At 41.5% G+C, this 287,171-nt stretch overlaps 5 protein-coding genes, 3 long non-coding RNA genes and 1 other non-coding gene across 21 annotated transcripts; 2 read left to right on the top strand and 7 right to left on the bottom strand.

The window, feature by feature from the left end:
• Positions 1 to 61,572: 61,572 nt before the first annotated feature.
• On the bottom strand, positions 61,573 to 72,788 carry pdik1l (PDLIM1 interacting kinase 1 like). 2 transcript variants are annotated; one of them, XM_059954746.1, is made up of 3 exons: positions 72,601 to 72,723; positions 64,198 to 64,499; positions 61,573 to 63,672 (listed from the first exon to the last, which is right to left on the bottom strand). In XM_059954746.1, exons 1-3 carry the CDS (start codon positions 72,656 to 72,658, stop codon positions 62,932 to 62,934), a joined length of 1,101 nt encoding a protein of 366 aa, XP_059810729.1. In that variant the 5' UTR covers positions 72,659 to 72,723; the 3' UTR covers positions 61,573 to 62,931. The 2 variants fall into 2 exon arrangements, with proteins under 2 accessions (XP_059810729.1, XP_059810730.1); XM_059954747.1 differs by having other exon boundaries at positions 61,575 to 63,672; positions 72,676 to 72,788.
• An 18,592-nt stretch (positions 72,789 to 91,380) lies between these two features.
• LOC132383590 (uncharacterized) lies at positions 91,381 to 119,761 on the bottom strand. Of its 6 annotated transcripts, none has more exons than XR_009508735.1 (7): positions 115,675 to 118,566; positions 113,565 to 113,699; positions 107,256 to 107,426; positions 100,998 to 101,049; positions 98,908 to 98,986; positions 96,540 to 96,967; positions 91,381 to 93,015 (listed from the first exon to the last, which is right to left on the bottom strand). XR_009508735.1 is itself a non-coding variant. In XM_059954743.1 (7 exons), the coding sequence occupies exons 3-6, from the start codon at positions 107,384 to 107,386 to the stop codon at positions 96,549 to 96,551; spliced, it is 684 nt and encodes a 227-aa protein (XP_059810726.1). In that variant the 5' UTR covers positions 107,387 to 107,426; positions 113,565 to 113,699; positions 119,490 to 119,761; the 3' UTR covers positions 91,381 to 93,015; positions 96,540 to 96,548. The 6 variants fall into 6 exon arrangements, 5 of the variants coding, with proteins under 5 accessions (XP_059810726.1, XP_059810727.1, XP_059810723.1 ...); XM_059954743.1 differs by lacking the exon at positions 115,675 to 118,566 and adding an exon at positions 119,490 to 119,761 and having other exon boundaries at positions 100,998 to 101,052; XM_059954744.1 differs by lacking the exon at positions 115,675 to 118,566 and adding an exon at positions 119,035 to 119,151 and having other exon boundaries at positions 100,998 to 101,052.
• A 6,704-nt stretch (positions 119,762 to 126,465) lies between these two features.
• trnar-ucg (transfer RNA arginine (anticodon UCG)) lies at positions 126,466 to 126,538 on the bottom strand. The gene has a single exon. It is a non-coding gene; the product is annotated as a tRNA-Arg (tRNA).
• Positions 126,539 to 132,076: 5,538 nt separating this feature from the next.
• On the bottom strand, positions 132,077 to 158,691 carry paqr7b (progestin and adipoQ receptor family member VII, b). 4 transcript variants are annotated; one of them, XM_059954735.1, is made up of 3 exons: positions 158,571 to 158,691; positions 158,175 to 158,371; positions 132,077 to 135,673 (listed from the first exon to the last, which is right to left on the bottom strand). In XM_059954735.1, exon 3 carries the CDS (start codon positions 135,639 to 135,641, stop codon positions 134,583 to 134,585), a length of 1,059 nt encoding a protein of 352 aa, XP_059810718.1. In that variant the 5' UTR covers positions 135,642 to 135,673; positions 158,175 to 158,371; positions 158,571 to 158,691; the 3' UTR covers positions 132,077 to 134,582. The 4 variants fall into 4 exon arrangements, with proteins under 4 accessions (XP_059810718.1, XP_059810717.1, XP_059810720.1 ...); XM_059954734.1 differs by having other exon boundaries at positions 158,520 to 158,655; XM_059954737.1 differs by having other exon boundaries at positions 158,552 to 158,637.
• Positions 158,692 to 158,744: 53 nt separating this feature from the next.
• Positions 158,745 to 203,147, top strand: LOC132383588 (uncharacterized). Its single transcript, XR_009508733.1, has 3 exons — positions 158,745 to 159,181; positions 161,320 to 161,396; positions 203,037 to 203,147. It is a non-coding gene; the product is annotated as an uncharacterized LOC132383588 (long non-coding RNA).
• LOC132383589 (uncharacterized) lies at positions 162,342 to 204,445 on the bottom strand. Its single transcript, XR_009508734.1, has 3 exons — positions 204,323 to 204,445; positions 180,465 to 180,568; positions 162,342 to 162,399 (listed from the first exon to the last, which is right to left on the bottom strand). It is a non-coding gene; the product is annotated as an uncharacterized LOC132383589 (long non-coding RNA).
• Positions 204,446 to 205,047: 602 nt separating this feature from the next.
• LOC132383587 (uncharacterized) lies at positions 205,048 to 222,175 on the top strand. 3 transcript variants are annotated; one of them, XR_009508732.1, is made up of 5 exons: positions 205,048 to 205,187; positions 210,110 to 210,235; positions 213,755 to 213,817; positions 215,540 to 216,824; positions 222,050 to 222,175. It is a non-coding gene; the product is annotated as an uncharacterized LOC132383587 (long non-coding RNA). The 3 variants fall into 3 exon arrangements; XR_009508730.1 differs by lacking the exon at positions 213,755 to 213,817; XR_009508731.1 differs by lacking the exon at positions 213,755 to 213,817 and having other exon boundaries at positions 205,049 to 205,187; positions 210,172 to 210,235.
• Positions 212,617 to 238,023, bottom strand: LOC132383586 (stathmin-like). The gene is made up of 5 exons (XM_059954739.1): positions 237,994 to 238,023; positions 232,758 to 232,833; positions 222,030 to 222,193; positions 217,305 to 217,496; positions 212,617 to 213,166 (listed from the first exon to the last, which is right to left on the bottom strand). Exons 2-5 carry the CDS (start codon positions 232,768 to 232,770, stop codon positions 213,104 to 213,106), a joined length of 432 nt encoding a protein of 143 aa, XP_059810722.1. The 5' UTR covers positions 232,771 to 232,833; positions 237,994 to 238,023; the 3' UTR covers positions 212,617 to 213,103.
• A 2,426-nt stretch (positions 238,024 to 240,449) lies between these two features.
• Positions 240,450 to 249,535, bottom strand: LOC132383584 (stathmin-like). Of its 2 annotated transcripts, XM_059954733.1 has the most exons (6): positions 249,465 to 249,508; positions 248,382 to 248,448; positions 245,500 to 245,586; positions 244,873 to 245,045; positions 241,877 to 242,068; positions 240,450 to 240,919 (listed from the first exon to the last, which is right to left on the bottom strand). In XM_059954733.1, the coding sequence occupies exons 3-6, from the start codon at positions 245,516 to 245,518 to the stop codon at positions 240,863 to 240,865; spliced, it is 441 nt and encodes a 146-aa protein (XP_059810716.1). In that variant the 5' UTR covers positions 245,519 to 245,586; positions 248,382 to 248,448; positions 249,465 to 249,508; the 3' UTR covers positions 240,450 to 240,862. The 2 variants fall into 2 exon arrangements, with proteins under 2 accessions (XP_059810716.1, XP_059810715.1); XM_059954732.1 differs by lacking the exon at positions 248,382 to 248,448 and having other exon boundaries at positions 249,465 to 249,535.
• Positions 249,536 to 287,171: the final 37,636 nt, after the last annotated feature.

Raw genomic sequence — 287,171 nt, 5'->3', positions numbered from 1 at the left:
ACAACTTGTTCCCATAATTTTCACTCTCTCAGGACCCAGATCATTCTGGTGACCGCTCACTTCACCTGAAAACTTATCTGCCATTTTCCTCTTGACAAAATTAAATTCTTTGTTCAGAAATTTTATTGACACCTTGCAAAAATGAGTAATGTTTTCCTTGTGATTTCCTTTATACAATTCATAATCTTTCATTCACAGGTTGTATGATTGCATTTAAAACAAACCAGAATGATGGTGGATGCATGTTGTCCCCATAACTCCTTTACATCTGTTGCAGTTCAAAGTGCAAAGGCAATTTATTATTAATGGATATGTTTCCATATATTACAGGAGATTTATTTTCTTGCAGGCATTTACAGGAATTTTACTAAAAATGGTACACAAGGACTGGCAAACAATAATATGAATGATAATAATAATAATAGTAATAATGTGAATAATAAGAAGAAAACAAGTTAAACAAAATAATACTGAGAACATGGCTTGTAAAGAGTCCTTGAAAGTGAGCCTGTAGGTCGTGGAATCAGTTCAATGTTGAGGTGAGTGAAGTCATCCATACTTGTTATCAATAGGCCTGATAGTTAAAGGGTCATAACTGTTCCTGAACTTGGTGGTGTGTGGCCTGAGGCTCCTGTACCTTCTTCCTGATGGCAGCAGTGAGAAGAGAGCATGTCCTGGATGGTGGGATCTGTGATAATGAGTGCTAACTGTTAGACTTCTGGTTTAAGATAGCACTGCTGCAGACATACTACAAAAACTCATTTCAGGGAGGTAGCACCCCGGCCCCCTGCAACCCCACCCTGGTCGACCTCCAAGGGTGTATGTAATACTTAGTTTAGTGATTTTCTCTAATTTGTAAACCAAGTAGGGTATATGCAGAAAATGTGAAAATGTGCAGAAAATATGTACTTATATTATCATGGAGTCATTGTCTTATCCTATTACAACTTTAAACAAGTCTACAGGGAGTTTGGCCTCATCACGTAAAACATCAATAGAGCAGCTCCTTAGCAGCTAGCCAGCTAGTTTAAATAACGTTAGCTACGCTAATGAAAGAATCACACCTGTTAAACTCACCTCAACATGGCTTTTACATTTTAACTCCCCCCCCCCCATGGACAATAGAAAAGTCACTGTTGCAAACAGTGCAGCGAGCAAGACTGTCGTTACTTTTGAGGTCGACTGTAAAGCAACCCCCCCCCAGAGAAAACTGGTAGGTCTACTTAGCACAATCAGGATGCTCCCTCTCCCTCTCGGAAATCGATTTCCGGGATATTGTATATAATTTGTGGGCGTCAGGAAGCTGCGATCAATATGCGGGAGACTCCCGGAACTTCCGGGAGAGGTGGGATGTCTGCCACTGAACACATGTGACATCTTCAAAAGGCAAGACATTTGACTAAAAATATTACTAATAACACCTTTACAAAGTAAATTGTCGTAAATTAACACCAGAAACATTGAAGAGGCGAACGAAGGCAGAGTGAATTCGAGGGATGAGGCCTGCTGGTATGTTGCAGAATCGGTGAGCAGAAGTTAAGCCAGAGGAGCTTTGAAGCCCGAGCAATGGCTGAGTGCAAGGTTGGAGTTCTCTGGGTGCTGAGCCAGTTTGGAGAAATCAGGAGCAGCTTCTGGCTGGGTGGTGGAATCTGGGCCCAGAGCCTTTCACCGCAGCGGTGCCCAGGTCCTAGTGTGAGGTACGTTACACTGCTTGGGCAATTTAAAAGGTGGCCCAATTATACTGGAAAGATAGGGTGTCCGGACCAGAGGTGAGAGCTGGTTTAACTCACTGTCACAATATTCATTCCTCTCTCCATGGCACTGATGCTATGAAGACTGCCTCCAGCTGCTAGGCTCCGTGCCTGCTAATATGACAGACTGAAACTGAGGCTAGGGGCCTACTCCAGGGTTCAGATCTAAGGACTAATTTTGGTTTGAAATGTCGTTGCTCGCTTCTCCTGTTTGTATGATTTTGTGTTTTTTCTCTCCCCTTCTCTGCACTTTGGGTGTCGCACTGCACTTTATTAAATTGGTTCTTTCAGGTGTGGCGGGCAGAACTCTGTATGGAATCTGAACAGACCTCAACACAGTCAGGGCCATGAAGCCCTACACTCAGGAGCAAAAGCTGAACTGCAGTGAACCTCACAGAGTTGTGGTGAAGGGAGAGACAATGTAGAAGTACTTAGGAATCCTGACTGCCCGGATTTAGTTCCTCACCTGCTGAAGCAATAAATGGAAATAATCGGAAGAAACATGCAGTGGGGGCAACGAAATAAAAGACCACAGGGACAGGGCTTACAGATCTGCCTTGGCAGCTGAATAAACAGACAGACACTTCACTGGTCAATGTGTGAGGCTGCAAACTACAGCGACATGAGAAACCACGTCACTGTAAAATAAACTCCACTAAGTCACCAATTTATTAATTATTATTACATCAGGTCCCAAAGGGTCTGGCTCTCCATCTCCCTCTCCTTCTCTCTCTTCACCCCTTTCCCTTCTCTCTTTCTTTCCCCTCTCTTCCTTTCTCCTCCTCTCACTCTCTCTCTTCTTGTCTCCCCCACTCTCTCTCCAGCCTCTTCTCTCCTTCCCTCCCTCTTTTGCTTTCTCCCTCATCTCTCTCCTCTCTCTCCCCCTCATCCCTCTCCCCTCTCTCTCTCTCTCTCTCTATATGTGTACACAAATATATGTCTCTCTTTCCTGTAGTGTAAATTTGTTATTTCATTTATTTAGTTTTCAGGATCTTGGAGCCCACCTTGCCAATGAAATGTCTGTGTTGAACCACTGCAGTCTTTCTGATGAGTCAGTTGCACAATACAGTTGGGTAAGGGGTTTCTGGATTCAGAAGGACAGGCAAGTGACGAGAGTGTCAGACAACGAATCCTCCCACAAGAAGGAGATGAAGCACTTTCCTTTGACATTTATTGGCATTCCCATCACTGTCCCCACCATCTTGTACGTCGCCATTGACCAGATAAAGTTCAAAGTTCAAAATAACTTTATTATCAAGGTACATATATGTCACCATATACAACCCTGAGATTCATTTTCTTGTGGGTATTCACAGTAAGTACAAGAAACACAGTAGAATCAATGAAAGACCACCCCCAACAGAATGGACAAACAACCAATGTGCAAAAGACAACAAACTGCAGATACAAGAATTTTTAAAAAAATAATAATAAATAAGTAAGCAATAAATATTGAGATCATGAGATGAAGAGTCCTTGAAAGTGAGCTCATTGGGTGTGGGAACAGTTTAGTGATGGGGTGAGTGAAGTTATCCCCTGTGGTTCAAGAGCCTGATGTTTGAGAGGTAATAATTGTCCTGAAGCTGGTGGTGTGGGTTTGAGGCTCCTGTACCTCCTTCCTGATGGCAGCAGCAAGAAGAGAGCATGTCCTCAATGGTGGGGACCCTGATGATGGATGCTGTTTTCCTGCGATAGCTTTTCATTATGTTTTATAAAATATGGTGTATTATTTGTAAATGGGTGAGAAGGTTCCAGAATACCTTCAGATGGAGGTGTGTAAGAAAGAAGGACCCAGTGATTTCCCTTTGATCAGGGCCTCTGAGCATGAATAAACCACCTGCTGTCTGACAATTGTGGAGAGCTGCTTTGTTGCAACATCTGAAACTAGTTACTCTGATTTCCACTCATTTCCTGCTGGTCAGAGTTAAGTCCACAAATGGACCCAGGTAAGCTTTATTCCTTATTTGCTTTGTCTGTGCTCTGCTTGATGTTGTGTGTTGAATATTTGAGTAATATCGTAAATGAATTGTTTGAGTAAGCATTCTTTGTTAGTTTACATTATTCATCCCACCACCACACAATTAAGCAGCAACAAAGCAACAAGCCTTCCCCTCCCCACTTCAGCAAAAAAAGCATCAGCACCCTCCACCCACCCAGCCGGCAATAGCAAAGCCCAGGAGAAAGACCAGGATCTGCATACAACAAAAACTAATCATTCACCCAACATACCACAGGCTCTCTCTCTCCCTAATAAAGGGACAGAAATGTATCACTCTTTCACAGCGAGAGGGGAGACCAACAGAAACAAACAATTGGCTGAGTTACGGTGGACTGCTCAGGGAAGAGAAAAATATAAAATGTCAAGTTGCAGTTTCAAAAAGAGCACTGATCTACATGCTGTTGATGAAAAATCTGATAATAATGAGAATGACACAGGACGGTGTAGCCTTAAGATTTACAATGTGAAAACTAACAATGGACAAGCAACACGAGTGAATATGCAGATGCTGGAATTAAATAAAAACACAAAATGTTGGCAGAACTCAGCAGGCCAGACAGCATCTATGGGAGGAGGTAGTGACGATGTTTCGGGCCGAAGCCCTTCATCAGGAGTGAAGGAACATGGGATGGTCGGGGGGGGGGAATAAGAAGTGGGGGGAGGGATGAAGTAGGGAGCTGGGAAGTGATAGGCTGGAGGGAAATGGGTTAGGGGGAAGGTGGAGAATTGTGGGAAATAAAAGAGAAAGAAAGGTAGGGCTGGGGGGAGATTATAGTGAGGGGGGAAAAAGAGAAAGAGAACCAGACTAAAATAATAGATAGGGATGGAGTAAGGGGGGGCAGGGGTATCAACGGAGGTCTGTGCATATGGCTTGCATCCAATAATACCACAACAGTTTTCAAGGGTGGCATTGGAGAACTCAAACATATCGAGTGTAAAGTAGTGATAAATGAAAATGCCACACCCAAGTTTTACAAGCGTGTCTAGTTCCTTATACCATCCATGATAAAGTAACCAGTGAGCTTGATCACACAAAGGCAGAAGGAATTCTTTCGAAAGTTGAGTGGAGCCAATGATCCCAGTCAATAAGGATAGTGGGTCTGTCAGGATCTATGGTGATTTCAGGTCATCAACCCCGCACTAAAAGTCGATCTGCCCAGCACAGAGGATATCTCTGAAAGCCTTTCAGGAGGGAAAACTTCAATAAAGTTTACTTGGCTGAGGCCTATCTACAGGTGGAGATAGAAGAAGTGCCCAAAGTGTTTATCACAATAAACACTCACAAAGGCTTTATCACCGCAACAGGTGTTGTTGTGTGAATGAAATCACTGGAGAAAATTAGTGGTAGATATGAAGCAGCTTCTTTATTCAACAAAACAAGGTACAGCAGGTATCATATGGAGACGATTTCAAATGAAAGGTCTGGCTAGCTTAATGTGGGGCTTAATATTTTATATGCTAAACATCAGATTTACCACATTCCACATCTACAATGTATCTACAACGCTTTCTTTGAAACTACACACAAACTTCACAACTCGGAATTTGCACACACACCACAGACGTCCAAATGAATTTTAATCAGCATTGGCTGATCTGGGATTCACGGCTTTTAGGAGTGCATTGTTCAGAGCTGCAAATCAATTCCACAATTTATACTCAGACCTGAAGACTGGCGGCCAAAGTCATGTGCTCAATGTAAATGTGCCAAACCCAAAACTAACTCTAACAGTCCCTCCTCTTGGCTGACTGTTACCCCTAAATGACCTGCTTCATCTTCCAAAGCAATTAGTAGATCATCTACATATTGTCAGCTGGTCAACCAGTAGAGTGTTAGGTTGAGCTTTTCGGAAGTCTGCACCACGACCTTATAAAAAATGGTTGGGCTGTTGTGGAATCCTTGGGGGAGTCAGTCCATAGATACTGGTGCCCACCCAGGGTGAAGGCAAATTGATCTTGGAACTCAAGGGAGCCCCTAAAATCCATTACTGATATCCGGGACTGAAAAGAACTTAATGTTCTGGAAAACAGGCCATTCAGGATTGTTGCAGGGCTCACCACAACACGATGCAGTTTCAGCGTGGCCTTGTTCAGGGTCGTAGAGTCTACTGTTAACCGATAGGATCCATCGGGCTGCTTTACTCGTGATGTTGGTAGTTGGTGCAGTTTCTCTGAGTATCACTGGTGTTTTAGTTCCTTCACTTCACCCTGTCAATGCAGCTACACTGGCTAATGTTGTGTTCTCTGTTGGTTGTATGTGTTCACTGCCCCCAGCTTGTCCATATTATTTCAACCTTTCCTGAATCTGTAATGGCCCCTGCATCCTTTAGGGTGTCCAGTCCAAGGACAGAACCCTGATTATTTATACAAACCTAGACGTACACTGGAAGCTGCACTCTGCCAGTTTCAAGTATCTGTGACTTGCTTTTCTCTGCTTTCGCTGTTTTCCCTCCAGCACCCATAATATGAACAGCCTGTCTGGTTGTTGGCAAGGTAGGTCAGTCACATACCAATGACCCTGTGTCCATTAGCATATCACATTGCCGGCCCCCTGACAGTGCTGTTGTGTACATCGGCCACATCTTTTCCTGACCTGGAAGCCGTTTCACCAGTTCTATGATCTGACCGACAGATTGCTCAGACTGGGGAGAGATTGCATGTCTGTTGCGACTTACACCTATTTTTCATTCCTCTCCTTTGGACACTGCCTCCAGCCAAGACCTGATGGGCCGCAGCTGCAACATATCAACTCATTTACCTTCTCACGTCTATTCCAAGAAGTTCCTTGTCATGTGCCCCAGCTGCCAGAACACAAAACAAACCCTCTGGGACATCACAGCAGCTGCATCCACTACAGCCACTTTACGATTTCTCTTGCACTTTCTGTGGTCTTTCTCACTGTCGCAGAGTAGGTCGACCCCCAAATCTATAACTTCCTGGTGGGCTGAGCTCAGGCCTTCCTTCGTCATTTTCAGGAAGACTGGGTCGTCCCCCCTGGATTATCCAACCCAGAGTACTCCTCATATGCTCGATATTTACATTCTGAATAATCCATGGCCATCTCATCAGATCTTTGAATTACTGCCATTATCATTCCCCAGTTATTCTCCCCTCCCCCCATTCGCTGCCTCCCTTTCCCTTTAACATAGTGATATCTTTCTTCATTGCTGTCGTTCCTGAAAGTTGCTCATGTGTCATCCTGGGCCACCCTGTCCCACATATTTCGCTTTTACCAACACGTGCACATCTTTAGGGTGCATCTGGTGAATTTCAACTATTTCCTTGAGCTTGTGGCAGAATTCTGAATTCCCACATGCAATGCAACTCTGACAAAATGCTCTGTTTCTCCCCGGGTGTGAAGGGCTTAGGACTGGTTCAGATCATCAGGGTTCTTGATCAGGAGTCTGACCTCAATAGGTGCCATCTGACATAGATCTGGGTAAATCCTCTCCCTGAAATAATTCCACACTAATTCGCACATTATGCAAAATATAAAAGACGGGTACCAGTTAAACAGCACATACTTAAAACCGTAGAGTGTGTCCTCTGCACTCTATCACTTCTGAGCACCTGTACTCATGATGCCTGCTCTATTCCCTTAATCTAACTGTTATACCAAGGCGCGTGCACACACTCACACTCTCACACACTCACTCACACTCACACTCTCTCACTCACACTCACACACACTCTCACTCACACTCACTCACACTCTCACTCACACACACTCTCTCTCACACACTCTCTCACACACTCTCTCACACACTCTCTCACACACTCTCTCACACACTCTCTCACACACTCTCTCACACACTCTCTCACACACTCTCTCACACACTCTCTCACACACTCTCTCACACACTCTCTCACACACTCTCTCACACACTCTCTCACACACACTCTCTCACACACACTCTCACTCACACACACTCACTCACACTTTCTCACTCTCACTCACACACACTCTCACACACACTCTCACACACTCTCTCACACACTCTCTCACACACTCTCACACACTCTCACACACTCTCTCACACACTCTCTCACACACTCTCTCACACACTCTCTCACACACTCTCTCACACACTCTCTCACACACACTCTCACTCACACACACTCTCACTCACACACACTCACTCACACTTTCTCACTCTCACTCACACACACACTCTCACTCACACCCCCCCCCCACTGGTGTCCCGAATCCCTTTGCATCTGGTGGTTCCGTCTCCACATTACACACAAAGTTTCATCTCAAACATAAACTCACATGCACATGCAAACACTACTTTTATACCTACAAGTTCAGCTTCCTGTGCTCATGATACTATAAGACCATAAGGTATAGAAGCAGAATTAGGCCTGAAAACTTACAAAAGAGGACACTCCTCTTGATGTATTCTCCCTAACTCAAATTTAATGTCTTGGATGATACAAAGGGAAACCTGAAAAGACCACAAGAATAGCCAGTAGCTTCCTTTTGGAGGCAATTCAATGGGGCAGACCCAAGGCAAGGTGAGGCTGTGGGCCCATCACTGACAGCAATGAAGACTCGAGGTCAGGTACAGGCCGAAATGAGGTGGTGGGGTCCAGGCCTCAGAGCATATTGGAGTGACTGAACCCAATGCTTGGATGATGATTTTGGCACTGGGTCACATTGAAAAGGTCAGGGTGTCAATAGACCATAGGTGCAGGAGTAGGCCATTCAGCCCTTCGAGCCAGCACTGCCATTCAATGAGATCATCCACAATCAGTACCCCGTTCCTGCCTTCTCCCCATATCCCTTGACTCCCCTATCTTTAAGCGGAGTCTCAGGGCCTGAGGACTTCGGTTCAGAATGCTATTTGCTTGCATTTATTGTTTACAAGATTTGTTTTTCTCTCTCTGCACAATGTTCTTTTTCAATGGGTTCTTTTGGGTTTCTTTGTTTTATGGTTGCTTGTTAGGAGATGAATGTCAAGTTTGTATAATGTATACATACTTTGATAATAAATGTACTTTAAACTTCCATCTCACCTGCCAAGAAGAGTGAGTCCCCTTTGCCGGGAAAGACAGTAAGCACCAGAGTTAAAGATCCTCTGCAGTGATTAAATCTTTCAGCCTGAACGGGACAATTTAAAATTTACTATGCTGTGGATGTCTGTATATAATAGTTCTATAGATGATGACTAGAGAGCGATACGTTACATATTTGAGTTGATGCGTTCTCTATTGAGTTGGAGTTTATAGCTTAGAAGGAAGTTGTGTGTTTAATATTTCAGTAATGTTTGTAAGTATATTGTTTGGCTAAGCATTCTTTGACTACATAAATTATCAGTTAAGTGTAAGAAGTACGTGAATGGCATACGTCGTTACACCACCGCGTCATAAGTGCAAGTCCCACTAAAGCAAAAATGAAGCGTATACATTCTCTTGGGCTCCCACGTTTTTCAGTCGATTAGTTCTTGGAGGTACAAAACCTAACACTTGAGTCCTCTCCTCCCCTATTTCCCACTGGCTCATTACTTTATAAGGTAGTGGGATGTTGGTTAATCAGTTCCGGACTGTACAGACTCTGAGACCTGGCACCAAATCAAGCAGCGTGTGGGGAGCAAGTGGGGATGAATCCTGCTGATAACTCACTTGGTACCGTGGGGAATTAGTGGCACTTTGTCGGGTGCCAGTTTTAGCCTAGTGATTACTGTGAAGTTTCGTACCTCCCACAATCCACCGGCCATGTGGGGTATTTATGGGGATTTCTTGCCGGCCAACCCAGATTTAAGTGGGAAAACTTGAAATGTCTAAAATGTAGAACAGTCATCAAAGTATTCTAAATGTAAGAGTCAGTTCAGTTTCTTAGCTCAGCAAAACAAAATTCTGAGTCACTAAACCCTGTACCTGCCCCCATGCAACAATATCCACTGACCCACAAATTCCCCTGGCTCTCCCTGCCTCCTCTTTCTTCCACCTTCTACATCTTTTCCTCACTCCTTTATCACAGTCTTGCTCTCTCTTTCTCTGTTCCCGCTTTTCACACACCTTCCTTCGCTTCCTCTCTCACTCTCACTCTATCCATCTACTGTTGTGTGTGTGTGTGCGCGCGCGTGTGTGTGAGGCAGACAGAGATCAAAAGACTCAGTATTATTCCCCAGTCTCACTGAAGTCTCCATTACTTTACGAGCTGGGAACTGCAAATAATCATGACTAAACAAAGAGGCTCCAAGGGACCAACAGTGTAAGACATTGACTTTCCTGGGGCAGTTTGGTCCGGAGAAAGGTAAACATTCCCACACATGTTCCTGTTTGTGCGAATGAGAGAGAGGAGCACAATGGTGTTGGCAACAGTCACATGATGGGCAGGACTGGGTGTGTGTGGGTTAAATAAAGGGCAGCGAGCAGCATGGCTGATTCATGATTTAATATAGTTGACTAATACCCAAGGTCACAAAAACAGAAGTATAATTTTTGTTATGAGTCAATTCTGACTACAAGAAAATCCCGGTATTTCATGCATAAGGTCTGGCATTTTTCCATCAGTAAAACAGAAGTTTGTTTGAGTGTTTGGTGTTTTTCTTGTGGCTGCATCAGATTCCTACGTATAATGACTACTCTTCACATTTGCAACCAAATCCTTGCCCTCATCTACCATCCAGATAATCGGACAATCCAATTCAGTTTGTAAAGAGATTCTGCAGATTCTGGGGATCTTCAGCAATGCACACAAGAGGCTGGAGGGATTCAGCTGGTCAACCAACATTTATGAGGAGAATCAATAGCCAATGTTTCAAGCGGAGACCCTTTATCAGGGCTTTATTATATTGTAATTTACCCTTTACTGTGCCTATTGTCTTATTTATTAATTATTGTACTGTCTTCCACTGTTTTGGGCACTTTATCTATTCCTGTGTAGGTCTGAAGTCTAGTGTAGTTTTGTGTTGTTTCACGTAGTCTAGTGTAGTTTTATTTTGTGTTGTTTCATGTAGCACCATGGTCCTGGAGGAACGTTATCTCGTTTTTACTGTGTACTGTACCAGCAGTTATGGTTGAAATGACAATAAAAGTAACTTGACTTGACTTGATCAGGACTTGAGTGCTGAGAGGGTGAAACTCATGGGAACAAGTTGCCCATAATGATGGTTGTCGCCATCATAAAGGATAACAACTGTTTATTAATTCCTCTTCATTAATGCTACTTGACCTGCTGCATTCCTCCAGTTTTAGTATGCCAACCTGACAAACCCTTTTGCAGGGTATAATCTCCAGTGGAGGGCTGGTCTGTGAGGGAATCCTCCCATTTCCCTTTCAGCACCCGGAGCTTTTCCATAAGTTCATTGATGCTGACCACCAACAACTTCCATCACCTTGAGGAAACCACTTGCCACATCCACAAAGAGTTTGGCGCCACTTTCAGGATTAAAAGGGGCTTCTTCTCAGGTTCTATTTACACTTCTGCTCTAAGCTCTAGAATTCTGGACACTACTATGGGGCTGTGGAGTTTGCGGTCTCACACACAAGTAGGAAAATTATTCAGAAAATCCTTTCATGAATGAATGGGGAAGACCTTCACCAGGTGTTGGATTTGGGCAAATATCCATTCAGAGGATCGCCTTTTCACAAATATTGGTTATTATTGTATTATTTTACTTTGTTATTACCTCATGTAGTGAGGTTCAGCGCAGACTTTATCAGAATGCCATCCAGACAGATCGTTCCATTCAGACTGTAAGTAAAGTGAGGTAAAACAAGATTCATTTATTATCAACAAATGTATAAATTATACAAACTTGAGATTTGCTTGCTCACGGGTAGCCACAAAGCAAGAAACCAAAAAAAAACCCAATTAAAGAAAAGGAAGAATAGAAATAAAATAATGATGTGCAAGAGAAAGAAAAAAAGTACAAATCATGTAAAATCATGTAAATAATTGAAGCGAACAAAAACATTCTGAACTAAAATTGAGTCTTCAGATCCAAACCAGAGCAGCCTGGAGTAGGCCCAAAGCCTCACTTATCAGTTCATCGTATCAACAGACACAGAGCACAGGAGCTGGGGCAGACTTCATAGCCTCAGTGCCATGGAGCTGGTCATCACCGAGAACAAGTGAAATTGACCCTCGTTCTGACCAACACCCTGCCTTTTCAGTCCACCTGGGCTGGAGTTTAAATTGACCCAACAATGGAATAGCAAAAGGCTCCGTACTCTGCAGTGAGGAGTGAGGACTGCAGAGAGTGAGTGAATTCGGCTCTCAACTCCGATCTGGAGTGGTGCTTAAATTGTCAAAACAGCGAATTGTACCTTGCACTAGGACCCAGACCCCGGCCCTAGATCACACTGCCCAGTGACTTGCTCTGGGCCCAGGTTCTGTTGCCCAATCCGAAGTTGCTCTCAGGTTCCTCAAATCAGCCTCACGACCTCACTCCTGGGCGAGTTGAACAAGCATCGGAGCTTTTCTGTCCAGGCCACGACTTCTTCCAGTGCCCAGGGCAATCCAACCTCACTCCTGGGCGAGTTGAACAAGCATCGGAGCTTCTCTGTCCAGGCCACGACTTCTTCCAGTGCCCAGGGCAATCCAACCTCACTCCCAGGCGAGCTGCACGGCCATTACAACTCCAACTGAAACAGTTCTGTAACAAACCATCTTGGCAATAACAGAAAGTGGAATACATTGCAGAGCAGCACACACAAAATGCTGAGGAAACTCCACAGGTCAGACCGCATCTATAGAATTGAATAGAGTTGACGTGTTCGGTTGAGAGATCTGCAGAATATATTGCTGCAATTATCACTGGAGTTGGAGTACACGGTGCCGACAAAAGTACATAAGGTGACGATACCACAGGTTTTCACTTGCTCTGCAGCTGACTGTGTTGTTATATCAGCCCAGGGATTTGGATATCTCATTTTCCTCTCAGAGATTATGCAAAGTTCAAGGTAGATTTATTAACAGAATGTGTGTACTGTCTACAGCCTTGAGATTTCTCTCTTTGTAGGCAACCACAAAACAAACAAACACCATAGAACGCACACCGCAAAGTCCAGGAAACACACAGTGTGTGGAAAAGAATGAACAAATCGTGTAAGTGAAAAGAAAAAGCAACCAAGCAATCGAGGAGCAGGAATCACAGCTCCTGAGAGTGAGTCCGCAGGCACAGAGCCAGCCGGGGGCTGCAGCCGGTCCAGAAGCTCGATGGCCACAGAGCCAGGTTCAACATTGAAATGGGTACCAGTGGCCACAGAGCATGGTCCCAGAGTGGGTTCAACACTGAAACGGGTACCAGTGGCCACAGACCACGGTCACACAGAGGGTTCAACACTGAAACGGGTACCAGTGGCCACAGGGCACGGTCACAGAGTGGGTTCAGCTGTGAAACGGGTACCAGTGGCCACAGGGCACGGTCACAGAGTGGGTTCAGCTGTGAAACGGGTACCAGTGGCCACAGGGCACGGTCACAGAGTGGGTTCAGCTGTGAAACGGGTACCAGTGGCCACAGGGCACGGTCACAGAGTGGGTTCAGCTGTGAAACGGGTACCAGTGGCCACAGAGCCAGGTTCAACACTGAAACGGGTACCAGTGGCCACAGACCACAGTCACAGAGTGGGTTCAGCACTGAAACGGGTACCAGTGGCCACAGGGCACGGTCACAGAGTGGGTTCAGCTGTGAAACGGGTACCAGTGGCCACAGAGCCAGGTTCAACACTGAAACGGGTACCAGTGGCCACAGACCACAGTCACAGAGTGGGTTCAGCACTGAAACGGGTACCAGTGGCCACAGGGCACGGTCACAGAGTGGGTTCAGCTGTGAAACGGGTACCAGTGGCCACAGACCACGGTCACAGAGTGGGTTCAGTGCTGAAACGGGTACCAGTGGCCACAGGGCACGGTCACAGAGTGGGTTCAGCACTGAAACAGGTACCAGTGACCACAGGGCACGGTCAGAGTGGGTTCAACACTGAAACGGGTACCAGTGGCCACAGACCACGGTCACACAGAGGGTTCAACACTGAAACGGGTACCAGTGGCCACAGGGCACGGTCACAGAGTGGGTTCAGCACTGAAACAGGTACCAGTGACCACAGGGCACGGTCAGAGTGGGTTCAACACTGAAACGGGTACCAGTGGCCACAGACCACACCACAGAACCAGGTTCAGCACTGAAGCGGGTACCAGTGACCACAGGGCACGGTCACAGAGTGGGTTCAGCTGTGAAACGGGTACCAGTGGCCACAGAGCCAGGTTCAACACTGAAACGGGTACCAGTGGCCACAGACCACAGTCACAGAGTGGGTTCAGCACTGAAATGGGTACCAGTGGCCACAGGGCACGGTCACAGAGTGGGTTCAGCTGTGAAACGGGTACCAGTGACCACAGAGCATGATCACAGAGTGGGTTCAGCACTGAAACGGGTACCAGTGGCCACAGACCACGGTCACACAGTGGGTTCAGTGCTGAAACGGGTACCAGTGGCCACAGACCACGGTCACACAGTGGGTTCAGTGCTGAAACGGGTACCAGTGGCCACAGGGCACGGTCACAGAGTGGGTTCAACACTGAAACGGGTACCAGTGGCCACAGACCACGGTCACAGAGTGGGTTCAGCTGTGAAACGGGTACCAATGACCACAGGGCACGGTCACAGAGTGGGTTCAGCTGTGAAACGGGTACCAGTGGCCACAGGGCACGGTCACAGAGTGGGTTCAGCACTGAAATGGGTACCAGTGGCCACAGACCACGGTCACACAGTGGGTTCAGTGCTGAAACGGGTACCAGTGGCCACAGGGCACGGTCACAGAGTGGGTTCAGTGCTGAAACGGGTACCAGTGGCCACAGACCACGGTCACACAGTGGGTTCAGTGCTGAAATGGGTACCAGTGGCCACAGACCACGGTCACACAGTGGGTTCAGTGCTGAAACGGGTACCAGTGACCACAGACCACGGTCACAGAGTGGGTTCAGCTGTGAAAGGGGTACCAGTGACCACAGACCATGGTCACAGAGTGGGTTCAGCACTGAAACGGGTACCAGTGGCCACAGGGCACAGTCACAGAGTGGGTTCAGCACTGAAATGGGTACCAGAGGCCACAGACCACGGTCACACAGTGGGTTCAACACTGAAGCGGGTACCAGTGGCTGCAGGCCATGGTCACAGAGTGGATTCAGCGCTGTGGCGAGTTCTCCCAGAGTTCTGAGCTGAACGTAGTTCATCTCCTAATCTCGGCCTCACACACCTTAATCTTTTTAATCTACTTGTTTCATTTTATCCGAATAACACTGAAGAAATCCCTCCTGCCCTCCTGGGAGCCTGTTGCCTTGGTGGTCGTCAAAGGCCCAAGGGAATTGTATCTGGGAGAATCACGTGCTGCTGGAAGCTGCTCCTGCGGTTGTGTTCAACCAGACAAAGAAACGGCCAAGGATATCCTGAGATCCTGTTATCAGTCAGAGTGCAGCAATGGTAATGAGGGAGCCCCTTGATAAAGTGACAAGAGTTCAACATTAATCCTGTACAACTTTCTTATAACAGCACAAATTAGCAGCCTAGCTGATAAGTGATCACTTAAAACCTTCACTCTGAGTTTGTTTTTAAATGACTTGCAAGAATTACGATAATAATATCTTGGATTTGGATGGCTTCCGTAATTTGGCAAAATGGTCCATGATCGTTCATAGGGTTGTTACTGTCATTCAGTGCATAGGATGATAACAGGACTGGTGTCCTAAAGCTCAGTCTGAAAATTTAAATGAAGGGCTTGCAATTAGAAAGAGAGTATCAAGATGCAGAGAGCTTTAAGCATGGAATATTCCACAGCACCAGGTTCAGGAACAATGATTAACTTTCAACCATCAGGCTCCTGAACCATCACGGATAACCACTCGCATCAACACAGAACCGATTCCACAACCTATGGATTCACTGTCAAGGACTCTGCAGCTCATGGTCTCAATATTATTTATTTGTTTATTTATTATTTGCTAGTTTTTTGTCTTTGCACTTTGTCGTCTTTTGCACATTGGTTGTTTGTGAGTTTTTATGTGTCGTGTTTTCATTTTTATCTATTGGATTGCTTTGTTTTACTGTGAAAGCCTGCAAGAATCTCGTTAATATATGGTGGCATATACATTCTTTGATAATAGTCTTACTTTGAACTCCGAAATTCGGGGCCTTGGGATCTGAAGGCACAGCTGCTGATGGAGGGGAGTTAAAATCTGATGAGAATTTGTCACCAAATACAAAGATTAAAATGAGGACTTCTTTAGGGATCTAGAAAGAATGAGCCTTGATGTGTCAACAGGTAGTGGGACGGGAAAGGATTTAACAAGATGAAGGAGTGTGACGACCAAAAACTAAGATGCAAGTTCAACAACCAAGGAGCTGGTGAAACTCGGCAGGTCAGGCAGCATTTGTGGAAGAAAATGATAGTAATGTTTCTGGTCGAGGTGAAAGGCCTGTTTTCCTCCACAGATAGTGGCTGACCAACTAGTTTCCTCCAGAAGTTTGAGCACTAATGAAGGGCCTTGTCCCTTATTCACTTCCGTAGATGCTGCCTGACCTGCTGAGCTCCTCCAGCATTTTGTGTGAGTTACTCTGGATTGCCAATATCCTGTAGAATCTTTTATGTTCCTGAGCTTAGCTCCACATTCCAGCATCTGTGGTCCTGTGGTCTCCTCCCGTGTCTCCATTAAAACCCGGTTGGAAAGGCAGCAACGGCAGGGAGGGGAAGGGGTGTGGAAGAGGGGAATGAGGCAAGTGCAATTGGTGAAATTTCACCATTTCTGCTCTCAATGTAAAGTAAAAAGAGACTTTATTGAAATTGAACATTTCAGAAGCACAGGATAGATTGTAGTTCTTTACAATCAGTGAAGTCGTTGAAGGTATTCCCTCTTTTAAAGTAAGAAAAGTGGAAGCTAATTTAGATATTGCAAACTCCACAAACATTGAACCGAAAACCATGGGACCAGACATTTCTAGCTGAAGGACAAACATCGGCTGAGATAATAATGGATAGGTCCCTGTTCTTCCTCAAATTAGTGACATAGAATTTTTTGAGAACACAAGGGCCTCAGACAGGCTTGTTTATGCCATGAGTCTAAAGCATTAAGCAAGGGACCCATGGACCCCCAAGTTGGAAAGCCCTAGAAGTAATGTCTGAAAATCAAGCTTTCTTCCCACAAGACTATCAGCCCAAGTATCTATGTTTATGTCACCGGCTCTTCTATTAATTGCCAAAGTAATTAACCCAATACAAGTTACTTCCAGACTAAGCTATTTTCAGAAAGATAGCAGACCATGTATTTTGACTGGGAGTCGGACTCCTGCCTCTTATTCTAATTGACCATTTGCCCAGAGACCAAAGTCTTGACTGATTAAATTACATTCGTAGCCTTAACAGCAGACTGTTAACTCTGTATGGGGTGAATGTTTACACTGCAACATTTCTGCATTCTGTCATCCATTATCTTTCGAAAGGAACCTTACAGAGTTACAATGCAGGGACAGGCCTTTCAGCCCAACAGACCAATGCTAGCGGTCATGATTGTTACAAGCATCATCCTGATTCCAAAGGGAGTGGAAACTTCAAATCTGAACTGACTCCACAACCTATCGGCTCACCTTTTACTTCGCACCTCCCTATTACTTCCCTCTGGGTCCCCTCCTCTTTCCTTCTCTCCTATGTTCCACCCTCTCTCCTATCAGATTCTTCTTCTCCAGTCCTTTACCTTTCCCACCCACCTGGCTTCATCTATCACCATCTAGCAAGTCCTCCTTCCCCTCCCCCCACCTTTTTATTCTGACATTTGCCCTTTCCTCCTCAGTCCTGACGAAGGGTCTCGGCCCAAAACGGCGACAGCGCTTCTCCCTATAGATGCTGCCCGGCCTGCTGTGTTCCACCAGCATTTTGTGTGTTTTCTTGTGTTATATTATTATTTATTACATATTTTCAGTTTGTCTTTTTTTGCTCATCGGTTGCTTGTCAGTCTTTGTGTGTTGTTTTTCATTAATTCTGTTGAATTTCTTTGTTCTACTTAAATAAGCAGTGCAAAAAGAGGGGGAAAAAAAAGTAGTGAGGTAGTGTCCATGGGTTCAATGTCCATTCAGAAATCAGACAGCAGAGGGAAAGAAGATGTTCCTGAATCATTGTGTGTGTGTCTTCAGACTTCTGTAACTCCTCCCTGACGGCAGCAATGAGAAGAGGGGGTGACCTGGGTGATGGGGGTCCTTTATGATGCTGCCTTTATGACACATCGCTCCTTGAAGATGTCCTGGATGTTATGGGGACTAGTGTCCATGACAGAGCTGACTAAGTTTACTATTTTCTGCAGCTTATTTTGATCCTGTGTAGAGACATTGCCCCCTGTTCCCATACCAAATGGTGATGCATCCAGTTAAAACGCTCTCCACAGCAGGTCTGCAAAAATTTGTCAGTAACATTCCAAATCTCCTCAAACTTGTAATGAAATAAAGCTGCTGTCATGTCTTCTTTATAACGGCATCGATAAATTGGGCCCAGGATAGATTCTCAGACATATTGACACCTAGGAACTTGAAATTGCTCACTTTCTTCACCTCTGGTCCCTCTTTGAGAACTGATGTGTTCCCTCGTCTTACCCTCTCGGAAGTCCACAATCAGTTCTTTGGTCTTACTGATATTGAGCACAAGGTTGTTGCTGGGACACCAGTTTTAGAAATACTTTCAGAAACAGTCACAGTAATAGGTTCAACAGAATGTTCACAAGAGACTTAAATCCAAGTTAAGCAGAAATTTACACACACACACACACACACACACACACACACACACTCACTCATAATTAGCTATATGTCTCCCCCTTGTGGTCATATGCTGTATTTCTCTCACTCCCAGCCTGTCAGTCAGTGTCTACAGTGAAACCCAGGTTAAGAACACAACATAGTAGGAGGCCATTTGGCCCCTTCTGTCCACCAGCTGTGCAATTCCGCCAATCCCACTCAACTTCTTAATTCCTTGCAATCCTTCACCTTATTGTCCATTTCCCCTTTCATTGTTTATATCACTTACCCCACTAACGGATAAATTATTACACTCATCAGCCTTTCAAGGCATCTTTGGGAGAGAAGAGCAAACCATGGACAGTTTATAGAGAGGGGCTTGGCATATTCTCACAGGGGAATATGTAGACTCCTCACAGTAACAGTCAAGATCAGGTCCTATAGCACGAGATGTTGCAACAATGAACCACCCTTCTAGATAGATAACCTCACTGCCTGATTCCATAACAAACGAGAACAGCAAATTATCCAAAATCATTATCTGAAACTCTATGAAATCCCAACAACCTTATCTATTTTTAATTTATTTATTGAGATACAGCCCTTAGCTGTGCCACCCAGCAATCCTCCAGTTAAATGCCAGCCTATTCACGGGACAATTTACAATGACCAATTAACCTACTAACTGGTACGTCTTTGGACTGTGGGAGGGAACCGGAGCACCCGGAGGAAACCCACGCGGTCATGGGGAGAACGTACAAACTCCTTACGGACAGTGGTGGAAACTGAACCTAGGTCATCTGTACGTGAAGTGTTATACTAGCCACTATGTTACAATGCTGTCCCATGGTTAGTTGGTCACGATTAACGTTAAATTAAATAAACTTGGGTTTTCTGGCATTTTCTACTTTTATCCTAGTTTGTCAACATACACCTGGAATATTTTGTTCTATTTTGGTTAACCCATCACAGGAAAGGTGGAATTTAACAGGAAGTGCTCAAAGCAGATCGATGAGGTAGTTGTGAGGACTCAAATGGAGAGGGTGGGCAAGCTGGGACTTCATTCCTTAGAGAATAGGAAACTAAGGGGTGACCTTAAAGAGATATCTCAAATGATAGGTAAGGTGGATGTGCGGAATATTTTCACCAAGGCATGAGTATGAAAGAATAGAGGTTTAAGGTGAGATGTGAAAGATTTAAAAGGTTCCTGAGGAACAACACACTGTAGCATTGTAGTTAACACAAGTTTACAGCACCAGTATCCTGCATTCAATTCCCACCACTGCCCATAAAGAGTTTGTACGTTCTCCCCGTGATGACGTGGGTTTCCTCTGGGTGCTCCGATTTCCTCCTATTGTCCAAGGGGATACCACTTGGTAGGTTAATTGGTAAATTGGGTAAATTGTCCTGCAATTAGGTTGGGTTAAATCGGGGACTGCTGGGTGGCGTGGCTGTTATGGCCAGAAAGGTTGATTCTGTGCAGTATGTCAATAAATAAAAGATAAAGTGCAAGCTGATGTTCGACTCCGTTAATTGCCAATTGAGGAAGATCGAGATATCGAGGCAACATCGAAAGACGAGCGAGGGTTCAATGCCAGCTGCTTCCTTTTGACCACTGCCGGAGAAGGAAGCCTTGAGCAGCCTGTCTCAGTGTGGCTCACCATTGCAGGCAGGTGGGCCTCTGTCGATGAGTGTCAGTGATTTCGGAGGATGGTGTCATGGTTCTGCCTTTATGGACTGTGGACATTTTCAAACCTATGGTTTCTATAATCTGCGTTTTTTATAGCCCATTCCTGTTCCATTTTGTTGTGCGAAGGGAGAGTGTTTAGGATTTGAAGTTCTGGTATTTGTCCATCCTGTTGGATGCAGTCTTCCATTGAATCCATAGCGATTCTTGTACTTACTGTGATTGCCTGTAAGAAAATGAGTTTAAGGGTAGTTTATGGTGAGATATATGTATTTTGAATTGAATTTATTTCTTACATCGTTCACATACATGAGGAGTAAAAATCTTTACGTCTCCAGCTAAATGTGCCATGTGCCATCATGGTAATTTATAATAAATAGAACAGTCAATGTAATATAGAGTACAATCATATCAGTGTGAGCTAATCAGTCTGATGGCCTGGTGGAAGAAGCTGTCCCGGAGCCTGTTGGTCCTGGCTTTAATGTTGCAGTGTCATTTCCCGGATGCTAGCAGCTGGAATAGATTGAGGTTGTGGTGACCCAGGTCCCCAGAGATCCTATGGGCCCTTTTTACACACCTGTAGTTTTGAGCAGAGGATGTTGGTGGGTGGCAAGATCACTGCAATTTATGATATGGACAACATTAATGGAAGATTCATAAGGATCCCAAGCTTTTGGTCCCACACCAATGAGTGACATCCTTAAAAGATGGGCAATCGAATGTCAAAGGGATTCCATCTTCTTCAGCCCTTTGCTTCTCCCAGCTATCATCTCGCAGCATTTCACAGTATCCCCCATTCTTCCTACCCTCCCCTCACCTGGACTCATCTTTCACCTGCCAGCTTGTGCTCCTTCCCCTCCCCTTTCTTTCCAGTCCTATTGAAGGGTATCGGCCCAAAATCCTGACTCTTCCTTTCCCTCCACAGATTCTGCCTGACCTGCAGAGTTCCTTCAGCATTTAGTGTGTGTCAATTATGATATTCATCCTGTATTCAATCTAATAAGGGAAGTACAGTTTATCTTCACACCTCTACCTCCAGAGGGCGCAAGGGCTCCAGAGTACAATCAAGGTGTCTCGCTCCCATTTTAACAGATCTGTCGCCACCTGCTGTTCAAAACTGATATTGTCATGAAGCAGCCTGGCAGTCGGAGTGAACACCGTTATTTCTTCTTACTGGTCACTGACAACAGCTCACCAGAGTCCTCTGTCCTGGAGCAATAGAAGACTGATTGGCCCTGTGGATTCCACTTTCACATCACACCTTCTCGGCAAAGGCCCCCCTTCTTCCAGGGCTGAGGTCTTTGAAGCTTCTGCTGGTGTTACTACAGCTCTGGGTTTTTATCGGATGGGGTTGCTAGCTCTATACCTATATATATATAAGCCCAGCTGCAAGAGGATATATATATATCCTCTTGCAGCTGGGCTTGGGAGTTCTATACTGTTACTGATGGAGAATACTCCAAACTTAATGCCCATGTCTCTCGATCATTTGTGCACAGGAACTGCAATATAAGAAATTCCTCACACTTATTAAAATAGTCCCACTGCAGGAGCAGAATTAATTAAACACCAGACCTCAATGGGCTCTTCAGTCAGTTGGCCCAACATTTGATAAAATGATCAGAATCGGGTTTAATATCACTGACAGATGTAATGAAATTTGTTGTTTTGCAGCAGCAGTACACTGAAATATGTAAAATATACTAGGTTACAATAAGAAATATAAGAAAATGAATAAGTAATGCAAAAAAAGAGCAGAAAGCTGTGGAAGTGTTTGTGTGTTCGATGTCCACTCAGAAATCTGATGGCAGAGGGGAAGAAGCTGTTCCTGAGTTGATGAGTGTGTGTCTTGAGGCTCCTGTACCTCCTCCCTGATGGTAGCAGTGGGGATAGGGCATGTCCTGGGTGGTGGGGGTCCTTAATAATGGAAAGTGAAAGGGTTAAAGGAAGTAAAAGAGAGTCAGAGAGTCTCCTTAAGAAGGAATTAGAACCTTAGCAGCAAAAGGTGCAGCCATCAAATGTGAAGAAATAAGACTGAAAATGGAGGAATTGAGAAACCAGAGACGATAATCTGGACTGGAGGAGGTTACAGAGATTAAAACGGATAAGGCATGGGGATATTTGTAAATCGGATAAAAATGTTAACACTTTGTAGATGCTGGATGCCACCATCCTCAGGCACTGTCTTGGAAACTACAGAGGCTGGAGCCCATGATGGAGCTGGCTAATTTTACAAGTTTCTGCATTTTACTTCAACCTTGTGCAGTAGCCCCCCCACCCACCTGCACCCGACAGTGATGCAGCCAGTCTGAATACTTTCCAAGTTGCACTTGTAGAAGTTTTCAAGTCTTTTAGTTAACAAGCCAAATCTTCTCAAACATATGTAAATTATGCCATGTATATCTGACATAAGTACATCAAGTTACAGTAATTAAGTTAATTGCATTGTTACGAATGAGGAGCAACTCTGATGGGCAAAAGGGTGCAAAGTCACCCCCCCCCACCTTTTTGAGAATCACCAAATCGCTGTTATTTCAGGTCTGATACCCAGGAAGTGAGAGAGATAAACAGCTCATACAAATTTATGAGGGAGAGGCACAGCACAGGTTGGAATGTCTCCTATTGACAAAGGGAGAGATTACTGCTACTGTCTCTTGGAGAAGGAATTGTGTATTGAGTACTGTTCTATTCATTGAAACCCCTCAGGGGGCAACCAGACTGGTCTGGTTGAGGGATTGCATCATCCCAACCTGATTGACATCTGAGACCCCGTGAATGGGGATAAAAGTAGGGTCTGGGGAACACCCCTCAGATGCACCAAGAGAGACGCTACAAGACCGGTGGGGGCTTGTGTGTGTGTCCACCCTTGCCTGGGTGACGAGTCCTCCACGGAACGGTCTAGCTAAAGGACGGAGACAGATCAAGATCGTAAAAGGAAAGTCGGCAAGTTACTCTCTCTTTCTCTCTCTCTCTCCAACAATTGCAACACAGTGAACAACAACTACTGCAGCCTATATGAATTGAACTGAACTTTATATTTCCATCGGACAATTCATTATCCCCTAGACAATGATAGAGCTTATTTCTTATTGGTTATTATTATACCCGCACTTTTAGGTTTAGTATTGATGACATATATTATCTGTATATTTGCATTGATATTATTATTGTGTATTTTTACTAATAAATACTGTTAAAAATAGTATCATCAGACTTCAACGGATACTCCTATCTTTGCTAGTAAGATACCCAGTTACGGGGTTTGTAACAGCATTAAGTTAGCCGCTGTTACACTGTTCGTACACGACTTGATTTGTGGCTCCTTCTGTCTCTGAGATACAGACTACCACCACATTTGATCAACTGGCAATGAAGATGTGTATCTGCTCCAAATTCTTTCATGCACCTTCTGAGCAGTAATGATCAAATCCAGTCACTATGGTGCAGGAGAAAAAGGTGCTTAATTTCTAATGTTCTTCTTTATATTCTTGTAAATGCCTGCAAGGAATGAATCTCAGGGTCGGAAATGGTGACATAAATGTACTTTGATAGTAAATTTACTATGAACATTGACAAGTGAACAAGGGTAGAGAGATGTGAGTTGACATGATAGAATGGAAGTGGAGGCAGAGGATCATGCTGAGAACATGAAGGTAAAGTGGTCCTTCATAGAGTTATTCTTATGTCCCTCAGTTAGCCACTCCCCCATGATACTGTGCAAGTAGTGATATCAATAAAGTTCAGTTCAATATCCTGGAGGCTGGTGTCTTGGTGTGCTCTGCACCGTCCCTCAATAAATAATGCTGAGAACATGAGTTGTAGTGTTCTTGAAATTGAGTGCACGGCTTGTGGAATCAGTTCAGTGTCGAGGTGAGTGAAGTTATCCATGTTGGTTCAGAAGCCTCCGGAGAACAACCGGAGCTGAAGAGATGCCACTGTGATTTACATGGCAAAATGGCAACCCGGGCAAGATCCAGTCACAACTCTGCAATGACAGACACAGCGCATGGCAAGGACTGCACATCATTGTGGACTTCAAGCAGCACAGCCAACATTACCAGCTTGCTCCCGGATGAGCTAAATGTTTTTTTTACGCTCGATTCAAGGTTGATAGGACTGAAACCCTGAGGAGAGCTGCCAATGAGACCCACACCTTGGTCATGTCCGAGGCTGAGGTGTGTAGAACTTCCCAACGTGTCAACAGCCGCAAGGCAGTGGCGCTGGACGGCATTCCCAGGAATGTCCTCAAAGTGTGTGCAGAACAGCCGGCTGGTGTTTACGGGGATTTTTAATCTCTCCCTCTTCCAGTGTGAAGTGCCCTTCTGTTTCAAATTGTCCATCACTGTCTCTGTACCTAAGAAAACCAAGTGAGCATGCTTGAACAATTGGCACCCTGTCACACTCACCTCAATTATAAGCAAATGCTTTGAAAGGCTGGTTAAAGGCTACATCTGCAGCATGCTAGTACCCACACTGGACCCCCTACACTTCGCCTACTGACAGAACAGTCTGCCAATGACACCATAGCCGCAGCACTACACACCGCCCTCACTCACCTGGAGAAGAGAGATGCACATGTTAGAATGCTACATTCAATACCATCATTCCCTCCAGATTTAATAGGAAGCTCAGAGGCCTCATCCTGCACCCCACCTTGTGCAACTGGATCCTAGACTTCTTATCAGATCTCCAATAGGGAGTAAGGATGGGCTCCCTCACTTCTGCCCCTCTGACCCTCAATATAAGTGCCCCCCAGTGTTGTGTCCTGAGTCCCCTCCTCTACTCCCTTTTTACACTAACAACTGCACTGTCACACACAGCTACAATCTGCTGACCAAATTCACAGATGAAACAACTTTGCTTGGCCTTATTTCTAGTGGTAATGAGACAGCCTACAGAGGTGAGGTTAACACCCTGACACAATCGAAAGAGCTGATTGTGGATTACAGGAGGAACAGAGACAGGCTCAGCCTGGTCAGTATCAATGGGTCTGCAGTTGAGAGGGTGAGTAGTTTCAAGTTCCTTGGTATACACATCACTAAAGATCTCACCTGGACTGCACACAAAACAAGCACAATGGCGTCTCTTCCACCTCTGGTGACTGAAGAAGTTTGGCATCAGTCCCAAATCCTCAAGATATTCTCCAGAGGCATCACTGAGAGCATCCTGACTGGCCGTATCACCACCTGGTACGAGAACTGCAACAACCGGACACTGCAGAGAGTGGTACAGACAGCCCAGCGCATCTGTGGATGTGAACTTCCCTCCATTGAGGACATTTATAGCAGCAGGTGCAGAAAGAAGGCCTGGGAGATCACCAGGGACACCAGTCACCCCAACCATAAACTGTTTCAGCTGCTTCCTTCTGGCAAACGGTGCCACAGCATTAAAGGCGGGACCATCAGGCTACGGGACAGCTTCTTTCTACAAATCATTGGACATAAATTCACATGTCTGTACATTGCGATGGAGTCGTAACAAAAAGATTTTTACTCCCACACATTGTGGGATGGATGCAAGATTTAAATAAATTCTAATTCTTCAGAAACAATGGCGGTCAAGCATCACATATCTGTTCCTTTCAGGAGTGTTACGTGTTAGGAGGAAGTGTGAGTAGTAAGATTCAAATCCAAACACAGAACAACAAAGCTGAAAAGCGTCCCCAACGCTGCATCTAAAAATACTGGGAAACCTGTTGAACTGGACTTGACAGAAAGGAAGTTGGCATAAAATGCTAATGCAAATCAGACAAACTTCGAATGGTGGGGCCAATCTAGTTTCTCAACAAAACTCACTCAGGTGTGATACTCTAACCGTCCCTGTGCGATGGTCCTTCCTGTTCTCCATGTTCCGTTGAATCTGTTCAGACTATTGACGTTTGTGCTAATGGTAGATTACTCATGGCTGTTTGTACTATTGTCTTGCAAAACTGTTGGTTGCTTTTGTGTTGTCTGTTCCGGTATTGTCCTGTGCTTTATGCTTGGCACTGAACCACAATCAATACAGTACTGGTTTGTTTCACACACTGGGAATACAGTGATTCTGGTTCTGACTCTGATCTATAAATGAGGAATGGAAAACAACATGGTTTAAATGTCACATTGCTGTTCAAGTTGAAAGTAAAACAGATGTTTGATCATGGACAAAGACATCGATGGTCATCCATGGCGGCAGAAAGCACAGCTGATAGCAAGAGAGGGCATTGTTGGTTTTAAAGTTATCACACAGAATAAGATACAATTTAACATTAACAATATTTTGCAGAAAGGATCACAGGATTATTGTTTTGAATATATAATGTAATTCCTTAAGAATATGGGTCTTTTTTATAGGATTTGATACAAATAAAAATGTGTAGGACTTGGATATCCCGACCCACACTCCAGTTCAGAAAGTGGCCATTATGCACCTTAAAGCTGTTTGCCAATTGCCATAGGAGAATCCTTTGAAGTAGTAACAATAGTGGAATAAATACAGTGTTCTGCGTTTTATCACGGGTATTTGAATATCTGGCCAAACTCTTGATCTCTCAGTCTGCCTGGATGTGATCCTTGCTCCTTGGTTGTCTACACATTCTTTGTACTGTAGTTCCACTTTCTATTATTATTTCTCTTTTTATGTTACATCAATGTCTTTACATGGGATGATCTGTCTAGAAGACATGCAAAGTTTTACATTGTACCTCAGTTTGTTTGTTTGTGCTGTGTTGTATGACGTGGCTGAACATGGCCCTTCATTGACCATGATTGCTTTTGGCAAATTTTTCTGCAGAAGTGGTTTGCCATTGCCTTCTGCTGGGCGGTGTCTTTACAAGATGAGTGACCCCAGCCGTTATCAATACTTTAGCGTTCTCGCTCGGGTGTAATGAAACGCCGAATTAAACGCCGAGATAAACCGTAGTCAATGAAAAAAAGGTCACAGTAAGATTAACCATTTACTGTTCACTCTTCACATTAACGTATGGTGAGAACTGTTGATAAAACAATACAAGATTGATACAGTACTTGTTCCCTTCTTGATATCACATTTACATTGTAAACACTTGTAAAAGTAAACTACAACTACATTGCATTAAAGTGCAGTATACAGTCAGAATCTACCTACGCCATGGACCGCTTTAAATACACTTCAACACAAACTATCCGCAACTCTTTAACTAATGAAAACATAAACCTTATCGGCCGCCGTTACTTTTAACGGGATCGGCGTTAACATTTTAATTCAACATATCAATTATCTATTAACTTACAACGTTGCTCTCACTGTGATTTCTAATGCATACAAGCAACTTCTTGCTCTGGTCTCCCTCGTGCGAGCCCCCGCCCTTGCGTCGATCCCAAACCGGTAATTTCCCACAAGACGCGGCGAAACCAGATGTGATGTCATCGCATGCCGATATATTTTACAGGCAATGAATATACTTTAAACCATTCTAATTTTAACTAGAAAGTACTGACAAACGAATTACTAAGCGAAAATATTATAAACTAAATAACTGCCATAAAGGCAACACAAATACTCTTCAGAAACTGGCATCAGTGGTCACATAACCAGGACCAGTGACATGCACCAGTTGCTCAGACGACCATCCACCACCTGCTCCCGTGGCTTCATATGACCCTGATTGGGGGGCAAAGCAGGTGCTACAGCTTGCCCAAGGGTGACTTGCAGGCTAATGGAGAGAAGGAGTGCCTGAAGCCTCCTTTGGTAGAGATGTATCTCCACACCATCACCCATGTGGCATGTGACAATAATAAACCAATTTACTAGAGTCCAGACCTGTGCTGCGTGGCTGTGAGATTCTAACTGGAATTGTCAGTAATCAGCTATGCAGGGTGAACAACATTTCAGAAGTAAAGATTGGCTCAGCGGTGAGGAAAACTGGTGGGCAGATGTGTTAGCTGCTCTAACCAGACTAACGCATGCTATTAGTGAAATGGTGGTCTCCACAGGACAACATGTGGATGATGACCTTTCAGTTCTAGCTGAAGAAATTACTTGGAAAATACTGAGGACAATGGACTCACAAATGAGCACATCCACAAGGAGTGCTATCACAAGAAAGCAGCCTCCATCATTAAGGATCCCCACCATCCAGGCCATAATCTATTCTTGCTGCTGCCATCAGGAAGGAGGTACAGGAGCCTCGGGTCTCACACCACCAGGTTCAGGAAGAATTATTACCCTTCAACCATCAGGCTCTTGAACCTGTGTGGATAACTTCACAAGATCACAAGACAAAGGAGCAGAAGTAGGCCATTCGGCCCATTGAGTCTGCTCCGCCACTCCACCAGGAGCTAAACTATTCTCCCGTCTAGTTCCAATTTTTGGCTTTTTTCCCATACCCTGACTAACTAGATACTTCACTCACCTTAACTCTGAAATTATACCACAATCTACAGACTCACTTTCAAGGACTCTGCAAATCACGTCCTCAGTATTATTTATTATTACAATTTCTTTTGTATTTGCATAGATTATCTTCTATTGTACATTGGTTGTTTGTCATCCTTTGTGTGTAGTTTTTCATTGATTCTATTGTATTTCTTTGTTCTACTGAATGAATTTCAGGGTAGTCCATGGTGATAATAGATTGACTTTAAATTTTGAACTTTGAAATTACAAAGGACCTACCTAGAGTCAGAGCAAAGTTAAAACAGTAACTATGACCACACAGATAGCAATTAATTGTTAGAACTGGAGGGAAGCAGAGGGAAAATTATTTCACTTGAGGGATGGTGGAAATTCTGGAAGTTAGCACTTGAATGAGTTCTTGAGCAAAGAACAAACTTCTGGAGGGAATCAGTGGGTCAGGCAGCATATGTGGAGGAAAATAGACAACAATCATTCTCTGTAAAATCTGCTTGAGCTGCTGAGCTCTGGTCTTGGCTCAGCCTGCACGCAGACAAAATGCTTTCTACAGTGCGTCGGTCAAAGTTGTTAGAGTCGACTGGGACATGCTGAATTCCTTAAGCCTCCTGAACAAGTAAAGGCATTGGTGAACTTTCATGGCTGTGACAATGACCAGGACATGCTGTTGGTGATGTTAACACCTAGGAACCTGAAGTTCTCAGCCTTCTTGATCTCAGCACCTTACTGTAGACAGAAGCATGTGCATCTTCTCCTTTCTGCAGTCAACTACCATCTCTTTTGTGTTGATGACATTGAGAGAGAGGTTGTTGCCATGACATCATGTCACTGGGCTCTCTATCTCCTTGTGCACCCCAACTTATCATTATTTGAGATATAGCCCTCTACAGTGGAATTAGAGCAGAAGAAGAGTGGGGAGTAAGGACACAACCCTGTGGAGCACCACTGCCAGGAATAATTGTGGCAGAAGTGTTGTTGCCTCTCCTTACTGATTATGATCTGTTGGTCAGAAAGTCAACGATCCATTTGCACAGGGAGGCATTAACTCCCAGGGCCCACAAACTGTTTGAGAATGTTTACAGTTTATAAATGGACTGACTCACAGCGTATATACATATCTAAAGAGGTAGAGATTTATTAGATGCCACCTTTAAAACTATTATCTTGTTGAGTTTATTTTATTGTTGCAAACTGAATATTCCAAACTATATGAGACTTTGCTGAGAAACAAGCTTCCCCAAGGATTATAGCCTTTTGTTGTGGTGGAGAGGCTTGTGAGTTCCTGACATCCCAAGAGCGATGCTGTCTGGAGTTTACCCATGTGATAAGGAGGGAGGTTCCAGACAAGACCTCAACGGTGGAGCTGGTGGGAGATGATGACACATCGCCATGTAGAATACTTTGCCATGGACGGCTGTGGAGTCCAAGTCATTGGGTATGTTTAAAGTGGAGCTTTTTGGTTTCATAGTTAGTCAGGGAGTCAAAGGTTACAGGGAGAAGGCAGGAGAATCGGTTTGAGAGGGAAAATAAATCAGCCATGATGGAATGGCTGAGCAGATTCAGTGGGTTGATTGGCCTAATTCTGCACCTGAATCAGAATCAGGTTTAATATCACTGGCATTTGTGGTGGAATTTGTTGTTTTTCTGCAGCAGTACATTGCAAAACATAATAATGAAAACTACAGATTACAATAAGAAGTGCAAAAAGAGAGGGGAAAAACTAGTGAGGTAGTGTTCCTGGGTTAATTGTCCATTTGGAAATCTGATGGCAGAGATGCAATCCAGTGTAGATCTGTAGTCTAGTGTAGCTTTCTCTGTGTTGTTTTTTTAGGTAGTTCAGTCTAGTTTTTGTACTATGTCATGTAACACCATGGTCCTGAAAAATGTCTCATTTTCACTATGTACTGTAACAGCAGATATGGTCGAAATGACAATAAAAGTGACTTGACTTGAAGAAGCTGTTCCTGAGTCAATGAGTGTGTGTCTTCAGGCTCCTGTACCTCCTTCCTGACGGTAGCAATGGGGAAGGAGCATGTCCTGGGTGGTGGGGGTCCTTAATGATGGAAAGGGAAAGGGTTACAGGAAGTAAAAGAGTGACATGGAGTCTCCTAAAGAAGGAATCAGAGGATTTGGAACCTTAGCAGAGAAAGGTGCAGCCTTCAAATGTGAAGAAATTAAAATTAAGGTTGAAAATGGAGGAGTGCAGAGACCTGAGACGATAATCCGGACTGGAGGACGTTACAGAGGCCTTGTCCTGAGTGATGGGGGTCCTTCATGACTGATACCACCTCCTAGTCTCTACTATGTCTTATGGTCTTAATTTGTTCATTGTATTTGTGGAAGCCTGCTGCACAGAACTTAATTGATGTATTCCTGATATTACATCAGTGACTATGCTTCAGAAGTATTGACCGTAAAGGATTCAGAAATAACCTGGAAGTATAAAAGGCACCATTGAATACAAGGTGTAGAAATTCTAGTGGCAGCTATTTATGAAGATAATGTGTAAAAAGTTTATAAATCCTAAAATATCTTCCAATCCCTCTAAGCGTCACATTTTCACACCATCTGGATCATAAATATCTTTGTGTCAACTTCTAGATTAAAAAATAGAATAAATGGTGGTTTCCAAAGGAAGTGATTTCCATTTTGCTTTTATCTAATTTGCTTAATAAAACAACTTTGATTAGTAGTTTCACATCTCATAAGCTTTCATTTGACAATAATATCCTGAGGATGTTTCTTCCTGATGCCCTTCTTTGCTCCCTGGGCACTTTTACAAGTTTCCCAGGGTGAGCTATACGGAGCTGTGTATGGGTTAGGCACCAATACGGTTGAAATAATAATTACAAAGTCACCAATAATAGTAGTGGAAAACATCTGTCTCTGGAGACGGTAATGAGCACAAGGATAGTTATTAAAGAATGCCTTGTGTTGAATAATGGAAGTAAATAGATTGGGTGAAGTTTGTTTATATATTGAGATAGAATGTAGACAAGGTCCTTCTGGCCCTTCAAGCTGCACCATCCTGAAACTCCAAATAATCCTAGTCTGATTGCGGGACAATTTACAAAGACTAATTAACCCCCTACTAACTGATACATCTTTGGACTGTGGGAGGAAACTGGAGCACCCAGAGAAAGTCCACACATTCCACAGGGAGAATGTACAGACTCCTTATAGGTGACGTCGGAATTGAACTCTGATACCCCGAGCACTAACCGCTACGCTACCAGATTGGAAAGGTCAGGGTGTCGGGGCCGGAGGAGAGGGACGGGCTGGTGTTCAGCTCCCTGCTCCCTGCGGTTTACTCATCGGGGTGCTGAATTAAAGCTGTACCCTGCAGCTAATGAGTCCTGAACCAGCAGCCGTGATGACTGGCTTTGTGGATCTGAGCTCACTTTCCCAAACTTCCATTCTGAATGTTATTTGCTTACTTTTATTGTTAGAATCCTGTTAGGAAAGAATGATATGTTGCCATAGTAATCACAATAATTAATTATTCAAGTACTATATGGGGGGGAGGGCGGGACTGTAGCACTGTGGCTCAGGAGCAGAAGGACAGCACGTTAGTGCAGTGATCAGCATAACACTTTACAGTTCAGACGACCCAGGTTCAATTCCTGCTGCTGCCTATAAGAAGTCTATACGTTCTCCCCATGACCATGTGGGTTTCCTCCCACAGTCCAAAGACATACTGGTTGGTAGGTTAATTGGTCATTGTAAATTGCCCCGTGATCAGGCTGGGGTTAAATCAGGGGTTGCTGGGCAGCACAGCTCAAAGGGCTGGAAGGGCCTACTCCACACTTCATTTCAAGAATGTTCCCTGTTTTTGAAAGTTCCCATTGAATCTCCAGATGTGGGTGTAGCTGGCAAGCTCCTCTCTGTTACTGCTAACCTGTTCCCTTCAAGGATACCCCAGACCCAAACCCTTAGACCTCCCAAATGACTGTCAGGTGGGAGTTGCCATTGTTTTGATTTCCGTTCTAAACTTCATTCCTCATTTCTCTGATAATTGCTATTTCATAGCATTGCAATTAAACCAACAGTTAATTAACAAGAGATGGGAAAGCAGAGGGGTAGCAGGTGGTGTTAAAACCATTAGGGGCTATAGACAGTACATGGGGAGAGAAGGTGCCTCACCCAGAAATCTATAGAAATGCCCTGGGGCAGAGACGGGCATCAGGAAGAAACAAAGGTAAGGACTTTCAGCAAGATAGATGGTGGCTACTGTGATTAAAGGAGACTCTGACTTATTATCAAAGATTTCATATCGTGAAAACCAGCTATATTTTAAGTATGTTATAGTCCAGAAGACCAAATGTTAAGGGATTGCCTTAAATTAGATGGAGCTGCAATTTGTAGTCCATCATCCAAATATATGTACCATATGTTAACGCTAGGATGTGTGGCAACACTTCTGGCTTCCCCAGCACACCCTCGGGTGCTTTACCCTACTGCTACTCTACTATACTGTTGTGATTATGAGGAGGCCACCATTAATGCAATCTTCGAAGGGGTAGGGCCCAGACCTGAGAGTGAGAAACAAGCCGATGTTTGACGGATTTAAGTGATGGGCCAGATTGGAAAGGTCAAGGTGTTGGGGCCGGAGGAGAGGGACGGGCTGGTGTTCAGCTCCCTGCTCCCTGCAGTTTACTCATCGGGGTGCTGAATTAAAGCTGTAGCCTGCAGCTAACGAGTCCTGAACCAGCAGCTGTGATGACTGGCTTTGTGGATCTGAGCTCACTTTCCCGAACTTCCGTTCTGAATGTTATTTGCTTACTTTTATTGTTTGCATGATTTGTTTTATTATTTCTGCACATTAGGACTTTTTTGATGGGTTCTACTGGGTTTCTTTGTTTTGTGGCTGCCTGATAGGAGACGAATCTCAAGGCTATATAAAGTATACATACTTAGATAATAAATGAACTTTATACTTTTCAAACGTTTCGGTCCATGGATAGAAAACTGGGTGTTCTGGAAGATTGTGTAAGGGTCTCCTAATCAATTCGGAATCAGAATTGGGTTCTCTATCACTGACGTGATACAAAATCTCACGAAATGCTGGCAGAACTCAGCAGGCCAGACTGCATCTATGGGAGGAGGTAACGACGTTTTGGGCCGAAACCCTTCATCAGGAAGGTTCTGATGAGTTCTGCCAGCATTTCGTGTTTTTTTTATTTATTTCCAGCATCTGCAGATTCACTCATGTTGTGATACAAAATCTGTTGCTTTGTGGCAGCTGTACAGTGCAATTCATTTATAATATTACTATAAGTTACAATGAGAAAATATTAAAAGAAGTGGCGCAAAAAGAGAACAAAATAGTGAGGAAGTGTTCATGGGCTATTTTGTAAAGTGATGATGAAGCTCTTCCTAAAACATTGAGTGTGTTTCTTCAGGCTCCTGTACTTCATCCATAATGATAGTAATAAAAAGATTGCCTAATTAGGATGATGAAGAGTTTGTGATTTTTCCAACACATTAGCAGAATTCACTGCCAAAGTTCCACCTTGGGTGATTACCACAATTATATGCTGATAACCCTCTATCTGACTGTTCAAAAATCCCAGTAGTCTGGTAGGTGCCAAATCCCACAATTCCTTCTGCTCAGTGGGCCTACATTTTTGGCCTCCCTTGAAATTTACAAGCTTTACTGAAAGATTATTCTACTGTTAACAATACAAACACAAAGTAAATTAAAAATGTGTTAGAGTGATCCAAAGAATATGCAATTCCAGCATTGCAGCCCTGGGCGAGCTAGATTAACAGTTCTATTGTATAAACAAAGCAGCATACAGTCTTTGTTCAGTAACTTTTTACCACAAACCACAAAGAATGCCCCATTCAAGGAGCACTCTGCAACCAGTTGATAACATGTAGATTTATACTGCAGTTCTACAGGAAGACTGTCAATTTCAAGATGAGGATTCCATCAGTTCAATTTTGCTAGGGTCTTTATTTCCCAAAGGCTGGATTAACCATGCAACAAATAACAGAAAAGCACTTCCTTCAGCCAATATGCACAAAAATCAAAGAGCTGATTATTGACTACAGGAGGAGTAAATTATCGTTAGGGGATCAGAGGTGAAGTGGGTCATTAACTTTAAATTCCCCAGCATTATAATATCAGAGTATCTATCCAGACAGTTTGCACAGATTCAACATGTCAACTAAAACTTCAACAAACTTCTATAGATGGACATTTGGGAGCATCCTGCCTGGTTGTATCACGGCCTGGTATGGAAACAGCAACGGCCAAGAATGGAATGGTCTACAAAAAGTTGTAGATGTGGCCCAGTCCATTGCAGGAAAAGTCCTCACCACCACTGAGTACATCAACAAGGAACGTAGCCATCATCAAGAACCCACACCACTCGGTTCATGCTCTCTTCCCACAGCTGCCATTGAGAAGCAAGCGCAGGAGCCTCAGGTCCCACACCACCAGGCTCAGGGACAGTTCAACCATCAGGCTCCTGAAACAGTGTGGAGAACTACACTCATCTCAACATTGAACTGATTCCATAAACTATTTTCAAGGACTTTAGAACTCATGTTATCAGTGTTATTTATTTATTGTCAATTGTAGGTTTTTTTGCAATTATACAATTTGTCTTTGATTCATCGGCTGTTTGTCTTTGAGTGTAGTTTTTCATTGATTCTGGTCTATTTTTTGTACTACTGTGAATACCTGCAAGAAAATGCATCTCAGAGTTGCATACAGACATACATAATCTGATAACAAACTTTACTTCGAATTATGAAAAAATGTGGGAATACCAGGTAAATTCCAGCATCAATATTGCAAGGAGTCGGCCAACATCAAGGGAACGTGTGAGGGAGAACAGAAGCAGAAACATCAGTCAGGGACAGAAGCAAAGAGGGTATTTAATGGTCTGTAGAGAACAAAGTTGTGGATCACACCAGCAACCCAGGTAGAATAAAGGACAGAAAAATGCGAGATAGGGGCTCCATCTGAAAGGTATTTTGGAAGACAAGAGGAGGAAACCATCGTACAGGGCACTGATGGGTTCTGATAACCAGCCTTCATAATAAGATTAATGAGTAGATCACAAAAGATAAATGGACTTCCGGTAAGATGGCAATTGCTTAGCTACTCCGAACTTTTGTTCCGTTACTGTCGCTATCTTTGCACTAAATGTCTCCATGTTTTAAACCTTAGTCGGGAACTTTTTCGGTACCTCTTACTTGCCTGTGAACACATCTAGCTTACAATGTCCAGCAAAAGCTCTAAATCTGGGAGAAAGGAAGCTACGGCTCTCTCAGACGAGACCCTGGCTGCGCTCGGTGAGCTCCGAGACGAAATTTTAAAGGAATTCAAAACCGCTTTCAAACAGTTGGAGGTCAAGATTGATCAAATCAACGACAAGGTGGGCAAGCATACCCAACACTTATCTCGCATCGATTCGACTTCTGAAGATTTAGAAAGTCGTGTTCGATACTTGGAGACTCTCTGTTCCAGCTTGGAGGAAAAGTGTAACAAACTCCTTTTCAAAACGGTGGATCTCGAAAATCGCAGCTGACGCTGCAATCTTAGAATTCTTGGATTGCCAGAGGCCACCGAACAGGGATCAACAGTGAAGTTTTTCGCCGAGTTTCTCTGTGCGATATTCGGGAAAGATTTGCTTCCGAACCCGCCTGAGCTCGAACGGGCACACCGGGTCCATGTTCCCGCCGGAATTCTGGGCTCCTGCCCGCAACCAGTAATCTTGTGCTTCCATCAATACCAGGTAAAACACTGTCTGATCGTAGAGGCACGTAGCAGAGGTTCTTTTATTTTCCAGGATACAACCATTCGCTTTGTGAAGATTTTGCACCCCAGACCTTAAAGTTGCGCGATGAGTTTAAAGGCACAATGAAAGTGCTTTTTGATCGTGGTTTTAAACCCTCTCTTCGTTCCCCTGCTGATCTACAAATCAAGCTTAACACTGGGAAATACAAATGATTTAAGTCAGCCAAGGAAGCTGAAGCATCTGTGGCAAGTCTTCCGGCTATCCAGCCATCTTTGGAACCCGATCAGACCTCCTAAAATGGTGGATAAGTACTTCTCGTAGTAAAATTACTTTTTCTGGACTCAGACTTTACTTGAATCATTCAGACATTATTCATTGAAACTCTAAGGGCTGTTGACAATCTCTCCCTGGATTTGGTGTGTGTGTAATCTATTTTTTATTGTTGTACAACTTTATCTACAGAGTTCTACAACTGACTAACTTGTTTTGGAGGATTGAAGTCTTCAGTGAAGGCCTTTCTGTTTGTTGGTTCACAGTTTAATTGCCGATCTATTTTTCCTTCTTTATATATATTTATTTATTTATTTATTTATTTATTTTATTATACTTTTTTCTTTTCTTCACCCCCTTTTTTCTAATTTCTGAATTTTTTTCTCTCTTCTCTGTAAATGGTTGATAAATATTCGTCTTGAATTTATAATTTTCCCCTTCCTCTCCCTTTTTTTTATCCTTTTTTTTCCTTTCTCGTACTTTATTCTTCTATAATTTTTTTGCTGGCAGGTTAGTTTTGGTCCTCTTCCGATTTTCTCTGTATTAAGTTCTATATTCCTGCAGAAGGTGTTCTAATCTGGAGTTATGTTTTTTAGTGCATAAACTAGTTACTACTTGTTATAGTATTTACACGGAACTGCTGTTAATGACATAGATCTGGAAGTTGTATTTGGGTTAATTTTTTTGGTAGAGCTAGCTACTTGTTTTGGTAGCCGTCTAGTTTTGGGTTGTGTGGATGGGGTAGCTTTTCTAGTTCCAACATCACTCACTGTTTATACTATATCTCTTTATTGCTCAGGACATGTATATGTTTTGATTTTACGAATCTATGTTTACATCTCTGCTCCCAGACTGCTATTGTACTGCTTGATTTTTTACATGCCTTCTGCCTTTTATGCATTAGTAATCGATAATGGCTAGTGCACTTAAATTCGTGAGCAGGAATGTAAAGGGATTGAATCACCCTGTTAAAAGGAGGAAGGTATTCTCACATATCAAGCAACTCAAAGCTGACATTGCTTTCTTTCAAGAAACTCATATTCGTTGTTCTGATAACTCCCGGCTTTTGTCAAAGTGGGCAGGTCAGCATTTTCATTCATCCTTTACCGCTAAAGCTAGGGGAGTCTCCATTCTTATTAACTCAAATATTCCTTTTGAACTCCATAATAAAATATCTGATATAAATGGCCGTTTTATTATTGTTTCTGGCAAACTATATAACATTAAAGTTGCACTAGCAAACCTGTATGCCCCCAACTTTGATGATGTTAATTTTTTTGAATGGTTTTTTTCCTCACTACCAGACTTAAACTCATACTCTCTTATACTGGGTGGTGACTTTAATTGTTGGTTAGATCTTAATTTGGATCGATCGTCCTCTGTTACTAGACCACCTACTAAATCTGCCTTAGCTATCCAATCGTTTCTCTCTAATTATGGTATCTCTGATATATGGTGTTTCCTCCATCCTACGGAGAGAGATTATTCTTTTTTCTCACATGTTCACCATACCTTCACTAGAATTGATTATTTCTTACTCGATAACCAACTTATTCCATTTGCCCACTCTTGTGATTATCAGAGTATACTGATCTCTGACCATGCCCCAATTACTCTCTCTCTGAATTTGCCTGGTCTCCCTCAGAGGAATAAACACTGGCGGTTTGATTCAACTTTACTATCGGATGATGATTTTTAAAAATTTATTAAGGATCAGATAACCTTTTATTTTAACACTAATACATCACCTGAAGTGCCATCCCAGATTGTCTGGGATGCCATGAAAGCATATCTGAGGGGGCAAATAATCTCTTACACAGCAAATCTCAACAGAAGATCCCGTGCAGATCGATTAGACCTCATTAACCAGATTAAAGAATTGGATCAAATATATGCCCAAACTAAGAACCCTGAATTGTACAAGAAGTGTGTTGAACTCCAAACTAAATTTAACCTTCTGTCCACTCAACCTGTCAAACGCCAACTTCTCAAATGCAAGAGTCGCTTTTACATTCATGGGGATAAGTCTGGTAAATTCCTAGCCAATCAGCTGAGGCGTTCCAAAGCCAAACAACATATTACAAAGATCTGGAAGGAAAACGGAGACTTTACATTGGATCATTTAGAAATTAATGACGCATTTAAAAATTTTTATTCTCGGCTTTATTCCTCTGAATCTCTGAATGACAATATCTCTGTTGATCAATTTTTACAGAATCTGAATATCCCCTCACTTTTATCTGATTTCAAAGCCAAACTCAATGTGCCTATGTCATTAGAAGAAATATCTACTGCAATTTCTGCACTGCCCTCAGGGAAATCTCCTGGACCTGATGGGTTCCCTGTAGAATTTTATAAATCATTCTCTTCTCTTCTTTCTCCTCAGTTACTTTCAGTATTATCTGACTCGTTTAATTACGGCAAATTGCCACCCTCTTTCAGTGAGGCATCTTTTATTCTTCTTTTAAAAAAGGGCAAAGACCCAACAGAGTGTTCCTCGTATAGACCAATCTCTCTGCTCAATGTTGATGTAAAGATCTTAGCTGAAGTTTTGACTCATAGATTAGAAACCGTCATTCCCTCCATTATCTCTGATGACCAAACAGGCTTTATTAAAAACCGTCTCCCTTTTTTTAACATTTGGCGTTTATGTAATATCTTATACTCACCTCCAACTGGGATTCCTGAATGTGTTATTTCCCTCGATGCGGAGAAAGTATTTGATCGTATAGAGAGGAACTACCTTTTTGCAGTTTTAGAAAAATTTGACCTTGGCCAAAGTTTCATCTCTTGGATTCAATTGCTGTACCTGTGTTCTACTGCCTCTGTTTTAACCAATTTTCAGAAATACCAAGTATTTAATCTCAAACGTGGCACCCGCCAGGGATGCCCCTTAAGTCCCTTTCTCTTTGATTTGGCTATGGAGCCTCTGGCGATAGCATTTTGAAACTGCCCTGAATTGACTGGGATTTGGAGAGGGGGTGTTGAGCATAAAGTTTCTCTCTATGCTGATGACTTATTACTCTTTCTCTCAAATCCGTCTATATCTTTACCTCTAATGTTTTCACTTCTTGACCAGTTTAGCCAGATCTCTGGCTATAAACTTTACATAAGAGTGAACTTCTCCCAATTAATAAAGAAGCACAAGAACTAACATTTCATGATCTCCCTTTTAAAGCAGTCCATAATCAATTTACTTATCTTGGAATTACAGTCACAAGGAAGTTTAAAGATCTCTTTTGTGAAAACTTTGCCAATCTTTCATATGCTATAAAACAGAGTCTGGTACAATGGTCACCTCTATCTATGTCTTTGGTAGGTCGTATTAATGTTGTTAAAATGTATGTTCTCCCCAATTTTTATACCTATTTCAATCTATCCCAATTTTTATTCCTAAATCTTTTTTTGATTCCTTAGATTCTATTATTTTGTCATATCTGTGGCAGAATAAGTGCTCTGGAATTAATAAAATCCATCTCCAAAAATCTAAAAAAGAGGGTGGCATGGCTCTACCTAACTTTCGTTTATATTATTGGGCAGCTAATATACGTTGTGCTACCTTCTGGTCTTTCTTCCATGGCCAACCCGAGTGCCCTAACTGGGTGGCGATGGAGCTGAGCTCCACTAAAGAATTATCTACCTTTGCACTTCTTGGCTCTGCACTCCCTAGTAGTCTGCCCAGATCAATAGCTAATCCTCTTGTTAGACACACTTTGCGTATATGGGCTCAGATCAGGAAATGCTATGATTTCCAGAGGTTTTCCGTTTCCAGCCCTGTTGCTCATAATCACCTTTTTTTACCTACTACATACGATTCAGCATTCCAGGTTTGGTATAGGAAGGGCATTGGACATTTTGAAGATCTTTTCAATGATAATTGCTTCGCTTCTTTTCAGCAGCTCTCTGTTAAGTTCAATCTGCCCAATGCTCATTTTTTCAGATATCTCCAAATCCGACACTTTATTGCTCCTTTAATTCCTAACTTTCCTGAAATGCCTGCGAAAAATGCTATGGACCTATTTCTTTCCATGAATCCACTAGGTAAAGGCTTAATATCAATCATCCGAGATAAACTAGCAGCCTTACGACGGGCCCCCATGGATAAAATCATAATGGCCTGGGAGCAGGATTTAAATATCTCCTTATCTGAGGAGAGCTGGGATTCAGTTCTCAAATCGGTTAACTCAACCTCTGCTTGTGCTCGCCACTGCCTTTTACAGTTTAAGATTGTTCATAGAGCCCATATGTCTAAATCTAAACTATCTCGATTCTACCCTAGCGTTAGTCCGCTCTGTGATAAATGCAAGAGGGGCGTGGCCTCTCTCATCCATATGTACTGGTTCTGTCCTAGCTTGGAGAAATTCTGGAAAGATGTCTTCACTACGTTATCGTGTATTCTGAATCACCACCTAGAACCAAACCCCTTAATTGCTCTGTTCGGTTTTTGGGGCGAGACAGATTTATGTCTGGGTCCGACCAAATGCCGAATATTATCCTTTGCCTCTCTCCTGGCTAGATGCTTGATCCTCCTCAGATGGAGAGATGTTGCCCCGCCCACTCATGCTCAATGGCTTAATGACATCATGGCCTGTTTGGACCTCAAAAAAATTCATTATTCAGTTCTCAATTCGGATCTAAAGTTCCATAAGCTCTGGGGACCTTTTATCGAGTACTTTCATAACCTTCCTCTTGACCAGGGTTTTTTTTTTCTCTTCGGTCCCTTGCTTTCAGCTCCTTTTTTTCTGGTAGAAGGCATTATTATCCTCTGTTGCTGAGTGTATTCACAGTCTGGGAGCTTGGCTGTCCTGACTTATACTCTCTATATTGTGATGTGGTTGGTCTGGAGTTGCTGTTTTTTTTTCTTGTGTTGTGGGGCTTGGAGAGGACACTCAGCTTACTTGTCTTTAATTTAGGTGCTTTTTTTTTGTTAAATTCTCTTCCTTTGTAGCATATTGTTATTGTATGCTTAATTTTGCACTGTTTTAATGTTCCTCATTGGGATTTGGGGTTTTTAATTTGTAAAATTTTTTGAAAAACTAATAAAAATTTTTTTAAAAAAACAAAAGAATAGATAAATGAAATAGTGTGAACTAGCATAATAGAGACATGCTTCTAACAAGAGCATAACTTGAAACAGAGTATTTAGGACTGTTTGACACTTCAAGGGGAAAAACAAGGAGGTGTAGAGGCTTTTTTTAATAAAGGATGTGATCACTGTAGTGGTAAATTTAACAGAATCCAGCTGGATTGAGAAAAGAAACAAAATGGGTAAAAAAAACACACTGGCGAAAAGTACATATATCCCAGTGTGTGTGTATATATATACTATACTGTAGGACAGTGTCATTGAAGAAATAACGGTGGCATACAAGAAGAATGTCGTTAAATGGGCACCACAGTAGCATAGCAGTTAATGCAATACTACTACAGCTCAGAGATGGGGTTCAGAGCTCAATTCCAACGATGACTGCGTGGATTTCCTCCCTCAGTCCACAGACGTACTGGTTAATCAGTCATTGTAAATTATCCTATGATTAGGCTAGGATTAAATAGGTTGGTGGTTGGGTGGCACAGCTCAGTAGGCTGGAAGGGCCTGTTCTGCGCTATATCGCTAAATAAATTAATTAATTTAATTCAATCATTTGTTTTTAATTATTGTATTGATACAACAAACCAAATTGACAAGGACAGCCTTGAAGAAGAGCTCATAGTTTGTGTTTGTGATTCCAGTTTACAACACCTTGATGTCATTGCAGAGAGCCATGTGCTTGATGCACCATCAATAACTCACACTGAGACGTAAGGCGAGATATCGGCTTTTATTGACTGGAAGAAGGAACCAGGAGTGAGTGTCTATCATACAATGTCCTGGAGACTGAGGCCGAGCGTCAGGCCTCAGATCTCCTTTATACAGGGGCCTGTGGGAGGAGCCACAGGAGCAGTCAGCAGGGGGCGTGTCCAGACAGGCACATAGTTCACCACAGTGCTACTTGCTCTGTGCATTGAAGGAAGGCGTCATAGAAAATGTTCACTATGTTCATCCCTGAGATGAAAGGGTTAATGTACAAAAACAGTAGGACAGGTTAGAACTACTCACTGGAGTTTACAAAAATAAAACTGATTGTATGGTATCTTAATATCAAGTTGGAGGGAAGAGTATTGTTGGTGGTGAAATGCTGAAAGGTAGATGGCCTTATTTGGGAAATTGAGGATCAGGGAATGTTGTTCCAAAATAACGCACCACCATTTTATGACAGATGAGGAACTACTTTCTGAATGGTTATGAACTCCAGTGGGCTTTGAACCATTGTTTGTAAAACCTCCTTAGTAATCCTGAAATATGTGGGAGCTCCCAAATAAACACTTCAACTCCCGTACACAATGATCCACAAAAAAGCATACCACATCACTATCTAGTGTAAAGACAGCTTTATTCATAATCAGTAAACAGAGACATTGAATTAAGAGCTCATCACCAGCTGAGGGATTGTGAGATCTTCTCTCCAATAGGAGCAAACATTGCATACAATCTTTGAACAGAATATCTTGCTTTAGAAGTGAAGTTTTGCTTTATAAAAGACTAATAGGTCAATCAGTGCTTCTCAAGTGCCTGGTAAAGATCAAAGTCGGTGTTTTATCAGCCCACGGAGCCTTTATCTGTAACACATTTAGCAACAATTAGAAACACAAGAGATTCAGCACGCCAGAAATCCAGAGTAACACACAAATTACAAAAATTAAGGCATTCAGGCCAACGGCAAAGGATGAACCAGTGTTCAGCTCACTGCCCTGTGAGGCTTTACTCATTCAGTGCTGACCTGGCTCCAAGGCAGTGGACTCTACCAGGGCTCTGGGTCTCATGTTATGTGTGTTATTTCTTTACTGTTTCTTACTGCTTGCACAATTTGTTCTTTTTTCCACACAGTGGATTTTGACTGTCTTTGTGTGTGGCATTTTTCGTGGATTCTATTGTGTTTCTTTTTGTCTTGTGGCTGCCTGCAAGAAGTTGAATCTTGAAGTTGTATATGGTATATATACTTTGAACTTTGAAATGCTGGAGGAAATCAGCAGGTCAGGCAGCATCTATAGGGAGGAGTAAAGAGTCGATGTTTCAGGCCAAGAGGTGAGGGGTGAGGGGAGCATCAAAAGTAGAGAAAGCAAAACCCTGCAGGAAAATAGGAACCTGAGGGACAACGTTTTTCACCCAGAGGTCAGATGAAAATATAAATCAGGGACTGTTTTCATGTTCAACAACTCATTCATTTACAATCAAATATCTACTTAATTGAAAAGTTACCCTATAGGGGATGCTGCAAGATATTTAAAATTTAATGGGCATTTCTCCATATAATTGTACCCCAAAGTATGCAAGTACCATTCACTGAATTAAATAATTTTAGAAAACAAATTTGTCATTTCCTGTCTCCGTAACTGAAATCTTAATGTTTAACTTAGAAACATAGAAAACCTACAGCACAATACAGGCCTTTCAGCCCGTAATGCTGTGCCAAACATGAACTCACTTTAGAAATTTCCTAGGGTTACCCATTGCCCTCTATTTTTCTACGCTCCATGTACCTATCTGGGAATTTCTTAAAAGACCCTATCGTATCCGCCTCCACCACTATCGCCGGCAACCCATTCCACGCACTCACCACTCCTTGCGTAAAAACTTATCCCTGACATCTCTTCTGTACCTACTTCCAAGCACCTTAAAGCTGTGCCCTCTCATGCTAGCCATTTCAGCCCTGGGGAAAAAGACTCTGACCATCCACATGATCGATGCATCTCATCATCTTATACACTTTTATCAGGCCACGTCTCATCCACCGTCATCCCAAAGAGAAAAGGCCAAGTTCACTCAACCTATTCTGGTAAGGCAAGCTTCCCAAACCAGGCAACATCCTTGAAAATCTCCTCTGCACCCTTTCTATAGTTTCTACATCCTTCTGGTACTGAGGTGATCTGAACTGAGCACAGTACTCCAAGTGGGGTCTGACCAGGGTCCTATACAGCTGCAACATTACCTCTCGGCTCTTAAATTCAATCCCATGGTTGATGAAGGTCAATACACCTTAAGCCTTCTTAACCACAGAGTCAACCTGTGCAGCAGTTTTGAGTGTCCTATGGACTCGTACCCCAAAATCCCTCTGATCCTCCTTACTGCCAAGAGTCTTACCATTAATACTGTACGCTACCATCATATTTGACCTACCAAAATGAACCACCTCACACTTATCTGGGTTAAACTCCATCTCAGCCCAGTTTCACATCTAATCGATGTCCTGCTGTCACCTCTGACAGCCCTCCACACTATCCACAACACCTCCAAACTTTGTGTCATTGGCAAATTTACTAACCCATCTCTCCACTTCCTCATCCAGGTCATTTTAAAAATCACGAAGAACATGGGTGCCAGAACAGATCCCTGAGGCACACCACTGGTCATGAACCTCCATGCAGAATATGACCCATCTTCAACCACATTTTGCCTTCTGTGGGCAAGCCAATTCTGGATCCTATGCCTCCTTACTTTCTCAATAAGCCTTGCATGGAGTACCTTATCAAATGCTTTGCTGAAATCCATATAAACTACATCTACTGCTCTTCCTTCATCACCATGTTTAATTGCATCCTCAAAAAATTCAATCAGGCTCGTAAGGCATGACCTGCCTTTGAAAAAGCCATGCTGACTATTCCTAATCATATTTTGCCACTCCAAATGTTCAGAAATCCTGCCTCTCAGGATCTTTTCCATCAACTTACCAAACACTGAAGTAAGACTCACTGGTCTATAATTTCTGGGGCTATCTTTACTCCATTTCATGAATAAGGGAACAACATCTGCAACCCTCCAATCCTCCGGAACGTCTCCCGTCCACATTGATGATGCAAAGATCATCACCAGATGCTGAGCAATCTCCTCCCTCACCTCCCACAGTAGCCTGGGGTACATCTCATCCTGTCCCAGAGATTTATCCAACTTTCCAAAAGTTCCAGAATATCCTCTTTCTTAATGTCTATATGCTCAAGCTTTTCAGTCCACTGTAAGTCATCGCTGCACTCGCCAAGATCCTTTTCTGTAGTAAATACTGAAGCAAACTATTCATTAAGTACCTCAATTATCTCCTCCGGTTCCATACACACTTTTCCGCTATCACAATTGATTGGTCCTATTCTTCCACATCTTATCCTCTTGCTCTTCACATACATGTAAAATGACTTGGAGTTTTCTTTAATCCTGCTCGCCAAGGCCTTCTCATGGCCCCTTCTGGCTGTCCTAATTTCATTCTTAAACTCCTTCCTGCTAGCTTTATAATCTTCTAGATCTCTATCATTACATAGTTTTTTTGAACCTTTCGTAAGCTTTTCTTCTCTTTTTGCTAGATTTTCAACAGCCTTTGTACACCACAGTTCCTGTACCCCACCATCCTTTCCCTCTCTCATTGGAACGTACCTATGCAGAATGTCACGCAAATATCCCTTGAAATGTTCCCTTGAACATTCACCACATTTCTGCAGTATATTTCACAATAACACAACAATATTCCAATTATCCTATAATTCTTATGGTCTTTTGGCTTTTATTTTCATTAAAAATCTTTAAACTGAAGACTAAGAAAAATCCTTTGTAATACATTTGTTACACTGCTATTCTATTAATTAAATTTAATTGTGAATATTTAAATAGGCCAGGAAGGAATAAAATGGGGCAGAGTACAAATGATATGAGCTTGCAAATCAAAAACAAGGAGAGCAGCTTCAAAATGTCAAAGGAAAACATACCAGGCATTGTAAAAACAAAATTCTTAATGAAAAATAACAATGTGAGAAGACATCAGTGATAAAGCACTGAAAGACCTTTTCCACTATTTCTTTAAATACAGATATAATTTTACAGCAAGGTTAGTTTAGTACCTCTGTGAGATTTAATTCGATAATGCTACAACCTTCATTAAATACAGGTGTAGGAGCCATTCATCGCTTCTCTATGTGCATTGTATTCTATGAAGCAATTTATTATGTTAACTACTCATGAGTGGAGATGAGGTAAAAGCGAAGGGAATAAGTTACATATCCGTGCTTCACTCAATGCAGTTCGCAACTTCAGACTATCCAATGTCAATTCTTTTTCTGAACGCTCAATTACACTTAACTTACACTTGGGTACATTTAAGTTTCAAAGTTTGAAGATTGTGTGTTTGCTAATTGCAAATAAAGAATCAAATACACATCTTCGACTTTTGGAACAATTATTATTGGAGCTGAGGGCACATCATACAATTATAACAAATCCACAAGGGTCGCTAGCAGAGGCAATTTGTCTTGGTTGCAAGTTCTAAAATATAATTTATCACTGACTAGTACTTTAAACTGTCTTGTACAAAACAGGGAACCCATTTGAAAATTTGAAGAAACTGACCACCTTGGAAAATTTACAAATGTAGCAATCTTCTTGTTTTCTTTTTCAATCTTTTTATTTAGTTTCAAATTAATAGACATAGCAATAATGATAATGATACATAGAGATTGGGATTACATTAATAACGGGTAACATGTACAAACACAGATTCCAAGTAACAAATGTAGTTTAGCCTCCCAATCTCTTATAACTAACCATGAAAAAGATATTTTATAAAGAGAGAAAAAAACCCTGTAGAGAGTTTCAATGATTAATGGAAAAGCCACATCATTTTTTTAAACCATCTATAAAATGAATAAAGTACCTCCAACACATGGAAGTGGCATGAATTCTGAACTCTTTTCAGCTTCGACATTGATCTTGTCTCAGTACTCCAGATCCAGAAAGATGTTCCCTCATTGCTACCTCAACCCCTACAAAGTATTAAACTGCAAACCTGTTTTTTTTTTGCACATTACGCCTCTGGTCTTAGGGCAGCAATGAAGGTCCTCCATCTCTAATGGTGTACAGGGATTCCTTCATCATGTCATAGCTTCCTCTCAGTTTTCACTACTGTCAGTCTTGCAAAGTCCCAAGTGGAGACTCACTCAGAAGTAGAAGATTCTTCATTGTTGTTTCCGTAACAATTTTGTTTTACCAGTCAAAGTTGTTCACCCTGAGCTGAACCCTCAAACCTGGAGGACCCATGGACCACTCTGAGTCTGTTCTCCACACTTAGACCTGATTGGCGTGGGTGACCCTACCAAGAGCTAAAGCATAAAGCCCTGACTCCAGGCAACATAGTTCTCCAGGTCGCTGAGGCACACAAACCTCCCAACAACAACAAAGTTGTGATCCTCTTGTAAGCCTATTCCAACAAAATTACGCCAGATAATTTTTCAGATTCAAATCCATTTTCAGTAATGCCAACACTGCTTTCCTTATGGTTTAACTATTTTGCTCTATTACAATGCTTCTAAGCCTTTTTTTATGCCATTGACCAGTACTATTATGCAAGTGGTCCATGGACTCCAGACTGGGAACGCCTCCCTGCTCTATAATATCCAATTTACCACATGCAAAAACAGAAGTATGAGGGGTGATTGATAAGTTCATGGCCTTAGGTAGAAGGAGTCAATTTTAGAAAACCTAGCACATTAATTTTTCAACATAGTCCCCTCCTACATTTACACACCTAGTGCAGCAGTCGTGGAGCATATAGATCTTGGATCTCCAGAAAGTGTCAACAGCAGGGGTAGAAGGAGATGAGTTATTAACTTCAAACTTTCTGCATAATCACTCAAAGAGTTGGCCTGCATGTGCATGTAACGAGAGCTGTATAACTCATCTCCTTTCACTTTAGGCCACGAACTTATCAAGCACCCCTGCTGTGGACACTTTCTGGAGGTCCAAGATCCATATGCTCCACAACCACAGGACTGACTAAGTGTATAAATGTAGGAGGGGACTATGTTGAAAAGTAAATGTTCTAGGTTTACTAAAATTGACTCCTTCTATCTTAGGCCATGAACTTATCAATCACCCCTCATATGTTATTGTACATATCATCTGTAAACATGACTTTAATATTACCTCAGTAACTCTTTGTCTTCCCAATTCCTATCACGCTAAATTCTGTCAAATAACAGAGGTCCTATATCTTGATGGTAAACTAATCTTATCGTTATGCCCAATTAGTGTACTGCAATTATTCACTTGCACCATTTCTATAGCTCTACCACAACAGATAAATCAATATTGGCTCATACTTATCAGTTTATACAGCAGCAAGTCCAATGTTATCACATTACAGCCTGACTTTGGCACACAAGATTATTTTATATGGCCTCCACAGAGCCCTGATCTCAATATCATCGAGGCTGTCTGGGATTATCTGGAAAGAAAGAAGCAAGCGAGACCACCAGAGTCTGCAAAAAAAAAACTATGGCAATTTGAGTTACAGAGAAAGGTTGAATAGGTTAGGACTTTATTCCCTGGAGCGTAGAAGAATGAGGAGAGATTTGATAGAGGTATTTAAAATTATGATGGGTATAGACAAGAGTGAATGCAAGCAGGCTTTTTCCACTGAGGCGGGGTGGGGGGGGGGCTTCTTCACACAAGAGTGGTGGGAGTGTGGATTGAGCTGCCAGATGAAGTGGTGAATGCGGGCTCACTTTTAACATTTAAGAAAAATTTGGACAGGTATATGGATGAGAGGTGTATGGAGGGATATGGTCCAGGTGCTGGTCAGTGGTACTAGGCAGAAAAATGGTTTGGCACAGCCAAGAAGGACCAAAAGGCTTGTTTCTGTGCTGTAATTTTCTATGGTTCTATGGCAAGTTCTCCAAGATTCTTGGAACAACCTGCCAGCCGACTTTCTTATAAAACTGCAGTGTACCTTAAAGAAATGATGCAGATTTAAAGGTAAAGGGTGATCACACCAAGTATTAATTTGTTTTAGTTTTTTTTTACTGTTACTGCTCTTTAGAGTGATTTTTTTGTGGGTGGAAAGGGCTAGGTTTATCTTGAACTAGGCTAAAATTGGAACTGAGCTGGAATGTTCTATGTTCTAAAAATAATCATGCTCTAATCATGTTCCCTTCCTATCAATTCCAGTTCCCAAAGTTTAGGGTAAATTTTCTACCTATTGATGTATGTGTAACACAGAATAACTTGAACCAAAGAATTAAATAATTACCCAGAATAGAGTCCACTGGATAGAGTTCAAGATCAAATTCAAGTTTAATTATTATTCACCCATTCATGAATATAGCCAAATGAAAGAGTTCCCTCGGGGCCAAGGTGCAACACACATTATCAACAGCACACAGCACACTACATACATCTCAAATAGCACATATGGTTACAAATTCAGAAAAACAACATAGTGTTAAAGAAAAATATAATATAGCCCACATCCCTGTAGTCCTAGTTCAGCTTGTTCTTCCACTGAGTGAACACTGGAGAGCAGCAGCGAGTGAACGCCAGAGCACAGTACTGATGGGAGCGGCCAGCTTCCAGAATGCCTCAGAGAGGCATTTCCTGGGTGGCTGCAACAGATGATGCCAGGGCTTTGGCCTAGTCCTCGCCACAACTGAGGCAATGTCAGTCTTGTCAATGAACCAGTGAACCAGACTTGCAGTATACTGCATTACCATCGTCCAACAGGGTCTTGTGATTCCCATTAAAAATGTCCAAGGTAATTATTTGCACCACACTCCAACAAGGCACAAGGCAACGAGTCCAAGTGACAACAGCCCAACTCATTTCACCATATGATTCCAAGAAAACAACTCAACAAGATCAACTCAGATCCCAAATAATGAACGCTAGAACATGGAGACACTGGAAACTTGTAGGTGCTGTAATCTAGAAGAAATCAGAAGGACAAGCAGCATCAATGAGAGGAGATCAATTGTCCTCAATGCTATGGGGTTGAACCCCTGCATTAGGACCGAGAGTGGGGAGGTCAGATGGCCAGTATACAGATAAAGGCAGGGACTAGAAAGGAATCCTTTTCCAATATTTTTATTAGTTTCTACATAGAGGAATATAGAGTACAAGAAAGAGTATATGAGGTCAGAAAAGATTTCAAAAAACACCAGTTACATTATATCTGTTCATAATAATAATTACATTACCCAGTATTCATATAAATTAATCAATAGTTATATTATGCTCATGCTCATACTCAATGTTTAAGTGATGTTATGTCATGTTTAGATTTAGAGAAGATTCGTTGTTCAATTTCTGAATCTCGTCAAGACTTTCAAACATTGTGGGGACCTTTTCTGAATTATTTTCAAAACCTTTAATTCATTATTTACACTCAGATGTTGGCTATTATTAATTTTTATTATATAAGGTATTTACCCTCTTCTCCTTAATGAACAGCTTTGGTCTTGGTCGGGATTAATTTCTTTTTTCTTTTGTAATAAACTAGTATAGATTAACATAACTATTGATTAACTAGAAAGGAATCCAAAGAACCAAAGCGCATTTATTAAGCTCTTCATGAAAAATCCACACAACCATTTACCACTAGGTTCTTAAATAAGTTCGACAATCTAAATGCCAGAAACTCAAGAGTGTCAGGAGGCAGAGGAGACTACTAAAGAGAAGGTGCTTCAGAAGCTGAAAGCTATGAGGGTAGATAAGTCACCTGAACCAAATGGACTTCACCTTGAATTACTGAACAAGGTAGCTGACAAGACTATGGAGATATTAACAATGATGTTCCAAGAATCTCTAGTTCACATTTTTTTTATGCATGGACCATTTGCATTAAGCAAAGAGTCCAATGACATCAGTTTGGGAAACTCTGAGGATCCTGGAATGGTTCCAGAAGATTGGAAAATCGCAAATATCACTTCACTCTTTAAGGAGGAAGGGAAACAAAAGACAGGAAATTATAGGCCATTTAGCCTGACTTCAATGGTTGGCAGGATATTAGAATCCATTATTAAGGATGATGTAATGGAGTACTTGAGGGTACATAATAAAATAGGCCAATGTTAGCAAGGTTTCCTCAAGGAAAAATCTTGCCTGACTATCTGTTGGAATTCTTTCAGGAAATAACAGGCAAAATAGACAAAAGAAAGTCAGTAGATGTTGTTTACTTGGATTTTCAGAAGACCTTTGACATGGTGCTGCACAAGAGGCTGACAAACAAGATAAGAGTCCACGGTATTACAGGAAAAATGCTGGCATGAACAGAAGATTGGTTGACTGCCAGAAGGCAAAGAGTGAGAATAAAGGGGTCCTTTTCTGGTTGGCTACTGTTTACTAGTGGTGTTCCATAGGTCCACTACATGTCAGGTTACGTATTAATGACCTAGAATAATGAAATGATGGTTTCGTGGCCGAGTTTGAGTGATACAAAAAAAGGTGGAGGGCAAGTAGTGTTGAGGAAGAAAGGAGTGGATACAGTGTCAAGAAGTGTATTTTTGTGCACTCTGGTAAAGGCATAGACCATTTTCTAAACAAAGAGCAAATACAGAAACTTCAGGTACAAAGGGACTTGAGAGTCCTAGTGTAGGATTCTCTAAAAGTTAACTTGCAGGTCGAGTCAGTAATAAGGAAGGCAAATGCAATATTAGCAAGGATGTAATGCTGAGGCCATGTAAGGCATTGGTTGGACCACACTTGTGGAATTTTTTGAGCAATATCAAAGAATAAAAGAAATGTTAACATTGGAGAGTGTTTAGAGGAGGTTCATGAGAATGGTACCAGAAATGAAAGGGTTAATGTATGAACAGCGTTTGATGGCTCTGGGCCAGAGTGTAGACGAATGAAGAGCGATCTCATTGAAATCTACCAAATATTGAAAGGCCTAGATAGTGTGGACATGCAGAGATGTTTCCAGTAGTGAGTGTCATGGACCGGGGTGGGGGGTAACAGCCCTGGAATAGAAGGACATGCCTTTATAACAGATATGAGGAGGAATTATTTTTTTTAACCAGTGTAGTGAATCTGTGAAATTCATTGCCATAGATGGCAGTTGAGGTCAAATCATTGGGTATATTTAAAGCAGAGTTTGATAGGCTCTTCATTAGCAAGGGCGTCAAGGATTATGGGGAGGAGGAGAAAATAAAAGAGCCATGATCGAATGGTAGAGCAAACTCATTGTGTGAATAGGCAAATTCTGCTCCTATATTGTATGATTCAGAATCAGGTTTATTATCACGGCATGTGTCATGAAATTTATTAACTTAGCAGCAGCAGTTCAATGCATTACATGATAATATAGAAAAATTATGTGTACATCATTATATATATGTACATTAAATAGAGTAAAATAGTGCAAAAACAGAAATTATATATCAAAAAACTGAGGTAGTGTTCATGGGTCCAATGTTCACTTAAGATGGCTGAGGGGAAGAAGCTGTTCTGAATTGCTTAATGTGTGCCTTCAGGCTTCTTCTCCTTCCTGATGAGAACAGGGCATTGTCCTGGGTGACAGGGGTCCTTAATAATGGATGTCACCTTTCTGAGGCACCTCTCCTTGAAGATGTCTTGGATACTACAGAGGCTAGTAACCAAGAAGGAGCTGACTACTAACTTTACAACTTTCTGTAGCTTCTTTCAGTCCTGAGCAGTAAACTGCCCCCCACCCCCAAAAAAGACAATGATTCAGCCTAAAAGAATGTTTTCCACAGTACATCTGCAGAAGTTTTCAAGTGTTTTAGGTGATAAACCAAATTTCTTCAAACTCCTAATGAAATATAGCTGCAGTATTGCTTTCTTTATAGCTGCTTGGATATGATGGGATCAGGTTAAATCCTCAGAGATCTCAATACCCAGGAACTTGAAATTGCTCACTCTCCACTTCTGATCCCTCTAGGAGAATTGGTTTGTGTTCCCTCATCTTACCCTTCATGAAGTCCACAATCAGCTCCTTGGTCTTGCTGATTGTCTTATTTCTAATCCTATTAAGATGGTTCTTCTTTAAGAAGACATACAGTTCTAACTTCCTTCCATCCTGTCCCAACAAGTTTAACAGCTGAGCTGCCTTTGTTTTAAATCACATGCGCCTCACTGCCAAGCATAATTATGATTAGTTAGCTTCAAGCAGAATGGTCTTTCTTGCACAATCACATCCAATCATCTGAGGAATTCAGGCAACTGTGAGAATGAAAAACCTAAATTAAACTCAAACTCATACTCCCATCCATTGAAGGTGTACGTTCACACTCAGTGGCCACTTTATTAGTTACCACCTGTACCGAATAAACTGGCCACTGAGCCTGTTTGTGGTCCTCTGCCGCTGTAGTCCATCCACTTCAAGGTTTGAAAGGCTGTACATTCAGAGATGCTCTTCTGCACACTATTGTTGCAATGTGTGGTTATTCGAGTTACTCTTACCTTCCTGACCGTTTGAATCCTCTCTGATGTCCTGAGCTGTTGTAGCATTGCACTGACCACTACATAACCATAGCGCCCATGTATTCCCTATAAACCTGAAAATGGGGGAAACATGTACACACACACACCCTCCAATAAAAGAAATATTCTTCATTTTTGAAGAAAGCCTTCAAGTCAGGAGATGTTCTATTTGCAGTGTCATTCCATCAGAGACCAACTGCAATATAAGAAGAGTCTGAATAGGTCTTTTGCTTAAACCGAAATAATAGGTCTTCTCCCAAACCACCACCAGTAATCTCCAAGTTTTTTTTAGTTTCTCAGCCACACCTTTCAAAACCATGCAATCAATTTCAAGTTTGTCCACTTTAGATGATACTTTAGCTATCTAACACAGGAATATTTAGCATTCATGAATCTTAGCAACATACTCCGAAGTTAAAAGACACCAGCTCATTTACTAATATCTAGAATGCTTTCTTGCTCTCATTTCTGTCAAATTCTTCTTAGAATATTAGTTTTAATTTTGTCACAACTTTCCACCATTGCTAACAAAACCTGGTTCAATAGCTTAGTCTTTAAGATTCATGTTGTTTTCTTGTTTAAATCAACAACTGGTATGTGACTGACAAAGAAATTCAGTGGAGTTCCAGCACAACCAGGAAATAGACCCAAATTTGGGAGCAGTAGTTTTGCTGAATGTGATTGGTTAAAGTTGAAAGTAAACACAACATTTAAAAATACACCAGCTTCATTGAACTTTGCATATCTGTAACTTTCTGTTTACACTGGTTTCATTATCGACAGAACAGGGAGCCGTGGTTTGGATAGATTAGGTGGAGATGGAGCTAATCAATTTAACCCTCTGTTTTCAGGGTTTGCTTTTCTAGAATGGCTCTGGATTTAACAATTTTCAGTTCTATATTTAAAGATGCTGCATCTAACAGGAGTCTGGAAGACAGTTAATTCAGCTCAGTTGTGTCAATGCTTATGATCCCACTCTTCCTAATAGGCTATGAAACCCTCAGACCAGCCCATGTACAGAGGGTGCTTGCAATAAGAGTCATAGAAAAGTACAGCACAGAAAAAGGCCTTTCAGCCCATCTAATTAGTACCAAACCATTTAAACTGCCTACTCCCATCAACCTGCACCGGGCCTATCCAAATTTCTCTTAAACATTGAAGTCAAGCTCACATACACCACTAGCAATGGCGGCTTGTTCCACACTCTCATAGCCCTCTGAATGAAGATACTTCCCCTCATTTTCCCCTTAAATTCTCATCTTTCACCCATAACCCATTACCTCTATTTGTAGTCCCACTCAACCTCAGTGGAAAAAGCCTGCTTACATTTACCCTATCGCTACTCATATTACTGTATACGTCTATCAAATGTCCTCTGTCTTCTACGTTCCAAGGAATAAAGTCCTAACCTATTCAAGCCTTCCACATAACTGAGGTCCTCCAGACCCAGCAACATCCTTACAAATTTTCGTTGTATTCTTTCAACCTTATTTATATCTTTCCTGTAGGTAGGTGACCAAAACTGCATACAATGCTCCAAATTAGGCCTCACCAATGTCTTATACAACTTTAACAGAACATCCCATTGCATTGGCACTTTTCTACCCATAAGACTTCCAGAGTCTATGAAGTTAAAAGTTCAAAGTACTTTTATTATCAAAGTATGCATACCATACACAACCTCGGGATTCGTTTTCTTGCAGTCACAAAACAAAGAAACACAATAGATCCCACTTAAAAACACTACTGCAGATTTCATAGCAGTATGTACATATCATCCTGCAGCTTCTGACATCAATGTATCAATGGCAGAATTTTGTTAACATTAGATTCAATGTAAATTAAAAATAGGAAACGTACAGGCAAACCCCTGATTATGACTCTCTCTCTCTCGCTCTCAAGAACTGTCCATAACTGGATCAGTTCATAAGACAGAAATAAGTAAAACGTGGGAGAGGATCACAGAGACAGTTACGATGGGAGAGCAAGCAGACACAGGGAGACCAACTGCCAGCTTGACCGACTGTGTCAGTGAGTCTGCTCAGAACCCACCTCAGATCAGCTCAACTCAGCCCGATTGTCATAGCTCATGGGGAGACAGTGGGGTTGGAGGGGATGGTAGGAGAGAAGACACACAGAGATGCCCCATTCACAACTGGAAGATCATGCCCGCAGCCTCCAAAATCCATCCCAATCCAGTTTGCTTGTCTCCCAAGGTTTGTACGTACAGGTGTCCATAATTCAGGGGTTCATAACTGTGGGAGGAAAAGTCAGAGACATTGCTAGATGTTTCAGCAATGATTTACAAAGCTGTTGACCAGATGGAGTGTGGGAGTTTACTCAATGTTACATTTGCTCATCATCACAGTAATCTCATACAACCAGTAGTACATCCAGGGATTAAATAGCATATGCATCAAAAAAGAAATCAGCACACACTTTTTATTCCCTTCTGCATCATAGTCAGATAATCCTCAAACATCTATAATCTGTTTGCTTTAATTATAACCTGTGAACTTGTCATAACTATCAGTCTCCAGGGAAAGAGGTTGCTACCAAATTCCCTACAGAATTTAGAGACCCTTGTTTTTACCTAGTTAGAAGCCTCACAGTTGAAAGATGGGAGTGTGGATATATTTCTTAGCATTTCATTTATTTTAAGGAACATCTGGTTAATAAGAGCACAGAATGCAACCATCAGCAGTTAATTTATAAACAAAAATAAATTACTGATATACATAATTAAAATGGTTCATGAACCAATTTCCCAGTGGTTATTATAGATCAATAAAACTACACCTAATATGGGTTTTTAGATTAGTCCTTGTAAAGTCAAACTAAGCAAATTACGTCCGGTTAATTTAGCAGTGATAAGGCATTTACAACACAGCTTCCAATTGGATCCTTCAAATTCAAGAAGCAGTTACATCTGATTCAGCAAACACATCTTTTACACTGTGTAAACAGATGTCCATTTTAAATAAGTACATGTAGACTGGCTAGTACGAATAACAATATTTGGTAGATCATTCATTTCTGGCTGATTTAGACTTCCATTAACTCTTTGGCTTCGAGTCAAGTTACATTGTAAAGACTTTGGGATCAGAAAAGATCTGGTAAAGTTGTAATTCTAGCCTCAGATCTATTCTCCAATTCTCTACAGTGCAATGATGTATACCCTTGGTCTCTACTGAACCTTTCAGTTACGTACTCGTAAGACCATAAGATATAGGAGCAGAATCAGGCCATTGAGTCTGCTGCCATTTCATCAAGGCAGATCAATTTTCCCTCTCAGCCCCAATCTTCTGCCTTCTCCCTGTATCCCTTCAAACCCTGGCTAATCAAGAATCTATCAAACTCTGCCTTAAATATACCCAATGACTTGGCCTCCACAGCCACCTGTGGCAACAAATTCCACAGCTACCCATAGTGCTTTCCCGTTAGATTCCTTCTTCACTTCTTCTGCCTATCCCCACCATAACCTTTGATGCCCTGACTACTCAAGATACCTATCAATCTCTGCCTTAAATACACCCAATGACTTGGCCTCCACTGCTGCCTGTGGCAACAAATTCCATAGATTCACCACCCTCTGGCTAAACCATGGGGAAATGACAGAGCAGATTCAATGTGTTGAATGGGTCAATTCTGCTATGTCTTATGGTCTTTATTCCTTCAGCCAAAGTGCATGACCATACACTTTATTCTATCTGCCTCTTCTTTGCCTATTCTCCCAATCTAAGTTCTTCTGCAGATTACCTGCTTCCTCAACACTACCTGCCCCCTCCACCCATCTTTGTATCATCTGCAAGTATGGCCACAAAGCCATCAATTCCTTCACTGACATATAACATGAAAAGCAGTCCCAACACTGACCTCTGTGGCACACTAGTCACCAGCAGCCAACCAGAATATGCCCTCTTTATTCCCACTCTTTGCCTCCTACCTTGTTTTTACTCGTTTTCATTGGTACAGGTACAGCTTACCAGTTTCTGTGTTTTTGCAGTAACCCCTTCAGTTGAACTTGCCTGAGCAGATCAAGACACTGACTGAAAATAGCAGTTGTTAAATAAATTTTATTTCCATTTAGAAGATTAAACAGTAAAACTTAGTTCAATTCCTCTCAAATGCAAACAAATAAACCATGGAAAAAACAACAGGACCACTTGATTATTATAAGATTTACCCCTCTGACTCTGGATAAGTACAAGACTTTGAAGATTCAGAGCATTACAACACATTACAAGCCCTTCAGTCCAACAATTCCTGATAGTCCTTTAGTCCTTCCTGATAGTCCTTTAGTCCTGTCTGATAGTCCTAATCTCTCGTGTTTGGCCTTTCCTTGTACCTATCTAAATGTTTCTTAAATTATACTATTACATCTGCCTCAACCACTCCTTCTGCCCCTCAGGTCCCTTTGAAACCTTTGCCCTCTTCTCCAAATCCATGCCTCTTGCTTTTGAACTTCCCTACCCTGGGAAAAGACGGTTACTGTCCAGATTATTTATGCCTCTCAATTTCAAACATTTCTACAAGGTCACCCCTCATTTTCTTACAATCACTAGCCTGGCCAACCTCTCCCTTCAACTCAGATCAAGTTTTGCCAACACTCTCAAATCTTTTCTGCACTCTTTCTAGTTAAACATCTTTCCCAAAACAGGGTGACAAATATTGTATACAGTACTCCAAGATTCCACTGATCTCTAATAGGACCTATTCTCCTCCTTGTTACCCTTTCTATATAGCTATAGAACTCCTTGTATTATGTAATTCAAGAAAACATTAAATTGCTTTATATTTTGCTATTAAACTGGAATTTCAGTGCAGGCTCTGCATATTAACTGTCATAAATATGATTAACTGTTTTCTTGTTTTCTACAATTCAAAATTCAAAGTAAATTTATGTTCAATGAACCTAAGTGTCAATATACACTGCCCCGAGGTTTGTTTTCTTGCAGCTATTCTCAGTACAAAGAAGAAATAGAATACAATCTGTGAAGAAACACACACAAAGACTAACAAGCAAAGAAGGTTGGGGTGGTGGTTTGGGATTTAAAAAAATGAATTAATTATAGGAATAATATAATTAAGTTGTTGATGACTGCTGTGACTTGCTGAGCCAAGGAGATTGCTCCATGTTCCATGACTATGACCAATGATTTATCCACCAAGGTGGGATCATTTGGAACAATATATCCCAAAACAGATGGATTAACAAATTGATTCCTTTTGTACCTTAATCATGAAAATCCGCAGGATTTAGATGAGCATTCTTGAAATGCCACTTTAAAGTACGGTTCCATTGAAATCCTAAACCATTAAGAGAGAACACTGGCTGAAAATAGTTAAATATTAGAAGGTTAGCTGTGGATCTGAGAATTGCAGATTAGAATCAGAATCATTTTATTGACAGATATGAAACATACCAGAATTGATTGTAGTTGGTGCCAAGCATAAAACACAGGACAATACCATAACAGATAACATAATAGCAACCAACAATTTACAAGTCAGTAGTACAAACAGCCATGAGGTATCAACAATTAGCAAAACGGTCACATGCACAATCATCAATAATCAAACTTAAGTAAAGGTGAACATATGAACAGACTCAATAATTATCAACAGAACAAGGAGAGTAGGTAAGGCCATTGTGCAGAGACAAGGTATTACACTTGCGTTTTGCTGAGAAGTTGGATAGCTACAGGAAAGCTTTGGAGAGATCATGTCATGGTGATGGACTTCTAGCGAACCTCCAATGGCAATTTGGTGAAAATGTGACTGCTAGGTGGGTGGAGTCATCGGTAACTTTTCTATCTTCTTCACTCTGGTGATGAACAGCTGATAGCCAATGATCTTCTCCACTGTGTGGACCACTTTCTGAAACCTGGATTTGGAGAGGGAGGCAGTGGGAAACCAAATGGTGACAGAGGTAGTCACAACACTGTCAAAGGTGGCTGAGTAAAAATTCATCATATATGCCCTGAAATGTTAAATTTCCTAAGCTGATGTAGGAAGAACAATCTCTGCTGGGCTTTCCTGGTGTGAGCAGGAAAGCTTTCCTGCTTGTCCCACATCAATGTATTGATAATGGTAGTCCTCAGGAAGTTGAATGATTCAACCACAAACACAGCCTGACCATTAATTTCCAAGCGAGCAGGTAGCGAGTTGTCAGCAGAATTCAATCTTCATTTCCACTGTCTTGAAAGCATGAAGCTCTAAATTGTTATGAACGCACCATGCTGCAAGATGGTCTACTTCTCCTTGATAGCAGGTTACATTAGTATTAGAGACTAACTACCGTTTCCACATGGTAAAATATATTTTCTTGCATTAATCGAAAGGACCCAAATATTTTACAGTGAAAAAATATGAATCCACTGTACTCACAAGGAGAAACTTTGCTGTCAAGTCACATAGGACAGCCATGACAAACATTGATCTCTAAAGTATAGTTAGTTACAAGTGCCAATATATATCTCATAGTATTTTCACCAGATTTGATATCTAAAGTATTATCTGAACAACTATCATTATTGAATAAACTTTACAAATGTAAAGAAAGACAGACATCTCCAATCTGGGCCTACTTTACTGGAGGACTCCTGTACCTATTACAGCATCCAGAGTGTACGTTCGTGGTCTTCTACTGCTGTGGCCAATCAATTTCAAGGTTCGATACATTGTCCAATCAGAGATGCTCTTTCAACACCACTGTCATAATGCATGGTTATACAAATTACAGTTGCCTTCCTGTCAAATTGAACCAGTCTGGCCATTCTCAGACCTCTCTCATTAACAGTGTTTTTGCTCACAGAACAGCCACTGGAACGTCATTTGTTTTTCACACCATTGTCTGTAAATTCTATACTGGTGTGCAGGAAAATCCTAGTTCAGCAATTTTTGAGATACTCAAACCACCCATACTCTGGCACAATCAATCATTCCAAGATCAAAGTCACTTGGAGCACAATTCTTACCCATTCTGATGTTTGGTCTGATCAACTGAACCTCTTGCTCAAGTCTACATGCTTTTACGCATTGAGCCAATTAGATATTTGCACAAATGAAATGTACACCTAATCAAGTGGCTATTGAATGTAAATGGCCCAGCTGAACACAATCCATCTATATACATGGTCACATAGATTTGAGTGAGTAATATCAAATGGCATTGAGAGATTTACTCAAGAACAAATTACTCAAATAACCCCAAAAAAGAATGAAGTAAATAGCTACATAAGGATGGCATGGCAGCTAAGCAGTTAGTAGAATGCATTACAGGTCGGTAAGGGGGATTGGACATTATCCCTTGACTGCATCGATTTCCTCTTGGAAAAACAGATGCTCTGGTTTTCTACCATATCCCAAAGACATAAAAGGTTAATAAGTTGTGGACATGTTGGTACCGAAAGCATAGCAACACCAGCAAGCTGTCCTCAGCACATCTTTTGACTGTGTTGGTCATTAGCGCAAATGGCACATTTCACTGTATGCTTCGATATACATGAGGCAAATAAAGCTAACCTTTTAAAATCTAATCCTCACGAAACTTTACCACCATGATCTGAACTTAATTAGTTTGACAGAAGCAGCTTTAAAACAAAAACCTTAAAACTTTAAAACCTTATATACTACAATACTTAAAATTTATCTGGGCAATTTCCCTGTGATTTATAATTTTTGATAAGATTATCTGACAATTGGTACGACAAAATCCCCTCCGTCTTAGCTTCCCCATTACCAATTATGGATTTAGTATGCAACTTCAAGCAGCAAGCTTGTAGAAAAATGACCCCCACAAAACTAATTAGATAAAATTCTTAGTCAGCCAACTGTTCATTTTAATTAGCAAACTTCATTAATAAAGAATTCAGTTTTCATAACTTTATTTGTACATATTACATTTGGAATAAATTACACAATCTTACAAATTTCACAGTAAACTCTATATAGTTTAATACACTTGTGTTTTCAGTAGAAATGTAACCCACTTAAGATAGTGCCCTGAATTTTTCCAACTAGCCTAAAGTAATTTAATACATCACTATTACTCCCATCTTCTTTTGTACATAGCTTTCATTTGATCTATGGATTCCTGATGTACAGTGCTCTCACCACACTAAGATGGCAATGACAAAGTGTTAACAGAGTACTCAGATGCATCCTCAATTCATTTTAAATTTTCTTTTAAGGGTTTATAGACATCTCAGGATTACCCTTGTGTAAACTCTTCCCTTTAGCTCAGTGTTATGTTAGTTCAAATCATTCAAACATGCAAGGGTTACACACAAAATTTCAGACACCAGGTGTGCAGGTTTTGATAAGTAATGCCCATTTCCAAAATAATATCATTGGTAACAGAATTACATCAATGAGTCCAAAGCATCGTCATTTCAATTAAATGCCAGGCTACAAATAAATTAAAGTATATCTAGTAAGATTTTTAGCACGGTCAGTCATCCCAAAGACTTCCCAATCTACACATTACTTCAGCATTGGTCGCCATCAATGCAATTTTTAATCTCAGAAAACCTGCCATATTAACAAAAGTTCTCAAGGACTGAGGAGGAGATGGGGTGGGGGGGGGGGGGTGGAATAACAGCTCAAAATGTAAAGAGTAAGGTTTGATTAGGAGACCAAAATCAATTTTAGGCACAAAACACCAGTGATGACAGTTTAGTAAAGGACAATGCGGGGAATAGTGAACATGTGGATAAATGACCAAGACATTTCAGATATCCTGACAAACACCTGGTAAATTCCCCATAGAACATATTCCTTCAAGAAAAGCATTACAAGAAGTCATATGTCAGATTATGCCCTTCAACATTTGATAAGAGATTTACAAGGTTAAGAGTAGATGGCCTCAAAAAATTGTCAAATGGGACCTGACAGTAGTGCGGTTGCTTTTCAAGACATGGGTACCAAAGAACAGCAGCATTTTTAGAACTGCATAATAAATTTTCAGCTAACTATTTCAGAACATTCACTTTGGGCAACAGGGTTGGCAAAAAACAAAATTTGCTGGCAATTTAGAAACATCTGGTAAAGTTCACTACAACTTATTTTCACATGCATTCAGACTTACGCAGTCCGGCTGCACTCTCTGCATGTGATTTTACATATCCTCAGTTCAAGTTCAAAAGCATCAGGTCGATCTTGTGGATTTGTTGCTAGCATTTCCTTGATTAGCTGTCGCATTCCTGCACTCATGGACTTCTTCTTAACAGGAATGTTAAGCTCCATCTTGGGGTTTAACAACAGCGCTTCTCCAAGGGGTACAATCACTGACCCCTGACGCACATAGCCACCTAGAAGTTCTTTCTTTGTCTCTGAATCTATGAAGGTAATCCTTTCCAACATGGCCCAAATGATAACACCCAGTGCAAAGATATCTGCTTTAGCTGTATAATGACCTTCCCAAACTTCAGGTGCCATATAAAAATCTGACCCACAAGCTGTAGAAAGCCAACATCTGTTAACATTAACTGGTTCCTTCTGATCTGCTCCCAACCCTGAGCACACTTTACTCAGACCAAAGTCTGCCACTTTTAGAATTGGACCTCCTCCTTCAGCTTCCGATTTGGTTTCGGTAATCAATATATTATCTGGCTTCAGGTCCCGGTGCACAATTTGGTTTTTGTGCAAAAAGGCCAAGGCACTGCTGAGCTGCAGCATGAAACTAACATTGGTCCGACGGTTGGGTTTCCGTGAAAGAAGATATTCATTCATGTCTCCACCATCACAAAAATCCATTACAAGCCAGAGGTAGTACGAGCTCCTGGAATCAAAGCTTAGTTCCCCTTTCAGTGAAGTCTCCACCAGCTTAAAAAAAACCAAAATATAAAAATAACATTCATTATTCTATTTATTTATTATTTTGACCTGCCAAAATGATTTCTATAAAGAACACAGCTTCTTATTCAGAGGAATTGTGTTCAACATTGTGTCACACTAAACCCAGAGGTAATTTTTATGGTGACTGATAAGTGCGATAGCAGTTAAGTGACATCTATAGCCTATGATAGAGGGGAAAAAAGTCTTAAGGAAACCCAGGTATTACTAAACCAGAAATAACATGAAAATTTAAGCAATCATTTGCTATTTAACATGCTTTGATTACCTAAACTTTATTACAACATAATTACATCTAATAAATAAATTTTAGAGTCAATCCCTTTACCCCTCTATATTCAGAACCTAATATCTGCAGAAAAAGAGCCGTCTTTGAAAGATTCACAAAATAATAAAATTGAAAAAAAGTTGTTTTCAGCCACATTTTTGGCATCAATTCCCATTTCATACAATTAAGTTACCAGTAGCACTACTGTAATGCAGAAAATATTTTACCTTTAAATAATGAGAAGATGATGATCCATGAGTCATCTTTTGAAGCACCCCATCTTTCTGCAGAATACACTCCTCTAGATGGATCACATTAGGATGAATAGTCTTGATACTGCTTAATGCCCAAAATTCTCGCAAGGCCAGTTCCACATTCTCGGGTGCATGGCACCGAATTTTCTTCACTGCCACCCGTGCTCCCGTCTTTGTCACCACTGCTTCGTACACTACACCATAACTGCCACGTCCCAATTCACGCACCAAGTTGTATTTTGGTTCTCTACTCGCCATGAATATTTTTTTAATAACTACAAAGAAAATCAGAAGCCATTAATTACAACTTTTGAATAGATTGCAGATTTTCTGTTAAAATCATTTAAGGTTCAAATTCCTTAGGAGGCATAACTTGTATTATTAATATTACATAGACATTCAGTAATAAATTACTTAGCCCACGAGATATTAATAAACCTTGTACCCTGTGACAATTGTAGCATCAAATGTTAAATCTAAAACTTATTTATGTTAAGCTGCTAGGATTTGTTGCCCAGCTAAATTATTGATGTTCAGCAGCTACTCAATAGAAATTTAATCAATAGCATGCTACAACTGTAAATTCAATATCTGCGATCATTCAAGCTTAATAGTATTTTTAATATTTAAAATTTCCAAACTGCTAATTGCAAATCAAAAGATGTAACGGCAAGCTTTTTCAAAATGCAAGCTATACTAAAGATTAGCCACTAAAACCTACAAATATTAATTGTCAATTTCAAATCATGTATACATTATTCTTTTTAGCAGGTTCAAATTGCTCAAACCAGTTTCAAATTGTTTCACAAATCAAAAGCTGAACACAGCAACTGCCATTAGATCACAATCGTACACATACCCATATTGCCTGAACCATAAATGTGATACAATTTGTCTGTTACTTTTTTGCAGTTATCTCTGAGCAGGATGTATAGAAGCCTGAAATCCCACCCCACCAGATTCAAGAACAGCTACTTCCCTTCAACTCATTTGGTTCTTGAACTAACTGGCACAACCCTAATCACAAACGACCTCTAATCACTTTACACTAAAATAGATTGCTTTTTTTCTAATTGTGCTTTCTTGTTAAAAAAAATGTTTTTTTTCCCCTGTGAATTCTACTTGTATGATGTTATGTGCCTCTGAAGCTCCTGAAAACAATCTTTCCATTGCCTACGTGTAATGCTACGTGACAATAAACTCAACTGGACGCAATGTAGCCCTGAACAACTTTAAAAGAATCCGATAATTCAAAATGTGAATTAAATCTACATTATTAATCCACAATTTTAAAAAATTATAGAATTTATTTGAAATATTGAAAGTTTGAGGGCAATTTGTACATAGCTTAAGTTTAAGGAATATCAGCCATAATTGACCTTCCCTTCATAAATGGTATCTGTTTCTACCTTTTGTTAATTTAGAGTTCCAGCACAGTTTCTTTAAAAAGCACTTTAGAAAGTACAATATTAAGAAAAGATGAAAACATTTCTCTTTCGAGTTAACATTGGGTGTGGCTGATAAATTTCATAACATTGCATTTCCCTGAAAATAATGTTTTAACAATTAAATGGATGAATCTACAGCTTTTTAATTGTGAAAACTATTATGGAATCCATTTTCAAATTTTGCAGAGCAATAATTTCACAATACTGTCAGAAGTGTAAAGATTATCTAGAGATTTCCTATAGCAAAACATTGCTTAAAGATCCATAAAATCTTTGAACAATTACAATGATCTTAAATTGTATTTGCTCAATAATTATTGCACAGTAACTGTAAAAGATATATACCTTCTAATGCACAGGACAAAAGTAACATTAAGGCACATGCAAATTTGCATACATGCACTTCAATGGTCTAAAATGAGATTTTATCACAATCAGAACAGAAATTGTCAATGCCCATCAATTTTATCAGAAATGTTACACACAGGTGACACCTACTCAGCTCTTTAATGTCCATAGTATTTTGTCAACTCCCATCACTTCACAAGTTCCAAACCACCTACAACAGCTACTGAAAACAAATTTTGTCCCAACATGACTCCAATGCTTCTATAAGTTAACTTAAAGTTGCATCCTCACATTCCCCTCACTTCTGCCTCAAAATCCTTCCTGACATGATTAAATGTATACCTTTTCATTAAGTTTCCTCACCATCTCCTTTGTTCCAAAAATTCATGAAGCTTTTCTAATTTCCCAGCATCAGCACCATCCTCATATCCCTATGTACTATCTCCTGCAATTGCATCAGATATCAGGTTTATCATCACGTACATATGTTCTGAAATGTACAGTACAAGACCAAAAAAAAACTAATTGCAGTTTAGAATTTATGTCATTATAGAACAAACCTGCACCTATACAAATAAAAATGAAACTTAGTGTGAACTTGCACTATTAAAAGCTAAAATTCACAACATGCTGGAGGAACTCAGCAGGCCAAGCAACATCTATGGAAAAGAGTGAACAGTCGACATTTCAGGCCAAGACCTTTCATCTATCCTGATGCTGGCTGTTATCTTGATTTGCAGATTTTCTCATTTGTTCTTTTAAAAGCTAGATATTCTAGCTGACAGCATTTAGTTTTACACTTTTGGATACAATGACAATTCATGACACATGATTGAAGACCATAAATACTGTGACCACAGCATTTTTGCTTCACATAGATGTCAAGGCCTGGAACCTCCTATAGTACAGCTATTCCCACGATTTAGTATATTACATCATCTTCCTTGCCCTGATCGGAGGGGAGACTCCAGTTCCCACTGGATTCCAATAAACTTGGCTCTTTGTCTCAGATGTCTCAATTTCCCAACCACATGTCAAGTGCCTCCCTCCTATCAGCATGCAGTTTCAGGTCCTCAGAAGTCCTTGTTCACATACCATCTTGCAACTTCAAACACAATTACTGCTTGTGATATTTTTTAACCGAATGAGATTTAATAACACCAGTATATGTCCTGAAATGTATTATCTTTGCAGCAGCAGTGCAATGCAATACATAACAAAAAAAAGCAAAGTAATCGATAGCTATATATAAGTGTTAAGTAAGTAGTCCAAAAATAAAAATATAAAAGTAGTGTGGTTGCGTTCAAAGGTTCAATATCCATTCAGAAATCAGATGGCAGGGAAGAAGCTGTTTCTGAATTGAGTAACTTGGGGGCTGATTCTTGCTTCTATCATTAGCTCCTATATAAACAATATACCCCTTGACTATGACTTGCAAATCCCTAACTAATCATGATTAAAATTAGGCATTCTACATGGCAACAGTTAAATCAAATTTTGATGAATAAGCTATAAGCAAAGCAGTAAGTGCTCTTTGTAGTCCTATCTCATCTAATCATGAACAGTGGTTTTGCCTAACACATTGCAGGAGGCAATAAGAGCATCTCCATCTCAATGACAGTAGGGCCCAGGTATATTAGAAGTTGAAGTAATCCCACACATTCTCAGCCACTACTGCTGAAGGAGGCAAATTTTCACCTCAAGCACTAATTGACTTGTACACAGTTATTTAAAAAAACTATTAACTGCAATCTATCATGCATGTAATCAAATTGAATCAATGATTTAATAACCGAAATCCAACATTGTTATCATTACCTTTCAGCGTCCACACAGATAATTATAAAATAACTGGTAACAGATCTTACTGCTGCAATACAAATATCAGTGCTGCTATAATCCTCCTGACATTGACACCTATCCTTCATCACTTAAATGCACATTAGTGCATTGCTCCAGCAAAACTGATTTGCATTACCAAGTGTTATTTACCAAGTACAGCTGGCTAGCTGCATCTCAGCCTAGTATGACATCATATTATTGTGACCAATAACCTGGCTGAAATTCAGTGAGTTATCTAGCAAAAGGCCACTGGACTTTTTTTTAATTAAAAAATTGAATTCTTTATTAAAGTATCCATCTTTTGAGATTTGCAATGAGATTATAACAAGTATTGTGCAAAGTCCTCACGATACTTAAGGATTGCCTTGTTACATGGAGTTGATTTTGCAATTATCATTCTTTCAAAACTGAGTGGCTACTCAAAATTCAAATTGTAATGTACTCTTGCAGTGGCTTTCAACTATAGCAAATGATGACTAGATACTGTTGATCAACTGAATTGGATTTGGCAACATACAAACTGAAAATTCCTATTTTTGTTTCCTAGACATTGATGTTCACAAAACCACTGATATTTGAAAGCACTGTTAGGATTTCACAAGTAGGATTTCCCCCATTCACCCCATACCTCTGCCTCAACCTTCAAGCTGTATAACCACTTGCAGGCAGAATGCCAATTTGTCTCTGCAAACTTTTTATCTCCTCATTTTCACCTCAAAAAAGATCCATCACCATCCTACAAATCTGACGCTATACATCCTTAATTTAATCCCTAACAACTTCAATTGTACAAGTACAATTAAATCCAAACCTTTAATTCCATGGAAAATACTAGAAAATTAACTGACTGCACCTACTCAAAATTATCCAAGATGATGTCCATAGTAAAGCCAAGATTTTAAATAACTGCTTCAGAATGGCAGTCAGTTATAGCAGATACAGTGGCAATCTACAAAATAAAGGCTCTGCTCCATGGAGAATTGGTGTGAAGAAGGAGCAGAGACTTAAAAAGTCATTCAATGCCCAATTTAGGAAGCATATAACAAAAGCAAAATGGGTCAATTTACACCCAAATGATTCTAACCTGGACCTGGATATCAATCCTGAAGCCAGTTTACAGTATATTGCCCATTCCCAAATGCCCTTGAAGCACTGGAGGTGAGCCTTTGCCATTGTCCTGTCAGGTTTCTGGATAGTGAAATCCAGGACTTAATGCAGCAATGATAAAGGACCAACAATATACTTCCAAATCAGACAGTGTAGGAGGGAAATACGTGGGTAGTGGTGTTCCATGTGCCTGATGCCTTTAATCTTTTTGGCAGTAAACTAAATTTGGTTGAGGAGTTGAATTTGGGAATAAAATAATCACAGTAGTGGTGACAGTGAAGATACTGATACAATACAAAAAGATCACACCTAGCTCACTGATACCTTCCAGGGGTGCATATCATCCATGTTTAATCACATCTAGTTTACAATTCCTTGGCTACCAAACGTGCAATAGACTAATTACTTTCTGAAATGGCCTCAGAAGTCACTCAGCTGTACTACTACAGGGTACAGTATATAATTTTAACCACAAAAAGATGTGTTCTAATTAACATCCCTCGTCATTGTACCTGCACTGAAGTAAAGCATCAAATGTTAATGCATAAGATTTATCTGCCTTTGAGGATGATATATATATTTAATATTAGTAAAATATGAATTGTCTAAATGCCCATGGAATGCTATTTTAATTTTTTTGACCCTCACATTTTGAATATGGCTTTCATAAATCCAATGTTTCTTCTTTAATGTAAGCTTCCTGTGATTTTTCTGCACAGAGGCACAAACACAACCTGATTATAATTAAAGATAATTTTAGATACACTCTAGAACTGTGTGTGGAGTTGGGAGGGGTGAGGAGGAAATAAGAAATCCCATTGGGCTATATCCATGTTATCATTTTTATTCTAAAATAATCAATGTTATGTAAGAATGTGGAATGATACCAAGGAAAGTCTAAGGATGTTAAATAATGCATGCTTTATTGCCACAGTTCATCATACCCTTCAGCTCAGTGCAAGCCCTAATGTAATTCATTCTAACGAATCACATCACAATCGTAATGAATTACATTACAATGTATAAAACTAAGAAGCAACAAATGCTAACCAAAGTTTCCAAACTAAGATTGAAACAAACCATAAATTTATCTATAAGTGAATTATAACTCCATTTGCTTGCACAATTTAAAAGTTGACTAAGCATCTTCACTGGGAATCATTATTTTTAAGATATTAAAATCAAAGCACTGCTTCATATTTAAGAACATTTTTGAGTTTTGCAGCTTGGTTCTTACAGCAAGTGTTGGAAATCAAAATATTGGCAAGATACATTTGATTCCGATTGAAGTCATACTGTATAGATGAACATATATTTTTAAATTTCCCTAATGTAGCCACACTTAAGATAGATCCCACATTTTGGCTTTACCAATGCCTGAATACAGGGTTCAAAAGACAGAAAATGAAAGAAGAGTGTGACATGGAAGAATTTACAGTAAAGAAATCCGACTGCACAACATGGCTCAGTTCATAACATACTTCTATAAGGGTTGATGTTCACAATCACACTCCAGAGGTCTGAACAAATATTCCAGTGGAGTACTAACAATATGACACAGTCATGAATGGTGACTTTCAAATATTAAACTAGGACTTTATTCACCTTGTCAATATGAGAAATTCAATGGTGCTCTTTGATGGACTGGGAAGACAATCTGTTTGTTCCGGCCAATATTTTATCATTCCACTTACATCCAGAATACCTGACACTTACTTCACAGCAGACTGTAAAACTTGCAATACAAAAGCTGTTTTGTCAATGACTTCACTTCAGAAAGAACTTAGTTGAATTTACAAGTTCTCTGGGACTCTGAAAATACCGCATCACTATTATTTCCACTTCTTCAGCAGTGCCCAGCTCATCTGTTGCTGAATTTTTGGTTAGTTCAAAACACCCTGTCCTTTTTATTTTGGCTTCCTCCCCCCTTCCTTCTCAGTCCTGATTAAGTGTCTGCAACCTCGACTGCCTATTCATTTCCATAGATACTGCCTGACCTGCTGAGTTGCTCCAGTACTTCGTGTGTGTTGCTTTGAAATTCCAGCATCTGCAGAATCTCATGTTAATGACCTATTCGACACAGTTCTAACCTGCGTCCCTTGTTCCAGTTCAGGGGTTCCCAATTTTTTTATGCCATGGATCCCTACTATCTACCAAGGGATCCGCAGACCCCAGGTTGGGAACCACTGTTACAATTGCTCTTCTCTGTGATTGTGACCTTGCCATAAACCACCCATTCCCTTGAATACTGTCTACCCGGTTGAGCAAAACATGGGGTTTAAAACCCCAGTTCCCGCACCGCTAAACCCTGGAGATACTAACACTCATTTCTCGGATCTCTTCAACCCTGTAATAAGATATTGAACCCCCTCAGCTTGGGCTGCGTGTGCAGCTCTCACACTACCTGCCTTAGCCTGAAATTCCAGAGATTTACTCAGATGTTGTCTGGATTGAGGCAAGAGATGGAATAGTCTGGATGCATTTGTCCTGGAGTAAAGGATGATCAGGGATATTTTGAAAGAATAGAATCATACAAGACACAAGTTAGTCAGGATCTTTTTCCCATGCCTAAGGTGTATAAAACAAAGAAGACATTCGGTACAGGAGCAGAGCGGTTAGCACAACTTTACGGTACCAGTGACCTGGGTTCAGTTTCCACCAATGTGTGTAAGGAGTTCATAAGTTCTCCCTGTGACTGTGTTTTTCACTGGTGCTCTGGTTTCCTCCCACAGTCCAAAGACATATGATTGGTAGGTTAATTGATCATTGTAAATTGTTTCGTGATTAAGCCAGGGTTAAATCAGGGGATTGCTGGGCAGTGTGGCTCTCAGGGCCAATTCCACACTGTATCTCAATAAACAAGCAAGAGAGGAAGGTCTTTAGAGAACTGGTGGGCAATTTTATCTCTAGAGTAGCTGACATTGTGACAGTGGCTGACAGAGGGTGGTGAAGTCAAATGCAATAACCAAATTTAAGAGACACTGAAATATTCAAGGCATAGGAGGATTCCATTGTCTGATTCAGACAATGGAATTGGTGTTAGTTGGGTAAAAATGTCAGCAGAGACACTGACTTAAGAAACTCCAATCAACGCTGTAATAATTGTATGACTGCATCACGTCAAGATATTTCTGAAAGTACACCTCTTTAATCAATCTTACAGTCACTTGGTTTAATACTGCCCTCACTCAACTTTTGCCAGCGGCTCTAGGGATGTTTTGGATTCTATTAAAGGACTTCATTTAGAATTTTTATTGCCGTTTACCATGATAAGGGTCTGGAAAAGTGTCAGTTGAGGAACAAGGGAGCAAATAAGTGGGCGAGATGTGAGGTGTCAGACAGGTATAACATAAATCACTATATGAAGGAATTATATTCCCCAATGCTTGGAAAGAGTAGAAAGGCCGCTGTCACTTATCACCCCCATCGCTCTTTTAATCCACCTGTAAATGAAGTGAGGCAATGAGAGGCCACCTTAGGCCGGGTTGGGGTAGCCGGGCCGACCAACAATGACAAACCGGGCATGGATGCAAACACAGGCCGCAGCAGGCGAGGTTACCTCGCCCCTCCCCCTCCGCCTCTGCGCGGCCTGCCGGTAGGTACGGGAAGGTAGCGAGAAGACAACCCTCACCTCGTCCCTCTACTAGCATTCCCGTGCCCACATCGTCTTTATTTGCCCGAATGTACATGCTGTGTTTCCCTGTACCTCAGTCGGCTGCTTGGTGCTTGCTGCTGCCCCGCGGCCATTGCTTCCCTCCGACTCCCGCGTTCCCGCTCGCGAGCGCCAGCTTCAAATAACTGCCGCTCACGCACGTGCTCACACCCCTCACGTCATCCAGCCCGACCCACTCGCCCGCCCCTTCACCAATCGTGAGCTCGGGCCGCTACCTGCGTCCTGCCCATCACGTCGCCGTCCCGCCCACCTCCCTCCCCTCATTCAACTGGTCCAGACTCCGCCTTGTCATTCAGATTCGAGCTCCACCCAATCACCTTTTTAGTCCTCGGTTGCCGCATAAGCCCCGCCCATCAGGACCCGCCCCTTTATGGTAAACCAGCCCCTCTGCGCACGCGCGTATAGCGCGAGCGTAAATTCAAATGGGTACCGGCGAGAGGAGAGGGTGCTGACTGACCCGAGTAAATATATCAAATATACAGGTTAAATCCTTAGAACCAGGCATATAACGTCCAGGTATAATCCCCGAAGCCAGGTATAATCACAAATTCAAGATGTATAAACGCCAGGCCTGTAATCCACAGAGTCAGGTATCTAACCATCAAATGTAATCACAAAATCAAGGTGTAAAATCACCAGGTGTAATCCCCAGAGTCGGGTATCTAACCACCAGGCATAATCACAAAAGCCCCAGGTATAACTATCAGGTTCAATCTCCAGAACCAGGCATATAAAGGTCCTTTAACATCTGCCGGACGATGCTGAGGATGTTCTGCGAGTCTGTGGTGGCCAGTGCTATCATGTTTGCTGTTGTGTGCTGGGGCAGCAGGCTGAGGGTAGCAGACACCAACAGAATCAACAAACTCATTCGTAAGACCAGTGATGTTGTGGGGGTGGAACTGGACTCTCTGATGGTGGTGTCTGAAAAGAGGATGCTGTCCAGGTTGCATGCCATCTTGGACAATGACTCCCATCCACTCCATAATGTACTGGTTAGGCACAGGAGTACATTCAGCCAGAGACTCATTCCACCGAGATGTAACACTGAGCATCATAGGAAGTCATTCCCGCCTGTGGCCATCAAACTTTACAACTCCGCCCTCGGTGTCAGACACCCTGAGCCAATAGGCTGGTCCTGGACTAATTTCCACTTGGCATGATTAACTTACTATTATTTAATTATTTATGGTTTTATATTGCTATATTTCTACACTATTCTTGGTTGGTGCGATGGTAACGAAACCCAATTTCCCTCGGGATCAACAAAGTATGTCTGTTTGTCTGTCCAGGTGTCATCCGCTGCATGATGACCAGGTGGAATCATCAGAGCTAGTTGTATAATCACCAGAACCAGGTGTATATCCACGTATATAATTACCAGAGCCAGTTGTGTAAGACACAAGAACATCTGCAGAGGCTGGAAATCCAAAGCAACACGCACAAACTGCTGGAGGAACTCAGCAGGCCAGGCAGCACCGATGGAAAAGAGTGAACAGCAGGTGTTTCAGGCCAAGACTCTTCCTTTAGGACTTTCTAACTGCTGTTTGAAAGATCACCCGTTTTCCCTCATGGCTAAAATTCCGCAGACTGGGCAATACTCTCTCATAAACTTAGCAAAAAACATACGTTAAAACATGAAACAAAACCAAAAAGTGTTTAAAATAACCTGTGGATCAGGCGGTGTCCGAGGAAGTTAACATTTCATGTCATAAACCTTTCATCAGAGCAAAGTGCAGGTAAGGGATGAAGAGAAAACTACCAGGCGTAATCACCAGAAACGTGTGTATACGTAAGAACATAAGAAATAGGAGCAGGCCAGCCAGTCCACTGAGCCTGCCCCACAATTCAATAAGATCATGGCTGATCTGTCCGTAAACTCAGCTCCATCTACCTGCCTTTTCCCCATAACCCTTAATTCCCTTATTATGTAAAAATCTATCTAACTGTTTCTTAAATATATGTAGTGAGGAAGTCTCAACCGCTTCCCTGGGCAGAAAATTCCACAGATTCACCACTCTCTAGGAAAAAAGTTTCTCCTCATCTCCATCCTAAATCTTGAGGCAATGTCCCCTAGTTCTAGTCTCACCAACCAATGGAAACAACTTTCCTACTTCTATCTTATCTATCTCTTTCAAAATGTTGTATGTTTCTGTAAGATCCCCTCTCATTCTTCTGAACTCGTAGTCCCAGGCAACTCAATCTCTCCTCACAGGTTAACACCTTCATCTCTGGAATCACTGGTGAACCTCCTCTGCACTGCCTCCAAAGCCAGTACTGTATATCCTTCCTCAAGTATGGAGACCAGAACTGCACACAGTACTCCAGGTGCAACCTCATCAGTACCCTGTATAATTGCAGTATGAACTCCCTGCTCTTGAATTCAATCCCTCTAGAAATGAAGGCCAACATTCAGTTTCCCTTCTTAATAACCTGTTGCACCTGCAAGCCAACTTTTAAGATTTATTAACAAGCACTCCCAAGTCCCTCGGCACAACAGCATGCTGCAGTCTGTCACCATTTAAATAATAATCTGCTTTTTATTATTCTTTCCAAAGTGGATGATCTCGCATTTACCAGCATTGTATTCTGTCTGCCAGACCTTGGCCCACTCACTTAACCTATCTATATCCCTCTGCAGACTCTCCACATCTTCGGTACAATTTGCTTTTCCACTCAGTTTAGTGTCATCAGCAAATTTTGCTACGCTACACTCAGTCCCCTCTTCCAGATCATCAGTGTAAATGGTAAACAGCTGCGGGCCCAGCACCGACCCCTGCGGCACCCCACTCACCACTGATTACCAACCCGAGAAACACCCATTTATACCAGCTCTCTGCCTTCTATCGGTTAACCAATCCACTATCCATGTCAATACAGTACACTTCCTCCAACTCTATGCAGCCATATGTTATTTATAAGAACTTTATCAAACGCTTTCTGGAAATCCAAGTATACAACATCCACCTGTTCCGCTGCACTCATTAAGACCTCAAAGAACTCCAGTAAGTTTGTCAAATAGTTTGCCTTTTCTGAATCCATGCTGCGTCTGTCTAATGGAACCTCTTCTTTCTAAATGTTTCGCTATTTCTTCCTTAAGGACAACTTCAAGCATTTTCCCGACTACAGATGTTAAACTAACTGGCCTACAGTTGCCCTTCTTTTGCCTACATCCTTTTTTTAAAAGTGGCGTGACATTTGCTGTCTTCCAATCCACCAGGACCTGCGCAGAGTCTAGAGAGTTTTGATAAATGATTAACAATGCATCTACTATAACCTCTGCCAATTCCTTCAGCACGCTGGGATGCATCTCATCAGGACCAGGGGACTTATCAACCTTTAGGCCCTCTAGTTTGCTCATCACTATCTCTTTAGTGTCAATGATTTTGTCCATAACATCCTTCTTTAGCATTTTAGACGTGTCCTCCACCATTAAGACTGACACAAAATAGTCGTTCAATGCCTCAGACATTTCCTTATCACCCAATATCAATTTCCCCTTATTGTCTTCCAAGGGACCAACGTTGACTTTAGCCACCCTATTTCACTTTGTATATTTAGAAAAACTTTTGCTATCTGTTTTTATATTTTGTGTATAGTCAGCAGGTATAATCACCAGAACCCATTGTGTAACACGGAGATATGCCTAGCAGTTGCAATATAATCATTAAAAGCAGCTCTATACAGTAATTGGCAAGTGTAAATATTATTTTCAGGTGTAAAACTGACAAATGTAAACCACTGGAGCAAGGTGTGTCCTTGGCAGGTGTTTTTAGCAGAGTCAGCAACATAACCAGTAATCAGGCGTGTAACCAACAGGTATGACGTCCAGCAGTAAGCGTGTAAGTATCGTGCAAAGAATGCAAATAGAAGACATTCAACAGTAGATGTTTCTGCTATCAAGTGTTCACCACAAGGAATATTGCCAGTGACAGGTATGTTTTGCCCATGTCTAGCGTGTATCAATGGGTGTCACTAATACATAGTGTAATCAGCAAATATACAACCAACTGGTGTTAACAGGTAACCGTAAAACCATGTGTGACCACCAGACATTACAGTACAGTGCCGAGGCCTCAGCTGCACTCAGCTGGCCAGTCCACATTGTTTGCACACCTGAGGCAAGCTTCTCAAAGCAGAGACACTTTTCTGAAGTCTGTGATGGGAACGGAGTATTAGGCAGACAGGGAAAAGACTGAAGGATATTCTCAAAGCCTCACTGAGCTAACACAACAGTCCCAATAAAGGGTCTCGGCCCAAAACGTCAACTGTTTACTCTTCCACAGATGGGGCCTGTCCTGCAGTGTTCCTCCAGCATTTTGTGTGTCCCACCTTTCTAAGTGCAAACTCATCTGTCCTATCCACAGAACTGGAGTGGAAGCAAGTTATCCAGGGTCCCGAGGAACACCCAAGAAGACAGTTTAAAATTCAGACTATTGGTTCAACATCGACTTCACTTTTTTTTAGTCCATTCTGCATCATCTCATTCTATCAACCCATTATTATATTCCAAGAACAAATTGATAAAAATAAACCTGCCTTACAGCTGCCTAGCCAAGGTAGATTCTGTTGTGACTGAAGTAAAATTGAAGCTGTAAATGGGTCCTCATTCACACAGCCAAACTTCCGTAGAGAGTCCAATATCTCTACTCTATCTCCTAATAAGAAATTTTATACTTCAACAACAATAAGTGCTTAACTACAGTTACAATCACCTACTTAACTTTAATGTCCTGAATATAGGTAAATTCACAGAATTACACTTTTATAACGTAGCGCATACCAGCTAGCAGAAATAATTCTGTCCTGCAATGTGCACTAAGTAGCAGGAATGTACCTTTAACAATGTAGGGAATGGCAGGGAATGTTCAACTATTGTCATCCCTTATCTAGTTGCAATGGAAATTTTGTCAGTGTTAAGCAATGGCTTCATGAATATACAACAAACCAGACAGTTCAGAGACAAAACAGATCTGCCCTAAACTGTGTGTTAAATTGCAGAGATTAACCTTTAACAATGTACTAATAGCAGATGCATTCATCTGTTATCTTCCCCTATGTAGTTTAAATGAGACAGAATCAGGATGTCTCAATAAATTGAGTACAGGTTTTATCACAGTACTTGAAAACTAATTCTTAACTTAGTTTGCCAGGCAGCATCTATAGGGAGAAGCACTGTCAACGTTTCGGGCCGAGAGGGTCTCGGCCCAAAATGTCGACAGTGCTTCTCCCTACAGATGCTGCCTGGCCTGCTGTGTTCCACCAGCATTTTGTGTGTGTTGCTTGAATTTCCAGCATCTGCAGATTTCCTCGTGTTTGCTTATCTTAGTTTATCTATTTTTATGCTACCCTGTTACAAAAGGGGTATATGGAGTGTTCAAGGGAGGGCAGCACTTCTGGTCAAGGAACTTGTTGTGCCCATTCTGGGGCAGCTCATTCACCTTTGGTCCCACCGAACTCTCAACTGTGGCTCCAAGTAGATACGTAGATACATAGTTTATTGATCCCAAAGGGAATTACAGTGTAACAGAAGTATTACAAGTGCACAGATATACAAATATTAGATGGGAAGTAAGAAAGAATAAAATATAAGTTACCTCACACAGTCAAGCAGGAGGGGGTCATCACTTCCCCAAGAATAGGTTGACTCATGGCAGAAGGTAAGAATGACCTCATAAGGTGCTCTTTGGAGCAGCACAGTTGTCTTAGTAGTTGTTTGCATACAACAGCGGCCACACCCCAGTAAACTGCTTCATCAGGCGAGCTAAACCAGGTGAGGGTAGCTGACAGCCTCAAATCCTGATGAAATAGGGACATGCCCATCCCAGCATGTAAAGCCTGCTCCAGTTGTGTGGACGGATGAGACACTGGTCAGGAAGTCAGCACTGCAATGCTCCATGGAGCATGAAGAGCATGACAAGGCACAGAAAACATCATTGTCATCCACAGCAATCAAGGAAGACTCCAGTTTGAGATGCTTGTTCATACACCTGAACTCAAGAGAGTGGAACTACCCCAGTGTGACAGCTTTTCCACATTAAACATAGAAACATAGAAAATAGGTGCAGGAGTAGGCCATTCGGCCCTTCAAGCCTGCACCGCCATTCAGTATGATCATGGCTGATCATCCAACTCTGAACCCTGTACCTGCCTTCTCTCCATACCTTTAGCCACAAGGGCCATATCTAACTCCTTCTTAAATATAGCTAATGAACTGGCCTCAACTGTTTCCTGTGGCAGAGAATTCCACAGATTCACCACTCTCTGTGTGAAGAAGTTTCTCCTTATCATGGTCCTAAAAGGCTTCCCTGTTATCCTTAAGCTGTGACCCCTTGTTCTGGACTTCCCCAACATCGGAAACAATCTTCAGAAACAGAACTGCCTGCCACTCTGAAAAGGTCCCATTTATTCCCACTCTTTGCTTCCTGTCTGCCAACCAATTGTCTATCCACATCAATACCATACCCCCAATACCGTGTGCTTTAAGTTTGCACACTAATCTCCTGTGTGGGACCATGTCAAAAGCCTTTTGAAAATTCAAATATACCACAACCACTGGTTCTCCCCTATCCACTCTACTAGTTACATCCTCAAAAAATTCTATCAGACATGATTTTCCTTTCACAAATCCATACTGACTTCGTCTGATGATTTCACCGCTTTCCAAATGTGCTGTTATCACATCTTTGATAACTAACTCTAGCATTTTCCCCACCACCGATGTCAGACTAACCGGTCTATACTTCCCCGGTTTCGCTCTCCCTCCTTTTTTAAAAAGTGGGGTTACATTAGCCACCTTCCCATCCTCAGGAACTAATCCAGAATCTAAAGAGTTTTGAAAAATTATCACTAATGCATCCACTATTTCTTGGGCGTCTGCCTTAAGCAATAAAATCTTTTCTGAACAGGTTTTCTGTTATTGTTAGACGCAGTGGACAACCATCACCAGTAACTCAAACATGACCCCTAACAGACTGCATATTCTATAAATAAATAATATACAAATAATGGTTTGAAATTTATCTGTCATTGCTTTATGTATTGCAAATTTTGAAGTCATGTTAAAAAAAAACTTAGTTAAAAAGGCCTGATGCAAGGTTTCAACCCAAAACAGATGTTTCTTTACTGACTGTGTTTCTTCAGCAATTTGATTTTTGCACAGGATTCTAACATCTGCAGTCTATTGCTTAAGAAGCCTGTCATCCCATCTCTAACTCATATTGAGATATGTTAAGAATAATTATCCTCTAACCAGCCAAAGAAAGCACCTGGTAACTGCAGCCCCTCGCCAATGCGTATGCAAACTTAGCTCATTTGCTGGCTCTGAAGAAGGCCATGTGACCTGACTCAGCAATGAGAAGGACATCTTTCACAAACAATATCAAATTAAATACATGTACACATTCTCTGCACAATGTTTTACTGCGCCTTAAAGATTGAATTATCTGTATTATTTAGCACCTCTTACAACTTCAGGATGTTTTGGAGTGCTTTTAGTTTTGAAAGCATGGTGGCCAACATGCCCACAGACCAGGTAATCTGTTTTTTTCCTTTGGATGTAGTTGCCTAAAGGGTTACCGTTGACCAGGGCTCGGAAGAGAATTCAAATACCTTTCCCTAAGTAGCACTAATGAATTTAGCACCACCTGATAAGTCCATTGGCGCTTCACTTAACCATCAACTTAGAAAGACAGCATCTCAACTACATTGCAAGCCCTTATTGAACTATATTGATAAGACATGGTATAATGATTGTAATATAAAATTGTTTCATTTACACAGAGGATTGGGAAACTAAATTTTAATGCCTACAAACAATTTTTGAAACATTGTGTTTCACAGTAACATAGAGGTTTACTCAACACTATTACAGCTTGGGGAGTTCAATTCCAGCTTCATTCTGTAAGGAGTGTCTGTTCGTCCTCCCCGTGGAATGTGTGGGCTTTCCTCAGCTGTTCTGCTTTCCTCCCACAGTCCAAAGACGTACTGGTTAATAGGTTAATCAGAATCAGGTTTAATATCACCAGCATATGTCATGAAATTTGTTAACTTTATGGCAGCAGTATGATGCAATACATCATCATAGTGGGAAAAGAAACAGAAAACAGAAGTATTTTTAATATTTAAATTAAATAAGTACTGCAAAAAATAGGAAGTGTTCACGGGTTCAACGTCCATTCAGAAATCAGATGACAGAGGGGAAGAAGCTGTCCCTGAATCATTGAGTGTGCCTTCAATCTTCCTGATGACAGCAATGAGAAGAGGGTATGTCCTGGGAGGCGATGCCCTTCTGAGGAACCGTTCCTAAAAGATGACCTGATGCTATGGAGGCTGGTTCCCATGATGGAGCTGGCTAATTTTACACATCTCTGCAGCTTACTTGGATCCTAACCAGTCATTGTAAATTGTCCCATGATTAAGTTAGGGTGAAATTGGGGATGTTGGAGCAGAGCGTCTCGAAGGACCGGAAGGGCCTACTCTGCTCTGTTGCTAAATACATAAATACTAAAATTCCTTTTTAGGCACAACACAATATTTAGTTTATCGAAGTTACCTCCATCATTCTAACGTGAAGCTTTCACTGGTTTGTTACTTAGGAGTTCTTATAACTTCCGTGCATCAGCTCGTTGGCTGATGTCCTTGTCTCTGCATCAAAAAGTTGAGGAAAGGGGCTTCTTGTTGTAGTTTTTGCTGATGTTGTCTTTCTGAACATTGTCATAGAGACATAGTAAAATACAGCACAGACACAGGCCCTTCAGCCCATCTAGTCTGTGCTGAAACATTAAAACTGCCTACTCCCTTCGATATGCACCTGGACCATAGCCCTCCATTACTCCTACCATCCATGTTCCTATCCAACTTCTCATAAGCATTGGAATTTAGCTGGCATCCACCAATTGCACAGCAGCTATGTGCGCACTGAAATGCGTGATGACACGTTTCCACTGCCCCCACCACATCCTTAGGTTGTGTTGTTTGCTGACACAATTGTTTCATCGCATGTTTCAATGTAATTGTCAGAAATCAAGGAATCTGAATCTGAATTGAGAAGATAGGGTGTTTAAGAAGGTACATGTTGCGTTGGGGGATTGAATTCAAAAACAGTGAGATATATGTTGTAGCTCTATAAAATTGGTTAGAGTACACTTGGAGTATAGTGTTCAGTTCTGATCAACTCATTATAGGAAGGATGTGGAAGACTTGGAGAGGTGAAGAGGAGATTTACGAGGATGTTGACTGGGTAAAGGAACAAAGGAGCAAAGATTGAACAAGCTAGGGCTTTTCTCTTTTGCGTAAAGGAGGATGAAGTGACTTGATAGAGATGTGTAAGGTAAGAGGTATAAATAGAGTGGATAGCCAGTTCATTTTCCAAAGGCAGCAATGGCTCGTGTGAGGGGACATATTTTTTACAGTGATTGAAGTGAAGTATAGGGGGTCCTGATGAAGGGTCTCGGCCCAAAACGTCAACTGTGCTGCCTGGCCTGCTGAGTTTCTCCAGCATTTTGTGTGTGTCGCTGAAGTATAGGGGGAATGTCAGAAGTAGGTTTGTTTACACATTGCATGCAGAGCAGGGCAGCGAGTGGTGTTAGAGGTGAATATATTAGGAACATTTAAAAAGAAAGATGAACGGAGGGCTGTGTGGGAGGGAAGGGTTGGATTGATCTTGGAGTAAGTTAAATGGTTGGCACAATATCATGGACCAAAGGGCCTGCGCTGTGCGGTACTCTCCTGTGTTCTATGTCCGATAGTAGGTTCTATGTTTAAGTGCTGAGAATTATCCACATATCCTTAAAATATTTACCTTCCAAATCACCACCACTAAATGATATTCACAATGAGTTTTCTTTTGGAAACCTACAGAACAGAAACAGGGCTTTGAATCCACTACATTCATGTCAAATATTTTGTCAATGTACAATAATCCTATTTAGTCACATTGGGTCTTTATCCTTCTATGCCTTGTCTGTTCAAGTGGCTGTCCTAATGTTTCTTACAAGTAGTTACACCTTTCTCATAGACTGCTTGTCCTACTCCCATCAGGGAGGAGGCTACATAGCATTCAGACCAGGATTAACAGTCAAAAATAATTACTTTCCTAGAGCAAAGTTCAAAGTAAATTTATTATCAAAGTACATATATGTCACCATATACAACCCTGAGATTCATTTTCTTGCTCACATACTCAATAAATCCAATTACCATAATAGAATCATTGAAAGGCCAGGGCAGACAATGTCTGCAAAAGACAACAAACTGTACAATTACAAAAGAAAAAATAAATAAATAATTAAGCAATTCGTTTACAGACGGTGAGATGAAGAGTCCTTGAAAATGAGTCCTTAGGTTGTGAGAGCAGTTCAGTGATGGAGCAGGTGAAGTTGAGTGAACTTTACCCATCAAGAGCCTGATGATTGAGAAGTAATAACTGTTCCTGAACCTGGTGGTTTGAGCTCTGAGGTTGCTGTACCTGCTTCCTGATGGCAGCAGCGAGAAGAGAGCCTGACCCGGGTGGTGGAGGGTTCCAGAATGCCGCCTTCCTGCAACAACACTCTATGTAGATGTGCTCAGCAGTGGGGAGGGCACTACCCACCATGGTCTGAGCCGTACCCATGACTTTTCATAAGATTTTTTGATCAAGGGCATTGGTGCTTCCATACCACAATGTGATGAAACCAGTGTCATAGAAGAACACATCTATAGAAGTTCGTCAAAGTTTTAGGTGTCATGCTGAATCTTCACAAACTTCTAAGGAAGTAGAGGCACAGCCATGCTGGGCCTAGGACAGGTTTCTCTAAAATGATAACGTCAAGGAATTTAAAGTTGCTGACCCTCTCCACCTCTGATTCCCTGATGAGGACTGGTACATGGACCTCGGTTTCCTCCTCCTGGTCAATAATCCTTGGTCTTGCTGACATTGAGTGAGAGGTTGCTGTTGTGCAGTAAGGCTGATCAACACCTGCACCCACCAACTCTGCCACTACTTTATTATTTCCCATCAGTCACTTTATGTACAGCCTAGCATCACTTTATTGACATACAATCAATCTATGTGTGTAATCTTGTGTATTTATATTTATTGTTTCATTATTATTATTATTATTGTGTTATTTATCTTTTGTGATTTTTTTATGCTACATCAATATGGAGTAACAATTATTTCATTCTCCTTACACTTGTGTACAGGAAATTACATCAAATAGTCTTGCCTCTTGAATCTTATCGTATCCGATTTCACCAGTCTCTTCTGGTATCACGTTCCAGATATCAGCTAGTTTCTGTGTTAAAAAAAAATTCCTGAGCTCACCTTTAAAACTCCTACCTCATTCCTTAAAATGACAACTTATTGCTTTTGATAACCTACCAAATAATTTGAAAAATATTTCAACTATCTACCATATTACACCTCTCAATCTTGTAGCATACTGTAGAAAAGACTTAGGCACATATGCTATACTGTATGTAGCTAGGTTTGTCAAGACTTTTGCACAGTACTGTATTTCTCAATGTGGAGCAGAGGGCAAGCTTCTAAATCTGGCAGAAGCAAAGGATGTTGTGAATGGCAAGGGTGGAGCATCACAAGAGGGGTGTGGGTGTGAGATTTATAGAACTGCAACATTACCCCGCGCATCTTGAATTCAATCGCCTGACTAAGGAAGACCAACTGACCAAATCCCTTCTAACCACTCTATCCACTTGCTCAGCAACTTTGAGAGATTTATGGATGTGGACCCTAAAGTCGCTGCATTCCTTCACACCACTAAAAATCCTGCCATTAGCCCTGTATACTGCTTTCAAACCCAACCTTCTAAAGTATATAATTTCACTCTTTTCCGGATTGAAGTTCATCTGCCACTTCTCAGCCCAGCTCATTGAAGAACATCAGACATCTTGAAGGCTGGTCAGGGAGAAGAGATTCATAGGTGGGGGTACATTTAAGGACAGGGATAGATTTGAAAACAAAATTGACAACTACCAAACAGTGGTACTGTTTAACTGAGAGATATTCAGAGCACACAGCTTTAGTGTGAGTTATCACAAGGGGAGCAGAGATCTGGGTGTCCTCAGGATGAATTTCAACAGTGAAGGTGGGAAGGGAGAACAATGGTAAGCAACAAAATAGAAAATGCAATTCCTCTTTGAACCTCTGACTTCATAAAAAAGAAACTTACAGTCTCGTAGTACGAAGCTCGGAGTCAATATTATTGTGCGGAGAACTAGCACACCATAATGATTAATTGCACCTCCATGTAATGCTCGTATGAGCATTACCCTAATGAAAGAAACCCCATTCCTTTATAGTCGTGACAGCACAGTGACAATGTAACATCACAAAGCAGCCCCACATAATCTTCTAGAATGTTACAAATTACAAAATTAATGTTCAGTTTAGAAAATATTCCTATTTAGAATATGACAGGTATAATGCCAACATCATGGTACTGGTTAGTGGAAGCGTAGGGTGAGAAGAATGTCATTAAACCCCTTAAGTCTGTTGTCATATTCAGCTACACCACTGCTTATCTCTGCCTTTTGTCTATGTTCCCTAATTCCATAATTTCCACTTCCCATTAATTTTATAAAGAACAAGTCTCAACATGATCTGGAAACAAGAGTGCAGGATCATATCATCTACTGGTCCAACTGCCATCTACAGTTTTAAAACTTATCCCTGCCTTCTAACCCCAATTCTCTCATATCCTGGATCAGGGATACATTCCTGACCCCTCACACCGTTTTTCATTTTACAATGATGTTGCAGCTTGTAGAGTTATAATGTTTCAGGGCAATACCCATAATCCTTTGATTTTAATTTAAAATCTCTTTAAAGGAAGATTTTTCAATATACTGAGTTTGTTGCAATACAAAGGCTATGTCACAGTGTGTGCTGACAATGAGTCAACCCAGGTGCAGAGGAACGGTACACATCCAAGTAAAGACAGAAACAAGTTATATATAGGAATTCCAGCAAGTGAGCGACAATGCAAGACAAATCATTCAAAATACAAGGACTCCATGAACCACGCTTAACGGGAGTCTGCATTAAATAATCATAGAAAGCAGAAAACCCGTGCCGACAAGGTGAGTCAGGGCTTAAGACAACAATTAGTAAATGCAGTTGCTTGAGAAACCTAGAACCCCAGTACTCTATGTCACGTCGCAGAGGCCCACAGGGTTTTCTTGTCCCAGATTCGGTAATAGGAAAGTGTGATTAACCCAGTAACCATGACTGAATCCTTAAAAACTCTTTGAAAATAACACCATTTTGAATGGATGATATTCTGTCATTGTTGGCCAATGTAAATGAAAGCCTATTCAGAAAGTGGGTTTTCTTTTACCTGTTGTTTCTGGTCAATATAACAAGTGAAGGGGACTTGCCCACTATTACACACAGTAGATGCTAACTTAATACACGAAAGTCATCAGGGGTTCATAAGCTGCGTCATACTGCTACTCACCCTAACCCAACACATGGCTGAGCACTTCCTAAAGTGCACTTGTATGCATTTCCTAAATCAGTCTAGGTAAATGTAATATTATAGACGTATTTGTTTCTTCATAAGACTTAACAGCAGAATCAGGCCACTTGCCTATCAAGTCTACTGCACCATTCAATCATGTCTAATCTTTTTCCCTTCACAACACCATTCTCCTGCCTTCTCCCCATAACCTATAATGGCCTTACTAATAACGTATCTATCAACCTCTGTTTAAATATACCCAATGACTTGCCCTCCATGGCCGTCTATGGCACTGAATTACATAGATTCATCACTGTCTAGCTAAAGAAATTCCTCCTCATCTCTGTTCTAAAGGAATGTCCTTATACTGTGCAGTACCCTTTACTCCTGGACTCTCCCAATATTTAAAATATCTGTTGCAATCTATCTAGGAATTACAATATTTGATAGGTTTCAATGAGATCTCCCCTCATTCTTCAAAACCTCACTGAGTACAGGCCCAGAGCCATCAAATGCTCTTCATACATTAACCTGGGGATTATTCTTATAAACACCTTCTGGACCTTCTCCAATGCGAGCACATTCTTCCTTTGATATTGGGCCCAAAACTGCTCACAGTTCTCTAATTTAATGTGGATAAGTGTGAGGTTATCCACTTTGGTTGCAAGAACAGGAAAACAGATTATTATCTGAATGGTGGCCGATTAGGAAAAGGGGAGGTGCAACGAGACTTGGGTGACATTGTACACCAGTCATTGAAGGTGGGCAGGTACAGCAGGCGGTGAAAAAGGCAAATGGTATGTTGGCATTCATAGCAAAAGGATTTGAGTACAGGAGCAGGGAGGTCCTACTGCAGTTGTACAAGGCCTTGGTGAGACCGCACCTAGAGTATTGTGTGCAGTTTTGGTCCCCTAATCTGAGGAAAGACATTCTTGCCATAGAGGGAGTACAAAGAAGGTTCACCAGATTGATTCCTGGGATGGCAGGACTTTCATATGAAGAAAGACTGGATCGACTAGGCTTATACTCACTGGGATTTAGAAGATTGATGGGGGATCTTATTGAAACATATAGAATTCTAAAGGGATTGGACAGGCTAGATGCAGGAAGATTGTTTCCGATGTTGGGGAAGTCCAGAACGAGGGGTCACAGTTTAAGGATAAAGGGGAAGCCTTTTAAGACCGAGATGAGGAAAAACTTCTTCACACAGAGAGTGGTGAATCTGTGAAATTCTCTGCCACAGGAAACAGTTGAGGCCAGTTCATTGGCTATATTTAAGAGCAAGTTAGATATGGCCCTTGTGGCTAAAGGGATCGGGGGTATGGAGAGAAAGCAGGTACAGGGTTCTGAGTTGGATGATTAGCCATGATCACACTGAATGGCGGTGCACGCTCAAAGGGCCAAATGGCCTACTCCTGCACCTATTTTCTATGTTTCTAAGTATGGTCTGGCCAATGCCTTATAGATCCTTGCTTTTGTATTCCGGTCCTCTCAAAATGAATGCTAACATTACATTTAGCTTCTTTACTACCGACTCAACCTACCAGTTAATCCTTAGAGAATCCCACACTAGGATTCCCAAGTCCCTTTGCACTTCCAATTCCTGGATTCACTCCTACTCAGAAAATAGTCCACTCTTTAATTACTTTTACCACAATGCATGACTATACACTTCTTTACGCTGTATTCCATCTGTCACTTCTTTGCCATTCTCCTAACCTGTCCAACATGTTCTGCAGATGACCTACTTCCTCAAAATTACAGGGCCCACCACCTGTCTTTGAATCATCCACAAACTTGTCCAAAAGCCATCAATTCCATCAACCATATCATTAACAAACTATGTGAAAAATAGCAGACCCAGCACCAGCCCCTGCAGAACACCACTAGTCACTGGTTGGCAGCTGGAAAAAAAAAGAGTTAAATGTGACTCTCCCTTGGTACATGCCAAAATAAAATGGAATTTTGAAGACAAAATGGTGTTGGTTTGGAATGTGGCAATGGCCTGTTTTCCCTCTTATTTACCAATGTTTTGTCTCTATTTTAAATGCACATCATTAAGATGCCAGTGAAAAATGTTTTCCTCCTTATACACCTGTAGTCCCTGTTTTCCTAAATTAGGAGTCTGTGCTGAAGGTCATAAGAGATAAGAGAGTGCAGCTGGTACCACCAAATGATAGAAAAGTACGGGAGAGATAATTAGGTTACTCTGAAGGAATCTTGAACATTTTCTGTGTGCAGTGGGGATCTTTGTGTAAGACTAGGTCATGGCTGGTGCTAGTGCTATGAAGATAGGGACAAGCACATCAAGAGAGTTAGAGTATGTCAGGGCACCACAGTAGCTTAGTGGTTAGCTGTTCAGCTCAGGGCGAAATGGAGTTCAGAGCTCACTTCTGGTGCCCTTCTGTGAGGAGTCTCTGTACGTCCTCCCCGTGGAGTGCTTGGGTTTCTTCCCACGGTCCAAAGAGGTACTGGTTAGGATAATTGGGGGAGGGGAGAGAGGGAGAGGGAGAGAGAGATATGCATCAAAGATTGCCGCACCTGTGGCTGCTCTCCAACATTGCAGAGATTAGCTTGTCTAGTGGATAAGTATTATTTTGATTTCTCCACATCTACTACAATAGACTTCTATTTTTCTGTCTGTATTGCATTTGTGCTAGTTCTAATAAAGTGTTTTCTTCTGGCAGTGTGCAGTGTCCTCTTTGTTTGCGAATTTATATGCGAATGAGAAAACATAATGAATTTTGAAATAATTTTTGTTACAGCAGCCAACCTCAAATGGCCCCCTTTATTCCCACCCTTTTTCTACCAGTTATAGAGTCATCGAGAAGTGCAGCACAGAAACAGGTCTTTCAGCCCATCTAGTCCATGCCAAAACATTTAAACTCTCTATTCCCATCGACCTGTACCCGGACCATAGCCCTTTATACCCCTACCATCCATGTACCGATCCAAACTTCTCTTAAATGTTGAAATCGAGCTTGCATGCACCACTTGCTCTGTCAGCTCATTCCTCACTCTTATCACCCTCTGAGTGAAAAAGTTTCCCCTAATGTTTCCCTTAAACATTTCATCTTTCACCCATAACCCATGACCTCTAGTTTTAGTCCCACCCAAACTCAGAGGAAAAAATTAATTTGCAAATACTCCAAGAAGCATTCCAGGAAGATGTGCAGTTTCAGTCAATATATTCTATAAGATTTGGTGTAGGTCTGCATCTATTGACTCTTACTAAGACCAATGTAAGGCTAACACAGTTAAGAAGATCACTTTTGAGCTGAATTCTTTGTATTCAAGGCCAAGTGGTCCAGAGGTTATGCAAGTAAGATTCACATCCAATGGCTAAAGCGGACAGCATAAACTTCAGCTTCAGCCTCAGCCTCACCTAAGTGAGGAGGAGGAGGAATGAGATGGTGTGGTGACAGCCAGCAGAGGCTTTAAACGACCACGCCCTTGGCTCTGGAAGGAAGGAGTAATCTCGCCAATCACCTGTAGATGTTGAGTTGGCCACTGTGACAGGGATCTGATGACTACATATTCTGATAATCAAAGGAAGATGAAAGGTGCGATGTTATCTACGCAGACAGCAAAATCAGCTTGCAGTTGAGCTTGTGCACCCATGGTTAGCAACACTATCAGGCTAGGGTTCATCTTGGCTTGTTGGTCAGCACAGCTCACAGGTCTGGAAGTGTCTATTCTGTGTTGTATCTCAATAAGTAAGTAAATAGTTAAGCCATTTAATTGTTATGATTCTCAACTCAAGTAAAGGTACATTGTAATAGAGTAAGAAGTTCTGTTTTGTCCGAATATTTTTAAATCTCTGGGCTTGGCACTCTTACACACACAGTGACAATTCAATCTCCAGCCATTGTATATGCAGTAAGTTCCACTGGAGGTAATCATCCTACTTTTTTTGTGAAATGTTCAGAACGTTGATGACATTATGAGGGACCTAGAAAGAACTACCCGAAGGAATTAAAAAAAGGGGTTTGTTTTAAACTCAGACAGTGACAGGAATTAACTCATTGGCACACAGGGTAGTACGATCAGAAAAAATCAATGCTACATTTAAAATGTACTTTATGTTGGCATTGCAATTCCTTATTGTCACCATCTGAAATTATGGCATAACTATTGTTGGCAGAATTTCAGATTGTGATGTGGGGAAGCATGTGTCTGAGTTAGATCAGCAACAATCTTGCACTCAACGTCAGTAAGACCAGGGAACTGATTGCAGGCTTCAGAAAAGGAAAGTTGTGGAAACACTCACCAATCTTCATCAAGGGAGCAGAAATGGAAAGAGTGAGCAGTTTCACATTCCTGAGTGTCGACACCGCTGAAGATCAATCCTGGGCTCAATGTATTGATGAAGGCAAAACAGCAACTATATTTCATTCGGAGTTTGAGGAGACTTGGTATGTCACCGAAGACCTTCGTAAATTTCTACACATGTAATGTGGAGAGCTTTCTAGCTGGCTGCATCACCATTCGATATGGAGGGATGACTGCACAGGATGGGAAAAAGCTGCAGAAAGTTGTAAAGTCAGCCAGCTCCATCAAGGACACTAGCCTCCTCAGCATCCAGGACAACTTCACAGGGCAATGCCTCAAAAAGGCAGCATCCATCATTAAGGACCCCCACCACCCTGCACATGCCCCCTTCTCAGTGCTGCCACCAGGGAGGAGGTATAGGAGTCTGAAGTCACACACTCAACATTTTAGGAACAGCTTTAGGAACAAATTTTTACGACATATGCCAGCGATATTAAACCTGATTCTGATTCTAATTCTGCTGAAGAGATTTCTGGCCAGAAATGAGATAACTGAACAAATTGTTTGCTAATTTTAATGATTCTATAAATGATTACTCAGTGTCAACAATGTAGGCTACACCGCAGGAAGTCAAGATGAGACAATAATGCAAGGTTTTATTTTGTTGTTTCATGTTGTAAGCTGAAACAGAAAATTAAGATTACACAGTAAATTTATAGAGAAGACTATTAATATCCAGGTTCAAACACACTAATAACATATTCACAATTCCTCCCACCCACCCAACCCTTCCCCACAGATCATAAACACAAGAGATTCTACAGATGCTGGAAATCTAGAGCAACACATACAAAATGCTGGAGGAACTCAGCAGGTTAGGCAGACTCATTGCATATGAATAAATAGTTGATGTTTCAGGCCAAGACCGGAAAGGAAGGAGGGAAGACACCAGAATAAAAGGGTGAAGAGAGAGAAAGGAGGATAAGCTAGAAGGTGGTAGGTGAAGCTAGGTGGGTGGGGGTGGGATGGGATGAAGTAAGAAAGTGGGAGGTGATTGGTAGGAAAGGCAAAGGTCTGGAGAAGAAGGAATCTGATAGGAGAGGAGAGTCGACCAAGGAAGAAAGGGAAGGAAAGGCGAGGTGAGAAGAGGTAAGAGTCCAGAGTGAGGAATTGAAGAATTCCCCTGCAGACGTTTGAAGTCCTGATAGCATGCGTTAGTTAAGTAATCATTCTCTCACACCTCAGCCCAAGCACTGAACACGTGCTGTTTATAAAAGAGCCTCATGTTTGATCTTGTCTGTATTCAGAGACGAGCAACAGGAGGAATTCTGAGCTGAGAGCAGGTAATCCACCAGCGTCAGATCAAGACAGGAACAGAACCCAGATCATCCCAGCCACATGGGCTGAGTCAGAACTAGCCAGTTGCAAACATACAAATAATATAAAAAAAGTCTTTTCAATAATTTCATCATATTATTACCTTTCAGCATCCTATAAACAATACATTACAATGAAAAGCAGCAACTTGTACACAAATAAAATGATTACTTGCAACAAAATCCCAAAGTAGTATCAGGTGTAATAAAAAGTCACACACTCTTGGTCAAGAGAAGATCGACATTGTGAGAATACTTACTACCTGAGCATTTGATCTTTAATGTCCAGGTAGATGAATTGTGAAGCACTACATCTCCAACAATACTGCATTTATCAGAGCGACAGTCTGAATTATATTGTAAAGTCCTGGCATAGGTCTTGTAACTCAGGGCTGAACATGAGCCAAGATACAATTGGTATATATCAAGACTGTACAGAGTGGGAAACTGCATTGGGATTGAACAGTAGATGTCGAAACATTCAAGCAGTCTACCATGAATTTAGCTTCAACATTAAATATATTGCTCAATGTGAGTTTACTTTCAGTGTGACACTGTGGTGCTCATAGTTAACGGGTCTGCGAATCAGCGAGTCGAGAGTCCGAGGCCTAGGGCTTGAGTCCCATCATCGGCGAGTCTAGAGTTCGAGGTGCTCAGTGATTGGTGGGTGCTAGTGTTGATGCCGAGGACCAAGGCCCAGGGGTCGAGTCAGAAGCCTGGAAGTCGAGGCCCATTGATTGGAGCTCCGTGCCCATGAATTTCTGCGAGTCCACTCTGGAGTGGTTAAAGAACCGATGTCTGTGTGGTACGAGGCTGCAGACCAAAGAAGACAGATGGTCTTCGTATTACAGGACTGTGTATGTGTGTGGGAGGGAGGGAGGGAGGAGTGGGGTCGGTTCTACTGCTGCAGTTCTGTTGCTTGTTGAGTTCTGTCAGCCATTGTTGGCACAGGAATGTGTGATGACACTTGAGGGCAGCCCCCAGCAGATTGTGTCGACTGTTACCGCAAATGACGCATTTTATTGTACATGTGGTAAATAAACACATTTCAATCTTGAATCTTGTCTTTCAGTCTGCTGGATACAGTCAGCATTTGCAGGCACAAATGTAAAGGAAGGTTCAAGAACCACATGGACTAAAGTGGCCCTGCGTCCGCATGAAACTCACACTACTCTCCATTGCCTTGACGCCAAGAGTGCATCAACTGTAGGATTGTCCAAAGTCTCCATGAAATGAAGATTAATGCTCTGGACATGCTGTGATAAAACCTGGCAGAAAAGTCAGAAAGAAGAGCATTAAAATATGTAGAGAAGGGTTTTTGATTTCTTCGTGTCTAAGTAAAAAGCCACTTTGTTGAAAGTTTGTATCACTCTGTGTTAAATATGCAGTGTTCATTTCTGGGGGCCCTGGCACCCAGTGGGACATCTGGGGGCTTCATTCTTCAGGACAGACAGGACTAATAAAGTGTGATATTTACAAAATTCAAAATGCAGATTTTTTTCTCTCTGAGAACAGTGACCCCCTCCCCCCCCCCCGACACCCAAAACCTATCAGCCCTATCAGGAAGACTGAAAATCTGCCTGAGTGGTGCCATAACAACAACCTCTCACTCAATGTCAGCAAGACTCAGGAGCTGATTATTGACCTCAGGAGAAGGAAACCAGAGGACTATAAGTTAGTTTTCATTGGAGGATCATAGCTGGAGAGGATCAGCAACTTTAAATTCCTTGATGATATCATTTCGGAGGACCTGCCCTGGGCCTGGCACATACATGCAATTTTAAAGACAGCATGACAGCACATCTACTTCCTTGGGAGTTTGCAGAGATTCGGCATGGCACTTAAAACTTTGACAAACTTCTATAGATGGGTAATGGAGAGTATAATGACTGGCTGCATCACAGCCAGGTATTGAAATGCTAATGGCTTTGAACAAAAAATCCTAGAAAAAGTAGTGGATACAGCTCAGCCCATCACAGGTAAAGCCCTCCACACCATTGAGCATATCTGCATGAAATGTTGTCGCAGGAAAGCAGCATCCATTTTCAGGGACCCCCACCACCTAGTACGTGCTCTCTTCTCACTGCTGCCACCAAGGAGGTACAGGAGCCTCAAGACTCACACCACCAGATTCAAGAACAGTTACTAGCCCTCAACCATTAGTCTCTGGAACCAGAGGGGAAAACTTCACTCACCCCATCACTGAAATGTTCCCACAACCTATGGAGTCACATTCAAGAACTCTTCATCTCAGGTTGCTGATCTTCATTGCTTATTTATATTATATTATTACTGACTTCTTTTTGTATTTGGGCAGTTGTTGTCTCTGCACTCTGGTTGATCACCCAAGTTGGGCAGTCTTTCATTGATTGTTATGGTTATTATTCTATAGATTTAATGAGTATCCCTGCAAGAAAACAAATCTCAGTGGTGATAATAAATTGACTTTGAACATTGATTGCTCTGCTCATCAAGGTGAGAGTCATGGTCTCTCAGTGATGGCTGCCCTTTGCCACCCGTTGCTGCATCCAGGAACTTGCGCCATCTCTGCAACCTACTTTGCCATCAGCCCAAGGGAAGTCACAGCAAATGCCAACAATGCAACCTTTCTGAAAGTGCAAACGTTCACTCCCAATCTCAGGAACATCGACAGAAACCTCTTGTCCCGGTGCCTTGTATCCCACAGGGTTTGTGGTCCCCTGTGACTTCTCTCCTTTAGCCATTTTCTGAACTTACATCAAAAGGAAATTACATATTTTGCAACAGATTCTGTATTGTCTGCAATGCTGTTTGAAGTAAATAAAAATGGAATAGCAGTTATTAGTCGATTGTATTTTCCTTAAATGCCTTTTAGGAATAAATACTGTTTTTAAGGAATAGCGTAAAGGAAGTTCATCTGACTCGGTCAAGAGTCATCTAGTTAACAGTTCACCTTCTGAGTTAAATGAAGAGATAACGAACACCACTCCATCCAAAACCACCAGCACCTCAGGGCATTCAAAAGCAACAACACTGTCAGCGTGGACAGTAAGCCAGCTGGGTTCTTACAATAATCTAGTGATGGTGACTACAAATTGAAAAATAAAATCATATTGTTTACCAAATTTAAAATTACACAGCTGCCATAGCGAGATTTGAATGTTGAATTGTTAGTTCGAAGCAAATTCCAAAGATTCAAAGTAAATCTTATTTATTTATTTAGAGATATAATGTGGAATAGGTTCTTCCAGCCTGTCAAGCTGTGTTGCCAAGCAACCCCCGACTTAACCCTAGCTCAATCACAGGACAATTTACAATAACCGATTGACCTACCAACCAGTACATTTTTGGACTGTGGGAGGAAACCCATGCGGTCACAGGGAGAACGTACAAACTCCTTACAGATAGGAGTGGGAAGTACATATTATCAGATTACATATATATCACCATATACACCCATGAGATTTATTTCCCTGCGGGCATACTTAGCAAATCTATAGTATAGTAACTATGACAGGATCAATGAAAGATCAACCAGAGTGCAGGAGGCAACAAATTCTGCAAATGCAAAAATAGCGAAAAACGTGAGATAAAGAGTCCTTAAAGTGAGATCATTGGTGTGGGAATATTTCAAAGATGGGGCAAGTGAGTGTAGTTATCCACTTTTGTTCAAGAACCTGATGGTTCAGGGGTAGTAACTGCTCTTGAATCAGAATCAGAATCAGGTTTATTATCACCGGCATGTGATGTGAAATTTATTAACTTAGCAGCAGCTGTTCAATGCAATACATAATCTAGCGAAGAGAAAAAAAAAATAATAATAAACAAGTAAATCAATTGCAGTATACATATATTGAATAGATTTTTTAAAAAGTGCAAAAAAACCAGAAATATTGTATATTTAAAAAGCAAGGTAGTGTCCAAGGTTTCAATGTCCATTTAGGAATTGGATGACAGAGGGGAAGAAACTGTTCCTGAATGCTGAGTGTACCTTCAGGCTTCTGTATCTCCTATCTGATGGTAACAACGAGAAAAGAACATGCCCTGGGTGCTGGATGTCCATGGTTCCTTTCCGAGACACTGCTCCCTAAAGATGCCCTGTGTACTTTATAAGCTAGTTCCCAAGATAGAGCTGACTAGATTTACAACCTTCTGTAGCTTCTTTCGGTCCTGTGCAGTAGTCCCTCCATACCAGACAGTGATGCAGCCTGTCAGAATACTCTCTACGGTACAACTATAGAAGTTTTTGACTGTATTTGTTGACATGCCAAATCTCTTCAAGCTCCTAATGAAGTATAGCCGCTGTCTTGCCTTCTTTATAACAAATTCGATATGTTGGGACCAGGTTAGATTGGTAGAGATCTTGACATCTAAGAACTTGAAACTGCTCACTTGCTCCACTTTTGATCCCTATGAGGATTAGTGTGTGTTCTTTCAACCTACCCTTCCTGAAGTCCACAATCAGCTCTTTCATCTTACTGACGTTGAGTGCCAGGTGGTAAGAGTACTGGGGCGTTACGGATTTCCATCTAAGTACCTAATGTTACTGACTGGATATAATGGAAGTTCCTTCAACATTACAAGGCCAGAATCTTGGAACCTTTACCCCTCCTCCCTCCAGCTGATAGGATTATGGAAATCCTCCAGCTGATCAAGAAGATGCATGATGATCTATAAACATCTGTTAGCCATGGGCATCAAGTCTTTCCTTAGAGAGAAACTTAAACATACTCTTGCTTCCCTTGCTGTCCATGCTTTGTTGGGTGGAGGATTTACCAGCTGAAATAGTCTTGTATTGGAACAATTCTGTTACCTCATATCTTTAACATGGAGCTGAATCATCATCGTCCAAATGCTTGGCTGGGACTGGTGGCGCTTCATCCATGTTCCCTTCATCTTCAACTTCAGGTCTCTCCCGAACCCGTGATTGACTCTCTTTGCTTCTCTGTTTGACCACTCTTGCATAAATCGGTGCTTGTGTTTCCTCACTTGTAGACTCACTCACCTCAGGGTTACAGTTTAATTCTGCTGAGGACATTTCCTCAGATCGGTTCATACAATTTGGCTTCAGTACACTTAGACTTCCCCTGTTTGTGTTCCAATAACTTACATGGACGTCTCTCAATTCTTCATACAAACGTTCATCATTGCTCACGTCATTCCCTGCATGGTTAGTCAACTGAGTACTTGGGATGTTTTGGACAACTTGGGATTCATTGATCTCTGTTACTGTCTGCAGGTCTGTGGAAGGAAAGTCACCAGTCATTAACTTGACCAAGAAATAGACAAGTAGAAGGATAACTACCAAAGCGTATGGTCTTTCAGCTGACATTTCTTCCTAATTTTTGTTTTCACCACATAGAATCCACTTGGCTAGTCATGGTAATTCTCTGTTAACTTTATGCCAAAACAGAATACATATTTTAATTTGTAAAATACAAGGAGAATGCCTGTAATTAATACACAACTTTGTCAGGAATTACAAAAACGATTTTAAAAATCTTACATCTGAATCGAGCTGCATCTCGGTAAGAACCTAATGATCTTGTAAAAATTCTGAACAGATTTGACAGAATTATACCTTGGCTAAATTGGTAAAATTGTGCAGCTGTGTAGACTAACTACGGTTCCCTTCAATGCAGGAGATTAAGGAAGTAATCTTATTGCAGTGTTTAAAATGAGTTAATAGGCTTGAGGAGATTTAAATTTATTTGGAGGGGAGAGTTCAAGACAAACAAAATTAACTTTGAAATTAAAACTGAGCCTTACAGGTGTCACATCAGGAAGCATTTTGTCACTCAAAGTCTGCAGGACTGTTGGGGACACGAGAGAGAGAGAGAGAGAGAGAGATCACCAGTGTTGAAATCCGGAGCAACACACAAAATGCTGGGGGAAGTCAGTGGCATCCATGGAGGGAAATGGACAGTAAATATTTTGAGTCTACTTCATCAGTCCTGAAGAGTTGCGTGTTGACTGTCCATTTCCATACAGTGGTTAGCAGAGTAGCATAGTGGTTAGCACAACGCTTTACAGTACAGGTGACCCAGGTTCAATTCCTGCCACTGTAAGGAGTTTGTACTTTCTGGATGGGTCCCTCCCACGTCTATCAGTTGATTGATCTTTGTAAATTGTCCCTTGATTAGGCTAGGGATAAATCGGGGAATTGCTGGTCGGCACGGCAATCTTAATCTTATTAAGGGAAATAGAATAAAAGCTGGTAAAGATTTGAACGCATGGAACGCATGTCCCGCATGTCCAGCCACAAAAAAATATTACAGTATAAATGCCAGGGAACTGGTAACAAAGGAAGATCAGCACATTTTAGGATTATGAGTAACTGAAGCATAGGTTGAAGGTTAGTAACTTGTATATATGATAAATCAACCATGATGGAATGGCAGGGCAGACTCAATGGGCCGAATGGCCTAATTCTGTTCCTATGCTCTGGAATTTTTCTATTTATAAGATTTTAAGTTCTACATCACAACAGTGACTACATTCAAACACATCATTTTCTTGATGCAAATGCTTTGGAAGAACTTAAGATGTGAACAATTTTTTTTAAATTGTGAGACACACAAAATGCTGGAACAGCTTGGCAGGCCTCAGTCTGAAACATCGACGCTTTCTTGCTTTCCACCGATGCTGCCTTTCCTGCTGAGTTCCTCCAGCATTTTGTGCGTTACTCAGAGTCTCTTGTGTAAGGCTTTTTAACCACAATGCCAGCAGAGGGAGCTCTGGTTCAGGTTTAGAGAAAAACCAGTTGGGGCTTCAGTAAACAGATTGAATTCCTTTATCAGCATATGAATGATTTTTAGTCCACTGCTGTCCAATACTCTAATAAATATCAACCATTGGTTCTTTTTTTAAAATTGGGAAATAGTGCGGAATAGACATTTTGGGCTCTCTGAGCTGTGCCACCCAGAAATCCCCGATTTAACCCTAGCCTAATCATGGGACAATTTACAATGACCAACTAACCCACCAACTGGTACGTCCTTGGACTGTGAGAGGAAACCGAAGAACCCAGAGGAAACCCACACAGTCATGGGTAGAACATACCCATATCCTTATAGGCAGTGGTGGGAATTGAACCTGATTCGCCTGTACTGTAAAGCGTTGTGCCACCATTTTTATCAGCAGGAGGCTTCTGTGTTCTGGATTCTGTGACCATTACATACCAACTCTCCGTGTAATCATTCCTTTTTCACTTGTACTGTCCAGGTCGTTGCTGAGTCGAACAGAACCACTGTTATTCTTCTGCGGAGTGAAAAGGACAGAGGGGTTTTGAAAGTTGTTTTGAGTTTTGTTTGTCAATGATTAACAATGACGTACCCCCACAATCTATCTTAATTTGATCCTCACAACTTAGTCAGGGAATCAACCTTAAAAATCACACGTCATACAGGCACTTCCTCTACAAAAATTCCCCAATTCATCTTGTTGTTATTCAACCTCATAGTCTCCAGTGCCCTCATCTTGACTCTCTTAGTTACGTTAACATCTGTAAAATCATGAGGGGTATAGATAGTGTAAATGCAAGCAGGCTCTTTTTTCCACTGAGGTTGGGTGAGACTACAACTAAGGGTCATGGGTTAAGGGTCAAAAGTGAAAGTTTAAAGGGAACATGAGGGGAAATCTGATCACTCAGAAGGTGGTGAGAGTATGGAACAATCTGCCAGTGTAAATGGTGCATGCGATTTTGATTTCAAAGTTTAACAGAAGTTTGGATGGGTATGTGGATGGCTATGGTCCCAATGCAGGTCACTGGGAGTAGGCAGTTTAAACATTTCAGCATGGACTAGATGGGCCAAAAGGCCTGTTTGTGTGCTGTACTTTCCTATGACTCTAATAGACTGTTTTTGAATAATCAAACAGGTTGAAATAGCTTCGACCATTTGGTCCATTCAACGACCACAGTCCATCCAATTTTAGCTATAACACAATGGGTAGCAGTCTGACACTGGGAGTCAAATTCTGAACTTTCAACTCAGATACCTCCTCGTGGGTGCAAAGTGACTGTCACACTTACACAGTAAATGTGCTGTAGGCTGTACTTGGAGTTTTGTGAGTCATTCTAGTTGCCGTACTGTAGAAAGGATGTGATGAAGCTGGGGAAGTGAGGCTTAATTGAGCTGTAGAAAGGATTGACAGGTATGTTGAGCAATACCACAAAATGGTGGGGAAATACGGCAGGCCAGGCAGCAGCTATGGATGGAAATCAATATTCTGGCTTCTGCCCCCTACCGTTCCAGTCCCGAAGAAGTGTCTCAGCCTGATCTGCTGAGTTTGTATTTCCAGCATCTGCAGCATTTCTGTTCACAAGTGTGCTCCTGGGACTGAGGGGTTTGAGTTGTAAGAAGAGGCTGGATAGGCTGGGGCTGTTACCCCTGGAGCTTAGGAAGCTGAGGGGTGACCTTATAGAGCAGAGTAAAATTATGAGGGATTGTCACGAGTCTTTTTACCAATGTAGAGGAGTCTAAAATGAAAAAGCACTGGCTTAAAGTGAGAGATGAAAAACTTAGAGGGCACAAGGAACAGGATTTTCCACATAGACACTGGTAGCTGAGGTGGTGAATCAGGTACAATGAAATGTTTTATATCCGTAGGGAAGGTTTAGGGGGATATGGTTCAAATTCAGGAAAGTAGGAACTAGCTCAGCTAGGCCTCTGTGTCAACAGGAATATGTTGAGCCGAAGTATCTCTTTCTATACTGTACCACTCAATGATGGTGACATCTATATTTCATTTATATTTATCATCTGTTATGAGCAGAGAGACAACATCTGCCGGAAGTAAATTCCTTGTATGTGTACAGGTACTTGGCGATTAAAGTCTGATTCTGATCTGATCATTGGCTTTTAAGCAATTTGAGAAATCATAAGGTTGCTAAAGGTGCTAGACAAATGCAAGTCTTTTTTTAAAAAAACACAAAGCTTCCTGTCAACAAGGTGAATTGCAGTTCTGCACCTTGTGGCACATTGGGCGGCATTTTTCACCATTTCCTTAGCATTTCTCTGATTTTTACGAGGCGGAGTTGCTAGCTTAGCACTCAACTCAGCAAGGCTGGAAAGCATGCAAGGGGTTGGATGGATTCGAACCCAGGACCATAGTCCACTTCTGATGACACCACACCTCCAGCCAAATTGTATATGTCACAGAGGCAGTTTATGTAGCACAGAAAAAGTCTGTTTTGTCATTCAAGCTCCCATTCCATTAATTTGCAAGAATTCCACTCATTCTTGCCACTTATGAAGTGAATTTGACTTACGGTAAACGTCGCTTTCAACTGTCCATCAAAGCATCGCACTCTTTCAGAAAATCTGCTGGGCAGAAAACAATGAAGAGGGAGGGATAAAATAGAACAGCACCACGTTAATGACTGTGTGTATGTCATCTCACAAGTTACCATCAATAAGTCATAAGCCCAACCAACCTGGCTCTTGAATTAATGGCGTATCTTTGATGCATAAATTAAATTTGCAGTGAATGCAAATTTTTTTTGTAGTGAATGTGCTTTTGACTTGCTACATTCGGTTCTATTGACCATAAAGGAAGTGATTGGGAATAATCCGTAGTCTCTAGCCTCTTTCTATGAAGATCAAGAGACACACAAATTTGATCTCAATCCTATTTATGAGCCAGTGTGGGCAAAATTCCAGACGACAACACACAAAGTTCAATACACAACCAATCAGCAATGAGATTTCCTCCTATGTCACAACTGAGTTTCCGTAATGACAACCAGTCAGCTGATTGATAAGTGTATGAAGGCCAAGCATTCGGAGGACACACCACAATTAACAGTGCACTGATGATGTCTCCTTGTATGGTGATGAAACGTTTGAAAGTAAATTGCTAAGAATGGAGAAGAATTTAACCCAACCATAAAGGAAGTGAATTCTGGGAGCAGTATATATCAGCCCTTGCCCTCCCCTTGGATGACAGTGGTGTCGTGGAGAGGGGAGATTTGCTGCGTGGGCAACTGCTGGTCTTCCATACAACCTTGCCAGGCCTGCACCCTGGAAACCATTGCAGGCGCAGATCCATGGTCTCGCGAGACTAACGGATGCCACTGTACAATGTGGATAAACCTCTGCCTTTTGGAATGAGGGTGACAAATATCCATGGAATCCCAAAGTCTCTGTGTCATTGCTGTCAACAAAGAATTGAGAGTAAAATCTCACATTTTTCTTTGCTTGTTTAATATGAAAATGAAGTTGGGATTTGAAAAATTCCTTTTCTTTTACAGCTGTGCGGCATTGAATGATGTAATGGAGATCTGGAGAAGACAGGCAGGCATACAAGGCAATCAATAGCAAAGCACATAAGAGAGATCCCACATCGGACCATAAGACATAGTAGGTGAATTAGGCCATCATGGCTGAGCCATCTCCCTCTCAGCCTCAGTCTATTCCCTTCAAGCCCTGACTATTCAAGAACCTGTGCCCTAAATATACCCAATGACTTGGCCTCCACAGCCGCCTGTGGCAACGAGTTCCACAGATTCACCATTCTCTGGCTAAAGAAATTCCTCATCTCCGTTCTAAATGGGTGTTCATTAATTCTGTGGATTATATCACATGGGAGAGTCATGTGATGTAATCCACAGGAATACATCCAGAGGTGAGATGCTCCAATCTATGACAAGGTGGAGCAGAAAAATAATGGAATTCAAATGGCCTCAATAACACTGGCCAAATCTACTGCAAGAACCATGAATTTTTGTGGTGGAAAACAGACACTACTCTAACTTTCCATGATCAATTAACCAAACATGTACTTCCTATCTGCTTTTAAAATGGGAGGCTTACAGCAGGTCAACTAAAGAAGTCACACTCTGCTGGTCAATCACAAGCAGACCAAGAGCCAGGGAAATCCGTGAGATTGTCACTGTGACAATTAGTGGTCTATATAGTTCTGGACCATGTCCTAAAAAGCACTGAAAGAGGTACAGAGGATTTTCTTGGGTAAACTCACAAAGCGGAGGTGGGAGCAATTGAAGTTCTGAACAAACTTCTGTTTCTTCGCTCTTGCTAAGAGGTTTGAGGAAAAGCAATCTTTCAAGGTTTCAGAAGGCTTTGCTGGAGAAGATGTACACTGTTTCCACTTATAGGGGGCCCACAAATGCAAAACTGAATCATATAGTGAACTTGGAAGAGCTTCCAAACCTAGAGAGAGGTGGAGCATTTGGAAGTTGCTAGATCTAACCGGCAGGATTAATGCATTTAAAATGACACCAAGCCAACATTTAATTGCTCATGCCTAGTTGCCATTGAGAAGGTGGTGGTGAAACACTACAGTTCTTGAGGTGTGGGTATATGTTCAGGAGAGAATTCCAAGATTTTGACCCAGCGATGGAAAAGGAACAGCGAAGTATTTCCAAGTCAAGATGGTACAATTGGAGGGCAATTTCCAAGTGATGGTGTTCTCATGCTTTTGCTGTCCTGGTTCTTCTAGCTGGTGGAAGCCGTAGTTTTGGAAGGTGCAGACTAAGAACTTCTGAGAACTGTAACACATCTGCGGACGGTACCAAATTGCTGATACCCTCATTGTGGTTGAGTGAGTGAATGGTTGTGGATGGGGGTCTATCAACCAGACTGATACATCCTCTATGATTGAATGGTTGTGGATGGGGGTCTATCAGCCAGACTGATACATCCTCTATGATTGAATGGTTGTGGTGAGTGTCTATCAACCAGACTGATACATCCTCTATGATTGAATGGTTGTGGATGGGGGTCTATCAACCAGACTGATACATCCTCTATGATTGAATGGTTGTGGATGGGGGTCTATCAACCAGACTGATACATCCTCTATGATTGAATGGTTGTGGATGGGGGTCTATCAACCAGACTGATACATCCTCTATGATTGAATGGTTGTGGTGAGGGTCTATCAACCAGACTGATACATTCTCTATGATTGAATGGTTGTGGATGGGGGTCTATCAGCCAGACTGATACATCCTCTATGATTGAATGGTTGTGGATGGGGGTCTATCAACCAGACTGATACATCCTCTATGATTGATTGGTTGTGGATGGGGGTCTATCAACCAGACTGATACATCCTCTATGATTGAATGGTTGTGAATGGGGGTCTATCAACCAGACTTCTAAACCCTCTACGGCGTCAAGCATCCTGTGTATTGTTGAAGTCGCTCTCATCCAGGCAACTGGAAAGTATTCCATCATACTCTGGACTTGTAGATGGTGGACTGGCTTTGAAGAGTTAGCAGATGAGTAACTTGCTATAGGATTATTCATTTCAGACCAGCTCTTGTAGCCATGTTTTGTAAGAGTGACATGGTAGTGTAGCAGTTGGCGCAGCGTTTTACAGCACCAGCTATCACTGATAGGGGTTCAATTCCCACCACTGCCTCTAAGGAGAATTTTCTATGACTGTGTGGGTTTCCTCCAGGTGGTCTGGTTTCCTCCCATATTCCAAAGACATACGGTCAGGATTAGTGAGTTGTGGACATGCTATGTTGGCATCAGAAGAGTGGTGGCACTTGCAAGCTGCCCATCACAATCCTCACTGATTTGACTTGATGCAAACAATGCATTTCACTGTATGATTCAATATACATATGACAAGTAAAACTAATATTTAATCTCTTTATCCTTATATGGCTACTGGTTTCCAGTCAAATGTACCCCCGGGATATTGATAATGGGAGATTTGGTAATGGGAATTCTTTTGAATGTCAGTGGCTGCATTTTTTCGTGATGGATATCGTGATGGTCATCAGGAACAGCGAAGTATTTCCAAGTCAAGATGGTACAATTGGAGGGCAATTTCCAAGTGATGGTGTTCTCATGCTTTTGCTGTCCTGGTTCTTCTAGCTGGTGGAAGCCGTAGTTTTGGAAGGTGCAGACTAAGAACTTCTGAGAACTGTAACACATCTGCGGACGGTACCAAATTGCTGATACCCTCATTGTGGTTGAGTGAGTGAATGGTTGTGGATGGGGGTCTATCAACCAGACTGATACATCCTCTATGATTGAATGGTTGTGGATGGGGGTCTATCAACCAGACTGATACATCCTCTATGATTGAATGGTTGTGGATGGGGGTCTATCAACCAGACTCCTGATGACTCCTTTGTGGCGTGAATGTTACTTGCCACCCTTCTATCATTTTAGGTCTGGATTGATTGATTGATTTAGAAATATGGCACAGAGGAAGCCCTCCCAGCCCTTCGAGCCCCATCGCTCAGCAAGCCCTGACAACCAATTAAATTGCCAGGTACGTCTCTGGACTGTGGGAGGAATCCTGAAGACCCTTGCACTCCAAGGAACTCCTTACAGAGGACACTGGGGTTGAACTCTGAGCTCTAACACCCCAAGCTGCAGTCGGGTCGGGCTAACCGTTACACTACTGTGGTATACTATCCAGGGCTTGCTGCATCACAATCTGACATCACAGATGGTGCAGACATCAGTGAACATCTCTTCGTCTGACCTCACGAATGAACGAAGGTCGTGGATGAAGCAACTGAAGATGGTTGCGTGCCACAGCTTCACATCTCCCATGTTACAGCTTTGATGCTGAACTCAAATGCTGTCTGTGTGGAGTCTGCATGTTCTCCCCATGACCAAATGCATTCCCCAAATGATCTGGTTTCCTCTTGCATTATAAAATAGGGCTGATTTGGCAATGGAATATTACTGTGCTATAGGTGCCCATAGGAGAAATAGGGTTGGTAGTTATTGGACACGTAAGAAAGAATAGGCTATAAGGAAATAATTAAGGGAATGGGATTGCACAGGGGGCTAGTGTAGACTTGATGGTCAAATGGCCTTCATCCTTGTTAGAAGATATGTGAAACACAATTAGATGAGGATATTGAAGATGGAACAGCGCAATAGGTGTTTAAGGTCACAATAGGGATACAGAAAAGTATAGAACAGGAACAGGCCCTTTGGCCCATCTAGACCATGCCAAACCATTTAAACTGCCTAGTCCCATCCAACTGCACCCGGACTATAGTACCTATATCTAAACTTCTCTTAAACATTGCAGTCAAAATCACATGCACTGCTTGTGCAGGCAGCTCGTTCCACACTCTCACAACCCTCTGAGTGAAGAAGTTTCCTGTCATGTTTCCCGTTAACTTTACACCTTTCACCCTTAACCCATGACCTCTAGTTATGGTCCCATCAAACCTCAGTGGTCAAAGCCTACTTGCATTTATTTTATCTATACCCCACATAACTTTGTATACCTCTGTCAAATCTCCCCTCGATCTTCTACATTCCAAAGAATAAAATCCTAACAAACAATTGTTTTAAAAAGAATTGATTGAACAAAGGAAAGTTGCAAGGTAGTGATTGAGTTCGACTAAGCAAAGAGGGAGACAAAAGAATGAAGAACTGAGAAGATGATGCTGCTTTGGGCTTAGCTATTTTTTACCCATTTATAAGCTATTTCCTTATAAATAGCTTATAAGGAAACAAGCTATTTCCTTATACCCAGAAAATTCCATTGAAGCTTACAGATACGAGTAAACCAAAGAGAAAACCAGAACAGAGAAACTTTCCACAATTACACTTTCTATAACCACTAGAAACTTGCAGTTATTTGTATATATAAAATAACTACTTAAAATAGCAGTTATTTAATAGCAATACTTACCCTATTCAAAGGTTTCAAAGGTATGTTTAATATCAGAGAAATGTATACAATATACATCCTGAAATGCTTTTTCTTCACAAACATCCATGAAAACAGAGGAGTGCCCCAAAGAATGAATGGCAGTTAAACGTTAGAACCCCAAAGCCCCCCAGCTCCCCCTCCCACAGGTAAGCAGCAGCAAAGCAATGATGCCCCCCCACCAGCAAAAAGCATCAGCAACCCCCCCCACACCAAGCACTCAAGTGTGTAGCAAGCATCAATAAAGACACAGACTGAAATAAATAAAAATAAAGACAGCACCCTGAAAAGGAAAACACCATCTAGTCAGTGTGACAGTGAGGTTTTCAATAGTTTGCTATTCACAAATTGACCACATTATTTTCTATGTCATACTGTAGCACTGACAATTTTTAGAAAATTACTTCATTGTCTATGACCTGCTTTGGGATGATCTACGCAATTAATAAGGTTATGTTCTACAGTACCAGTGACCCCAGTTCAATTCCTCAGTTGTGTGTAAGGAGCTTGTACATTTTTCCCATGACTACATGGCTTTCCTCTGGGTGCTCTGGTTTCCTCCCACATTCCAAAGGCAAATGAGTTAGCATTAGTGAGTTATTGGCATGATATGTTAGTGCGAAGTGCATGCGACAATTGTGGGCTGCCCCCAGCACATTCCTGGACTGTGCTGGTCATTGACACAAATGACACATTTCACTCTCTGTTTTGATGTTTCAATATACATTTGACAATCTAAACTAATCTTCGAAAGGTAACCTTAAGATATGAGACCACAATTCTTAGTGTTGAAATTAAGATGCACACTCATGCAGACAAGAGAGAAAAAGACTGTAAATCCTAGTTCCAACAGACTGAAAGTTTGTACCTCCTGCAGAATGCACATATGATCAAGACTGGGATGAGAAGCAGTGGCAGAAGAACCGACGCAGCCAGGAACAACTGAGGAAGCTGCAGAGGGCCGGCTGCATACATCACACCATGCGGATCTGGAGCCATCACGATGCCCGGCACCGGCGCTGCCCAATCGCACAGAAACCTGAGAAAACAAACACATCATTACGTATTGTGGAAGTTGCAGTGAGGTAAGGGTTAATGGCAGTATTCAGGCGCGGATAGCCAAACCCAGACATGGGAGAACTTTGAAGTGAGACCACATGCGTACTGCAGACAGATAGATTAGAATGACTGAGTGTAGTCAACCTGGAAGAACATAGCTTTCCTTTACGCTGTAGGGGGTGCCACAGACAGATGAGATAAGAATAATGAAAGGATGTGATATACACCCAACAAATAAAGGACAATTGCTTTACCAAATTGAAACTGTCACTGGTTGTTTCAATTGACTTTCACACCTCTATTGTGAATGTCGATTGATCTTGCAAGTAAGGAATTTTATTACCTACAAAGATTGTATCATCCCAAGTCAGAAACAGCAGTGGTTTCACTATCATGGCCTCCCTCACAACAAAATGCTGTGGATCAACAAGCAGATTGCTGGAGGAACTCAACAGAGTGAGCAGCATCTGTAGGAGAAAAGGAATTATTAATGTTCATCTCAAAACCTTGTATCAGGACAATTCCTTTCATCCACACAGATGCTGCTTGACCTGCACAGCTCCTTCAGTTGACTGTGTGTAGCACTGGGAGCCTCTTGTGTCTTCAAAATGTTGACGGTTACCATGGACCAGCTATTGATTTACTATAATGAAAGGAACAAGCTGTTCTATGGAAGTAACTTGCCTTTTGAGTCATCCAACATCTGCAATTCAAATATCTGTATGGTATAAGTCAAGAATTTGATAAGAGTATTTATCCACTCTAACAACATTCAAGAAACTCAACACTATTTAGAAATGTCCTGCACTCTTGATTCTCCTTAACCATTCACTGCTTTACTTCCCTCATCACCAAAATTTTCCCACAACCCATGGACTCACTTTCAAGGACTCTACATCTCATGTTCTCAATACCCATTGATATTTATCTATTATTAACTTTTCTTTTTTTCCTTTCTGTATTTGCACAGTTTGCTGTCTTTCGTACATTGTTTGCCGGGGGGGGGGGTGGTCTTCATTGATTCTTTTGTTCATTCCTTCATTATGTACCGTGTAGTGTGACATGGATGATCATAGACTTTCCATGATTGTTCTTGGCAAATTTTTCTACAGAAGTGGTTTGCCATTGCCTTCTTCTGGGCAGTGTCTTTACAAGACAGGTAACTCCAGCCATTATCAATACTCTTCAGAGACTCTGCCTGGCATCAGTGGCCACATGACCAGGACCTGTGATATGTACCAGCAAGTCACTCGACGATCTACAACCTGCTCCCATGGCTTCATGTGATCCTGATCAGGGTGTGAAGCAGGTGCTACACCTTGCCCAAGGGTGCCCTGCAGCCTCGCAGAGGGAAGGAGAGCCTTGCACCTCCTTTGGTAGAGATGGATCTTCACCCTGCCACCTTAGTCTGTTGTGTTTCTTCTATTTTCAGTCAATGTCCACAAAAAAATGAATAAGTTGGCTGACGACAAAGCAAACAAATTTTAACTGCAGCCGTGTCTCCATTCTACCATTATTTCATTTGCTCTGAATTAATTGAGAACATTGCAACTTATTGAAAGATGTAACAGAAACTGCAAGTCCTTTTTAAAAGTTTTTCAGATCCCTTCAAACATCCTACATTTAACCTCCTGAGAATAAACAGCAGGTACAGTGAATTCCAGTTAATTGAGACACATCAGGACAGGTACATTTCAGCTCCGTGAAGCTGCTGCAACAATTGGCTAAAGTTTCATGGGAATAATTAAAAAGGTATAAAAAAGGGAAAACTACCATTTAACTGAGTAACAAAATATTTAAATGTACTTAAATGAAATGCAAAACAAATTAGAACATTATCAATGCTCCTACAGTACTATAAAACTGTGTATTAGTTCCTAGTAGTTATTGACAGAGGAATCATGCTGCTGCGTTATTTTGATTGACTATAAATCAACAAAATCAGCTCAGACATTTCCTGTAAATGAAGAAAATCAGCACAGACACCTAGTGCACATACTGGACTGCCTTTGTACAAAGCTTTTGATGAACGCATCCTGCAAATCTTCATTTTTATTGTAACATTCAAGAAGATTATCAATACATTAAAATCCTTCATAGTTCCTAAGTTGTTAAAGTAGAGAAATCATTTCAATTTCACTCCTAGCTAATTCTGACATCTCCAAGCCTGAATGTCTGAAACTGCAGTGAGCTAAACAGTTCTGAATTGACTCACTGCTTATTTCTAACTAGCTACCAGTGGAAAAAAAATGCTGTTTATTAAACACAAGCACTTACAACTATACAACCATAAGACTCTAAGATATTGGAGCAGAATTAGGCCACTTGACCCATCAAGTCTGCTGCACCATTTCACCATGGCTGATCCATACCCGTCTTAGCCCGAATCGCCTGTCTTCATCCCGTATCTTTCATGCCCTGACTAATCAAAAATGTATCAACCTCTGCCTTAAGTATACCCAGTGACTTGGCCCCCATAGCTACCTGTGGCAATGAGTTACACAGATTGTTGACTCTCTGGCTAAAGAGATTCCTCCTCACCTCCACTCACTATTTAAAAATTGTTTGCTCTAAGCACAGGGTAGTGTTTAACAGCTTTCATCTGATGTTACAGTCCTAATTAAGTGCCATGCTGTCCCAAATAAATGAGGGGAACCCTGGCTATTTTCACAATTAGTATTTGTTCTTTAAGTGTTGACCCAAATAATCGGCTACCCTGATTAACCAATAGCCCAATTAATTGGAATCCACTATATTACAAAATAATTCTACTGATGGGTCCTTACACCAGAGTTTGTAATATTTCCCAGCAATGATAAATACCGGTAGGTAATAATGAGCAGTGTCACTCATGGTGAATTTTGTTTGTCACCTACAGTATCTCACTCAAAACAAGCGATCTAAACATTAGTGCCATTTAATGAGCAGCAAACATAAGATGATTATTTTGGAGGAAATGAATAAAATGAATTTTATTAGTTCTGCACTGTTGGATATTTCCTCCTATTTTCAAGTCTGAAAATGTTTTCCTGCTAAATCAACAAAGAAATGAGGAAAATGTCAAGTTTCACTAATATTTAAACAACTTCTATGTAGCTTCCAGGTCATTGCATTCAGCTGGGCTCCTTCATAAGCTGGATGGATACAAAGTTTTTGCACGAATGTCAGCAGGAAACTCATTAAACAGGTTCTTTTTTGCCAGGATTCATCTCGATGCTGAAAAGTTTTCCAAAGATGCTTAAGGGTTTCTACAACTTATTCCCAGCTTTTCTCACCCCATCACTGAACTCACTTTCAAGGATTCTTCATCTTCATTTTCTTCTCAGAAGATGATCTTCTTTCCCAGTGGTGTGTAGACCATTGATGAACTTCTGTCTCCATCATTCTGTTGATGGTATGTTTGGAGTTTAAATGTTTCTGTAATCTGTTATCGATATTTACAGTATTCTTGGTTTATTTGTTATTGTTATTTCTTTCTTTTTGTATTTGCACAGTTTGTTGTCTTCCATGCATTGGTTGTTCGTCCATCCTGCTAGGTGAGGCTTTTCATTGATTCAATTGTGTTTCTTCAATTTACTGTGATGGCCACAATAAAATGTATCTCAGGGTTGTATTGGTGACATACATGTACTTTATTAGTAAATTTATTTTGAACGTTGTAACTTCTAGGAGATCACCACAGACTTGTGGAAAGACATTATGTCAAACTGTGTACAAGGAAAAAAAATACCATTTGTTTACTTATTTATAGTTTGCAGGATTTGTTCTTTAGGTTCGGCCAGCATGTGTTTGTCCAGGGAAAGACAGCGTGACGTATTACCCAGTTACGAATCCAAACCACAGAATATCAGACAGTACACCGTATGCAATTAAGTGATTGAACTTTACAAATCTTAATCTGACTATAGGGTAAGTGAAGAAAATAAAAAAGAAAAGGAGCCCATTTTAATGAAACAGTCTAAAGCGATGTTGGGCTCATGGTTCCATCCATTCATTCCCCATCGACCTCCTCCTCCGAGCATCACTGACCGTCAGACCCTCACTCCGAGTCCACTCCGTCCGCTGGTCTACCAACTCGTTCCATTCCCATCTTCTTTCTTTATCGCTCACTGACAAAAGACCGCAAAATCCCTGCTCCCAGCCCCACAAGAAAGAACAACATGCCTCTCACTGGATGGAACACAATCCAAACCCCCGTTATTTCTAGTCATAACCCAAACATTGCTGCTACAGAGAAACCATTACATTAACAGTAAAACGTTATAGCACATTACACACACATTGAGTGTTTGTTGTATGTAGGTCTTTATTGTATGGAGTTATTTTAATGAGTTTTATTGGGTTTCTTTGGTGGCTGCCTGCAAGACGACAAATCTCAAAGTTGTATATGGTACATACTCTGATAGTAAATGTACTTTGAAATTAATTATTGCGGTCAAATGGACACAGTCAACACAATACAGATGAAATCAATCAATTGCAAAAATCAGTCAAATGTGTGCTGATATATGAACTGGTGTTTGGACTTTATAGCAGAGAATAATTTTGCTGGCTGGTGGACTCTGATTAGTACCAGTTATTCCCAATGTGAGAACCTACATTCAGAAGGGCATTACTTACAGGAATGGCAGAAGATCACTAGACCCTTGTGTCTGCTTATGCTAATATCATCCATCTCTACTTCACAAGAAACTCTTTTTATTTTCCACCATTTCCTGAAAGATCCAACATCCCATTGTAGGTGACCAGAAATTTCCTCCACTTAAAACTTTAGGAGAGCAACCTTTGGTCTATGTTATAAAATATGCTCCTTAGGCAACAGCAGTGTTCCCTTAATGTTGTCATAGCCGGAGGAGGTAGTGGGAATAAGCTCCCACTGTCAGTTAAATGCTCCCAATGGCATGAGGCTCAAATAGCCTCTGACAACCAAGTCCAGCTCCTGACCTTCATGTGCGGCTTAGCTACAAAGCCCGGCGGAGCTGTTCCTACTGACAAGAGAAGGGGAAAATGTTGGTTGCTGGGGCTCATCGGCCGTGTTTGTCAGTTCACCTTGGAGAAGGAAAACTCTCATTTCAAACCTTCGCTGCTTTGTAGCTATACCTACTCATGGGGAAGGCTTCGGGCATAAACTTTGAGGAAAAAATCCAGAGCTGGAGTCCCTGAAGCAGTCCAATGTTGAGTTAAATGTTGACTGGCAACTGCTGCAAAGCTGCTGATGCCAGATTGTATCGGTCCATGCTGTCCCTTTGGATTCATCAGCTGCGTGGAGAGGGGAGAGCCTGCTGCAGGGGCAACAGCTTGCTTTCCATATTGTACTGCCCTGGTTTGTGTAGACAGTTAGGATGCAACATCCAAGGTCGAACCCGATCAACAGAGCTCCCTTAAAGGCAAGAGCACCATCTTTCTCTCAGCAAATGTCTAATCATGATCCAGATGGCTCATAATGGCCTGATCAGACCTGTTCCTATATTGTAACACCATGACTCTGCTGACATCATTTTCTGTCAGAGTACTCATCCGTGCCTCTGTTATCTTTGGAGATAATTGTTCCAATTTATTTCTGGATGATGTTTCTTATTCTACCCTCTGTAATCTTGGTGTCATGGAAAACCTGCTGCCCTAGTCCAAACTCAAACCTGTTCAGAATCAGGTTTAATATAACAGGAATACGTTATGAAATTTGTTGTTATGTGGCATCAGTACATTGCAATAAATAATAAAAAAATTATAATAAGTTACATTCAATACATAAAAATAAAAACTTACAATAAATTACAGCATCAAGTGTGTGTGTGTGTGTGTATAGTAAGTAGTGAGGCAGTGTTCATAGGTTCATTGTCCATTCAGAAATCTGACGGCAGAGGGGCAAAGAAGCTATTTCTAGATCATTGAGTGTGAGCCTTCACTGCCTCCTCCTGATGGCAGCGATGAGAGAGGGCATGACCTAGGTGATGAGGGTCCGTAATGATGGAGGCCCCCTTTTTGAGGCATCGCTCCTGGGGGTTGAGGAGGCTGCAGCCCGTGATGAAGGCAGCTGTGTTTACAACTTACTGCGATCCTGTAATGTGCCCCTCCCAACTCCGCTTTAAAGGACCTGTTGCATGTTTGAAATTCTCACCTTCTCCGATTCTGGGCTCAGCCTTCCTGGGTTCTGGTAACTAAGATCTGCTGTTCAGTCAGACGACCCCTCATGAACTCATGAGGTCTCAGTACATCAATACCGTATTCCTTTACTGCTTTCCCTCCTCCATCCCTGGGAGAGAAAGAAAAAAAAGAATAAAAAGCAGAGTGAAAACTGCTGAAAAATTCCTCTTCAACCCTCTTAGGTTACTGAAATCAATCCAATAGATTGCACCAACCATGTTTATGTGATATTAACTTTTTGTTTCAAATTCCAAGTAACTTCATTATTAAAGTACATATAAATCACCATATTCAACAGCTCTGAGATTTGTTTTCTTGTGAATTCACAGTAAATACAAGAAACACAATATAATAAATGAAAGATCTCACCCAACATGATGGACAAACAATTAACGTGCAAAAGACAACAAACTGCAAATACAAAAAGGAAGAGGGAAAGAAATAATAATGATTAAATATGCAATAAATATTGAGAACATGGGATGAAGTGTCCTTAGGTTGTGGAGACAGTGATAAGGTGAGAGAAGTTGAGTGAATTTATTCCCCTGGTACAAGAGCCTGATGGCAGAGGCTCTTTTTTCAACCAAGAACCAGTTTAAACGTCATCGGAAGACGTGCAGATAATTAGCTTCTTCGGCATTAGTACACAATAGATTGCAGAGGCACATTGCTGCCTGGGGAGAGAAGGGTTAACACCCAGCCTACTTATGCTCTTGTGCAACATAAATGAATGCTATTTTTTTCCCAGCTGGTCAAGTTCAATTAATCTAAAAGCCAGTTACACAGTCCATTCCTTTTATTATTTTATAAGCACTGTAATTCTTTCCTGATCTTAATCCAAACCAATGAGAGGTCCAAGGATTGCAGTAAACCACATGCAGTGAGATCGTACAAAGAGCAGTCAGGGGCCAACTTAGCCTTTCTTTTGGTGGTGTTACTCAAGGGAAAAATGCTGACTGGAGTATGTATTGAGTATACAATATCCAAAGTCTACTGGAATACTCAGAAAAACAATATGAAATGTCATTTGGACCATAAGACATTGGACAGAATTAGGCCATTTGGCCCATTGAGTCTGCTCTGCCATTTCATCATGGCTGATTCATTTCCCTCTTAACCCCAATCTTTTGCCCTCACCCCATAACCTTTCACACCTTGACTAATTAAGAACCTATCAAACTCTGCCTTAAATGCACCCTGCAATTTGGCCTCAAGAGCTACCCGTGGCAACAAATTCCACAGATTTATCATGCCCTGGCTAAAGTAATCCCTCCTCATCTCTGTTCTAAATGGATGACCCTCTATTTTGAGGTTGTGTCCTCTGGCCTAGACTCCCCCAGCAAAGGAAACATCCTCTTCATATCCACTCTATCCATGTTTTTTTAACATTTGATAGTTTTCAATTAGATTCTCCCCTCGTTCTTCTTAAACCCAGTGAGTACAGGTCCAGAGGCTTCAATCGCTGCTCATAAAATCCTTTCATCCCAGAATTATCCATGTGCACCTCTCTGAACCCTCTCCAATGTCAGCAAATCCTTTCTTAGAAACGGGGCCCAAAACTATTCAAAATAACCCAAGCGAGGCCTCAGCATTTCATCCTTGCTTTTATATTCTAATCCTACCAAAATGAATGCTAATGTTGTATTTGCCTTCTTCATCACCAGTTCCGTTTGCAAGTTAACCTTTAGGGAATCCTGCACAAAGACTCCCCAATCCCTTTGCACCTTGGATTTCTGAATGTTTTCCCTGTTTAAAGCTGCTAGATGCAATGGTATGCCAGAGTTTCACTGTGGACCAGTAAAATAGCGTTAGTTCATGTACATCTATTTTGCAGTGAAATTACTTTCCACTTGTCATTCAAGGCACAGTTACTCATTATAATGTAGAAAGGGTTAAATCAAACATATGGACTCTGTTACTCATGAAGAATTAATAAGATTCAAAAGGTGTAAATTGAGGTTTAAAGGCCAGCATTCCAGCCTTGTTAAACATTAGTTAAAATCACTGGGGCATAAACTGAGTTACATCAATGTTCAAAGTATTAAAATCATTTCTGAAGCTATTGACATTTACTGGGATACAACCTTGTGAGAGCTGATTCAATTCCTTTCAGGATCTCACTCAATGGGCTCTGTGTCCATTGCAAAATCAAAACCATGGAAAGAATAAAAGCTCTTTCATTTCTTTGAAGAAGGTACAGAAGCCTCAAGTCCCCACCAGGTTCAGGAACTATTATTACCCCTCAACCATCAGGCTCCTGGACCCAGAGGGAATAACTTCACTCACTGAACAGATTCCACAACCTATGGTCTCACTTTTAAGGATTCTACAATTTACATTTATTGTTTCTTTTTTTATTTGCACAGTTTGTTGTCTTTTGCTCATTGGCTATTTGTCCATCCTGTTGGGGGTGGTCATTCATTGATTCTATCATGTTTCTTGGATTTACTATGAATGCCCACAGAAAATGAATCTTAGTGTTGTATATTGTGACATACATGTACTTCAATAATAAGTTTACTTTGAGCTTTGAGCCAATCCTTTCATTCCAACAGGGAATAACTGATTTATATAGCAGTACCCATTGACCTCCTTTTGGTGCTTCTCGTTCAATAGCCCTACACCACCACAAACATCAGTTCCTCAATTCATAAGAGCAAATCACAGTGCCATTTCTCCAGATCGTTCACAAGTGATGACAATTGAAAAATGTTTCATTGAGTCGAAAGTGCTTTCAAATGTCTTGAGGGTTCTTAAAGATGATAAATAAATCCACTTTGTACTTTCTTTTATTGCTATTGCAATAGATAATCATTTTAACCTATTTCACCCGGTGGACAGTTGAATCAGACCCAAGCTTTTTTTTTCTCCTTAACTTTTCCCACTTGAATTTTGTGTGCTTGCATATTTTGTTCTTGTGCTTCAGCAGCAGATAAATTATACATCATGTTTGATGGGAAATGATGGAATCGGGAAATTAAACTCTTTGGGGTGGAAATTCAGCTTCAGTTGGATCTGGTACTCCACATGTAGCGTAGAAGTTAACACGACACTTTACAGTACCAGCGACTAGGGTTCTATTCCCACTGCTGCCTGTAAGGAGCATGTACATTCTCCCTGTGACTGCGTGGGTTTCCTCCCACAGTCCAAAGATGTCCCAGTTGGTAGATTAATTGGTCACTGTAAATTGTACAGTGATTAGGCTTGGGTTAAATCAGGGGATTGCTGGGTGGTGCAGCTTGGAGGGACAGAAGGGCTTTCCTCCCCCACACTGTATCTCAATGAATGAACAATAAATAAATACTTTGGATATCTGCTTCTATTCTTCACCGTTTCCACTGCCACATACAATTCCTACATTAGCAGAAATAAAGTAGTTCCTCTAATTACTCAGAATCAGGTTTAACATCACCAGCATACGTCATGAATTCTGTTGTTTTACAGCAGCAGTACAATGCATACATAACATTAAAAAACTGAAAACTAGTGCCAAAAAAAGGAAAAAATGTAGTGAGGAGGTGTTCATGGTTTCAATATCTATTTACAAATTGGATGACAGAGGGGAAGAAGCTGTTCCTGAATCATTGAATGTGTGGCTTCAGCCTCCTGTACCTCCTTCCTGATGGTCACAATGAGAAGAGGGCATGTCCTTGGTGATGGTGTCCTTAATGATGGATGCAGCCCTTTTGAGGCATCGCTCCTTGAAGATGTCCTGGATGCGGGGGAGGCTAGTGTCCATGATGGAGCTGACTCCAATACAAAGGATGTACGAAGAAGATTATATCTCTTCGATGGAGACTTTCACTCAACAATTTCATCACAGATCCTTACCGCAAGAGACTAACCTTCTGACACTGCAAAATGTCCTCGGACAATGCGATGCTCCCACTATTTCCCCTCAATGACAGTGCAGTATTCTCTTAGATCTGTACCCTAACAGTACAGCACTACCTCTGTACTGAATGTCTATCATTGCTGCTTGCCTTCAGTACCAATCTTCTGTCAAAGCAATCTTTCCTCAATTTTGAACCAACAACTCATCACTGTCTTAATAAAGTCCTATAACATCCTCCATTTCTGATCCTGCGTTAGTACCGCAGAGTGAGCCAACATCTGTTGACTGGCGAATATTTTGCAATCTTTGAGCAGGAACCAAGTTTTAAATCAGTGAGCTTTCTGAGGTTGAGTGTTTTGTAGATCAACTCTTGTACATTGTCCATGCAATATCAAAGAATTAGCACAGTCTGTCACAACCGCGGAACGACTACAGAGTCTGGGCCCACTCGCAGACGGGCCTCTGAAAGAAGATGCCTATCACACACAGGAGAATACATACTTTTCAGCTAATTGGGGTTTCTTTGTAATTGTATTTAACTACCTTCCTTTTGTTTCATTCTTGTCAAGTTTGGATTGAAGGATAGTGACAATGCCCTTCTTACCTTGGTCCACATACCGGGAAAGAAGAATAGTGATTTAGATAGATGTTGTTAAAGCAGTGGTATTAATTTAGTTCTAGGTTACTGCTTTTGAGCTGCAGTGACAGTTTTAGCTTTTAATTAACTTGGGAGTTTTTAAATTAGTGGTCCTGTTGGCCTGGCGCTTATTATTTCCCTCTGTTCTATACAATTTTTATTAAAACTCAGTGAACTCTTCTGTGATTTCGAGCACTGGATTCTGAGCTAGCATTCCGCCGCAGTGCAGAGAGGGCGTGGCACTATCTGAGGTGCTGTACATCCCTTGGACTACGCTCAAAATTCAGAGTCCCTTTGGACAAACTGGAAGATTTTAAAGGCAAATTTTTAAAGTGAATGATTCAACTTTCAATCAATTAAACCCATTTTCCGGTCATTATCTCCTTGCTGTTCCTCAAATTTCAAATTAAATTATCAAAGTGCATATATGTCACCACATACAAACCTAAGATTCATTTTCTTGCAGGCATTCACAGTGAACACAAAGAAACAAGACAATCGATGGAGAACTGCACAAATAACCAATGCACAAATACAAACAGAAAACAATCCAAATTAACAACAATAAATAAATAAGTAATAAATACTGAGAACATGAGATGAACAGTCCTTGTTGGGGTGAGTGTAGTTGTCTCCCCTGGTTCAAGAGCCTGATGGTTTGGGTAATAACCAGTCTGCCCAGACTGTCTTTCATAGATTAGACCATTCAGTCAAATATTTCACCATAACAAAGCTGTGTGAATGCAATCCCTTCTCCCCTTCTTTCATTCATTGATTACAATTAATATTTCATTCCAAACACAGCAATAATTTATTAAACTCACCTTGGCCTTTGTGAGCAATGTTTAACTTCACTCTGCACAGAATACCTGTCCACCCTGCCTTTCACTGCTTCAAACCAGAACAGAACACTAACCCAAAACCGGAATCAGCAGCTTATATATTGGAGGGAGGGGGCACCAGTTCACGCACCTTTGGTAAAAAATTCAGATCAGGCAGAAGTCCACAAGGCAAGAATGATGTTTTACTTCTGGTATCTTTTCAAACCCTAGGGAACCAGCAATAAATCCTCTCTGTGGGAGTCAATAAGGAACAAGGAAAAGGAACTTTTTATTGCTATTTATAGTTACTGACTACAGAGAGGGAAAACCTTGGGTGGCAGGGTACATTAATTAATGTGTTTCACAGAAGTATGTGAGGGTGGAGCAGTTAGCTACATATCTTAACCAAACACTGGCTTCAAGTGTTAGATAACATCCCTAATCTCCAGCATCCACTGCTACTAGATTGAGAGTTTATTGAGAATTGCGACTAGTCACTAACTCTAAATCCATTTAAAATTATCTAAAAGTGAATGCTTTCCGCCCAAGATTATATGACAATGATCAGTTTGGTATCTTTGATAAATCATCACCAGGGTAGCTTACCAGTTCGCGTGACGTTATTTCTGCTCAGGACGTTTTGGAGTTAAGGAGTCTCTGCACGTCCTCTGCGTGGAATACGTGGCTTTTCCCCGAAGGTTCATAGGTTATTGTAAATTATCCCGCGATTAGGTCAGGATTAAAATCGGGCTTTTCGGGTGCTGCTGGAAGGACCTACTCCACACTGTATCACTATAGAAATAAAGAGTGATAGGCTGCTCGATTCCGAAGGACAGGTGGAAACGCAAACGTCTTTTTTTCACCTGGAGATACAGCACGGTGACGGATCCTTCCTGCCTAACAAGCCCAATTACACCCACGTGACCTATCCACCTACTGAACCCACATTAGACTGTTGTTTCCTGATTATAGCTCTGCTGTCAATAATATAATTTCAAGCAAACTCATCTCCAAGCTGCCAGGCCTCCCTTTGCAACTGGATCCTTGACAGGATAATCAGTAAAAGTAGATAGGCAGCACTCATCCCCCGAACCTGCTCCCAATGTTCTCACGACTGCGTGGCCGACTTCGGCTCTACCTCTACAAGTTCGCAGATGATACGAGCTCAAGTGGGCCAAGTATCAAATACTGACGAGACAGAGTACAAAAACGAGATAGAGGCCTCAAGGTCAGCAAAATTAAAGAGCTGGCCATGGACTCCAGGGAGGAGTCTGCATCAACTGAGAGAGTTGAGAGCTTCAGACTCCTAGCAGCGAACGTCACCAATAGCTTGTCCTCCTTCAGCCACGTTGGCCCCATGACCAAGAAAACTCCCCAGCGGCTCAGGAAGCCTAGAAAATTTGTCAACCCTGTCAATTTTCATCGATGCATCATAGGAAGCGTTCTATCTGCATGCATCACAGCTTGGTATGGGAACTGCCCATGACTGCAAGAAACAGCAGAGAGTTATGGATATTGTTAATGGACTATGGAGTTTGTTTATAAAGCAGGCAAGATAATCAAAGAACAGACCAGCCCCAGACATTCCACCCACTCCCCTTCCCACTGGGCAGACAATACAAAAGCTTGAAAGCCCATACCACTAGGCTCAAGGACAGCTTCTATCTTGCTGTTATATGACTATTGAATGGTCCCTAATACTATAAAATGGACTCTTCATCTCACAATCTCTCTTGTCATGGCTTGCTTGTACTGCACTTTCTTTGTAACTATACCGAATCAGAAGATGGCATAAAAAAGGCTGGGAATCCCTCTGTGAGAGGAAATGGTTGAAGTAAATGCAACAGCAACCTTTGAAAGAGAATTGGGCAGGTAGAGCTTAGAAAGTCATGGGTGAAATGCTGGTAAATGGGACCAGTTTGCGTGGGCATCTTGGTCAGGAACAATTAGGTGAACTGAAGGGCCTGTTTCATTGCTACATGACTTTGGCTGTATAGGTTTGGAGGAGTGAGTGGTGTGTGACTCAACTGGAGCATAGAGAGATCTTGACATGTGTTTGTGGAGAGTATTATCTTGTCGGAGAACTTACAACCAGCAATTCATGTTTCAAAATAAGGGATTTCCCCAACAGGACATCTTCACTGAAGTCAATGACTACCGTGCAGTTGCTCTCACATTCGTCAGCATGAAGTGTTTCGAGAGGCTCGTCATGAGGCATATCAAGACCCTGCTGCTCCCCTCACTGGACCCCCCGCAGTTCACGTATTGTCCCAACCGCTCAACAGATGACTCCATCGCCACCACCCTCCACCTGGTTCTCACCCACCTGGACAAAAAAGACACGTACTTTCGAATGTTGTTCATAGACTTCAGTTCAGCATTCAACACAATCATCCCTCAGCATCTGATTGGAAAGCTGAAACTGCTGGGCCTGAACACCTCCCTCTGCAACTGGATCCCAGACTCCCTAACTGGGAGACCTCAGTCAGTCCGGATCAGGAGCAGCATCTCCAACACCATCACACTGAGAACGGGGGCCCCACACTGCTGTTCACTCTGCTGACCCATGACTGTGCTGCAACACACAGCTCAAACCACATCATCAAGTTTGCTGATGACACGACCGTGGTGGGTCTCATCAGCAAGGACGAGTCAGCATACAGAGAGGAGGTGCAGCGGCTAACAGACTGGTGCAGAGCCAACAACCTGTCTCTGAATGTGAACAAAAGAGATGGTTGGTGGCTTCAGGAGAGCACAGAGCGACTGCTCTCCGCTGAACATTGACAGCTCCTCAGTAGAGATCGTTAAGAGCACCACATTTTTTAGTGATCACTTGGCGAAGAATCTCACCTTGTCCCTCAACACCAGCTCCATAGCCAAGAAAGTCCAGCAGCGTTTCTTCTTTCTGTGAATGCTGATGAAAGTCCATCTCCCACCTCCCCCCCATCCTCACCACATTCTACAGAGGATGTATTGAGAGCATCCCGAGCAGCTGCATCACTGCCTGGTTTGGGAATTGCACCGTTCTGGATCGCAAGAACCTGCAGTGGATAGTGAGGTCAGCTGAGAAGATCGTCGGGGTGTCTCTTCCCGCCATCACGGACATATACACTACATGCTGCACCCGCAAAGCTAACAGTATTGTGAAGGACCCCACGCACCCCTCACACAAACTCTTCTCCCACCTGCCGTCTGGCAAAAGGTACCGAAGCATTCGGGCTCTCACGACCAGACTGGGCAACAGTTTCTTCCCTCAAGCTATCAGACTCCTCAATACTTGGAGTCTAGACTGACATTTACATCATTTTTTATTATTATATTGTAATTTGTCCTCTACTGTGCCTATTGTCTTGTTTATTAATTATTGTAATGCCCTGCACTGTTTTGTGCACTTTATGTAGTCCTGTGCAGGTTTGTAGTTTAGTGCAGTTTTTATGTTGTTTTACGTAGTCTAGTGTAGCCTTGTGCTGTCTCACATAGTCTAGTGTAGTTTTGTGTTGTTTCATGTAGCACCAGGGTCCTGGAGGAACATTGTTTCATTTTTCCTGTGTACTGTACCAGCAGGTTATGGTCAAAATGACAATAAACTTGACTTGATTGATCTCTCTCGGACAGTTGCAAGTTCTTGGAGAACTCTTCCTCAAAGGGAGATGTAAGTCTTCGAATATTTTTTAATCTGGAGTTAGATAGCAGTTTGAAAAGTTGGCGAGTGATAGATTAGAACATTTTTTGAATAATATGTTACAGTCTTTTCCGAAATTATGTCCAATGGACATTACGGAAATTTTTTTAACTCTGAATCCTTGCCAGAAGGGTTTAATAACCATCATTTATAATATAATCATGAGAATACAGCCAGAAGTATCAGAAAAAATTAAGAAGGAATGGGAAAAAGAATTTCATTGTCTTATACTCACTGAGTAGTGGGAGAAAATTTTACAATTAGTCAATTCTTCTTCTATTTGTGCTAAACATGCCCTAATACAATTTAAGGTTGTACATAGGGCTCACATGTCCAAGGATAAACTTGCTCAGTTTTATTCTTATGTTAATCCAACCTGTGACAGATGTCATTCTGAAGTTGCTTCATTGACCCACATGTTTTGGTCTTGCCCTTGCTTGCGAAATTATTGGAAAGATATTTTCGGTATTATTTCAACAGTTCTGAATATCAAATTGCAACTGCATCCTATTACTGCAATTTTCGGTTTACCAATGGTGGATAATAGTTGTTTATCCCTCTCAGCCCAGCAGATGATTGCATATATTGAACTGGAAAGAAATTAATCATCCAACTATATTTCAGTGGTTTTCTCAAACTATTTCTTGTTTGAGTTTAGAAAAAATTAGAAGTGTTGTCTTTGATCCTTCAGTTAAATTTGAAGACCATTTATTCAACATTTTCATATGAGCTTAACTTACTTTTCCTAAACCTTACTTGTATTATCCTTAATTATTTGGATGGAGGTGCGGAGTTATTGACGCTACCATGTATATTTGACATAATGCAATGGCCCATGTTGATTTGGTTTTTTGGGGTTTTTTTTCTTAATTACTCAATTTTCCATAATTACTATAAGTTTGGGAGGTTATTATATATGGATTATCATCTATTTGTATTTATAGCTTAACCTATCAATTATGTACTCTCAAACTCTCTGTATTCAGAGAAAAAATGCTGGAGGAACTCAGCAGGCCTGGAAGTATCTAAGAAAAGAGTGCGGTCGACATTGCAGGCCAAACCCCTTCGGCAGGACAGCATCTGCAGATTTTCTCTTGTAAGTGAATGTAGAGTTGAGGTTGTAATCAGATCAGCTTTGATTGTATTTGATGATGGTATAGACTCACTACTTTATTCTTCCTGTAATTCATAATATTGTAAATCCTGCACTGCTTGGACACCCCTTACACCTCTGATGAAGGGGCTCGTCATGTCCTTTCCAGCACAGCTCACTCACCTTTGGTCCCCACTTACCACTCAAGAGTAGCTGTTTGCATGCGAAAGTGGCCACACGCTGGAAAACTGCTTCAACAGGCAGCTAAAACCAGGGGAGGGTAGCCAGCAGCCTCAAATCCCGGTGAGACAGGGGCATGCCTGTCCTAGCATGCAAAGCCAGCTCCTGCGGGCTGACCGGATGAGATCTACAGTGAGATCCAATGGCCAGGAAGGCGGTACTGCAACACTCCGTGCAGAGCGAAGGGCATGGCAAAGGCATAGAAGACATCTTGGTCATCCACTGCAACCAAGGAAGACCCCAGTTTCTGATACTTGATCATACCTCTGGACTTGGACTTCTGAAGTCCACAGAGTGGAACTGCTCCAATGCAACGGCTTTTCCACTTTAAAAAATCTCCTGCACAGGTTTCCTGTCATCGTCGGACACGGTGATAACCGCCATCAAGTTCAAACAATTTCCCCGTATCTGTGTTAACTGCATTAATCATTTTAACCACCATGACAAGATCTTTCTTGGATCAAATGTGAAGCATTTTTAAGAACTTTGCCAAGTTACAACAAACAAACTGCTGGAGAAACTCACTGGGTTAAAGAACATCTGTGGGAAGAAAAGACCCTTTGAAGCTGTGGGTCAAGGGCCTGCAGTCCTAATGCAGGGCTTCGACGCTATACGTCGATAATTCCTTCCTCCCGCAGATGCCACTTGAAGGTAAATTTATCAAATCAGAACTGGGTTTAATACCACTGGAATTCATTGTTTTACAGCAGTAGTACATTGCACTACATATTTTAAAAACTAATTTGCAGTAAGTATATACATTTAAAAAGTTCAATTAAATAAATAGTGCAAGAAGTAGTGGGGGGAGTAGTGAGGTGGTGTTCATGGGTTCAATGTCCATTCAGAAATCGGATGGCAGAGGGGAAGAAGCTGTTCCTGAGTCATTGAATGTGTGCCTTCGGGCTCCTGTATCTCCTTCCTAATGGTAGCAATGAGAAGAGGGCATGACCTGGGTGATGGGGGTCCTTAATGATGGATGCGGCCTTTTTGAGACATCGCTCCTTGAAGGTGGCCTGGGTGATGGAACTGACTGATTTCACAACTCTCTGCAGCTTGTTTTTGCAGTTCTGATCATCGAATTATAGGTAAGATATCAATAAATTAGAGAGAGTGCAGAGACGATTTACTGTGATGTTACCTGGGTTTCAGCACTTAAGTTACAGAGAAAGGTTGAACAAGTTAGGTCTCTATTCATTGGAGTGTAGAAGGTTGAGGGGGGATTTGATCGAGGTATTTAAAATTTTGAGAGGGATAGATAGAGTTGACGTGAATAGGCTGTTTCCATTGAGAGTAGGGGAGATTCAAACGAGAGGACATGATTTGAGAGTTAGGGGGCAGAAGTTTAAGGGAAACACTAGGGGGTATTTCTTTACTCAGAGAGTGATAGCTGTGTGGAATGAGCTTCCTGTAGAAGTAGTAGAGGCCAGTTCAGTTGTGTCATTTAAGGTAAAATTGGATAGGTATATGGACAGGAAAGGAGTGGAGGGTTATGGGCTGAGTGCGGGTAGGTGGGACTAGGTGAGATTAAGAGTTCGGCACGGACTAGGAGGGCCGAGATGGCCTGTTTCCATGCTGTGATTGTTATATGGTTATGTTATATGGTTTCGATCCTGCGCGGTGCTCCCTCCCCTTCATACCAGTTGGAGATGCAGCCAGTTAGAAGGCTCTCCACTGTGCATCTATAGAACTATGTGAGTGTCTTTGGCGACATACCAAATCTCCTCAAACTCCGAATGAAATAGCCATGTAATTGCATCAATATGCTCCATCCATCAATATGGTGGAGCCTCAGAGACATTGAGACCTAGGAACTTCAAATTAAAATTACATATGTGCCACCTTAATCTACCCCAAGATCCACTTTCTTGCAGGAATTCACAGTAGGACAAAAATACAATAGAATCTGTGAAATAGAGTCAGCAGATAATTTCTTCCTCCAGATCCCAGCATTTGCAGTCCCCTGTGTCCAGAGTGAGTGCTGTTCTTGCCCATAAAGAATGAAGACACTCTGGCAAAAGTACAGAAATAATTCAAAAGAATGGTACCACAAGTAAGAATTTGTGGTTTAATGGGGAAATTGAGAAATTTGGAGATGATTTTCTTTTACAACTGGAGACTTAAAAAAGAGGTTACTAGTATCAGGTGTGGGAGGAGCATAGGTTGGAAAGGATAAGAAGTGGAAAGAGTTGAAAACTAGGAGTCATAAATACACAGAAAGGTGCACAGAGTCATGGGAGATAGAAATCCGAAGTAGAAACAGAAATGCTGGAAATACTCAGGATGAGGCAGCAAATATGGAGAGAGAGCCATAGGTAAAGTTTTAGTTCTTTCATCAGATCTGATTATTTTTCAGACATCATTAATAGAAAATAGTTTGGCTAATAGCCTGATTTTTAAAACAAAAATACATTTATTATAAATTCAAAGCACTACCGTACTATTCAAAACTCCCATCCTCATCAAGGATATCACTTCTGTTAGTTCGTGGTATTTCCAGCATCCTGGCTATCGTTTTAGCCATTTTATTTGGTATAGAGATTGTAGACAATTAAAACCAGGTTGCAGAACGACCGTGACAGGACTCGAACCTGCAATCTTCTGATCCGAAGTCAGACGCCTTATCCATTAGGCCACACGGTCAACTTGCTTCATATATCTTAGGTTGGGAGCATCAAAAAAACTCGAGCCCTGACCGTAATTTTTCGATAACCTCTGATTTTTTTTCAACATACTTTAAAAAATACTTCTTTCAGAGATCTTAAAAAAGAACCCGCAGGACACTCCTGCTAACTTTGCTGGCTTAGAAATTCCTTCGCATAACTCCGAAAAAAATGTTAACGCGAAACATTAACTCTAATTCATTCTCTATGGGTGCAGCCTGACCTGACCTACTGAGTGTTTCCAGATTTTTCTGTTTCTAATCTAAAAAATGTGGTAAGCAGTTAAAAATAAGTATAAGACTAGCCATTTTGTGCACCGCTTTGGATGTCTGTAGAGACCTGTGTCTGTGTGACAGACAGCAAGACTTTTCTTGCCCGATAACTTTCTCCCAGTGTTAACCTACTCAGAAACATAGTCAACAGTCCAGATTGTTTAATATAATTTCCTGTACAAAAGTGTAAAGGAGAACAAAATAATTCTGGGATTAGGCACTTTAGATAGTTCTGTAGGGACTAGATGGGCCAAATGGCCCGTTTCTGTGATGTGCGTTTCTATGACTGATTGTTATTCTGGATATGACCGCGGCACAAAAAAAAATAAAGAACAGAATAATAATAAAACACAGTAAATATAAATACATAAGATAACATATAATAGATCCATTGCATGTCCATAAAGTGACGCTAGGCTGTACATAAGGTGGCTGATGGGAAATGATAAAGTAGTGGAGGAGTTAGTGGGTGGAGGTGTTGATCGGCCTTACTGCTTGTGGAAAGTAGCTTTTGAGTCCGGTGGTCCTGGTATATCATGGATGCTATGTAGCCTCCTTACTGATGGGAGCGGGACAAACAGTCCATGAACAGGGTGTGTATAGGATCCTTAACGATGATACTGGCCCTTCTCTAACACTTTCCTATGTATATTTCCTTAATGGCAGTTAGGCTGATGCCAGAGATATGTTGGGTAGCTTTAACTACCCGTTGTAGGGCCTTCTTGTCCACTGCAATGCAGTTTTGGTACCAAGCAGTGAAAATATTGCAAGACCCAAAGCTCACCGCCAGTATAATTTTCAACTGGACTGATCTGAAAAGCAGAGAATCACAGAACAATCTGGTTTTATTAACATTATTCCCCGTAACCACACAAACAGCTCCTAGTTTTGAATTCCATCCACGTCTGCCGTTCTAAGACCATTCAGAATTTTAGAAACCATAGAACATTACAGCACAGAAGCAGGCTCTTTGGCCCTTCTTGGCTATGCCGAACCATTTTTCTGCCTCGTCCCAGTGACCTGCACCTGGACCATATCCCTCCATACCCCTCTCATCCATGTACCTGTCCAAGTTTTTCTTAAATGTTAAAAGTGAGCCCACGTTCAACACTGCATAAACAGGTTTCCTCTTTTCAAAGAAAAATGTTTCCAAATTTCTCAAGGTTTCCCCAAAGCTCCCTGTTCACTTACATCTTATTGAATGACTTTTGCACTTTCTCCAGTCTATATTCTCGCGGAGTAGTGTGATTTACACCTCAGGCACCTTGCCTGGACTCTTTCACTCTGATGCTAAGGTATAGTTCTTCTCATCTCCTTAGTGTCCAGGAGGAAACTAGCCATAGAGGGTTGTAAACTCAGCCAGCTCCATCATGGGCACAACCCTCCCCACCATCGAGGACACCTTCCAAAGATAACGCTTCAAAAAGGCAACATCCATCATAAAGAGGACATTCCCTCTTCTCACTACGACCATCGGGCAGGAGGTACAGGAGCCTGAAGACACACACTCAATGCTTTAGGAACAGCTTCTTCCCCTCCACCATCAGAATCAGGTTTATTATCATTGGCATATGTTGTGAGATTTTTTAAACTTAGAAACAGCAGTTCAATGCAATACATGACAATGTAGAAAGGAAAAAAAAGTAAATCAATTACATTAAGTGTATATATATATATATATATGTATATTAAATCAATTAAAAAATAGAACAGAAACAGAAATTATATATATTTTTTATAGAAAAGTAAGATAGTGTTCATGGGTCCATTTAGGAATGGGATGGTAGAGGGGAAGAAGTTGTCCCTGAATCGCTGAGTGTGTGTCTTCAGGCTTCTGTACCTCCTTCCTGATGGTAAGAATGAGAAGAGGGCATTCCTTGGGTGATGAAGGTCCTTAATAATGGACATTGCCTTTCCGAGGCACCACTCCTAGAAGAGTCTAGTACCCAAGATGGAGCTAACTAACTTTACAATTTTCTGTAACTTCTTTCAGTCATGTTCAGTAGCTCCCCATACCAGACAGTGATGCAGCCTTTCAGAATGCTCTCCATGGTACATCTATTGAAGATTTGGCATGTTTTAACTGACATATTAAATCTCTTCAAACTCCTAATGAAGAATAGCTGCTGTCTTGCCTTCTTGAGAGCTGCATCGATATGTTGGGACTAGGTTAGGTCCTCAGAGATCCTGACACCCAGGAACTTAAAACTGCTCACTCTCTCCACTTCTGATCCCTCTTTGAGGATTTATTTGTGCTCCCTCGTCTTACCCTTCCTGAAGTCTTACTGACATTGAGTGCAAAATTGTTGCTGCAACCCCACTCAACTAGCTGGTCTATCTCGCTCCTGTACGCCCTCTCATCTCCATCTGAGATTCTGCCAACAATGGTTGTATCATCAGCAAATTTATAGATGGCTTTTGAGCTATACCTAGCCACACAGTCATGGGGACAGAGGGAGTAGTGCCAGTATTGATCATCAGTGAGAAGGAGACATTATCACCAATCCATACAGATTGTGGCCTTTTGGTTAGGAAGACGAGGATCTAATCGCAGAGGGAAGTACAGGGCTCAGGTCCTGTAGCTTATCGATCAGGATTGTGGGAATGGTGGTACTAAATGCTGAGCTATAGTCGATGAACAGCATCCTGACATAGGTGTTTGTATTGTCCTGGTGATCTAAAGTCGTAATGAAGAGCCATTAAGATTGTGTCTGCTGTAGACCTATTGTGGCGATAGGCAAATTGCAAAGGGTCCAGGTCCTTGTTGAGGCAGGAGTTGATTCTAGCCATGACCAACCTCTCAAAGCATTTCATCACTGAATTGAAGAGGTGAGTGCTGCTGGACAATAGTCATTAAGGCAGCTCACACCACTCTTCTTAGGCATTGGTATTTTTGTTGCTTTTTGAAGCAGATGGAAACTTTCGACCTTAGCAGTGAGAGGTTGAAAATGTCCTTGAATACCTATGCCATTTGGTTGGCACAAGTTTTCAGAGCCTTACCAGGTACTCCATCAGTTCCTGTTGCCTAGCAAGGGTTCACCCTCCTGAAAGACAACCTGACATTGGCCTCCAAGACGACGATCACAGGGTCACTGGGTGCAGCAGGGATCTTCATAGCGTAGTTATATTCTCCCTTTCAAAGCAGGCATAGAAGGTGTTGAGCTCGTCTGGTAGTGAAGCATCGCTGCCATTCATGTTATTGGGTTTCGCCTTGTAGGAGGTAATATCTTGCAAACCCTATTAGAGTTGACGTGCATCCAATGTCAACTCCAACCTTGCTCAGAATTGTCTATTCGCTCTTGAAATAGCCCTCCACAGGTGAAACCTAGTTTTCTTGCACAGACCAGGGTCACCAGACTTAAATGCCACAGATCTATCCTTCAGCAAATGACCAACCTCCTGGCTCATCCATGACTTTTGGTTTGGAAACGTACAAGTTTCTGTAGGCACACACACATCTTGTGTCAGCAATAAGGAATCGGATTCTGGCTCTGGTTCTGCTAATCCCAGCAGTTGTTGCCACTGAGACTATAAGGCAATAAGACAGCAAAATTGGGCCATTTGGCCCATCGAGTCTGCTCCACCATTTCTTCATGCCTGATTCATTTCTCTCTCAGCCCCAAACTCCTGCCTTCTCCCCATATCCCTTCATGCCCTGACCAATCAAGAAACTAATAATCTCTGCCTTAAATAGACCCAATGACTTGGCCTCCACAGCTGCCTGTGTCAACAAATTCCACAGATTCAGCACTCTCTGGTTAAAGGAATTCCCCTTCATCTCCATTCTAAATGGATGTCCCTCTATATTACTCTATTACTTAATTTATCTTCTAGTCCTGCATCCCTCAGTAAGGCACTCATGCAGTACTAGGTTTGGATTACATGGCTGGTATTTTGTATTCAAATGATTAAAGTTAGAATTAAATACAAGTCACTTTAACTCAGAGCGTTTAAGTTTTAAGGTATAATGCAAATGTAAAATAAATGTTCCGATAAAGGGTCTCAACCTTAAGTGTCAACTGAGACCATTCCTCAGATAAGGCCTGATTTGTTGAGTTCCTCCAGCATTTTGTGTGTGTTGCTCAAGATTTCCAACGCCTGCTGAATCGCAAGCATCTGTAAAGTAAATGCTCTCTTTTGTATTATGCTGCCAAGTGATGACGTTCATTGGTATTTGTAGAAGGAATTGCAAATTGTTTAGATGAAACGGAATGAGATAAACTCTCTGTGGTGAACTACATATACCTGTCACTCCCCCTGCTGACTGCCCTTGTGGCTCCTCCCACAGACCCCTGTATAAAGGCGATCTAGGCCTGAGCCCGGCCTCTCAGTCTCCAGGATGTAGTATGGTGGTCACTCACTGCTTGTTCCTTCTTCCAGTCAATAAAAGCTGCTATCTCGCCTTACGTCTCAGAGTGAGTTATTGATGCTGCATCACTCTCAGTGCTTTGCAAACAATTACAGATGTAATTCAATCACCAGGGTGTGATCGACACACAGCTCCCAAGTAACCAAACAACTCTCTGTTAACCTAATGCTAAACCTATGAATCACACCTTGTTGGGAAGGGCAGAGGGAGGCTGTGCACATAAACCTGAGATAAAGAGTGTTTTGAAATTGAGACTTTGCCAGAACAGGACTGGGCATTGATCAATGTACATCATGTGATAAAGGCAGCAGATAACTGCACGAGGTTAAAGTGGCAGTTGGCCCAGAAAGAATGTGACACTTCACGGGTGGCATGGTCACGTAATGGTTAGCGTAACGCTTTACGTCACAAGCAGTAAGATCGGTGTTGAATTCCCACTGCTGTCTGTAAGGAGTTTGTATGTTCTGCCCCTGACAACATGTGTCTCCTCTGGGTGCTTTAGTTTCTTCCCCCACACTATATTAGCACTGGAAGCATGGTAGCACTTGCAGGCTGCCCAGCACAACCCTCGCTGATTTGATTTGATGCAAGCGACGCATTTCACTGTGTTTTGATGTACATGTGACAAATAAAGCAAATTGAACTTACCCACGGTCACCTGGCAAGACCCTGTGGCACAACATTATACAGGTGAAGAACGGTATCAGCAGGCAGTTATGTGTTTCACGCTGAAACTGTGGACAACTGCATTCACTGCTGTTCGAGGAGATCTCCAAACCCAAGGTGAGAGAAGCACGTAGGAAGCCATGATGCTTTTGAATTGGAATTAGTTGTGGTGATGCACATTCAATGAAGCACAGGAAACCTTCACAAAAGGTTTGTAAACATTGGATATGATTTTATTTGCATGTGTACACATGTTGAAAGGCTGAAAGTCTTGCTTCATAAACAGTGCTGCCTCATTCCATTATGCCCAGAACTTCACCCTTTCTCCCCCTCAGTTGGAAATAGAGGGCAACCACAAAGATCATCCTCCTTTCCAATATCACAGCAGGAGTATTGCAAAACAGTGCAACAAAGAAGAAAACAGCAGAGCAGTTGTTCAGCATAACCTTTCATTCTTTGTGAACAGTGAGGTCAAGTAAGCATTATGTGCACTGTATCCAGCAAGCGGTTTCTGCTCCTTCGTGGTTAGTGGAATACACTCCTATTTCAGCCTTTTACTTTAAAAAAAACATTTGTGTGATACCCCAGACTACACACTTTCTGGATGTGCTGTAAACTCAGGCGAACATAGAGGAGTTAATGACATTTATTTCAAGGGAAACAGATTGATACCTCTCAACCCACATCACTAAAGCACACATACACAAGGTTCCATTTTTGCTGCTTTATAATTGTTTGCACCTCCAATCTTTCCTTCCTGGGCCACAGAAGCAGCAACATATCGGCCACTGCTGTCCATGGAGCAGACGGGGAAGGCTTCTGACACAGTTCAGATTTGGCAGGAGGCAGAACACCAAGTGACCATAATTACACAGAAGTGTTTAATCCTGGCATGCCACTGAAATATATGATTTTCCAAAATTCAATTTGAACTTGAGGAGCACAACATTACGGAGATACAAAATGTTCTTTCACATTTGGACAGCCTCAATAATTCTCAAGAGTCAACCATCAGTAATACCTATGCATAATGCTTGGCAAGAGTAGGCACCAACTACCTCAAGTGGTGTTGGCCAGGATCAGAGCTATCCAGTGACCAATGTTGTTTGCACAGGTGGATGCTAAATATCCTATGGCATTATTTACAGAGCAGGGAAGTTCTTTAAAACGTCCAATTCTGACATTTACACTACCTCCTGCACAGACAGCTGTGACAAGCCAGATCAAACCTGTAGTCTCATGATGACTGACAACTCCTCTGAGAACTTTGTGTGGAATTTGACATTTTCCCTGTGACCACATGGGTTTCCTTCAGATGCTCTGTATCCTCCCACATCCTAAGAAACATGAAGTTTGGTAGGGTAACTGCCCAAATTGCCCCTAGTTGTTATACACATGATAACATTGGGGAGGGGCTGGGGGAAGCTAAAGGGAACATGCGAGGATAAGTAACAGAGGAAAACAGTGGTGGCTCGGATTACTCTGAGTGCCAATGTGGACTTGAACTAAATGGTCTCCTTCTATTGACTTTATTTATTTATTTGAAGATACAATGTGGAATAGGGTCTTCTGTCTCTTCCAGCCACTCTGCCCAGCGACCCCTGATTTAATCCCAGCCCAACACGGGACAATTTACAACGAGCAATTAACCTACTAACCGGTACGTCTTTGGATTACGGGAGGAAACCAGAGGACCCAGAGAAAAACTATGCATTCCACAGGGAAGACATACAAACTCCTTACAGATGATGTTGGAATTGAACTCCAAACTCCAACGCCTCGAGCTGTATTAGCGTCGGGCTAAGTGTTACACTACCTTGGCACCGATAAGGAAATACAGGTATATAGAATGTCACCAAAAGCTATTCAGTGGTGCAGAGAGTGAATAGAAAAAGCTGGAATGGAACCGATAATTTAAAGTATTCTGGTCTGGGAGATATGATAAATTAATTCTTTACTGCAGTACACTTTTTAAAAAGTGGACTGCAGTTGATTATCTCCACATCAGCCACAGCTCTGTAACACTGCTATATTTCATATCCTTGCACATCCAGATATAGGCTTTTGATGATGATTTAGATCAATGACTTTCTCAGCATCAATCAAGATCATTGTGTAGTGTATTCAATGTAAACTTTGGATATTATAAATACCTCTAATCTCAATCATATTTAAGTGTATTTTGACAGCGGGAGCAAGATAAATGACTCTTGACAAATGATTTGAGTATTAGAGAACCGGGAAAAAATAAAATGCAGGGAACACTTAGGAGGTCAGCCAGCATCTGTGGAAAGAGAAACAGAGTTCCTGTTCAAATTTATCAGAACTGGCAAGGATAAAGATACCCGAAGCTAGCAGGTGCTCATTGCCCAACTATACTCTGCAGTGAGCCATGACCACACGTGGCCTGCTCTGCTTGAGCAAGTACTAACTGAACAAATTCACCAATTACAATGTAGGTGCTATGCAAAGATATAAGGCATTCAGTATTACAGTATTTGACAAATCCTTGCACGTCCTTGATGCTTGCCAAAACTCACAGCCAGTCTCATGTGAAAATGCCATAGAAATCATTGTAGATTTCAATCCAAGAATCGAACTCCCAGGCACAGAGTCAGTTCTAGAAACCAGAGTCAGTTTTTCCCTACCCTTCTGCCTCTCCCCAATGGATGGTATATTCAAGATAAGTGAGATGCTGGATTGAGAAGCACCCATCTTCATTTCTCTTTGAGGCCGAGTTTGATTTTGATGAGGTGCCTCATGTAGACTGCAGTGACAACGCTGGAGGAAACGATCACCGCGAGACAGATCAGCACAGAGCAGGTGGAGTCGCTGTGCCATGTCTGATAGAAATGCTGCCGGTATTTATAATCCAGATGGACAGCTTCCAGTTGTGCCAGGGTGCAGAAGACCATAAAAGCATGGAAAATCTGATGCCCCTGCAGGAAGATGTCGCATTTTCCTGGGAGCCACTTCTCTGGGTGAGGACAAGAGAAGAAGTGAGCACTTATGAGGAAGCAGATGATCTGACATTGGTGGTACCAAATGGAAGCGTCAGTGCAATTTGACGAATAGCAGCTATATATCCGGTGCACCACAGGGCTGATGTCCAACATGTAGGCCAGCCCTGCTGGGACTATCTGGTAGAGTTTGCGTGACCAAGGGTGCAGTAACTTGGCATTAGATTTTGCATAGCAGGATCCTAAACAGGACATCCAAGCCAACAAGGTGGCCATGGGGAGGTAGAACGTTTTGATGACATGGTACCACTCCTCTTCAATGGAGTAGTAATAGTGGACCAAAGCACTCCCATACTGATAGACTGCCACACCAATGTAGTCCACAAAGAAAAAGGAATAATGGGCAAACTCCGAACGGGCATGCAGGAGGTGGGCAAGGGAGCTGCAGGTCAGGTAGCAGAAGGCAGAGAGGAGGAGGATCAACAGTGGCAATGCATGCCGGTCTGACCAGAAGTCCACCGTCTGGGAGAACTCCTGCAGCTTCAGGAGGATAATCAGCGCAGCGAAGAGGTGGGACCAGACGTTGACTGACTCGTTGTGCCGCAGGAACAAGGTGAACAGGTAGTATCGCCAGCTCTGCTCCACTGGTCTGTAGCCAGAATTGATGTACGGCTCCCGGAATATCCGCGGCACCTCCCAATCCTTCACAGTACATGGCAGGCTGGGAATGGACTGCTCCACCAGGCTTGGGATCTGACGGATCTGCTGGATGTTGATGAAGAGTCTACCAATCTGTTCCATCACCACGGTCGTCATGGTAACACTGGGGATCTTACCAACTCTGATACCTGTAATTACAGAACAAAACAGAAAGAAGAATTAAAGGAAGAACAGTTTACAATAGGCTGAAAAAGTATGTCTAGTTCTAGTGAAGTAAAAAAAGCTTTTGCATCATAAGATGCCACAGCCATAGATAGACCCAAGCATCACACTGCCCATAGTCCAGTTTAATGTTTGGTTCCTAGGTTCAATGTTCAAAAGTTCAACTTATTCAAAGTACATTTATTATCAAAGTATGTACAAACCCCATTTCCAGAAAAGTTGGGATATTTTGCAAAATGCAATAAAAACCAAGATCTGTGATATGTTAATTCATGTGGACCCTTATTTGACTGACAAAAGTACAAAGAAAAGATTTTCAATAGTTTTACTGACCAACTTAATTGTATTTTGTAAATATACACTAATTTAGAATTTGATGGCTGCAACACACTCAACAAAAATTGGGACAGAGTTAAAATAAGATTGAAAAGTGCACAGAATATTCAAGTAACACCGGTTTGGAAGACTCCACACTAAGCAGGCTAATTGGTAGCAGGTGAGGTATCATGACTGGGTATAAAAGTGGCGTCCATCAAAGGCTCAGTCTTTGCAAGCAAGGATGGGTCGTGGCTCACCCCTTTGTGTCAAAATTTGTGAGAGAATTGTTAGTCAGTTCAAAAGGAACATTTCCCAACGCAAGGTTGCAGAGAATTTAGGTCTTTCAACATCTACAGTACATAATATTGTGAAAAGATTCAGAGAATTCAGAGACATCTCAGTGCGTAAAGGGTAAGGTCAGAAACCACTGTTGAATGCGCGTGATCTTCGAGCCCTCAGGCGGCACTGCCAAAGGAACCGTCATGCTACTGTGACAATTATAGCCACCTGGGCTCGGGAGTACTTTGGAAAACCATTGTCACTTAACACAGTCCGTCGCTGCATCCAGAAATGCAACTTGAAACTGTATTACTCAAGGAGGAAGCCATACATCAACTCTATGCAGAAACGCCAGCAAGTTCTCTGGGCCCGAGCTCATCTCAGATGGATCGAAAGTCTGTGGAACCATGTACTGTGGTCAGATTAGTCCACATTTCAGCTAGTTTTCGGAAAAAACGGGCATTGAGTTCTCCGTGCCAAAGATGAAAACGACCATCCTGATTGTTATCAGCGAAAGGTGCAAAAGCCAGCATCTGTGATGGTATGGGGGTGCATCAGTGCCCACGGCATGGGTGAGTTGCGTGTATGTGAAGGCACCATTAACTCTGAGGCGTATATTAGGATTTTAGAGACATATGTTGCCATCAAGGCGACGTCTCTTCCCGGGACATCCGCGCTTATTTCAGCAGGACAATGTTAGACCACATTCTGCACGGGCTACAACAGCGTGGCTTTGTAGACACAGAGTGCGTGTGCTTGACTGGTCTGCTGCCAGTCCAGATCTATCTCCTATTGAAAATGTATGGCGCATCATGAAGAGGAGAATCAGACAATGGAGACTACGGACTGTTGAGCAGCTGAAGTCTTATATCAAGCAAGAATGGACAAAATTTCCAATTACAAATCTACTACAATTAGTATCCTCAGTTCCAAAATGATTAAGAAGTGTTATTAAAAGTAAAGATGATGTAACACAATGGTAAACATGCCTCTGTCCCAACTTTTGTTGAGTGTGTTGCAGCCATCAAATTCTAAATTTGTGTATATTTACAAAATACAATTAAGTTGGTCAGTAAAACTATTAAAAATCTTTTCTTTGTACTTTTATCAGTTAAATAAAGGTTCATGTGAATTAACATATCACAGATTTTTGTTTTTATTGCATTTTTGGAAAATATCCCAACTTTTCTAGAAATGGGGTTTGTATAAATGATACAGCCTTGAAATTCGTCTCCTTACAGGCAGCCACACAAGAAACCTGAAAGAACCCATTAAAAAAAGATTAAAAAAAGACTGACAAACACTCAACGTGGGGGGGGGGGGGGGGGAGAGAGAAACTCAAAACAATGCAAACAATAACAGCAAGCAACAGCATTCAAAAGGAAAGTGAGTCCATGGACACGAAGCCTGGAGCAGGCCACAGCCTCAGCAACATTGAGTGCCGAGTGAGTGTCACTGAGCTGTGACACTCTGGTCCCGACACTCTGCCTTTTCCATCCCTCTGACCTGGCTTCTAAATCGTCCAAACATCCAGTTGTTCGTCACACTGGATAGGATACGCTTTGGGCCTGGACCTCGCTGCCATGTTCTGGCCCATATCCAACCTCTCCAAGTCGGCCTGGTGCTTTGATTGATCAAACCTTGCTCTCAATTTAGGTGGAGGGCTCCAAATCTAGCCCGAGTTAGGGAGTTGGAGCGGGAGCTGGATGAACTACGGATCATTCGGGAGGCAGAGTCGGAGATAGATAGGAGTTATCAGGAGGTAGTCACACCAAAAAACCAAGAAGTAGGCAGATGGGTGACGGTCCAGAGAGGCAGGGGGAGCAGGCAGAGAGAGCAGAGCACCCTGCGGCCATTCCCATTAACAATAAGAATACCGTACTGGATACTGTTGATGGGGATGACCTACCAGGAATGAGTTGTAGTGGTCCTGCCTCTGGCACAGAGGTTGAACCTTCAACTAGAAAGGGGAGGAGGGAAGAGAAGAGAGCGATAGTTTTAGGGGATTCTATAGTCAGGGGGGAAGATAGGAGATTTTGTGGGGCAGATCGGGAGTCTCGGATGGTATGTTGCCTCCCTGGTGCCAGGGTCCGGGACATCTCAGATCGGGTGCAGGCTAATCTTGAGAACGAGGGTATGAACCCAGATGTAGTGGTCCATGTAGGGACCAACGATGTAGGTAAGGTGAGGGGGTCCTGCTTAGAGAGTTCAGGGAGTTAGGAGTGAAGCTGAAAGGCAGGACCTCCAGGGTGACAATCTCGGGATTGCTACCTGTGCCACGTGCGAGTGAGGCGAAGAATAGAATGATTATGCACATTGATACGAGGCTGAGAGCACGGTGCAGGAAGGAAGGGTTCAGGTTTTTGGATAATTGGTCTTTGTTCCAGGGACGTTGGGATCTGTTTCGAAGGGACGGTCTACATCTGAACTGGAGGGGTATTAACATTCTTGCAGGAATGTTTGCCAGTGCTGCTCAGGGGGGTTTAAACTAGATGTGCAGGGGGCAGGGATCCAGATTACGAGAGAAGATGATATGATGAAGGATAAGGGACAGGTGGGGAACACACGTTTCCCAAATATTAATTGTGTAAAGGAGAAAGGTGAGACAGAACATGTGTTGGAAAAGTTACATGTACAGAGGGTTGGTCAGAAGGAGCATGGGGTTAAATGTGTAGAAGGTTTGGGTGATCTTGAGAAGGTCATCAAAATTCAAGGTGCAATTAGCCCGATGGAAGTTCAAGGAGCTGGGTTAGATACAATAGACAGTGTTTTAAGCAAAGAGAGGAGGAATGGGCTAAGAATTCTATACTTGAATGCGTGTAGTGTCAGAAATAAGACAGATGAGTTTGAAGCTCAGATGAAAATGGGGAACTACGATATTGTTGGGATAACGGAGACATGGCTGCAAGGGGATCAGGCCTGGGAATTGAGTGTACCAGGGTATACATGCTATCGTAGAGACAGAAATATGGGAAGAGGGGGTGGGGTGGCCCTGTTGGTGAGGAATGAGATTCAGTCCTTAGCAAGAGGTGACTTGGGAACAGGGGAAGCAGAGTCTGTGTGGATTGAGCTGAGGAACAGTAAGGGTAAAAAGACCCTAATGGGTGTTGTGTACAGGCCCCCAAACAGTAGTGTGGATATTGGGTACGTTGATTAGGGAGTTAACATTGGCATGTGCTAAAGGTAATGCAGTCGTTATGGGAGATTTCAACATGCAGGTGAACTGGGAGAATCAGGTAGGCGCTGGACCCCAGGATAGGGAGTTTGTGGAGTGTCTAAGGGATGTATTTTTGGAACAGCTTGTGCTTGAGCCAACCAGAAACGAGGCTATTTTGGACTTGGTGATGTGTAATGAACAGGAATTGATAAGTGATCTTGAAGTAAAGGAGCCATTAGGAAGTAGTGATCATAACATGATAAGTTTTTATCTACAATTTGAGAGAAATAAGGGCAGATCAGAGGTGTCAGTGTTGCAATTAAATAAAGGAGACTACAGAGCCATGAGGGAAGAGCTGGCCAAAGTTAAATGGGCAGATGCCCTGGCAGGAAAGACAGTGGATCAGCAGTGGCAGATATTCTTGGGGATAATACAAAAGATACAAAAGCAGTTCATTCCAATGAGAAGGAAGGATTCAAAGAGGGGGAAGGGGCCACAGTGGTTGACAAAGGAAGTCAGAGATTGTATGGCATTAAAGAAAAAGAAGTATGACAGGGCTAAGATGAGTGGGAATACAGATGATTGGGAAAGTTTTAAGGAACAGCAGATCTTAACTAAAAAAGCAATACGGAGAGAAAAAATCAGGTATGAGCTCAGTCTAGCCAGGAATATAAAAGGGGATAGCAAAAGCTTTTTTAGCCATGTGAAGAGAAGGAAGATAGTTAAGAACAATGTTGGCCCCTTGAAGAATGAATTGGGAGAAATTGTTATGGGAAACAGGGAAATGGCAACAGAATTTAATGCGTATTTTAGATCTGTCTTCACCAGGGAGGACACAAGCAATCTCCCAGATGTATGGATGGGCCAGGGTCAGAAGATATCAAGAGGAATTGAGACAGATTGACATTAGGAAAGAAACTGTGATGAGTAGACTGGTAGGACTGAAGGCTAATAAATCCCCGGGTCCAGATGGTCTGCATCCGAGGGTTCTAAAAGAGGTGGCTCAGGAAATTGCGGATGCATTGGTAATCACTTTCCAATGTTCCTTAGATTCAGGATCAGTTCCTGAAGATTGGAGAGTGGCTAATGTTATCCCACCTTTCAAGAAGGGAGGGAAGGAGAAAACGGAGAACTATCGCCCTGTTAGCCTAACGTCAGTCGTGGGGAAGATGCTTGAGTCCATTATTAAGGATGAAATAGTGGCACATCTTGATGGCAGTAATAGGATTAGGCCGAGCCAGCATGGATTTACCAAGGGCAAATCATGCTTAAATAATCTGTTGGGAGTTTTTTGAGGGTGTAACAAGGATGTTAGACGAGGGTAAGCCAGTGGATGTTGTGTACCTAGATTTTCAGAAGGCATTCGATAAGGTGCCACATAGGAGATTGGTGAGTAAAATCAGAGCTCATGGCATTGGGGGCAGGGTTTCAACATGGATAGAAAACTGGTTGGCAGATAGAAAGCAAAGGGTAGCAGTGAATGGGTGTTTCTCCGACTGGCTGGAGGTGACTAGTGGGGTACCACAGGGCTCTGTATTGGGACCACAGCTCTTTACAATTTATGTCAACGATTTAGATGAGGGCATTGAAAACTATATCAGCAAGTTTGCTGACGATACTAAACTGGGTGGCAGTGTGACATGCGAAGAGGACGTTAGGAGAATACAGGGAGACTTGGATAGGCTGGGTGAGTGGGCAGATACTTGGCAGATGTCATTCAATGTGAATAAATGTGAAGTTAACCACTTTGGAAGCAGGAACAAGAGGGCAGAGTATTGTCTGAATGATGTAGAGTTAGGTAAGGGAGAAATGCAAAGAGACCTAGGAGTCCTAGTTCATCAGTCAATGAAGGTGAATGATCAAGTGCAACAGGCAGTGAAAAGGGCAAATGGAATGTTGGCCTTTATTACAAGGGGAATTGAGTACAAGAGCAAGGATGTCCTTTTGCATTTGTACAGGGCCCTGGTGAGACCACACCTGGAATATTGTGTACAGTTTTGGTCTCCAGGTTTAAGGAAGGACATTCTCGCAATTGAGGAAGTGCAGCGTAGATTCACTAGGTTGATTCCTGGGATGGCAGGGCTGTCTTACACAGAGAGATTGGAGAGATTGGGCTTGTACACACTGGAATTGAGGAGATTGAGAGGGGATCTGATTGAAACGTTTAAGATAATTAAAGGATTTGATAGGATTGAGGCAGGAAATATGTTCCAGATGTTGGGAGAGTCCAGTACCAGAGGCCATAGATTGAGAATAAGAGGTCAGTTATTTAAAACAGAGTTGAGGAAGAACTCCTTCTCCCAGAGAGTTGTGGAGGTGTGGAATGCACTGCCTCGGAAGACGGTGGAGGCCAATTCTCTGGATGCTTTCAAAAAGGAGCTAGATAGATATCTGATGGATAGGGGAATCAAGGGATATGGGGACAAGGCAGGGACTGGGTATTGATAGTGAATGATCAGCCATGATCTCAGAATGGCGGTGCAGACTCGAGGGGCCGAATAGTCTACTTCTGCACCTATTGTCTACCTCTCCTCCACTCCTACCTCTTTTCGCTTCACACTGTCACTCTGTCTCAACCTCGCTCCAACCACTTCTCCTTGAACATGCCCGACCTTTTACCAACTTGGCATCACACTGGCATGCCTCGACTCTTGAGTCAGCCTCGCTTTCGCTCACCTCTTCATTGTTTGCAGTGATTACTTACCACAATTTCCCACAGAAAAAGTCTTTATAAAGATTTTACTTGTACTTCTTGCTTTCTGAACCCCCAATAGGCTGTTGCCCATCTTCAGTAACGCCATTGTAAACTGAAATGTAAAACCTGCTGCAATGAGTTTTTCTGTTCTGTTACTGGTTTATAGTATGGCGGACTGCTGTTAGGGGCCATGTTTACTGCCCAGGCCTAGTTGTGACAACAGCAAGATACCTGTAGCAGCAGTATGTACTGTAGAGATCACAGAGCACAACAGCAGAGGATGAGAGCTGAAAGCAAGCAGGTGTGCAATGCCGCCTGCTTCTGTTTGATCGGTCTCCCTTTCTTCTTGCTACCACCATCGGACAGAAGGTGCAGGAGTCTTGAGTTCCACGCTGCCAGGTTCAGGAGCAGCTGTGGCCCTGCAGCCATCGGCTCCTGGACGGCTTCACTCACCTCAGCGCTGAACGGGTTCTGCAGCTGTGGACTCACTTTCACAGCCTCTGCAGTTCATGTTTCTTACATTTTTGTTTACCTTTCATCAAGAAGCTTCAGTGCTGAATTGGCTCCGTGGCTGTGGCCTGTAACCATTCGCACTCACCTCATGAGGCAGATGGAATATCACCATTTTAAAATTGCCAACAATATGATAGCCACTACAAACAGATCTTTTCACTGCTTCTTTTTAGTTTGATTAAACAGAAGTCCTGATGAAGCCATTTAATCTGGCCACAGCTTTCTAAAGCTGAATTGTCAAACACTTCTCTTGGAATGATTCAGCATAGTCTGCATGTGACAACATGTGAGCCTTCCTCACACAGAATGGCTGATTAAGCCTTCCCTGCCAGTACCCTTGTAATAAACAAATGAAGTAACTTAATATGCAATTAGAATGGAATTAGGGGAAAATCCACCTTTTTAAAAAAAACAGGCTTAAGAATATGAGATGTAGAATCAGAAATAGGCCATTCGGCCCATTGAGTCTGCTCCGCCATTCGATCTTGGCTGATTTATTTTCCCTCTCAACTCCATTCTCCCACCTTCTCAGATTTAGAAAAGCAAAATATAGAGGAAGTTTATTAACAGACAAAAAACTGATTAAGATTAATCGATTGACATAATATCTATAAAACCTGGGCAATAGTCTCTGGACCCAGGCACAGCAGCAGGCTCTCTGCTCTCTGGTACAGAGCAACCTACCAAAGGACAGGCAGTCAGCACTCATTTTAATGCTTCAATCTCCCTCCTCACTTTAATGAGCGAAAGAGCCAAACGTCGGCTTGCACTCTGTCCTGCAACCTGCTTCCTATGAGGTTTGTGCGCACTGCCTCCTGGAATCCTCTCAGAGACTGCAGAGAGCTGGAACACCCAAACAATCTCCAAACAGCAAAACACAGGCTTCAACAATTCCAGAATCTCATCCAAGCCAAGACACAAATGTAAATGACATAAAAGAAGTGAAAAGGATGGTTCTTGATCTATCCAGAAGATGTCGACCAAAGGAGCATTGTACACAGGTGCCATCTTGACTGGAATTATACAAAACTGCATATAATACTCCAAGTGCCGTTTCATGACTAAGATAACTACAACACAAGTTCCTGGGAGTGAACATCACCAACCGCTTGTCCTGGTCCAACTCTGTCAAGAAATCTCACTAACACCTCTACTTCCTCAGGCATCTAAAGAGCTTTGGCATATTCCCTTTCACCTTTGCCAATTTTTATTGGTTCAACATTGAACATATCCTCTCTGGATGCATTACGACTTGATATGGCAGCTGCTCTGCCCTTGATCAAAAGAAATAGCAGTGAGCAGCCCAGCATATAATAGAAACCAGCCTTCCCCGTCTACATTCTTGCTGCCTCAGTAAATCAAAGACCCCATCTACTCTTCTCATTTTTTTTTGTAATTTATTTTTTTTTATTGAAGTTTATCAAACATTTCCACAAGGTGTATTTCAGACATTGTACATATACATCATATAATCATATACATCACAAAATCTCCACAAATTATTTATCTGGGGTATACACTTATAGAAAAGAGTGGAAAGAAAAAACAAGCAAAAGCAAAGAACTATGTATAAATAGGGAAAGCGGCCAGTGAGTGAGTGGGTCAGTGAAGGAGTGGAGATTTGAGGCTTTGACTCCAGAGATTCTGGCAGTTTTGGCAGTTGGATTGTGCCATCAAGTCAATCAAGATTTGAATAGCTCAGCAGAAAGCAGCTGATTGGGCAATCATGGTCAGGTGACCAAGCAGTCTGAAAAACTCAAACAAATAAATAGAGGGGTAGCTCAAGTGGAGCAGACAGTGGAAAGTGACCAGTGAGTTGATGGGCCAGTGAAGGAGTGGAGATTTGAGGCTTTGATGAGCAGAGGCTGAGGACGAGCTTCACTCCAAGTGAGGTAAGGCCGGGTAAGTTCCTTTCAAAGGAGAAAGTTTCAAAAGTTGAGGCAAGTATTGGGTAGGTCATGGCAGCTGAGATCGGCCCCATGGTTTGTTCATCCTGCAGCATGTGGGAAATCAGGGATACTTCCAGTGTCCCTGATGACTATGTGTGCAGGAAGTGTGTCCAACTGCAGCTTCTGGCAGACCGCATTGAGCACCTGGAGCTGCAATTGGAATTGTACTGGAGCATCCGCGATGCTGAGAAAGTCGTGAGCAGCACATTCAGTGAGTTGGCCACACCGCAGGTAAAGGCTACACAGGCAGAAAGGGAAGGGGTGGCTACTAGACAGCGTAGCAGTAGGCAAAACAGATATACTGTTTTGGATACTGTTGGGGAAGACGTCTCATCAGGGGAAGGCAGCAGCAGCCGAGTTCATTGCACCATGAGTGGCTCTGCGGCACAGGAGGGAAGAAAAAGGAGTGGGAGAGCTATAGTGATAGGGGATTCAATTGTAAGGGGAATAGATAGGCGTTACAGCGGCTGCAAACGAGATTCCGGATGGGTATGTTGCCTCCCTGGTGCAAGGGTCAAGGATGTCTCTGAGTGGCTGCAGGACATTCTGAAATGGGAGGGTGAACAGCCAGTGGTTGTGGTGCACATAGGTACCAATGATATAGGTAAAAAAATGGGATGAGGTCCTACAAGGTGAATTTAGGGAGTTAAGAGATAAATTAAAAAGTAGGACCACAAAGGTAATGATCTCTGGATTACCACCAGTGCCACGTTGGACAAAGTAGATATGCAATTACACAAATAATCTGACTATTTAAGTATGGAAATTCTGTAATTTTCTGATGTCAAAAAAAAAGCAAATGCTTCTCAAAATACATTAGAAAAAAAGAGAAGAACTTTCCCTCTCTGGTTTGGCATGGCTTCTGAAGTTGTGTAGAAAGGCGATCGGTATGTATTAACTTTATATGAAATGTATCTAACATTCGTATTTCCTAACTTGTTGAAGAAGTGAAATTGTTTCATTTTCACTCCTGGCCGTTTCTGGCATCTCCAAGCCTGAATGCTTGAAACTGCAGTGAGCAAAACAGTCCTGAAATGTCTTATTATTTATTTTTGACAACTGTCAGTGTCAAAAATCACTGTTTTTTGAACACAAACACATGCAACTGACTACATATTTTACAAACTGTTCACTCTAAGCATGATGTAGTGTCTAACAGCCATGCATGTACCCATGACTGACGCTAGTTAGAAACTATATGGCAATAGTCTCTTGTCCCAATTAAGCAACATAGAGTCATAAATAAACACAGGGAATCCTGGCTGTTTTGTTTTGCTCTTTAAGAGGTGGCTCAAATAAGGACTGCACCAAATAATTGATGGCACAATTAACCAGAATTCACTGTCATTCTGTGAGCACAATGTGAATGCAAGGACTTCTGTACTTTTTCTGAAAGCTCTGGTTGTACTTCCATCATGTCTTAGTCTAGTAAAAGCCCATCCAATACAGCATCTATCATAGAAAAAAAATGATCTTTGTTACCATGGTCACAAGATTGTGTTTACAGCATTTAAGTGCTTAGTGTACTGACGAGCATGAAAATAACTGTCTTTTACCAAAGGCCACGTACACTCTCAGCTCCTATGTTTATTAAAATGAAGACTAAACCTGTCATTTGATTGTCTGCTTGTAAAACAATTCACCAGCACACAGATACTCCATATAGCAGCAGCATCACCATTTTCCTGCTTTTGCACCACCCAAACTCACCACCACAATACCACCACCACACTCAAGAATGGTTGAAAAGAGATAAATATTTAATGAATATACTGTTGGTGGCTGGTAAAAAGCCTCTTACTAGGAAATGGTTATCACAGGAGAGCCCAACTTTAAATGCTTGGATGGAAATTATAATGGACATTTACAAAATGGAGAAGATAACAGCATCTGTTAATCATAAGCTGGAACAATTTGATTCATACTGGGAAAAATGGTTTAACTACATAATGCCTCATAGGCCTGTTTTATTCTCACAAATCAATGAATATGTTGTTAAAAAAAAAATCACTCACTATTTTTACATAGTTTTTTCCTTTTGCCTGTTTTTTCTTTCCGTTCTTTTCTGTAAGTGTATACCTCAGATAAATACTTTGAAGATTTGTGATATATGTACAATGTCTGAAATACATCTTATGGAAATGTTTGTTTGATGAACTTCAACAAAAAAATAAATTACAAAAAAAAACCAAAACACTGTACTGAGGCCACTCAGTCTATTGCCCCAGTTACAGCTTTTTCAGGAGTAATCCATTACTTTTACTTGCTTTTTCTTTCCCCAAACCCCTGCAAATTTTACTTCAGATATTTATTAAGTCACAACAGAGTTTGCATCCACAACCTCAATGAGCAGTTCAGTCAAAACTGAGCAAGGAAATCCTTTTGCATTTGTACAGGGCCCTGGTGAGACCACACCTGGAGTATTGTGTACAGTTTTAGTCTCCAGGGTTAAGGAAGGACATCCTGGCTGTAGAGGAAGTACAGCGTAGATTCACCAGGTTAATTCCTGGGATGTCTGGACTGTCTTACACAGAGAGGTTAGAGAGACTGGGCTTGTACATGCTGGAATTAAGGAGATTGAGAGGGGATCTGATTGCAACATATAAGATTATTAAGGGATTGGACCAGATAGAGGCAGGAAATATGTTCCAGATGCTGGGAGAGTCCAGTACCAGAGGGCATGGTTTGAGAATAAGGGGTAGGTCATTTAGGACAGAGTTAAGGAAAAACTTCTTCTCCCAGAGAGTTGTGGGGGTCTGGAATGCACTGCCTCGGAAGGTAGTGGAGGCCAATTCTCTGGATGCTTTCAAGAAGGAGCTAGATAGGTATCTTATGGATAGGGGAATCAAGGGATATGGGGACAAGGCAGGAACCGGGTATTGATAGTAATTGATCAGCCATGATCTCAAAATGGCGGTGCAGGCTCGAAGGGCCGAATGGTCTACTTCTGCACCTGTTGTCTATTGTCTAAAACATAAATCACCAGCTGCAGAAAATGTCACCACTTGTCCTTTTGCCAATCGTCTTAACTCTGTGTCTTCTGGTTTCTGTCTGTTGCCTCTAGAAACAGCGGTTCTTTCTTTATTCTTTTCCCTTTGGAGTGGGTATCTGTAACCAGGGCACTAATTACTAAAGCAATCCTTCATGGGTAAACCCTCCCCACCATTGGGCACATCTACTAGGAGTGCTGTTGCAGGAAAGCAGCATCCATCATCAAGATACCCCCCCCACCATTCACGCTATGCCCTCTTCTCGTTGCAGCAATCCAAGTGAAGGTACAGAACCCCCAGATTCAGGAACAGTTATTACCCCTCAACTAACAGGCTCTTGAACCAGAGGGGACAATATTACTCAAATTCACTTATCCCATCACTAAACTCACCCACAACCTGTAGACTCACTTTCAAGATTATGTACTCTTCATTTCAAGTTCTCAATATTTATTGCTTTTTTATTTATTATTCATTTTTCTTTTTGTATTTGCACAGTTTGTTGTCTTTTGCTCCTTGGTTGTTTGTCCATCCCAATAGGAGTGGTCTTTCATTGATTCTATTGTGTTTCTTTGTATTTACTGTGAATGCCCACAAGAAAATGAATCCTAGGGTAGAATATGGTGACATATATGTACTTTGATGATAAATTTACTTTGAACATTGAACACTGCTCCCTCCTTTAGGCATTTTAAAACAGTATGCTGAATTCTCCCCTGCAGCTTACTGAAATTTTGAAAACTGCACATCTCTGAGCAAAAGTTTCACTGTCTTGAGATTAATTTTGATTTCATCAGCAAGTTTATCATCTCTCAGCCTGCGTTTCTCTAGTCTGTACCATTTATTACTTTCTGGAGCAGAAATTCCATTACATCAGTAGGTTGACATCCATGGAGATCTGACAGTTCTTTTGTTTGAGGAAATCGTACTGGGAAGGTCAACGATCTGGGAACCTGGTGAATACCTTTGGCTCATCTTGGCAATCAGTGATTAGAGTTGAGGGTGGCCAGTGGACAATGAAGTCTAGAAAGGATCCAGAAATGCCATCTGTCTTTGAGTAATGCAGCAGAGAAACAGGCCTTGCAACCCACCTCATCCATGCAGAGCTGTATGCCCACTTGCTCACCTGGGCATCCCTACTTTTTTTATGCCATGGAACAAGGGGTCTGTGAACCCCAGGTTGGGAACCCTTGGTCTAACCTTTCCTAACCATGTACCTGTCCACATGTCCTTTACATCTAGGTCCTCCGGCAGCCTGTCCCACATAGCCAGTAACCCCCTATGTGGAAAAGTTGCCCCTCAGACCTCTGTAAAGCTTTCTCCTCTCATCTTAAACTTATGCTTGCTAGTTTTTGAGAATCAGAATCAGGTTCAGTATCACTGGTGTATGTCGTGAAATTTGTTGTTTTGTGGCAGTATCACAGTGCGAGACACAGAAATACTATAAATTACAATTACAGCCTGGTATGGGAACACCGATACCTTCAAACACAAAATCCTACAGAAGGTAATGGATTTGGCCCAGTACATCACAGGTAATGTGATTGAGCACATCTACTTGACACGCTGTCACAGGAAAGCAGCTTCCACCAGCAAAGATCCTCACCACCCAGGCCATTCTCTTTTCGCTCTGCTGTCGTCAGGTAGAAGGTACAGGAGCCTCAGGACTCGCACCACCAGGTACAAGAACAGTTACCACCCCTCAACCATCAGGTTCTATTGAGGTGTTCCCACAACCAATGATCTCACTTTAAGGACTCTTTTACCTTGTAATTTCATGTTCTCGTTATTTATTGCTAATTACTTATATTTGCATTTGCACGGTTTGTTGTCCATTGATCCTGCTTACAGTTACTGTTCTATAGATTTGCTAAATATGCTTGCAGAAAAAGAATCTCAGGGTTGTATGTGGTGACAGATATGTACTCTGAACTTTGAACTTAAGAAATAAAACATATATAAAAAACAAGTGCAAAAAGAAAGCAAAAACAGTGAGGCAGTGTTCATGTACTGTTCAGAAATATGACTTTTCCCCACAAACATGTTCCTTGGGAAAAAGGACTCTGCCTTCACTCTACTGATGCCTCTCATGATTTTATACACTCAAGGTCAACAGTCAAGTCCTGCAAATATCAGAACATTCAAGCAGATTTACAGAGACCCCCCTGGATTTGTCATTCCACTCAAGAGACTGTTCGCTCCTGTTCTGTAACAATGACTTGGGTTTCTTCACCACCTCCCCCACACGTCAATTCAGCCCATAATCCTTTCCCCACGGCAAAGGGCAAATGCTGGGTGGAGTACAAGGTTGATATCAGCCCCTCCCAATTTGCACTGAGGTAAGTATTACAGCAACATTTATATTACATATTATCAGGAGAAGCTGAATAAAACATGCAGAAGGTGGTGGTCAGCTTGATGTTAGTGCGTCAGAATCAGAAGCAAAATTAGTATCACTGTCATATGTTGTGAAATTTACTGTTATGTGTCAGCAGAACACTGCAAAACATAATAACGGTAAGTTACAGTAAAAGCATATAAGTAGTGCCAAAGGATAAGGAAAAAATAGTAGCGAGGAAGTGCTCGTGGGTCCAATGTCCATTCAGAAATCTGATAACAAATAGGAAGTAGCTGTTCCTGAATCACTGAATGTGTGCCTTCAGGCTTCTGTACCTCCTCCCCGATGGTAACAATGAGCACAAGGCATGACCTGGATGATGGGTTGGAGGGTCCTTAATGATGGAGTCTGCCTTTTTGAGGCATCGTTCATTGAAGATGTCCTGGATACTGCAGAGGCTGGTATCCATGATGGAGCTGACTAAGCTTACAGCTTATTTTCGATCCTGTGCCGTGCTCCCCTTCCATACCAGACGATGATGCAGCCAGTCAGAATGCTCTCCACAGTAGATATGTACTAGTTTGAAAGTGTCTTTGGTGACATACCAAATTTTCACAAACTTCTACTGAAATATAGCACTGCCATGCCTTCATCAATATGTTAAGCCCAGGATAGATCCTCAGAGATGCTGATACCCAGGAATGTGAAATTACTTGTCCTTTCCTCTTCTGATCCCTAGATGACTGTGTTCTCTTGTCCTGCACTTTAAGAATATAAATACAGTACAATGGTCTATTACTATGTATTAAACTCTGTGTTAATCTATGAAGCCACAGATTGGGAGTAGTGCTGTTGGGGGACGAGAGGAAAGCGCTGGAACTGCGTTCCTCAGGAAAGACAAAATCTCGCTCCTTCAATGATTTTGGAAGTGCAGGGATTCACCTGACAAGAGTCCAGCCCAGTAAAGCACCAGGATGATCAGACTTTTCCAGAACTTTCCAGACAGGAACCCGCTCAAATAAATGTGGCCCATTTTCCTTCCAAGACCTCCCAAGCACTACAGCTTGAATAATAATGTCAACCTTGTGCAGCATGTTTGAGACCTGAATGTCTGGTTGGACTTGCAGAGTGACACCAAACGATGAGGAAATGATCGTTATAACATACCACTGCAAGAGAGAAAAAAAAACTGAATGTCTCTTACATGTTTGTATATAGAACGCGGGCCAGTACAGCACAGGATGGGCCACAGAAGGACTTTGACAGATTAGAAGAATGGGCAGAGAAGTGGCAGATAGAATATAGCGCTGGGATTTTGGGTCATGCACCTTGGTAGAAGAAATAAAAGTGTAGACTATTTTCTAAATGTGGAGAAAATTTAAAAATCTGAGGTGCAAAGGGACTTGGGAGTCCTCATGCAGAATTCCTAAAACAGGGTGTGTTGGTAGTGAGGAAGGCAAATGCAATGTTAGCCTTTGACATTGCATCTGACAGACCATGAACTCATTAGCACCACCTCTATAGTCCTCTTTGGCACTATTCATTTATTTAATTTCTTACTGTTAACTTATACTAATGTTTCAATGTAATTTACTGTACTGCTGAGACAAAAACAACAACTTTCATGGGACATCTCAGTGCTAATAAATCTGATTCTGATACAACCCATAACCTCCATTTTCCTATGAAGCCTTCAACCTACTGGTAAAGGAACGTGATCTTCTCAGTGCAATGACTCTTGTGGTGAGCCTCAGAACGAACTGGGGTGGGTGGTGAGTGCAGAAGGGTGGAACAGAGAGGTGGGGGAAAAGAATTTGAGATGGGTTACTCCAGTAATTGCTATCCCCGCTGAAAGAGCAAGAAGAGCGAGGCTCTCCTGGCGCTCATGCACGTTTAATGTTGAACCTGGTTGCAAATCACTTTCATGAGATTTCCAGCAAAAGACACTCCACATTGGCCAAAGTAACACCCACTTGAGAGAAAAACTGGAATTTCTAACTATTCACTAAATCTCCAAATCCTCTTCATCCACGGTAAAATACAGTAAGTGAAAAATATTCTTCTCACGAGAGATTAGATTCTTTATGAATTTGTTAAGCAAAATGTCAGTGAACACCTATAAAACCAGGCAATGGCATCTGCACTGGACTTTGAGACGAGTGGTCCCTGGTTCGAATCTGGCCAGCTCCTCGCACGCTCCCCATCCGTGCTGGGCTTGGCGTCGAGCTAGCATCTCGGCTTCATGAAATTAGACAAATGCTAAAGAAACAGCAAGGTTGCCACCCAATGCACCGCAAAGCGTGGAGATGAACAACAAAATAATCATAAACCAGAAATGCTAGCAGAAGATGCTTAAAGGAGGATACATTAATGCACAAATATAAGTATTGGCATTCTTGAACCAATTTACAAAGGATTTGTCTCTTCACTAAAGGGACTGCTTGCTCTTGTTCTATAACATGACCTGAGTTCTCCTCTCCCTGTACCATCCCCCTCAAAGGAGCATGAAGGAGTTCCCATCTTAAAAAAAACCTCCCAAGCAGTGCTTTATCACTGAGATAAGTCTGACCACAACATTTATATTACATGTTCAGTATATTAGAAACTGAATAAACATGCACAAGATAGGTCACAGAGATGATATCAGCAAGATTATGTAGAGCATAAGTACACAGGAATTTGCTGATCTGTGAAAAGTTATGAACCTACAAGTTAGGAGGGGTAGGTCACTTGGACCACCAACTAATGACATCATCACTGATCGACTGCTCCTGACATGACAGTCAGTCCCTGATAACTTTTCACCCCTTTATTTCTCAAGCTGTTAAAATTGCCCTTAATAAGTTTCAAAGTCACCCTTTTGAGCAATGGAGTTGCTAAGACTCATAACCTTCAGAGAAAAATTTTGAACGTGACACCAGTCCTAGATTTTCTAAGAGGATATATCCATCCCAAGGAACATTTGCTTTTCATTATTGTGAACCTCAACAAAGACAAGCATGTCCTGCTGTGTCCCAACCTTTCCTCCTGAGACAACCACAGCCTTTCCAGGCATTGAGTCAAGGAAACCTTTGAACTGCTTCCAGCCATTAACATCCTTCCTTAAGACTAATACCGTACTCAGCATTCCAGATGCAATGTCACCAATGTCCTATCTAAACAATCTGCCTAGTTTTGCCTTCAGCTCCTCCTGCAATAAATGATCAGACTCTGTTAGATTTCCTTATCAATTCTTTCCCACTTAGCAGATGAAGAGACGCCAGATGAAAAAATAGCTGCAGAGGGTTGTAAACACAACCAGCTCCATCATTGGCACTAGTCTCCCCAGCACAGAGGACATTCAACAAATCAGGAACAGCTTTTTCCCGTCATCCGATTTCTGAATGGACACTGAACCCATGAACACTACCTCACTACTTTTTATGCACTATTTATTTATATATACACACTCTGTAATTCACAGTTTTTGTTCTGTATTGCAATGCACTGCTACTGCATAACCACAGATTTCACGACATATACCAGTGATATTAAACCTGATTCTGATCTTCAAGAAGCAACGCCTCAAAAAGGCTGCAACCATCATTAAGGACCCTCATCTTCCAGGGCATCCCTCTTCCCATTGCTACCATCAGGGAGGAGGTACAGAGGCCTGAAGACACTCACTCAACATTTTAGGAACAGCTTCTTCACCTCCACCATCAGATTTCCAAATGGATACTGAATCCAAGAACACTACCTCACTATTTTTTTGCTCTCTTTTTGAGCTACTAATATGTTTCAAGATATATTTCTTATTGCAATTTATAGCTTTTCCTGTATGTATTGCACTGTACAGCTGCCACGAAAGCAACAAATTTCATGACATATGCCAGCGATATAAAACCTGATTATGATGTTACACCATAAACCACGACAAACAAGATTAAGAATCTACTATAACGCCAATATGCCTAATTCAGAAAATCAGGGATAAGGGGCTTCACTTATGTAAAGAAATGGAAAAGATTATTCTCCTGATCCTCCTGATTGAAAATCCTGAGGTGTCAAGTTAACAGACATTGAAATATTGTGGAATGTTGAGAGAAAAGAACAAGAAACAAGAAACAGCACCAAATCACAATCAGATTATTAACTAAAAGAAAGATGGACAGATTTTTGTTGTGTTAAGAAACTGCAGAGATGCAATAATTCAGCATGCACTGCCAGAAAATCTGGTGGCAGCAGGTTTAGGAAGAAATTGAATAAATGTACAAGTCCAAACGATTTTAAAATTTAAAGGGAATCTCAGGAAAATGGTTAAATTGGATTGTCCCTCAAAGGGTCAATCACCACTAGAATTAAGAATCTCAAATGCAATACCACTAAATTCCAAAAGAGTCAGCAGGAATTCCAAACTCTGAGTCATCCACCCACTTCTTAAATGAGAAACCATATTTATTAAGTATAAATAATCAAGGGAAAGGGGATTCCACTCAGATTACACAGCTACAGAATTATAGAGCTGTTCAGCATGGAAACCTTTGGCCAAACTTATCCATTCCAAACAGGATGCGTTTTCACATTCGAAGGTTTAGTGGAATCCACATTCCTTTAGACCAGGGGTTCCCAACCTGAGGTCCATGGACCCCTTGCTTAATGGTGTTGGTCCATGGCATGAAAAAGATTGGGAACCCCTGCTGTAAATCTTTTCTACTCGTGTAACTGACCAAATGTCTTTAGATGATTTCATGTCATCTGCCTCTACCACTTCCCCTGCAGCTCTTTCCATAAACCCACCACACTCTCAAGTTCCCTTTAAACCTTTCTCCTCTTACTCTAAACCTGTGCCCTCTAGTTTTAGCTCTCCTACTCTGGTAAAAAGACAGCGACCTTACCTATGCCTTTTGATATTATAAACCATTATACACTCAGTGGTCCCCCCTCATCCATCTTCACTCCAAGGAAAGCACTCCCTTCTATCCAGTCTTGCTTCATGACTCAAGCCTCCGGTCTCTGTGACATCCTTCTGAATCTTTCCCATCCACTCTCTAGCTTGATCACATTCTACCTACAGTATAAAGACCACAGCAAAGCAGGTGTAATCTCACCAACGTTCTGTAGAGCTGCAACATCTCCTGTTGTCAATGCCCGCTCTGAAGAAGGCATGCATGCCATTCACCATTCACCTGCTTCACCATTTTGCCTGCCTGTGTCTCCAGTTTCAGGAAACACTGCACTTGCATTCCAGGTATCTCTGCTTTACAACACTTGCCAGGGCATGCAAGTTCTGTCCTGGTTTAACTCCCCAAAATGTATCATATTACAACTTAAATATATAGAACACTTGAATTAAATAAATAGTGCAAAAATAAAAGAAATATTCTCATCCTTACATTTCTTTGTACGGCCTCTAGATTCAATACATTTATCTACAAAGCGAAAGGGAACTTTCCTCAGAGCTCTGGGGTCAATATCACTGAAAGGTTGTCTTGTATTTGTCCTACTTTCAGTTGATTAAGGCACTGCATGGGATATCCAGCACTGAAACAGGTCACTCCACCTAATCAGCTCAATCTGTTACTTATTCTCCACACAAACGACCTTGTGTTGTCTTTCTTGCTTAAGTGTAATAAATCATTAGGGAAAAAAAAGGGATAAGCTAGAGAACTAATGGATGACTTTGTTAATATTGTAGGTAGCCTGCAGAGTTTCGCTGAGGTTCACCAGTACCATCTTGGCCAGTTTCAATTAACTTTTCTTTCCCAATCACTGAACTGTTCCCACAACCCATGGACTCACTTTCAAGGACTCTTCATCTCATGTTCTTGATACTTATTGCTTATTTATTTATGATTATTAGTTATTTCTTTTTGTATTGACACAGTTTGTTGCCTTTTGCACACTGGTTGAACACCCAGGTTGGTGCAGTCTTTTACTGATTCTATTATGGTTATTATAACCATATAACCATATAATAATTACAGCACGGAAACAGGCCATCTTGGCCCTCCTAGTCCGTGCCAAACCCTTAATCTCACCTAGTCCCACCTACCCGCACTCAGCCCATAACCCTCCACTCCTTTCCTGTCCAATTTTACCTTAAATGACACAACTGAACTGGCCTCTACTACTTCTACAGGAAGCTCATTCCACACAGCTATCACTCTCTGAGTAAAGAAATACCCCCTAGTGTTTCCCTTAAACTTCTGCCCCCTAACTCTCAAATCATGTCCTCTCGTTTGAATCTCCCCTACTCTCAATGGAAACAGCCTATTCACGTCAACTCTATCTATCCCTCTCAAAATTTTAAATACCTCGATCAAATCCCCCCTCAACCTTCTACGCTCCAATGAATAGAGACCTAACTTATTCAACCTTTCTCTGTAACTTAATTGCTGAAACCCAGGTATTGTTCTATAGATTTATTGAGTATGTCTGCAAGAAAATTAATTTCAGGGTTATATTTGGTGACATAAAATAAATGTACTTTGAATTTTAATACCCATGCATAAGATAAGAGATTGAACAGGCCCAGAGCAGTCATCTTAAAACTGATGGTGGGAAAATTAATGGATTCTTCACTTGAGGGAAGAATATTTAGAAAGGAAAAAAAAAACATTGTATGAAATGTCAGCTTGGATCTTAAAGGGAATAGCTTTCTTGACCAACATTATTGAATTTTTGAATTACGCAGTGGTAATGAAGTTGGTGTAATTTATGAAGACTTATTAAACCTTCCATAAGGTACCTCAAAATAGATTAACACATTATCTGCAAATGATGTCAGAGGGGAAAAAGAAAGAACAGAATGTATTGTTATATTAGCTGCTTGGAGAAAGAAAGCAGAGGGAACAGTTGTAAAGGGTTGCTATCCAGGGTGCAGAGATGATGATGGCCTGGTATGGAAAGGGTGCAGAGATGACTTACAAAGCTGAAATGAGAGGTGCTCAGCAGTACAGACTGCATCTCTTTTCAATGTGAGAAAAGCCACTTAATGTGTGTGTTTAAAGTAATGAATGATTCTAGAAAAATCCAATCACAAAAATTCTATTTTTGAAGAAGTGCAATGGAAGTCCAATATTCAAATTAAATTTATCAAAGTGCACACATGTCACCATCTACAACCCTGAAATTCATTTTCTTGTTGGCATTCACAGTAAATACAAGAAACAATGGAATCACTGAAAGATGACAGGACAAACAACCAATGTGCAAAAGGCAACAAACTGTTTAAGTACAAAAAGAGAAAAAAGAAATAATAACAAGAAGCAATAAATATCAAGAACCTGAAATTAAATTGAATCCACAGGGAACATTTCAGTGATGGGGCAGGTTAAGATGAGTGAAATTATCCCCTATGGTTCAAGCGCCTGATGGTTGAGGGTTAATAACAATTCCCGAACATAGTGGTGTGAGTCCTGAGGCTCCTGTACCTTCTTTCCGAAGACAGCATGACCTGGATGGTGCAGGGGCTCACAAGCTGGGGCCCACGGACCCCTGGGTTAATGGTAGGAGTCCATGGCATTAAAAGAAGTTGTGAACCGCTGGTGGTGGGGTTCCTTGATGTGGACGTTGCTTTCCTGGGCGGCATGATTGTCCCTCATCACTCCCACCTCTTCAACCAAGCCATTTATTCGCCAGCACGTACCAATCAAAGACTCCTTCACCACCTGACCCCACTAGAGGTTATTTGCACTATGTAATTAACCCTCTTTGGATGGGGAGGGGGAAAGCCAGACCGGCCGCAGTGACAACGAGCACACTCCACACCGACAGACCGAGTCGCTCAGACAGCAACAGGCTGCCTGCCGTTCCACACCGCTGAACCGCACTTCCCAAAAGTAGTCGATGAACTCCCTAAATCCCTTCCCTACTGATGAGCACACACACACAAAAACTATCATCTCGGCCTGCACATTGTTGACTCAAAAGCGACCCCGCCTCAAAAAAGCCATCGTTGGCTGCAAAGCGCCTTTGTAAACAAGGTGACGAAAACAAAATTCTTTTCTCAATTCTGGCCCCATTGGAGCTCCATCGGTTAATTAGGGATTTCCAAGCGCCCGAATTAAATGAAAATTGGGGGTGGGGGGAAGAGGAGGAAAATTCATCTCCTTTAAACAATCCGTAGCAAGCAACCCAAAATTTATACACGAAATAACTCTGGAAATTCTAGGTGATTCCGAGGGGACGGACACCGGAACTCCCGACACGTAGGCGCAAGAGGACAGATTCTCCCTAATACTCACCACTTCGCCGAAGAAAACAGTGCCCTCACAATTTATCGCTCTCTTCCGACGGCCAGTGGGCAGGAATGAATAGGCATCACTTGCCCAGCCAGACACGAACCGATTTCTCAGAAGCCCGATCACTTGGCAGTCGCAGAGTTGGAATTGACCATCGCCTGTACCCAAAGCCGCACCGAAGATATTCGAAATACATCCACCTGTATTTTCCGAAAGAAATCAGTTAACTACAGACGCGAGAGCTACAGATGCAACCATGCAATAGTTAATAATTCTTCACACAAAAAAGACACTTAAATAGACATAATTTTAGATTTAAACTTTTGAACAGCAAACATGTTTCTTAACGATTGTTTTAAACTGCTGAATGCTATGTATACTGTTCCGGGTGTGACCGACACAAGACTGGAGAAAGCCGCCGTTACTGATGCTCGCTATTCTGCCACCGTTCTCCGCTTGGCACCGCCGATCCGACACCGCACACTCCGAGTCCCGGCGGCAGGCTGTCAATCAATCCGTCAGGTTGTCAATCAAAGGCCAACAACGGCCAATCACGAACCCGGCTCTTGTGTCATCCCACCAATCGGATTGTCCTGCGAGTTCGAGGGCGGGGCTCAAAGGGAGGCGCCGCCCGGGTTTCTTTGTACCACGTGATTCCCGCTATACTGTATTGCAAAACACGAAGGGGGAAAAGCAGTCAATGATTCCAGGGGCGGGGTTTTCAAGCAATGTTTTTCTTTCCTGTTTATATTGATAGTCTACAAAGCGAGAATCTGCAGATCTTTTTTTTTTAATTAATATATGACATCTCGTTCAGCCTAATTCATTTTCCATTCAGCATGCTTCAACTGTGTTAAATGCCACCCTCTGGTGCCAAACGTCTTTCAATTCTTCTGTCACTGGCCATGGACACACAGAGGAAGGAAAAGAAGGCACGGCAACGCAGCCACAGCCAGGGCCTCGGGAAATGGAACAACATTGGAAAGCAGATTCACATTTGAATAGTGGGTGTAAGTCAGCAGCTATGTGAAGATGAAATATTTAAAACAAATGTTTCTTGCCTTTCGTGACAGCGGGAAGATCTCACAGGACCACTGAATTTCAAATTTTATTGATGTCATAAGAAACGGAAACAAAAGTTTTTGCAATAACAGTACAGTGCGTTACGAGACTAGGATAAACACAAATTAACATAATCTCAAACTAACATAAATTATACATAATTTACAGTGTAAAAACAATAAAATAAATTGTTACACTAGTGCAAGATTGAGAGAGATAAAAATATAGTCAAAGGTTGTGTCAAATAGGGAGTTGCCTCTGTGATCTGGCTGATATTTACCCTTTTAGCAACTCAGCAGCATGACGGTATTTGTTCATGAACACATCACTCTTTGTGGTATTTTAAATTATTTATTTACCTATCTGTTTGTTTACTTATTTAGAGAAAAAGGCCCTTCTGGACCTTTGAGTCATGCCACCAGCAACCCACCAATTTAACCCTAACCTATTCGCCAGATATTTAGCAATAACCAATTAACGCTCTAACCAGTACGTCTTCAGACTGTGGAAGGAAACTGGAGCATCCTGAGGAAACTCACGCAGTCCATGGGGAGGACATACAGACTCCTTGCAGAGGACTCTGGGATTGAACTCTGAACTCTGACGCGCTGGGAGGTAATAGCATCACACTAACCGCTACGTTGCCATGGCACCTTCTTCTGCGTGACTTCAGTGTGCAAGTTGGCTGCTGCACTTCTAGAAGTTTTTTTGGGGGGAAGGTGTGGTGGGGAACGTGAATGATTTGCTGGCTGCTTGTTTCAAGTCTCTACGTTAGGAGTAGACCAGAGCATGAAGGGTTTTGGGGAGAAGGCTGGAGATTGGAGCTGAGAGACAATGATGAAATGGCAGGGCAGACTCTGTGGGCCAGATTACCTAGTTCTGATTCTATATCTCATAGTTTTATGGACCATTTTTCTTCACCCTTAGAGTCAGGAATCTCTGGAATTCTCTAAGAAGGCTGTGGAGGCTCAGTAACTTGGTATATTTAAGACAGGGATTGATAGATTGATGTAATGCAAGAAACAGGAGCAGCAGCAAGTGATTAAGTCTGCCAATTAACAAGATTATAACTGATCTTCTAACTCGAACACCAATTTCCAACCCTATCTCCATTCCTGTTGATGCTTCCAATCTTCAGGAACTTGCAAGTCTTCATTCTGAACTCAGTTCTCCGGCAGAGAATTCCAAATGATCACTGCCCTGTGAATGAAGGAATTTCTTCTGCTGTCAATCTGAAGCAGCCCACACATTATCTTGAGATAATGGTCCTATAGTTCCAGGCTCCTTAGTCAGGAGAATGTTCTGCCTGCCTCTGCTCTGTTGTTCCTTCAAGAATTTTGTGCATTTTGATAGGTTAACCCTCATTATTCCAAACAAGTAGACAGGGGCCTGACCTACCCAACCTCGTTCTTGACCTCTGTTGATTGGGGTTGACTATGGATGTCGCATCCTAGTTGTCAAAGGCAACACAGTCAGGCCAGTACGATATGGAGAGCAAGCAGGTACCCCTTCTCCGCACAGCTGATAAACCCAAAGGAACGGCAGAGACCGATACAGTTCGGCACCGGTGGCATCGCAGGAGTTGATAGTCAGCCCTGAACCCGACGTAGGACTGCCTTAGGGACTCTAGCTTCAGATTTTTCTTCGGGGTTTAGTCCTTCTCCTAGGTGAGATGCCAACCACAGCAGATAAGACTCATCTGCCCGAAGCGAATGGCTTTAAGCGCCAGTAACCTGCCTTTGCCCCTTTTCCTATCAGTAGAAATGATTCCACTGAGCTTGGTAGCTAGGCCACATGTGAAAACCAGGAGCTGACCTTGATTGTCAGAGGCTATTTAAGATGCACACTATCAGGAACATTTATTAAATAGTAGGAGCTTATCCCCATTATCTCACCTCCACCCCCAGCTATCACAAATTTGATAGCATGTTATTCCTTTTATTTGTGCTATTTATTTGTAATTTGTTAGAATTTTATGTCTTTGCACTGTACTATGTCTCTGCTGCAAAACAACAGATTTTGAATCACCTCTCAGTGATAATAAACCCAATTCTGACTCTGCCTCATGGCTTTTCCACTCTTCCAGGAAATGATCAGCTACACTTTCTCAAAAACAAGAATAACCCCAAAGTAGGGAGACCTAAACTGTACACAACGCTCCAGGTATGGTTTGACCGTTACCCTACATAATTTTAGTGAGTCACCTTTACACTTGTATTCAAATTCTCTCATAGAAGGATATTGAGATATAAAGGAAATCAGAGGGGATTGATTTTAGTGCAGGGAAGAGCACTAGACCAATCACCTCTGTCCTGGGTCCAGCACATAACATGCCATCACAAAGAAAGCATAGCAGTGCCTTTACTGTCTTAGACGTTTGTGCAGATTGCGCGTCATCTGAAACTTTGACAGTCTTCTATAGATGCACAATGGTCTGGTTGCATCATGACCTGGTATGGAAACACCAATGCCCTGGAGCAGAAAAGCCTATGAAGAGTAGTAGATACAGCCCAGTTCATCACAGGAAAAGTCCACCCTACTCTTAAGCACATCTACAAGGAGCACTGCCTCAAGAAAGCAGCATCCATCATCAGGGATCCCCATCCTAAAGGCTTTTCCTACCGCTGCCATCAGGCAGGAGATACTTTAGACCCTACACCACCAGGTTCAGGAACAGTTATTCAGGTTCCTGAACCAGAGTGGATAACTTCACTCACCTCAACACTGAACCTATCTCCTTACTTTTAAGGACTCTACAACTCATGTTCTCAGTATTATTTATATATGTATTTTTATTAGCGCAGTTTGTCTTCATTTTGAACATTGATTGCTTGTTGGTCTTTGGTCATGTGTAATTTATCACTGATTCTATTATATTTCTCTGTTGTACTGTGAAAGTCCGCAGGAAAATGAGTCTCAAGTTGTATATAATACATTGATAATAAATTTACTTAGAAGTTTCAAACTTGATGCAAAAGTAAATAATCAACCATAAACTTATTAAATAGTATGAGTCACTGAGTTGCTTACTCCTGTCTGGTTCTTTATTTAAAACAGGGGCTACTTTCTAAAAGTACTTGCCTGGACTACATTTTGTTCAGCCTGGGGTGAAGATCTTCTCTTGATTCAAGGACCAGGGGCGCAGCCTCTCTGTACATGGGCATCTCTGTAAAATATAGATAAAGAATAATTTCTTTAGTCTGACGTGGTGAATTTGTGGAATTCATTGCCTGAATTCATTGTGAAGAGTCCTGGTGAAGGGTCTCTGCCCAAAATGTCTCTGTTTATTCCTCTCCAACTTGGGGTCCACAGACCCTTCAGATAACAAGTCAAAGAGTCACAGAGTCATAGAAAAGCACTGCACAGAAACAGGTCCTTTGGCCCATTTGGTTCATGTTGAGCCATTCAAACTGTCTACTCCCATCAATCTAGACCAGGACCATAGCTCTCCATGGGTCCACGGCATAAAATGAGTTGAGTTCATCCAGCATTCTGTGTGTGTTACACTGGATTGTCAGCATTTGCAGAGTCCCTTGTGTTTATGCCTTTACCACTGCAGTTAGAGCAAGAGTATTCCTTACGTTTTCAATTTTCTTTGATGGGTTTTCAACTACAAACAACCATTTCAAAGAAAACGATGCAACCCTTGACCTGAGGTTGATAGAGCGTGGATGATAAAGGAAGTGTAAGAAGAGATTGCAGAAAAAGTGCATAATTGGGATTCAGAAAATTAACCAAGTGCTAGTGGAAGATGTATGGGTTTGATGCCTGAACCCAGCCCTTACATTCATACTTTAGTAAAATTCCTATCTCCAATCCTTCTTTCTTCTAATCGACTATGTTATGGTGTCCCAAATCTATGTCTAACTCTCCTAAAAATCCATTCTCAAAACATTGACTTCCATAGTAATGAAACACCTCATATCAAAGTCACTAATGACATTAATATTATAACAAGAAGGATCTTCTTCCCCCTCCTTGACCTTCCTGATTTGTCTGTAACATTTGGCCCACTGGCATCCAGCTGGATGATCTTCAATGTTCAATGTTCAAAATAAATTAATAATCTACCCTGAGATTCATTTTCTTGAACAAATAAACACAGCAGAATTAATGAAAAACAACGCGCCAAGACTGAAAACTAACCTATATGTGCAAATACAGAAATTAAATAAGTAAACAAACAAACAAATAAACAGTGCTGTGTTGTAGAGTCCATGAAAATAGTTCATAGTTGAGGTGGGTGAAGTTACCCATGCTGGTTCAAGAGCCTAATGGTTGAAAGGTAATAACTGTTCCTGAATCTGGTGGGTGTGGGCCTTAAGGCTCCTGTAGCTCCTTCCCGAGGGTGGCAAAAATTGGAGAACATGACCTAGATGATGAATGCTGCTTTCTTACGGTTATCATAGAATTCCATTCTTATGTTTTTCATTGTGGCCAGAGTGTCACCTTCTTTGGGCTGTGGTGCAGGAAGTTGTAAACTGGCATGCACATTTGTCTGCCTAGCCAACAGGAAATGGGAAAAGGCATAAATAGCGTTTACTTCTTGCCAAGATATAATGAGAAGTGTACTACTGGGATATTAAACTTTTACAATTTCTGTGTGACTTTAATGAAAACACCAAATGTGTGTTAGCTAAACTTCCTGATGACATAAATACTGGTAGGAAATTAAAGTGTAAAGGGAACATAGAGGCTATGGCCTATGGACACATTTTCAAGGATTCTTCATGTCATATTTATTGTTTATTTATTTATCATTTTTTTTCTTCCTTTTGTTACTTGCAGTTTGTTGTCTTTTGGACAATGTTTCTTTTTTCCATCCTGCTAGATCTAGCCTTTAGTTTACTCTATTGTGTTTCCTGTACTTACAGTGAATGCCTGCAAGAAAATGAATCACAGGGTTGTGTGTGACAACATGTATGTACTTTGATAATAAATTTACTTTGAACTTTGAACAAAATACATGGGCAAAGAGCTAGCAAATGGAGTCTAACATGGAAAAATGTGAACTCCATTTTGAAAGGAAGAAAACAGGAGCTTATTATTTCATCCACCTCATCATCATTTGTAAGGCCAGTGATGTTGTGGGGGTGGAACTGGACTCTCTGACAGTGATGTCTGAAAAGAGGATGCTGTCCAGGTTGCATGCCATCTTGGACAATGACTCCCATCCGCTCCATAATGTACTGGTTAGGCACAGGAGTACATTCAGCCAGAGACTCATTCCACCGAGATGTAACACTGAGCGTCATAGGAAGTCATTCCTGCCTGTGGCCATCAAACTTTACAACTCCTCCCTCGGAGTGTCAGACACCCTGAGCCAATAGGCTGGTCCTGGACTTATTTCCACTTGGCATGATTAACTTATTATTATTTAATTATTTATGGTTTTATATTGCTATATTCCCACACTATTCTTGGTTGGTGCGACTGTAATGAAACCAAATTTCCCTCGGGATCAATAAAGTATGTCTGTCTGTCTGTCTATCATCATTATGTGCCATGTCGTATGACATGAACATTCATAGTTTTGATTGTTCTTGGCAAATTTTTTTACGGAAGTTGTTTGCCATTGCCTTCTTCTGGGCAGTGTCTTTACATGACGGATAACCTGAGCCATTATCAATACTCTTCGGAGATTGTCTGCCTGGTATCAGTATTTGCATAACTAGGACTTGTGATGTGCACCATCTGCTCATACGACCATCCACCACCTGCTCCCATGGCTTCATGGGAGGGGAGTGCCCAAGGGTGACCTACAGGCTAGTGAAAGGAAGGAGTACCTTACACCTCCTTTGGTAGAGACATATCCCCACCCCGTCACCCAACAGCGAGAGAATGCAAACTCTGAAATACACAGGGTTAGCATGGACATATAACAAACATTTAACTGACCGAATGTTATCGTTTATTATGAGAAAAAATGAATACTAAAGTAAGGAGGTAATGCTTCAGTGGCATGTGGTACCATATGTCAGACCACACCGAGAGTACCGTGTATAACATTAGTACCTTACTTAGGAATGGACCTTCCCACCATCCAGATCATCTACACTAGATAATGTCTTAGGAAGGCGATATCCATCATTAAGGACACTCACCATCCTGGCTATTTTCTCTTCTCAGTGCTGCCAACAGGCAGGAGGTAAAGGGTCCTGAAGACACACACCTCAAGGTCAACGTTTCTTGAACTGACCTGTAAACCAACGAACACTGCCTTGGACTATATTCTCTCTGTCTCTTTCTCTCTTTCTTTCTTTCTGTCCATTTCTCTCTCTTCCTTTCACTCTCTCCCTTTCTCTCTATTTCTCTCCCCCCTTTCTCTCTCTCTCAATTTGCACTACTATTCTTATCTTTACTTTGTTGATTTCCTTATATAAGTTCTGTATGATTTATGTTCATTAAAATTTTATATTCACTTATGTTTGTCATGTTCCTGTGCTGCATCTGCACAAACCTAATTTTCATGACATTTATATTCCGGGAATGTGCCTGTGACAATAAACTTCAAACTTGATGCTGCCACATGAGTCTGCTGGAATTTGGAACAATGAACAAGCTACTGGAGGAACTCAGCAATGGAAATGGAAATGGACATCAGTGTTTCAAGTTGAAACCTTTCATCTGGATTAGATAAAAAAAATCCAAATCAAAATTAGAGTCAGGTTTAATATCACTGACATATGTTGTGAAATTTGTTGCTTTGCAGCAGCACTACAATGCAATACATATTGTGCCATAAAACGTATTCACCCCCACCCCCTGGAAGTTTTCGTGTTTTGTTGTTTTTTGACATTGATATGACACACCAAATCATCACTGGTGCAGCCAATTGGTTTTAGAAGTTATATAATTAGTTAAATGGAGATCTGTTTTTGGAGACCTGTGTGCATTCAAGGCATTTCAATTGACTGTAGTAAAAATACGCCTGTATCTGGAAGATCCAATTGCTGGTGAGTCTGTATTCTGGCCAGAACTACACCATGAAGACAAAAGAATACTCCATGAAAATGTTACTGAAAAGCACAAGTCAGGAGACAGCTACAAACAAATTTACAAATCATTGAATATCCTTTGGAGGACAGTCAATCATCAAGAAATGGAAAGAATATAGCACAACTGTAAATCTGCCCAGAGCAGGCCATCCTCAAAAACTGAGTGACCATGCAAGAAGGGGATTAGTGATGGAGGCCACCAAGAGACCTGTGACATCTCTGGAGGAGTTACAAGCTTCAGTGGCTGAGATGGGAGAGACTGAACATACAACTGTTGTCCAGGTGCTTCACCAGTTGCAGCTTTATAGGAAAGTGGCAAAGAAAAAGCCACTCTTGAAAAAAAGCTCACATGAAATCTCAGCTAGAGTATGCCAGAAGGCATGTGGGAGACTCTGAAGTCAGCTGGAAGAAGGTTCTACAGTCTGATGAAACCAAAAATGCGCTGTTTGGCCATTAGACTAAACACCGCACATTATCAGAAACACACCATCCCTACCGTGAAGCACGGTGGTGACTGCATCCTGCTGTGGGGATGCTACACCGCAGCAGGCCCTGGAAGGCTTGTGAAGGTAGAGGGTAAAATGAATGCAGCAAAATACAGAGAGATTCTGGAGGAAAGCCTGATGCAGTCTTCAAGAGAACTGCAACTTGGGAGAAGATTTGTTTGCTAGCAAGACAATAACCCCAAGATAAAGTCAAAGCAACGAAGGAATGGCTTAAAAACAACAAAGTTAATGTCCTGGAGTGTTCAAGTCAGAGTTAAGGCCTCAATCCAATTGAGAATTTGTGGCTGGACTTGAAAAGGGCTGTTCACTCACAATCCACATGCAATCTGGCAGAGCTTGAGCAGTTTTGTGAAGAAGAATGGGGAAAAATTGCAGTGTCCAGATGTGCAAAGCTGATAGAGACCCATCCACACAGAATCAAGGTTATAATTGCTACCAAAGATGCATCTATTAAGTACCGATTTGAAAGGGGTGAATATTTATGGTAGCAATGAGCAGAGGGCATGTCCTGGGTGATGGGAGTCCTTAATGATGGATGTTTCCTTTTTGAGACATCGCCTTTGAAGGTGTCCTCAATGTTATGGAGGCTAGTGCCCACAATGGAGCTGACTGAGTTTACAACTTTCTGCTCCCTCCCCTGATCCTGTGTAGTAGCCTCTCCCTCCCCCCCCCATACCAGATAGTGGGGGGGGGGGGAGAATTAGAAGTTAGAATGCTCTCCACAGTACATCTGAAGAAATTTGCGAGTTTCTATAGTGACATACGAGTTCTTCTCAGACTCCTAATGGCATATAGCCACAGTCGTTCCTTCTTTGGAGGTGCATCAGTGTGTTGAACGGAGATGCTAACCGTCCATTTCCCTGAAGGGAATGGTATTAGTGCAGTAGAAGCAGTTCGGAGAAGGTTTGCTCCACTCATACATGGAATGCGTGGATTGCCTTTCTGGGAGAAAGTTGGGCAAGCTAACTTGGTATCAGCTGGTCGTTAACAGTGAGGTGAGTCGATTGAAACCAATAAGATCCTGAGTCTTTATTTATTTATATGTTTGTTTTTTATTGAGAAATACAGAATAGGTCCTTCCAGCCCTTTGAGCCATTCCACCCAGCACCACCCAACTTAACCCTAGCCTAATCCTGAGACAATTTACAGTGACTAATTAGCCTACTGACTGGTAAGTCTTTGGATTGTGGGAGGAAACCAGAGCACCCGGAGGAAATCCATGTGGTCACGGGGAAAATGTACAAATTCCTCAGAGCCAACACCGAGAATTGAACGCAGGTCACTGGTTCTGTAAAGTAATCTATCGCCTGGAAAGATGTGCAGAGGGGTTGTAGAACTAAGGTTTACAGTTTAAAGGCAACAATTTGTCCATTTAAGGTGAAATTTTAAACTCAACAGGTTCTGCAGATGCTTGAAATCCAGAACACTATGCACAAATTGCTAGAGAAACCAGGCAGGTCAGGCAGCATCTATGGTTGGAAATAAACAGTCTATCACTATACCAGCAATTCTGCAGACAATGGTATTACCACAAGGAATAAATAGTTCAGGAAAGTATCCTTCAGCTCAGGGTAGCTACAGCTGTATGTTAAAAGGTTTTGAAATAATGTGCGGATCTGCATCAGATTTTTCCATGAAGCAGATCAGTCATAATCTGTATTTTTCTTCCTTTCTTTCCTTCTCCTCTTTCTGAATTGTTTAATCTAATTGCTGGAGGCCATTTACCAAAAAAAAGGCATGGAATGTAAGAAATTAAATCTAATCAAATCTTTGATCCCTCCTCTGCTATTCAATAAAATCATAAATGATCCTTTACCTCAGTACATTACGCAAACACAATATCCTTTGATTCCCCAAATATCCTCAAATCTACGAACGTTGCCCTGAAGATTCTCAGAAACTTTGCTTCCACACCCTCCTTTGGCAATGATCCAAAGGCTCATTCCCCTCCATGTGAAGAAATTTCTCTGTCCTGAATGACAGGCTGTGTATTTTGAGACTGTAACTCTTGATTCTTGATAGCTTTGCCTAGGGAAGTATCAACAGAACTTTTACCCTGTCAAGTCTTACAAAAAATTCTGCCTTTCATTGTTGTTTACCAAATCCTTGCCTAACCTGAATGTAGACCCAATGAATTCACTACCCCCAGGCTCCTTTTTCCCTCCGGCCCTCTTTCTCTTTCATTTCCTGCGTGGATTTTCTTCAGCTGAAAAGCAGTGACGCTGACTACACTGCAGAAAGTTTGTGCAAACCTTGATTGAGCACATTTCTGTTTTGTCACATCTCCCTCCCCCTCCCCCTCCATCTCCCCCCTCCAACACCAAACCATACATCCACTCTTTCCTTTCAGGATTTATTTTTCCCATCCCCTGTTTGCATTCACCCAGGGCTAGTTTCTTTCACTCTGACATGTGCTATTTTTATTCTTACAATTAAAGAAAGTAATTGGCTGGACCTTCCAAATAAAACCCAATGTGTTACTGAAACAGTTTTCCCTGTAAGGTATTATGAAACCAAGCAGGTCAGGAAATTACATGTCATTCACATGAAAGGGGAGAATCTTTGCCACAAACTCAATATTTTCATGGCCTAGGAGGAGGTATTTTTAACATAAAATTACACATCCGTTTGCTTCCATCCTGTTTTCAGAATTAGGTAGCTGCGTGCATTCCCTGAGTTACAGCAGCATGTACAGGAGTATCATGTGACTTACTGTCTGCCAAATGACTTAAAACAAATTCATAAATTCCAAAATTGTGTAACAAAATTTGTGTTTATCACACAACGGTGCTTTCTGACGAAGAATACAACAAAGATATCTAACAATAAAGTGTGCTGGGTGACAGTAAGGATAAGGGATTTAAAGAGAATTTGAAGAAGACAGTTTTCACCCAGAGGGTATTTGAAATTCTGAACATACAGACTGAGTGGGGGTGGGGAGGGGTTGGTCAGTACATTCACCCTGGGCCCAGCACTTGAGTGCAATTATGAAGAAAGTACGGCAGCTGTTCTGCTTCCTTCGGAGTTTGTGAAGGCTTGGTAAGTCATCTAAAACTTTGCCAAACTTCCATAGGTTTGTAGTCTGGTTGCATCACTGCCTGGTATGGAAACATCATTACTCTTGATTGGAAAATTCTACACAAAGTAATGGATATGGCACAATCCATGCTGGGTAAAGCTGTCCCCACCACTGAGGACACCAACACAAAATGTTGTCACAGGAAAGCAGCATCCATCATCAGGGACACCCACCACCCAGGCCATGCTCTCTTCTCTCTGCCACCATCAGGAAGAAGATACAGGAGCTTGAGGACTCACACCACCAGGTTCAGAAACAGTTACCACCCCTCAACCATCAGGCTCTTGATAGTTAACTCCAGAGGGTTATAACTTTGCTTGCCCCATCATTGAAATGTTCCAACGACTGATGGACTCACTTTCAATGTCTCTTCATCTAATGCTCTCAATATTTATTGCTTGCTTGCTTGCGTGTTTATTTATTTATTTATCTATCTATCTATCTATCTATCTATCTATCTATCTATCTATCATTGTTTCTTCTTTTTGTATTTGCACAGTTTGTTCTCTTTTGCATGCAGGTTGAATGCCCAAGTGATCTTTCATTGATTCTATTATAATTATTATTCTCTTATGGATTTATTGAGTATGTTCACAAGAAAATGAATCTCAGGGTTGTAACTGGTGGCATATATGTAATTCGATAATAAACTTACTTTGAACTTTAAACTTTAATGAAGGCAGAGACTCTCCTAATATTTCAGAGGTATCTCACTTACGTTCACGGCAGCAACAAAGGCCGTCCATTTCTATCTGCAGAGGAGGGGTCTTCATTGCTCTTTCCGTAACAATTGTTTTTTGACCATTCAGGGCCGTTAGCCCTGAGCTGAGCACCTGTACACGGAGGACCGGTGGACCACCTTTAGCTTGGCCTGTACCCTTTGACCTATTATCCATGGGTGAACCTGCCAAGAACCAAAGCACAAGGTTCTGACTCCAGCCAACATAGGTCTCTGGGTCACTGAGGCACGCAAGTCTCCAGACCCTACAGCAAGATTGTGGTCCCCTTGGAGGTCAGAAGCATCTGGATTAGCACAAAATGCAATCTTCCCAAATTGTCACAGTCAACGTAGCAAGGTGTTCTTCAAAGTTCTAAGTACATTTAGTATCCAAATATGTAAATTATATGCAGCCTTGGGATTCATCTCCTTACAGGCAACCACAAAACAAAGAAATCCAATAGAACACATCGAAAAAGACCATCAAACACCTAATGTGTGGACAAAAAAGAAGAAATCAAGAGAACAGAAAGAGAATTGTATTTGCAGCGGACAGGAGGGCACTACAACCGGTAATTAAAACTGCCCAACAAATCACCAGAACCAACCTACCTGCCATCAAGGAAATATATACAGAAAGGTGCTGGAAAAAAGGCTTGCAAAATCATGAAGGATCCCACCCATCCTGCTCATAGACTGTTTGTCCCTCTCCCATCAGGGAGGAGGCTACGTAGCATTCACACCAGGACCACCAGACAGTTACTTTCCCCAAGCAGTAAGTATGATTAACATCTCCACCCATTAACACACACCACTACCCCCAGTACCACGACATACACATCACCTAGCGTCGTTTTATCTACAACCAATGTCTATGTACCTTGCATTATGTATGTGTATTATGTCTTATAGGATTGCTTTTATATTTATATTTAATATGTTTTTTTTGTTTTTCCTTGGTGTTTTTTTAAAATGCTGCACCAGATCCAAACTAATAATCATTTTGTTCTCCTTTACTCGGATGTACTGACAACAAGCAATCCTGAAGCTGGTCTCACTTCGAACTGCTTTTCACTTCATTGCTAATTAGGTGTTGCTATGAGAAACCAAATGTGCCGGAGCAATACACACTTGTAAATGGGATTAGTAGAATGCTCTTTGTTTCAACTCTCCTGGAATTCCCTTCCTCATCTGTTTATTATTAAAGCAGTACTGCTCCCTGTTTTCAGCCCAAAGTGGGAAACTTAATTCAGTTTTCACCCTTGCTCCATCTTCAGCTAGTGTAGTTCTGACTTCACAGTCTGGTAGTGTAGCAGATAGAGCAACACTTTAAGTGTGCCAGCTTAAAAATTGGGGTTCAATTTCCTCCCACATTCCAAAGACGTATAGTTAGGCTCAGTGAGTTGTGGACATGGCATCAGGGTCAGGTTTAATATCAGTGGTATATATCATGAAATTTGTTGTTTTGTGGCAGCAGTACTTTACAATACATAATAATAGAGGAAAAAACGTGTGAATCACAGTAAGTAATATATGTATTATGTGTATGTGTGTGTGTGTGTATATATATATATATATATATATATATATATATATATATATATATACATTTATACGTTAAATACACAGCGCAAAAATAGAAATACAAAAAATAGTGAGGTAGTATTCATGGGTTCAACGTCCATTCATAAATCTGATGGCAGAGGGGAAGAATCCAGTTTCTGAATCATTGATTGTGTGCCTTCAGGCTTCTGCACCTCCTTCCTGATGGTAGCAATGAAAAGAGGGCATAACAGGGGTGAGAGAGATCTCTAATGATGGATGCCACCTTGTTGAGGCATCGCTCCTTGAGGGTGACCTGGATACTATGGAGGCTGGTGCCCATGATGGAGCTAATTGAGTTTACAGCTCTCTGCAGCTTACTTCGATCCTGTGTTGTAGCCCCCCCCCACCCCCCATACCAGATGGTGACACAGCCTCAATGATCCATGGTACGTCTGTAGAAATTTGCGAGTGTCCAGTGATCCCCTGCTTAATAATATTGGTCTTTGGCATAAAAAAAGGTTGGGCACCCCTGATCCTTTCCACATTCCCCATTGTTGCCTTTCAGATGTTGTTGTTTAGGATATTCGTGTTAGTTATTTATTTATTTACTTGTTGGGACACAGCGTGGAACAGGCCCTTCTGGCCCTTTGAGCTGTACCGACCAGCAATCCTTGCCTAATTATGGGACAATTTACAAAGACTAATTAACCTAGCGACCGGTATTTCTTCAAAACTGGAGCACCTGGCGGAAACCCACACGATGACAGGGAGACGTACAAATTCCTCTCAGGCAGCAGTGGGAATTGAACCCAGGTCACCTATACTGTAAAGCATTGTGCTAATCACTACACTACCGTGCTAAAGCTGACGCTGATGGCAAATCATGCTCCGCCCAGGTTAGGCATAAATATCCTTACCCTGCATTTTATGTTCGTCAAACATCTATGCCAGACTATACTCTGTTACTCACAAACAAGGGCCTTTCGGCAAATTTTCTCAAAAATGAAAGTGAGCAAATAGCTAATTTGATTTGGTCGTGCCTGGAGACAGGGCTTTATGTTTTGGCCTTGGCAGGGTCACCAAGGTGAAACAGGTCAAAGCACAGAGGTCAAACTAAGTGTGATCCACCTGTCCTCCAGGTTCGGGGGTTCAGCTCAGGGCTAACAACCCTGATTGGTCAAATAAAACTGCTATGGAAACAGCAATAAAGAATCCTTCTCCATCTGAGTGTGACAGTAATGAAAACCAAGTCGAAGCTACTTGCACAATGAAGGAAGCCCTGAACACCACCAAGATCAAAACCAAAATTGGTCAAGAACAGACAGAGATAGAGGACCTTCACTGCTTCTCTAAATGCCAGCGGCGTAAAGGACAGTAGGTAAGTGTAGACCAGTAGGGTGGAGGGTCAGGACAAGAGAACCCTCTGCTTGTTCCACTTTAGAGGGTCGGGGTAAGAGCAGATATAGAGGGGATAGATTTTTTAAGACTGCCAAAAAGCCATGAATGTTAAAAGAAAAGTAGGACAACTTAATGTTGTAATGTGGAAAGACTTGCCATCAGAGTAGATGCAAAGAAGACAGAACTAAGAGAATGCACTGGGATCCTCATGGAAAGGAGGCAGTATAGGTCGAAGGAAAGTATCGGCCATGGACCATGCGAGAAGGAGAGGGGGGTGGAAATTAGTTGAAAAGTTTCAGTGAAGGAAGTTGACCAATGGAAAAGGCGCCTGAAAAGGAAATGAAACATGGAATTCTCCACGCACACAGACAAGAATCAGACATTGGCCCCATGCAAGTTCCTATAGCTTCATCACTAACTTGTTGAAAGTTAATAGCGAAAGAAGAAGTTATTCAAAGTTAGAGGGGAGTGAGTGGTCCTGGTAGGGAACTGATTAGGCCCTGTTCAAGGAAAAAATCAAGAGCCTTCAGATCTTCCTGGTGTGGGACGTCCGTGTGAAGATGAGCTGGATGGCACGTGGAAACTGGAAACTGTCAAAGTGGCACTGGAATTGGTATTGGTTTAACTCTGTCACATGCGCCAAAAAACTGTGAAAAGTTTGTCTTGCATACTGTTCATAGAGATCAAATCATTACACAGTGTACTGACATAGAATAAGGTAAAACAATAACAGCAGAATAAAGTGTAAGAATACAGGTACAGGGAAAATTCAGAGCAGGTAGATGATAGGTATTGTGGATATACTTCATCACAGCCATTTCCTCTTTCCTCTGTGACTTAAAACACACTTGTCTTCTGCATTCCATTGCTAATTAAAATTCCAACTGCATGGCAACGAAGGCCATGTGTGCGGCAGCATTTCCGTTACTCCTACAGCCGTGCACCCTAAAGGGAACAGTGGTTAGAAAATCCATTAGAGCATTGCAGGGCAAGGTGGATTAGTGGATGTAATCCATTTGGACTTTAGTATGTCTATGGACTGTGAGAGGAAACCGGAGCACCCAGAGGAAACGGACTGCGAGAGGACACCGGAGCACCCAGAGGAAACAGACCACGAGAGGACACCGGAGCACCCAGAGGAAACGGACTGCGAGAGGAAACTGGAGCACCCAGAGGAAACGGACTGCGAGAGGACACCGGAGCACCCAGAGGAAACGGACCGCGAGAGGACACCGGAGCACCCAGAGGAAACGGACTGCGAGAGGACACCGGAGCACCCAGAGGAAACGGACTGCGAGAGGAAACTGGAGCACCCAGAGGAAACGGACTGCGAGAGGAAACTGGAGCACCCAGAGGAAACGGACCGCGAGAGGACACCGGAGCACCCAGAGGAAACGGACCGCGAGAGGACACCGGAGCACCCAGAGGAAACGGACCGCGAGAGGACACCGGAGCACCAGAGGAAACGGACTGCAAGAGGACACCGGAGCACCCAGAGGAAACGGACCGTGAGAGGACACCGGAGCACCCAGAGGAAACGGACCGCGAGAGGACACCGGAGCACCCAGAGGAAACGGACCGCGAGAGGACACCGGAGCACCCAGAGGAAACGGACCGCGAGAGGACACCGGAGCACCCAGAGGAAACGGACCGGGAGAGGACACCGGAGCACCCAGAGGAAACGGACTGCGAGAGGTCACCGGAGCACCCAGAGGAAACGGACTGCGAGAGGACACCGGAGCACCCAGAGGAAACGGACTGCGAGAGGACACCGGAGCACCCAGAGGAAACGGACTGCGAGAGGACACCGGAGCACCCAGAGGAAACGGACTGTGAGAGGAAACCGGAGCACCCAGAGGAAACGGACTGCGAGAGGACACCGGAGCACCCAGAGGAAACGGACTGCGAGAGGACACCGGAGCACCCAGAGGAAACCCATTCATTCCACGGGGAGGACATACAGACTCCTTACAGACAACGTCAGAATTGAACTCTGAGCTCCAATACCTCAAGCTGTAACGGCATTGTGCTAGATGCTAAGCTGCCAGGGCACTTCAGCCCATTTCTTTTTCCAATCATTTAAATTTAAGCCCCATGTTCTCAATCCTTCCAGTGATGAAAACTGTTTCCCATCATTCATGTTGTCTGGAGCCTTCATAATTTTGAACATCTGTATCAAATCATTTTCCAACCTGCTCTGCTCCAAGGAGAACAATTACAAAGTCCTGTACTTAATACTTCATACGGAGAGCAGTTTGAGCCAATCAGTCAATAGAAGCAGAACACAGGGAAGTTCAAATGTGCTTGTTTAACACTCATTAGTGCTTACTGGTCACGAATGAGGCCTTAACCTACTGCTACCCTCACAGATTGGTGGAAGGGTGGAGGGATGTCTCTACCTAAGGAGGTGTAAGGTACTCCTTCCCTCCTCCAGCCTGCGGGTCACCCTTGGGCAAAGTGTAGCAGCTGCTTAGCCTCCTAATCACATGAATCCGTGGGAGCAGGTGATGGATGGTCGTATGAGTAGCCAGTGCACATCACAAGTCCTGGTTATGCAGCCACCGACACCAGGCAGACAATCTCTGAAGCGTTTTGATAATGGCTGGGGTCACCCGTCTTGTAAAGACACTGCCCAGAAGAAGGCAATGGCAAACCACTTCTGTAGAAAAATTTGCCAAGAGCAATCATGGTCAAAGAGCATGATTGCCCATGTGATATGACTCAATACATAATGATGTTGTCACATGACACAGCACACAACCCTCACAGAACTGAGTCCAACTACAGTAACCTATCACATTCATCAACACAGCAATACCTGGAGCCAAGACAGAATTTACTCTCTGTAACATTCACGGTCAGCTATTGGAGATAATACCTAACAGTATTCAACTGTGAAAGGGCTTCAGACAGCTTTGCTCTTCATAGCGCATCAATATGCTGATCCTCATACAAGATGATAAGAAGCATAGATCAAGTGGAGAGCCAGAGACTTTTTCTCAGGGCAGAATTAGGTGATTGGAGGAATGTATAGGGGATGCCAGAGGTAAGATTTTACACAGACAGTGACGAGTGCGAGGGTTGGTGCCTGAGTGGCATTTGAGAAACTCTTGGATAGGAACATGAATAATAGAAAAATGGAGGGATGTGTAGGAGGGAAGGGTTAGAATAATCTTAAAGTAGGCTAAAAGGTCAGCACAACATAATGGGCCAAAAGGCCCGTACAGTGCTGTAATGTTCTCTGACAACACACACATTGCAGAGGAACTCAGCAGCTCAGGCAGCATCTGTAAAGCTTTTGAAGTTTGCAGACGACACCACCGTCATCGGACTCATCCAGAACAGTGATGAGTCTGCATATCGACAGCAGGTGGACCAACTGGCGCTCTGGTGCAGTCGGAACAATCTGGAGCTGAACACGCTCAAGACAAAGGAGATGATAGTGGATTTCAGGAGACATCCCCCCGTTATGTCCCCCCTCACAGTCCTCAGCAGCCCTGTGTCCACCGTGGAGAACTTCAGGTTCCTGGGAACCACCATCTCTCAGGATCTGAAGTAGAAGCAGAACATCAGCTCCATCCTGAAGAAGGCCCAGCAGCGGATGTACTTCCTGCGGCTCTTGAGGAAATATGGTCTGCCTCAGGAATTGCTGCTGCAGTTCTACACTGCAGTCATTGAGTCTGTCCTGTGCACCTCCATCACTGTGTGGTTTGGAGCCGCCACCAAGCAGGATAGAACCAGACTACAGCGCACAGTGAGGACTGCCAAGCGCATCATTGGAGCCTCCCTGCCCTCTATTGTGGACCTGTACTCTTCCAGGTTGAAGAAGAGGGTGGGGAACACCATAAAGGACTCCTTCCATCCTGTGCATGGACTGTTTGAACTGCTTCCGTCTGGTAGGCGCTTCAGATCCCTCCAGACTAAGACTAATAGGCACTGGAGAAGTTTTTTCCCTACTGCGGTCACTTTGCTGAACAGTTAACTGCCGGTTAACTGTTGGCTAACTATTACTTGGATTGCACTATTTGTATGTATAATCTATATTTTCATTTATATTTATCATTATTATTGTTATGAGCAGAGAGACAACATCTGCCGGAAGTAAATTCCTTGTATGTGCACAGGTACTTGGCGATTAAAGTCTGATTCTGATTCTGATTCTGAAAAACCATTGATATTTTAGGCCAAGGCCCTTCTTCACCCGTTATGAAGGGCTTAAGCCTGAAACGTCGACTTTATTCCTTTCCATAGATGCTGCCTGGCCTGCTGAGCTCCTCCAGCAACGTATGTATTGCTTTGGATTTCCAGCCTCTGCGGAATCTCTAATGTCTGTGTGATGTTCTATGTTCTTTGTTCTAAGTTTAAATTGAATGCAGTTTCTGAAGCAACTATTAAAGCAACATTAAATGTATTTATAAAAAACAATGTTCACCAGTCCTAGGGAAAAGGTGGGGGAGTAGTGATCCCTGGTACTTCCAAGACCAACAATGGCAAGGTGAGCTAATTCCGCACCTCCTATGATCATTTTAAGAGTTTCACCTCGATCATTATTTCTGGATGCAGGAATTATTACAGGAATATGCTGCTCCTGTGAAATAGGGTAAAATTAACCTTTTCCCCTAACATGTACAGCTCTATGATGGAAGTTAAAATGATTAAATATTTTACTTAGTTATTCATACATATTTTGATAACATGTACTTTGAACTTTGAAATTTATTCCCTATTAAAGTTGTCTTTGTGCTCAGTAAAATCTTTAAGAAAGAGCTGAAATAATCTTTGGACCAAAGCTCCTCCAAATTTTGTTAATTTACAAATAAAAGTTACAGTTGAAATTATGTCATCATCCAGTTCCTCGGGATTGTGGACGACTTTCTTCTACTGTAATCCTGTGGTTTCCGAGATGGCTGAATAGACGTGCAGACACTGTTAAAAGGGAGAACATGAGCAGCTGGTGAATGGATAGAGAAGTAGTTCTCCCCTTCCTCTGGTTAGTTCCTGTTTAAGATGGAGCTAGTGAAGCACAGCCACAGCTTGCTGGTAGCAAAAACAAATTAACTATTTTATTAAATCACACTTTTTCTCAAACATGAACACTGCAATCAATAGCCTATAACTTCTCTTTTGGAGTTGAGTTTTTGAACTGCCTGTACAACCTGGCATTTTTGTGTTGTGAACTGCAGTCTTGAAGGTGCAGGCTAATTGTGGCATGACGTATACCAGCCAAATCGAGGTGGTGGGTGGGACCTGGGTTCAAAAGTAGGCAATGAGCCAGTGTTTGGTTGCTGGAGCAAGCTCAAAGGCAATCTGAAGATGGATAACTGAGGCGAGGCAGTGGAGCCTGGATCCAAGAGCGAGGAACAAGCCAAGGTTTGGCCGATTGAAGTGCCAGGCCGAATCGAGACAGATGGTCCCGGGCCTGAGATCATTTTGAAGTGGCAGTGCCTATGTCCGACAGTGAGAAATGACTCACTGCTTGGACGGGCCAGATTAAAAAGGTCAGGGTGTTGGGGCTGGAGGGGCAGAACAGGTGGGTGTTCAACTTGCTGCTCACGTGGTTTACTCGTTTCTGTGCTAAACCAGCTTTGTAGCTGTGGATCCACTCCTGAGAACTTCAGTTCTGAACGTTATTTGTTTATTTCAATTATTTGCACGATTTGCTTCTTTTGGGTGTTTGACGGTCTCCTTTTCCTTTTAGTGAGTTCTATTGCATTTCTTTGTTTCATGACTGGCTGGAAGGAGACAAATCTCAAGGTTGTATAATGTATACATACTTTGATAATAAATGTACTTTGTATACCGAGTTTTTGTACATTCTGTGTGAATGAACTTGAAATTCTTGCTCTCTTCTCGATGCTATCATTAAGTAGGAGGTACAGGAGCCTTAGGTTCCACACCATTAGGTTCAGGGACTGTTATTAACCCTACAACCATCAGGGTCCTGGACTGGTGTGGATCAGAAGGGCCTATTCCACACAGTGTCTCTAAATAAATAAATAACAGTGAGAGGTACTTTTTAGTAATGGGTAACCATGATCACTGTGTGAGACAGTAGAATTAATTATTTGTTTCAAAAGGAAATTGGATAGATATGTAATCTAGGAAAAGATTGGGCCTACAGGGAAGGAACAGTAGGGAAGAATTGAATGGATTGGTCTTGCAGTGACTGTTGAAGAATCCTTCCACCTACTGTTAATTATTCTATGGTTCTGTCTAAGAATCAGTACCTTTAAAAGGGTAGCGGCGAGCAAAGGTGAAATATATAATTAACAGCAACAGTCAGTGGGCGATTTTGAGCATCCAGAGGATCACAAACTTCATGCACTGTATAATTTTGATCATGAAACAGAAACAAACGGTTTTTTTCAAAGCTCCTGTAAAAGAATTCTTCTTTCCATTTGAGATGGGATTATCACATAGCTGACTCAAACAGAATTCCTATTGACCAACTACAATCGCTCACGCTGTGTCAAAAGTCCTGATTCAAATGTACCAGTTTGTCAGCACTGAAATATGTCACTGGCAGAGCCTCAAGTTCATGTGGGTCTCACAGGGAGATGAGCCCACAGCAACAGTTCATTAACAGCCAATGGGCAAGGCTGGGGCCTGGCAGGCATTTGCTCCTGTCACACTGATTTGCTGTGGATCAAGTGCTCTTACGTTTCGTTCGCTTAGGTCTCGGACAACTTCTTATGCTTCTGTTGCAATTACTGAGGTAAAAAGTCATTGTTTACACAACATCTTTCACACATTCAGAATATCTGACAGTACTTTACCATCCTGTCAAGTGCGGCCTCTGTTGTTAAATGTACGACAAACATCAGTACGGCCAGTATCATAATTATAATCAGGTTTAATACCACCGCATATGTTGTGAAATTTGTTTCTATGCAGTAGCAGTACAATCTAATACAATAATAGAGAAAACCCTGTGAATTACAGTAAATATATTTAATAGTTAACTTAAATAAGTAGTGCAACCCTAACCTTAATGCAGTAGTTGATTGTCCATTCAGGAATCAGATGGCAAAGGGGAATAAGCTGTTCCTGAAATGCTGAGTGTGTGCCTCCTCCCTGTTCTGTTTCAGTGACTGGGGGAAAAGTGTTAATCGGGATGTGACACAGAAACGCTATCCCTACTAAACAATGTGAAGTTCAGGTTTAATTGTCATTCAGCACACACATGCTTACCACTAAACGATACAATGTTCCTCAGTGACCATGGTGCAAAACACAGTACATACTGTCACACACAGCACAAAGTTACCATCTAGCACATACAGTCACAAAATAATATTAGCACAAGTCCTTGAGTGGCATGAGCTTAAGACTGATGGTGCCTGAGATGTTGTCCTGGAGCCAAGGGATCTTGGCAAGTATATTGTCAAGCGATCTTTTGTATACAAGCACAAGACCAATGTAGAGAAGGCCTCATTGGGAGCACCGGACACAATAGACGACCCCAGCAGATTGTTGCCTCACCTGGAAGGACTGCTTGGCGTCCTGAATGTAGATGAGGGAGGAGGTGAGTGGGCAGGCGTAGCAATTAGGCCGCTTGCAGGGATAAGTGCCGGGAAGGAGATGAGTGGGAAGGGAAGAATGGACAAAGGAATCACAGAGGGTGCGATCCCTGTGAAAAGTGAGGGGGGGGGGTAATAATACATTTGGTGGGAGGATCCATTTGGAGATGGTGGAGGTTGCAGAGAATGATGTGTTGGATAGAACACAGGACAGAACATCAGAGCACAGTACAGGCCATTCGGCCTACAATGTTGTGCCGATCATTTAAGCTATTCTAAGATCAATCTAACCCTTCCTTCCCACATAGCCCTCTATTTTCTATCATCCTTCTGCCTATGTAAGAGCCTTAATGCATCTGCTCTGCCACCAGCTGTGGCAACATATTCCAGTCACCTACTGCTTTGTGTGTTAAAAACCTGCCTCTGGAACCCCCTTATATTTTCCTCCAGACGCTTCAAAGTTATACTCCTTGTGTTAGCCATTTCCACAGAGGGCAGAGTGGAGATCGTCTCTACCAAAGGAGGTGTAAGGTGCTCCTCACTACCACGAACCTGCAGGTCACCCTCGGGCAAGGTGTAGCACCTGCTTAGCCCACCTGAGCAGGGTCACGTGAAACCATGGGAGCAGGTGGTGGTTGTATGAGCAACCGGTGCCTGTCACAAGTCCTGGTTATGTGACCAATGACACCGGGCAGACAATCATTGAAAAATATTGATAATGGCTGGAGTCTGCTTTCTTGGAAAGACACTGCCCGGAAGAATCACTTCTGTAGAAAAATTTGCCAAGAACTGTCATGGTCATGTGGTTCCCCACATCATATGACATGGCACATAATGATGATGATGACTAAATCTCCCTGCTGCTTCTTCTATTAAAAGAAGCCATTGTCTCTTCCATCTTTCCAAATAGACATAACCTCTCAGCTCTAGCATCACCTTTGTGTAGAAAATATTCACACTTCCTGTAAAGGCTCTATGTTCCTCCTATAATCTGGAACTGCAGTAGTTGCCAAATCAAGTTTTTGTGGAAGTTTAGCATCATATCGTGCCAATGTAAACATGTAGATTTCACATATGGAAGAAAGCCATTTAAGTTGTCAGTAACTCAAGCCAGGAATCTCCCTGCTGAATGTTTGCAGTCTGCAAGTTCATGTACAAACAGATACTTGGGTTGTATGAGTGACATTTGGAATGAACTTTGCTTTCTATTTGCATAAATACCTGAGAGAATATAACATGGAACGAAGATCATATCTCATTGTTATGAGAAATTCTGTAAATCTAGACCAACACACACAAAATACTGGAACAACTCAGTAGGTCAAGTAGCATCCATGGAAATGAATAAACAGTTGATGTTTCGGGCTGAGACCCTTCTTCAGAGTGGAAAGGAAGAGAGAAGATGCCAGAATAAAAAGCTGGGGGAGGGGAAGGAGGATTGCTAGATGGTGATAGGTGAAGCCAGGTGGGTGGGAAAGGTAAAGAGCTGGAGAGGAAGGAATCAAATAGGAGAGGAGAGTGGATTATAGGAGAAAGGGAAGGAGGAGGGAGACAGGAGGAGGTGATTGGTGGGGAGAAGAGGTCAGAGGTCAGGATGGAGAACAGAAGAAGTGGAGAGGGGGAGGGATATTTTACTGGAAGGGGAGATCTTATATTTATGCCATCAGGTTGGAGGCTACCCAGATGGAATATAAGGTGTTGCTGTTCTACCCTGAGGGAGGGCTCATTGTTGAACAAGAGGGGGCCATGGAACAACATGTTGGAACAGGAATAGGAATTGGAATTAAAATGGTTGGCTACCGACATGTTCAGCTTGTGGCGGATGGAGCAGAGGTGCTTGATGAAGTGGTCTCCCAATTGATGATGCAGAGGAGGCTGCATTGGGAGCGCCCAACACAATAGACAACCAAAGAGATTCGCAGGTGAAGTGTTGCCTCACCTGGAAGGACTCTGTGGCTCTGAATGGAGGTAAGGGAGGAGGTGAATGGGTAGGTGTAGCATTTCAGCCACTTGCAGGGATAAGTGTCGAGAGAGAGATTAGTGGGAAGGAATGAATGGATAAGGGAATCACAGGGAGAGAGATCTCTGTTGAAAGCAGGGGAAGGAGGTAAAGATATGTTTAGTGGTAGGATCCCTTTGGAGATGACAGAAGTTACAGAGAATGATGTGTTGGATGGGGAGGCTCATGGGGTGGTAGGTAAGAACGAAAGGAGCTCTATCACTGTTAAGATGGCAAGAAGATGGGGGGGTGGGGATGTTCGGGAAATGGAGGAGATGTGAGTGAGGGCAGCTTCACTGGTGGAGGAAGGGAAACCTTGTTCTTTGAAGAAGAAGGAAACTTTTGATGTCCTGGAATGGAAAACTGTATCCTGGGAACAGATGAGGCAAAGACAAAGGAACTGAGAAAAGGGAATAACGTTTTTACAGGAGATAGGGTGGGAAGAGGTATAGTGAAAGTAATCTTGGGAATCAGTAAGTTTATAAAGATGTCAGTCGACAGCTTGTCTCCAGAAATGGAGACAGAGAGATCGAGAAAGGGGAGGGAGGTGTCAGAGATGGACCAGGACCAAGTGAATTTAAGGGCAGGGTGGAAGTTGGAGGCAAAGTTAATGAAATTAATTAGCTCAGCATGAGTGCATGAAGCAGCACCGATACAGTCGTCAATGTAGCAGAGGAAGAGTTGGGGAGCATTAACAGAGAAGGCTTGGAACATGGACTGTTCTATGTAGCCAATGAAAGGCCAGGCATAGCTGGGGCAGACATGGGTACCCATGGCTACCCCTTGAGTCTGGAGAAAACAGAAGGAGATGAAGGAAAACCTGTTGAGGGTGAGGGCCAGATCTACCAGACAGAGACACATTTCATTGTGTTTTAATGATTTACTATTGTAAAAAACTTATCCCATCTCTCCACTCAGTCTTCTATTATCTTAAACCAGACCTCCGGTTTCTGCCTTGTACCATCAGCCAGTTACTTCATTTCTGCCCTTTTGAACTCTTCATTACTTAACCGCCATTGTCTTATTTCCTTATATACTCTTTGCAGGTGAACAGTTCCCTGCTTCTCCAACCCTCCACACAACTCTCTTTAGATACTAAGGGCCTAATGACTTCACATTGTCTTCAACCTTAAACAATAACTGAGCTTCACTCCACTGTTGGATTCTGGTGTTTTTAATCCAAGGTTCTTTTAGAAGTCAGGAAAGAGGCACAAAACTTGTTGCTTCATGATAGTTTTATTAAGAGTTGATAGAACAAAGGAAAGAGTAACAGAATAATGTACTAGATGAAGAGAGAGAGAAAAGCTAAGACCAAATTGGTGCTGCTATGTGTTTAGATATTTTATACCCATGGATAAAGAAAAAAATCAATTCACACCATAGATCAGAATTAACCAATTATTCAATTCAAAGTTAAGCAACAAGAAAGCACTCTTTCGATGCAGAACAAAGAAACTTCCGGAGCTTTCCAGAGTTATACATTGAGCCACTAGAGGCATGCTAAACTGATGCACATGCATATAAGAACTACTTAAAATACAAGCAGATAATTAATCATTGAACTGCAGAGAAAATAACAAAAAAAGTCTAATTTAAGAATTAAAGAATCATATCCAACAACCCACATCTGCTACCTGGTCTGCTGAGTGTTTCCACCATGTACGGTGACTGCAGATTGTAGGCTGTCCACTGATCTACTTTGATTTGGACTATGTTGCTCAAGAACTTGACTGTCTGCCTGCCTCCTGGACTCAACACCAAGTCTGCAGTTTGAGCCCAGAGACCCAGAGCTCAAAGTTCAACCAGTCAGGAGTTGATGTCTGTGACAAACCCTCCAACTTGTTTGAGGTCACCAACCTGGATTGAAAAGGTAACTGCAGCAAAGCAGTTTGATATTATCAGTTTACTTAATTTTAAATATTTTAATTAATTCCTATCATTTAATTAAATTTCAAGTAAATGTTATTTTAATGATTTTATTTTTTATTACATAATTTTTTTCAAACTTAAAAAACTTTGATTATAGAGATATAGAGTGGATTAGGCCCTTCTGGCCCATAACCCTGATTTAATTCTAGCCTATTCACGAGACAATTTACAATGACCAATTAACCTACCTGGTATATCTTTGGCCTGTGGGGGGAAACCGGACCATCTGGAGAAAACCCACACATTCCACAGGGAGGATGTACAGAAACTCCTTACAGAGGATGCTGGGATTGAACTGCAGATTGAGATACCCCGAGCTGTAATAGTGTCGTGTTAATCACTACATTACCATGGTGCTGATGTATGATGACCAGGTAACATCAGCCTGGATGCTCCTTCATCACTTTGAGCAAGCACAGGACAGGAGTTCGTATATGCTGGAATGGATTTTACACTATTTTCAAAGAGGTTTTAAGACCATAAGATATAGGAGGAGAATTAGGCCAATTGGCCCATCGAGTTTTCTCCACCATTTCATCTTGGCTGATTCATTTCCCTTTCAGCTCCAAACTTCTGCCACCTTTCCCTATCCCTTCATGCCCTGACTAATCAAGAATCTATCAACCTCTGCCTTAAGTATACCAAATGACTTGGCCTCTACAGCTACCTGTAGATTCTTCACTCTCTGGCTAAAGAAATTCATCCTAATCTCTGTTCTAAAAGGATGTCTCTCTATTTTGAGGTGGTGTCCTCTAGTCTTAGACTCTTCCAACATGGGAAATATCTTCTCCACATCCACTCTATCAAGACTTTTTAATATTCGATGGATTTCAATGAGTATCATCCCTATGAATTCCAGTGAGTAGAGGCCCAGAGCCATCAAAACATTCCTCATATGATAAGCCTTTCAATCCCGTAATCACTTTTGTGAACATCCTTTGAAGATTCTCCAGTGTCAGCACATCCTTTCTTAGATAAGAGGCCCAAAACTGCTCACAATACTGCACTGGTGCTTTATAAAGCCTCAACATTACATCCTTGCTTTTATATTTCAGTCCTCTTGAAATGAATGCTAACCTCACATTTGCCTTCCTCATCACCGATTCAACCTGCAAAATAACCTTTAGGGAATCCTGTACGAAGACTCCCAAGTCCCTCTGCACTTCAGATTTTTGAATTTTCTCTCCATTTAGAAAGTAGACTGACCATTTTCATTTCATCTACCAAAGTGCATGACTACACACTTCCCAACATTGTATTCCATCTGCCACCTCTTTGCCCATTCTCCTCATCTGTCTATTTTGGATTGTTTCCTTTGGCTAGCTGGTAACCTCTTACCATGAAAGAACTTGGAATAGAGTTTCTTTGTTGACAGTCAGGCATTGGATAGGAAAATTTAATTACCAGTCCATTAGATGCGATAGTCCGTAATTAGGGCCTTAGGCCCTGGAATATTGGATTGGGAAAGAATAATAACTTTGGTGCACGGTATCCTGCCAGTGGATTGGGAAGATTTTGCGGAAACAGTGTTGGTGATATCTTTTCTAACTATAACATTTGCCTCTCTCAGGGATGTGGTCCAGGTATTTGCCAGGATGGAGTTGAGTTTTTCCAATGACATTTCCATTATTTTTAGGGTTAGGATGTTCCTCTGATAACCATAGTATGTTGGTTCTGCATTGAAGTGAGTCAGAACACCATGAAACTTCCAGTTGCCCCACGAAGGGAGATGCTATGATATCAGATTAATTTGTTTTCAATGCCAAGGTTGAAGGCTCAACGCTGGAAGATGAAGTGCTTCTACCCAGTTTGTTCAGAAAGTGACCTGATTAGCTGAGCTGTCCACTCTCTACCAGTGTGTGTTGTTCTGGTGGTGGTGGAGGTGCAATGTCTTTGTCAATACAACTGAATTCCCTGAATGTTTTAGTGGAGTGACATTCAGTTCATAAACTGAAGATCCTAAAGTTCATATTTCAGAGTGGAGATTGGATTTATTTTAACTGGGGATGGGCACTGGAGTGACAGTGAGGTCCCCAATCCAGTAACTAAAGTTCCAAATCAACTGGAGACCAGGCTCCTCTACAGCTCTTAAACAAAAGAGGATATTCACACTCATCTATTGAGATGTTCCCACAACCAATGATCTCGCTTTAAGGACTCTGTATTTTGTTATTTGATGCTCTCGTTATTTTTTGCTATTTATTTATATTTGCATTTGCAGTTTGTTGCCTTCTGCACTCTGGTGGATCCTGCTTATACATGCGATTCTATAGATTTGCTGAGTATGCCCACAGGACCAACAATCTCAGCGTTGTATGTGGTGACATGTATGTACTCCGATAATAAATTTTACTTTGAGCGTTTGACATTAACAACATGTTCATGTGTGCCATAATATTGTAGCGATGTGCTACACACAGCGCTGAAATAACGACACGCAGTCAGTAAATCGTTCCGAGAGTAGTTCATTCAAACTTCGCGGCGCTGGCCTTTGATCCCCAGCACCCGCCCTCCCCGGGCGGAAATGACGCCAGAGGCGCGTTACCGACGTCTCCCCGCGCGCGCTGGCCGTTTGAGCCGGTTCGCCTGCGCAGAAAGTGGGTCGCCCGCTATGTGTGTGTTTAATTACCTCGGGTTACCCATACCCCTCTGTTTTTCTAAGCTCCATCTACCTATCCCGGAGTCTCATAAAAGACACTCACCACTCTGCGTAAGAAACTTAACCCCTACATCTCCTCTGTACCTACTTCCCAGCACCTGAAAGCTGTGTCCTCTCATGTTAGTCATTTCAGCCCTGGGAAAAAGCCTCTGTCTAACCACACAATCAATGCCTTGCATCATCTTATACCTCTATCAGGTCACCTCTCATCCTCCATCGCTCCAAGGAGAAAAGGCCAAGTTCACTCAACCTATTCTCATAAGACGTTCCCCAATCCAGGCAACATCCTTGTAAATCTTCTCTGAACCCTTTCTGTAGTTTCCACATCCTAGGTAAGGTGACCAGAACTGCAGAACTGAGCACAATACTCTTAAGTGGGATCTGACCAGGGTCCTATATAGCTGTAACATTAACTCTCGGCTCTTGAACTCAATCCCATGGTTGATGAAGGCCAATAAATACACTGTATGCTTTCTTAACCACAGAGTCAACCTGCTCAGCAACTTTGAGTGTCCTATGGACTTGGACCCCAAGATCTCTCTGATTCTCCACACTGATGGGACTGAAGGCTGACAAATCCCCAGGTCCAGATGGTCTGCATCCTAGGGTACTAAAGGAGGTGGCCCTGGAAATTGTGGATGCATTGGTAATAATTTTCCAATGTTCCTTAGATTCAGGATCAGTTCCTGAGGATTTGAGAATGGCTAATGTTATCCCACTTTTTAAGAAAGGAGGGAGGGAGAAAACCGAGAACTATCGACCTGTCAGCCTGGCATCGGTGGTGGGGAAGATGCAAGAGTCCATTATTAAGGATGAAATAGTGGCATATCTAGATAGCAGTGATAGGATTGGGCCGAGCCAGCATGGATTTACCATGGGTAAATCATGCTTGACTAATCTGTTGGAGTTTTTCGAGGATGTAACCAGGAAGTTAGAAGGGGGAGATCCAGTGGATGTAGAGTACCTTGATTTTCAGAAGGCATTTGATAGGAGATTAGTGGGTAAAATCAAAACTCAGGGCATCGGGGGGAAGACATTGACATGGATAGAAAACTGGTTGGCAGATAGAAAGCAAAGGGTAGCGGTGAATGGGTGTTTCTCGGAATGGCAGGTGGTGACTAGTGGGGTGCCACAGTGCTCGGTATTGGGACCACAGCTGTTTACAATTTACGTCAACGATTTAGATGAAGGCATTGAGAATAACATCAACAAATTTGCTGATGATACTAAGCTGGGTGGCAGTGTGACATGTGATGAGGATGTCAGGAGAATTCAGGGTGACTTTGATAGACTGGGTGAGTGGGCAGATACTTGGCAGATGACGTTTAATGTGAATAAGTGTGAGGTTATCCACTTTGTGAGTAAGAACAGGAAGGCAGATTATTATCTGAACGGTGTAGAGTTAGGTAAGGGAGAAATACAAAGAGATCTAGGAGTCCTTGTTCATCAGTCACTGAAGGTGAATGAGCAAGTGCAGCTGGCAGTGAAGAAGGCTAATGGAATGTTGGCCTTTATTACAATGGGAATTGAGTACAAGAGCAAGGAAATCCTTTTGCATTTGTACAGAGCCCTGGTGAGACCACACCTGGAGTATTGTGTACAGTTTTGCTCTACAGGGTTAAGGAAGTTCATCCTGGCTGTAGAGGAAGTGCAGCGTAGATTCACGAGGTTAATTCCTGGGATGTCTGGACTGTCTTACACAGAGAGGTTAGAGAGACTGGGCTTGTACACGCTGGAATTAAGGAGATTGAGAGGGGATCTGATTGAAACATATAAGATTATTAAGGGATTGGACAAGATAGAGGCAGGAAATATGCTCCAGATGCTGGGAGAGTCCAGTGCCAGAGAGCATTGTTTGAGAATAAGGGGTAGGTCACTTAGGACAGAGTTAAGGAAAAACTTCTTCTCCCAGAGAGTTGTGGGGGTCTGGAATGCACTGCCTCGGAAGGTAGTGGAGGCCAATTCTCTGGATGCTTTCAAGAAGGAGCTAGATAGGTATCTTATGGATAGGGGAATCAAGGGATATGGGGACAAGGCAGGAACAGGGTATTGAAAATAGATGATCAGCCATGATCTCAAAATGGCGGTGCAGGCTCGAAGGACCGAATGGTCTACTTCTGCACCTATTGTCTATTAATACTATATTCTGCCATCATATTTGACCTACCAAAATGAACCACCTCACACTTTTCTGTGTTGAACTCCATCTTCTACTTCTCAATCCAGTTTTGCATCCTATCAATGCCCTGAACCTCTGACAGCCCTCCACACTATCTACAACACCCCCAACCTTTGTGTCATCAGCAAATTTACTAACCCATCCCTCCACTTCCTCATTCAGGTCATTTATAAAAATCATGAAGAGAAGTGGTCCCAGAACAGATCCCTGAGGCACACCACTGGTCACCTCCATGCAGAATATGACCTATCGACAACCACACTTTGCCTTCTGTATGCAAGCTAATTCTGGATCCACAAAGCAAGGTCCCCTTGGATCCCATGCCTCCTTACTTTCTCAATAAGCCTTGCATGGGGTACCTTATCAAATGCCTTGCTGAAAAGCATATACACCACATGTACGGCTCTACCTTCATCAATGTGTTTAGTCACATCCTCAAAAAATTCAGTCAGGTTTATAAGGCACAACCTACCTTTGACAAAGCCATGCTGACTATTCCTAATCATATTATACTTCTCCAAATGTTCACAAACCCTGCCTCTCAGGTTCTTCTCCATCAATTTACCAGCCACTGAAGTAAGACTCACTGGTCAATAATTTCCTGGGCTATCTCTACTCTCTTTCTTGAATAAGTGAACAACATCTGCAACCCTCCAATCCTCCAGAACTCTTCCTGTTCCCATTGATGATGCAAAGATCATTACCAGGGGCTCTGCTTTCCCCTCACTCACCTCCCGCAGTAGCCTGGGGTGTATCTTGTCCAGTCCCAGAGACTTATCCAACTTGATGCTTTCCAAAAGCTCCAGCACATCCTCTTTCTTAATGTCTATATGCTCAGGCTTTTCAGTCCACTGTAAGTCATCCCTACAATTGCCAAGGTCCTTTTCTGTAGTGAATACTGAAGCTACCTCCTCTGGTTCCATACACACTTTTCCACTGTCACACTTGATTGGTCCTATTCTCTCACGTCTTATCCTCTTGCTGTTCACATACTTGTAGAATGCCTTGGGGCTTTGTTTAATCCTGCTCGCTAAGGCCTTCTCCAGGCCCCTTCTGGCTCTCCTAATTTCATTTTTAAACTCCTTCCTATCAGCCTTATAATTTTCTAGATCTCTATCATTACCTAGTTTTTAGAACCTTTCGTAAGCTTTGCTTTTCTTCTTGACTAGATTTTCAACTGCCTTTGTACATTACAGTTCCTGTACCCTACCATCCTTTCCCTGTCTCATTGGAACGTACCTGTGCAGAACGCCACCCAAATACTCCCTGAACATTTGCCACATTTCTGCCGTGTATTTCCCAGAAAACATCTGTTTCTAATTTATGCTTCCAAGTTTCTGCCTGATAGCTTCATATTTTCCCTTACTCCAATTAAATGCTTTTCTAAATTGTCTGTTCCTATCCCTCTCCAATGCTATGGTAAAGGAGATAGTATTGTGTTCACTATCTCCAAAATTCTCTCTCACTGAGAGATCCAACACCTGACCAGGTTCATTTCTCAATACCAAATCAAGTACAGTCTCTCCTCTTGAAGGGTTATCTACAGACTGTGTCAGGAAACCTTCCAGAACACACCTAACAAACTCCACTCCATCTAAACAACTTGCTCTAGGGAGATGCCAACAATATTGGGGAAATTAAAATCTCTCATCACAGCAACCCTGTTATTACTGCACCATTCCAGAATCTGTCTCCCTATCTGCTCCTTGATGTCACTGTTACTGTTGGGTGGTCTATAAAAAACAACCGGTAGAGTTATTAACCCTTTCCTGTTTTTAACTTACACCCAATGAGACTCAGTAGATAATCCCTCCATGACTTCTTCCTTTTCTGCAGTTGTGACACTATCTCTGATCAGCAGTGCCACTCCCTCGCGTCTTTTGCTTCCCTCCCTGTCCTTTCTGAAACATCTAAAGCCTGGCAATCTAAGTAACCATTCCTGCCCCTGAGCCAGCCAAGTCCCAACATCATAGCTCCAAGTATTGATCCATGCTCTAAGCTCATCTGCTTTGTTCATGATCTCATTTTTTGTTGATATCACTTAAGTTATATACAGTGGGGGAAATCAAGGACAACATTCCATTGTGGTATTGAAGGTGCACTCAACTGCACTGTTTATCTTTTATGTTCAGATGATGACTGCTCTCTGAGTTAGTCCTCATTTACTGAGTCTATAACACTCATTTGAAGAAAGTGCGAGAGTTACCCAGTTTCCTGGATATTATTTAATGAATATTACCAGAACAGATCACTTGATCATTATCAACCTGATAATAAACCTGATTCTGTTTCTAAATAAATGCAAATCTATCTTTTTCTTGGCTAAATTCAAATATTTTTGGTGTCAGAAATTGATTTAGAAACTGAAAAGCAGCCTGTTATAGAGGGAATGTGTCAAGTTGGATTAATGATCAATACAAGCTCTCTGTTTACCTCTTCTCTCCCTGTGAACCCTCTGCTTCTCCAATCATACTTCTTGTCACACATTTTACTCTTGTGACCTTGTGCCATGAAGACCAACAATGTAAGTGCAAACTCTTTGTGTTTTTGGAAAAAACAAAGACAAATGGAAATGCAGCCAGTGGGCTGGGATTTTACTTGCCTTGCAGAGGAATGAGTTTGTAAGGAGAACAAGGAGATCCACAAAAACACACACAAAATGCTGAAGGAAATATGGAGGTCAGGCAGTATCTATGGAAATTAATAAGCAGTCAACATTTCAGGCCAAGACCCTTCCTCAGGACTCCATAATTTTTAATCGCCAGGAAGTACTGTTCTTTTGGGTAGGTGGGAAGTAGGGAGGAAGGTGTGTGGCAAGTACAAGAAAGTGGACCTGTCAGCATTTATTTAAAATTAATGCAGAGTTATTAAGGGAATTTTTTGTACAGTGCCAAACATGTGGTGCAACAGTTTATATTCTAATTCCTCATTTCCTCCTTGGCTCTCTTGGATGGATGCTTTGTAAGTTCAAAATAATTGTCCCAGGATAAGCTTCGGTGGCTATGCTTTGTGTTGGGTTTGTCAGTGAATACCAGTGTGCTATTGTGTTTATGCATGGGAAGGGAAATTACACCCACACGAATTTCTGCTCCTTATCTATGATTTCTGCACAGGTACTTCCTGTCTCAGTTCAATAGGCCAAGAACTTTGACTTTAGGTACACTGCATATGGAAATTGCATGCTCTTTCTGTGCCCACACTAGTTTTGACCGGGTGCTTAATGTCCACCAGCATTCCTGGTAGGTCAGTTCTCCATAACTTGCCATTTATTGTCGAAAAGTAGCAAAAAAAATCAAAGTGGAGATCAATGTGATTGTATCCGGTTTACAGATTGTGAAATTCTAAACTCCAAAAAAAACTTTAACCCCTAGCCAATATAGACAGCCCGAGTCCTCTCACTAACGGGAGATTGTACTGTAACTATCCAGTCTTTGGGATGAAGGGGGTATCCAGAGGGATATCACCTCTAGTGAAGGGGCTCGCATGCCCATTCCAGAGCAGCTCACTTGCTTTTGGTCCCCGCCGGACTCATAGCTCTCACCTGTGACTCCAAGTAGCTGTTTGCATGTGACAGTGGCCACAGCCCAGTACACTGCTTCAACAGGTGGGCTAAACCAGGCGAGGGTAGCCAGTGGCCTCACCCCCCAGTGAGTTAGGGACATGTCTGTTCAGCATGTGAAGTCAGCTCTGGCAGACAGGGCGGATGAGATCTACAGAGAGATCCAATGGCCCGAATGGTGGTTCCGAATGCTACGTGGAGAGCAAAGGGCATGGTGAAATACAGAAGAAGCCACGGTCATCCACTGCATCCGAGGAAGACACCCGTCTGTGACGTTTATTCGTGCAACTGGGCTTGGAATTCTGAGATCGAGAGAGTGGACCTGCCCAAGTGCAATGACTTTTCCACTTTAAAAACTCTCCCACACAGGTCTCCTGTCATCGTCGGATACAACGGACAACCACTCTAAAGACTAGCTTACTTCCCTGTTTAATCTCCAGTGAGTTTTAGCAGCCAATACTACTATTTGAGTGGTGGGTCCCCCTCCCTACCAAGCAGAAGATACTTCCAGCTATCAAAGTAGTTTTATAACACAGTTTATTTATTTCCAATGCTACACATTTGAATCCAAACAAGACTCTTAAAAAACATTTAAAACTCACAGAGGATCTCTATCTTAAACAATTACAAATTACAAAACATTTCTAAAACACAAGGTTAATGCACAAAGCACAAAGGATTTACGAAACACAGGTACAATTCCTATCCGTCACCGAAACTGAAAACAAAGGAATGGATTCTAGTTCACCCCATGTTGCTCTTGTGATTCGTGGTGTTCCTTACCCCATTCCTGAGAAGCCTGAACCCTCATCTCCATTTAGACAGTTTCTTGTCACTTGGGTGACTTCACACCTATATAATATTTCTTCAGATAACCTTTTTACACAAATGGTCTAAAACCCGTTTGGAGACACAGATGCCAGCTAGACACAATTAATATTTTGAAGTTATCTTCCTGAGGACACAAAAATACCAATTTATTAAAAGACCAGTTAATGATGTGCTAAGTGATTTGTTTGCATCTGGTCTGCAAGCTTATATAACCATATTAACAATTACAGCACGGAAACAGGCCATCTCGGCCCTTCTAGTCCATGCGGAATGCTTACTCTCACCCAGTCCCACCTACCTATAATCAGCCCATAACCCTCCATTCCTTTCCTGTCCATATACCTATCCAATTTTTAAAAAATGATAAAATGACAAAATCATGACAAAATGACAAAAGGCCTTTGACAAGGTTCCGCACGGAAGGTTAGTTAGGAAGGTTCAATCGTTAGGTATTAATATTGAAGTAGTAAAATGGATTCAACAGTGGCTGGATGGGAGATGCCAGAGAGTAGTGGTGGATAACTGTTTGTCAGGTTGGAGGCTGGTGTGCCTCAAGGATCTGTACTGGGTCCAGTGTTGTTTGTCATATACATTAATGATCTGGATGATGGGGTGGTAAATTGGATTAGTAAGTATGCAGATGATACTAAGATAGTTGGCGTTGTGGATAATAAAGTAGGTTTTCAAAGTTTGCAGAGAGATTTAGGCCAGTTAGAAGAGTGGGCTGAACAATGGCAGATGGAGTTTAATGCTGATAAGTGTGAGGTGCTACATTTTGGTAGGAATAATCCAAATAGGACATACATGATAAATGGCAGGGCATTGAAGAATGCAGTAGAACAGAGTGATCTAGGTATAATGGTGCAAAATAGTTCCCTGAAGGTGGAATCTCATGTGGATAGGGTGGTGAAGAAAGCTTTTGGTATGTTGGCCTTTATAAATCAGAGGGTGGTGAAGAAAGCTTTTGGTACGCTGGCCTTTATAAATCAGAGCATTGAGTATAGGAGTTGGGATGTAATGTTAAAATTGTACAAGGCATTGGTAAGGCCAAATTTGGAGTATTGTGTACAGTTCTGGTCACCGAATTATAGGAAAGATGTCAACAAAATAGAGAGAGTACAGAGAAGATTTACTAGAATGTTACCCGGGTTTCAGCACCTAAGTTTACAGGGAAAGATTGAACAAGTTAGGTCTTTATTCTTTGGAGCGTAGAGAGTTTAGTGGGGATTTGATAGAGGTATTTAAGATTATGAGGGGGATAGATAGAGTTGATGTGGATAGGCTTTTTCCATTGAGAGTAGGAGAGATTCAAACAAGAGGACATGATTTGAGAGTTAGGGGGCAAAAGTTTAAGGGTAACACGAGGGGGAATTTCTTTACTCAGAGAGTGGTAGCTATGTGGAACGAGCTTCCAGTAGAAGTGGTAGAGGCAGGTTCAGTATTGTCATTTAAAGTAAAATTGGATAGGTATATGGACATTAAAGGAATGGAGGGTTATGGGCCGAGTGAGGGTCAGTGGGACTAGGTGAGAGTAAGCATTCAACACGGACTGGAAGGGCCAAGATGGCCTGTTTCTGTGCTGTAATTGTTATATGGTTATACTGTAAAATCAAACCTGCCTCTACCACTTCAAGCGGAAGCTCGTACCATTCAGCTACCACTCTCTGAGTAAAGAAGTTCCCCCTGGTGTTACCTCTAAACTTTTGCCCCTTAACTCTCAACTCGCGCAAACTCTATCTATCCCCCTCATAATTTCAAATACTTCTATCAAGTCCCCCCTCAACTTTCTACGCTCCAAAGAATAGAGACCTAACTTGTTCAACCTTTCTCTGTAGCTTAGGTGCTGAAACCCAAGTTTCTTTGAACTCAGCAACTTAGTCAGTGCTGTCTGTTTTGAAACAAGCCAAGTTTAAAAAAAAACATTGTTTTGTATTGCAACTGATGAGCAGCGATAAACCAGGTGCTGAGACTAACATCCTACTTTCTGCAGACAGTGCATTTGCTATATACAGAGCTTGCTTGCAAAGGTACTCTTTAGCCAGTGTTTTGTTTTAACTTCAAACTGATTACTGCTTACAATTTACTCTGTAAGAACTGGCTTCCATTTATAACCTGAAGGCAAACAAAGGATTATAGTTGGAAGTTTAACTTACACTGTTTGATTTTGCAAGTGGCAGCTGTTGTATTTAGAAAGCGATGCTTGGCAAACACAAGGCCCCTTGGCCCTGGAAGCGAATATCCATTACAATAAAGGGAGGTGGGTTTAAACCAAAACTCCTTTGGGAGTTGGTGTGACCCTCTTTATTGCAATGCATTAGTAATGAACAGTCATAGGACCTTCAGCATAGTTTGAATGTAAGTTATTCCATGTCAGCTTTTATTGAAGTGTAGAGGATTTCTAATCAGTGTCCTAGTCAATCCAAATGATAGTCAAAGTTTAAAGTAATTTATTATCAAAATATGTTATGTGTCATCATATACTACCTTGAGTTCACTTTCTTGCAGGCATTCACAGTAGAACAAAGAAATACAGTAGAATTAATGAAAAAAAACTACACACAAAGATTGGCAAACAAACAATGTGCAAGAGAAGACAATCTGCAAATAATAAATAAATGGATAGTACTGACACAATCCTTACAGAGAACACTGGGATTGAAATAACCTATCTTAGAATAGTTCTTCAAATTGAACTTTCGGAGCAGAATCAAGGCATAAATATTCAAACTCTGTGAAGTTAACCAGGACCGACAAGTGGTTTTATTTGATATCATACAATTGCACCAGTTAGGAGTCGTTTGGATAGGTAGATAGACTTGAGATGAGCGGAGGTGAGACAAGACTCGAGTCGGGGCCCTGACCTGCCCTGAGAGTGAGAAACGACCCTGTGTTTGGACAGTTTAATTACTGGACCAGATTGAACAGGTCAGGTTGTCAGGACTCGAGGCAAGGAACTGGCAGTTCTGCTTGCTGCTCTGTAAGGTTTACTCAACTCTGCATTGAACGGAGGCCTGCTCTGGCTGTAGTGATGCCTGGCTTCATGTCTGTGGACTTCAGTTCTGAATGCTATTTGCTTACTTTTATTGTTTGCATGATTTGCTTTTTTCTCTGCATATCGTACTTATAACTGTCTTTTTTAATGGGTTCTTTAGTGCTTCTTCTTTTGTGGCTCCATGTAAGGAGACGAATCTCAAGGTTGTACAATGTATACATTATTTGATAATAAATATATTTGAACTTTGAAATTTGAGACTGAAAAGACAAAAGAAAATACTCGCCCCAAGATGGATATTATCTAAGGGTTTTCAGAAAATGCTTTGAGCCAGACAAGATGATGGATGGCATTCTCTCCCAAAATTCAACACTCCGGGCAGTACAAGTGGACTGGGTGTCTCATTGAAATTGCTTTACCATCCCTCAGGATCACAGCTCTTCCTGTACTTCATAACTATCTCCGTATCCCTTGAGGTTCAGTTTACTTTTAATTTTGAACTTTTAATAACAATAAATAAACAACAAAAATCCGGAACATAAGTTGTAGTGCCCTTAAAAGTGAGTTCATAGGTTCAAAGTTCAAATTAAATTTTATTATCAAAGTACATATATGTCACCATATACAACCCTGAGATTCATTTTCTTGTGGGCATACTCAACAAACCTATAGAACTATAACAGAATCAATGAAAGATCACCCAACTAGGGTTTTCAACCTGAGTGCAGAAGACAACAAACTGTGCAATACAAAAAGAAGAAACAATAACAATAAATAAATAAGCAAAAAATATCAAGAACATGTGATGAAAAGGCCTTGAAAGTGAGTCCATTGGTTGCGGGAACATTTCAGTGATGGGGCAAGAAGTTATCCCCTCTGGTTCAAGAGTCTGATGTTTGAGATGTAGTAACAGTTTCGGAACCTGGTGGTGTGAGTCCTGAGGCTCCTGTACCTCCTTCCTGATGACAGCAGTTGGAAGAGAACACGTCCTGGAGGGTTGGGGTCCCTGATGTTGGAGGCCGCTTTCCTGTGACAGCATTCCACATAAATGTGCTTAATGGTGGGGAGAGCTTTACCTGTGAAGTACTGAGCCATATCCACAACTTTTCGTAGGATTTTTCTGTTTAAGGGCATTGATGCTTCCATTCCAGGTTGTAATGCAGCCAGTCAATATATTCTCCACTACACTTCTATAGAAGCCTATCAAAGTTTTAGATGTCACGCTGATTGTCCACAAACTCCTAAGAAAGTAGAAGCGCTGACATGGTGTCTTTGTAATTACACTTACATTATGGAATTAATTCAGTGTTGTATTATTTTATGGATAAATTAAAACCATGGCCAGCATCTGTAAGAGGTTTGTGTCTTGTGTTATGGCTCTGGGTTCATATTTGTTAAGATAATAATTGAAATTGAAAGAACACTTATTGCAACAACACCAGATGGCAGTGTTTTGCTGCTGAAAATATGCAGAGGGAAATATGGAATCCCACCATGGCTCCTCCATCTTAGTTACTTAATTAAAAATATTAATCTGCTTAATCCCCAACAAATCTGTTGCATTTTAGACTTGATAGTGATATTTCAGGATAGATGTGCTAGCAGGCATAATGTGAGGGTGTGTTTGATCTCCTTTCTGCGTACCATGGCAGCAATATCACCAAATTATATTACAGCTACTATTGCAGAAATGGGCCACAAAATAGAATTTAAACAGTAGACCCAAAGGAGAGGGGAAAATGTCTTAAGATCTTGTTAAAGAATCGATTTTTATGGATGAGTAGGAAGGGTTTTGCAAGATCAACCTAGAAAAAATTCTGTCCATTCAATACCAACAGCGGGCAAACAGAAGGAAGAAGCATTGTGTGTGTCAGGAGCAGAGAATTACAGGACTGTTAGGATCAAATTGCACAGAACTCTGGAATGAACTAGATTACATTAAATAGGCCCGAGGGACTTTGAGCAGAGAAGATGTGGGATAGTTCATCCAGTTAAGGTATTAAAGATAATTAAAGGTTGGATAAATTATCTCTGCAGGTGGAAATCCCACAACAAAAGTTGAAACATAGGAGTAATTTCAGGGTGACCTCAGACAGCTATTCTTCTCAAAATCTGGAGTCGCCCAGCTAACATCTGAAACTAATTCATGACTTTTTGTTGGGTAGAATCCCAGAATGAGGGCATGCAAGTGGTGTCGAAATGGATTTGACTAACTAGAGATTCGGTAGGTAAGTGGAGTCAACTCTTTTGGCTCCTGTGTTCATAACAAAAGAGTTCATTTCTGGGCAGTGACGGGACGTGAAGTCCTAGAATCGGAGAGAGTTCAATGGGATGGCTGAAAGGGGTGGTGCTTGTTGAGTGTGTGAATTTAAATAGTCTTCCTCATCTTTGGGAGGCTTGACATTCGAGATTGTTTAATGTTGCTTCCTGTACACCAGGGTAAGGAGAACAAAATTATTGCTACTCTGGATCCAATGCACCACATACAGAAAAACACAAAAGATAAAGGACACAATGATAACAAAAACACACAATAAGGTAGCTTATATACATAGATTGATTTTATAAAGTGATGCTAGGCTGTACATAAGGTAACTCGCAGGAAATAATAAAATAGTGGTGGAGTTAATGGGGAAAGTAACTGATTTTGAGTCTGGTGGACCTAGGATACATGCTGCACGGCCTCCTCCCTGATGGGAGTGGGGTGAACAGCCTATGAACAAGGTGGGAGGGATCCTCCATGATATTACTGGCCCTCTGTTTGTAGAGCCCTTAGCATTGCCACTAGTTTTTTCCAACTGTCCAACAATCGTAACAACCGTAGCATTAGGACAAGAACTGTTAGGATGGGAAACAGCTTCCTCCCTCCGGCCCCGAGAGTACTGAACTCCTTACCTCCATCCAGGTCTCATCAGATATTATAATATTTACTTTTTAACTTCTTTACAAATGCATCTGATGCTAAATGCCAATCTTCTGGAATATAGATTTTGTTATTTATTAATTTATTTGTGGTATTACTTTATGTGTTGTGCGTAAGTTATATGTACTGTGTTGTGCACCTTGGTCAGGACAAAAGTTGTTTTGTTTGGCAGGATACATATGAATGGTTGAATAACAATAAACTTGAACTTGAATTTGAACTTGAGCTTGACTTGAATATTAAATAAGGACATGTGTAAATACTGCATCAGCTCTAGAAAACAGGGTAATGCTTATAACAATATTCAGCTCACTAACGTATCTATGGGATCCAAACGCTACCCTTTTCAGTCCTCAAAAATTTAATTCAGTCCACCAATCCAACAACTTTTGAATAAATTAATTTGCTGAATTAGTAAAGCATTCCTTACAAAGTCATGAAAAATCCATGAGAAAAAGACCTAGAGGGGATTTGTCAAAGAGATGGACTTTCAAAGTGTTGTTGGGGAAGTAAAGGTGTGACAACAGGGTCTTAGGAAAGGAATATTAACGAGGCAGCTATCATTATGCTACTGATGGTACAACAAAGGAAAATTAAATATATAGGTGAGAGTCAGTAGATGCACTCAATGTATGTTTGTGGTCTTCTGATGCGGTAATCCATCCACTTTAAGGTTCAACATACATTCAGAGATGCTCTTCTGTACACTACTGTTGTAACCCATGGTTATTTGAGTCACTGTCATCTTCCTGTCAGCTTGAACCAGTCTGAGCATTCTCTTCTGAGCTCTCTCATTAATAAGGTGTTTTCACCCACAGAACTGCCACTAACTGGATTTTTTTTTGTTTTTCCACAGCATTCTCTGTAAACTTAAAAGACTGTTGTGCATGAAAATCTCAGATCAGTAATTTCTGAGTTACTCAAACCACCCTGTTTGGCACCAACAATCATTTCATGATCAAAGTTGCATTTCTTCCCCATTGTGATGTTTGTTCCAAACAACTGAACCTCTTAATCATGTCTGCATGCTTTTATGCATCGAGTTGCTGCCACTGCTTTGGTTAGACCATCCTTGTAGTACTGTGAGCAGTTCTAGGCCTCTTAACTAAGAAAGGATGTGCTGGCACTGGAGAGGGTCCAGAGGAGGTTCATGAGAACGATCCCGGGAATAAAAGGGTTAACATATGAGGAGCATTTGATGACTCTGAGAATGTACTTGATGGAGTTTAGAAGAATGAGTGGATAGAGTCATAGAAAACCTACAGCACAAATCAGGCCCATTGGCCCACAAAGTTGTACCAAACATGTCCCTACCTCAGAAATTACTAGGCTTACGCATAGCCAGAAATTTTTCTAAGCTCCATGTACCTATCCAAAAGTCTCTTAAAAGACCATATCATATCCGCCTCCACCACCGTTACCGGTAGCCCATTCCACGCACTCACCACTCTTTGAGTAAAAAACTTACCACTGACATCACCTCCGTACCTACTCCCCAGCACCTTAAACCTGTGTCCTCTTGTGGCAACTATTTCAGCCCTGGGAAAAGCCTCTGACTATCCACACGATCAATCCCTCTCATCATCTTGCACACCTCTATCAGGTCACCTCTCATCCTCTGTCACTCCAAGGAGTGAAAGCCAAGTTCACTCAACCTATTCTCATAAGGCATGCTCCCCAATCCAGGCAACATCCTTGTAAATCTCCTTTGCACCCTTTCTATGGCTTACACATCCTTCCTATAGTGAGGTGACCAGAACTGAGCACAGTACCCCAAGTGGGGTCTGACCAGGGTCCGATATCGCTGCAACATTACCTCTCGGCTCCTAAATTCAATTCCATGATTGATGAAGACCAATACACCATATGCCTTCTTACCCACAGCGTCAACCTGTGCAGCTGCTTTGAGCGTCCTATGGACTTGGACCCCAAAATCCCTCTGATCTTCCACACTGCCAAGAGTCATACCATTAATACTATATTCTGCCATCATATTTGAATGATGATCTCAATGAAACCATCAAATATTGAAAGGCCTCAGGTTGAGTGGCTGTGGAGAGGATGTTTCCTACAGTGGGGAAATCTAGAACCAGAGGGCACAGCCTCTGAATACAAGAAGATCCCTTTTAGACAGAGATGAGGAGGAAATTTCTTTAGCTATATAAGTCGGTGACCTGTGGAGGCCAAGTTATTGGGTATATTTAAATTGGAGGTTGATAGGTTCTCGATTAGTAAGGGTGTCAAAGGTTACAGTAAGACAGGAAAATGGGTTGATAGGGATAATAAATCAGCAGACTCGATGGGCTGAGTGGCCTAGTTCTACGGGTCTTATGGTCTACTTCTATAGTCCTGTAAATTCAGTGCAGCCTCACCTATGCACAGACCATCAGTTCCGTATCACTCATGGTATACTGTATATCAGGACAGGTTTAACTGATGAGCAAAGCCTCAATGTAAAAGTGCAGTTAAACCATGTCATTTCATCAGTGATGGCAAGTGGAATACCCCATCAAGTTTGTTGATAAGGCAACAAGTTATCATGCATTTCATAAGCTGTTCTAGTAACCATAGTGGAGAATTTATTTTTCCTTTGTTAATCATGGATTCTACCTTGCCATTATATCACAGGCTCTTTGGCCCATCTAGTCCATGCAACCTGATCTTCTGCCTAGTCCCATAGACCCACACTCAGACCACAGCCCTTCTAACCTCTCTCATCCATGTATTTATACTAACATCTCTTAGATCAGGGGTTCCCAACCTTTTTTATGCCATGGACCAATACCAATAAGCAAGGGGATCATGGACACCAAGACACCCTGTCTTCGATGTAAAAATTGAACCTACATCTATCACTTCCACTGGCAACTCACTCCACACTCAAATCACCCTTGAGTAAAGAAGTTTCTACTAAGACATCTTTTAAATATGTCACCTTTCACCCTAAACCTCTGACCTCTCATTTCAGTCTCAGGAAAAGCCTGTGGTGTGTGATTCAGCAATGCCCAGGATCTGAGGACATCTGAAGTCAGGATCTATCTGCATGTGTCCAGAAACAAATGAAGGCGACAGATATTGGTGAGTTCTCGATAAACAGGAGGATGCTTCTTTTCCTTAACGTGCTGGATTTCACAAAGAATGGTGATGATGTGATGAATGCAGGGAAGATGATAGGTTTTATATGGATATTCTTCAGTCTGACCATGCCAACAATTTGACCAAACTTTAGTTAATAGTCTTAGAGGAAGGATTCACACCACCAGCACTAGTACTCAGCTATGCATACCTGTAAGACTCTGGTTTGAACCATGTATTATGACAGTTATGGATTTAGCCAGATGGTGCAGAAAGAGGGTAAGAGGTTAATTTGTTTTAGAACTTTGTGTGAGAGAGAATTGCTGGTCTCATGGCTCTTTAGTGATTTCAGCAGAGAGCTGTGCTTGCTTGCACACATCGAGGAGAGAATGTGAGCTTATTGATGTCGATGCAGTGTGATCTGCCGTTTTCCAGTATTTTTTCAATTATTTCAGAGTTGTAACATCTGTTCTACCACCCTCGCAGTGTGGATATACAAAACTATGCAGTGAGTTAAACACCTTTTCAAAAAATCACGCGAGACGAAAACTTCCTTCAGGGTTTTTAATGAAATCTTACCTGTGAAACTGCAGAAAGTTACATAAACTCAATACAGAATCGCCACATGCCTGAATATACTAATATTGTTCACTGCAGATTACTACAACATTCATGGACTAAGGCTTTTGGACTATATTTTTTGTATGATTGTAATTTACTGGTATCTTATATGTGCTCGCTATCTGATATGTGCTAAATGTGCCTTGTACTGTGTGCAATTGTTGGTACTGTGTTTTGCACCTTGGTTCCAGAGTAACACTGTTTCGGTAGTCTGTATTCCTGGGTATTCATGTATGGTTGAACGACAATTAAACTTGAACTTGATTATTTTCACAATCGGCATTAACCAAGGTAATACACACATGCAACACTCCATAAATATGCCATGTAAACAACAGTAAGATCATGGCACAACAATATTTAAACAATAGGCAATAAACATAATACTTCCTTCAAAATTTATCTATTAAATGTCTACCGATAGTAACAAACTTAAGATGCATAGGTATTGGTTCAAGGGCAAATAGAGGAGACAGAGATGCATGCTTTCCTACCATGAGCTTCAAAACGATATCCGTACAGGAAATGATATTAAAACAAACAGCTTACAGTACGTACGGGAAGTGATGTTTATACAAAACGATCTGTGCCTCCAGACCTCAGAACATCTGCAGTTCCTTTGATTTTCCACCTGCCATTAATTGGACTCAGCTCACATTTGGAGAATGTCCACTATTAAAGCAAATCAACATGATATGAAGATGAGGGGCGATGAAGGTTATATACAAAAGCCCCTCATGGTTAGCAGATACAAAAGATTAAGGCACATGGGATTCATAGTGACTTGGAAGATTAGATTCAAAATTGACTTGTGACAAAGGAGTATTTTTCTGACTGGAGTTCTGTAACCAGTGGTATCTCTATTGCTTGTGATTTGCAATTATGGTTTGGACAAAGAATGTAGTTGAGCTGATTGGTAAGTGTTACAAGGAAGCAGGTTCACAGGTTCGGTAAGTGAGACAGAGGACACTGATTATGAATAAGCACATTAGCCATTTATTTACAGACAAACAGTAAAACATTCAACTGAACATCTAAGCCACCCTAAATTACAAAAGCTATGATACTAAACATTCAGTGACACTTCAAACTCAACAGGTACCTCATTAAGTCTCCCCAAGTTACACAACTACAAAATTAAACATTCAACAGATACTTAGCTAAGAGTGTGCTTGGGCCCTCCTTTGTCTCTCCTTGAAAGCAGACTTTCCCAATGGTCCTTCAGCATTGATTGTGACCTTAGTGTGAAAATGAATGCTCCAAGACAAACAAAAGCCCGAGTTGCTTGAAACCAGACACTGATGCCTGGGCACACAGTACAACCAATGGGAAAGAGTGGCTGCTTCCTTCGAATGGGCTGATCGATGACTGGTACAGCAGAAGCAGCTTTCGACCAACAAGTAAACTATCCCTTCATATTACAGTAAGTATGCATACACAAAAATTGGTGGTGTTGTGGATAAAGAGCAGTGTTGTCAAATGATGCAGCAGGAGGTTGACCAGTTGGAGATATTGAGAGGTACGACAGATGGAGTGTTATCAGAACTAATGGGATGTTTTGCATTCTGAGAGTCAAGCATAAAAGGGAAATATAAGTTGAGGATCAGAGGGTTCTTGGGGTCCAAGTCCATAGATCCATTAAGCTAATAAGGAGGTTAAGGAAGCATACAGTGTATTAGTCTTCATTAGTCAGGGGACTGGATTTAAGAGCTGTAAGGTAATGTCGCAGGTCTATGATACTCTGGTTCAACCACACTTGGAGTATCATGTTCACTTCTGGTTGCCTCATTATAGGAGAGATGTGGAAGCTTTGGAGAGGGTGCTAAGGAGATTTAACAGGATGCTGCCTGGATAAGAGAACATGTCTTTTGAAGAAAGGCTGAACGAGCCAAGGCTTTTCTCTTTGGAAAGGTGGATGAAAGGTGACTTGATAGGATGTACAAGAACATGAGAGGCATAGATAGAGTGAACAGCCAGCAGCTTTTTCCCAGGGTGGCAATGACTAATACCAGAGGACATCTTTTAAGGTGAGTAAAGGAATGTTTAGGAGAGACGTCAGAGATAGTTTATATATATACACACACAGCGTGGCGGATATCTATAACAGCAGCAGTAGAAGCCGATGCATTAAGGACATTTAAGAGATTCTCAGATAGGCACTCTAATGATAGAAAAATGAAGGGTTATGGGCTATGTAAGAAGGAAGAGTGAAATTGTTCATCGAGTAGGTTATAAGGTTGGCCAAATATTGTGGGCCAAAGGGATCATATAATGCTGTACTGCTCTATGCTCTAAATGGCAAGAGCCTCAGGAGCATTGATTTACAGAGGGATACTGGAGTCTTTAGCTTCCTGAAAGTAGATAGGGTGATAAAAAAAAGGCATTTGGTATACCTGCTTTCTTTTGATTTATTTGCTTGCTTATTTATTGAGATACAACACAAACAGGCCACCCTGGCCCTTCCAGCCTCACTGCCCAACAACCACCTGAAATTAATCTTTGCCTAATCACGGGATTAACTCAATTAACCTACATACTGGTAAGTCTTAGGACACTATGGGAGGAATCCCACAGGGAGAACATACAACCTCCTTACAGGCAACGGTGGGAATTGAACCCCAGGTCGCTGGTACTGTAAAGCATACACTACTGGTATGTTGAGTATAAAAATCAGGGAGTCATCCTGCAACTGCATACAACGTGGCTAGGCTACACTTAGAGTATTATGTGCGGCTCAGGTTGCTGCCTTACAGGAAGGATGCAGAAGTTTTAGATAGGGTGCAGTATGGTTTACCAGTGTATTCCTTGAATGGAAGATCTCTGGAACATGCTGCCAGCACAGTGTTAAGCAAATACCATAATAATATTTAAGAAACCTTTCAATGGGCATGCAAACAGGCAAGGACTGGAGGAATATACAAAGTAGAATAACTCCATGCAAATTGGATCAGTTTAATGTGGCATCAAGGTTGACTCAAATATTGTGGGGCGAAGGGCTTGTTCTGTCCTGTTCTATATTCTAGGACATTAGTATTGTTCCAGAGGATATTCATGGTACAGCTCAAGATTAATAACATAATAAAAAATTGCAATCACTCTTCAGTAATGTTGTGATATTTACTTCCTGAGTTTGCATTGAAATCTTGGGAGTTCACAAGTAATTAGCTGTTTTATATTTGGCAGCTGAAGCCAGTATTTTGGCTGATACCACAGCTTTTGCCCAAAGGAAACAATACTCCAGCTGTACTGATGCAGAACAACAGCACTCTATGGTACACTAAAGGGAACACTGCATTGGCAAATAGTATGCCTTATTTCATTCATTCATTCATTCATTCCAAATGTTACTCATAATTCATTGTCAAAACTACTAAAGACACAAGAGACAGTATTTAAATTTTGCTGTTCATTTAATCTGAGTTAAATTTTAGCCATTGATGTTTAAATTGTTAACAGAACAATATCTTAAAAAGTTCCACTCACCTCCTTTTCTGGAATTAATTTAATTATAGCACATATTTACTTAATGTAGTACTGTTCTAACCTGGAACATTGTGTGGGTTTAAGGGAAAAGAGTAGGGGGAATAGTTCTGAAAGATTCTTAAAACATACTGGTGTGTGGTACAATTAATAATTTATATAAAATAACACACTGAAAACAACATATATTTCAGCTTAAAATTTCTGCATAACTCTACAAATCCTTCAGTTGGGGTGCTCAATAAATTACTGCCATTCTAGACCCACTAATATTCCTCCGCAAATAGAAAATATTGTACAGATTGAAGGAGATCAGAAATGGATTAGATCATCATAAAATAATCTGTAGAGATATAGGACAATTTTAATCCATCTAGCTTTCCAATATTTGGGCAAATAATGGAACCTTTTCTAACGATAGAACTCTAAATGTCACAACAATAACAACAGGAAAGATTGTCTAAAATGCTGTCTTGATTTGAGACTAAACAAAGTCTAGTCTACCTTACATACTTTTAATTAACTGAAAAGCACTGAAGATTCAAAATAGAATTAGAGGTGTACTGACAGTGTTAAGGAATCTTTCATACAAGAAAACAGTGCACATGCAAATCCAATACCCTACAATAGGGTAGGACAAAATAAGTGGTGTTCTTTAGGGGTTCACATTAATTGATTCAAATATCTTTGAAATTGAAAGAAAATGTAAACATTGATGACAGAAAAATCAAGCAAGAAAATGCTGATGCAACGTCAAATAATGTATGAAAGGAATTTGCTGTTTGACTTGTTTTTCAAAAGGAAATGTATCAGTTATGCAAATGTTAGTAGCAAACAGCAACCGAAATTTAACAATAACTATTTAGTCCTGTGCTCTGTTGAATAAATGTCATTGTAGAAATAAAGAATGGGAGTGGATTCACCAAGGTAAAACTGTTAGTGAAAGTAAACTTTCAATATTTAGTCAATTAAAACAGCTGAAAGAATACTGCTTTGTAGAACCAAAATATTGATGCTATGCCCAAATCAAAAGAGTGTATCTCTGAAAAGCTGCAAAAAGACAAACTAATTCTAATTATAAACTGGGATGAGATTAAGCAATTACTAAATAACTATAGATATGGCTGGGTGCAGGGTGGAGAGAGAACAACCTTCAGCTAAGAAAAACCTTAAAACTTAGACCAGATTAATAAAACACAAATTGGAAAATCTAATTTAAACTGTTATAAAAGTTAATGCAAACTGAAAGATAAAGCTGAAATAATCTGTTGGGTATGGACAACAAACATGAAAACATCAGGGCAAGGGTTCCCAACTTGGGTTCCACAGACCCTTTAGTTAATGGTAGGAGTCCATGGCATTAAAAAGTATGAACCTCTACATACATCAGGGACATAAGAATCTAAGACCATAAGTAGGCCAATCGGCCTATCGAGTCTTCTCCACCATGCCTTACAAAGACATGTAGACTGCATCCAAATGCTATAGAGGAAAATTCAGGAAATACAAGAGTGGTAGGCTATATAACCTAATGAGGCTTCTCCATTCCAGAAGATCATTCTTGGTGAGCTCAGCATCAACTCTACTCTCCCCGTTATGCTTGGCATGCCTAAATTTCAAAAACCTGTCACTCTCGTTTGCACAGCTCTCTGCCAAAGCAAAGCCTAAATATTCTTGGCCTTCAAAGAAATCCCGCTCATCTCCAGCTTGTCCGCATAGGCTCTCCCACAAGTGGGACATTCTCTCAACATCTATCCTGTCAAATTTCCTTAAGTCTTGCATGTTTCATTAAGATCACACTCGGTTCTTCAAAATTCCATGAGGTAGAAGAGCTACACAAGCGGGGAACATATAAAAACAGGCCAAACAGTTGTTGCTGATCTTTGTTTTATGCAACACAACCCAATGTACAATAGTACAGCCCAGGAACAGGTCCTTCAGCCTTCAGTGTTGTGCTAAACCAATTAAACTAATAAACAAATTGCAATAAAGCTAATCCCTTCTGCTTACACAAATTCCTCCATTTCCTGAACACTCATGTGCTAACCCAAAAAGCCTCTTGGACTGTTCATTTGTATTTACCACCACCCACCACCTCTAGCCGTGCACTCCAGGCAACTACCACTCTCTGTACAAAAAAAACTTTCCCTGCACATCTTATTTGAAATCACCCTACTTATTTTAAGTATATGCCCTCTGATGTTAGTTACTTCAATCCTGGATGATAAATACTGGCTAACTAAATCCAGATGTACAACAGAGAATAAAAAGAACAAATCTTCTAGCAAAAGGTCTGGAAAGTATGTAATAGCAAATATCTTAGAATTAGAAGCCAAAATTTACAACATACAACTGTCTTAAAGAGAAAAAAATAAACAATCTTTCGGAAGGCAACAGCTGTTCAGGTAATTTGAACTATCTTTATTGATAAAACCAGTAAGAAATGGCTTATATTTTAGAAAATATTTCAGTAACTCCATTGACAAAGGAGAAAACTTTTCATTTTGATGTTGACAGTGAGCTCTTGAGGCTCACCAAAATATTTACCCAGATAGGCATATGCAGTCTTATGAATCTGAGAATTTTTTTAAAATAAGAAATGTTATTTCAAGGACAAATCTGTTTTTGAAATTATTTTTTTAGGAAGTGCCTCCATCTGCTGTTCAGTTAGAAAATTACAGTTGAGAAATCCATTTTTATCATCCACTAACTTTCAACTCTTTCATTTAAACAAAAAGATATTAACTCTTGTGTAAGTGTACCACCATACTTCAACCAAATTGTAGGACCTCATTGACAATATACTATTTGGCTGTTGAAGGCTTCACAAATTAGATCTAATCATGTATGATCTTGCATTTTAAGCTGTCAACCAACCTTCTTCACAAGGAGGATAATTTCAAAATTCATGTTTCTGCCAATTACAGAGAAGACATGTAGAAGGCTACCATTTGTACCAGTAAAAAAAAGAAGGGATCCAAACAAGTTTAGGTATGTATAAAGATACATATTTGATCACTGGCATATTCTGATATAAATAATAAAGCAGAGGACTGCTAGTTAGTGAGTATATTTTGATATATAAAGGGGAGTAGAAAATGTTTGTTTTCACAATTGCTATGACATTGATAAGTAACCTTTGCCAATTAAACCCAACAGTAAAAACTATACGTATCACATTCAGGTTTGGTGCATGATCTGTTAAAACATTAGGATACAGTTTTAGCATTCTATTGTGCTTTAGCAATAGCACTGCCATTTATAAAATCAGGAGATTCATAGGTTGGGTGGATACACTTCTTCCTAGGACAGGGGAATTTAGAAATAGAGGGTATAGTTTTAAAGTGGGGGTTGGGCAGTTTCTGTGCTGTTTGGCTCTACAATTATTTCTGCTTTTCTGTGAAAAAAAACAAATGTTGAAAATACTCAAAGTCAGAGAGCATGAATTGAGAAATGTTGGATTAGAAATCAAAACATGGATTTTCGTGCTTCAAGTATTGTGCCTTTCCAGTATTTTCTCCCTTTGTTAAATTCCACACTGTTACACAGGTGAAAACAATGATGAAGAATCATTACTTTGATAAAAGACTCTGCAGCCCACAACTTTGGGAACTGGCAGCATGACAGATCAACATTTTTGAATGAAAAAGACAGGTTTACACATGGGCTTCATGAAGTCTGACTATAAAGAATTGCGTACAATGGTCAACCACATTTCAATACAGGAAAAGGAGATATCTAATGCATTTCAATGCAGAATACTGAAATAAGTTAGGCACCATTTGAACAAAAAAATTAACTTATCATATCAGATAATTGATAACTACACACATTATTTCTCTCTTCTCACTGATACCATCAGGAAGAAGGTATAAGAGCCTCAGGACCCCCACCACCAGGTTCAGGACTAGTCACTACCCTTTAGCCATCAGGCTCTTGAAACAAAGGGGATAACTACAATTGCCCTTTCATTGAATTCTTCCCATATCCTATGGACTCTTCATCTTGTGTTCTCGATGTTTATTGCTTACTTGTTATTAGTATTTCTTTCGCTTTGTATTTACACTGTTTGTGCCTTTTACACACCGGTTGAACACTCAAGCTAGTGTAGTATTCCATTGATTCTATTATGGTTATTATTCTTTTATGGTTTTATTGAGTATGCCTGCAAAAAGATGAATCTTGGGGTTGTAAATGGTGACATATATTTGATAATAAATTTGATTTGAACTTTGACCAGATGCATTTTTTTAAATGCACATATTTTCCTTTCACAAACTGCATGAATACACCTATATAACTAAAAACACAAGAGATTATGCAAATACAAGAAACCCCATGTCCTCCAGTATTTTGTGCATGTTCCTAAGGTCGTCATAGATAGGGGTGGTAGTGAGGATAAGTTCCCACTATCAAGTAAATGTTCCCAAGGGAGTGTGTCTCAAATAGCCTCTCACAACCAAATTCAGCTCCTGCCCCTTTTCCTGTCAGTACCTACTGACAGTAGGAGGAGCAAAGGTGGGTTACTTGTGCCTTAAAAAAAAGTCACTTCGGACAGATGGGGCTTGTGGCTAACAGCTCATCTAGAGGAAGGAAAATTCTGATATCAAGTCTCCACTGCCCTGTGTCCATATCCACTCAAGGGGAAGGCTTTGGGAGTAAACCCTGAGAAAAAATCTGGAGCCTCTAAAGCAGTCCTACACTGAGTTCAACACTGACTAGCAACTACTGTGATGCTGAAGGTGACAAATGTATCAGTCTCTGAAGTTCCTTTGGATTCATCAGCTGTGAGGAGAAGGGCAACCAATTACATGTGCAACAGCTTGCCCTCCATATTGTACTGCCTGGCTTGTGTATGATAGCTAGGATGTATCATCCATGGTTGACCCAACCAACAGAATATCTCACTTATTTCAGTTTTGAATGCTTGCACTCAGAGTTAGCTTGTTGAAACCTTCCAATGGATCAGGCAGCATCTACTGATGTTTCCAATATTTTCTTTGTTTCCTATTTCCAGAACCAGTAGTATTTCACTTTCCATTTGTCAGGGTTCAGACTAGGTTAAACATGATCAATAAATCATGTTTACATATTCAATATTCCAATTAGAATGAAGCCAAATAACTGCATTCTCCTGAGTTGTAGGGATCATGGCGCGACAAATCGGGAAGTTTTACAGGATTTTTTTTTGTAATTGGGCTTTATGTTTGGAGCTACTGTATGTACATTTAGGATCAAGATATTCAAACATATTGAATTTTGAGAAACCTTAATCTGCTGATCCCCAAAAACCTTTCAAATTTTTGAAAAATTCCTACCATTCAATATTTCCATCATGAAAAGTTTCAATTTAAATTCGACCCACAGGACAGAATGCTAATGGCGCAAAAAAAAACACCCACCACACTTGCTTCAGACACAAGCGTGCATTGTCTACGCACAATCTAAAATGAATTAGAGGCAAAAATAAGTTGATGTAGGCAGGAATTATTCACTTTTATTTAGAGATTGCATTTAGGCATGTTACACACCAAGACTAAAATATAACATTTAGCATGACAGATATCCTGGGCAAAATAGTTGTAAACAACACTATTTCTGTGTAGTATAGGCAATGCAAAAGTAGAAAAGATGCCTTACGGCAGACAATACTTAGAGTGAATAGTATCCCAGATTTTTCCCCATCTGTTCTTCCCTGTCCCTCCCCGAAACCACCCACCTCCCAATTCAAAAACTAGGTATGTTCTTATTCTTGGCCACCAATTTTAATAGTATTGTAAAAGAGTTGTACTCAACACTTTGGCTGCAAGTGCTCTTTAAAAACTATTTGAATGCATTCAATTACTAGAGCAGACAATGTTAAACAATTGCTTCAGTTTCCTTGCTCTCTTTGTTCTTTCTCACTTCCTCTAGGTGCTTGTCCTAAATTGTACAAAGAGAAGTTTTATTTGGAAAATTGCTCAACAATATTATCTTCTGCTACAAAGTACAAACTTGTGAATAACTAGATTTTGGATGGATCAATTCTAAATTTTATAGATGAGGTCATATCAGACATTTAAATTTATAGGCTGACGCAGCAGTACAGCAATTAGTAGTGTTGCCTCACGGTTCCAGGAATCTATCAGTGTTGAGGTCTCCTATGATGACCACACTAGCTTTTCTGCCTGGTGTGCTGATTTCCACCCACATTCCAAACATGTGTGGGGTGGGTTACTGACTCTAGCATGGGTCTGGAGTTCAATAGCCTTACCTGTGTTATGTTGCTAATTAATGGGATGTCCTTCAGATGGCTTGTTTTTATTAATATTCTCTCTAACATGCCATTTAACCTACCAACATAACTTTAGGATGTGAAAGGAAACAGGGCAGCTAGCAAAAACCAAAATAATGGGAGGAATATGTTGTTTCAGGGATTAGTTGTGTTCGGATTGGTGAAAGAAGTGCTGTCCAAAGTAACAGAAGGAAAATTAGAGGACTTGAATCTTATTGTCTCTTTCTTTAACCCAGGGATTCCCAACCTGGGTTCCATAAACCCCTCAGTTAATGGCAAGGGTCAATGGCATTAAAAAGGTAGGCAGCCCCTGCTTTAACCACTGTGAACCAATAATCTTTCCTATGTGCTGTACTAGGATTTACGGTGCCTATAAAAAGTATTCACCCCCTTGGAAGTTTTCATGTTTTATTGTTTTACAACATTAAAACAGAGTAGATTTAATTAGGCTTTTTTGACACTGATCAACAGAAAAAGACTCTTTCATGTCAAAATGAAAACAGATCTGTACAAATTAATCCAAATTAATTACAAATATAAAACCCAAAATAATTCATTGCCTAAGTACTGACCCCCTTCAAGCCAGTATTTACTAGATGCACCTTAGGCAGCCTTGAGTCTGTGTGGGTAGGTCTCTATTAGCTTTGCATATCTATCTAGACACTGCAAATTTTCCCCATTCTTCTTTACAGAAATTGCTCAAGCTCTGTCAGATTGCATGGTGATCATGAGTGAACAGTCCTTTTCAAGTCCAGCCACAAATTCTTAATTGGATTAAGATTTGGACTCTAATTTGTCCACTCCAGGACCTTAACTTTGTTGTTTTTAAGCCACTCCTGTGTAACTTTGGCTTTATGCTTGTGGTCATTGCTTTGCTGGAAAACAAATCCTTCCCCCAAGTCAAGAGTTCTCTTGCAGACCGCATCAGTTTTTCCTTCAAGATTTCCTGTATTTTGCTTCATTCATTTTACCCTTTACTTTCACAAGCCTTCCAGGGCCTGATGCAGAGAAGCATCCCCATAGCATGATGCAGCTACCACCATGTTTCATGGTAGGGACACTGGTGTTTTTGATGATGTGCGGTGTTTAGTTAATGCTGATGGCCAAAAAGCTCAATTTTGGTTTCATCAGACCATAGAAACTACTTTCAGCTGATTTCAGAGTCTCCACGTGCCTTCTGGCAAACTTTAGCTGAGATTTCATGTGAGATTCCTCTCCACTCCCCTAACAGTGGCTTTCTCTTTGCACTCTCCCATAAAGCTGCAACTAATAGAACACCCAGGTAACAGTTGTATGTGCAGTCTCTCCCATCTCAGCCGTTAGAACTCCTCTAGAGTTGTCAAAGGTCTCTTGGTGGCCTTCATCACTACTCCCCTTCTTGCATGGTCACTCCATTTTTGAGGACAGCCTGCTCTAGGCAGATTTACAGCTGTGCAATCTTCTTTCCATTTCTTAATGATTGACTTAACTGTACTCCAAGGGATTAGTCAGCGATTTGAAAATTTGTTTATATCCATCTCCTAACTTGCACTTTTCAATAAACCTTTCTGTGGAGCTGCTTGGAGTGTAATTTTGTCTTCACAGTGCAGTTTTTGGCAGTAACTGGCTCACCACCAGTTGGAGCTTCCAGATATTTTACTACAATCAATTGAAACATCTCGACTGCACACAACTGATCTCTATTTAACTAATTATGTGACTTCTAAGACCAATTGGCTGCACCAGTTATGATTTGGTTGTCATATTAAAGGGGGTGGATATTCTGCAATCAATTATTTTGTGTTTAATATTTGTAATTAATTTAAATCACTTTGTAGAGATGGTTTCACTTCGACACAAGTCTTTTTCTATTGATCAGTGTAAAAAAAAACAAATTAAATGCACTGTGATTTAATGTTGTAAAACAATAAAACATGAAAACTTTCAAGGCAGGTGATAATTTTTATAGGCACTGTATTTATAAACTTCTTAAAAGGTCTTCAAGTAATAATAGAATTGTTATTATTCATTTTATTTAACAGTGTTCAGACCAACATCTTCAACCAAACAACACTTGCTTTGAGAAAGGACTCATTACCTCAGGAATGGAACTGGAAAAGGCAAAAAGACTTGGAAATCCATCTTAGGAGTTTATGTGGCTTAAGTGATGTTAATTTATGTATAATCTTTAATTATCGGTGAACTCAAAGTCACTATTACTGCAGTGCTGAACAGCATTATTTTCATTAATATTAACAATTTAGTCAGAAAACTCCAAAAAGAAGGGTCGATACGTAAATAGATGCTTGTAAACAGATCATTTAAGTGTTGGAGTAGTTAAAAAGAACTACTCTTCTTCCCCATTCACCATACACCTTCTATTTGTCTAACTGTCATGTTCCTTCAGCAAATTAGGACAAAGATCATTTATTAATTTCCCACATGTACTCTAACAATTCAACAAATTACAGAGGGAAAAACTATGGTGGCAGATATTGGGATATTCAGTAAAAGAAATGGAGTTTCGTCAAGAACCTGGACAAAGCTTGAAATTAGAATTGGAAACCTAAATTTTCAGATTGCTTAAATTCACTAACATGAATATGAAGTTTGAATGTAACAACTGTCCCTATTCAGATTCTCAGAACACATTGAAATTCTTTGTTTTTAAATAGCATCCAACCTTCAAAACATACAGTTGCTGAAATATTAAATCTTACTTTATCTACTGAATGCAATACTGAAATTATACTTACACTTAAATGTCCTAAATATTCATGAAAAAGAACAACTTCAGATTCAAGCAACAAAAGTTTCATTAATGACGGAAGACTTTAACGCTCACATCAAAGTTTAAATTGTTTATATCTATTGCAAATCATTGATTTATTCGCTTTGAGATGTGGCCAAAATCTGCTATAAGCTAACAAATTTTCTTTCAATTGATTATAGGTGTCCCTTCTCAGTAAAGTGATTTAATTGATTCCAAAAGAAAAATTTCAAATGATTAACTTTAATGGCCTTGGGGTAAATCATATTCCCATCTCTCTTTTGCCTTTGTGAGTAACAGATCCAAATGAATTCTTTAACATGAAACCTACAGTCCAAGAGATGCAATCAAATGATTTGTCAGCTCTCTGGTCCTTCTTAGCTAAGAGGAAGAAAAATAATATTTCTTTTTGGTTTCTCCAAAGGTACCTCACTTGTTCCAACAAGATGCTTCCTTACAACTTGGTATTGTTGCTAATTAACCATGTCTTATCATCCCAGATGGAATGCATGAGACCTTTATTGGTATTTCTTTAATTTGTGGTGGTTCTCAGCAAGGTAGTGTCATATTTAAGCAATTATTTCCAGGCTGACTAAAATTCTTTTTCTCCAAGTAATAATCAACAGTACAATGAGTATAGGCAATTGTGCAATTTGTCTTGTGGCTGCATTATTAATGAACATTTCAACACACTTTCAAGGACCACATGTAATCTACAGCAAACTAAACAGATGAGTAAGGTCCAAAGTTTTATCCATGCTCCCACTAATTGTTACATACCTAAATCCTTCATTTATAAGTTAGATAATGCAACAATGAAAAGCTGTAAGAACCCATCTCGATTTGTATGAAAGCAAACATCATAGGTTTGGGTCTGAGAGCTGCTAGCTCCCACAGAAACATGTCATCTACTCTCAAAGTTTAATTGGAGGAATAAGCTTTAAAAAACTGGAAAACAAAATTCCTGCAGTAACCCTGGAAACTAAGCCATTCTGAATTTTACCTCCACTAGGAAAAAAAAATTAAAGTTAACTTGCCTTCTCACGAAGGCGCTCAAGCCTAGCAGCTAACTGGGCCTCACGGTTTTCCTTAATGAGCTCCATTTTGGAAGTCAGTCTTTCTTCTACCATTTTGCTGAATTTGTTACTGTCTTCAATTGCTCTCTGAAGCACTTCCTTTACATGTTCCTGTTTTTCAGCCAACTGCTTCAGAACCTCTGCTTCATGTGACTAAGGGGGAAGAATAGAGATCAATTGTTCAACTGAACATTGAGACTACAAGAGTTGTTTTACCAATTCAGTGATACAAGTCACCAAATGGGACAAAGCAATCAGTGAAGAGAAATAGTTTGAATCAGAAAATAGATACAATGGATGTGCTTCAATATCTTCAGAACTTTTTTATCTGACAAATGTGTGTCAGAGATGGAAGGAAAACACTTAAAATTGAATAAAAGTAGTACGCATTAAGGACAGAAAACCCCCCAGAAAAGACACAAACTCGGGAAACATGAAATAAGTATTTTGCATGGACTCTTTCAAAATTAAAAACATGCTAGTGTGCTTCCTTTGACTACTTGCTTTTTTACTACTTATTTCCAGATGCAGATCAAACCTTTCTCTTTATCGTCACAATAGTCTTGCATGCAATAATGCTGAGTACATCTGTCCACACCACAAGTTAAAAACAGTATTCATGAAACCGTTCATCATACAGTATAGTTTATCATGTTATGGATGTTTAAACTCTGAAATGTGTTTAATTCCAAGGTGATCTCAATATGCAAATTTTAAAAACTACTGCCTAGTACTGGTAATAGTAACAATATAATCAATACTTACAATATTACCAATATTTTTGCAATAGTAAGTATACAGTAGCAAGGATGTGGTCTACAAATTACAACAGGAGATAGAAAATGCATGACAAAATGGCAACGTTAGAATGGTCATGGGGATTTCAATATGCAGGTAGATTGGGAAAAATCAGATAGGTGCTGGATTCCAAGAGACAGAATTTCTCGAAAGCCTATGATATGGCTTTTTTGAGCAGCTTGTGGTTGAGCCCACTGGAGGATCAGCTATTCTGGATTGGGTGTTGCACAACGAACCAGAATTGATGAAAGAGCTTAAGGTAAAATAACCCATGAAGGGCAAATGATCATAATATGATTGAAATCACCCTGAAATTTGAGAAGGAGAAGCTAAAATCAGATGTGTCAGTATTAGAGTGGAGAAAAAGGAATTAGAGAGGTATGGGAGAGGAGTTGGCCAGAATTGATTGGAAACAAACATTGGCAGGGATGATGGCAGAGTAATGATGGTTGGAATTTCTGGAAGCAGTTCCGAAGGTACAGGATATATACATCCCAAAGATGAAGGAGTACTCTAAAGGCAAGATAACACAACTATGGCTAACAAGAGAAGTCAGAACCAACATAAAAGCTAAATAGAGGGCAGAAAATACAGCAAAAATTAGTGGGAAGTTAGATAGAACCATAGAACACTACAGCACAGTACAGCCCCTTCAGCCCTCCATGTTGTGCCAACCCATATAATCCTTAAAAAAAAGTACTAAACCCACACTACCCCATAACTTTCCATTTTTCTTTCATCCATGTGCCTGTCCAAGAGGCTCTTAAATACCCCTAATGTTTTAGCCTCCACCACCATCCCTGGCAAGTCATTCCAGGCATTCACAACCCTTTGTGTAAAAAACTTACCCCTGATGTCTCCCCTAAACTTCCCTCCCTTAATTTTGTACATATGCCTTCTGGTGTTTGCTATTGGTGCCCTGGGAAACAGGTACTGACTATCCACCCTATCTATGCCACTTATAATCTTGTAGACGTCTATCAAGTCCCCTCTCATTCTTCTACGCTCCAAAGAGAAAAGTCCCAGCTCTGCTAACCTTGCTTCATATGACTTGTTCTCCAATCCAGACAACATCCTGGTATATCTCCTCTGTGCCCTCTCCATAGCTTCCACATCCTTCCTATAATGAGGTGACCAGAATTGAACACAATACTCTGAGTGCGGTCTCACCAGAGATTTGTAGAATTGCAACATGACCTCCCTACCCTTGAACTCAATCCCCCTGTTAATGAAGCCTAGCATCCCATAGGCCTTCTTAACTACCCTATCAACCTGTGCAGCGACCTTGAGGGATGGATAGAGTTGAACCCCAAGGTCCCTTTGTTCATCCACACTCTTATATTGACCATTAGTCCTGTACTCAGTCTTCTGGTTTGTCCTTCCAAAATGCATCACCTCACACTTGTCCGGATTGAACTCCATCTGCCATTTTTCTGCCCAACTCTGCAGCCTGTCTATATCCTCTTGTAACCTTCAACAACCTACAGCTCCATCCACAACTCCTCCAATTTTTGTGTCATCCGCAAACTTACTCACCCATCCTTCTGCCTCTACATCCAGGTCATTTATAAAAATCACAAATAGCAGGGGTCCCAGGACAGATCCCTGTGGCACTCCACTAGTCACCGACCTCCAGGCAGAATACTTTCCTTCTACAACTACCCTCTGCTTTCTTCCTTTAAGCCAATTTTTTATCCAAACAGCCAAGATTCCACTTATCCCATGCCTCATGACTTTCTGGATGAGTCTCTCATGACAGACCTTGTCAAATGCTTTGCTAAAGTCCATGTAGACCACATCCACTGCCCTACCCTCATCAATTTCTTTTGTTACCTCTTCAAAAAACTCAATCAGGCTCGTGAGGTACGTTCTTCCCTTCACAAAGCCATTGGGATGATTGGGAAGCTTTTAAAACCTAACTGAAGGGAAGTTAAGAAGTCATTAAGAAGGTAAATACAGAATATGAAAGTAAGCTAGCCAATAATATTAAAGAGGATACCAAAAGTTTCTGCAGATACAGAAAATGCAAAAGAAAAGCAAGAGTGGAAATTGGACCGGAGGAAAACGATACTAAAGAGGTAGTAATGTGGGACAAGGAAATGGCACACAAACTGAATTAGTATTTTGAATTGGTCTTCATGATGGAAAACTCTAGTGGTATGGTGGAAGTTCCAGGTGTCAGGGGTAATGAGACGGTTCTTGGGAAACTGAAAGGTCTGAAGTTAGATAAGTCACCTGGACCAGATGATGTGCACCCCAGAGTTCTGAAGGAGGTGGCTGAAGAGATCATGGAGACATTAGTAATGATCTTTCAAGAATCATTGGATCCTAGAATAGTTCCAGAAGACTGGAAAATTGCTAATGTCACTCCACTCTTCGAGAAGGGACAGAGGCAGAAGAAAGGAAATTGTAAGGCAGTTTGTCTGAACTCAGTGGTTGGGAAGATGTTGGAGTCGACTGTTAAGGATGTGGTTTCAAGATACTTAGAGGCACATGATAAAATAGGCCATAGTCAGTATGGTTTCCTCAAGGGACAATCTTGCCTGACAATTCTGTTGGAATTTTTTGAAGAAATAATAAGTAGGAAAGACAAAGGAGAATTGGTTGATGTCGTGTACTTGGATTTTCAGAAGGTCTTTGACAAGGTGCCACATGAGGCTGAACAAACTATGAGCCCATGGTGTTACAGGCAAAATTCTGGCATAGACAGAGCAGTGGCTGATTACCAGGAGGCAAAGAGTGGGAATAAAGGGTGCTTTTTTTGGTTGGCTGCTGGTAAGTCTGTGTTGGGACCGATTTTTTAAAAAACGTAAATGCCAATGATTTTGTTCATTGGATTGATTGCATTTTTTTTTGCAAAGTTTGCAGATAATATGAAGGTATGTGGAGGGGCAGGTAGTTTTGAGGAAGTAGAGAGGCTACAAAAGGACTTAGACAGATTCGGAGGATGGGCCAAGAAGTGGCAGATTGAATACCATGTCAGGAAGTGTACGGACATGCACTTTGGTAGAAGAAATGAAAGGGTTGACTATTTTCTAAAGGGAGAGAAAATATAAAAAAATGAGGTGCAAAGGGACTTGTGAACCCTTGTGCAGGATTCCCTAAAGGTTAATTTGGAGGTTGAGTCTGTGGTGAGGAAGGCAAATGTGATGTTAGCATTCATTCCAAGAGGACTAGAATATAAAAGCAAGGATGTAATGTTGAGACTTTACAAAGCAATGATAAGGCCTTACTTGGAGAATTGTGAGCAGCTTTGGGGCCCTTAACTTAGAAAGGATGTGCAGAAACTGGAGAGGGTTCAAAGGAGGTTTACAAAAATGATTGGCCTGTTCAAATGATTGAACAGCTTGTCAAATGAAGAGTGCTTGATGGATCTGGACATGTATTCACTAGATTTCAGAAGAATGAGGGGTGACCTTTTTGAAACCTATCGAATGGTGAAAGGCTTTAATAGATTGAATGTGAAGAGGGAGTTTCCTATGGTGGGAGAGTTTAAGACCAGAGGGGCACAGCCTCAGAATTAAGGGATGTCATTTTAAAAGGGAGATGAGGAAGAATTTCTTAAGCCAGAGAGTGGTGAGTATGTGAAATTCTTTACCATAGGCAGCTGTGGAGGCCAAGTCTTCATGTATATTTAAGCCAAAGGTTGATAAGATTCTTGATCGGTCAGGGCATTAAGGGAGACAGGGAGAAGGCAGGAGATTCCGGCTGAGAAATTGGATCAGCCATGATGAAGTGGCGGAGCAGACTCGATGGGCCAAATGGCCTAATGCTGCTCCTATATCTTAAGGTCTTGTATTTTTAGTTCCACCCAACTGTGACTTAGATAGACTCTTCAGTGCCTATGTTTAAGTTCTTATTAGTTCCGCTCATATTCTATATTAATACCTTTCGTCTGTTTTCTGCAGCTTCCATTTTTTTTTGAAGATCTTCAAGTGATCGATCTTTCTTGGGAGAAAGAGGAAACTCTGGAATTGTTTCAGCTGTAGGGCTCAAAATGATCTCAAAAGCTTGGCCTGAAGAACGTCTGTCTAGTTCCTTTACTTTAATATCTGAAATAAGAGTTGTTTCTCAACAAATAAAAGACATAAGTCTTTAAAAGGACATAAATCCTTAAGTTGATTAATTACACATGTTTGGATCTACAGAATACATTTGATAGTTATATGAACAGTAGTAGATTATATATAATATAGAAAGGATTTTACTAAGAATAAGTAGCCTTAAAAGAGAAATCAGAAGTCTTTGAAGTACTCAATAAAACAGGCATCTGTGGAAAGAGGCCAACTGATATTTTCTTAAAACACATTCACTATACAGGAGGAAACTCTCTGGCCTATCAGGCCTTTCACCTTCTGTTAATTAATGTCATTCACTGAGTCATAGAAAAGTACAGCATAGAAACAGGCACTTCAGCCCATCTAGTCTCTTAAATGTTGACATTGAGCTCACATGCGCAACTTGCCCCGGCAGCTTGTTCCACACTCTCACAACCCTGAGTGAATAAGTTTCCCCTCGTCTTCCCTTTAAACCTTTCACCCTTAACCCACCCATAACCTCTTGCTGTAGTTCCACCCAATCTCAGTGGAAAAAGCCTGCTTGCATTTACCCTATCTATACCCATCATAATTTTGTATACCTGTCAAACCTCCTCTCAATCTTCCCCATTCCAAGGAATTAAGTCCTAACCTATTCAATTGTTCCATATAACTCAGATCATCCAGACCCAGCAACATTCTTGCAAATTTTCTCTGTACTCTGTATGCAAATTTACATATTTCCAGTAGGTAGGTGACCAAAACTGCACACACAATACTCCAAATTAGGTCTCAGCAATGTCTTACACAACTTCAACATAACATCCCATCTCCTGTGCTCAATACTTTGATTTTTGAAGGCCAATGTGTCAAAAGTTTCTTTATGACCCTATCAACCTGTGATGCCACTTTCAATGAATTAAGGATCTGCATTCCCAGATTCCTTTGTTCTACCGCACTCCTCGGTGCCCTATCATTCACTGTGTAAGATCTATGCTGCTTGGTCCTACCAAGTGTAACACCTTGCACTGCTCTCCAATAAATTCCATCTACCATTTCCAACTGGTCCAGATCCCGATGCAAGCCACGATAATCTTTTTTGCTGTTCACTACAGTGTAGTGACTATACCCCCAATCTTAATAATAAGCACTTTATTGATCCCGTGGGAAATTCTTTCTCTAAGCAACATTTAAAAACACACTTAGCAGTGTGCAGGCTTAACTAATAATGTCCAGAATAATAATATATACAATAATTTTCCAATGTACAATGATAATGTATGAAATAATAAAACAGACTATTGCACTATGATGTGTGTTCTCCTATTGCACAGAGATGAACTGTTGTATATGCTTATTGCATATATTGGTGTCATCCGCAAATTTGCTGATCCAGTTAACCATATTATCATCCAGATCGTTGATATAGATGACAAACAACAATGGAACCATGGCACTCCACTACTCACAGCCCTCCAGTCAGAGGCAACCATCTACTATCATTCTGTCTTCTCCCACAAAGCCATTGTCTAATCCAATTTACCATCTCACCTTTAATACAGAGCAACTGAACCTTCTTGACCAATGTCCCATATGGGACCTTGTTGAATCCCTTACTAAAGTCCATGTAGACAACATCCACTGCCTTGTCTCCATCAACATTCCTGGTAACTTCCTCAAAAAACTCTAGAAATCTGGTTGGACACGACCTACCATGCACAAAGCTATGCTGACTATCCTTAATCAGTCCATGTCTATCCAAATACTCTTATATCTGGTCCCTGAAAACACCTTCCAAAGAACTTTCTCACTTCTGTTGTCAGGCTTACTGGCCTATAATCTCCTGGATTATGTTTGGAGCCTTTCTTAAACAGTGGAACACTGACTATCATCCAATCCTCTGGAACGTCACCTGTCGCTAAGGATGACTTAAATATCTCTGTTAGGAACCTGGCAATTTCTGCACTTGCCTCCCATAGGGTCTGAGGGAATACTTTGTCAGGCTCAGGGGACTTACCCACCCCAATTTGCCTCAAGATAGCAAACACTTCCTCCTCTGTAATCTATATAAGGGTCCATGAAGTTGATGCCGTTCTATAGACTCTGTGTCTGTTTCCTGAGTAAATACAGATGCAAAAAATGCATTTATGATGTCCCCATCTCTTTTGGCTCCACACATGGATTGCCATTTTGAACTTCCAGAGGACCAATTTTGTCCCTTGCAATCATTTTGCTCTTATCATATGTATAGAATCCCTTAGGATTCCCCTTCACCTTGTTTACTAACCAACCTCATGCCTTCTTTTAGCCCTCCTGATTTTTTTCTGAAGTGCTCTCTTGCATTTCTTATACTCCATAAGCATCTCATTTGTTCCTACCTGCCTATACTTGAAATGCACCTCTTTTCTTTTCTTAGCCAGGGCCTCAATTTCCTCCTCATTTCTCTCACGTGCCCACCATGAATTCCCCTTTAGTTACTTTTCCTACTTACTTTCAGTAAGGGGCAATTGACAGTCACCAATTAACCTACCAGCAAGTGCTTGAAATATGGGAGGAATACCCACATGATCATGAGCAGAATCTGCAAACTCCACAGATAATACCATAGGATCCCTGGCGCTACAAGACAGGAGCACTAACAACTAATCTACCTTGGCATCCTTTTTATTTCAAAATTTCCAGGTTTTTTTTGGTTTACCGATTAAAAGACACATTAATTCTAAGAGCCAGTTATGCTACAGGATATGAAATATTATATAATTTGGTTTGTCAAACATTTCATACTGAATGGGGACTAACCAGTTTCTCAGTGCACTTTTCTTGCTTTCATAAACCATTGTCCATTTATGGTGCATGAATGAAAATCTGTTTTACATTCTGGCTCTTTTACAGCAGTCTGCCCTCAAATGGTACTTTTTGCCTCGATTGTTGTTACCTCTAACATCAAATTACAGCTAGTGATTTGGGAAAATAATAAATTCATTTTGATATATATTGTTATAGAAGTCTAGTATAAACCTCCCTCGATAATTTCAAAGTTCAAAAGTACATTTGTTACCAAAGTATGTATACTATATACAACCTTGAGATTTCCAAGTTGTTGAAGTATATGATGAAACAAAACTGTTTTCAACAATTACAATTAAAACTTGTTTTAAATAACAATTGTTAACTTAATTTGAAAGTACTCTGTGGTACATGAATTGTTACAAAGCAGTTCTTATAAAAGGCTCAACAGTTTGTTTTTTTCTGCCTAATGCTACCCAAGTTGCTTTACTTCCTGTTACTTGTTCTTCATTTTACAAATACTAATTAAAACTTATCAAGTATCAGAGAGACGAAAATGGTGGCACTGCATGCATGGAGAGAATCAAAATTATCAAGCAGTAAATTTATTCCCAAAAGGGTTAAGCAGATATATGGGACCTATTTTTGTATTTCAAATCAACACACACAAAATGCTGGAGGAGCTCAGTAGGCCAGGCAACATCTATGGAAAAGAGTACAGTCGACGTTTTGGGCCAAAACCCTTCACAGCCAAAAGGATCAACACCTCTGAGCATGCACTGCATATCCTTGCTTAGTCATGTAGGCAGTTATATCCAAGCCCTCACTGCTGTGGCCATGCTGTGAAGCAGAGCAGTTCTGTGAATGCCAATTAATCCCCAGGTGATGGAACTGGATTCACTGGCAAACCCCAAGACTATTCAGTTGCAATGCACAGATGTGCAAATTAGGAACACTGACGTAGTCAACAATTTTCATACAAACTGCAACCCCTCTCCCCTCCACTTACATGGAGGAATGTCTCAATTTGTGATTAATCATGATCTCAAACTCACCAATTCCCACCACTTATCACCTTTCCATCTCAGGATCCCCTCCCTAATCCTTGGTTGTGGTCCTCCTTACCATTCCACCCACTCCTAATGATACAAGGCATTGACTCCAATCTTCTTCCAGAGAATTAGGGTGTTCAGCAGCAGTTGTCATGATTGGCCCCTTGCTCTGGTCAGGTAATAAAGGGGCCAATCACTCTAATTCTCTAAACCAGGCTTGATCACATTTAATTATACACAAGGCTGTTGGCAGCTTACTGTAAAGACAGTCTATTGCGTCTGCTGATTTCTTGTCCAAGATGACTTTGCAGATGATACCATGAAAACAGAATGCTTTGAAATCAGTGGACTGTAATTAATGGTTTAATAAAAATAGGGCACCAGACTAACAGGATTTAAACAAATACAGTAAATCTGCATTAATCCATACACTCAGGACATTGACTATGTCAGACTAGTAGATCTGCTAGACTACTGGACGTTATTCCTATTGAATTTACAGAGCTGTGAAAGCAGCCCAGTCCATTCCGCAAACTGTCCACTAGCTCTGTCCACATCTCCCACTATCTCAGGAAAGTAGTAAACACTGTTCCCTTTAAGCTGCACAGGTGCAGTAACTAAAATGCTCCTACGCACATGGTGGACCAATCGATTCAAAGAGAAAGACCGCTTTGGGGAGAAGAGTTTAAAACAGGAGCATTTCACGGGATTGGCGCATTAGCAGCAGACCAATCGATTCACGATTCATTAGCAGGAGCAATTAAAAGTAAAGCAGGGTCCAAGGAGGGTGGTCATTATTGAATGGACCAGTATAGGAGTGGGAACTTGCAGCTTTGGATTATTGATTACCTGACTGACAGACCATAGTACGTGCACTTGCAACACTGTGTCAGACAGAGTGGTCAGCAGCACTGCGGCTCCACAGGGGTCTGTCCTGTCTCCCTTTCTCTTCACCATCTACACTTCGGACTTCAACTACTGCACAGAGTCTTGCCATCTTCAAAAGTTTTCTGATGACTCTGCCATAGTTGGATGCATCAGCAAGGGAGATGAGGCGGAATACAGGGCTACAGTGGGAAACTTTGTCACATGGTGCGAGCAGAATCATCTGTAGCTTAATGTGAAAAAGACTAAGGAGCTGGTGGTGGAGCTGAGGAGGGCTAAGGCACCGGTGACCCCTGTTTCCATCCAAGGGGTCAGTGTGGACATGGTGAAGGATTACAAATACCTGGGGATACGAATTGACAATAAACTGGACTGGTCAAAGAACACTGAGGCTGTCTGCAAGAAGAGTCAGAGCCATCTCTATTTCCTGAGGAGACTGAGGTCCTTTGACATCTGCCGGACCATGCTGAGGATGTTCTACGAGTCTGTGGTGGCCAGTGCTATCATGTTTGCTGTTGTGTGCTGGGGCAGCAGGCTGAGGGTAGCAGACACCAACAGAATCAACAAACTCATTCATAAGGCCAGTGATGTTGTGGGGGTGGAACTGGACTCTCTGACAGTGGTGTCTGAAAAGAGGATGCTGTCCAGGTTGCATGCCATCTTGGACAATGACTCCCATCCACTCCATAATGTACTGGTTGGGCACAGGAGTACATTCAGCCAGAGACTCATTCCACCGAGATGCAACACTGAGCCTCATTCCTGCTTGTGGCCATCAAACTTTACAACTCCTCCCTCAGAGTGTCAGACACCCTGAGCCAATAGGCTGGTCCTGGACTTATTTTCACGGCATAATTTAATTATTTATGGGTTTTATATTGCTATATTTCTACAGTATTCTCGGTTGGTGCGACTGTAACGAAACCCAATTTCCCTCGGTATCAATAAAGTATGTCTGTCTGTCTGTTTGGCGAGGAGGCACAAGTAAGGCTACTTGTAGTGTTTGAATAAAAAGTCACTAAATTACAGCTAATTAAATAAATTAAATAAAGTAGGGTGATGCAGGATCATGTGATGTGCTGTAGCTGTATGATGTGGGAGCTGGTGGACCATTGTGGGTCCTGGTGACCACATCTGCAGCAAGTATTGGCTGCTCGAGGAACTCAGGCTCAAAGTTGATGACCTGGAATGTGAGCCTCAAACACTGTGACAGATCAGGGAGGGGGAGAGTTACCTGGATTCTGTTTTAGGAGGTAGTCACACCCATTAGATTAGCTGCCTCAAATACAGTCTGTGGTCAGTGACAACAGGGTGTGGCTGCGATGAGGTGGGTAGTAGGATCCAAGAGACAGTGCCGGAGGAACCTCAGCCCTTGAGCTTGTCCAACAGGTCTGAGATTCTTGTTCCCTGTGTGGATGAGAGTGGTGGCTGTAGGAAGGATGAACAACTGACTGTGGCACTATAGTTCAGGGAGCTATTCAAGAGGGTGGAGAGATGCGAAATGTGGTAATTGGGGGTAGTGTTATCAGGGGAATAGACAGAGTTCTCTGTCGCGGAGATGGAGTGTCCCGAAGGCTGTGTTGACTGCCTGGTGCCCGAGTTTGCGACGTTTGTATGACCTGCAGAGGAATTTGCAGTGGGAGGGGAAAGATCCAGTTGTCGTGGTCCATGTGGGTACCAATGACAGAGGTAGAATGAGCAAAGACATTTTGTTGAGGGAATTTGAGCTGCTAGGGACCAAGTTAAAAAGCAGAACCACAAAGGTAGTAATTCACACACACAAAATGATGGTGGAACACAGCAGGCCAGGCAGCATCTATAAGGAGAAGCACTGTCGACGTTTCGGGCCGAGACCCTTCAGGGCTCTCTGAGCCTCGTGCAAATTGGCATAGGGTCAAGAAGATTAGAGAGTTAAATTCAAGTTAAAGGATTGGTGTGGGAGAAGTGGGTTTGAATTCATGGGAAATTGGCACCAGTATTGGGGACAGAGGGAGATATACCAATGGGAAGGGCTCCACTTGAATTGCGATGGGACTTGGATCCTAGCGAATTGCATAACCAGGGCTGTGGATAGAGAGGATGCTGGTAAATGTGAGGTCATTCACTTTGGAAGGGAAAATGAAAGAGCAGATTATTATTTGAAGGCTAAAAAAATTGCAGCATGCTGCTGTGCACAGGGACTTGGGAATGCTTGTGCATGAATCACCAAAGGTTGGTTTGCAGAAGTAGCAGGCAATCAGAAGGCAAATGGAATGCTGGCCCTTGTTGCGAGAGGGATTGAATTTAAGAGCAGGGAGATTATGCTGCAACTGTACAAGGTACTGGTGAGGCCACACCTGGAGTACTGCATGCAGTTTTGGTCTCCTTACTTGAAGAAGGATATACTGGCTTTGAAGGCAGTGCAGAGGAGGTTCACCAGGTTGATTCCAGGAATTAGGGTGTTAGACTACGACGAGAGTTTGAGTCACCTGGGACTGTACTCACTGGAATTCAGAAGAATGAGAGGAAAAACATATCAAATTATGAAAGGAACAGATAAGATTGAGGCAGGAAAGTTGTTTCCACTGGTAGCTGACACTAGAACTAGGAGAAATAGACTCAAGATTCGGGGGAGTAGATTTAGGATGGAGATGAGGAGGAACTGCTTTTTCCAGAGTGGTAAATTAATAGTCTGCACAACGAAGCAGTGGAGGCTACCTCAGTAAATATATTTAAGAAAAGGTTGGATAGATTTTTGCATAGTAGGGGGAATTAAGGAAAAAGGCAGGTACAAGGTAGATGGAGATGAGTCCATGATCTTATTGAATGGCGGAGCTGGCTAGACAGGCCGGATGGCCGACTCCTGCTCCTATTTCTCATGGATTTTGTAGCCATGCAGCTGGAAATTCATTTTATATATGTTAATATAATTTTGAAATCTATGTTAATATAACTGAAATGCCCTGTAAGTAATTATGTGTTAAGGTATATAATCCATAAATTTTCTGACAAAAATACTCAGCTACTAGTACAAACTATGATGGAAATGTTGCTTCAAGAATATTGTAGCAATACTGTGATTTCAAATTTGTTGTTTCTGAGAAAGTTAAGGCCTTTTCAATTATGACGTTCACTGATATGTTGAACTACCTGTTTAGAAACAAAGTATTTGAAGAATTGTCAGTTCTTGATGATATCATTGGAACTTCATATATGATATGATATCATTCAAGCTTCTAGTACTGACTACAAAGTGGATTCATAAACTGAATCAAATGTAATTCGAGAAATAGACTAGAAATGGAACACCTGGATGATCAAATGATGATTAAGATGCATCTTACATCTGGATGCAAAACTAATCTGGGCAGTGCTTACAGACAATGGATTTGTAATAAAGCAGATGAGAAAAAGATTACATGATTTTCTTTGTTGTACCCTTCATTACATCCTTCAAAAACTTTTTACTGCATCTCAGGACATGTGACCACAATAAACCGATACCCAGCACACTTTCAATTCAGCTTTTTTAAAAAACTATAAAGATGTTATGCAGTGTCATATTAAATTTTTTCAGTGAGTTGAAACCAGGAGTGTGAGAGCAAGAGGCCTAGTGAGTTGAAACGAAGCACTGCAATGTTTAACACAACAAATCATTAACAGTTCAGCTGAAATACCAACCCATCACACACCACTACCTTTAACACTTCTCAGAGATTTCTCATGAGCAAATACGGCAGAGCAATTAAATGCTGGTTCACTTTGTGAAGCCTACATTCCTTCAGTGAATATAAAGTAGTAATAGAGTGTCAAAGGTTACAGGAAGAAAGGAGAATGGGGATGATGGGGATAATAAATCAGCCATGATGGAATGGCAGAGCAGACTCAATGGGCTGAGTAGCCTAATTCTGTTCCTATGTCTTATGGTCTTTCAACTACTTCCCCAAATCTTTCAAAGTGGTAACTTTCTGCAGGGATCACTCCCTACGCGACTCCCTTGTTCATTCATTCCTCCCCACTGATCTCCCTCCTGGCACTTATCCTTGCAAGTAGAACAAGTGCTATACCTGCCCCTACACCTCTTCCCTCACTACCATTCAGGGCCCTAAAAAGTCCTTCCGGGTGAGACGACACTTCAACTGTGAGTCTGCTGGGGTCATATACTGTGTTTGGTGCTCCCAGTGTGGTCTCTTGTGTATTGGTGAGACCAGACATATATTGGGACACCACTTCGCTGAGCATCTACGCCCTGTCCACCAGAAGAAGCAGGACCTCCCAGTGGCCACCCATTTTAATTCCACTTTCCACTGCCTCCTCCATTGCTGGGATAGGCCAACACCACCTTATATTCTGTTTGGGTAGCCTCCAACCTGGTGCTCACGAACATCGATTTCTCAAACTTCCAGTAATGCTCCCCCTTCACCACTTCCCATCCCTTGTCCCTCATGTTATCTCTTTGCCCACCCATCGCCTCCCTCTGGTGCTCCCTCCCCCCTTTTTCTTTCTTCCATGGCCTTCTGTCCCTTTCACCAACTTCCTCGCCCTTTGCTTCATCCCTCCCCCCCCGTTTCACCAATTACCTGGTGTTTGTCTCTCCCCTCTCCCCACCTTTCAAATCTACTCCTCAGCTTTTTTTCTCCAGCCCTGCCAAAGGGTTTCAGCCCATAACATTGACTATACTTTTTTTCCATAGATGCTGCCTGGCCTGCTGAGTTCCTCCAGCATTTTGTGTTTGTAACTTTGACCTTCTGTCGTCAGGCAGATGGTACCGCAGTATAAGGTGGAGGACTGTTAGGCTGTGAGACTTCTGAACATCCTGCTACCACTCCAGTACACAATATATATATAACAGTGTCAGTAGCATTATTCTTTTGTGTACAGTATTTTACTCTGCGTCTTATATGCACTTTATGTCAACATCTACAAAAATTTTAATCTGTTATGTAGTGGCTTCTACGGGGCTAACCAAAGATGTAATTGCCTTTTTTAAATATATTTTTTACGATTGCAAGACCTTGCTAGCTGGACTTGGTGCAGATTGTACTGCTACCTGTATCAGAGAGCCATTGAAGAGTCAGTGCACCGAGGCAGTGTGCAGTCTAATAGCGAGTGATTGTCTTAGTCGCTCTTCTTGTGATCACAAGGCATTCTTGTATATTATTAATGTGAAATGCTGCGTCCATTTCACTGATCTATTGGCAGACGGTAGAGGAAATGCATGGGCTTGGTTATAGCAAGGACTAGGCATCAAGCTGCCGTGTCATCTGTTTACTGCCGCCCAAGAGAGAGGTATTGGAAGTCGGTGTGCTCTACTGGAGTGCTGGGGTAATGAGGCGCAGCATCCAATCTGCCCCCCAGAGTTTGTTCGGCAAAAGACAAACTGTATTGTATTCAACTGCAGACTGCTGCAATGTTAATGGACTCCGGAACTTGGGCTATTTTTTTTGTGTGACTGTATTTTACTGCTATCTTATATGTGCTATATGTGCCTTGTGCTGTGAATGACTGTAGGCACTGTGATTTGCATCTTGGCCCCAGAGCACTGGATCAAAGTACTTGTTTCCGTGCTGTATGATTCTAAACATAATAAATATTCAGGAATGTCGGTTATCAGAGCAGTGGGCTCCCCCCTTAAGGGCAAGAACTATCCAATACATGAACTTGCTCATGTTGAAGACCGTATAGTTTTAGGATTGCCTAATCACAAGCATCCCCAGGCCAACATGGTCCTTACAATATTCCAAAAGGAGTGTTACACAGGAAATGACATCAACCCAAAAGATCCTGATGTGGAAATCCCAAAGAAAATTGCATGATTTTACAGCAGGACATCCCAATATGTAGAATAACACACACCAAACTGAGATCACACTTACCAGTACAAGCCATGTTCTTTAGAGAGAACACAGAACTAAGTTCTACAACTCAGGAAAAAGTTCAGTGCAAGAGAATCTGTAAAATGAGCATAAAAGAAATCAGAACAATACTCAATTCTGAAATTTGTTCAAAGCAGCAAGTCAGATTAAAGCAATTACAATAAAAGCTGCACTGAACACTAATCTGCCTATTGTTAAATCACAACACAGTGATTTAACAATGATGCATGTTAAAGTGACTTCATAACAGTAAAACGTTCCAATGCACTTAGCAAGTTTGGCATCCATAAAAACAAAATTGTTGAGCCATAGAAATTATTAGGGCAGATGAAATGGTTTTGAGAATTCCTAATTTTACAGCCAAAGCAACAAAAAGCATACACACTGATCATTAAGCATTTAAAATTGGGAACATGCAAGAAGTCAGAATTGTTAAAACACAAAGTTTTTAAATATTTGTGCATTTGTGGAAATTACAGAAATGGAGAAGAGATTACATGAAGTTTTGAACTGAGAGCTAATGCAATGCAGCATACAAAAAGGTATAAATGAATGCAAGAATTGGAGAATTTAAATATGGATACAAAGTTTTGGATGAATGGTCGAGTAGAGAGATAACAGGGAATGGATATAGCTTCCAGCAGATAAATTGAAGTAGTGTTGGAGCCAGGTTATTTTGCAGAGGTAGAATTAGCCTTGGCAATAGTATGGTTTTCAATAATTTAGGGACAATACCACATCATTTGGACAAATGAGTTTATGTCCCCCATATTCCATCTTATAAATAACAAAAAGATCCATTTATATCTGCTTTCCATTTCCAGTGGTCTGTAAATCCTCTATCCTCCACAATATATTACTTCCTCATGTTTTCTTGTGCACAATAATCTCTGATGGAGTACTATAGTAAACACCTTCTGAAAATTTTAGTGCATCCATTACTATTCTTTATTCAAACAGCATGTTATTTCTTTAGAGCACTGTGCAGTTGTCACTACTGTCAACGCAGAATTGGCCACTGCACGCCAGGCAGGTCATTCAGATCAATTTCAAGAGGTTAATTTCTCATGAGAGTTCATCTACTGTCTGGAAACTATATAATTCAGGCTGCCAATTCTATCAGTGGTGATGCTGTTGAGGCACAGATGGGCAGTGAAGATCTTCATCCAGATTGCAGGGTGGAAAACAAAAGTCCAAAGATCCCTAGGGTTCCAGTGCTGGAATCGATGAATCGATGCTAATGATTCTCAGACTGGAATCTGTTAGATAAAATTTGCAAGAAATATATTTTCTATCTCCAAAAAAATACAACTATGCATGCCATATCTTCATTTTAAAGACTTTCCTTTCATCTGCAATAAAGAGAAAATTATAGATAAAATTTGTCTTATAGTCTGGGCAGTTTGCTGCACAATTCTTTGTGATTATAAAATTAAATGTTCTCCTGAATTCTGAAGAGAATAATTTCAAGTTCAATAATCCTGTGAGCTCAGAATCCTCTTGTGCTTCTCTTCCAGGCAATGGATCCAACATGATTCTCTATACAGTACTGTGCAAAAATCTTAGGCACATATATCAGGAGCCCAAGACTTTTGCACAGTGAAGTAGTAACTTTATGCATTGCATATACTGCTGAAAAAAAAAATTCATGACATATATGGGTGATGATAAATCAGATTCTGATATGGATCTCTATTATGTACTGAGAGTGGGAAGGGGGCAGGGAGAGAAGAATCATTGTTAGGAAAAGGGGAAAGGAAAGGGAGGCACCAGAGAGAGGTTCTGTAATGATCAATAAACTATTTGTTTAGAATCGAATGACTTTGCCTGGTCTCTCAGAGCTGAGTATGTCTGCACCAGTGCTGTCTCCTCCACCGGCACTCCTTCACTGCCACCTGTACCACACCCCTCCCACGGCATTCCACGCTCGCCATTCCCAACATCTTTTGTTCCCATGAGGAAATCTGCAGATGCTGGAAATTCAAGCAACAGGACGAAGGGTCTCGACCCGAAACGTCGACAGTGCTTCTCCCTATAGATCCTGCCTGACCTGCTGCGTCCCACCAGCATTTTGTGTGTGATCTTTTGTTCCCACCAGATTTACAAACTTGCTCTCTAAAGTCTTAGGCCCCCTAGCTATATATACACTGTGTATGCTTAAGATTACTGCACAGTTCTATAAATCTCCAATTTTGAATAAATCTAGCATGAATCAATTTAAAATATTAAGTACTGTACACACTTAAATATAAAATTATATTACTGGTGTTAATCAAATGGTCAAATGAAATAATAACAAATTTGCCTTCAATCTACTTTCCAAAATTACTTCTTTCACTAATGCACTGCCAGTAATAACATAGAAACTAGAAGTGTGAACTGTAAAACGATCAGAATTTGAGGGGAGGGAAAGTGAAATAAATAATTTCCACAGAAACTTCTTGTGAGGTCTGTATTTCAGACTTTTAATCACAATCACAAAGAACTGTACCAGAGAATATTGACCCAAATCTCAATTTTACTTGATTTTGTCCAATATTTAGAATTGGCAGGACAACTAATTCTCAGTTTGCACCGCTGCTTTTAATTTAGCAGTTACACTATTGATAGTTCAGTCATAACTGCTAAAAAAAATTTCAACTGAGAAAACAACATGAAACTGCGTTGTGACATCATTTCTCACTTGATTTTTTAAAAATATACTTTTGGAATTGTGGGTGTTATTGACAAAATGTCATCTGATAACAAATGGATAATGCAGACTTTTGGAATGAAACAGCAAGCCGATGCAACAAAATCATGTAAACACAAATAACAATCTTTAACTTGGCAGGTGCTCAATACTGGAATATTATTCTATATCTAAGGATGTTGTCTGATCTACTCCACCAATCTGATTCGTACTCTCTGCAGTTCTTTCTCCATTTCCCAGTACTTTTCTCTCCTTTGGGATATCTATCCAATTCTTGTTTTGTAGGCATTACATCAAATTAAATGACTGTCTAATTATAACCACTCAACAGTACTTCATGTTAACATTGGCTCCTTTAACAAATGTTAAATCTGTGTAATGTTAACTCTACAGTTAACAGAATCTAGCCTAACGTTACTTCTCCCCCATTTCTACCACCATTCTAACAACTCTATCCTGCAACTTCAAAGACTTCCTAGAAAGCTGAAAATTAGGAGGGAAAACAATACTTCAGCAACAGCAGAAATAAGAATTTGATACCTTTTGTAGGTTCCGTGCTTCTGTTTATTAAACCCAGTATTTCATAAACCATCATTAAAGATTTTTGTACAAGCCACAATCAAGAAATTCTAAAGAAATTGCAGTTACTTGGAAATCGGATACACATTTAAGTATAGACTCTTGGAAGAAAGAAATCTATGGTTGTATTCCATTAGAAAAAATTACTTATAATTTAAGAGATAAATATGAAACATTTCTGAAAATTTGGAGCCCTTATTTACAAAAGACAGGATTAAATATATAGATGCTCTGAAGATGAAACAATTGGTTATTAGGGGAAAGAAATAAATATACATATTAAAGTTATTACGAATTCCATGGAGCATGTGGAGATCTTCCAACAACCAGGCATTCTTTCTTTCTTTTTTTTTCTTTCTTTCTCTTTTTTTTCTATAGGGCAGTTAGGGGGGAGGGGTTAAGGGGAGGGGGTAAGGGTTATATAGTTTTTTCATACTTTGTAACCATTTAAAAATACAATAAAAAAAGTTTAAAAAAAAAGAAATTCTAATTAAAATTGACTTAATAAGCTGGTAACAGATACACGAGTGATGTTTCAGAGACATTTAGATTGACGTGCAGGGGATCAAGGGATATGGAACTTGTGCAGGCAGAAGCCATTTAGTCTAACTTGGCATTGAGTTTGGCACAGACATTGTGGGTCTGTTCCTGCACGGAACTGTTGTATGTTCTAAAACACACTTTATTTCCTCATCTGTAGATACCTACTTGAGTATTTGCAGCAGTCAAACATTGTTTTGTCTCCATTTACTTTCTACGAAAATCCATTCACATTTACTGCTGTAATTTCAACACCTCAACTTCTGTAATATCTAGCACACACTCAATCATACTAACCAAGCTTTCCTCCCCACATTATTTCCCTTTACTTCAAGATTCAACCATTTATAGATTTCAAAATTGTACCCTATAACCTGTAAGTCAATTGTCAAAAAGGCAACATTACTATACATTACTATATATAGGCCACACTATACTAATCCAAATTGTATACTTCTCTGTAATCTGTAGAACTATTCAACAGGACTCAATTCTAACCATTTGCCATCCTCAAATCAATAATTACCTCTTTTCCCCAATATGCTGTTTTATTAAAATGTTTTTTTTAAATTCCATCATGTTAGCAAATAAACAGGAAACCAATATTACAATCACCTGAAAAAATGCAATTAGGAAAGAAAAAATAATGTTAATGAATGATTATCCCAAGACCTAGGAAATATATTCTAAATTATCTTTGACCATTAAATCTAGGAATTTTATTCCAAATTATCTCCATGCCCCTAAAGTTCTTCATTCTAAAAGTTAGACAAAAGGGGGAAATTTTAGTTAAAAAAGAAATAATAATCCATATTTTAGACCGTGTACTCACAGCGGCACACATTGTATTAATTCATAATATATTGTTCATCATTTCACATTTTTACTGTATATTTTCCAATTGACAAGGTCCAGGATCAATCAAAATAATCAGTGTAATCCACTCACTAAAAATGGGATTAAGAATGAAAAACAGTTCTAATTACATCCAACAGCCAAAGCAGAGATTTACATATTGATGTATAAATTATCTAATTATGAACACTTTAGGAAAGGTGCAGCCATTTACCAATCTTGGCAAAATTACCAACAGATTTTACATCAAGTAACCGTAACCCAGAGGAGTACAACTGTCCCAGTCCCATGTTCAAGATGGGATTTGACTGAAGTACCGGCAAAACTGTCCCAATCCCAGCTGACTCATCCTCAGGGTGGGATTTGACTGAAACCAGCCCGGATGAATGAAGAAGATTCAGCTGGAATCAAACTGGGAAAGAAGTTTGAAATCAAATTTCGTGATGACTATTGAAAACACCAGATGGCTCACAGCCAAGCCAGTGTGGACAAGACGCTGTTTATATAAAAATACTTATTTCAAGACATAAATCTGTTAATACGTTAAGGGCCAGGAGCGACCCACCATACCAACTTCCTTCTCGTCCACCCAGGAATTTCTGCCTCCCTCCTCACCAAACGAGCGAACACGTGGCGCACGGCCCCGCCCCCTTTATTCAAATCAAATCGCCTCGCGCCCAACGGCCAACCGCTGCCCACGCCTAAACCGTTAGCTTTCTCTCCAAAGTAAATTGGCCCAGTTGCATTTATAAAGTTTTTGAGATGGGTTGTTTCATTAAACTGTTTTAAATTCGGATCCACGCTTGACATTTGGGTGGGCGCCGTTAAGGGTTACGTGTCTTTAGAGGGAGGTTGCCCATTTTATATCAAGCACGTGATGTGGCTTAAAAATGGCACCAAAAACACAAACACAAGTTACTTTTACATTGAATCACACAAGCTGTTGGCGATGTTAGAACTTACCCGTGCATGTCCTGCAATATTGGTCTAAAGATACGGTTTAAAAATTGTGAGGATACCATGATGGTTATCTCACACACATTTGACAGGATTACTGTGCCTCTCTTCCAGACCACAACAAAACACACATAAGATACTGGAATCTCAAGCAACAATCTGCTGGAGGAACTCAGATTGATCAACATCTGTGGAAGGAAAGGAATTTATTGCATTTCAGCTGGAAACCCTGCATCAGGTAAGACTCAGTCAACTAGAGGACCATTCAGAAACACCATGCCAGAACTGATCACTTTGCTGTGTATGCAATGCCATTACTGCAACATAGATTTTTAGGCTCCTTCAGGGTGTGAACTGGAGAATGGGTCATGGTACCTAGAGATGCAAAGAACATTAAATATTTCAAGTGATAATTAAAATTCCTTAAGGGACATAATATTGATGGTTATGAAAAGCCATTTTACTCATTTTTTCATTCCCTTTGTCCAGATTTGTGCTTTAAATTTCCCATTACCATGAGCAGCATTGACTCATTATTCATATAGCCAAGTTAGCTAATCTCACGACCCTTCATTAGAACCATACAATTCTACAGGCCCTTACAATCCACTCTGCCTGTGCTAACCTTGATGTTCATTTATGTATACACTGAGTTGTGTGTGGGGGTGGGGTTAGAAAGTAAAATATGCATCTTATCTCTGCACCTCAATTTTAGAAACCTCTACAAGGTCACAATTCCTTGAGGTCATCATAGCCAGGAGGTTTTTTTTTGGGGGGGGGGTTATGTTTTTATTACCTATTAAGTGCTCCCAATATGAAGTCCCCAAGGCAGTCCTACACTGACAAGCAACTTCTATGACACCACTATGTTTTTGCCATTCCTTTGGATTCATCAGCTGTGTGGAGCATAGGAGTCTGCTGCATGGACAACAGCTTGCTTTCCATATTATACTGTTCTAATTTGAATAACATCCATGATCAACTATCTCATACCCCTATATTCCAGTAAGAATAATCAGCTGACTCCAAAATTGGGTGAAACAGTTGGGGCCAGTTCATTGGCTATATTTAAGAGGGAGTTAGATATGACCCTTGTGGCTAAAGGGATCGGGGGTATGGAGAAAAAGCAAGTACAGGGTTCTGAGTTGGATGATCAGCCATGATCATACTGAATGGCATTGCAGGCTCAAAGGGCCCAATGGCCTACTCCTGCACTCACTTTCTATGAAAAAAGGCACATAGAAGCTCGAGTTTAGAGAAGTGATTTTGAAATAATTGATATCATACAGTACTATCACAAACAAGGGTCCCAGCACTATCCCTGCAGAACCTCACAAGCCAGACTTAAGGATAAAAGTTTTATTCCACCTCTACCCCTCACCACCTAGCTTTGTGGATTGAATACATCACATCAAATGTGCCTCAACATTCTGCACCAGCCCATCATGCAAGGTTTTGCCTATATGGACTCAAGGCCATCTAGTCTTACCTTCAATTTTTAGTTGCCACTGCAGTAAAAATTTCAACCAAATTTAGTAATACTCAGAACTACTGCTCTGAAAGTGGCAACCAGTACAATTATACAACACTGAGGAATATTAAACTAGCCAGGAAACCACTTCTGGACACAGACAAGTTGTTTAGCATCTAAAACATCCAAATTTGTATCATTATCTAATAACCTAGCTTGTGCTGGACCAGATTGCCCAAGCTTAAAGATTTTAAAACTGATGCCCATTATCAGCCTCCAACTCACGAACTACACAAATTCTTTAACAACTTAATCCTACATCAAAACAAACTGGTCTTTTATCTTCAATCTGCCCCACTACCAATGCGAAGAGCTATTGAAGCTCCACATGTAATCTGGGATTTTCTTCCCAACTTTTTGGATTGAGAGTTGTGTTGGGCCACACTCAGTTCAGTGCAAAACCTGCAAGCTGCCTTCAATTTCAATGTGCATAATTAAAGTGAACCAGTGAACACATTAGCAATAGGGACAGCAAATAGTTGCTGTATAATTAGAATGAAATCACTAAATAAGGCTTTAACTGAAGGGAAAGAAAACAAACAGTAAATGTCCAGTTTTATTGAAGTTAAAGACAGGTACAACTGGTTAGGCAAGTTTATATAGTTACACACTTACAAACTAAACGTGTAACACATCAGTAAAGCATGCTGGAAATTACACTTTCACAAATACACTAACCTGAACCAGCAATTCTATTCAATTCACTACTAGTAGAAAACAAAATGCAGGAGTTCAAAGTATCTACATCAGGAAAAAACCCACAAGAATGTTTACAAAAAAAGGTGGAAAGCATACAAATACAATCCTTCCTTCTTCAAAGAGCTTTTGGCTCTCAGTTGCACACAACTGCATTTACAAATGAATTTCCATAAACACACTGGCCATTTAAAAACATCTTTGGATGTTTGAAAAAAAACCACTCAAATTCCAAATGAAAGAGGGGGGAAGGAATTAGTCTTCTGTTTCTTTGATCTCTTTACTCTTCCTCACTTCTTCCACCCGCTTTTCCTAAAAGAGAATAAAAGAATAATTTGTAAGTAAACCAATAATTGTTACAGCTTTTAAGAAAATATGGCTGTACTATGTCTGGGTAACCTCCAACCTGATGGCATGAACATTGGTTTCTCAAACTTCTCTTCTGCCCCTCCTCTCCTTCTTACCCCATCCCTCATTTATTCCCCTTTTTTCCTGCCCCTTTCACAATCACTCCTTGCCTGTTCTCCATTTCCCTCTGGTGCTCCCCTCCCCCTTTCTTTCTCCCGAAGCCTCCCATCACTTGAGCCTCTCCCTTCTCTAGCTGTGTATCCCTTTTGCCAACTTTCCAGATCTTAGCTTTATCCCTCTCCCTCCTTTCTTCTATCATTTCAATTTCCCACCCACCCCCACTTTCAAATCTCTTACTATCTTTTCTTTGTTAGTTTTGATGAAGGGTCTCAGCCCGAAACGTCAACTATATATAGCTTCTTCCTATAGATGCTGCCTGGCCTGCTGTGTTCCACCAGCATTTTGTGTGGTGTTACAGGTTTTAACCTTGTTTTGTCAGTAGCAGTTCAGTCTGCCTTGCTAATTTAGGAAAAGACTGCTTTCCAATCACTATAATCTACTCTTCAGTCTCTAAGGTCAATGGATATGCAGGGTCAGAATCTTCTCTTCCCCCCCCCCCCCCCCCCAAAAGTGGAAAGGAAGCCTGCCCATTATGGTTCTAGGTTCAGTCCTTTTGATATCAAATGCAGACAAGTCATCAGGACTTGATATACAGCCTCTAAAAGTTCCAAAAGTTCTGCTTTACAAATACACAGAACTACACAAGGATAGACTAAAGTGCAATTAGCTGTAACACTGCTTGAGTACTCATTTAAGTTTTTGTCATGAACACCTAATGGTCTGTAAGGAAGCATTCTGAAAATACTAAAGCACCAGTTCTACAAGGAGTCATTGCAATTAAGAGACAAGCATTAGTTCTACCTTCTCTCTTAAACGCTCCAGTTTGGCCGCTAGTTGAGCTTCACGGTTCTCCTTGTTTGCTTCCATCTTTGTGGTCAGTTTCTCTTCTGCCATTTTCTTGAAGTTGTTCTGTTCATCAATAGCTTTCTGAAGCACTTCCTTCTCATGTTCTCGTTTTTCAGCCAATTGTTTCAGCACCTCTGCTTCATGTGACTAAATAGTAAGTGATAAATTCAATTAAAGATTTGTAAATATTGCTAATTAAGCCAGTGTTTGGTGTTTAAATAGCCTGACACTAGTATAGACTACTCTACCCCATCAATTACTCTACACATTCCAGATTGCTAAATTCCTTTCAAGGCTAAACTTCATTTTAGGATTGCTTTAGCCACATGAATAGTTTATTTTGAGATAAAGCACGGTAATAGAATGCACTGGCCCAACATGCCCATCCTGTCTAATAACTATGCTGTCAATTAACTCACGCATTTTTGTAAAGTGGGAGGAAACTCGCTTGGCCACCTGCAGAACATATAAATTTATTACAGGCAATGGTAGGAATTGAACCCAGGTCACTTGTGTAGTAAAGCAGCCCGTAAGAATACAGATAATTGGGGCCTGGAAAACAATTGAGACAGATGCATTTGGGACAGTTGGTTGGAATACAAAGATAGTGCACAGCTCCTAACTTGTCAAAAGCAACCTGCAGTCATGAAATGAGCTAACAGATCAGTGAAGTCTTCAGGACTTGTTAGCCAAGGGTTTGCAATCAGGGAAACCATGTGTACAATTTACTAGTCAGTAATAAAGCACTGACAGGCACTTAAGCCCAATTCATTCCAGCTGACCAATGTGCCCACATGTCCGTGTTTGGCTCAAAACCCCCTAAACCTTTCCATGTACTTATCCAAAATAAGTGTGACTTACAATGGACTACAGCCAGACTGCATCCCACAGCAACAAATCCAGGTGTACTATTGAATGAATACATTCCAAACAAAATGCAACTTCGTGGACACTTCAAATGGCTTTTGCAGTCTTTTTATTTTGCCCTGTATCCCTATACAGATAAAACAATTGAAAGACTAACCTACTAGTAAACATTCCACAAGAGTCCAATGTTTGCCATCAGGTTAGCTAGTGCAAAGCCAAATCCATTTGGTTGGGGGTGGGAAGAGGGCTACATATTGCAATACAATTACTAGCTACTTCCACAATGCAAAGGATATGCACCAATGCACTGAACAGGACCTCAAGATCAAGAATCAAGTTAGCCACACCCACTCAAAAAGTAGCAGCAGATAACTATGGTAAGGAATTAACAGGACATTACATGGCCAATGTGCAGGAGAACTGGGCAATGCCTGGTAACTAGAGTTCCAACTGGGATGCAAATGGAGAAAAGTCGAGTTCAAGGGAGATGTATCTCACAAGATTAGAGATCAGCTTTATTTGTCACACATGCATTGATGCAGCCAGTGAAATGTGTTGTTTCTATAGGGATCGGGGGTATCGAGAGAAGGCAAGTACAGGGTTCTGAGTTGGATGATCAGCCATGATCATACTGAATGGCAGTGCAGGCTCAAAGAGCCCAATGGCCTACTCCTGCACCTATTTTCTATGTTTGCACCAAATGTAATCAAGGATTGTGCTGGGCAGCCTAGCCTGCACTTGTCACCACCACAGCATGCCCACAACCCATGTCTTTGAAATACAGGAGGAAACTGGAGCACCTAGAAGGAATGCATGGAACTGCAAGGAGAAAGCACCATCTCCTCAGTGGTGGAATTGAACACTGCTCTTACAGCTGGTGATGTAAAGTTTGCACTGTTACATTACCCTGCCACCCAAGATTAGTTGAGTTTATTGTAGAAGGCAAAATAATAAGCTAAAATGTTTTAATTTTTTTTTGTTGAAATTAAAGCTGATCATAAACTATGATGCTTTTAAAGCATGTTATCATCAATACATGTTCATCTATACCTAAAGATGTCCAACATATTTCGGTTATCTGCCTTTAATAGATTCCCGATTAGTTACATAGGGATAGTGCCAGTGCATAACAGACCCTTCCAACCCAGAGCCACACCATCCAACAACCCACTGATTTAACCATAGCCTAACCAGAAAATTCACAATGACCAATTACCCTAACAAAGCATGTTTGGATCTTGAGAGAAAAACCAAAGCACATGGCGGAAAACCACAGGCAGGGGAAGAACATACAAACTTGCTTACAGTGGATGCTGGAATTGAACTCCAACACCCTGAACTGTATCAGCGTCAGCTAACAGCTATGCTATTATTGCACTCCAAAGTAATGCTCATTAATTTCTTTGGGAATGCGTGAGGAATCAGAGCACCCTGAAGCACAAGCACTCATGGGGAGAACTTGTATTCTTACAGATGAAGAAGTTGAACTCTAAACTAGGAAGGCACCAAGCTGTAAGTGTCACGCTACCCCCTACACCATTCCGGTGCCCCATAGCTGACCAAATGTCAATCAATGATAGATGTTAAAAAGCTGAAGCTCACAGCGAGACATTCAAACAGGTGAAACTAGTTGGTAGTGTAAAAAAACCACCATACTGCAAGTGCAAAAAGACTTGCCTTTATCTCAACATGAAAAGGTACGAGCAAATTCAATGATGCCTTGTTAATCTATTTATTTTCCTATAATATTGAGTATCTGTGGAGGATTTTGGCCAACTGTGTCAGGTAAATACCTTTGAGAGACGAAAGAATTACTTGTCTGTATTGCTCAATGCCTAGAGCAGCAGAGAACTGTGGTGCTGCCCATTAGCCAGCTGATGCAGATCATGAGGTTACGTGTTTCTCCCCCTATGGCTCGATTAGAACAATACCAAATATTGAAAATCTGAACAAACCAGAGGATGCGTGTACTGATTGTGAGCGGAGTTGTTGCTCTCTGGATTGACGGCTCTTCCATGTCACATATAGTCTCAAAAAGAATACCTGGGTCTGTGGAAAAAGGAAACTCCCCAACAGGAATGTACCTTTCGCCTGATCTCTGCAGCTTCATGTTTGCGTTGAATTTCTTCAAGTGAAAGATCTTTCTTCTTAGGGGGAGAAAGAGGAAATTCTGGAATAGCTTCAGCTGCAGATGGGCTCAGGATCAACTCAAAAGCCTGGCCTGAAGAACGCTTGTCCAATTCTTTAACTTTGATATCTGAAAAACATTTCCAACTTAGCACTTAGAATTCTGGATTTTACAGGACTGTGGTTACCACTGTTCCCTCTAAGCTGGCATTTTCTTTTATGTAATGTTTTACTGCACAGTTTGCAGACTGTAAAAAATTTCCTGCACAGGGCAATAGTTGAGAAGGAACTTTAGTGGTGGCAGTCAGTGACAAATTAACTACTGTCCTGCTTTTTTAAAACTGCCTGTAAATGTGTTGAGTTAATCAAAAAAATCCATATCTGTTTCCATTACCAGCGAGCCTCTACATTATAACTGAGACTAGGGAAGGTTTCACGAAGTACAAAAACCAGTTTATTCATGAGTGCAACAGGTACAAGCTTACAGACTTGTAAACTCCTATGGACTTAAGGCCAATCTTCCCTCTCACTTTGGGCCCTCCCCCCCCACTAGATGAAAGGTCATAGCTTTATATACTTCTTACCAGATGATGCCGATGCCATTGCAGAACAAGTCACGACTAGCTGCTAACGTCAAAGATTTTAAAGTTTTCTGATGATTGCAGCAAACCCTGTGGTAATTACAAGAAATCAAGTTCAGTTGTTAGTGTTTCAGAATAGCACACGGTCCGAGTGACTACCACATTGCAGGGTGTTTGCAAAGGCAAAGAAATGCCTGATGTAACATGTTTGTCAGCATTTCAAAAGTGGAATTGTCAGTGATACATCAGAATAGATAACCAGCTTTCAATCAGAAATACTTTAAACAATATCCTTGGGAGTGTGCAGCAGTGCACAATAAATCCTGCAGCCTATACACTGAGCACTTCTGATAAACCCAAATGCAAAGAAAACAACTGGTTTGGTTATCTGATGTCCAGTAATTGTTACAATTTAATCTAACTGCCTATCGGAGTTCTTTGCTCGATGTAGTTAATTAGAACAGATAATTTGCCACGGGTTTTGAAAGGCAAAAGAACCCAAGCACTAATTAAACACCAGTCGAGGGTGAAGCTCCAACCAGACACTTGAGTATGGCTGCACCAAGTACTTTGTGGGAGGGAGAAGAGAATATAATTGAACAATCTGAGGTAGATGAATACATTAAAATATATTTCTAGTCATCTAGGAAATATCCAGAGGACAAGCAACTCCTTACTACATTATTACAAACTGCAACTACTGGCTGAAAAATTAAAGATGCTGTAAGTTCAAAAAAATTGCAAAGCTATGAATAAAAGATTTAAACCAAATGTAATAAACAGCTTGACCTTCGGTCACAAAAAGGCTGAGAGAGAGAGGAGAGCCATTGTAGTGTAGCAGTTCACTTGACACTACAACAGCTCGGAGTTCAACCCCACACCCTCCAAGGAACGACTGTACAAACTTGCTGTGACCACATGGGTTCTCTTTCTCTCTCCCCCCCCCCCCAAAGATGCTCCCATTTCTTCCCACAGTCCAAAGATGTACTGGCCAGGTTAATCAGGGCAAATTGTCCAGTGACTAAATTATGGTTAAATTGGAGGTTGCTAGGAAGCATGACTCAAAGGGCCCAGTTCCCTACTCCATCGCTAATAAATAAGTCTGGCAGGTTCAGGACAAAACTGGAATGTCAGCTGTTGCAGAGAACACAGAAGTGATGACTCCTCCAATCATCGAAATGGCTTTGTATCACCATGGCAGTGCTAGCCTCACCCCATCACAGGGATCCCATCCAAGTCATTTCTCACACCCTTGGCAACTTAAACTTTTATTCTGCTCTTAGGCTTGGAATAGCAAGTGTTTCTTTCCACAGGATGCTTTTAGCTTTTGAGTTTTTAATTACACCAATTAGGTATGGCTCAAAATACAATGTTGCTAGGCATGACAATTTAAGACCAGAGGTGACTTCAGGTGTTCAGAGAATAGATTTCACTCACTTTGAGTGATAAGCTCATGGTCTATCCAGCTTGGGGGTTGTGCAGGAGCTAGTGAATGCATAAAGTAGTAAGACACCAAAGGAAAGTCATATCAAGGAATGCCAATGCAGGAGACTGAGTCAGCAATTTCTACACTGACGCATCATTAATCTACAGTAGGAATACAATAATAGTTCCAGAAAAGCCTAGGACCAAGTCCTACTGGCTACCAAATGGCAGCAAAAAAAAGGGACCTTTAATAAAAAGGGTTTCAATGCTGTTTCTTGAAAATAACTATTTTCTGTTAAAATTCAACACAAGATGAAAACAAGTTACTTTGCATCTGTGCACCTCACAGGAGATTCAGCCATGAAAAACTGGCCACACAAGGCCCAGACCACAGGAAAAGTAATTACAGGGGCATGCTCTGATGAAGAGGACTGATGGTGTTGTCAAGTTATTTAATCAAAATAAGGCAGGACAAAAAATGCAAGAGATAAATTGGATTAAAAGTTTATCGAGAAACTAAAAGTAGCTGAAAACTAGCCATTGAGAACATCAGCAGCAAATAAAAATTTCACCAATCATGAAGGGCAGTGCAAATTATTCAGAACTGTTATAATTGGAATTAAAAAGGACACTCAAAATGAAAATGTGATGGAGAGAAATCAGGAAGAAAATTGAACAAATTAGCTAATTTAAAGAGATGGCACAAGTACAAATTACCCAATCAGAATCAGATTGAGTATCACTGGGGTTAAGTGGTGAAATTTTGTTTTGTGACAGCAGTACGTAAAGACAATATACATACACAAAATATGCTAAATTAGTGTAATAAAAGAAAAAATACTGTAGTGTTCAAGGCCATTCTCTACAGTTTGAATTTCCACTTGGTATATTCAAAAGTTGCCCCAGCCTATAGCCAACTAGCACTCACCCACACAGTTTATTTTTAAAACGAATCACAGGGTACTGACAAGATGCAATTTTCTCTCCCAGTTTAGGGAGGACACTATTTATTATCCATGCTGGATGCTGTAACTGCAAGTTTAAAAAAATGCAATAGTAGTTGGTCTGTAGAGATGCAGAAATGCCTGAAAATTTGCACCCCATAATTTCAGTAAAGAAATGTATTTTCAACCTCCCCATGGAATGGCACCTCTGTATTTTATTACTCGGGGACCATTCATTCAGCTTGACACCAAACCTTCAGGGACAAATATCAGCCCGAAAGGACAATAGATTACACGGGTAGAGGATACCAATGGAAGCACAAGTAGCAACAGAGCGCCACCTGAAGCCAAGAGCAAGTGGTGGAAATGGGTCGAGTCTGCCAGCTGGGAAAACATGTTTATTATTCTAATTTTTTCAAATAAAAAAGATATTATTCAGTTTCCAGGGTATCCAACAGGAATTGGTCAGATGGTTACGCCCGGTCAAAACATTTTCTAGAAATTTTAAAATCTCACCAGCTTTCTGATTACACTCGGTATCTGTGAATAGAGCAGTAGGAAACACCCATCTGAAATCTTGAATCTGTTTCAAAGGGAAGGATTTGAAAACACTTCAAAACCTTGATAGAAACAATAGTCCCAAATAATTTGCAAGTAAATTGAATTAAATTCGCACGACATCCAGAGCAACTCAAGGGTTTGCGGTTGTGGGGGTCGGAAAGAAAAGAAAAATTGGGCGTCGGTGAGCTTGTGTCGTTTTCCTCGGACGAATACGCTTCTTGATCTTGCAAAAAAAATTGTGCAAAAGAATCCCATTTGCACAAATTCTGTGATGCTGTGCTTGGCTTGCAGTTTTGTATTTGAACGTTTCATAAAAGCATCCTTTGTACAGAGGCTGAAAAACCCTATCTGGAAACGGTATTGCAGAACAAAGAGTTACTGTAGTTTTGATGGACAAAAGCACATTGGCACCAGAAATACATGAAGACTCGATATCGACAAATTTACAAATCAAAGCTATTCACAATTATTCAATCAGGTGCAGACGATGGAACCAAATAGGTTTAAAAGTACACGTTTAATGCAGTATTGCAAATGACACAATAATTCGACCCCCTCCCCTTCTCTATTGAAATGTCTAGCAAGAAAGCGCCACTCCCTTACTCCATGAATACTGCACCTAAACAAGTAATCTTTCACAAGCATTGCTTCTCCGTGTATTCAAATAAATAACTATTTCAATTGTTAGTTTGAATTAATGAGTCGCCCTTACACCTCGATTTAAAATACATCTGACAAACGACTCGCAATAGTAAATCATTTTTTCCCGAAGACATTCCAACAAAAGGTCACATACAGAATTGACACTATAAAATTAAATTCTAGGTTACTTCTATATATTAATCGTTGAACTGATCATAACTGCATTATTACCTTAACATGCATTAATACTGATTGATCTGTTGCACCGGCGCAAAAGGTCATAAATAAACATTTTAAAATAAGGAAACTCAAGCATACTAAACCTGATTTTTTTCTACAGATTTATAATATTTTTTTTTCTTGACGGTGCATTTATTACATTCCCGCTTCCCTTACCCTTGCTCGTTAGCTTTTGTTTTGCTCCCGCTCCCTTTGTCTCCCGCGCTCTGCACAAACCTACTCTCAACCCCCACCCTTCCCGTCAAATAAAAACCGCCAAAAACCCACCACGTGACGGCTCCTACGATCTCCCATTGGCCGCAGCTTACCATTCTTCCGCAAGCTGACAGGCGTCCCGTCGATCCGATTGGCCCTCTCCAACAAGCCCCGACCAATCCAAATGCAAGAAGGGCGTCTCGTATGTTAATTGTCTCGAGATTGAAGGTTGTGTTATGGTTCTGGGAGATTGACAGTGCTCGCCGCGCTCCTATTGGCCACAGGCTCTCTGACGACACAATGGCTTGGTCGTCATATATTTGAATTATGGTTACTTAATGCAGACATGCTTATTCCTGTTGCATTATCGGTCGATGCAGAATTAGAAAAGGTAGGGAGGGCTACAGGTCTGATCAAAAGGCCGCTGCTGCCATGTAATGCTATTGTATGCATTCCACCACCTCTTCCCCTGGGTAGTCAGTAGGCCACCGACGTTCATTGTGTAGACTTATTCATAAAATGATCACGTTGGCAACATCAGAATCAGATGTAATATCACCGGCATATGTCATGCAATGTGTTGTCTTTGCAGCAGCAGTACAATACAATAGAAAAAAAACGGAATTACAGTAAATATATATATGTACACTTATTTTTGTATATATATTTATATAAGTGCAAAAATAGAAATAAAGAAGTGTTTTAGAAATAAAGTCAAGTCAATTTTTATTGTCATTTCGACCATAACTGCTGGTACAGTGCATAGTAAAAATGAGACAGCGTTTTTCAGGACCACGGTTCACATGACACAGTACAAAAAACTAGACTGAACTACGTAATAAAAAAAACAGAGAGAGCTATACTAGACTACAGACCTACACTGGACTGCATAAAGTGCACAAAAACAATACCGGCATTACAATAAATAATAAACAGGACAGTAGGGCAAGGTATCAGTCCAGGCTTAAGGTATTGGGGAGACTGATAGCTTGGGGGAAGAAACTGTTACATAGTCTGGTCGTAAGAGCCCGAATGCTTCAGAGCCTTTTCCCAGACGGCAGGAGGGAGAAGAGATTGTATGACGGGTGCATGGGGTCCTTCATATTGCTGTTTCCTTTGCGGATGCAAATAAATAAAGGTTTTCATGGGTTCAATGTCCATTCAGAAATCGGGTGACGGGGGGGGTGAAGCTGTTCTTGAAATGTTGAGTATGTGCCTTCAAGATTCTGTACCTCCTCTCTGATGGTAGCCATGAGAACAAGGTGTGACCTGAGTGATGGGGACCTTGAAGATGTCCTGGGTGCTGGGATGGCTAGAACCCAAGACAGATCAGACTGAGTTTACAACTTCCTGCAGCTTATTTTGATCCTGTGCAGTAGCACCCCCACCCCGCCCTCAAAACAGACAGCAATGCAGCCAGTTAGAAAGCTCTCCACAGAACATCCATTGCAATTTGTGAGTGTTTTAGGTGACATACCAAATCTCCTCAAAATCCTAATGTCGTGTCATCTTTATAGCTGCATTGATATGTTGGGACCAGCTTAGATCCTCAGAGGTATTGAAGAACATGTACTTCCAAATGATCATGTGTATGTGGAAACATACAGTGAAATGCATCGTTTGCAGCCCAAGTGCTGAGGGCAGCTGGCAAGTGTGCCATTCTTACGGTGCCAACATAGCATGCCCACAACTTACTAACCCTCACTCCTGTGTCTTTGGAATACCGGAGGAAACCAGAGAACATAGACATGGTCATGGGGAGAACATACAAATGCTATACAGACAACTATAAATTGTGGTTATTTCTGGAAGTTGCATTGCCCCAGAAACAAATATACCCTCTGACAATAACCTATCACTGCAGTTAATAGGAGATCTAAGAGATGTTTAGTCAAGCAACCCAACCCAATCGATTGACGTCCTGAATGCTCACTCTCTTTACCTCAGTGTATACCACCTACAAAGTGCACAGCTCTTACTTGTCTAGGCTAGCCCAGTAGCACTTCACAAAATTAGAACCACTACCATCAAGGAGGACAAAGGCAGCAGGCATATAGCAACACCATCAGCTAACAGTCAGGGTGTCAAAGGTTACGGGGAGGATGGGGTTGAGAGGGATAATAAATCATCCATGATGGAATGGTTCCTTTAGGTTTTTATAACTTGGGGGGGGGGAGTGTACTGGGGATAAGCTCCCACTATCAATTAAATGATCCCAATGATACCTCTGGTAGCCTCTGACAAGTCTAGCTGCTGGCCTTTATGTCTGGCTTAGCTTCTAAGCCTGGTGGAACTGCTTCTATCGACAGAAGAAGAGACAAAGGCGGGTTACTAACACCTTAAAACCAGCTGCTTTGGGCAGATGGGGCTTGTCAGCCATGGTTGGCAACCCATCTTGGAGAAGGAAAACTCTGATCTCAAACCTTCACTACCTTGCGGCTGTAGCCACTCACAGGGAAGGCTTTGGGAGTAAACTCAGAGGAAAAATCCGGAGCAGGAATGCCTAGGGCGGTCCAACATTGAGTTCAACACTGACTGGCAACTCCTGTGAGGCTGATGGTGCCAAATGGTATCGATCGCTTTGGTTCCTTTGGGTTCATCAGTTGCATGGAGAGGGGGAGCTTGCTGCATGGGCAACAGCTTGCTCTCCATACCACACCACCCTGGCCTACGCATCAAGAAGGCATCCAGGGCACAACATCCATGGTTGACCCCAATCAATGATGGAATAGCAGAGCAGACTTGAAGAGCCAAATGGCCAAATTCTTCCTTTGTCTTATGATCTTATAAGTTCTCCTTTAAGTCATCTCTGGGTCTAAACCCTAGAATCCTGAAGTAACAGCTCTGTGGGAGTACTTTCACCAGAAGGACTAGTAGTAGTTCATGAAGTGCCTTGGCACCACCTTCTCTTTAATGGGCAATAAAAATGGTGGATTTGACAACAATATCCTGATCTCCACAAAGAATATTAAAGGAAACCTGAAAAATTCCGACAGGACTAGACCGATTTGAGAGGATATTTCCAGCGATAAGGATGTTTAGAACGAAGAAAGGTCATGAGTTCAGGTCATAGGGTAGGATATGTAAGTCTGCGGAGGACTATGGAATGTGGTACTACAGAGGTTCACACCAATGTTTTCTCTAAGGTGTGTGCATGTGCTTGCAAACGCATCTTTTGTTACTAATGCATAAAAAGGTTGTCACCATCTACCTCATTGGCATGTTAACTTTATTTCATGATCGTACACAATCACATTTCCTTTTCTGGTTTCTGATGCAGATGGTGTTGACAACATGTAGTTTGTGATGATTTGTCTGCAGATTTCAGAACTGTTTTTATTGAAGAAATTATTGATTCACTGTGTCAAATTCTAAAGAATCATAGAGCATGATGTGCAAAAGAGCTGCTAATTCATTTAAAGCAAAATGGCTTAATGAAACAGTAGAAATTGCTCTACTGAGAGCTCATGAGGTCAGGAATGTACACCTATGAGAAATATTTATGTACTATATAGCAAAAGGTGTTACCTGCATCTATTGTTGCAATGTAAAAGTTGCTGGAGGATTTGCAAGTGGGAAGAAGTGGAGTAATATTTGGAAACTTGACTTTTTAATGCACCTTTTAGCAAGCAAATCACATATGGACTGTGCGTAAAAACTCTGGCAAGAAAATCCTTCATTACCCACTATAGGCCTGTTACATATGTGTGGTAAGAGTGCAGGTGAACAAGAGTGAAAACAATCAAACCCAGAGAGATCAGAGTTCTTATTGACAGTATTTTGCTAGCTGTTAAAATAAGTACCTCTATATTTAAAATTCAGTGCACACAGGTTGCTGTCATTGGGCAAAAAATTGCATACCACAAGAGTTTTGTACACACTGGTCATTACAAGTTAAAGAGAGCATTGGCCAACATTGGATAAATTTATGAAGTAGATAGAGAAGTTCACAAAAATCAACAAAGACTATGTGAAAAAAGCTAGAGTCTCATCTGTGATTATGTTGAGCAATTCAGGCTTGGTGCATGGGATGGCGGGGTGGACTTGCGTCTCTCCCAAAGGAGTTGTAAGGCGCTCCTTGCCTCTGCTAGTCTGCAGGTCACCCTTTGGCAAGGTGGTGGATGGTTGTTGAGTAGCCAGTGCATATCACAAGTCCAGGTTATTTGACCACTGACATCAGATAGACAGTCTCTGAAGAGTATTGATAATGGCTGGGGCCACCCGTCTTGTAAAGACACTGCCCAGAAGAAGGCAATGGCAAACCACTTCTGTGGAAAAGTTTGCCACTAGCAACCAAAGTCATGGAAAGACCATGATCGCCCACACCGTATGACACGACACATAACGGACAAACGACCAGGCTCCAAGGACCAAATGCTAGTTTTGTTCTCAAACTTCTTTAAGACAATTTCACTATTTAATCTGGCTTGACTGCAACTCAATCAGAATCCTGCAATTTGGATAGAACTTTAACCAGTATTTATTTATTTACCCTCATGGTCTTGAATGTATTTTAAAATTAATGAAATACTTCTGAATGGTTGGAAGCATGACATTTGGCATAACAGCTGCCATACACAGTAATGTTTGAGATCAGATCATTGGCTCTCATGAAGATGACAAAGGGACTGATAAATATCAGACTGAGTACTCTGGATAATGGTGCCGCTCTTTTTCAAATGCTTTAGAGAGCAGCTGGGATCTTGGTTTAACATGGACAGACAAGCAGCTGCGGCTACTGGAATCAGGTGCAACAAACCATAAGACCATAAGATATAGGAGCAGAATTAGGCCATTTGGCCCATCAAGTCTACTCCACCATTCCATCATGGCTGATCCATTTTCCCCATCTCAGCCCAATTTCCTGCCTTCTCCCCGTATCCATTCATGCCCTGATTAATCAAGAATCTATCAACCTCTGCCTTAAATGTACCCAATGACTTGACTTCCACAGCCACCCATGGCAACAAATTCTACAGATTCACCACTCTCTAAAGAAATTCTACCTCATCTCCTATTCTAAAAGGCCATCACTCTATTCTGCTGGAGAAAATCAGTGGGTTGACCAGCATCGGGGGGGAGGGGGGGGAAGGATTTATCAAGCTGATGTCGGGTTTCAACTAAAAATGTCAACAATTCCTTACCCCCCCAGAGAAGTTGCCTTTCCCTTTTCTGAGTTCCTCCACCAGCTTGTCTGGGGCTCTTAGCTTCATATTTCATTCACGTTCACATTAGATTTAGATTAGATGAGAATAGATTTATACTCAGCGGGACTCAGATACAAATCTTTTGATTTAAAGGCAAGTACACTGCTGACTGAGCTACAACTAAGTTTAAGTTTAAGTTGAAGAGATCATAGAAAAGTCATAGTCATAGAAAAGTACAGCACAGAACAGGCCCTTCAGTCCATCTAGTCCATGCCGAACAATTTAAACTGTCTACTTCAATCAACCTGCACTGGGACCATAGCCCTCCATACCCCTACCATCCATGTACCTATCCAAACTTCTCTTAAACTTTGAAATCAAGCTCGCATGCGTCACTTGCGCTGGCAGCTCGTTCCACACACTCACCACCCTTGGAGTGAGGAAGTTTCCCCTCATGTTTTCTTTAAACTTTTCACCTGTAAGAGAAAGAAGTACGTGCAACAACAATTTTCTCCGATATGGCACCTTTAACATAGTGGAATGTGAAATATTCTCAGCAGTACAACCAAACAAAATTTGACTTTGAACTACTTAAGGAGATATAAGAACTGGCTACCAGAACTGTAATCAGAAGGTAGGTTTTTAGAATCATTTTAGAAGGCAAAGAGATGTTGAGGTTTACTGATGGAATTCATAATATAGGACTTTGACAGCTGAAGATACAGCCACGAATAATGGAACAACTCAAATCAAAAATGCTCAAGAGACCAGTAGTTGATTAGTTGAGAATTGTAGGAAAGATGCTTCAGTGGTAGGGAAGAGGAAGGTTAGTGTTGTTATGTTAATGTTAGACTATGTGTATAATTACATCTTTTTAAGACATAGCGTATATTTCAACTTGAAGATTGTGAAGCAACCCTTGGGTGCATCTGTAATGAGATCAATCAATGTTTCATATCATGATTCCTAATTGGTCTACATGATTAATCACTGAAATCATAGTTGAAATAATAGAATTAATAGTTGCAGTTTGTAATTGAGGTGACAAAAAAGGACTTCGGAGTGTAATTGCTATCAGACAACATATTTTTTTGTGTATGTCTACCAGCTAAAAATAAAATTAGCTGTGATTTTTAAAACATGGTATTTCTTGCAGCTGCAGCTGCATCTGTAGCTGTGTAACTCCGCTGTGTAACCATGCAACTGCCGAGGAGACGACCGTTTCTCACACTTCAGCTAATTCATCTGAATCGATGAAAGAGAACCGAAGCTGAACATGCATATTTAAATAAGTAGAAAATCTCTGTTTGTGCGATGCACCTTCACTGCACTTGCCGGTTGTTGCAATGATGATGGGCCTGTACGTTATGTGTAATATATGTTAATTTATGTTAATTTATTTAAGTTAATTTATGTTTGTCTTGTACTGTGCTGCCGCTGCATAAAGCTAATTTTCATGGCACTTATATCCTGTGTATGTATGCCGGCGATAGCAATAAACTTGAACTTGAACTAACCTCATGGCAATTGGTGAGCATTCCAAGGCATCTCAGGTCGTGTCCTGCTGAGAAAAGCGTTTTTACTGTGAAAGGAATAATGACAGGATCCAGAAAGAAAGTGAGAGCATTACAGCAGAGGTAGGCTGAGAACCGCAGGATATTAACGTGACTCTCTCACCAATCACTACTGATTACATAGGAGCAAAATCTCCAGCAATTACACATTTTACACTAAATCTCGTGGCAAGCAGAGCGCTGCCATTCATCTGCAGATTCTGTGTTTATTTCCTGGTGCTGTCTGTGTGCGGCTTGCATATTCTCCTTATGATTACATCAGTTTCTTCTGACATCCTAGACACCTGCAGATTGATCAGTTAATTGGCCACTATGAATTTAATAGGTCGATTGTAGAACCCAGTCTGAACTGAGGGGAGATTTGAAAATAGCATTCATTTGTATCAATGCTCAGACTCAAAGGCTGAAGGACCTGTTTTCATGCCATAGGAATCTCTCACTGAGGCAGGGTGAAGTGTTTTGTCATAGAAGACAAGATAAAGGAAAGGAAATAATTGATCAATAGTGCATGTCTGAGATTAGTATATGCAAAATGTGAATTTTCTGGTGTTCCTTAAGATTGTTATAGCCTGGGGGGGGGGGTGGGTGTAGGGGTAGAGGGATAAGTTCCCATTATCTTTTAAATGGTGTGTCTCAGGTTGCCTCTGACAACCAAATCCAGCTCCTGGCCTTAATATGTGGTTTAGCTCCTAAACCCAACGAATCATTTCTTCTGATAGGAGAAGGGGCAAAGGTGGATTACAGGCACCTTAAAAGCAGTTGCCTCTGGCAGATGGGGCTTGTCTGCCATGGTTGGCAGCTCATCTAGGAGAAGGAAAACCTCTGCTGCCTTGCTGCTATACCCAATCATGGGGAAGGCTTTGGGGATGAACCATGAAGAAATCTGGAGCTAAAGCAGTCTTACGCTGATTTCAATGCTGATTGGCAACTCTTGCGACGGCTTGCTCTCCATATTGTAGATCCCTGGCTTGCATATCAAGTAGACAACTAGGATGCAGTATCCTTGGTCATTCCTGACAAATGGAGAACCTCATGAATTTTCTGGTCATGAACAAGAGCAAGCTGAAGTGGCATGGTAGTGTAGCGGTTAGCACAATGCTTTACAGTACCAGTGACCCGGGTTCAATCCCTGCTGCTGCCTGTAAGGAGTTTGTACATTCTCCCCGTGACTGCTGGGGTTTCCTCCAGGTGCTCCAGCTTCCTCCCACAGTCCAAAGACGTACCGGTTGGTAGGTTAATTGGTCATTGTAGATTGTCTCGTGATTAGGCTGGGGTTAAGATCAGGGGATTGCTGTGTGCTACAGCTCAAAGGGCTGGAAGGACCTATTTTATGCTGTATCTCAATAAATAAAACAAAGTAGGAAGATCATTGTCACTTGAAGAGAATAAACAAGACAATGTAGACAAGAGTCTGCTGGGACTAGAACCAGAGAAGAATAAAAAGAGGGTAGAACTCTCACAGTAAGCTGTCAGCAGGGAACATTCAAATGAGAACCAATGCCAGTTTTAGTGAGGTAAACAGAATGTACACAGTCATATCATTGTGCTGGCATCTTCCCCCACATAGTGGAATGCCCTGCTAAGGGAAACAATGCAAGTCATTTGGAAAATGCAACCATTTTGCAAAAACTTATGATTCAGCAAACTGATGGTGTCAGATGTTATTGGACATTCATCAGAGAATTCGGCTAAAAGTGAAGGGAATATGTGCATCTCACAAATGAATGCCTTGGTTAATATTTGTGAACCTGTTAATATGAGTGACAAACCTTCATCCATCTTGGTCTAACTCAAAGAAATGCTAGGATGTTTCCTATTAATAGTACAATTCTCTTGACGGCTCCAGTAAAGTTTTAATTGTAAGTACCTCTAAAATATAAGTCAAGGTGATTTTGAATGCAAGTTAAGTGACATGGTGAGGAAGGCAAATGCAATGTTAGGAAATCACCATCAAGTTCACTACAGGAAGGATGTGGAAGCCATAGAAAGGGTGCAGAGGAGATTTACAAGAATGTTGCCTGGATTGGGGAGCATGCCTTATGAGAATAGGTTGAGTGAACTCGGCTTTTTCTCCATGGAGCAACAAAGGATGAGAGGTGACCTGATAGAGGTGTACATGATGAGAGGCATTGATCGTGTGGATAGTCAGAGGCTTTTTCCCAGGGCTGAAATGGTTGCCACAAGAGGACAAAGGTTTAAGGTGCTGGGCAGTAGGTACAGAGGAAATGTCAGGGTTAAGTTTTTTAATCAGAGAGTGGTGAGTGCGTGGAATGGGCTACCGGCAATGGTGGTGGAGGCGGATACGATAGGATCTTTTAAGAGACTTTTGGATAGGTACTTGGAGCTGAGAAAAATTACAGGCTATAAGTAAGCCTAGTAATTTCTAAGGTAGGGACATGTTCGGCACAACTTTGTGGGCCGAAGGGCTTGTATTGTGCTTTAGGTTTTCTATGTTTCATTTCAAGAGGACTAGATTATAAAAGTGAGGATGTAATGTTGAGGCTTCACAAAACACTGGTGAGGCCTCACTTGGAGTAGTTTTGGGCCCCTTACCTTGGAAAGGATGTGCGGAAACTGGAGAGGACTCAAAGGAGGTTCACAAAAATGATTCCAGGATTGAATGGCTTGTCATATGAAGAGCATTTGATGGCTTTGTGTTCACTAGAATTCAAAAGAATGACGGGTGACCTAATTGTGAAAGGACTTGATAGAGTGGATGTGGAGAGGATGTTTCGTATGTCGGGAGAGTCTAGGACCAGAGGGCACAGTCTTAGAATAGAGGGGCGTCCTTTTAGAATGGACGTGAGGAGGAATTTCTTTTGCCAGAGAGTGGTGAATCTACAGAATTCATTGCCACGGGTGGCTCTGGAAGCCAAATCATTGGGTATACTTAACACAGAGGTTGGTGGATTCTTGATTAGTCAGGACATGAAAGGATATGGGGAGAAGGCAGGAGATTGGGGCTGAGAGGAAGATGGATCAGCCATGATGAAATGAAATGATAGGCCAAATGGCCTAATTCTGCTCCTATATTTTATGATCTTATCTATGAGGATCAACACAGCAACATCTCCTCAGATACAGTGACCATATGGGTACTACCAATTAACAGCCTCATTCATAGGATCTGCAGATGCTTGATATCCAAACACCACACACAAAATGTTGGAGGAACTCAGCAGATCTGGCAGTATCTATGGAAATGAATAAACAGTTGATGTTTCAGGCTGAGACCTTTCTTCACGTCTGGAAAAGAAGGGGAAGATGCCTGAATAAAAAGGTGGGGGGAGGGGAAGGAGACAAGCTAGAAGGTTCTGGGTGATGACAGGTGGGTGGAGAAAGGTGGAGTTGGAGATGAAGGAATCTGATAGGAGAGGAGAGTGGACCACAGGAGAAAGGGAAGGAGGAGGGAACCCAGGGATAAGTGATAAGAAGTATAAGGTCAGAGTGGGGAACAAAGAAGGGGGAGGGGAATTTGTTTACTGGAAGGAGAAATGAATATTCATGCCAGCAGGTTGAAGGGTACCCAGATGGAATATAAAGTGTTGCTCTTCCACCCTAAGTGTGGCCTCATCTTGGCACAAAGGGGGCCATGGAGCGACACATCAGAATGGGAATGGAAATCAGAATTAAAGTGTTTGGCCACTGGGATGTCCTGCTTGTGGCAGATGGTGTGGAGGTGCCTTGTTATTTGCAAAGCAGACACAGACCAGTTTATCAGTTGTGTGAACATAGATGCAGTGTTAAAACAGTGCCTCCAAGCGAAGTCAACGGTCTACCACCATGTTGCTACAGCATAGCAACTCAAACATGAAAATGATGATGGAGAAAAACATTGTCTTGGAATTTTACATAGACACTGCAAAAAGATTGCTAAGGAGTCACGATTATATATACCTCAAATATTACACTACAGGATAACCTAATTGTCATTGCAAACTATTGCACACAATAGATATTGATGTCAAGGATTATCAAAATTTTTAAGGAAGAAATATGGTCCAGAAATAATAGTTGAACATGGCATGAACAAATGCCAGGTATGTCAAGCAGACTTGATGTTAAACCTGCAAGAATCAACATAATTGTTGGAAATTCCCCAAGGCTCAATGGTTAACATAGTTTTTGATTTTGTTAATCTAAGCACTGTTGATAATTTGCTTGTACAGTCCTGTGCAAAAGTCTTAGGCATGTATACTCTATATAGCTAGGGTGCCTAAGTCTTTTGCACAGCACTGTAGTAATTTTATGTATTGCACTGAACTGCTGCCATTAAAAAAAAACATTTCATGACATATGTGAGTGACGATAAACCTGATTCTGATATGGGTCTCTAATGTGGACTGAGAGTGGGAATGGGGCAGGGAGAGGGGAACCATGGTTAGGAAAAGGGGAAGGGAGAGGGGAGGGAGCGTGAAGCACCAGAGAGACATTCTATAATGATTTATAAACCAATTGTTTGGAATCAAACGGCCTTGTCTGGTGTCTCAGGGCTGGGTGTGTCTGCACCCCTGCCTCTGGCACACTTTCTCTGCCACCTGCTCTACACCCCTCCCATGGCGCTCCACCCTTGACACTCCAACATCTTTAGTTCCCGCCAGATTTACAAACTCACTCTCTGCTCCATCTTGACAAATACATTGTGCAAAAGTCTTAGGCATCCTAGCCATATATATCTACCAAAGACTTCTGCACAGTACTGTATGCCTTTATAGCTATAGTCTTTTTCCCATTGAAGAAATTCCCTGTTTTATTATCACAACCCAAGTCTGCCGTCTCCAAGGTCAAATTTGCCCTCTGGGTTATTTGGAGCTCCTCAAAGAGCGAGAACAGACAGGTAATTTGACAGGGATGGAACTTGTTTTTTGACTTTGCTTAAATCTTACCTTGCTGACAACACACTAGTGATAGTATGCTCAACAAGATATATCGCAAACACCAAAAACAAGTCATCCCATATCAAAAAAGAAATTGAAAATAAGATTGCTTTGTTTTTATAATTGCTAAAGTACAGAACAATGCTACATTGTATGACAGAAAGATCACAGAGTTCAATTCCAATTGCTGTCTGTTAGGAGTTTGTACGTTCTCCCCATGACCGTATCAGCTTCCTCTGTGAAATCCAGTTTCCTCCTACATTCCAAAGATGTATGTGCAGTAAATTGTCGGCTTGCTATGTTGGTGTCGGAAGCATGTTGATATTTGGGAACTGTACTCAGCACGTCTTCAGATAGTGTTGGTCGTTGACACAACTGACACAATTCACCACAGGTTTTGATGTTTTAATGCACACCTGACAAATAAAGCTAATCTTGTCATATTTTCATCAGTGGAAAATCATTTTTCAAAGACATTCTGTAGAGTAGATAACATCTACTTGGGCCTGACAAGATAACAAAAAAAAGCAGAGGAACACTTGATGTTCTGATCTGTGCCATTGGAATCCCGGATGGGTTTCTTGTGAAATATAAAACCATTTGGGCAAGCAAGGAACGCCATATAACTTACAGATATTTGGCTGATCCAGGATCACTGCATCACATTGTTTGCAAAGCACAAAATACATCATTTATCAAAGCGTTCAAAAAGCCATCCGCTGTCTGTGAATCCAAAATAACTTTAGAACAAAAAGGTTACTGAGTAATGCCAGTTGTCGCTACAGGAAACAACCATCCTCGTGTTTAGAAGCCACTGATATCATCCTTTATGTGAGCATAAGCCTTCCTCTCATCTGCTTGATAACAATGTGAGATAAAGGCTAATAAAGTCAGAATATTTATTTTAAAAGGCACAAGAAGGAATCAGTATGTTTCATTTTTGTTATGATGTTTACATGCATTTCTTTTTTAAGAACCCACTTATAGTTCATCATTAAAAGTGTGTGTAGCTCTGAGAAAACCCTTATCTTGGATATGTTACTTAACAGGTATGGTCTCACGAGGCATTGGCTTATTACAATTACATTTCTAACATTATAATAATGACCACAGATTACTTCATTGGCTGATAAGGCTTGGAATATCTTAAGTTCATTAAAGGTGTTAAATAAATGCACAATGTTGTCTTTCATTAATCTGAGCGCAAGATAATCATAAAATATAAAGTGTGCCTACAACTTTGTTACTGGAACTGAAGTAACAAAGCATAGAGAAATATACATTTAATTCATTCATAGTGAGTTCTTGGTATAAATGAATGAAATCTGCATCCAGGCTTTTCAAGCTGATGTTGTTGGCACAGGGAATAATTAAGGCTGTTACATTGCACCATTGCCTATACTGTCCAGAACACTGGGTCCTGGAATCAGTTGTCCTTTGTGAGCAGGAGGCATGAGGGTCGGTCAGTCCCTGAGCCCAGAGTTCGAGGCCGGGAGTTTGGGGTCCCTTCACTGGCTAGTTTGGGGCTTGATGCAAAATCAGATTTCATATCACCAGCATATGTCATGAAATTTGTTGTCTTTGAGACAGCAGTACAATGCAATAATGGAGAAGGAAGGTGAATTACTTTAAGTATATATATATATTAAATAGATAAATTAAATAAGTAGAGCAAAAATAAAAATTAAAACAAGTAGTGAGATAGTGTTCATGGGTTCAATGTCCATTCAGAAATTAGATGGCAGAGGAAAAGAAGCTGTTCCTGGAATGTTGAATGAAGAATGAAGTCCAAAAATTGGTCAGAAGTCCAGATGTCAAAGCCCATTGGTTGAAGCCTGGAGGCTGGAGGCCCAGGGACCTGTCCCTGAGTTTGAGTAGGTGGGGAGGGGGGGGAAGGGAGGAATGAGGCTTGTTTTGCTGTTGTAAGATTGTTGTTAGTTGTGTTCTGTGAAGCCATGTTAACCATTGTGGGCATGCTGTGCTGCGCTGGAACATGGGGCAACAGCTGCAGACTGCCCCCATCCTTAAATATTTTTGGTTGTTAAAGCAATTGACGCCTTTCACTGTATGTTTTGATGTACATATAATAAACAGATGAATTTGAATCTGAATATGTATAGTTGAAAACTACTTAATTATTTGTTAAGTTTCTGAAAACTGGGTTAGATTGGGGGAGTTGAGGTATTACACATTTGTGAAGTCTTGAGAAGAAGATTCCGGAAGACGATGGTGCCAGATGATCAAGGGCAACATCCTTCAGATGGTTCAAAAAATGACTTGCTTCACTTCTTTTACATTTTCTTTTTCTTTCAAATGTGGTTCTGCTACGGTCAGAGCCAGTGATCTACATGTTGGTGTTGTGTTTTTGGGCTGATTGGGTGATCTGGTATTTTGCTGTCTTGAAGAGGGTTCCATAAGGCTTCAAGTGACCTAGAGGCCAAGAAGCCTGGAGACAGGGTGCGAGCCCGTGAATGACTCCATTTCTGCTCTCATCTCACCTGCTGCTCCAGGAGGAAGGTCCCTCTCTTCCTCCTGCTCCATGCTGTTGGAAGATGGTGCCGGAGTCCTGGATCTTGTGCAAGGTTTGATCGATGTGGTTGGTGGATTGAGCTCTGTAGTTCACGTTACGGTGTGTTTCTGGTTACTCTTATTTTGTTGCTATTTTTGGGCAAATTGATTTGGGTGGCCTGTGAATAACAAACTGAATATGCTAGACTCTTTCAACTTCTGTGATTTATATTCTGTGTTTTTCGTTCATTTAGCTTGGGTGTTTTTTTAAACACATGGGGGTGAGGTTTGAATTTTTTCTTTGAATGACTCCCATGATTTTTCTTTGTTTAGTGGGGAAGACGAATCTCAGGGTTGTATACTGCAGACACACTTTGATAATAAATTTACTTAGAATCCCTGAATAAATAAAATATATGCAACATGCAGGGGGAAGAATACAGAAAGTGATCAGTTTGCAGTTCAGAACACATGCACGTTATGTGCAGAAATGCCCCCTCCTGATATCAGCCTCAGCAGGGTAAGCCGTGTAACGTGCACACAGTTTGGCTGGCATACTGTGATGATCTCAAACTCAAACTGAGTTTCCAGACAGAGACAAAAGGAGATTAAAAGTGAGGACTCCAGCCAGTTGTAACACTTAAACAGAGCCACAGTAACAGAGGGTAGTAGAGGGAACATATGTTTCATTAACATGAGGACCAGCAGTACTGATCAGGTGAAGCAAATCTGCTGATCATTTGTCCATCCAACTCAGACAGTCTGTGCAATCCAACACTTGTATCAGTCAATTTTAGCCTCAAGAGGGAGGTGTGACTAGACTGGAGGCTGAGTTAATCAGGATTCATCAATAAGAGTGAAAGTAATTACCAATTTTTATAAAACAACATTTTATAAGCCAAAGCCTGAACTCAACACCTTGGTTTTAATCAAAATCCAAATTTCATTAGCCCATTTTGTTGTATTCCTGTGCTCTCTCCTCAAAAAGGTGTAAAAAAATCCCTCCAATGATGCATCAGTTTCCATTAGCAGGTTATTACTCGGCCAATCTTTCAATCACTCTGCATCTTAATCACGGCTTTAAACAATTATGGCTGAATATACCATTTTATAAACTTAAAAACTATTAAAATTATTAAAAACTAATTTGGAAGGATTTTTTCTTGTTTAACCTATTTTATATTATAATATGAGATGTTTGTTCTCTTGGATATTTGGTTCCAGGACTTTAATTTTTTAAATTTATTGAAATAGTGTGGAATAAGCCTTTCGAGGCACGTTGCCCAGCAACTCCTGATTAACCCTAGGCTAATGTTGGGACAATTTACAATGACCAACACTAACTAGTACAACGTTGAACGATGGGAGGAAAGTGGGGCGCCTAGAGAAAACCTATACATTCCACGGAGAGGACATACAGCTGACATTGGAGCTGAACTCTGAACCGTGACGCCCTGCGCTGTAATTGCATTGAAATAACTACTACACTATCGCAGAGCCTATAGTACATATGAACTCTTTCACATGAGGTCAGCCCTAACTGCAGTGCGAAGTGCTTATCATCGGGACCCTCATTATGTTCAGGTGGGCACATTGCAGAAAGGAATAAAATCATATGCACTGCTTCAATGTAAACTCTGCACGGCTGGCTTTGTACCTGTGAAGACGGCAAATACTTATGACTGCTCTAGTCCTTCATTCAGAATCACTTGAAGTACCAGCTGTGGCTTGATTGGTAGCATCCTTTCAAGACTGCGCCATGGTAGCATGATGCTATTGCAGCTCGGGGTATCGGAGGTCAGAGTTCAATTCCAATGGCTTCTGTAAGGAGCCTGTACTCCCCATGGAAAGTGTGGGTTTTCCCTGGGTGCTCCGGTTTCCTCACACAGTCCAAAGATATACAGTACCGGTCAGTAGGTTAATTAGTCCTGTGATTAGGCTAGGGTTAAATTGGTTGGAGCTAGCAGTGTGGCTCGAAGGCCCAGAAGGGCCCATTCCCTAAGTATCTCTAAACCAGGGATTCCCAACCTGATGTCCAAGGTCCCCTCAGTTAAAGGTAGGGGTCCATGGCATAAAAAAACGTTGGGAACCCCTGCTGTACACAATAAAAGCTGACACATAGATAATTAACTAAATACATAAATTAAAAAATCAAGATTTTTAAATAATTTCCTTTACAGAAGAGTAAGGAGTACAAAATAGTTATTATTCTGGATCTAATGCTCTGCTGGGTGAGATTCTGGATCTAATCCGCCCTGCTCTGCTGGGTGAGAAGCTGACAGTGATGCAGGTGGATGCTTCCCTGGTGTCATGGATTATTGATTACCTGACTGGCAGACCACAGTACGTGCGCTTGCAACACCGTGTGTCGGACAGAGTGGTCAGCAGCACTGGGGCTCCACAGGGGACTGTCCTGTCTCCCTTCACCATCTACACCTCGGACTTCAACTACTGCACAGAGTCTTGCCATCTTCAGAAGTTTTCTGATGACTCTGCCACAGTTGGATGCATCAGCAAGGGAGATGAGGCGGAGTACAGGGCTACAGTGGGAAACTTTGTCACATGGTGCGAGCAGAATCATCTGCAGCTTAATGTGAAAATTACTAAGGAGCTGAGGAGGGCTAAGGCACTGGTGACCCCTGTTTCCATCCATGGGGTCAGTGTGGACATGGTGGAGGATTACAAATACCTGGGGATATGAATTGACAATAAACTGGACTGGTCAAAGAACACTGAGGGTGTCTACAAGAAGGGTCAGAGCCATCTCTATTTCCTAAGGAAACTGAGGTTCTTTAACATCTGTCGGACGATGCTGAGGTTCTACGAGTCTGTGGTGGCCAGTGCTATCATGTTTGCTGGTGTGTGCTGGGGCAGCAGACACCAACAGAATTAACAAACTCATTCGCAAGGCCAGTGATGTTGTGGGGGTGGAACTGGACTCTCTGATGGTGGTGTCTGAAAAGAGGATGCTGTCCAGGTTGCATGCCATCTTGGACAATGACTCCCATCCACTCCATAATGTACTGGTTGGGCACAGGAGTACATTCAGCCAGAGACTCATTCCACCGATTTGTAACACTGAGCATCATAGGAAGTCATTCCTGCCTGTGGCCATCAAACTTTACAACTCCTCCCTCGGAGTGTCAGACACCCTGAGCCAATAGACTGGTCCTGGACTTATTTCCACTTGGGATGATTAACTTATTACTACTTAATTATTTATGGTTTTATATTGCTATATTTCTTCACTATTCTTGGTTGGTGCAGCTGTAACGAAACCCAATTTCCCTCGGGATCAACAAAGTATGTCTGTCTGTCTGTCTAATGCAGCACAGAAATTTCCCACAAAAGATAAAGAACATAATAACAGTAATAAACAAATCACACAATAAATATAAATACATAAGATAGCTTATGTGCATAGATTCATTGTATGTACATAAAGTGATGCTACGCATCAAGTGCATAAGGTGACTGACAGGAAATAATAGAGCTGAGGTGGATATAGTGGGTGGAGGTGTTGATCAGCCTTACTGCTTAGGGAAAATAGTTTTTGAGTCTGGTGTTCCTGGCATGGATGCTATGTAGCCTCCCCTGCATCGTTTGATCATGTTGCAGTCTGACAGTGTGTTGCACTTTGGTTGCTGCTGGTGTTTGGCTGTAGTGGCCTTTGTACACAGGATGCATTTTAGTGATTCAGCAAGTGACCTTTCTGTGTTTTCCCAGTCAGATATGCTTCTGTTTTATCATTGTTTGCAGGCTAACAAAATGTAATGTTCTCTTTTAACTCAAAATGATTACTTTAATTGTGTTTGGGTGAGAACATGAGACAAAGCAAAGGAATAAAGTCTAGAAAAGAAAACAGAGAAAAAGAAGATAAAGATAGTATTTGTGACACAGTGGTCACTCAAAGTCTTTGTCTCAACTTTGTATTGAGACTGGATATTTATTCTGTTACGAATGTGACGCAACGCTGAGGGGCCAAAGGGTACAAAGTCGCCCCCTCCTTTTTGAGAATCGCAAGATCGCTATTAATTCGGGTCTGAGACCCAGGAAATGAGAGAGAGACGTCCAGAATCCACAAGGTTTGGAATGTGTCCTGGCCTCAGCGAAACAGAACCACTGATAACGGCTATTGTCTCTTGGAGACGGAATTGTGTATTGAGTACTGTACTATTCATTGAAAACCCTCAGTGGACAACCAGAGTGGTCTGGTTGAGGGATTACGTCATCCCAACCTGACTGACATCTGAGACCCCGTGAGTAAGGATAAAAGAGGGTCTGGGGAACAACCCCTTTAGACACACCAGGAGAAACGCTAGAGATCCTGTGACAGCGTTTAATAGCGACAGCCGGTGGGGGCTCGTGTGTGTCCTCCCTTGCCTGGGTTGGCGGGCTCACCACGAAAGAACGGTTTAGCTAAAGGAGAGGCCACAAGTGAAAGGCCACGACAATGAGACTCCTGATGGATCAAAATCATAAAAAGAAAATCGGCAAGTTTTTCTCCCAAATCTCTCTCTCTCTCCAACCATTGCAACCCAGCGGTCCCCAAAGGCTGCAGCCTGCATGAACTGAGTGAGCTTTATATTTCCATTGGACAATACATTATCCCCTAGACAATGATGGAGCTAATTTCTTATTGATTATTATAATACCTGCACTTTTAGATTTAGTATTGACGACGTATATTATCTGTATATTTGCATTGATATTATTTTTGTGTATTTTTACTAATAAATACTGTTAAAATAGTATCATCAGACTTCAATGGACATCTCCATCTTTGCTGGTAAGTGACCCAGTTATGGGGTTTGTAACAACGTGGGGGCCTCGTCTCGAGATTTGATACCAAATTGGAGGGCCAGTGAATCGGGTTTTAAAGTCCAAACGTGGGTCTGGTTGCGCGGGTAACCAGACCGGAAACCAGCAAAGATGGACATAGACGAATTTATAGAAAACCCGACTCTGGAGGCGCTAGAGGCTGCCACAAAATTGGACTTGATAAATATTGCGAAAGGACTAAATCTCGCAGAGGTGAGGTTGTCGATGAAAAAGCAGGAGGTGCGGAGGGCCATAACTCAGTATTATATTGTGAAGAATGTGTTTTCAGCTGAGCTATTGGAAAATATCTCTGAAAAGGTACCAGCTAGTGGGACAGCTCAGTTAGAGTTGGAGAAATTAAGGTTGGAACATGAAATTAAGTTAAAACAGCTGGAAGCAGCTGAAAAGGAAAAAGAAAGAGCCGAAAAGCAAAGGGAGCATGAGCTCCAGCTAAAGGAGTTAGAGGTGAAGAGAGAGAAGGAAAGAGCTGAAAAGGAAAAGGAGTATGCGCTTCAGCTAAAGTTAGATGTGAAAAGGGAGCAGGAAAGAGCTGAGAAGCAGAGGGAGCATGAAATTAAGTTAAAACAGCTGGAAGCATCCGAAAAAGAGAAGGAAAGGGCCGAAAAAGAGAAGGAGAGAGCCGAGAGGGAGTATGAGGAGAAGGAGAAACAGAGGCAACATGAGTTGGACATGGAGAAGTTAAGGCAAGAGCGAAGAGCTCAAGAGCCAGAACGAGAGGAGAGATTTAATGTTAATAGGGAGTTGCGGTTAGTACCCCTGTTTGAGGAGACAGATGTTGATAGTTATTTCTTGCATTTTGAAAAGGTGGCAGTGAATCAGAAGTGGCCCAGAGATCAGTGGGAGGCGTTGTTACAAAGTATGTTAAAAGGGAAGGCACAACGGGCATATGCAGCATTGTCCATGGAGGAGGAGAAGTCTGAGAATTATGAGTAAGTAACGGAGGCCATTCTTTGGACCTATGAATTGGTACCTGAGGCCTATAGACAAAAGTTCAGAAATTTAAAGGAAGTGTGGAATCAGACGTATGCAGAGTTTGCCTATGTGAAGGGTGTGCTCTTGGATCATTGGTGTGCAGCAGAAATGGTGGAAGAAGATTTTTGGCATCTCAGGGAGTTAATTCTGATTGATGAATTTAAAGGTTGTGTTTCGGATGATATCCAGATATATTTGAACGAGAAGCCAAATAAGTCCATATCCGAATTTGCTAGGTTCGCAGCTGAATATGCCCTAACCCACAAGACAAAGTTTTCCTCGAATAAAAGTTACCAGAGAGACCTTGGGAACGGTAGAGAAAGCCCGCCGGCTGAGGTAGAGATCCAGCCAGGAGCTAGTGGTAAAACTAAGGAAGAGGAAAGGCAAGACGGCAGGAGGGTTCCTGGCTTGACCTGTTTTAATTGTGGAAAGGTGGGTCATATTGAATCTAAGTGCCTTGCTCCGAGGAAGGAGACAGGAAAAGGGAAAGCAGCAGTCCCTAAGGGATGTATTGTGGTGATCAGTAAATTGACGAGAAAGCCCCAGGTAGACAGAATACGAGAGGGGCCTGAAAAATTTATTTCAGAAGGAACCGTGTCTGTGAAAGAGGGAGACACACCAGTTCCACTGTGGATCTGGAGAGACACTGGAGCTGAGCTGTCATTGATTCGCAGTACGATACTAGATTTTGGTCGCGAGACTGGAGAGGTAGCTTTGAGAGGCGTAGGAAAAGGGACAGAAGCTGTGCCTTTGCATAGGATCATTATAAATTGTGAGCTGGTATCTGGACCAGTTGAAATAGGGGTGCGATCAGAATTTCCAAGAACTGACGTAGACATCCTTCTGGGTAACGATTTAGCTGGTTGGTGACGTTTGGTCGGCCGTGGAGCTGATGAGCCAGCCTGTAAGTCTTGAGGACCCACCCCTAGATTCCAAGATCTATCCCACATGCGCGACCACTCGCAGCATGTTGAGAAAGGCAGCTGAGAAAGAGGCCGGTATCGATTTGGCTGAGACGTTTTTACCGACCCTGTACCAAGAGGGGTTAGAGGGTAGTAAAATGGAGAATAGGAAAGTGAAAGAGAGTAAGGGAGAGGAGGTAGACCTGCCCTTAGCCAGGAGGAGATTTATAGAGGCACGGAGTAAAAATGAGAAACAGATAAGGCTGTTAGAAGGTCCAGGGTTGGACATGGATGATCTGTCTGGTTTGACAGAACTGTTTGAAGAAGTTGAAAATTTTAAATGTGTTCCCGATAATGAAATGAGGGCAGTCCTAGATGAAAAGGATGCCATTACCTTGAAGAAGTCTGCTGGGTTGGCAGATGAGGTTGTTTCAGCCCGCAGGGTGGAGTGTACTCCGGAAGGGAGTTGCCCAGAGAGTAACTGGGAGGATCAGGGGAACTTAGAATTTGAAAAGGGGATGGGTATTGAAAGCCTGGAGGAGGCAGATGTCCCGTTTGAGTGTGTTCAAGATGTGGATGCACGTGGTACTGAACCTAGTAATGGAACTCAGAAAAAGTCTGAGGTATTTGATTCAGTTGAAAAGGAATGCAGTCCTTGTTGGCCAGATGGACTTGGTTCAGGGAAGAAAGAGTTAACCGTGGTACTAGTGGGAAGTGAGAATTCCCAGTTGTTTGTGTTCAAAGGTGTGTTAAAAGTTAGTGAGGGGACAAAAGGTGGTAATGTGAATCTTATTATTGAAGGGAAAGGGAAAAGTGTAGTTCCTAAATTGAATGAAGAAAATTTAAAGTCTGGATTGATGTCAGAAGCAGTAACCAGGCTGCAGGAACAATGGCTTGGTAATCTGGGTCCCTGGGAATCAATTACAGGTTGATTTGGAATGTAAAGGTGCCCCACATGCTATTGTTATTCAAGTGTGCTGTGACAAGGCAGAATTTGAAATGCTGTTTGGACAAAGAGGGATCGCTTGCAGATCTTAAATTGAAAACTAATAGAATAAAGGGTCCTGAAGATAAAAATAATGACTTGCTTAAAAATAAAGAATTGTGTGGAGATTCAGCCAATGGGCTAGTTTAGGAAACCTTGTTGATAAAATAACTCCTATGAAAGGAGCACGCAAAAGACTATTCCACACTGGTGTACAAGTTAACCACGTGGGTGTTAACTGGAAAAGGGGCGAGGGTTGACGGGATGCCATTTTAAATAACAGGATCCGGTTTTAAGGGATTTCGACAAAGCATGTAACTAATAAAGATAACCCCATGGAAGATTGACTGTTAAGTTTGAAAGTAAAATAAAGGTTAGTATTTGCATGAACTTTTGTAATATACACATAAGCTAAGATCACAACTCTTTAGTTTTTGTTTGCTGAAGAAAAGGAATAAAAATAGGTGGTTATTAAATTGGAGTCTGATGCTACAGTAATTTATTAAGGTACAAGATATTAAGATATTAAAGGAAGTGACAATGTAATCGCTAACTGTTTAGATGCTGAATTGAATGTATAACTATTACTCAGTAGTGAAAAAAACTCTTTTGTATTGTGTTAGATTCTGAATTCCTGTAAGACTCTGTATTAATTAATTTTTACCTGTGGTAAAAATCTTAGAAGGAAGGAGGTGTTATGAATGTGACGCAACTTTGAGGGGCCGAAGGGTACAAAGTCGCCCCCTCCTTTTTGAGAATCGCAAGATCACTATTAATTCGGGTCTGAGACCCAGGAAATGAGAGAGAGGCGTCCAGAATACACAAGGTTTGGAATGTGTCCTGGCCTCAGCGAAACGGAACCACTGAAAATGGCCATTGTCTCTTGGAGACGGAATTGTGTATTGAGTACTGTACTATTCATTGAAAACCCTCAGGGGACAATCAGAGTGGTCTGGTTGAGGGATTGCATCATCCCAACCTGATTGACATCTGAGACCCCGTGAGTGGGGATAAAAGAAGGTCTGGGGAATACCCCTCAGACGCACCAGGAGAAATGCTAGAGATCCTGTGACAGCATTTAATAGCGACAGCTGGTGGGGGCTCGTGTGCGTCCTCCCTTGCCTGGGTTGGCGGGCTCACCATGCAAGAACGGTTTAGCTAAAGGAGAGGCCACAAGTGAAAGGCCACGACAATGAGATTCCTGATGGATCGAAATCATAAAAGGAAAATTGGCAAGTTTTTCTCCCAAATCTCTCTCTCTCTCTCTCTCTCTCTCCAACCATTGCAACCCAGTGGTCCCCAAAGGCTGCAGCCTGCATGAACTGAGTGAACTTTATATTTCCATCGGACAATACATTATCCCCTAGACATCGATAGAGCTTATTTTTTATTGATTATTATTATACCCGCACTTTTAGATTTAGTATTGATGATGTATATTATCTGTATATTTGCATTGATATTACTTTTGTGTATTTTTACTAATAAATGCTGTTAAAAATAGTATCATCAGACTTCAATGGACGTCTCCATCTTTGCTGGTAAGTGACCCAGTTACGGGGTTCGTAACAATTCTAGTAGAACATAATGGACCTAATACAAATGTGCAATAAAATTTAGGTATTTCTTGTATGCTTCCGCTGGGTACATTGTCAAAGAAGACTTCCTCTGCATGTTGTTGGATGCAGGGTACTCACTTGTAGGATAGAAACATGTAGAATCGGAGATTACAATTTGGTCTTTCTGCCTGAAACTGCTCTTTGAAAAAGCCATCCATTTTATTCTATCAAATATGTGAGTTATAACCAAAGGAAAAAGTGGGTGGAGTCCAGTAGCACTTTCAGGCAATGATATTTATTCGGTGTGTCAAAAATCAAACTTACAAAAATTTCGTGAAAATAGTGAAAAGAAAACTCTCAATGATTAGAAAATGATCCCTACCAGAAAATGCAATAATAGCTCTGTATTTATTCTTGTCCCGTGTGAACTCCAGGCAGTCCTGATCGCTCCCTCACTGAAGGTGAACAGCTCCTTTCGTCAGGCACCAGGATGTACCATCTTTAATTACCAACAAAGTTAACCTAGGACAACACATGAATTAGAAAATGATGCACCCCACAGTGTAGTTACAATCATGTTACAAAATAAGCAGAAGTATCTACTGTAAATACAGTGTACAAACAACATATACACATTTAAACATCCCCATTATCAAAGAAATAGAATGTTACACCATATATGGTGGGAAAGGAACCATACAGCCAACAGAGCACATCAGCTTGGCTTAGGTCCCATTATGAGAATATAGCAGGGAAGCCATTGAATTCTGTTCAGCACAACGACTGCAGAATGACAAGGCAATGTTTGGTGACAGATTCTTGATATGTCAGGGTATGAAGGGATACAAGGAGAACGCAGGAGGTTGGGGCTGAGAGGGAAATGGATCAGCCAAGATGAAATGGTGAAGCAGTCTCCATGGGCCAAATGGTTAAATTCTGCTCCTATATAGTGTGTGTGTGTGTGTGTGTGTGTGTGTGTGTGTGTGTGTGTGAGTGTGTGTGTGTGTGTGTGTAAGGAGTGCATTTACTTTACTTTTATTGTCACCAAACAACTGATACTAGAGCATACAATCATCACAGCAATATTTGATTTTGTGCTTCGCGCTCCCTGAAGTACAAATCAAAGTAAATATAATAAAAATTTAAATTATTAATCATAACTAGAAAATAGAAAAGGGAAAGTAAGGTAGCACAAGTCAGGTCCGGATATTTGGAAGGTACGGCCCAGATCCGGGTCAGGATCCGTTCAGCAGTCTTATCACAGTTTGGAAAGAAGCTGAGTGCTCTCCATCACGTAACCCATTCCTTATCTATCCCCCCCGATACTTGTATAAAAGTTTTCCATTGAAGTATGTACTAAGTACCCTTTTGAAGCTCCTATTGAACCTATTTTCATAATTCTTTAAAATAGTGCATTCTAGATCATAAATTACACACTGCTTAAAATTAATTATCTTCTCCCTTCTGGCCAATTACCTTCAACTTATGGTCTAATCATCAGCTGTTCAAACAATTCAAAATAGCACTTAAAATGAAGAGGATTTCTAATCAGGGAAAATGGCATCAATAATGTCAACCTCGTTGAAACATTTTGTCAAACACAGAGCTATAACTGAGTATTGATAGTTGAAAGTCCTGATGCATATGGTTTATTTAGGATAACGTGACAATCAGTTGAATGACATCCAAAGTTCAAAGTACATTTATTATCAATGTATATATACTGTATACAACCTTGTGATTCATCTTCTTGCAGACAAACACAAAACAAAGAAACACAATAGAACCCATTAAAAAACCCCAATGTATGAAAAAAAGAACAAATTGTACAAACAATAACAAAAATAAATAAGTAACACACTGAATATGAACTGAAGAGTCCCTGAGACTGAGTCCACAGCCATGGAGCTAGTTTACCACTGCAGCTGGTCGATGGCTGCAGGCCACAGCCAACGAGCCATTTCAGCACTGAGGTGAGTAAAGCTTTTCAGAGTATTGAGCTGAACACCGGTTCATCCACTTAAGTTCATTTAGTGCAACATTTTTTGCAGGTGTTTACAAGATTTACAACATCTCACCTCATCAACAGCACCTTCTATTCCCTTAGATCTTACGTACTGTGTTTACCATGTTTCCTTTGAAATATAGATGTGCCATTTTTTTGGAAGGTTTATCTAGTGCAGGGATTCCTAATTCAGGGTCTGTGGACCCCTTGCTTAATGGTTTTGTTGCATGGCATAAAAAAGGTTGGGAACCCCTGATCCGGTATCTTGTATTTAACCAAACCTGTAACAGGGTGAAAAGGGGGAAAATGCATCATTTACTGTCCAGAAAGGTAATCAGCATAATGATAAGAAACAAATCCCAGAGTGGGGCACCCAACATTTGCAACAAATGCAACTAAAACTTGAATTGTTTCTAGAGTTTTCCAGTTAATTTTATTTCATTCTCCCCACCTTCTATAATAGAAGCTGATTAGGGAGAGGTTCTATCTGAACAATTTGACTGAAGTTTTCAAAGGGATAACAAAATGTATTGTTACTTTCCCCCTCATCTGGTCTCACCTATCACCTACCAAGCTGCACACCTTCCCTTCTCCCGCCCACCTTCTAATCCTGATTCTTACCTCTTCCTTTCCAGTCCCAATGAAACAACTCAGTCCAAAATGTTTATTGTCCTCCATAGATACTATCTGGCCTGCAGAGTTTCTCCAGCATTTTGTGTGCATTGAGCAAAGTGTATTGATTAGGACAGTGTGGTTGACAAAGTCCACTAAGACCTTTGAGAAAGTTCTTCATGGGACACTGGTCAAAAATCATTTGGGAATATTGGCAAATTGGATCCAAAACTGGCTGAGTAAAAGGAAGCAAAGGGTGATGGTGAAGATTTAGCTTCAGTGAATGGAGACCTGTGGTGTACAACAAGGATCAGGACTGTTCCTTATAAATATTAGTGCTTTACAGTTTGTTACAAATGTTAATTGGTGTTGTTAGTAAATCTGTATGTGATTCAAGATGGTTTAATTTCATTTCCAGTGCTCAAGTGTAAAGGAGAATGAAATAATTGTTACTTCGGATTGGATACACTCAATATGAATTGGTAATATAGTTGAGAGGGTAGCCATGGGCTACAGGGTGATATTGATCAGTTGGTAAAATGAGCAGAGTGATGGCAGATGGAATTTAATCCTGATAAATGTGTAGTGATTCCTTTAGAGGATTGGTAAAGTTAGGAAATAAACTATCATAGGTAGATAGGGTTGTAAAATAAGCTCTTGGCACATTGGCCTTCATAGATCAATGTATTGACTACAGGAGATGGGATGTTACATTGAAGTTGTAAAAGACATTGGTGAGGCCTAATTTGGAGCATTGTGTGCAGTTTTGTTCACTGACCTACAGGAAAGATATAAATAAGGTTGAAAAAATACAGAGAAAATTTACAAGGATGTTGCAGGGTCTAGAAGACCTGTTATAAGAAAAGATTGAATAGTTTAGGACTTTATTCCTTGGAACATAGAAGTTTGAGGGGAGATTTAACAGAGGTATACAAAATTATGAAGGGGATATATAGGGTAAATGCAAGCGGGCTTTTTCCATTGAGGATGTGTGGGACAACAACCAGAGGTAATGAGTTAAGGGTGAAAGGTGAAAAGTTTAAGGGGAACTTATTCACTCAGAGGGTCATGAGAGTGTGGAATGAGCTGCTAGTACAAATGGTATATGTGAGCTGAATATCAATGTTTAAGGGAAGTTTGGATAGGTACATGGATGGTAGGGGTATAGAGGACTATGATCCCGGAAGTAGGCAGTTTAAATGTGTCAGCATGGACTAGATAGGGTGAAGGACTTGCTTATGTACTGTACTTCTCTATGACTTTGTGACTTTAATTAATAGGTGCGCCCTATGTTGTATTAATGACGAAAAGGGATGTCAGTGTGTTAAGTCCAAGGATCCCTGAAGGTATCAGTGCAGGCGGATATGATGGTGAAGAAGGTAAAAGTGACACTTGATTTCATTAATCGGGCCATAGAATATCATCTCAATCAGATTCAGAATCATTTTATTGCCAGTATGTGAAACGTACCAGAATTGATTGTAGTTGGTGCCAAGCATAAAACACAGGACAATGCCATAACAGACCACACAATAGCAACCAACAACCTACAAGACAATAGTGCAAACAGCCATGAGTAATCTATCGTTAGCAGAACGGTTACATGCACAAATGTTAATAATCAAACTTAAATAAATTTGAACATGCAAACAGACTCAATAATTATCAACAGAACAAGGAGAGCAGCAAAGACCATTTAACAGATGTTGTGCAAGGACAGTTTGGGCATTACACCTGAGTCAGATTTGTGTTGTTGAGAAGCTGGATAGCTACAGGAAAGAAACTTCGGAGATGATGTGTAGTCCCAGTGGTGATAAGAGCAAGGAGCTTGTGGTAAAATTTGTAAAAGATTGAACTAGGTTAAGCTAGAGTATCATGCACCTGGTTAGGGGGATGTGATTGCACTGGAGAGGTTGGAGAAAAGTCATAGAGTCATACAGCATGGAAAAAGGCCCTTTGGCCCAACCTGTCTATGCTGACCCATATTCCCGTCTAAGCCAGTACCATATGCCCATGCCCAGCCCACACTCCTCTAACATCCCACTCACCCATGTACCTGTCCAAGTGTCCTCCAAACCCCACTAATACACCCGTCCAAACCATTCCCCCTGCAGCCCATCCAAACCATCCTCCTCCTGCAACCTTCGGGTTCAAGGGCTGCCCGAATCTCTTCCCACAGCTCCAACACCATGTTCAAGTTTGCTGATGATACCACTGTTGTGCACAATATCAAAGGGAGTGATGAATCAGCATACAGGAGGGAGATTGAAAATTTGGCTGAGTGGTGTAATAACAACAACCTCTCACTCAATGTCAATAAGACCAAGGAACTGATTGTAGACTTCAGGAGAGGGAAACCAGAGGTCCATGACCCAGTACTCATTAGAGGATCAGAGGTGAAGAGGGTCAGTAGCTTTAACTTTCTGTGTGTCACTATCTCAGAGGACATGTCCTGGATCCATTATATAAATATTATTGTAAAGAAAGCAGGACAGTGCCTCTACTTCCTCAGGAGTCTGCAGAGATTCAGCGTGTCATCAAAAACCTTGGCAAACTTCTGTAGATGTGTGGTGGAAAGCATATTGACCGGCTGCATCACAGCCTGGTGTGGAAACACCAATGCCTTTAAATGGAAAATCCTACAAAACGTAATGGATCTGGCCCACTACATCATGGGTAAAATCCTCCCAGCCGTTGAGCACATCTACATGAAACATTGCCGTAGAAAAGCAGCATCCATTATCAAAGATCCTCACCACCCAGGCTGTGCTCTTTTCTCACTGCTGCGATCAGGTAGAAGGTACAAGAGCCTCAGGACTCACACCACCAGTTACTACCCCTCAACCATCAGGCTCTTGAACAATGGGGTAACTACACTCATTCCTACAACCGATGGTCTCACTCTATGGACTCTTTATCTTGTTATTTCATGCTCGTTATTTATTGCTATTTATATATACTTCCATCTGCACAGTGTATTGTCCATTGATCCTGTCTCTAGTTTCCGTTCTATAGATCTGCTAAGTATGCCTGCAGAAGAAGAATCTCAGGGTTGTACGTGGTGACATGTATGTACTCTGATAATAAATTTTATTTTAAACTTTCAACTGACCCCAAACCCAGGCTCTCCTGCTCCAGACATTCCCTGTCTTAAGAGGATCCAGAACAGTACAGCACAGGAAAAGGTCCCTCAGCCCATGATGTTGTGCTGAACTAGTTAAACTGGTAAGTAAGCTGCTAACTAAACAACCTGATCCATACCCCTCCATTCTATGCACATTCTGCCCACAGAAGGACCATACCCCTCCATTCTATGCACATTCTGCCCACAGAAGGACTATACCCCTCCATTCTATGCACATTCTGCCCACAGAAGGACCATACCCCTCCATTCTATGCACATTCTGCCCACAGAAGGACCATACCCCTCCATTCTATGCACATTCTGCCCACAGAAGGACCATACCCCTCCATTCTATGCACATTCTGCCCACAAAAGGACTATACCCCTCCATTCTATGCACATACTGCCTACAGAAGTACCATACTCCTCCATCCTATGCACATTCATGTGCCTGCCTGAGAGGTTTAGCGATAAGCAACACACACAAATTGCTGGAGGAACTCAGCAAGCCAGGCAGTGTCAATGGAAAAGAGGGCAGTAGACTTTTCAGGCCAAGACCCTTCAGCAAAACTGGAGAAAAAAGATAAGGTCAGAGTTAGAAAGTGGGCAGAGGGAAGGGAGAAACACAAGGTGATAGGTAAAACCAGGAGGGGGAGAGGTGAAGTAAAGAGCTGGGAAGTTGATTGGAGAAAGAGATACAGGGCTGGAGAGGGAGGAAGCTAATAGGAGAGGATAGAAGGCCATGGAAGAAAGAAAGGGTGGTGGGGTGTGGTGGAGGAGCACCAGAGGGAGGCAATGGGCAGGCAAGGAGATAAGGTGAGAGGGAAAAGAAGATGGGGAATGATGAAGGAGGTGGGGGGCATTACTGGAAGCTCGAGAAATTGATGTACATGCCATCAGGTTGGAGGGTACCCAGAAGGAGAATAAGGTGTTATTCCTCCAACCTAAGTGCGGCCTCCTCGCGACAGTAGAGGAGGCCTTTGATAGACATATCGGAATGGAAATGGGAAGTGGAATTAAAATGGGTGGCCACTGGGAGATGCTGCTTTTTTTGGTGGATGGAGCGTAGGTGCTCGGCGACCAGTCTACCAGTCTGCGTCAGGGAGCCTCCAACCTGATGGCATGAACATAGATTTCTCGAAATTCCAATAATGGCTACCCCCTCTCCTTCACCATTCCCCTTCCCTCTTTTCCTCTCTCACCTTATCTCCTTGCCTGCACATCGCCTCCCTCTGTGCTCCTCCCCCTTCACATTCTTCTATGGCCTTCTACCCTTTCATATTAGGTTCCCCCTCTCCAGCCTTGTATCTCTTTCACCAATCAACTTCCCAGCTCTTTACTTCACCCTTCCCTACCCCCCGAGTTTCACCTATCACATTCTGTTTCTCCCTCCTGCATTCTTACTCTGACTTCTCATCTTTTTGCTCCAGTCCTACTGAAGGGTCTCGGCCTGAAATGTCGACTGCACTCTTTTCCATAGATGCTGCCTGCCCTGCTGCGTTCCTCCAGCAATTTGTGTGTGTTGCTTGGATTTCCAGCATCTGCAGATTTTCTCTTGTTTATTATAGGACTAGTTATGAGGAGAGGTTAGGTAGGCCCCCCCCAAACTTTTCTCCCCATCTTTGGGGATTCAAAAACGAGAGACCACGTCCAAGGTGGGCACCTTAAGATATAGGAGCAGAATGAGAACATCTGGCCCTTTGGGTCTGCTCCCCGCTGAATTGTGTCCAAACCCCCTGCAGACCATCAACAAAATGCACCACGGAATTCACAACTGCAGCAAAATCAGACAGCAAAATCCGGTCTTTTATTTTGTCTTTTTGTCATAGAATTTCCAAGCATGTATTTTTCATTTGGAATTAATTGTTGCCGCTGATGTTGATGACCTAAGGTGAAGTCAGTCTCACTGTCAGTTAGGGTCCCTTGAGCTTTCTAGTACTGTCTGGATTAAACCAGCTAGCGTGGAGCAAAATGAATTCTATTTGTTTTTAAATAAAAGATGTGTACGACAGCCCATCCTTCCCCGGTTCTCTTCAGTAATAAACAACAGGAAAAAGGAATTTGAACAAGTCAATCTGTCTGTATGCTAATCTCAATTCCCCTGGGTTATGCAAAAGAATAATAGAGGAAGCATTTTGAAAAAATGAACAAATATTTTCCATTCTGAGCATAGTGTGTGCAGATTACAAGCAGCAGTTTGAAATTTTCAATTTCTGTCTTAAATAAATAGACCAAAAAACACTAAATGGAACTAATGGTTGCCTTTTTCATTGAGTTTCCGGGCTTCCTCATGAATTTATTTTTTCATTTTAGTTCAACACAGACTAGATGTGCTGAAGGGCCAGTTTTTTTTTAGTGCTGCTGTGTTCTATTAATCGAAGAATGACTAACCCTGTCCAATTTGCAAAAACAGCAAACTGATTACGGTAGATTTCTGTCTGTACCTCAAGATTAGGAGTCCATCATTTCATGAATAAACCACACAATTTTCTCCACTGACGCCTTTTAAACAGAAACATCGCAAGAAAATAAAATACAAGAATAGTGCAAACATCAGTTAAGAGCTAATTTTTTCCCAACAGTCTGTGGGATAAATATTGTGAACTTGGAGCAAATCTCCAGAATTGGCTTGAATCCTTGCATCAATTGAATTTTTATCAATGCTTTGTTAACTCAAGTTTTGACTAATTCAATGCATTTCTTGAATTCTTACTGCAATAACGCAAATTTATTAAAAATAATGAATTGTAACTCACACTACACCATTTAGCATCACCTCAGTGTCTAGTGTCCTAACCTGCTTCTTGGAGCACTGATAATTCAGAATTAAAATTCTCATCTTTATATCTAAATCTTCGAGGCTTTGGGAGGCTCACTCAGCGGTGTCCTCCAAGTTAGGAAGCGGTGGTTTCGTGTTCCTCTTCAGGGACATGAGCACAAAAAAATATTAGGTTGACACTTCCTTGCAGTGCTGAGAGAGTACTGTGGAGGTGTCATCTTTCTGATCTGAAGTTTAAATTGAGGCTCCATCTGCTCCACCAGATGGATTAAAGATCCAGTCAAAGTATTTTGAAAAATAACAGAAGCAGGATAAAATGGTGGCACATTGGTTAAGTCGCCAGAATAGTAACACAGAGAATAGAGTTGTAATCTAGAGATGGAGGTTCAAATCCCATCATAGCAGCTGCAGATTTAAACATAGTTAATACTACAAATCAAAAAAAATCTAGTGTTAACAATGATAGTAACAGAAATATATCTGGTTCGGTGATGTGTTTCAGGTGAGGCTTGCTACCTTCCTTACTCATTCTGAGTCTGTCTGATATGATAGTCTGTAAGCTTCTGGGTTGTACAAGAACGTAAATCAGAAGAAAGAGTTACACTGTACAGATCTTTTGCTGTCAACCTAGGTGCGGTTCTTGGACCTGACAAGTTCACTTCTGAAGCTGTTGACATTGTAAATTCCTCCTCATAGATGCCCGGGCTCTGATGTTTTAATTGGAGAAGTTGTTTTGATGACAAGCTAAGCATTAGCCTTGCGTATTTAGACTTAGAGACTTAGTTCTCACTCAGTTCTTCATCGCGTCCTATCCTACCACAAGAGGGGGCAGCATGGTGGTCTACACAGTGGGAGAGACTGCCCATCAAAAATCCCATGGTATCAAATTGTATTTGGGGAAGTAAGCCTTCTCCCTCAGCTGATGAAGCAACACTCTTCAGTGTTGAATACCACTTGGAAGAAACAGTGAAGACAACCTCTTATTTTCATGATGTACAAGGAGCGTTTGATGGCTCTGGTCCTGTACTCACTGAAGTTTAGAAGAATGAGTGGGGATGTCATTGAAAGATACCAGATATTGAATGGCCTAGCTAGAGTGGATGTTGAGAGGGTGTTTCCTACACCGGGGGAGTCTAGGACCAGAGGCATAGCCTCAGAATACGACATTCCTTTAGAACCGAGATGAGAAGTCATTTCTTTAGCCAGAGGATGGTAAATCTGTTGAATTAATTGTCACAGACATCTGTGGATGCCAAGACGTTTAAGGCAGATGTTGATAGGTGCTTGATTAGTAAGGGTGCCAAAGGTTACTGGAAGAATGGGGTTGAAGGGGGATAATACATCAGCCATGATAGAATGATGAACCAGATTCAATGTGCCAAATAGTCAAATTCTGCTCCTATGTCTTATGGTGTTTTGGTCTCACATCAAAGACAACTTTCAATGTGTTACACCTTCGTACACTCATTAAAAAATTGGAATGGTCTTGGGCAAGAAAATGGCAGCTCAGGGAGAGTTACCTATGAAGTGCAGAATTATATTCCACAACAATCTGTTTACTCTTGTCCCATCATATCACTCACTCTGCATTATAATCAGGTCAGGGGATCAATTCTGGGAGCAGTGCCCAGCATAATTTAAAAGCGAGGTATCAGTAGGGCCAAGATTTAACACAAGAATTCATGCCAAACAGCAAAAACAGTTTGCAACAGAGTTAAGTGATCCCATTACCAGCAGATGAGATCAAAGCTCTGGAAGCTTATCAGATTGAGCCATGAATGGTGATGGACAACTGAACGGTTATCGGGAGCAATGAGTTATAAGACCATCCCCATCCTCAGTGATGCCAGGGCCCACCATGTTAGTACTAACTACTGGCTTGAAGAATTGACAAACATTCAGCCAGAAGAGTTTTGAGGAGATGATGATCATTCTCAGCTTTTTTCTGTGATGTCCTATTATATGTCCTGTTCAATGTTGCGAAACACAGGACCAGGCCAGTCTTCTACAAGCTTTCAAATACTGTACTAAAAGAAGGCAACTATAAAAGTCAATTAGAATGTAAATATGGAATACAAAAGTAAGCTAGTCAATAATATTAAAGAGGATGCCAAAAATTTCTTCAGATACATAAAGGGCTCAGAAAACCGGTACCAAGCAACTGGTAGCTGTGTTCAAAAATATTTTCAGTCTCTTATTGCTACAGTCAGAAGTCCCCACCTGCTTCAAAAGGGCTACAATCATACAAGTGTCCAAGAGGAGGAGGGTGAGCTGGCTTAACGACTATCGTCCAGTAGTGCTCACATCCACGGTGATGAAGTGCTTTGAGAGGTTAGTTATAGCTAGAATCAACTCCTGCCTAAGCAAGGACCTGGACCCACACTGCAAGTTGCTATCACCACAATAGGGCTATAGCGGATGCAATCTCTTTGGCTTTACATGTAGCATTGGATCATCTGGGCAACACTAATATTCATGTCAAGCTGACTACAGCTCAACGTTTAACACAACCGTTCTGAGAGTTCTGTTCAAAAAGCTCCAAAACCTAGGCATCTGGACCTCCTTCTGCAACTGGATACTCACCAGAAAACCACAGTCTGTGCGGATCCAAAATAACACCTCCACCTCACTGAGAACCAACAATGGCACACCTCAGGGATATGTGATCAGCCCACTGCTCCAATCTCTATAAACCCATTACTGTGTGGTTAGGCACAGCTCAAGTGCCATCTATAAATTTGCTGACAACACTGCTATTGATGGCAGAATTTTAGATGGTGACGAGAAGGTGTGCAGGAGTGAAATATACCAGCTAGTTGAGTTGTGTCGCAGCAATAACCTTGCACTCAACCTTAGTAAGACCACAGAAATGATTGAGGACTTCAAAAAGGGTAAGACGAGAGGCACGATAGTCCTCATCGAGGGATCAGCAATAGAACGGGTGAGCAATTTCAAGTTCCTGGGTGTCAACATTTCTAAGGATCTATCCTTGACCCAACATATCGATGCAGTTACAAAATAAGGCACAACAGTGGCAATATTTCATTAGGAGCTTGAGAAGATTGGAGATGTCACCAATAACACTTGCAATTTTCTACAGATGTACCATGGGGAGTACTCTAACTGGTTGCATCACTGTCTGGTATGGAGGGGGACACTGCACATGATCAAAATTAGGGGCAGAAAGTTGTAAGCTCAGTCAGCTCCATCATAGGCACTAGCCTCCTGTGGTGAACTACATATACTCGTCTGGACACGCCCTCCCCCACCCCCCGCTGACTGCTCCTGTGGCTCCTCCCACAGACCCTGGTATAAAGACGATTGGAGACACAGACCCTTCCTCAGTCTCCAGGATGTTGTGTGGTGGTCGCTTGCTGCTTGTGCTTTCTTCCAGCCAATAAAACCCTACCTTAACTCACGTCTCCAAGAGTTATTGATGGTGCATCACCTCCCCAACATCCAGGACATCTTCAAGGAGCGATGGCTCAAAAAGGTGGCATCCATCATTAAGGATTCCCATCACCCAGGACACACCCTCTTCTCACTGTGACCATCAGGAAGGAGGTACAGAAGCCTGAAGGTACACACTCAATGATTCAGAAACAGCTTCTTTCTCTCTTCCATCAGATTTCAGAATGACATTGAACCCACGAATACTACCTCACTTACTTTATTTCTCTTTTTGCACTACTTATTTAAGTTTTTAAATATATAATCTTACTGTAATTCACAGTTTTTGTTAGCATGTGTTGCAATGGACTGCTGCTGCATAACAACAAATTTCACCACACATGCCGGTGATATTAAATCTGATTCTGATTCTGACTTTTCCTAAGAATCAAAAGTGAAGGTCATAGGTCTCAAATTTTTGATTCAATTCCTGTTGGGAAATAATTAATGTGTATCATTATTTGGACAGGACAGTGGTGGTGCAGACACTCGTCCAGTAACCTGTCTTCTGTTCTGGCCTTCGGTACTATCTGTGTGGAGCTTGCAGGACTTTTCCCCGACTCTGTTTTCCCTGGAAGCTCTGATTTCCTTCACCATCGCAAAGATGGCAGGTAGGCAAGTAAACTGACCATTGTAGGTGACCATTTATGTGGATGGTTGTTGGGAGAATGATGGGAGTGTTAATGGGGATGTGGGACAGAACAGGATATAGGGAAATAGGTGGGCCAATGGGATTGATGATCAAGAGGACAGCAACCTTGTCATGGTTTGGAGGCTTGAGTGCCTCAATGACCCAGGAAGCTAATGTTGCCTGGAGGCAGGGCTCTTGGTAGGGTCACCCATACCAAACAGGTCAAAGTCTAGAGGCCAGACTGAGAGTGGTCCATTGGTCCTCCAGGTTCGGTGTTGGGGGGGGGGGGTGATGGTTGTGGTGTTTAGCTCAATGCTAACAACCTTGACTGGTCAACCTAGCAATGAAGAGTCGTTCTACATCTGAAGGTGGCTCTATTTCTGAGTCTCCACCCAGGACACGCATGACTGGCAGTCGTGAAAACCGAGAGGTAGACATTTGCACTATGAAGAAAGCTCTGAACACCATCAGAGATGAAGGACCTACATTGCTGCGCTAAACACCAGCGGTAAAATGGGCAGTAGTTAAGTAATGGGATTAATGGAATTACTCTAAAAGCTGGCATAGATTCAATGGATGGAATGACCTCCTTTAATGTTATTATGTAATATTAACTTCCTGATGCCAATCAGGCAAGGAAATGGCATTTATGTTAGGATGAACTGTGAAAAGAACTCTTCCGTCTAATTTTCTGATGGCAGGCAATCAATAGAAAATAGTGCAAATACTTTAAAAACATGCACAGATCACTTTTTATGCATATTTTACACATACAAATACTGCCACTCAGATTTTTTATTAATCCTGTTTTTTGGGTCAACAACTACTTCTTTCTTCCCTATAATCTTTCAAAATCTCTGCATCTTCCAGTTTGCAGTTTTCTAGAACCATACTCTCAACTGCCAAATTTCAGAATTTCCTCAAAAACATGAGTAAATCTGGAAATTCAAAGCCACACTCAGGTTTGAGGAGCAACACCTTATATTCCATCCGGTTAGCCTCCAGCTTGATTGCATGAACATCGATTTCTCAAACTTCTGGTAAATGCACCCCTTTCCTTATTCCTGTTTCACTCTCTGCTTAGCTACCCATCATCTCCCTCTTCCACTTCCCTTTCTATCATGATCTTCTGTCCTCTCCTATCAGCTTTCCACTTCTCCAGCCCTTTATCTCTTTCACCAATCAACTTCCCAACTCTTTACTTCACCTCTCCCCCTCCCCTGGTTTCACCCATCACCTACCACCTTGTACTTCTTCCTCCCCTCCCTCCACCTCCTCACTCTGACTTATCCTCTTCCTTCCCAGTCGTGATGAAGGGTCTTGGTCCAAAACTATGACTGCTTACGCTTTCCATAGATGCTGCCTGGCCTGCTGAGTTCCTCCAGCATTGTGTGCATGCTACTCTGGAATTTCTTAATTGTCTCCTTTTTTTTAACCTAACAAAAATACTCCCAATCTGTTATATGCCTTAATGCTCAGTGCTAATTTTTTTCCTGTCAAGCATTTAGCAACATCTTACTATGTTAGAGTTCCTATATAAGTACAAGCAAATTGATCTGTACCTTCCAAAGTGGCTGCCAATGGCTGAGTTGACATTGACTGAATGTCAAGATACAATGGAAAATGTGCACAGAATGACTACTGAATAGATTGTTGCTTACTGCCTGCTAACGTTTCAAGGAACCTTTCGTCAGAATCTGA

This window comes from Hypanus sabinus, chromosome 30 (genome assembly GCF_030144855.1).
Source record: "Hypanus sabinus isolate sHypSab1 chromosome 30, sHypSab1.hap1, whole genome shotgun sequence".
Classification (NCBI taxonomy): domain Eukaryota; kingdom Metazoa; phylum Chordata; class Chondrichthyes; order Myliobatiformes; family Dasyatidae; genus Hypanus; species Hypanus sabinus.
Note: the sequence above shows the minus strand (reverse complement) of the source record. Positions and strands in the feature narration are given on the sequence as shown.

What these genes read in the sequence shown, in the direction of transcription:
- LOC132383586 (XM_059954739.1), bottom strand. An exon ending in CTGCAGAAAACAGACGAAAG is followed by an intron (nt 217,497 to 222,029) that starts GTATTAATATAG and finishes CTTCCCCCTTAG; the next exon opens with TCACATGAAGCAGAGGTTCT. An exon ending in TTGAGCGCCTTCGTGAGAAG is followed by an intron (nt 213,167 to 217,304) that starts GCAAGTTAACTT and finishes TGTACAATTTAG; the next exon opens with GACAAGCACCTAGAGGAAGT.
- LOC132383584 (XM_059954732.1), bottom strand. An exon ending in CTGCAGAGATCAGGCGAAAG is followed by an intron (nt 242,069 to 244,872) that starts GTACATTCCTGT and finishes CTTACTATTTAG; the next exon opens with TCACATGAAGCAGAGGTGCT. An exon ending in TGGAGCGTTTAAGAGAGAAG is followed by an intron (nt 240,920 to 241,876) that starts GTAGAACTAATG and finishes ATTCTCTTTTAG; the next exon opens with GAAAAGCGGGTGGAAGAAGT.
- LOC132383590 (XM_059954743.1), bottom strand. Translation starts at nt 107,386, where the DNA reads ATGGCTCCAGATCCGCATGGTGTGATGTATGCAGCCGGCCCTCTGCAG. An exon ending in ATATGTGCATTCTGCAGGAG is followed by an intron (nt 101,053 to 107,255) that starts GTACAAACTTTC and finishes TTTTCTGCCCAG; the next exon opens with CAGATTTTCTGAAAGAGTGC. An exon ending in AATGATTACACGGAGAGTTG is followed by an intron (nt 96,968 to 98,907) that starts GTATGTAATGGT and finishes TTCCTTCCACAG; the next exon opens with ACCTGCAGACAGTAACAGAG.
- paqr7b (XM_059954735.1), bottom strand. Translation starts at nt 135,641, where the DNA reads ATGACGACCGTGGTGATGGAACAGATTGGTAGACTCTTCATCAACATC.
- pdik1l (XM_059954746.1), bottom strand. Translation starts at nt 72,658, where the DNA reads ATGTACATTCGGGCAAATAAAGACGATGTGGGCACGGGAATGCTAGTA. An exon ending in AATGCTAGTAGAGGGACGAG is followed by an intron (nt 64,500 to 72,600) that starts GTGAGGGTTGTC and finishes TTTTCTTTGTAG; the next exon opens with TTATTAAAAAAATATTCATG. An exon ending in CATCTTCTCATTATTTAAAG is followed by an intron (nt 63,673 to 64,197) that starts GTAAAATATTTT and finishes GTTTTTTTTAAG; the next exon opens with CTGGTGGAGACTTCACTGAA.